General features: G+C 46.2%; 4 protein-coding genes and 1 pseudogene across 5 annotated transcripts; all 5 read right to left on the bottom strand.

Annotated features, from left to right (window-relative positions):
• Positions 1-14,705: 14,705 nt before the first annotated feature.
• LOC144142482 (ras-related and estrogen-regulated growth inhibitor-like) lies at positions 14,706-61,120 on the bottom strand. The gene is made up of 5 exons (XM_077674025.1): positions 60,824-61,120; positions 33,567-33,623; positions 32,399-32,472; positions 28,659-28,940; positions 14,706-26,545 (listed from the first exon to the last, which is right to left on the bottom strand). The coding sequence occupies exons 1-5, from the start codon at positions 60,918-60,920 to the stop codon at positions 26,321-26,323; spliced, it is 735 nt and encodes a 244-aa protein (XP_077530151.1). The 5' UTR covers positions 60,921-61,120; the 3' UTR covers positions 14,706-26,320.
• A 23,299-nt stretch (positions 61,121-84,419) lies between these two features.
• On the bottom strand, positions 84,420-106,714 carry Cdc37 (cell division cycle protein 37). 2 transcript variants are annotated; one of them, XM_077674023.1, is made up of 11 exons: positions 106,629-106,714; positions 102,766-102,899; positions 97,559-97,706; positions 95,752-95,802; positions 94,637-94,702; positions 91,673-91,831; positions 90,369-90,484; positions 89,524-89,665; positions 88,603-88,671; positions 85,917-86,180; positions 84,420-84,807 (listed from the first exon to the last, which is right to left on the bottom strand). In XM_077674023.1, the coding sequence occupies exons 1-10, from the start codon at positions 106,659-106,661 to the stop codon at positions 85,980-85,982; spliced, it is 1,119 nt and encodes a 372-aa protein (XP_077530149.1). In that variant the 5' UTR covers positions 106,662-106,714; the 3' UTR covers positions 84,420-84,807; positions 85,917-85,979. The 2 variants fall into 2 exon arrangements, with proteins under 2 accessions (XP_077530149.1, XP_077530150.1); XM_077674024.1 differs by having other exon boundaries at positions 84,421-84,807; positions 89,545-89,665.
• Positions 106,715-108,644: 1,930 nt separating this feature from the next.
• Positions 108,645-185,369, bottom strand: Mrp (Multidrug-Resistance like Protein 1). The gene is made up of 28 exons (XM_077674022.1): positions 185,188-185,369; positions 171,553-171,729; positions 170,490-170,618; positions 168,781-168,951; positions 161,761-161,892; positions 158,854-159,059; positions 157,624-157,902; positions 155,639-155,813; positions 153,203-153,457; positions 151,724-151,927; positions 150,498-150,644; positions 147,995-148,076; positions 145,239-145,435; positions 142,358-142,534; positions 134,831-134,998; positions 133,586-133,827; positions 132,235-132,520; positions 126,720-126,936; positions 124,363-124,517; positions 122,672-122,827; positions 121,434-121,633; positions 120,748-120,874; positions 119,126-119,227; positions 118,165-118,311; positions 116,829-116,987; positions 116,077-116,243; positions 113,193-113,387; positions 108,645-111,000 (listed from the first exon to the last, which is right to left on the bottom strand). The coding sequence occupies exons 1-28, from the start codon at positions 185,224-185,226 to the stop codon at positions 110,889-110,891; spliced, it is 4,803 nt and encodes a 1,600-aa protein (XP_077530148.1). The 5' UTR covers positions 185,227-185,369; the 3' UTR covers positions 108,645-110,888.
• LOC144142480 (uncharacterized) lies at positions 136,079-139,159 on the bottom strand (annotated as a pseudogene).
• Positions 185,370-240,230: 54,861 nt separating the features above from the next.
• On the bottom strand, positions 240,231-266,312 carry LOC144141495 (neprilysin-1-like). The gene is made up of 9 exons (XM_077673049.1): positions 266,077-266,312; positions 264,601-264,751; positions 257,799-258,088; positions 251,343-251,576; positions 249,232-249,522; positions 247,407-247,596; positions 242,333-242,539; positions 241,288-241,451; positions 240,231-240,537 (listed from the first exon to the last, which is right to left on the bottom strand). Exons 1-9 carry the CDS (start codon positions 266,235-266,237, stop codon positions 240,246-240,248), a joined length of 1,980 nt encoding a protein of 659 aa, XP_077529175.1. The 5' UTR covers positions 266,238-266,312; the 3' UTR covers positions 240,231-240,245.
• Between the last annotated feature and the right edge of the window lie 22,046 nt (positions 266,313-288,358).

Genomic DNA, 288,358 nt, shown 5'->3' with positions numbered 1-288,358 from the left:
CAAAATATGCAGTATTAGCGAGAGAGAGAGAGAGAGAGAGAGAGAGAGAGAGAGAGAGAGAGAGAGAGAGAGAGAGAGAGAGAGAGAGAGAGAGAGAGAGAGAGAGAGAGAGAGAGAAACGTTTATTGAAGCAACAGGGGCGGGGTAGGGGAGAGAAGTTAGGAGCTGTGGGCGGCCATCCTAGTCCGGTAGGCCGCGTGCCGAGGCTGCCATCCTCGTCCGAGAGATAAGGGCCCCCTGGTCTTCGAGCTGGAAGCTCTGCAACGCGCACTCTCACTGGTCAAGGGTAGGGGATCTGGGGTGTGGAGGGTTGGTGGGGCACGACCGGGCGAGATTGGCTGTTGTGTTAGGTTCATCGCATTGGGGGCAGTTAATTGGATAGTTATTAGGAGAGTTGGTGGAGATGGAGGTGATTGTAATACATGTTGGTTTGAAGTCGGTTGTATTACAAGCAAAAATACTGGTTGCTCACCAGGCTGGTTGGTTTAATTTTAAAGCAATGCAGTGGCAGATCCTAATCCTTTTGCGCATGTGTAGCCATTTTCGCTGTCCCCTCATACGAACTCCACGCGTGCTAATTCTCCGTACACATACTCCCGTAGACAAGGCTGCAAATCTAGGCTGCTCGCGATACCGCCCTCGTGACCATGACTTAGCAGATCCCGTTATTCCGTTCCACCGCCTCTTGAAAGACCGCGCTACATCTGCCACTTCTCAAAAGTACTTGTTTTGACTGCATTACGTCTGCATAAGAGAGCAATAAAGCCACATCGAAGAAGACGGTAGGGGGTACGTGTAACCCATTTTGCCACGGAGAACACGTACAATTTTCAAAATGAGGCCGCAGGAGTTTTCTGGCAGGAGTTGTCATGAGGTGAGTGAGAGCTACAATGTCGCGGCCATTTCGTAGTGTTCAGCAGTTTATTACGTCAAACGCTGGCACAACGTTCACTTCCCTCTCTGTTGCTGTGCAGTGGCTCCAGTAGACGTATTTGTCAATTCGGTGAACGCAGAATATTCATGTTGCCACCTCGTCCTGGAGCAAAAAAAAATTACCAGCGATTTCTTCAGACACTAGCTTCTTCATTGCAAAGTCTGAATGGCTGGAAGGTTACACCGAACACAGTTATACATTGTGTCGATACCGTAGGAATGCGAAATTTGTATTATATATTCTTACAGAGCCTTTATGCTCGTTGAATTCATTAAACGTTTGCCTTAATTTTCTGCCGCAAGTTCAAAGTTGGGGCTATAGCTGAACTTCACAATAGTACGCCATTCTTATGTGATGTAGGCGTAATCTAATCCCCCTACCACTCCGTCTCAGTAAGGAACTTCGTTCCAGTTATCCGGTAAAGTTTGAAAGCGTCTCTGTACGTCCTACACACTGGCTCTGTTATTTCAGCCATTGAAGTCAGCAAGCGCTTGCTCGAAGGATGCTTTACGTACATGGCCGACACTGGATCCGATATTCACCGTGACGTCACGTCCGTGATGAGTGCCCTCAACTTGGCGCCCCTACTGGCCAGCGAAACTTCCCGCCTGGCCCTCGTGCGTGCAGTGGGAACGACGTTTGCGACAGGATTCCACAGCGCAGTGGGCGTGAGGCGCAGAAAGGGCAATCAGGGCCCGTACCTCTACCTCTACAGAAGTCCAACACTTCACCAGGAATTTGGAACGCAGCAAGCGGATGAACACGTCGAGCCGTACGTCAAGTACGTCATAATGTTGATAAACGGATCAAGAGATGCGTCCTCAATCGCCCGAAACGTCATCGAGACAGACAACAAGATTTCGACTGCCCTCGAAGTTTCCGATAAGGCGGAGGATCGCCAGGTGCTTCCAGGAGATCTTACAAACGACAGTTCTTTTCCGGAGGGTGTGTGGAGCCAGGCATTCCGCCTCTTTGCGGAAGGCGGACTCAAAGAGGCCGACATCAGCACGATCCTCATCACGGATTACGATACCGTAGGAGGTGTCTTCGGCCACCTAGACGTCGCCCCTTTGAGGACGACGAAGTGGTACCTTGCAATGACCTTCCTCGCTCAGGTGCGTAACTACATGTCCTTAACTTATTGTCTCATTGCTCTTGCACAGCCCTGACAAAGCCACAGCGTAGACTAGCCGAACAGGCATAGGAACTTGCGTGAGAACATCGACACAAACCCAGCACGCACAACTCAACGGCCCTATACGCAAAGCCTACCGCCACGCGTTGCTTTTACTTCCCCATGCCTCTACCACCTGCCTTACAGATATAGGGCTCCACAGCACTGCACAGGAACTCATCGAAGCGCAGCGCTCCTCCCAAATCCTTCATCTATCCCGCTCCTTCACTAGACACCACATCCTAGCCTCCCTCAATATCAACCCAATTCAAACTCCCTCCCCCACCTGCTTATACCCCCACACATACGACACCTACTCCTCATCAAACCGTTTCCTCGCAACATAGACCCTCTCCACCAAGCAGGCTGCCGCATGGCACGTTCGAAGCGCCACACCATCTTCCACCCACCCTCCCCCACTACCATCTATGTGGACGCGGCTCAATACCCGAACAATCAGGCTTACGCCACTTCTATGTAGGGTGCTCCCCACCCCACAACCATGTCTGTCCTCACCCCCTCTCCTACGGTGGCAGAGGAAGTTACCATTGCCCTCGCCATAGTTCAACAGCCCCAACCCACGTCAACCATCCTCTCCGACTCCCAGAATGCACTATCGAACTACCTTAAGTAACGTATCTCTCCACAAGCTCTCCGTATCATCCTCCGACACCCTCCCCGGGATCATGTGGAGCTACTGTGGACTCCGGCCCACACTGGCGTATCAGGCAATGAGGTGGTACATTCACATGCTCGAGAACTCGTTACCCAGGCTCCTGCTTCTTTTGCTCCTAACCACAACATCCCCACCCCCCTGTACACATACACCGACATTACACTCCACCACAGACTGAACCGTCGGACCCTCCCACCCCTTCACAGCTCCTTATCACCAGAGGAGGCCCGCATGTGGCGCATCATCCAAGCGCACACCTTCCCTCACCGCACGATCCTACGGCACTCCCCCCCCCCCCTGTTTCCCTCACCCCGCTGCGCACACGCGGTGGTGCACTGGACACGCACTTTTATTCCCTCTGCCAGTGCCCCAAGAATCCCTGCCCACCCCTCCCCACCCCCCAGACCTTGGAGTAGGCCTTACGGAGCTCCGAGGTTTCGGACCAGGTGCTAGTCACCTCCCGAGGACTCCAGGCCGCTGCGGCCCTGCGGGCAGCTCTTTAAATAAATGTTATTTCTCTCTCTCTCTCTCTCTCTCTCTCTCTCTCTCTCTCTCTCTCGGCAGCGTTCAGTATGTAAACAGGACCGTCGGTGGCACCGCACCAGTGTCCGTATTAGCATGGTCTCCGATTTGTCACTCGCACTAGACGCTGTACACTAGGTACTCTCATCTGAGCACGCCTCTTCATGAATTTGGATGCTGAATGTTGTGTGTGGAAAACGCTTTGTGAGCATTCCGCTTATGAGCATTTACAGTAAGCCGAAAGAAAAGACTTCACGCTAGATGATGCAATACGCTGTGACGCTCTGATTGATTTGATATCAGCTGTCATAATTTGGCAATTGTAATGCAGTCATAATGTAGTCATAATGTAGTCATAAATGACAGAAAAGGAATGCTCATAAAACGTTCGAACAGGACACATAAAACCAAACGCGAATGCGTGCAAGCGTAGTTTTAAAGGTCAACTGCACTCAAGTTTTCGACAACGTAAAAATACTGTCACCTAATAGTACACATAAAAAGAGTGTGAAATGCAAAATACTACGTTTCAGACATGAACGCAAGCGCCGCAAACGGCTCACGACATTTTCGTTTTCGGAACCGAAACTGAATAGAAAAGGCGGCTATTACCGGCAGCCGGACGCGACGTACGTGATGGAACGGAAGCGGCCGCGCTAGAACCGGCGGCCACTCAGAGCCGCCTCCAAATGGGTGTGGTAGTGTCGCGTTTCGCACTGTTATTTACACCGAAGAACTACCACTAACGTTTGCTCAGGATAATAGAGTTAGGCGGAATTCCGACATCGCGTTGCTATCAATCGAAATGAAGTATACCGTACGACACTTCTTTTTCCATCAGAATAACTGCCCTTGTAGGAATCCTTGACATTTCGAGTAAAAAAGCGGGCTATAGTGATTGACAAAGCTAGTTTGCTCGTCAGATATCGAAAAGCAGCTTTGTTTAGCCGGCGCCTCGGCTGTCACATCGCTCTCTTTGAAGGGAATAAACCGCACGCGGGCGGAGATCAATCAGTATTTTTACAATACATTACGTGGAAATAGCTTCGTGAGTATCAGCCCAGTGTTTTTCGCCGTGCTGCACATCGAGAATCGAAATATAAAAGGGATGCTATAAGCCAGCTTCCACAGCTAAATGATCAACTAAAACACGAAAAAAGGTACCTACATAGGGCTGTTTTCTACTTTCCCCAGAGACATGGGCTGTTGAAGGAAGTAAGGAAGAATGTAGGAAGGCAGTAAAGTTAACCCGGCTAGAGGCTAGTTTGCTATCCTGCACGTGGGAAACACAGGATTGGCACAACAGCTTTGATTGTAAGTTAAGCCTAATCGAGAAGTAAAAGTGGGGCTTTTACGTTGCCCGTTAATATTGTACGACCAGTATTCTTAAATGACCGTTCTTATTTCATAGTGGTTGATATGGAGTCTTCGTGACCTCTTTATGTGGCAGGTAGCTAAGGAGGCAGCCCCTTGTTATTCGTGGCTGTCTTGAAGGGACCCTGCAGCAATTTTTCTAACTTTGTTTGAAATCTTAAACGCTTGCAGAACGTAGTCACCCAACACACCCAGTACTTAGATCAAGGTCGCAAATTACCTCAGCCAAAAATTACTGCTCTATGCCCATCAGATAACTTGGAAACTCGCTCAAAAGATTTTTCTTTCTTTCCCGGTCGTGACGTTTTTCCACCGCTCAAATTACGTCACTAAGGCCATGTAACGGCTGTTGGCCGGTTTTGCTTCAGTTGAAGCAATGAAGGCTTTTCGATAGCAACTTTTTAAAGAAAGCCACAAAAACAAAGCACAAATGGAAGGCGTATCTGGTGCGACGAGCAAATCACGCAGTGCCGCTCCGTGCTGGCAATAACTATAGCTTTCGCAGTCGTTCCAGACGCGAAGAAAAGACTGAAAGCACTTATAGAAAGAGTTTCAGGGTCCCTTTAATGCCTCTTATTCTGGGTGAATGGTCCCCAGACCACCTGAAACTGCCTGTAATGCTCGTTGATTTTATCTTCTCCTTGTGTTCTGTTTTCTAATCAATTGTTTGAAGTAAAATTCCGTACAACCACCTTAAAAACTACATCTAAAAAAACTGACCTCCTCAAAGTCAGCAAGGAACCATTGCTTTGTGTTAAAAAAGCGTTACTCACAGGAAGACACAACATGAGTTATATGGCCAATCATGGAACTGAGCCAGTGAATAAGGCGGCAAACTTGTACAACTTGTACTTTAAATCATTCTGCGCCAGAATGGGCCTGACACAGGCCGCTCAGTGGAAAGATAGGAATGCCTACGGCCGTTTCTTTATTTTTCCGTATATGTGACCTTTATTATCGACACAGCCTGTCAAGCCAGCTTTGTTTCTTGCACATTATTTTGTACCCCACCCGCCTTTTTTCTTTTTTGCTTTTTTGGGGCTGCTATGTATGGCGGCGATGTCGTACAAACTCTATCTTTTGTATCTTTTTGTATGTGTGCGTGTAGCAAGGCTGCTACAGTTGCCTCCAACTACATGTTCTGTTCAATTGCCCACTGCTCCCATGTACCCAAGGGGCTGGTGGACCCGTCAAGCTGCTTTTGCAGCCTTTTTTTCCTCGGCTCTTTTTATGTAATCAATGCATAAACGGGCAAATAAACTTTATCTTTATCTTTATCTTTAACCAGGTAGTTGTACAGGTTCGCGACTAGCCGATGTGGATAGCAGGGAAACTTGTGTAAACAGTGTTGCAGGTCGGGTTCAGTGCGCCGATTGCAAACTAGCAACACAAGGTAACATAAAACCATCCGAAACGTCAGGCCGTCAGTAACACTGAGAAAGCTTCAGAATAAGCTTAGGGCTCATTTAAGGGGGCCCTATCCTAATGGGATGGAGTTTACTCGGCAGGCATTCCCAGATAATGAAGGGCAGCCTACCATTGTCCCTGAAGAGGAAAGTGTATGACAGCTGGATCTTACCGGTACTGAACTACGGCGCAGAAACTTGGAGGCTCACTAAAAGGGCTCAAATTAAATTGAGGACGACTCAGCGAGCAATGGAACGGAAGATGATAGGCGTAACATTAAGGGACGAGAAGAGAGCGGAGTGGGTCTAAGGACATGTTAGTAGAAATTAAGAAGAAGGAATGGGTTTGGGCAGGGCATGTAATGCGAAGGCAAGATAACCGTTGGTTATTAAGGGTAACAAGGTGAATCCCTGGAGGAGGCAAACGTGGCAGGGGGCGGCAAAAAATAGATAGACAAATGAGGTCAAGAAGTTTGCGGGTATAAATTGATAGCAGTTAGCACAGGACCGGGGTAATGGGAGATCTATGGGAGAGGCGCCCTGCAATGGGCGTACACAGGATTATGATGATGATGATAATGATGACCCTTCCTCGGTCGTGAAGCTTTGTGGAGAGCTTCCCATTTCTATGACAGTGACGAATTAATAAGGATACCATCGGGCTGCTAGTCATAGGACGCTGGTGGGATGGCAGGTGTAGAGATAAGGGACGCAGATTACCCGTTATTTCATTTATTTGCCACCTTTTCTAGTTCCCATAATTTTTGCCTTTTCGTTTGATTAAAAAGCGAGGCGAATACCAACAAGCAAAAGATGCTGTATAGATGTCTAATTGTCCTTCTAGACGCTAATAAACCATAGAAAGAAGATCGCAGTCAGCACTGCTTAGGGCTCCCTATACCTGGCTTATTCATCGTGTTCAACCTAAAGACTCCCGCGGTTAATTGTTCCTTTATCACTATTAGCAGCAATGTTGGCTACACACATCCTCACTCTTAAAATGAACATCCGTGTCTGACTATGCCGGACTACACACCTCGATTTGCAGTAGGATTGGCTCAGTTTAGTCGCAAGCCATTCCTCCCGATATCGCCCTGTCTCTTCTGCGGCCTTGATCAGATTAGCACTGTGCCAAGGCACCATCATTTAAATCCCGCTGAATAACACGTAGTAACACCATTTTAAAAAGCGGTCCCACTCACACTATTTCGTAACTAAATTTTGCAGGTGTTGCTATGACCCTCGACGCTTTTCTCCTGCTGATGACGAATCATTTTCGCAGGTATTGCGCTTCGATTTTGCGAAGCGCTTCAGGTCTCTGCGGAATCACGACTCTTCGTACCTATGCTTCGACGCTGTAAGCAAGGCGGTCGAACTGCACTGGAACGTCGTGCTGCGTGCGGTGATAATGGCAGACCTTGGCGCTGACGTGACTGAGCTACACCGTATTTTCGACCGCGTCCGTGATAACGTCGTGCCCAGCTGGCTCGACGATGGGACACTGGCGTTGGCACGCCAGAAGCTCAACGAGACGTCTCTGGAGGCACCCGCGGAGACAGGCACGTCTTCTGGTGACACTGCAGACACGACTTACTTGATGCGTGGAGAGGAGGTTATTACAACAAATTCGAACACTCTGGCAGGGTCATCGAAGGAGGTAGAGGTCCGGTTTCCCGGAAGTTACGTCACGCTGCGTAGGCTGACGCAGAAAGAGGGAATGTTGAGCAGCCCGCCGGACGAAAAAACAGCAGAGACTTCCGCACTTTGGGCACAGCCATCTGCCGTATACAAGGACGCCCACGACGCCGTGTTCTTGCCGGTGGCTTATCTGAGCAGACCCGTCTACTACAGCTACACGGCGCCCGGCTTTGCCTACGGTACAGTGGGTGCGACGCTGGCTAAGGCTCTAGCTGTGACCATCGCTCCTCACTCCAGGTTTGTGGAACATAGCATCGCAATAGACTAATCGGAGGAACCCGTGTTTTTTCCCTTTCTGAGCGCCAAGAAAATATCCGGGGGCTGCTGTTGTTGATTTTGGTGGTAGATGCCTTCATTCGGACATGTATATGAAAGTCGCCAAAAAGCCAAAACGTATTTTCGAAAGCCTTTACGGCTCTCCTCTGAACAGTCATTCAGACAGACTCCGTGCACACAACGTTAAACGTGGGACCAAACCTAACCTAACCTTAGCTAGCGCTGTATAACTTAAGCTAACCTAATATAGTTTTCTTAGCGGACGAGTGTGACATAAATCCTCTAATTGAATGGTAGGTGTATTTCAGCACAGGTCAAAGCCATGACCATGGTGCTTTATTCAAGCCGTGTGCCACAGCACCTCCGATTTAAGTTCCTCTTATCTAACCGATAATAAAGCGTCATCATCCAACGCGTTTCCCGCATAACCAAAATTATTTCACCTTCTTTATGCTGCTAGTATTGTTTTGGTGCGGAAACACATTCGTGCTTTTGGTTGGCCTGCAACAAGGGCTTGTTAATCTGTCTGGAAGCGCATTTTTCAAGCTAGTCGAAGTTTCCTTCCTCTGGGAGGACAGTCGAACTCGTGGAAGATTGAAAGCGCACAAGGAACAAGGGACAGATGGAAAAGACGCAAACAAGCACTTACTAACAACTGCCGATTTATTGAAACATTCGCAATTTGTAAATCCATACAGACCATAGATTACAGAAACATAGTGCTGATTAGCGCACGCTCTTTCCTGTGTAGAATAATTGACATTTTGCTAACACAATTGGTATCACGTGAGCTGATGTCGAAGGCCATACCAACTACCCCAGCTTGCGGCAATGCTTTAGTGTAACTCCTTTATTGCGTGAAGCATGTTCTGTCGTCACGTTGCTCCTCCTTCTCCAGGAAGCGTCTGGTGTGCTTGTTGTCGGAAATACGGCACATCACGGACGTCGCACGACAGTCGACGACTTCCCGCTCTGCAGCGATCTCGAACAAACGTTTCTTGTATGCATATCATTGGGATCACTCTTGTCGCGTGGTCATCTGTCTATCAATTATGTATTGCGCGATAGCATAAAACAGCGCATGTCTGGTTGGACGCCATTTGTGATGATGTTATTCTTGTGATGTAATTTTTACGATGATGGGCGCGTAATAATGGTTCGTGTGGCCAGAGAGAGACTGGATAATTTTTACATAACGACGGCGAAATATGTGGAGTCGTGAAGAACCACGAGGACAGAGAGAACAGCGCTCAAAACGAAAGTTTCTGGACAAGTGGTCCCCGGGTATGAAAGACAAGTAGGTGCGAACTATGCGTAGCCATCAGGAGCGAAAATCGCTATACGCGTGCAGCTAGACCACCGGCGAGAAGCCTGCAAGACGTTTCGCTGGGTGGACAAGACATGCCGTGCATAAGGTCCTGTTATTTAGCAGACGTTAATTTTCAGGCCAACAAGGTGTCTTGTCAGCACCCGCCTTAGTGAGCACATATTCAATGGCAAATCATTGCCCTGGTTTAGCGTTACGTAAGGCTGACCTCTTCTATCTCATTAAAGAATCCCCTCGTCAGCTTTTTCGGGCGCTGCATATTCCGACTTCCAGCTTTGAGCCGCATGTTACCACCTGCCGCATACCATCAAACGCAACGGGGATCTTCGCGCACCGAGATTTTCTGGAAGAGCTTGGTGTCGGGCCTGTTGGTACATACTTTGAAAAAACTACTTAACCCAACCTTGGAAGCTGCATATGCAAAAAAGAAGAGAGCTGCACAACACATGGTTGGATGCATTGTGCCCTTTCATTTGTGTAGGCGCCTTCCGAGGCTGGGTTACGTCGTTTTTTTTTTTTTTTCAAAATGTTCTATCTTTTAGGGACAGCCGCCCACGGCGCAATCTAGAAAAATGGCTGCAAGGGATCTCCGTGGCGGTGGCTCAACGCAACGCCTAAGGCTTGTGCTGCTGAGCTCAAGACGCGGTTTTGATTACGGCCGGTCTGGCCGCTTTTCAAACGGAGGCTAAAAGCAAAAACACCCGCGTGTTGAGATTTCGGGGCCCGTTAATACACTCAGGGGGCCGAAATTCATCCGGAGCCCTACACTGCGCAGGAAAGTTTGACATTCTCCTCAATGTAACAAACGGCTACAAAGGAAAGCTGTACAGCTTTCTCAGAAATTTCGCAGTAGGAGAAAAATTCGTCCCGGTCCAGGATTCGAACCCGGGACCACCGCTTAACCGGAACCGTCACTCTACCTACCAACTGAGCTAACCAGGAGGCTAGTCGTTTGTAGCGCGAGAGCGAATTGATGAACAACTCAAAGTAATGGACAGGACGAATTCTGGACCAGGGCGAATTTTTTTTCAACTGCGAAGTTTCTGATAGCGCTTTCCATTGGGCGAACAGGAGCACTTCTAACAGCACCCAAAGTGCTCTCGCGAGTTCTGGCGTCTTTCAGTGGTCGGGCAGGAGCAGGAGCGTTATGTTTCATTGGTCAAGGAGGAGCACTTTTTTGGCGCCGAGAGCAGCCGAGAGCAGTTCTCGGTGCTCCGTCGCCAGCGGTGGAGTAACAGGGAACGCCGAGGAAGTCAGATGACCTCTTTTGCGTCATTTCTGGTTTTGTCCCCGGGTGGCGGACGAAAAAAAAATTCCCCGCATTTCCCCGAGGGGAAGAATGTGAAAGTGCGAATGCACGAGTTGAATTTGCGCGGTTCGGTAATGTTCGCGAAAGAGAGATCACACACACACACACACAACTACAAAGAAAGAAAGATGCATTTATTCACAGACACCTATTTGTGTTGTCGTTGTACTTGATTGCTATAGCGGATCTCAGCTTTGAAATTTCGTGTCAGTACTCCCTTAAGCGGGTGCATTAGCCCTTCTCACGCCCGATTCTTGGCCAATCCCCCACGTGGGTATGTGCCATGTCAGCGACCAGGCAGCGCGCGCCCATCTCCCCCCGTTGCCAAGGAAGACGAGGAGCGCGCGCACCCGCAGCTGTTGCTATGCGGACGGCGGCGGTCGCTTCAGGCTCGCTTAAGAAGTGCATTCGCACTTAAAATGGCGGAATAGCCGCGATAGTCGCTCAGTGCGTACGGCAGCAGCTAAGCGCGACCGTGTGGACGATGCTGCTACTTCTAGATGATAAAAGCACCACAGATTCAAGCGCAAACTCATCATCGGACAGCAGCAGCAGCAGCGACGACGACGACGATTTGACATTGCATGAGTTTATGTTCGAGCACCTGTTCACCCCGCCGGAGCAGCGACCGAAGGTAGAGTCGTATCTGGAAAAGACGGCGGATGCTGTTATCGTTTGCAGCTAATTTTAGGGAGCTACGATGGTGACCCTATCATGGACATGAACATCCGCTCGGCTTCTTCATTCGTCGCCATGCGGAAGGCAGACACAAAACCACCGGCACGTATCTGGCAAAACTGGCGAGAAACAGCGTGCGGACAACACGAGCGCGCGAAATGCTCCGGGAAGTGAGAGCGGGAAAAGTTTGGTCTCATGACTCTTGACATCACGCCCTTCCCCTATTTTCACTGCTCCCGGAGCAGCGCGAATGTTTCATTCGCAGAACGAAAGCACACGTCCCCGTTACCCCCGTGCGCTGCTCTGGCTGCTCGCTCCACTTGCTCCTGTTCTCTCAATGGAATTCGCCATGAGAAAGCTGTACGGCTTTCCTTTGTAGCCGTACGGCTGAATTGAGGTGTCTGTCAAGCTTTCCTTCGCAGAAACTTACTCCACCTTGGGGATTTACCCTAAATCTGGTTGATTAGCCCGACACTACGGCGCGCCTTATAGCCCGGGGCATCGCTTCGGCGCGTTAAAACCCCACAGTGAATCGGCTGCAAAGGGTCTTCCAAAACGAACTATGTTAATTTAGATACTATATTTTAAACGTATATCTACCTCCGCATTTCCAGATGGAACAGTTCTGCCACAGAATCGTGGTGGTCTGCTCCCACGAAGTGGGACTTCAGCATGCGCCTTGGCTGCCTACGGTCGATGGCTGACCGCGACGTGCCGAGCGGTTCTCATCAGCTGCATCCCCAAGCGTCGAAAGCGTTCCAGACAAACGTCTTCGCCTGGTTGCGCGCAGCCAGGGCCTCCCATGATGCCCTAAGCCTAAGGTACACCAGCTCCAGCAAGAGATGGGTCCGGACCGAGTACTGGCTGGAGGCTCAGCGCGTGTTCTTCAAGCGATTCTGTCTTCTGGCATGCGGGACCGAGATGGCGGACTCGTTGACGCCACTTGAGAGATGCACGTGGCCATTACTCAACATGCCCGAATTCGCGGAGGTCTTCGGCTGCAACAACAGTTATCCGCGGTTACGGGACCAATGCAGCCCTTTGTGACGTCCTGTGATTTGAGCTCTTTGTGCCTGAACCAATCGATTGTCTTCTCGTGAGTGGATAATTATTTCTGCACTAGAATTTGTGTCAGCTACGAAAGCGCCTGTACGTGTCGTCCCTGTCTACCTTCGTTCTCGTCTTTGTAGCGCCTTATTCTGTTTACTGCAGAAATAGACCAAGTAGGTCAACAAGCTCTGTTGACAAGAATTTGTTGTTGGTCGAGTTGGGGCATCTTGGTGAATAAACACGGGCTTTGCGCGAAAAAGACAACACACACAAGAATGACGGGACGAGCGCAAACTCTCAACTAAACTTTATTGGACGGATCAGACAAATATAAGTCCACTTATTATCTAGTAGCTCATGCGCACTCCTACAATTATAGCAACCTTTAAAAGCACCTCTATCACAACTCTACAGACACGTGTCAAGATATACAATCGCTTGTTTATGAAGGAACACCGATGTGTCACTCACGCATCGTTCTCCCTTCTTTCTTATATGGTAGGCCCCTAAATCATGACACATCGGTGTTCCTTCATAAACAAGATATTGTATACCTTGACACGTGTCTGTATAGTTGTGATTGAGGTGCTTTTAAAGATTGCTATAATTGTAGGAATGCGCATAAGTGTACTTACATTTCTGTGATCCACTCAATAAAGTTTAGTTGAGAGTTTGCACTCGTCCCGTCCTTCCTGTGTATGTTGTCTTTACGGCGAAAAACCCATGTTTATTCACCAAGCTCTGTTGACTTATAAATAAAGACGCATCGGTATTAGTGTTATTTGCAGTTCTTTTTCTTTCAACAGCGCAGATCATTTGAGGTTTTTTGCTTTGTTGCTGTGTGAACGTTGCATGGCTTTTAAATTTCTTTGTCACCGAACAGCTCTCAAGTCGAGGTGCATAAATGGCTGGGTGAGCATGTTTATGCACTCGTATGACAGTTTAGGACGCCTTCAATCGCTATCGTCATAATCAGTACCGCTACTCTGTTTCATTAATAGCTGAATTACGACTGGGATAACAATCCCACCTATTAAAAGGCCTATTCTCTCCTCATAACGTGGTGACCTCAGATGTAGCTGCGACGCGAAGCGACCTCTGGGCGCTTGTGCGGTTGCTAGCTGGTTTGCCGGTTAGCTCATCAGAAGCAGTTTGTCTGACGAGCTAATGCGGATGTTTTGCCTTGTAACACAAGTTTTACTAACTATTCCAGCAATTTCATTGCGTAAATCAACAGTGAAAGTCTTTTTTTTTTCTTGGGGCTTTGAAGATGGTCGGAAGGAGGCGGAATGGCAGACGAATTGCAAACCAAGAAATGCAGACAGACCGCTCCATAAAAAAAGAGAATTTCATTTTGTTCAAATTGATTTTACTGCTCAATGTGTAAACAAATCTATGAACCTAATGGAGTCGAAAATGGATACTACACTAGTATCGGTTGTCGTACTGCTATTTATTCCTGAATGCATTCATTTTCGTATACAAGTATTAAATGTTATATCTAACAAAATTGTTTTACAACACACGACACCGGTTACGATCGAATCCCGCTTTTCTACTCCCAGTTCCCCTTTTTGACCTAGTCCTCCTGCCACAATAAAAGATCTCTCTCTCTCTCTCTCTTTCTACTATTTTCTCCCGAACAATGTTATTTCGCTTGAGACTTCAAGATTTGTGCTTAACTTCGAAGTATATATTGCTTGTTGATATATATTAGATAATCACGTTCTTAGATAATCACGCGGCTTTTTTCTATTCCTAACCTATATATCATTCTGTGTGCTAGTCGCTATTTCTGCTGAGTAGCTTAGGGGCTTCTGCCGGTGGTTTCAAACCTTCTCTTCAATCTAACAATATTTGACACCTATGGAACTTACTGAAATTAATTTTAAAGCCTTTTCTCTGCGCTTTACGAGCCTTTTATGCCTTTCACGTTCCTTGAAATGTCATCAACCAAGTCAATTACGAAGATAATGAAAATCCATGTTTTTCACACTTATAAAGATATATCACTTGGTTGTAGCATCGTTGCTGCACTATTTTTGTACGAAACTGTGCCCAGGGGTGGCAAAACATAGGCGTAAGCCAACTCTTTCGTTAGCCCCGTACGTTGTGAATGTGGTAATCGCAAAACAGACAGGGCGCACGCAAAAGTTTACGCCTCAGCTTTCGTACCAGGAGTCTATATCCACAGCCTTGCGCCGCATCGACTTGTGTTAATGACGTACTAGCCTGTAGAAGCTACGTCATGAACTAGAAAAATCACGCAGACGCTTGAGATAAGGCACTAGCCATTCTTTATTTTTTTTTTCATATTTATATAGATATACTTTTTCTTTCACGACTCGTTCAGAACAAGCAACTCACACACACAAGCACCATACACGCATATCACTCTGGGTTGGATCTGTGCAAGTGAAAACTGGAAACAGTCACAACTACACTCTGAGCCAGACGACATCATAGACACAATACCGACAAATTCACATACAACAAGTCAAAGTACAGTAAACATGCAACAGGTGGAAACCAAAGTACAAAACTACGTACCAGGTGCGATGAATTTTTGGCAGTCATTCAAGACGCACCGTTAGTTCTTTTCATTCCAGTTTTTTATTCGAAACCACCTTAACTGTTGAAAGTGTGTGAATCCTTATTGTTGGAATATTTGTGGCAGGTCATGCGAAGCTGATATTTTTTCTTTCGCTGAGGTCGTTCAATAGACCAAGCGTTTCAGATTGTTTGTTAATGAGGTGTTATCTTAGTGTTATAAACATCAAAAAGTTATTGAAAATTCACACCATGAGCGTGGGATTAACGCAAGCTGCCTGCTTACGCCCAGCCAGCCCCTTTTGCGGGTAGAGCTGAGCACATGCACGGTGGCGTATTTCAAAACGCTTCGCTGTATACAGCCACCCCACGTGACGTGTCTTAGCGCGCTGAAGAACGTTCAACTAACGTGGTTATAGGCTGCGCCCTGAACCTAAAGCGACCTAAAACATATAAAATCACCATTATTATTAAAAACCACACGTAAAATTTATTTCATAGGAAAAAAATCGCAAGAAAATCAAAAGCTAGACCAACTGGGACCCGAACCCAGGCCGTCAGCGCCAGCACCCAGAACTCTGCCTTGAGGGCACAGAGCCCGAACTGCAGGCTCCCTTCAGCAGGAGTTGGATAGAATAGCGCACGCAGTGACGTCACACATGTCACGTGGGGCGCTGTGCAGCGAAGCGTTTGGAAACACGCTGCCCGGTGGTCGCTGCGGTTTGCCCCCGACCGGTGGTGTGCACGTGGTCGGCCGCTGGCTGTTCCTGTGTCCATGGCGTGGCCTTTTAATCGGCAGTCTTCTCTCATTCACAAGGGCTCCTTCCAGGAGCGCAAAAGGAGGCGTGTTGCTGTACTTTTCTTTTTGTTTTAGTTTTGAGGCTCTTTTTATTGCCCTTGGGCGGCGCGTGCATTTTTCTACCTCCTTACCCTCCTAGGAGGGGACTCCTCCTTCCCCATCCAGGCCCCCTCCTCCTTTAGCTCTCGCTTTCCTATTTTAAAGGGACCCTGCAACACTCTCCAACTTTTTTGAAATCCTAAATGCTTGTAAAACGTAGTCACCCAACACACCCAATACTAGATTAGAGGGTCGCAAAGTACCTCAGCCAAAAATTACTGCTCTGTGGCCATCAGATAACTTGTAAACTCGTAAATAAGATTTTTCTCTCTTTCCTGTTCCTAACGTTCTTCGACGGCTCGAATTACGTCACTATAGCCATTTAGCGGCTGTTGGCCGGTTTTCGTTCAGTCGCAGCAATGAACGCTTTTCAATAGCAACTTTAAAAATAAAGTAAAAAAAACAATGCAGAAACGGAAGGCGTATCTGGTGCGACGAGCAAATCACGCAGTGCCGGTCCGTGCTGGCGATAACTACACCTTGCGCAGTGGTTCCAGACGCGAAGGAAAAAGTAAAAGCGCTTATCGAAAGTGTTGCAGGGTCCTTTAAGTTCGGCGGCTTCCGATGTTTAATTTTTCCAATTTCACGGAAGATGCACTTACGCTTCGTCGCAAACAAACTGCACAGGTTGCTCTCTTTTTGAAGTAACTGCTACCAAACGGTTTGTCTCACTTGGCGTGAATGTTGTTAGATTAGATAACATACTTTATAAAATACATGTGTGATCTGCCCTGAAGCAACATAGTGCATGACTGGGTATATTTTCCATGTTATGGCCGTAATTTGCGTTCACTCTGGCAAAATTATAACCTTTAAACTAGTTTTAATTCTAGAACGGTATAATTTGTCTTCGCTCTGACGGGAAAAGGGGATCTATGGTATCTACGACTTTTAATCTCCCATACGCCTTCCTTGAATCAATTACGGGGTGGACTCGGATTAGGGAGAGCTTGAAACAACAATTTTTGTTACTTATTGGCACTATAATACTCAGAAAATGCCCTACAATTACTACATCTTGTCGAAATGTTCATGCTTCAAAGCAATCACACTCAGTGCTTGCGAGGGTCATACGCTTTGCGAGATCAGGCCAGGCTTATCAGACAAAGCATTGCGAAGGCAGGAAGGTAAATTTTAGCTTAGTATACGCCACACCGATTTATAACTAAGCAGTAAATGTTCATCTAATTGTTAGCTTGGCTCAGACAGTTATAGGTTAATGACATAGCCTACCTTATCACGAGAGGTCTTACCTGCACGTTTCTAAACGACTATCCTTCAATATTAGGGATAAAACAGTGAAAACGTCGCCTGCACGACAAATAGTTTTCATTAAGAAACCCTTGCGAGCGCATATATGTGGGGATGGATAGTTTAAGGCTCAAGTTGACTACTTCTAGATATTTAACAGGGACGTAAGGTCTTCCTTGTTTGTGCTGCCGGTAAATAATGAGCAGTTTCCTCTATTTAAGGTTTCCGCACTTTATGACTGCCTGAAATATATTCGAAACGTGTATCCAACCATATAAAAATATTTCTACGTGTTCAGAGGAAGCCCATGCATTCTGAGAAAGCATTTTGCTTAAGCCTTTTCATTAACTGAACGGCAAGAATTGTGGACCTTTCCAAAGCAACTGGTTAAACATTTGGCCTGAACACACGTACGCAAAACAGATTGTTTCAGTCTGCACCACAGGAAATCGAATTTGTGGCTCCTCAAACAAAGTCTTGTTTCACACTGTTGTGATCAAAAGCGCTATGCAATCTGCAAAAATGGAGTAAGGACCGAAATATTGCTGTCTGGAGCTGTCACAAAATTTTTGAGCTCTTCGTATAATCCATCCCTACCTTAGCTGAAACACATTAATACGCCGAACTCTGTATCTGAGGCCTTGGTCATGACCTGGGATTCTCGTCCCCAACTGCTACACCCCAAGGTAGAGTGAGAGTTCGTCTTTACCATTTGTTTCCAAGCCACTTTTTACAGAACTGTCTTCCCTTTAGAGACAAGCACTGTGAAACCTCTGGGACGTAGCGTACTGATAATAGTCTAACTGATATCAGCCTAACATACCCTGCTAACTGATATGAGCCTACACCACTATTGATGAATGCTACGAACGCTGTCCGCCAATCGAAGAAAAAGGAATGGTCAAGCTGCAACCGGAGCAGTCGCTAGTAATAAAATATAAATGAATACACAAAAACTTCGCCAATATATAGATATTTCTTGCAAATATCTCCAACTCTACACTTGTATCTGCACACGGGGAACAAGATTTCAATGTGCCGAAATATTAAGTGCCTTTAAAATCTAATTTGACCATCTATATGAGGTGGAACGCCGCAAACGACAATCATAAAAAACGGCCCAGAACCACTCTCCCTACAACAAAGGCGTGTAGGAAGGGGTACCCATAGCTTCCCAAACCGAATTGCTAATGGATGCCCCAGAAAAGGGAAGGGACACTGGCAGCGTAGAAACTGTTGTTACACTCTGACGGTCACGACCACGTACATGGGAACACTTCTGTCAAAACATCGGTCAAGTGTGCCATCGCCTCCAGACCAAAATAGATGTTTTAATATAACCTAAGCTCCTAAAACCTTATGGAATTTCCTAAGCTGGAAGCCGCCCACAACAGGATAGGTGTCACAGTATTTTTCTCGAAATAACCAAAAAACCCGTCCTGTGATAGCTGTAGTTATACAATGCTATAGTTATAAACGGCAGGCGAAAAATTACAGTAGATTTACAGCTATGCTACCAGGTTTTGTTCTCGTTGCATCGCTTCCAACGTCAGCTGTGATAACTGAAAACTGCACTAGTGTTCTCTAAAAGGATAATAAGCGATATACGTCCATAGGCTTAAATGTGTTTTTCTCGTAGAGGAGTCAAAGGAGTTTTGGCTCTAACTGATAGCCTCAACAATAAATGGTTCAGGTAAAACTTTCCTGGAAAAGTCATACTTTCTTCCATCAACCACGAACTGCTTGCTGTATGATAGTCACGAACGCGGAAATCGTTGTCTCGGATTCATAGGTAAATGACAGTGCACTGAACGCATACGGCCGCCATATCAAGTAAAGTTTCTATTACTCATTCGGATTTTTTCAACGCCAAAAGCTAAAGCCGGATGCTTAATTGTCGTTCGTAAATGGTAGTTTAACTGAGAGGTATTCAAGTGCAGTGTAGAATCTTACGGAGGGTTGGAATATCGTTCTTGAGACTACAAGGGCGGTATATGTTAATGAAGCTTCGTTTAGATAGCATGTGTCCGAGAACACGCGGCCATATCCGTAGGTCGGGCTTGTCTTTCTTGTCTGGGTTGTCGGCGCAGCTTCAGATTCTGCATTCTCCTTCAGAAGTGTTGAAGACGGCGCCGGACCACGGAACAAAATCTGACAACATGTTCTGGCTCACGTAGCCGAACCATGCAGCCTCAACTTTTGTTGCAGCGCTCAACATGTGGGCGGCCACATGTGCTGCTTCCTCGGATGTGTTCCGTAGTTTGCAGTTCTCTTAATCCAAAAGAATGCGTTTGCAGCTAGCCCTTTTAAAATAGTTATATCAGTGAGGAGAATAAACATCTACAATTATATTATGGTACAAAACACGTTTTACGGGTTGAATTAACGTGTAACGCTGTTCTAAAATCTTCAGATGTCCGTGTGAAAGCACGACAAACATACAGAAAAAAGTATAGCATAAATATTTTTATGAGGTAAACTGAAACAAATGCGATTCGCACGAGAGCAAGGGAAGATCGCCCGTGTCGTTCGTTGTTACAGACTAATACTGGGAGCACTTCAGAGAGAAACCATGTTTCACGTGGACAGATAATTAAGATCACTGAGCGATTCCTATTTCCGCATTGCACGGGCTCCAGTACATTCACAGTCAAATGAGTTAACGCGAATGGCTAACCTTAGAATCTTGTTTATGTTAAGAAGGTCGCCATCCTGGTCACCCTTGTCGACAATTACGGTTGAAGTAACTGTCAATGGTGATAGGCGGCGGGCGTTGGAAAAAAATGTGTCACATTTCTGCGCACGCCAAGCAACCAACCAAGGCGCTCCGATTAGCAAAACAACAAAGTATCGATCGGTGTTTTCTTCCTCATTGTCTCAAAAATGCTCGCCTGGGTTTGTAAGTAAGCTGTCAAACTATTTAAGAATCATTCGATTCGAATGTAAAAATACGCAGTGCACTTTCATTTCGAAGCTTTCATCTAACTTTGTGATACATCTTATATCTTAGAATAGTACCCGCTACACAAATTGAATGCGTAAATATGCAATGCGCATTCATTTCTGCACAATATGGTAGCGCCAGCGCAATTGCAAACCTACATTTTGGAACGTTCTTTTTTAAGTTTATTTACTCAATTAGTAGAAACATTAAAAACAGCTTTCTCCTCATTCACCAAATAATGCATGCACTTACGAGACAACACATAACATTTAAAAATTCATACAAGTAAAATAAAGCACGAACATGAAAAACAGCAATCCGCTTCCTGTACAAATGAAAACAGTGCATATATATTATGTATATAGCTGATGCATCAGTCTGACTAGAAGACGTGTCTGCAAAACTTAATTGAAACGTCCACAGCACGTATGTGCGTCTGGCTGCAAATGGAAACGATATATATTTTATATACATCCACTTATGGTGTAGACCGCATGCGCCTGTGCGTTGCAAATGCGCGCGTTCAGGTCCGCTCACGCGGATTCATCAAAATCACACCAACAGATGAGTCGCAGCCAATTAAAGACCAATTCTTATACTTAATCTCACATATGATCAAAATGACGAGTTATATCACTACTCTTGCTGATAACATGCCGGCAAAAACTAAGTGGTTGAAGTTACTATTTTGTTGCACACCAAAAGGTGCAAAAAGTCTGCAAATCTTCTTGAACTTCTTCTGATCGAGCTTTCTTAGTGGAAGCTTGAGATTTGTGGTCTCTCCACTGAATTTCTTCGTACCCTACACCCACACGTAAGAAAAACCTTAAGTTTCGTCTGGGCTGAATTTTTTCGTACGCTACACCCACACAAAAGCGAAACCTTACGTTTCGTGCCCGTAGTTGAACAGGCACGACTAAGCTGAATATCGACCGAAAGCGTGCAGTTGCTCAGCACGGACGCACGAGTTGCATCGATGACTATCAGAAAGAGAAGTGCTACATGCTGTGAAAAGACACGTTTCGTGCAACTAGTCACACTCTGAGGCGTGTTGTGATGCATTGTTTGGTGCACAACCTAGTGATCGCTTTCAGTGGCAGTTATATGAAATGGTGGTTCCGTGCTACCACCTCTCAAGCAGCTAAGCGCTCAACGTAAACACCAAAATATCTGCCCCACTCAACTAAAGAATTTTTTTAGGATAAACCTACAGTGCGCGAGTGTAACAACATCCAGAAAAAATGTATAAAACTCATGAAAACTAGAAGACACAAAAGCCGCCTAGAGGATTGGGGTCGTTGTGTACAAAGACCACGCCCTACTAACAACAAACTGTGAAGTGTTCAAACCTCAGTTCTAAAAACACTGAGGCACAACGGTCAAATAAACGCATTGTGTACCACTCAGTAGTTTATGAGCAAAACAGGTTTGGCGAGGCATCACTCAGAATGCATAATACAAGGCGTGACATGGCACAACACACCTTGCGAGAAACGCCTGTTACACGTATGCCTCATACCACCAATAATAAGGTGCAAATGCACTTGCAAGATGAATATTCAAATGGGAAATCGTTCACCACGTACAAGAGTAAGTCAATACAAATGCCAATTCCTTTCGTGGACACTGTGAGCATATATGTCCGCCATATGTTCTATGGTAAATTGCATGTATATTTGTGAGCGACCAAACACGGAGCCTTTACAGTGACCCCAGACCTTTGTCGTAAAAGGACAGTTCCTATGCAATCTTTTGCACACCTAAATTCGCGTTTCGCTGCATTTGTGTATTTCAGGTACAACCTCAAGATTGTTTAATGGTGCACAGTGGGTGGATGGTACGTGTTGAGCTCGAGTCACGGTTTTGTGCTGACGTGTGCGAACAATGTATATTTGACCGTACATTTGGCACGTAACGACAGGAATACATGTAGCTTAACTGGTAATGCCAGAAGGCTTTAATACCAGTAACGTGCGTCAAGCTAGAATTATTTCCGACACATTTACCAAAGTATGCAGACTACAAGCTTTTGATCGATATTGCGACACAGCTTTCTAGCGAATCAGTGATTACATATATGTAAATGATTAGAATGGTGTTCTGATACCAAACAATTTAACAAACTGTCTATTAAGTAAACGTGAGTAAATTTGTCTGCCCTTAAACGAGAATTACAACATTTTTTGTGTGTACTTACTGAGTAATTAGTGTAGAGGTTTCCTCATCTTCTTTGAATGCGCGTGAGCTATTTAGGAAGTACTATATTTCACTTAGCAGACTTCTAATGACACAAAATAAAAATAAATCGCTCTCGTTCGGTCGCCTCAGTTTAGGTGTTCACACATCCTGGTTGACTATGCATTTGCAGCCGTTCTCAGGAAGTGTTAAACGGAGAACTTTGCCGCAAGTGACCCGGGTATTAAAAATACAAGACAATTGAATGCCCACTGTCTAGGGACGTAAAGTTGTTATTGCCGGATGTCTTGCTATTGACGCAGTGTTTGTTTCTCTCAAATACGTCATTGGAGAATAAAGTAACACGTGGCAAGTATGACAACTGCTTCTCCGCTACGTTTCCCGAACACCTGAAAAAGTCTATATTTACTGCATGCTTTGACAACACAATCATGAGAACTTAAGTGAAAACCATCTGTAAAAAAGGTTTGCGGAATCTTTCTTTATAAACAGTGATCTAATATTCAATACAAGCATGTGTGTCCCTAATGCAGCATTCTACGTGGTTAGTCAGCAAAATCCTAAGCGACTGTTTGAAACATTGGAATAGGCTGTGAAACTGGGCATCACAGGAACAGGCCATAAATTAAAACCCAAGTTACACTGCTAAATTACAACCAATGATGCCCAATTATAGAGCCGCTTTTAAATCTTCATAAATACTATATTAGTGATAAATGTGTAAAAATGCACTGAAGCTTGGCTATATTGACGGAAGTACTGTTTAAATGCGGATACAAGAGTTGCAACACAAGGAATTGCATAGCTAATGAGTTGCGCCACTGCCGAGTAAGGTTAAGCTTTCGAACTGCTAGTGCTAACGCCACAGTGCTTAAAGGGACCAAGAAAAGCCTTCTGTAAAAGTTACAAAAGCCCTGTATTGTCGCGTAGCAGCAATATAGCGATGCAATGCCGTTGGAATTATTGATCTACATTCAGTATTAGCTGCGCCAGAAGCAATTAAATGCACCTCTCCCCACTTGCCGATCGACTCCTCCTCCCTTTCTGCTTCCTTCAAAGCAGCTGGAAACACTGGGAATAGCCATGTGACATCGCGACGCTCTACTTCCGTTCTGCGCTAGCCTCATTCCTGCGCCTAGGCACGCGTCAATCGCTGCGGACCCGCCTTTGCCGCCTTTGCCTCGGGATCGCGCAGGAAGGAGGGAGAGCAGCCGGAAGCCAATAACAGTGACGCCGCCGGCGGCCGACCTCGCCGGCGAATCAGGGGGGCCTTCGCCGTTGCGTCATCCGCGATCGCCATTGCGTCAGCCGCGGTCGCCGTTGCGTCAGCCGCGTTCGGCTCGCTGCGGCGTCGCGCTCATCAGATGAGAAAGGCGATCTTAAAAAATTGCATACAAATTATCCGTACAACGTATGGGGCTCACACTTGGCTCAAAAATCCCCCGTTATGTGTTCTAGCACCTGAATGCATTTGATTGCCACCTTCACAAAGCTTTTCGGGGTCCCTTTAAGGTCACAGCTGACACCGTTAACGCCAACATTACATGCGTGCCCGTAGTTTATTGGCAACATTATGATTATAAAGAATTCGCCGTGTTAACGAACCACAACGCGACTCTAATGTGAATATAAAACTACAAACACAAAAAGCCCTCACAAAACACTAAAAATAACCAGTACCCAGCATCGAAACTTTCGTAATACCCCTATGGCACGCCTGGGTTTATCGTGCGCTTCACTTTCTTTCTCACAGCGCGTTATTTATTACGGATAATGCCAACATCAAAACAGTATCGATAGTCGCAACGACCATAACAACTGATATTTTCGTAGGAATAACCAACCTTAAATGGCCGACAGAAACGATTAAGATGTTAATCAGAGAGAAACCGCCACATTTGTGGTGTGACACGCTTCCAAACGGCCCCGCAAATTTGTTTCGCCACCTCGCCCCTTGCTTAACAATAACTGCTATCACTGGCGCCAGTCAGACAAGCCACGGGGCTCTGTCTGCGAGGTTAACAGAAATTTTGTCCACCCAACAGTGCGCAATGCGGAAATCGTGTTTCAAGTGGTGAAATGCCCCGTCAGTGATGTCATTTTGGCGTATCAGTTTATTAGGACCACAACATCCGTGGTGAGCCATGGTGCAATGTAACATTGCAAAATTTTCTTGGGACCCGCCGCGGTGGCTCAGTGGCTAAGGCGTTGCGCTGCTGAGCACGAGGTCGCGGGTTCGATTCCCGGCCGAGGCGGCCGCTTTTCTGATGGAGGCGAAAAGCAAAAACGCCCTTGTGTACGAGATTTCGGCGCACGATAAAGATCCGCAGGTGGTCAAAATTAATCCGGAGACTTCCACTACGGTGCGCCTTATCGCCTGCGTTGCGTCGGCGCGATAAACCCCACGATCAATCAATCAATCAAAATTTTCTTGGGGTGGTGATATTTTTCGGTCACACGAAAATAGCTTTGCAAAAATTTAGGTGCCGTCTTCCGGCCAGAAATGCTGTATTTATAGCAACCCCTTGTTTGGATGAAGCTTAAACTTTGCCTTTACATCGTTAAAAACACCACGCCGTCATTAGTACCATCGGATTTCCCTTTGTGCAAGTTTTTAACTCCAAAGATAAAATTTCTGGAAGCTGCGTCTTCTGATTGCCTTCACCAACGCCTTTTTTGCACTAGCTTCTTGTAAACGGTATAATGAATGATAAAAGTTCATTTAATCTCGCATTTGTGCCAAGCGTAATCACTAAAATCTGTCGTACAGCAGATTTGCACTAATCTTTAATTCTAAGTAACTGTAAGAAATAACGTGTCCTTTATTTTTGCATAGTTAACCGTCTACTGCATTTCGTAGATTTCTGCAGTGTTAGCGAACCTAAACTTCGAAACGTTTTGCATTTTTCTACGAAACTTCGCTGTTTCGCTTTTAATCCGCATTATTCCTCTAGCCGTTATTTGCTTCCCTTCAAGCAACTGGACGTCAAGCACTAGCGGTGCCTTCTCTGATCTCCTCACAATACCGCCCACTGGAGGTGGGAGCTTCCCTCGTAATGCTAATGCCGAAGCTGTCACAGCTTATAAAGTGCATATATCGCTGTCAGTGTCAGCAAGGACTTTAAAAACGATGCCGAGGGACCCAGGCCATGCTGGTCATCACCACAAAACTGTGGCCTTAAGTACAAACGGCGGAAGCATCAACGTTCCAACATTGTCTCTCCTTGTCTTACACGGGCTGTTAGTAAAACCCTACTACCTGTTATCCAAAATTACGACAGATTAGCCATTAAGTATACATCAACCAGACAGAAGGACACAGTGCAACAGTTTCCAGTAAATGATGACCCGCAGGAAAGTTTCTGCTTGTCGCTGTTGAAGAACTCCAGAAGATATACCAACTAGGAGTTCACATAAACACCTAACAAAGCTGATAAGTCTTCAGACTTATTAAATCAAGCCGATCATGAAACAATTTTCGCTAGCGCTAGCGTTTGGCTTTTATTTCTGAGGCGTATGCGGCGCACGTAAAAGGGCCGAAACGTGGCTTCAAGCGCCAAGGTAGGATCTTTTTCTGTGGTCCTCTGTAGCATTCACGCTGCATGTGTCGCAAGAGCACATTTAGAATTGTTCCATGACCATGCCGAAGGCCTTAATGGTATCCTTGTACCAAACTTTTTCCTGACACAGCAGGTTTGCATCAGGGGCACTGCCATGGTCCCGGAGGAAGATACGGTAATACCATCTCGTCTTACGAAAGTAACAGCACACGGAAATGTGCAGCACAACGACCTCGTTGAGGAAGTCTGGTTGCGCGAACGGCTTGCAAAAAAGACGGCGGCACGAGCCCCTCCATCGTCCCCCAACATCATACCATAAATTAGGACATCGCGTATTTCATTCCAATGCACCAACAATCCACCTCTGAAAAATTATTAAAAAAACATTGAAGCCTTTGTCGCTGCCAAGTTGCTATGTGGCCACACGTTGCCGGTGATCCTGACCTCTACGGTCGTTCAGCGGGATCAAAGTGTCCCCTTTTCCACCGTCGCGAAGTTCACTTGCGTCCTCCTGGGTCGTTTGCCTTAGCCGCAATGCCTTTGGTGCCAGCGAAGAAGACCCGATCGAGGAGCGACTGCTTCGAGCGCCGCCTGTGGGCGTACACGTCACGGCAGAGATCGGCGAAAGCCTGCGCCACCTGGTGTACTTGCTCGGAAGCCGTGAGCTCGACGAAACCATCGTCCGCGTCCTTCGCCAGGATCTCGCCTTCCTCGGTACTCACCTGCGAGAACGACGAGCAAAGAAACCGGAAGATAAAGCTGCGTGCAAGCTAGGTCATTCTTTGCCCGTGGCGGGGGATCATTGCGTTGCACGACTAACATTATATTAAGGCTTCGACTGAAGTGAGTTAGGAAGACTGAAGTTCCAATTAGGCTGTTCTGCAACAAGTATGGCGTAAAACGCGAATGCCTACACCGGTCCTATCTTGCTTCAAACGTGAAACTCCTTTGACACGTCTCCATTGGTCGGTTTTTAACCATGATATCTCCACTTCAAATGGGCCTGCTATCGTTGCGCCAGGTACCGAATGTTTTCTGTATGCGGAGATGAAGGTAACTGCGCACGTTACGCGCTACTGTAAACGGTACGTTTGCTACAAGACACACCGATCGCTTGAAGGTGCACTGACTGCTGAAAGCTAACTTGTAACGAGGAAGAAACTTTTCCTACTTGAAGCACTATGTTCTTTGCGACGTGTTCATTGCCTCATATTCGCATAACGGTTACCCACGCTTCCATTTTTAATTTTGAATAGAACATTACGGGCAGAAACCTCCTACCAATGCATCAGTAGCGTGGACGAAGGTCTTTCGCACTACTCAACGCAACATAAACAATTTGGCTTTGCTATTGTAACGATGGTTACGACCATTGAGTTTCGTACTAATATATACTAGAGGGAACTCTGGTGCCACTGTCTGGGCGAGCCGCGTTTCAGCGAGCGTTCCGCCGTGTACCGAGCAGGCGCGCTCCCCTTGTCTTTGGCTTGGCTCATGAACAGGCTGGAAAGTTGTCCCTGGCTGCAGAAAAGCAACAATTTTACTTTGAAGATCAATCAAATTCGTTTTGTTAAAACATTACAGCTCCAAAACGATGTACTCGTCAGGGATTACTTAAAAGCTTCATGCAAGATGAACAAGAAAAACATGTACAGCGATTTGGGCAAATTGGCATTGATCCATAATATAACTGCGCAGTAACACGAGGACACAGAAAAAGGCGCAAATAATACAGGACGCGGCGCAGACTAACAACTAATCTTTATTCAGGAAACATGTAATGTTTAGGAATATGAGATCGCACTTCTAGATTTTGGTTAAGCCGGTGGGTGGGGGGGGGGGGGGGGGAATAAAAAGAAGGGGTTGCTCACGTGTGGAAATACGATAGCTGTGCTGAGCATTACATTTTAAACTTTATTTATGAATTTATTTGAGTGTACGATGCGGTGAGTGTGTGCAGGCGCGAAGATTTTGCTGTTCCTATAAATTGCATGTTTCCTGAATACAAAGTCAGTTGTTAGTCAGCGCCGCGTCCTGTATTAGTTGTGCCTCTTTCTGTGTCCTCGTGTTACTGCGCAGTTATATTATGGAAGAAAAAGATGTTACCCTTGTTTTATTCTGACTTCGAGACCAAAAAAAAGCCTCGTGGCTAGCCAAGTCAAGTACGCGAGGAATGTCGCTAGCTGCAATGACACCGCCCCCGACGGCCCGCGATTGCAGCGCCATATTTCCATCTAGTATACATTAATATGAAACTATTGGCTACGACTTCACAATTATTTCACAAGGCGAACTTGGACCCACAAGCAATGAGCTACTGCTAGACTCAAACTCTCCCCGCTCTTCCTGATCTACCCGCACTTCCGTAGCACGCTGTCTCGTCCTTGCTTTCGACCAATCGCTAATGGCCAAACGTAAAGGCCACGGAGCAAGAATAAGACAGGCGGGGAAACGAGGCTTGCTATCACGGCCAAATAATGTCACAAGCGCTCTTCATAGGTTAAGCTAGCGCCATCTGCCGCGGATGAAGACACGGCGGTGCCACCACGATCGGCATTTCACTGCGCAGCCACGCAATGAATTGCGGCCGATCATTTAGTCCATCAGGTGCTTCTACCCCCTCCTTCGCCACCGCAGCTACGAAGCTTTGTAGCCCGCCTTGGTTTTCATTGTGACATTATCTGGTCGCTCGCCCGCGCTTGACGCAATGGGCAGTTTCGCCTCCTCTATATTCTTGCTCCGTGGTGAAGGCACACCGAAATGGTCATGGTGGGAAGTTCCAACTGGAAGTCTGGAGTTGCTGCACTATTATGGCACCTTCCATTGCTTGCTTACCTGTCTAAGGTGTATGAGGTCGGCCTTGTTGGCCACGATGCAGACAGGTGCAGGGCCGGACGCCTGCTGAGCTTGCGTCGGCTGCTGTGGTGGAGCGCCACCTGCAGTCGCAGCTCCACTGCTACTGGAGAGCGAGGCCCTCTGTAGGTTTGGGAGCGTGTTGTTCAAGTGTCTGCGTAGTTGGCCCAGGTAACGAAAGCTGGCGCGGTCCACAATCGAGTAGACGAGCATGAAGCCATCGGCCCACTGCAAGATCTCGTCTCGGGGCAGCTCGTCTTCACTCTGGAAAGGAAAGTGCGAGGCATGGGTAACGTTTTTTGGAGCGGAGAGGGTTTGCTGGGTGCATAACCAGACCACCCGCAAGTACAGAACACGTGAGGTGCGCTGGTCATGAGTATTTTTTGTGTGTTCTGTATCTGTTCAGTGCGCGTGCATCAAATAAAACTGGCTAGGACGGATGAACTAAGAAAATGCGGGGAAGGGGGGAAAGAATGGACTCCGGGAAAACTTGTGGTTGTAATTTTTCGGACAGACCTTTGTCCCTTAGCGAATAGGCTGTTATTGATGATGACAATTGTTATGACGATGATGATTATTATCATGATGATGGGGCTACACCGAGCGCCACCTCTCTCGAGCACCAGCGCTACGGCACGATGCCGTTCAACACAGGCGCCTGTGATTCCCCTGCACGCTTGACAGTTATCTGCCTTGAGTAGCTATATCGCTGGTGCTTCCGTCTCTATTCTGATTTCAGTTAGCCCAAGTCCCCCATCGAAGTTTCTTTTTTTTTTTTGGCTGTTAAATTTCTACGCTCAGCGTGAGAGGCTCGACAGGGACAGGCATATGCCCCAGAGAGTGGGAGGTTCAGCCAAAATTCTGATCGCATTAAAATCACGAACCCCGGTTTGCGGAACATAATAAACTGTATGATCAATCAGACTTGCACACGGGATTTCAGCTCCATCGGTGGATATGGGGACCCCACCACCGCTCCCTTCTTGCGTTTGTTCGCGAAACGGGAGTTAAGCTATACTTGTAGCATAGTATTTATGCCAACGGGCATACTGTCGCAAATAAAAAAAAAAGCCGTGCGAAAAGCTCGTCTGTCATTTACAACGCGTAGTTTTGTGATTGAAACCAGGAAGAGCCACTTACGGAATCAAAATTTGTCCTTTACAACCCATTCTGGTGGCCTAATGTAAGTTGTCACAAATCTCGAGCACGTTCGCCACCCTTACTGGTTAAAATTGGGAAAATACTACTATAAATGGGAGATGCACTTTTCACAGCATGTATGTAAACTTAACAGACCATGGTATTTTAACGTGTTCCGCTAAACGACCTCCCCCATTTTAATGCGAGTACCCTACTTGGCGAACTTAGTATGGCACGGAAAACTACACATCATGCACCGTGCTTTATTTTTCAAATGTGGGAGTTCGGAAGCTTAACCACATTTCATTTTTGTATGCCTAGAAAGATGAAAGGCACCTTTCTTGTGTTTGAAGCTGCTGTTTTCTTTTGTTGCCTTTTTGGGTCACTCGGATTGGCCGAATTGATTAATACCGCAGGTGTTTCCATTACAGAACATCCTCCCCCCTTAGTTCCTAGACTGTTATAATCTTTATCCCTTAGCCACTTTCCCTTTTTATCCCTTCCCTTGAATGGCCTCAGGTAAACTTTGCATAACATGAAACACTTATCAATAAATCAATCAAAACCAATTTTCTTTCGGTGTTCCCCCAAGAAACGGTGAAGTCCCACTCCGTACAAAAAAGATATAGCGTACACGTGGATAGATAAGAGAGACCGTTATCGTCGTACGTAATAAATAAAGGCGCAGTCGTTTGAAACTTTCAAAAATACGTTGGAATCTTTGTGAGTAGCTACAGCCACTAATAACGAAAAGCAGGCTTCGACCACTTAAAATTTCTTACAGGGAGCTCATTCTTTCAGATTCGATTACGAGGTGCTTTTCTCCCGCATTGAAAGTAAAACATAAAACTGGCCGAAATGAGAAAGCACATTTCCGAGCTCGCCCACCATAATCCCTTTATTGCTTCAAACCTTCGCTTTCGAAAGTATCCAGTTACACAAGACCCAATACACAAGTTATTGTTCTTATGGGAGAACCAATGTCTTTCCTGTCTGATGTATACTTTTCTGTACCTGGGGTTTAATGCTCTCTTGTCGGGCTCTACCCTGGTCCTCGCTGTTGCGAAAGCCCTTAGAAGCCGGTGCTCTAGCGATCAATCTAACAAGGCTACAATTTTTTAAGTAGACGACAAAGACGGAAGAGGTCTAGGAAGCAGCAGCATCGACAGACTAGTGAGCATGAGAAAATCCAAACCTTTTTTTTCCTCTGGTAGAATGAACGGGAAAAAGATCCACTGAAGGATCAGTGGATCTGAGTTAGAGCCTGTAGTAGCCGCATAAGTAACAATCTTGCTTCGTTGTAAACTCTACCCTCGCGACAAGGGAAAATGCGCTTACAGAACCCAGCATTGCAAGGCTTTTCTAGTTGAAGACTATTGCAGAGTTTCCTTAAAAGACGATCTAAAGAAGCTTACAGGATATGCCGCATTTCTCTCGGTCGTCTTCTCGATTAGTGCCGTATATTTCTCTTTTGATTCGGGCCCAATCACTCTGTCTTCGCAGAACATTAAACAGCGTGAAGGCGGGTCTGATCAAGGAGACAGACAGCTCTGTTTATTGATAAGTTAAGATGTACCCACGAGAGTGCTCAGGTTTATGTCGCTACATTGCCTGGGATGAGAAAATTTACAGGGAAAACTGAATATTATAAGTTACTTATCGCTAATCTTTTTTTTCTTTCGGGATAGGCTTTTCTCAATAAACATGCAGCCCTAACTGCGGTGTACTTTTCAGTCCGCGAATCAGCCCCATTGTCCATCATGGTATATTTTTACTAATCAAGACGATAAATTTTCATGTCGTGTTTCTTTGGTTTTTCCCTTTAAAATGCCTAATTATTTGATTATTACCAGAATGAACTTTGCTCACATAATCATTCCCACATATCTTTAGCGCTAATTCTAGCGGTCTTACTTTTACAAGTTTCTTTCGGGAGAAAGCATCAAGGCTTGAAGTCAAAACTGAGTTTCGTTAAAAACGCGCCGACTCACGTGACTGCCTAAGGCTATACAGTGCTGTCTAACCCCAAGGATTTCTTAAGTTTCACTTCATATAGGAAAAAAGGAGTTTTTGCATTGTTCTTGGTCCTTCAGCTCACATTAAAGGAAGGTTACCTCCTTAGGCTTCAGACGCTTACACTAGCAGAAAAGTAAGTTTCTCATAGCAGAACTTGTCAATCTACCCTGATAACATTTCTATTTATGTACCCATTTACAAAACCAGGAGTACTAAGAAGCCAGAACAGCCGCCGTTGTATAAATACAGCCGCTTGCAAGTGCACAGGCGCTATCAAGACTTATTGTTTCGTGGACTCGTAATACCTTTGCCGCCAGTCGTGCACGCTCCGAGCAGTTCCTACTAACGTAAGAACCAAATCGGGGTTCATAACAGCTGCTGTATATACACCGAGAAATTCACCTAACGGCTTGCACTCTTGCCCTAATTATTTTGAAGACCCCTGTTCAGACTGACGTTCGTTCTTTTGTTCAAGTATATACAAAAGCACTGATTTGGTGATTATGACTTAACTTCTTATGCCAACACAGAACCAAGACAGAAAGACAGAAAGGCTTGCAACTCACCCTCGGACAGGTATCCAAGATTTCAAAAAGAACGGGCTCTCCATCCACCATCATCTCGCTTTTGTACCTGTTCTCTGCGTGATGGGAGACGCAAAAGAATAAAGTCATAGCAGGATTAGGAAAGTAGGCAGCTATGACTGAAGATACTTTATGCACACTAGTTAACGGGTAATGTCTTATCACTGCGAAAATACGTTATGCCTCACTGTACAGCACGTAATGTTTACAAGTAATCACCACCGGAAGTCACGACTTTCCAACGCATCCAGCTAGCTTCCGTTTGTATATTCGCACAAAACCTCGCAAAGCAAAAACTATTGTGCGTGATCTTTTTGTGATGTTACCATGGTTGCGCTAGTTGCTGATGTTGAAATTATCGGAAGCAAGCAGACGATGAACCTGGAAACACGTAGTATTACAGCAAAGCATGTTGTTGGGCTAGTTGGTTCATATTCATACTTAAAACTGTGCATTCGGACGGGACAATAAAAAGAAGACCCAGGACGGGTGCAGACTCACAACCAGATTATTGAAAAATGAAGCATGCTAATATACCCACACCAGCACATGCGCACATATGTCACCACCTTTATCACATGATATAACAGTTTAGAAATTTATATTCATTTCCATACAAAGATATGGATGGTTCACTTACACAATGTTCACCATGCTTTCGTAATAAAACGGGATCCCACCTTCCGCACCATTGCAGGGCTTGTGAAAGCAAGCCATGCGAGCCAGTTTTGACTCAGACAAAGGTGCTGAGCGAAATTCGAGAACAGGTGGCAAGGGAATTAATCGAGGCATTTTTCATTCGAAAGCATGGTGAACAGTCTGTAAGTGAACCATCCATATCTTTGTATAAAACTGAATATGAATTTCTAAACCGTTATATCATGCGGTAAAGGTGGTGACATGTGTGCGCATGGGCTGGTGTGGGTGTATTACCATGCTCCATTTTTTAATAAACTAGTTGTGAGTCTGCACCCGTCCTGTGTCTTGTGTTCCTTGTCCCGTTCGAACGCGCAGTTTTAAGTATGACGTAGTATCACGTAGCCGATCAAGGGAGCTATATTTTTCAATTCTAGCTACACCAACGAACTACAGTTAATAGCTGTAAGCATAGTGATACAATAAGAAGTTAGCTTGAGTTGAAATAAATTACCTGTTTGGTGGTCATACTCCCCAATGTACCTCTTCGTCAGGAACCTCACCACAAGTGCTGGAAGAAGAAAATGTTGGCAAACTGTACTATACAGACATAATGATAAATATAAATATTAGAAGCAACGAGAAATTCAACTACACGAAATGTGCGCGCGTAGAATTCCAACGCACATCATTTTAGCACATGTTGGATTACCTCAGGTGAAATAAATTCACCTATAGCGCTCCTCTACGGCGGGTTTCACAAACTTTTTACATGTTTGTTATTGACCCATAAGTGTGTCAATGTTGTGTCCCGTGGCGAGCCCCTTTTAAAGGCGTTTGGTCACGAAATGGTGCTGCAGGGTGTTCAGGGCAAAAATTACGGTCTTACACACACGCCCTTAATTATATGGGCTAGGAAGCACACATTCTAGTGTATATGTACCCGTACACTTAAAACGCACAACACTATCCACTCCACATACATGTAAAGCAAGCACGTTAACATAAGGCAGTCCTACAGCGAGTTCACCCTTTGTGCGTCTGCACTCCTTGCTGTTGTTGCCAGCAAAAGAAAATAATTAGCCAGAGTTGATGGTTCGTTGAAATGACATCAAACAACTAGCGCTAATCTTTATGCTGGGCATATGACTCAGCATATACAAGTCTACATAATGCTTATAAACATTTTTCGTATTATTCCAGTGTTTAAAAATTGCTGTAATTTCATCTTTGTAAGTAGTGACTTACATTAGCTACTCAACACCAATTTTCGCAACCTACTGACACCCTGCAAAAAACGAAAAGTGTTGAATGCGTTATTACTCTTTTTTATACCATGGCAGGGTGTGCACTGGTGTCGACACTGTAAGGAAATGGTGTAATCAATTTACGACAATTTATTACACCTGCTTCACTTCTTTTTTAGAGAAGCATGGTGTAAAAGAGATTAGTGTACAGTTCTGGTGCAACTTCGCCATAAAAAAATAAAAAAAAATGCGGACAACAAAATTTTAATGGAGCATTCGAGGACGAGCAAAAGTAACCCTGAAATTCTTGATGACCGGTGTGTTATTACCAAACACGCAATGTCCAGTAAAAAATTGTTAAAAACAAGCTCATATGAAGTTTCCATGGCGATTAAAAAAATAAAAGGTCACACAATTCCATCATCTCACGGCCATGACACGTGAATTGGCAAAGAAAATGACCCAGACACAGCTGAAAGCACGAAAACAGGGAATTTTGGCGTCCTAGCGCCAAAAATGACTGTTGTTATCGGTTGAAAACGTATAGAACTTTCAACTTCTTCTGTTCCAAGCGCAAGGAAAGAGATTGGATGGTGATGCAGTCAGATATTGTTGTGCAAGTACTCTTTGAAATCATGGACGGCAGTCTTCCTGCTCTACGGTGACTTTGGCGGGGATTTGTTGACAATAGCCGAAACTCTCTTAGAACAAACCGCAGGAGCTTCAACGCCGACAAGGCAGTTCAACGGCCATCACGTTCTCCGCTTGCAGCCTAAGTTTACGAAGACAACACCATGCACAATCGACTATCTTATAGTGCGCTGCCGAGCGTGGTCATTGAAGCCGCACCCACACTTGTTGCAAGCGCTGATTTGGTCTAATAACGGTGACAATTTCACAAGAAAACCATCAGTGGTGTTAGGAACAGCGAAGTTTCCATTCCTTGATAACATTTACTAAGTCGGTCTTAGTGCAGATGTACCACAATGTCTGTCTGTTTGTTTTCCGGTTGTTTTTCCCAAGCAATGCGAATACAAAATTTGTCAGTAGGTGGGACTTTCCTCACTTGTATAAAATTATGGGTGAATAAATTTTTCGGTTGTCAGTGAACGCTTTTCCTGTTTACTCCTTCGCCTTAATTTTGCTTCTCCTTATTTCTATTCATGAACTATTGCCAAGTAGCCCAAGAGCTGGTCTCACAAGTGCTAGGAGTAAAGCAGGAATAGACTTAATTTTTATATTAGTTCTGGAGTCATGACAATGGGGGTCTTCTCAGACCGAAAGTCTCTTGGCGGCCAAATATTTTATTGACGACGTTTGCGGGATCTTCGATGGTAGCAACGCAGTCCTATCTAAACGTAAAGTTTTTCTTTTAACAGCAGAGATTTTTAAGCTTTTTAAGCTTTTAGTTCCACCGTCCAGCGTTACCAGAAAAAAAGTACCAAGAAAAAATACGGAGCGCACGTGAGCATGCTCCTCGAGGGGAGCGCCTGGTGTCGTCCAGGCTTGCGCCGCATGAGGAGCTCGCAAAAAATACCAAGAAAAGTACCAAGAAAAGTACCAAGAAAAGTACCAAGAAAAATACCAAGAAAAGTACCAAGAAAAGTACCAAGAAAAATACCAAGAATTGGCGCATTGTTCACAGGCGCCTTATCATACATAATGCGGTTTCCATGCTTTTTTGCGGTTTTTTTAAACAAATTCTGAGCTCTATGCTTCATGCCTGATTAGCCTGACGCATGCGCTCAGCGTCTTAGGCCTTCGTGCCTCAGCGTTTTTTTTTTTGTTTTTTTTTGCCCACGAAGATAAAACCATCGGGGGTAGAATTATACAGCTTCGCTGTAAAAATTAGGCGATTATTTAAAGGATGTTGTTGCCACGCCCTTCATCCACAACCTTGGTTCTATAAACGTTCAACCCTTCGAGCGACGCTGACGAAGCTGGCGAGCATTGGGGCGAGGGCAAAACGAAGCGAGGTGTGACGGGCAGAACGGAGAGCACTTTTGGAGCGTGATTCTGCAGGGAATCGGTAGCCAGGCCACCACCCCGACGCCCGCTTTCTCTACGCCTGCGCAACATCCGTTCGTCGAATTCCGAGAAGCGATCGAGCGTAACTACATCAGGCGTCGATCCCCGGGGGAAATGAACCTTCCTATGTTCGGAGAGCTTTGAAGCGACGCCAAGCATCACAATGATACTCTAAAACGATGCGAGCCTACACGATGCCTATCCAACGCGACTGTGAAACGGATCCGAAGCTATAGCCGTAGAGTTTTAGAGGGAAATCTGTCGCTGCAGTCGCGGGCCGCCGTGGGCGGCGCCATTGCTGCTAGCGACATTCCTCGCCAACTTGGCTTAGCTAGCAATATAGATTGTTTTTGGGTGTCGAAGCCAAAATCAGCAAAAAAGGGCAACATTTTCTTCTTGTTCGTCGTGCATGAAGCTTCTACATAATTACTGACAAATTATTCTTTCTGGGGGTTCCATTTTATAATAAAAAAACAAATTTGATGAACCTTCCACAGTAATTTTGTTGCTTTTTTGCAGCCAGAGCCAACTTTTCAGCCTGTTCATGAGCCATGCCAAGGACAAGTGGAACGTGCCTGCCCGGTACATGACGAAACGCTCGCCGAAGTGCGGCTCCCCTAGTCAGTGGTGCCAGATTTCCCTCTAGTATATATTAGTATGAAACTCTATGGCTACAGCTAGAACCACTAAATAAGCTACGCTTAAGAGTACCGACACTGACTCACCGCGGCAGCAATTTTGGTGCCTGACTCCAGGCTGGCCAGCTTTATGCGCCCTATTGCGGCTGACATTCAGGGGCGGAATTGCTCTGGGCGCCACCTGGCAACCATGACAGCTGTGTTTACTTTTAAAAGATTTAGAGACACTATTAAAATAGGCAGAATCTAAACTAGTTGGATCAGAATTGATTAAATACTGGTCAGCCTAAATTTAACTGAGGACGCAGACAAAGACGAAGGAGGAAGCACAAGCGCTGACACTACCAACTTAATTTTTATTACGCCTCGCCTTGTACAGTTATACCCTCCTCTATCCACGTGGTCCAGGAGCAACAGTGCGCAGAAATAGTTTTTCTTTATCGGTTAGCGCAACCGACGTAGTACTGACACAATCGTCGGCGCCCTCATCAATTTCCATAGCTTCGATGACTTCGCGCGCAAGCCTATCGTTGTGTTTATGCATGGTAATGACGCCATGGAAGTCCACTTCAAACTTCGGGCAATCTCGGAGGTGCAGGCCAAATGTCCTGACGGAAAGTTCTTTGTTGAGGCCTTGTGCTCTCGAACTCGGTCGTTGATAAAACAGCCGGTCTGGCCAATGTAGCTTTTAGATGCGACTCCATCTCATTCACTCGCCTTGTCCCTCCATACGGCGTTGTTGTTGTCCGTCCACACCCCTCCCCCATCCTCCTCGCCGCGCGAGCTGCGCTCTCCGCCGCTCACCCCCTCTCCTCTCCGATAGCGAACACTCTCTCGCGAGGGTCCTTGGATTGGATTCGATTGGCTTGGCTTGGCTTGGATTGGATTGGATTGGATTGGATTTGGATTTGATTGGATTGTGTTGCGCCATAGCCGCGCCACGTTGCGTCATAGCCGCGGCAGGGGGTTCACGGCACGTTTCACGCGATGGGAGAATCAACCTAACAGAAACAACAACGGAACCCCCTATGCGTCGCATCTACACAGGGGTTCCCGCGAGGGGAGGTGGGAGTAATTTTTCAGAACGATAACGGTAGCTTGTACACAGCCCCCTGCACACATGCTGCGTACTTGGTACGGTGGTTGGTTGCGCAATGGCTCGCTATCATTGGCTGGTTGACGCGGCGGCACATGGCATACCCTTTGTTTGGGGCTGAGTTCGAGAGCACAAGGCCTCAACAAAGAACGTTCCGTCAGGACATTTGGCCATGCACCTCCGAGATTGCCCCAAGTGTGAAGTGGACTTCCATGGCGTCATTACCATGCATAAAAACAACGATAGGTTTGCGCGCAAAGTCATCGAAGCTATGGAAATTGATGAGGGCGCCGACGATTGTGTCAGTACTGCGTCGGTTGCGCTAACCGATAAAGAAAAACTCTTTCTGCGCACTGTTGCTTCTGGAACATGTGGATAGAGAAGGGTATAAATGTACAAGGCGAGGTGTAACAAAAAAATTCCCCGCATTTTCCCGAGCGGAAGAATGTGAAAGTGCGAATGCACGAGTTGAATTTGCGCGGTTCGGTAATGTTCGCGAAAGAGAGATCACACACACACACACAACTACAAAGAAAGAAAGATGCATTTATTCACAGACACCTATTTGTGTTGTCGTTGTACTTGATTGCTAGAGCGGATCTCAGCTTTGAAATTTCGTGTCAGTACTCCTTTAAGCAGGTGCATTAGCCCTTCTCACGCCCGATTCTTGGCCAATCCCCCACGTGGGTATGTGCCATGTCAGCGGCCAGGCAGCGCGCGCCCATCTCCCCCCGTTGCCAAGGAAGACGAGGAGATTCCTGGCCAATCCCCCACGTGGGTATGTGCCATGTCAGCGGCCAGGGTGCGCGCGCCCATCTCCACGTGCGCGGACATCGCCGGTGGACGCAGGTTCAGGGTCGCTTAAGAAGTGCATTGCACTTAAAATTCAGTTGGTAGTGTCGGCGCTTGTACTTCGACCTTTGTATTTGTCTGCGTCCTCAGTTAAATTTAGGCTGACCAGTATTTAATCAATTTAGAGACAGCGCGCTGGTGCGGGTCAGGCTTGTTTACGCTAGCATAGATTATTTAGTGGCTGTAGGTTACGCTAGAGCCACTAATTAAACTATGCTTTTTAAGTGGCTATAGGTTACGCTCAGCCACTGTCGTTCTTTTCTAGCGGGAAGCGATGCAGGCGTTTTGCACGCTCCTGCCGGCTGAAACAGCCAAGTACAGAGCAGCACGGCATCGCTACTCTGTCTAGGGGCTTACAAACTCACTCTCAACGTGTCACACAGCCGCGCTGCGCTTCGAAAATCACGACTTTTCGAAGAGCGCGCGCGGCACCGCAGAGGCACCAAAATGTCAGGGCCAATGGGTCTTCCGGGGGTAAACAAATGTCACGTGGCGCGGTTCGGCCAATGGCCGCTGTAAGCGGCATACAACAATGACAGAAAAGAGTGCCGATACTCGGGAACATGGTGGCTCTAGCTATAGCCTCTGGCATGGATGTTTAGGAGACTGAATGTTATACTTTTAAAGACCAAGCATATATATCTGAGCAAATCCCGTGGGGTTTTTTTTTTTCGTCGGTTTTAGCGTTGCCCCTTTTCTCTAAGGCCATTTTCAGACCCCGTTGCCAAAACACACAAGAAAAAGTGTGAAACAAATATATACAGGCAAGAGCTTTCTAAACGAAATTGGCGTCATGACAAATACATGAGAATATTGTTAGGTGCAAACACAACATTGGGCATACATGAGGTGAAACATTTATGCGTAAACAAACATTACAGCGTTCTTTCAATTAAAAGCGCGCATTGATTTTATCATAGCAGTCCCTAATGGATGTGAGCGTATAAGAGAACATCTGCACCGAATTCGGCCCCACCGCCACTCTTCATCTGTCATTACGAACTGCGCGTCAGCTAGCTCTGGTTGACCGCGGCGCGGATGTTTCTCCCATTCGTATAACTTCTACGTAGTCGTCTGAGAAACTATTCTTTAAAAATAACAGTGACCCTCTATAAGGAGTTTTTGTGGGGTACTGCTAAACATAAAAGTTATTTGTAACTTCTGACTTGGTCCGTCAGTATTACTGAAACGTAGATGTACGTCAGAAACGTAGTTCTACGGCTAAACACTAGATAAAACGTCAGAAATTCTTATGCACTTTTCTTGTTACAGCGAGAGTTTCTTGGGTAGCCATGTAAATAACCACTTTCCTCGACGTTTTTGCGGCACTTAGCGGATTTTCAGACTCGCTAAAACGTTACAAGCCAAGCCGATTACGGAGCTCATGCAAATCTACACTCTTTCTATAATTCCCACCATTGCACAGAATACATTGCATTGTTACAAAGGGCTATTATTTCCTATTTATGTAAATGAACACTTTCATCTGTGTTTTTTCGGCCCTTAGAGTGTTTTCCCGCTCACTAAAACGTTACAAATCCACGCCAGTTTCCACTGTTTCAACTTTCGTTTAAATCTCAACTGTTGGAGTAAAAACGGAGATACTGACGAAAAGAAACTGTTAAATTTAAAAACTTTAAAAACAAGACGTTTCGGCTTCGCTACGGAAGCCTTTGTTCACAATGGAGTGAAGGAAATTTCATGGACTCTACGTCTTGTTTTTAAAGTTTTTAAAGTTTTTAAAGTTAACAGCTTCTCTTGGTCGGTGTCTCCGTTTTCACTTCAACATGTCTCACCGAAACGTCTTGTTTTTAAAGTTTCTAAAGTTAACTGTTTCTTTTGGCCTGTGTCTCCGTTTTTACTTCAACATGTCTCACCGAAACGTCTTGTTTTTAAAGTTTTTAAAGTTTTTAAAGTTTACAGTTTCTTTTGGTCGGTGTCTCCGTTTTTATTTCAACATGTCTCACCGAAACGTCTTGTTTTAACAGTTAACAGCTTCTTTTGGTCGGTGTCTCTGTTTTTACTTCAACATGCCTCCCGACCAGACGGGCTTCCGTCAAACCCTCGACTTGAAATCTCCACTGTTCCCACAATGCCACAATGGCTAGGACAACCTCGAGCGAGCCGCCTTGATGCTGATGCGAAATTCCTTACTAGTATATACCTTATCATTATTTACACATCGATTATATAATGCCATCTTATTCACTGTGCTGCGCATGCGTATTCGGATAATCATGTCGACTGCGCCAATTAAATCGCCGCTATAGCATAGCTCAGTCATGAAATGGCCGCTCCCAGGACGAATAATTGAGGAAAAAATGTATTACTGCAGATGATGCTGTCGGAGTCAGAGTTCTTCAACGTAAATCAGTTGCGAAACTCCGCTTCAGAATCCGGGTTGCGCGTGCCTCCCTGCTCCGTCGAAGCAGGGGGGCAAGTGTACTGCCCCCAGGGGACAAAAACTGAACTTCGATAAAGTATTAATTTATCACAAATCTTTGGAAAATAAAGCGTGCTTTTTAAATTAGAAGACATTAATTACGTAAAATGTCCCTATGCTTCTATGTTTTTTTTTTGTTTTTAATGACTTACAGCAGCCGCCGCAATCATTTGAGTACTACTTCAACTTTCTGCCGACAGACGACATGCTAGTCAACGTGCCCGTGCTTGCCCCAGCGCAGGAGGGGGGCACCGAAGACCGGCTTTTGGTACATGGGGCCTATGGGCAGTTTCGCAACCGGTACAGGGTGGTGCGACGATAATTTTAACACTTTAAAAATATTTCCTGGGCGAACCGCCGCTCTGTTCGCGCCCAAACTTCACACGAAGGTCGCATTGTGTGGTCTATTTTGTTTGACACGGGGAACAACGACGGTACTTACCTCTTTATTCTGAAAATAAATGAAAATGTTTTTCGCCTATGGAAAAATGGCGGCTGATTTGTACGTGCAAGCCAGTGCAAGTTGATCCATGGAACGACGGCGCCTCCTGGGGTATTCATAGCGAAACGCATGTTTGGGTTTCACGGTAGGAAGGAGCCAAATGGTGCAGCAGACGATCAGAAAATGCACCTATAGGACGGAGCCAAATGAGCTAGCAGACGATCAGAAAACCCGCTTTCATATTTTCTCATCGTCTGCTGCACCGTTTGGCTCCTTACCGTGAATCCCAAACGTGCGTTTCGCTATGAATACCCCAGGTGGCGCTGTCGTTCTAAGATCAACTTGCGCTGGCTCGCACGTCCAAATCAGCCGCCGCTTTCCCATAGGCGAAAATCGTTTTCATTTATTTTCAGAATAAAGAGGTAATTACCGTCGTCGTTCCCGGTGTCAAACAAAATATACACACAAAATGCGACCTTCGTGTAAAGTTTGAGCGCGAACAGAGCGGCGGTTCGCTCAAAAAAAAATTTCGAAGTGTTGCAATTATCGTCGCACCACCCTGTATGTTCAGTAACTCTGGTTGGAGTGACGCGGAGGAACATGGTGAACCCTAGCGGCCGTTCCCCTCGCTGGCTGATGGCGCTTTTTCCGCTCTCCATGTTAGCTGGCGCTCGTTGTATCCTTGCTGCAGTATCCCGCGGTGCAGACGATTTACGCCACCGCAGCCTCAGATAAGCTAGAAAGGAGCAAGAACGGGCACTGCAGCGCATACCGGGCGTGCCAACCGCTTTCCCACCAAACTGTCCAGTCTTGAGCTATCTAACTCCTTTAAAAAAACTCGCTCTAAAAACACTCCTGCTTTCACGTTTTCCGAGCGTCTTCGGCAGACAAGACAGAGAAAAATAACGCGCAAGAAAAAAGAAAACAGACGCTTGGAAGCGCGCTTGGTAGGAAGCCAAGCAAACGCTATACGTCATTCCCTGTGACGTCACCTAATTGTCTTGGCGAACAAAACAACTCCTCAACCTCTCGTCTCTGTCGTCGGCCTATTAGCGATGGTGCTCGCTTTCCTATTTTCGTGTGCTCTCTTTTCGCCATCAGCGCATACCTTTGTCGACTCCGAAAACGGCACCCGCATTCGCAGACTTCCCGTCGACATCTTTGTGCTCTGTGTGCTGATGTACAGCCGTCCACAGGCTTAGCTGGAACGTCAGACTTAACTTTAAGGGAAATATGTAAAATATTCCTACAAAAAAACTGTTCAAATGAATGTGGAGGACTTAAGTGACCCCTTAAGCTTTAACGAAATGCAAATTATTTTACACCAAAGCAGGAGGAGACGATAAGATGGTAACGCGCTGCTCAAGCTAAGACTGTGCACGACTGTACACTATATGAATCCTTAAACAAAGTCAGTTTTTAGGGGCGAAGCACCTTAGGGGCTCGGGCTGTTGGCGTCTCCTGCCGTCGTCACCTCATGCTGTCACGGTAAACCAAGTTGTCAAACGATGGTAAAAACAACGAGCGTATAATAGATAAAACCGGTTCTAAATAAACCAACATGATTTAAATTAATCTAAATACAGCAATAATCAAGACCTAATTACATTAATAACAAACATTTGGAAAATTTAATCTCGAAATTGGTTTCAAACTCCCGGTTTTCCCCTGTGAAGCATACTTAGCAGAAACTGCGGGGCTGCCGCTTTCGGCATTGCACTGCACAGCCACGGAAAGAAGTGCGGCCACTATGATTTCGTCCATCAAGTGCGGCTACCCTCTCCTTCAGCGTCGCAGCGACGAAGCTTTGCAGCCCGCCTTGGTTTTCGTTTATTTATTTATTTATTTATTTATTTATTTATTTATTTATTTATTTATTTATTTATTTATTTATTTATTTATTTATTTATTTATTTATTTATTTAAGACATACTGCAGTCCAAAGACCAAGTATTGTGACATTATCTGGTCTCTCGCCCGCGCTTATCGCGATGGGCCGTTTCGCCTCCTATATATTCTTGCTCTGTGGTCTCGGCCAACCACTCTAACCAAAAGCATGCTCCGCAATAGCAAGCTGCGACGTCATCTCTCACCCATCGATAGCAGCTGCCGAAAAAGAAGAGAAGATATTACAGATACAGGCTCCACGTATCTGTCGCATCTTCTCTTCTTTGTACTGGTATCGTTTGCGCCCCGTTTTCTTTCTTATTCAAGTATGTACCAACTAGCTCAGCGACAAGTTTTGTTAAAGGGAGTCTGCATGCAACACTTTCGATAAGCGCTTTCCCTCTTTCCTTCGCATCTGGAACCACTGCGAAAGCTATAGTTATCGCTAGCACGGAGTGGCACTGCGTAATTTGCTAGTCGCACCAGATACGCCTTCCGCTTCTGCTCTGTTTTTGTGGATTTATTTTTAAAGTTGCTATCAAAAAGCGTTCATTGCTGCAGCTGAAGGAAAACCGACCAACAGCCGCTGCATGGTTTTAGTGACGTAATTCGGGCCGCTGAAGAACGTCAAGACCGGGAATGCGAGAAAAATCTTTTGGGCGAGTTTTCAAGTTATCTGGTGGGCATATAGCCGTAATTTTTAGCTGAAGTTTTTGCGACCCCCTAATCTAAGTACTGGTTGTGTTGGGTGACTACGTTTTGCAAGCGTTTAAAATTTCAAAAGAAAAAAGTTGAAAAAAAGGTTGCAGGGTCCATTTAAGCACCTGCCGCAATATGCAATTCCGGTATATTGTCATTGGAAGGACGCTAAAAACCACCGCCCACTTCACAACGGGTTCTCAGCGGGCTTCGTGAAGCGACGTACAACCAAGAACATCCAACGAGGGGCCTTGCGAGTAAAAGGCGACGTCTACCTAGAATAGCTAAGCCTCGCCGAACACGTAGGTGGGGCCGTAAGAAAGAATTGCCCTTTTTCTCCAGTGTGGGAGTTTATACACATCCCAACCCGATCCCATCACCCACATTGAAGCAGTGGAAACATAGGCTACCCGCTTCCGGCTCGAGGATCAGGAGTACCAGATTTCCCGAGCGCGGGCTGCTGTGGGGCGTGAAGGCTGCCTGGTCTGACGCCACTTAATTCCCCTCTCTATTTCCTTTAAAAATAATAATGCTTTTCCTCCTCCTCCTCAAGCCCTTCACACATTTCCGGCGCTCAGAGGAATATATACTTCGCTCTATTTTGTTCCGCTTGAGGCTCGTTCACTGCCCTTATGGCTTGCACCACTACGCGCGGCACGTATCTTGCACAGACGGTGGGCTCGAAGCGAGTAAAGTTTAGCCACAGCCGACGAACGCCCACAGCAGCACGGGGCGCGGTCGACGCAGGTTCGTGAGGCGGGGATATATTTAAAATTCCGCCGCGACGCCACGCGACGTCTCCCACGGCTGACAGCGCGCGTCGGAGGAGCGAGAGACGTGAAAATAACAAAGAGAAACGGAGGAAATTGATGAAAACTTGAGCTCGGTATAGGCTGGAAGCGCGCTTTGGGGTGTAGCCGCATCAACAGTTCATTTTCGTGTCGGCGGTAACACGTCTGTGACCTCGTCATCAGTCTGCCACCTTCCCCCGTAGAAAATAAACACAAAATCAGTTCATCTTTCCCGCCCGACAACCGCAGACGTCGAGAGGGCAGTGAAGCGTAGAGAAGAAAAAAAAAAAGCGAGCTTGCGCCACTTTTTTTTTCTTGTTTGAAGTGCTTGGCTGAGACGCAAGGGCGGCCGTTGTGCCGTGCCAAAAGCAATGCCTCAAAACACAGGCATGTCTAATGCAGTGGTAGCGAGGGTGAGTGCAGTATGCCAGGCCTAGCAGCAATAGAACTAGCGAAAATGTGTAAGAATACGGCAAGCTTATTTCATGTGCAGTAAGTAGACTCTCGAGAAACGGAATTTCAAGGGACCGAAAGAAATAGTTTCATCTAACGTGAGTTCCGTTTACTGATAGAGATGTGCAAATGCGCAAATTTATGTGCGTACGCACTCTTCATAGCATTTCATGGAACTCTAAGCACTGGATGGTGAATGTAGCTGATAGTTTTTCAGAAACAAAGAAAACTACAACAGGTTTAGACACAGCATTAACAAAGTTTATTTGGCAACAATTTGTCAGTGTGCCCTAAAAAATGCACCAAAATGCATCAAAGAGCCGCTTTCGGAGACCAGAATGACGTCCTCTCTTTTCAAACGAAAGCGCAGGGTGTGCTCGCCTCAGAATTCGCCATCGCGAGTGCTTGCTAGCTACCGAATTTCGAAGACGCCAACGCGCTAATCAAGCACAAAAAGCACCATTATGGCACGAACGAGGCCGCAGGAGCTAAGCCCTGTAACTTTGGCGACTTGAACCGAGACCAAACGACTAGAACAAGAACTGCAATGTTGCACCTGCCCCGCTAACACGCCTGACTACTAACGAGCCAAGGCTAACATGCTATAAAAGAAAACGAAAAATAAACAGCCGGAAATGGAAAAAGCTTATGCTTTGGCCATGCGTTTGACAAGAAGTTCCATTTTCGGTTCCGTTTACACGGTGCGGCAGAAATTTTAGTTCCGATTACCGAAAGTTTTTTTTTTACTTTATCTGAATACAAAACCGTTTAAGCGATTTCCATTTATAGAGATTCTACTGTAATTGTTTTAGTGAGTGATCAAAGACACATCACATATTTCATATTTTTTAACAATGTGTTTATTGTGAGCTTTAACAATGTGAGCTGACCCGCTTGCCTCTGTTTCCTTTGCTTGTCTGCAAACTGCTTAATTTTGTTGCGCGCTTATTAACTTATACCACTGCTACACGGGCGTTCCGAAAGCCTTTGAACCGAATGTCATTTGACTCAAAGCCACCATTCAGCACAAAACGTTTTTCGAAGGCATCTGGCTGAAATGCCAACTGAGTCAAAGGAGCACCACCAAAGGCATTTGACGGTGAAGTTTGGCGGTGACCTTTCAGGTTCTCAAAGGCCTTTGAAACGCGAACGTTCGTACTGTCGGTCGCAGTTTCTGCACGCCGTGTTGACAAAGCATAATTATTTAAGATAAAACTCGCTTTTTAAAGAGCAAGTTCTTGATAATTTTTCACTCGTTTTCGTTTTCTATCAGCCGGTCTACGATTAAAACCGGCGGTGCGAAAAAAGGTTAAAAAAAGAACTGCCTGTTGTATGCATGTTTTGTGGGTGTTTGTAGGCTACTATCAATTTGAGCACTAATAATGGTGTTTTTTGGCAGAGTTTAAGTCTAAAATTATATTTTCTGTCACGCTACGAGAACAAAACTAGCAGCAGAGGCGACAACAAAACATGGCGGGTGAATTCGAAAACTTTCAACTGCCTTTGTGAATTATCGAGTAGATTGGCGGAACTCGTTTCCAGTTCGAATGGCATTTGAAATTTCAAAGGCTATTCGAGTCAAATGTCCTTTCAAACGCTTGTGTAGCACGGGTATTAGACGTTTTTCTGCGACTGCACATGACTCTCTTAAATTTTTATCCCTAAATGGACGTCAGTTACTAGAACCAGCCACAACTCTTCCTGTGACTTCAAATCCTTCTTCTTTGAGGAACTGTACTGATGAAGGTTAGGCCCTTAGATGCCACCGAAAGCAAAAAAGTGGCTTACCAACTTTCCAGAATTTCGGTAACTTTTTAAATTTCCAGAATTTACCTTGCAAGGGCCGTAGGCGAAATCACACAGCTAGGTTAGCCAACGATACAGGGCGGTGCTGACGATGATGGGGTTGCCCAAGGAAGTGTACTCACTCCAATCATTTTGTCTACAAGTAAATGGCTAGATAATGCTTTTTGTGTTGCGTTTTGTGCAGTTTGTGACTTTCTCAACAAAACTAAATCACACAGATTTATTCAGGTGTTATTAAAACACTAGTCAAAAGTGGTTGGTAGCTATAGGTCACATTGACAGCCGCTTCTTAAGTGTATCATTGTTTTTGTTTTTGTTTTTGCATAAGAATGACCCGTTTTTTAACATAAATACGTGCGCCGAGTGTTTGCAGGGTCTGTGGTCACAATTATGGCGAGAAAAGTTCGGTTAACTTTTTATTCGTGGCTTACTCGAGCTCACTGGCAACCGAATGAGTTTGTAAAGAAACGTGTGAAAGGTGGTGGCGGTGAGTTTGCAATGAAATAAGATCTCTGTTCAAAGCACTGCGAGAATTTCGCGACCAGTGGCAGCGTTCTATAATCCTAAGTGTTCGTCGCGCCTTGGTTGTCGCTAATTATCGCACAACGCACGCATGTTGCTTTCAAGATATAAGATGTCTCGACCCAGAAATACGGCTTAGCCCCTTAAAAGGCGTGACTGACGAGGAGCTTTTCATTCAAGACCTACTTCAAACCTCATGCACTGCGAATACCAGTATACTGGTATTCGCACCCTTTTTCTTTACACTTTTTTTCTTAGTTTCCAAACAAAATTTTATAACTTATTTTACATAATAACTACTTCTAGATTAAAAAGTTTTTGCAAATCCGCATGCTCATTTGTATATGCTTACATTAAAATGCATAATTCGAAAATTAGCGCTAAAATATTTTATTCTTGTGACAATATCACCGTCTCTATTGGAGGACTTTCCTCTACTTGCTATAAAAGCATGAAAAGCAGAAGTATTTCTGTGTAAGAATGCACTCGCTGTCCCCATGAATCCAGTTGGTTTCCTTGCTCAATTCATTTGATGGTCAAGTGTGACTTGCGCATGTATAATGTGTCTGTATGTGACGCTGTACTCTCGGCCTATTCACACCGTCACGCGTAGCTCCGCTGCCCACACCCTTATTTTAGGGTGTTGAGCAACCTTACACCCTTTTTAGGGTGTTCACACGAACACCCTTTTTTCATCTTTACACCCTTTTTAGCCAAAATACCTTTTAAAAGGGTTCGCCATGGGACAAGATAAGATCTTAGACCCTTTTCGGCCACAAAAGGGTGTAAGAGAGTTTAGTGTCTACTGGAAGACACTGGAGCACTGTAAACGCAAACTAGCCGGAAATGGAGTTTTAATCAAGTAATGTGCCCTGAAAAGTACCTATAGCAAAAAATGTACTCCCTAGGCATGACCTAAAGAAGTGGACGAACCTCCATGGTAGTACCGTTGCCCATCTGGGTAGCAAAAGGGAGGATTTAGAACTACTTAACACCATTTGTAAGATGGCGTTCCGTTCCTTGTATACTACCACGTCCACAATAAACGCCCTATCTGAGGTAATCATCTCAAGCGGGCGGTCGCCATGTTAGTCTTCTGTTGTCTCCATGCACCAGCACTTCAACCGTGGTCTAATGCTAATTAGAACGAGTAAGCAGGACGCTACGGTTGCACGCAGCTACAAAACCAATACCGTACGTATACCCGTATAGATGCTTCAACCAGCGCGATCACAGGCAGAGAGCGCGGCCGTGTTGTCTCAATGTGTTTATTTTGGCGATAGGTGTTGTCGAACTCTGCTGCTAACGAAGAGGCAGTTCTCGCCGTTGCAAACAATTGCAATGTTCATCTGCTTCGCTTGCTTGCGCATACATATACGATTTTAATTCTGGTGCCAGCGCGCCAACGCACCCGACTGCAGCGACTCAACTTGCCCTGGCGGCACGACTTTCTGCCCGGATGTAAACAACCTCCGTGGTGCTATCAACGCAGCGCGGCCGGTGACTCGGCGCGGCCGGAGCTTCAAGCCTCGCCTTGGGCCGTCGTTTTTTCTTATTTGTGAAGGACTAGTAGTGCCATTTGGTGGAAAGATTTTCATGTGCCCCTGTCACACGAGGAACGGCCGCAAACAGCATTTGGATACGGCGACAGGTGTGGACAGCTCGCTGGTAAGTGGTCTTTCATCAGTCGATGCGTTTGTCAAACGTTTGGATAGGGTTAACAGCGATGTACCCGGGTACCCGTGCCGCTCACAGCTCGTACACGCACGGGCAAAGAAAAAAGCGCACACTCGTATTATTTTACTTGTTTGTGGGTTTTGGGGTATGCGTTCGCATTCTTTTGTAGGCCGGTTTGTAACAGGGCATTCGAGATAAAATCGTTTGTCGCGCGCGGCGTCGTTTCAAAGCAACGTGACGGTTACTTCGTGCTGGCGAAAATCAGCGCAGTCAGACGGAAGCGGGAAGGAAGGTAGAGAGATCGGGAAAGAGGGCGCTAATATATAAAAAAAGCGTAATGCAAGACGAGAAATATAACACAACCCGCCTGCATTTCTCCGAACTTCAGGACAGAGCCGCACACGGGTACGTTGTCACAAACTCGAGCGTACGACGTCTAAAAGTACCGTATATTTTTTTTTTTTCATTTTTCAACGTGACCTGAGCCACTTATCTTCTCATTACCGCGCATGCAGACCTGATTGTGTCCCTGTGTTTGAGCGCACAGCCATCCTTTTGCGACATAAGAACCAGCAAACGCGAGAAATTGTAGAAGCCAGCCACATCAGAAAAGCTGGTTCCGAATGTATCAGTCATCCCTCTATCGCCCTGCTTAATCGAGAAGTCGCATATTTAGACGCACATTGAGCGCTATTTCGGTGCTTCTTCTGGGAATGCGTGTTGGGGGTGGGAGGGGGGTCTTAATCCATGTATGATGCGGTTATCTTTGCTGATTTTTCGCCTTTCGTGCGCCTCAAAGTTCGTTTTCTGGTTTTGTTGTTACGGTTTTTTAGTATTTTCGGCTGAGTGCGCCGAGAACTGTGACGCATTGGGGGCGCGGCAATTGGGCGCTTGGGCATATAAAGCTTTGAATTGTGCAATAATAAACTAGTTGCGAGTGTGCGCTTGTGCCGTCTTCATGTGTTCTTGTCCTCGTTAATTTGCGCGCAGTTTATTTTTCGCAATGCATAATTACCAACTCGCCCAACTCGCAACCCTTTTACAGATCCTATACTCCGTAAAAATGAGTTGCCTGTCCTTTTAGGTACGGCAAAATCTCGCGCAGCGCATCATTCTGCCAGGGGGCCATATCCTAATTTCAATGCACACACTATGAAAGCAGCTTGCACTTAATGCGTCACACTGTCTGCTGATAAGCATTTTAGATTCGCCCCTCTCATCATCATTCACTTCGTGGAGATGGCGGGATTTTCTTTCATAGCTTGTTGTCACTGCAGTAATTAATAGCAGAATCAGTCCTACAAATCACAGAAACGGTTCGTTTCACGTTGAAAATAATCACAGTAACACACTTTGCACCACACGGAGGAACAATCGGTTGCAGTGATGAGGCATAAGGGTAACTTGTTGTTAAAGGGTCATTGAAGACAACCAGCAAGTTGATTTCAAACGGAAGTCGGACCTCCGCATAGCCATTTCAGCATTGATTTAGTGCCAAGATGCCTTAAGTGCTGAGAAATCGCTGTTCAACTGCTCATCAAACGTGACGCAAACACGACTGCAGTCGCTGTTTGCATCAGGATAAACCGGAAGCAAGTGAAGCAGCGGTGATTAATAGCAGTATACAAGCAACTGAATACAACATTACCACGTACCAAGCCTTTTGGTCAGTTCCGGTCAAATCGCTCATGCTTCCCCAAACTCCCCTGTCATTTGCCGTTCGAGACCACTAAGCAACATGTTTCTCCATTGGACCTGTGATCAGTATTTACGCTTCACTGAAGAAAAACATTGGCCTTTTGAGGCCCCGCAAGTTTTGGCGTCGATTTTCTCATGCGTAGCTCGCATGCTCCCTTGGAAAGCGGTACTGCCACCCCATGTATGGACGAGTAGCACCATCCAGCGGCAGCCATGAAAGAAGTTGTGCGCGTCAGGCCCTTCCGGTGAAAACGTGTTTTTGCTAGTTTCAACCTTATTTTAAAAAAAAATGCCAGGTGTAAGAGGGGTATAATAGTGTTCTCCGTGAGCTAATCTGTCAACCTAGAGAGACTTGCATTTTAACTTCACTGTCATTTAAGGTTGTGCTCGAGTATATTGTGCGGAAGTAATATCTTTTTTATTGCTGCAAAAGCCACGATGGTTAATGTACTGGCACTTTATGAAGCCTTTGCATTCCTAATTTCAGTGCTGAATCTTCGCAGGGAACCTGGCATAACAATTTTATTACTGTACCGAATTATTAAGTTCATTTAACCATAGTGTCTGTTTTGAATTTTACATGTGGGGCATTTTTTTTTTCTTTTTTGCTTTTTCAGGTAGATGTTCCTTTGACTCCCTGCCTGCATTCCGCGAACGGGGAAATTAGCCTCCGCATCGATGGCCAGAGTGTCTTGACTGCATCATCTTTACTGGGAGGACTGTGTAGTCTGTTTGCATCGTTCTGGGTTTTCAACATTCAATATCTCAAGAAGGCACGCAGAGCTCTAACGTTTGTGGAACATGCCTTTTTGGACCTTGCCAGCACGAAACCACGTGTGAACGATTTAGAACTAATTAACTTTTATCGCATCAATATCCCTCACCAATATTTTATTTGTTTTCAATCCTGTAATCATTGGATAGTAGTTTAAAGAATTTCGTATTATGTTTCTGACGTTTTCTTTTTTTTTTACTGAACAGCGGATATTTGATGGGCCCTTCTGTATGCTGATAATACAGCTATCTTTTAGTGAAGCAATAATATTAACCAACTAATATAACTTGAAACAATTATCTAAATAATGTTGGCAACTGGTGCCAAATGAATCAACTCAAAATTATCGGAAAAACACGAATTACATGGCTTTTTCTTCTCACTCTGAAGAAGCTGTCGTGATACCACCCATTCTGTTCTATATCCTTGCAATTAACCCCTCAGACTGGGTCACTTTTCTTGGCGCATTTGTGTCTTTATCAAAACGCACTGGTATTTTCCGCAGCATATTTCTCGTTCTTTATATTACTCATTTATCCATAGCCATCTCATTGCTGTCTGTCTCCTACATCATTTATCTCTTGTGCCTTTACCATCTACAAAATGCTCGTTACCTTTCAATATCAAATCGTTACACAGCTCTCGCTCATTTCACCACCAATTGAAAAAAATTTTTGTTGTTTTAAACCACTGCAACCATTTTTTTCACTTTGTGTACTGAGTACTGATGCGTACTGATAAGTACTCACGCGTTCTCAATCCTCTAGTATTTTATAATGATGTCACTTACCATGTCGTTGTGTTTGTGCCTATATGTTTTTCGCGTATTTCCAGTTCTTGTAGTAATATTGTTTCTACAGTTTGTTCAACTAGCACACAGCTCATTTCACCACCAACTGAAAATTTTTTGTTGTTGTAAACCGCTGCAACCATTTTTTTCGCTTTGTGTACTGAGTGCTGATGCGTTCTGATAAGTTCTGATAAGTACTGACGCGTTCTCGATCCGCTATTATTATATAATGATTTCACTTGTGGTTGTGTTTGCGCCTATCTTTGTTTTTCGCGTATTTCCAGTTCTTGTAGTAATATTAATTCTACGGTTTGTTCAACTAGCATTCTATTGCTGTCTTTCATTCCTAACTGGCGTGTTTTTAGCAATTTACCATTTTTGCTTTCTTATAGGAGGTCGCCCTAAGTTTTTATTTCGGAGCCTCCTTGTGTACACCATGTACCATGTAAACTTGTATGTGAAAGTTCGTTTGAAATAAACCTGAAACCGAGAAAAACCGTGTGAAATCAGTACTCCCGCAGGGAACTAGAAACTCTCCTTGTGGCCTTGAAAAAACTCCTTTCGGAAGGCCTACAAAACCGCCCCAACTTTGCAAAACTCCATTCAAAAGAAATATATGCTTCCCTTGAACCTCCTAAAAACTCCCCTCGCGAGGCCTACAAAACGTAAAACTCCATGCAAAAGAAGTAACTGCTTCCCTTGAACCTCCTCAAAACGCCCCTAAAATAACATAAGTACTTCCCAAGGGAGCCATAATAGGCTCCTATTTAACCGCCTAAAAAGTCCATAAACATCACTTAAAAACGCCTTGAGGAAGTAAAGAATACTCCATTTTGATCTCCTTAAATTCTCCCTAACATTTCTTAACACTCCCTAACTACCTCCTTTCTATCACCTAAAAACACCCTGTTTTGAGGAGGTAAACAAAACCTCCCTGTTCCATGTAGTAAAAAAACTCCTACAAGGAGGATCACTAGAGGACAGGCGAAAAAGAACCTCTAGGGAGTATATGGGTGGAAAAAAAGTTTAGAGTGAGGAGGAAGTTATGGTAGTCCAGATTTGCAGTTTTTTCATGTTGGTTTGTCAGATGGGTTCTTCCCCAAGGTACCACTCTTGCAAATCTCTGTCAACTCCTTTGCCGAAGGTTGACAGCACCCCTGCAGCGCAATGAACTCAGCCGACACGCAACCACTTGGGCTTCTGGGGAACATCTAGCTTGCTGGCAGCAAACCGACAATGGCCCAGTGGAATTCCGCGGTACTCGCGCCTTTTTTCCCACTCGGCAGTCATCGTTTTGTCTTCGACTTGCAGCCTGCGGAGCCCTTCGCCGCTACCCGCTGGCCCGCATACGACGTCTTCGGCGTCTGCTCTCTCGTGGGCCGATGTTATTATTTATAGGCCGCACACGAAACTCCTCGAGTCAGACGCGCTTCCCTCTCTCTCCCTCTCTTTCTTGGCCCTCGAGAACAGAGTAATAACAAGACGAGGCAGAGCAGAAAGGCTAAAAACCAAGCCGACGCCAGCTTCCAGCGCCCCTAACGCCATTGGCGTCGTTTCACCCTGAACGCCTGCTTGCTTCTCCTACGTACCTCCGCTCCTTGTAAGAGAGGCATCTTCAAGATCTTTCTCGCCGCCTCAAGGAGGAGGAGAGAAGAGGGAGGGAGGGGGAAGTCCCCCGACGGTCTTGTTCTTCTCCGACCAGAATAGAGCCTCTCCTGCCAAGTGCGGCCGCCACCTCTTCGCCATCGCCTCAGCCCAGCCGACGGCCCTCGGTCGATTTTGCTTTCCGCAGGCTGGGTTTCGCTGTTAATCTGGGCTCGGGACAACGTTCGTCGACACCTTTCCACCCCCTCCTTTGTCAGGATTTTATTTCATTTTCTTTTATGGCTTTGCGGAGTAAGCGCTCCTCGCTACGCGCCGAACTCTGTTTCGTAGGACAGGTAGCAACTAGTGAGAGTGTATGCACGCACTGACTAAAAGCACACGGCACTTAAGAGAGCAATGATGTTGTGCACGCCGCAGGCTTCAGCACGTACAAAGATATTTTAACTTTAAATGCGAATAATCTTGTTAATTTTATTTGTTAGCCTAGTGCCAGCTGCGCGAGAATCTGGAACCTCATATTTCATCATACAGAATTTTAAGATGTCAGGCTCCGAGCGATGATTTGTACTGCTGTCCATCGGTCCACACGCATTCCTAAGTCCAGGTACGTACGGTGCTTATTTGTACATGCATACATTGCGGCACCCCAGTTCTCATCGGCATTGCTATCACCGTATACATGGAGGCCCCGGAGCAATAGTCCTGCCGAAGAATTCTGCAAAGGAAAATTTGACATCCACCTCAATGCAGCCGTATGGCTGACAAAGGAAGGCTTTACAGCTTTCTCAGAAACTTCGCAGTTGAAGAAAAATTCGCCCTGGTCCAGGATTCGAACCCGGGACCACCGATTAACCGGAGAAGTCGCTCTACCAACTTACCTAACCAGGAGGTCAGCAGCTTGTAGTGCGAGAGCGAATTGATCAACAGCTCGAAGTGATGGACAGATGTTACTCCACCTTGGGGATTTACCCTAAATCCGGTCGATTAATGCCGAAGGTTTTGAGGGGAGGAATTTTCCGCGGTTTTCTACCCTATCTCAACTCTTCCATTTCCACCTAGATATGTTCCTTAACGATTTTCCAGCATGACATGCTGGTACGCCTTGGCCAATCCCCCAGAGTAGGCACGCGCCATTGTTATCTAGGCTCCTACAATTCACCAACCAACTCAGTCTTACAAGTTATAGCAGGGTGTCGAGTTTCGATCACATGTTTTGATGCCGAAGAAGCAAGAAACATACGAAAACTACAAACCAAAGTTTTCCCACACAAATCCAGACTATCCCTCATGTTCCCAGACAGATAGAATGAAGAATGCCACAAATGCAAATTAAGAGCAGACTTTTTCCACGCAGACTGCGCTTATTCTATAATTTGGCAAGAGAACACCTACTAAACCTCTAGAGAGTCTTGGGATATAGCACTGTCCAAATCGGACGTTTCGACACAGCGTGAGCTGCTAGAGAAAGCCAAGCTTGGAGCCTTTGCTACTGGAGTCCTGGAAATAGGAATTCACCCATAACTCTTTCGAATCGGTTGTTGAAATACTTGAGGCTTAATGGGTTGTTGAAATACTTGAGGACCTTAAAATACTAATTTATTTCCGGAAAGAGGCCGTAAAAGGAACCATTGCTACGAATAAAGCCCGAATTACCCATTAATTAGCACCCGTCAGCAATTCAAATCACCTGAAGCAGAAAGAAAAATCTTGGATGCACTTACATATGTCCACTTTTGCATACCCCAAATTTGTTGTGCCAATAGGTAATATAAGTGGAATCGATAAAGTCAACCCCAACAATGGGTCCCTCAAAAGCAGTTGTCTAGCTGCTGAGAAACGGCTACAGTCGAGAAAAAAAATGTTCAGGTGCCGATTGCTTCGAAGGACAAATCAACCTTGACTTCTTTCAATTTCATGTGGATATTGTTCTTAGTATCTTCCCCAGCCTTTGATTCGTCATATTCTACCTGGCCATCCTTTTTAGGCAATTCGTTTTCCACTGCGTTCTTTCCTTTTCGGTAATATTTCTTCTTTTGCACGCCCTGCATTTTCGTTTGTACACTGGCCCAAGGCTTGCTTGGCTAGCATTTACGAGGTTTACGTTTAAGGAAGAAGGAGGAGAGGGAAAAAAAGACAGTGCAGTAAAATCACGCTAATTCAAACTCGGTTAATTCGAACTTCCGGTTAATTCGAACTGACGCCCTGGTCTCAGCACAGCCCTGTGTATTTCAATGGGGGACTAAACTCCCGATGATTCGTACGCGTAGGTATCCAGAACGGTTAATTCGAACTCGGATCCCCTGGTTTCCATCGCTCCTCGCAGAAGCAGTCGGCCCAGAGTGATCACAATGTGCGCAAATCCCAACCAAACCAAATTTATTAGAGATGCTAAACAACTAAACAAAAAAAAAAAACAACTGCGTAGCGCGCGCGCTATGCTGCTGCAATAGCATACTTCGCTTCAGCAGAGGACGATTACTTACCATTTTTATTGCCTCGTCCCTACCATGTGAACAAACGTGTTTTCGAGCATAAATAGCGTCATTATTTACGAAATCACCTGACATAAACGAGTAGTAGCGCCTAGTTCACGGTAACGAGCCCAGGAGTGGTATTCTCGTAACTGTCCCTTTTGAAAACGTCCCTTTTGAGTCCCTTTCATCGTGACGTACTTCCGGTTAAGCAGTGAGCGTTGGCAGTAGGTTTGGTGCGCTTGCGTTACGTAACTTTCGGTTGTTTGCTTTTAGCCAATCAGTGCTCGCCAAAAGGGGCACTTTTGAAAGGGACGCAAAAGGGACAAAACTCGAGAATACCGCCCCAGAGGTGGCTTCTTTGTGTTCAGAGCGCGTTGCAGTGCGCCGCGATGTTCAGCCATTTTAGCGCCCGCCCACTAATTTGAACTCCGCTTAATTTGAACAGTTTTATTGCCCCCTTCGAGTTCGAATTATCGAGCTTTTACTGTACAGGAAATGCAGGAAGGTTAACAAAAGAGAGTTCGTTTCATTACCCTACACAAGAGAAAACGGGCAAGCGGGGGGGTTAAAATGGAAAATAAGGTATATAAAAAAGAGGGTGGCGGAATAAGGATCAAGAAAAGGAAGGGTAAATAGTATGCACATACATATAGACTTCCGATTGAAAGCTTCAAAGATTGAGAGCCGGAAAGTGCTGACAGCAGTTTGAATACATCCAGACTCAACATGTGCCCTAACATGTCAGACTGATGAATACATTCACAAGCGGGAAACGGAAATGGCAAGGCAAGAGGTAATTTTAGACTCGAAAGGGACTTGTGCGCAGGGCTTTCTGTGAGTAAACATTGCGCATACAGACTCGCTGTCTTTATGTACGGACGAATTTTGGAATGGAGCCACACTATGGAACCAAATGGATCATACAACAGACTGGTGTCCAAGACAGCCAGGCTTAGCTAAAAAGAAGAAGTGACGTTGGGGGGGGGGACCGACATGTGGTCTAACATGATGCCAAACAGGGGACGGGGTGAGAAGTAGTAGAAGACCGATAACTACATTAAAAATAAAACGAGAAAATCAGGGACAAAGAATAGACAGAACCAGTAGCTAACCATTGGGCACAGGAAAGCGGCACTTGGAAGTCTATGGGCGAGGTCTTAATTCGTCCACCAGTAAGCCTAATTGGACTGTTGATGATGAGGGAGATAAAAGTGATGTGGAGACAGGCTTGTGGAGAGAGGCATAGGATGATTTTTGTCGTTTCAGCGTGTTCAAGGTATGTACGCACTCCTTGTACACGTCCACGTGCCTGCTTTGGAAACATCGAATTGTGCCGAATGCATCCTTCGCAAGTCTTTTCCTGAACAAATGAATAACACGGTGTCACCCGGTAATTTTATGTGGCTCAAATTCTCTTTTTTTACTCGTGCCCCTCTCTTTTCCCAATCAAGTTTTATAAAAATCCCGGGCCATCTCTACTATCGTGAAACCTGGTGAGGGGCGAAGCATGCGGTGTACAAATGTACTCTTGGCGCCTTGGCGTTTTTGCAAACGGAGATGAAACCATTCGGGGTACAGGTATACAGCTGGAGTGTAAAAGACTCTTTTTTAGGCACAAACCTCTCTAGCGCGAGGTGTAAACAAGTGTCCTGGTGGTTTTTTTAGTACGCGCTACGTTCTAGCGCGAAGCGTAAACGAATTTCCCGGTGTTTCAGTACCGTGACTACATGAGACGAACGAAGATTACGACGACGACGACAGGAGATGCAAACAGTTACACCATTTCTTCTTCTCCTGCCGACGGTTTTCCTCTATAAGACGAAGGTACTTGGAAGACACGCGCAGCCGGCTAAACCTCCCGCTGTCTGCTACACTTATCTTGTCATTCGGGGAGAAGGAACTGGGATTCTGCCACGGAGATCTTTTCCGTGTGGTGCATGCAGTCATCCTTGAATCAGGCCGTCTGCCGGGTTAGACATCATTTGGCCCTGCTGGATTCCCCTGTCAAGTATATGCGCGCATAGCTCACTGCTTCGTCTGTACCACTTTCTTTCTTCGTGTTTCTTATTTTCATTAAATGGTATTCGTTTTTACCCTTTTTTTATTTATTACTCTATTCTCCTTACTTTTATTTCTGTAGTCATCTACTGCTAATCCATTCAAAATTTAAAAATTAAATATAAATAATATAATAATATAATAATAATAATATTTATTAGTCAAACAAAATTCATGTACTTAATCAGGCCTACCTAAGCCGCAACGGGCTTGTCTGGCAGAGCCTGGCAGGCGACAAGTGTTAAAAAAAAGTATATATATTATATATATATATATATATATATATATATATATATATATATATATATATAACAGCACAGAGTACCAACCAAGAACAGATAACCATGCGGTACTCACAAAATCTCTGGAAAGCTCTAACGCATGCGCCGTAAAGCCTTTTTCAGTTTATATTTCGAAGCATGCCCAAAAAAGTCAGATGGCAAAGTGTTAAATATAGCTGGCACATCATAACGACGTGTTCTTTTCCCGTAACTTGTGGAACAACGAGGAATTGCGTAACGTTGCTTCGGTCTCAGGGACCGAGCAGGAGTGTAATAAGTTTTGAATGTGTTAGTCCAAAAATGTTTTAAAATAACAGTTTCGTTTAGGAGCGAGGTAAAATGTTGTGCATAACTCCTCAACAGCGTCTGTGTTTTATGGTTCAGATGCTCTTTCCCGTCGTCTGAGCTGTTTTCTACGGAATTACCATGAACTAACTAGCCCTCAACAAACCCCTCTGCTATTTGTTTTTCCTTCGTCCGTCTCTCTCTCCCGTTAGAAGCTTTCTCACTTAATGTTCTAGATGACTCTTCAACTGCTCTTCTGTTGTGTGGTTTCCTTGCCCTGTCCCGCCGTATGCGCTGCTCTTCACAGAAGTACCATGTACCAACTGCCCCTTAGAAATCCCCTCTGCAATTTATTTCACATACATCGGGCTCTTTCTCACCCTGGAAGCTCTTTCTCACCTAATGGTCTACATTAGTGTTCAACAGTGACTGTGTTGCGTGGTTCCCTTGTTCTGTCCCATCGTCTGCGCTGTTTTCACAGAAATACAATGTACCAACTACCGCTCAGGAAAATGTACCAACTGCCCCTCAGGAAACACCTCTGCAATTTGTTTCGTGTTCTACGAGCTCTTTCTCGTCTTAGATGCTGACTCTCGTCTAATATTTCTACATGACACACTTCAAACAGCGCCTGCGTTGCGTGGTTTACTTGCTCTACCCCGTGGTCTGCTCTGACTTTCACATAAATTCCATGTACCAACTAGACCTTAAGCAAGCGCTTCTGCTTGTTCCTCACTGCCTCGGGGGTGCGTGGATGCATTTAGCACCGCAAGGAACACGTCAACGGCACGCTCCAACCCGAGGCCCGACCTTGATCCCAAGCGGCGCCACATATTCGACCGAAACTGGGCCGCCAGGACCGAGGCCGGCGCAGCGAGCCGCAGGTGTTTCTAATTGGCCCGCACGCTCCAACCCGCAAACATCGATTTCCCAATTCCACCGCGCGCAACGGGTTGCCCAACAACACGATGATGCAGTCCTGAAACGCAACTAAGTATCCGTCAAGAACGACTACTTCCACTAGCGGATACCTTTCGAGTACCTGAGATAGACTCAGGCTGAGGAGTACCTATCGCAGGTTCAAGCTGAGGGCGCTGAGAGTGGGAGAAAAAGGGAACTCCCGTCCACTCTAGGGCAGACACGAGCGACCCAGCCCGGTCGATTGAGCGCACTCGTGGCTAAGCCTTACGGCGGAGCAGCCGCCAACGGCGACCACCCACTCACCGCTTTTTCCGACGCCCGACGCTCCCAGGACGGCAATCTTCACCTCGGAGAGCGTCGATTTCTTCCGGCGAATACCTCGGATGGCGTTCGAACTCATCTCAAGCGCTGTTGGAGCTTTTCTCACCGCATCGTAGCGAAACCTCTTCTCACAGCGCTTCCTTCGCGCGAAACCACCACGAAACCACGGAGGAAATAAAAAAGAAACCGAAACAGAAAAAGACGGGGCCTTCTGCCGTCGTCTCGCTACGCCACTGTCGTCTGCTCGGGCAGCGGCGCCGCGGCGTCTCGTCTGCTCGCGGCGCGGCCGGATTCTGCGCCACGTGACGTCACGTCCTGTTGCTGCATCCTCATCCCAGGGAGCAGTAGAAACAAAAGTGATGGAGAGTGCGGCAAAGGGGTTGGGGAGCGGCTGTGCTTGCCAGCCTGGATGGGCAGTAGGCTGGTTTTGACATTTCGGGTAGTGGCGCGAAACGACTAGTGAACGGGTACTTGTTTTGATATTTTAGAATAGCTTTTCCTCGTCTTCTCTATTTGTAGTTATAGTCTGATAAGGGGTGTACGGAGCGGATGTGCTTTACATCCTGGATGTGAAGTCAGCTGATTCAGACATTCACATAAATGGTACAACTCTAATAGTAAAGAAGCACTGTTCTAATCTCTCGATTTAGATTTCCGTCATATTTTCTATTTGCAGTTTAGTTCGAGAAGAGGTTTAGGAGCGCATGCCATCATGGACGTACGGTGAGCTCATTTAGCCATTTAGGGAAAGGGTGCAAGTCAAATTGTAAACAAGTACTTTTCTAATTTCTCAGTCTATCTTTTCCTTGTATTTTTTATTTATAGTTTCAGAATTATGAGATTACATATTTAGATATGCTATAACAGGAAATCAATCAATGTTTGTTGGATGAGCACTTTTCCGCTCGGGAAAAACACAGCTTCGCGTCAAAGAAGGTTCTCGTCATTGAACTCGTATTTGTCAAAAGTCTGGGGATAAGCTCACACATTATCGCACAGTGGTTGATTAGGCGTAGATTAAAGACAGAACACTTGTTTCGGTCATAGAAACAAAACAAAACACGACTTCGTTCCAAGCCCCACGAGGTGCTACGGCCGAGAAGTTCACCTAAAGTATTATGACGGAAACTGAATCGTGTTTGGATTCCTATCAGCGAACTTTGTCTGGAAATACGATTGCGATCACAGTCTTGCGATAGCGCGTAAATTTGAACCGCAACTGAACCGCGGACTCCTCGGTGGGTCGCGAAAGGGCTGTTTTTGCATGGCACGAAGGTACTGCAACAAAGCCTGACGATAGGCGGCTTCTAGGACGCCGCGAAAGAGGAAACTGACTACGGGCTAAATGTGTATCAAGTGAACAACAATAAACTTTGAGGGTGCCGAAGTGAGCTCTCATATTGGGGAAAAAACAACATATTGCTTGTCTAATCACGACATTTTTTTTAAAGGAGAGACATCATTTTCGGAACATGGCGTTATATCACAGAGACGGATGATTCGTTAGGAACTATGCAAGCGTGTGATGCGTCTGAAACCATATTTTAGACACAAAAGGAGTGAAAGCAGGCACTATAAAATTGACCGAAGGTGCTACAAATTTTACGTACAAAGAAGAAGTGACGCAGAGAAGAGGTCAACCAGCAGTCGTTCTTCAGACACCCTACAACGTGGCAGGGCTAATTAATATAATGGACATACATCACCGCATTCAACTGACGTAATCTACCCTGCCCGACATACGCATTTCAATGAGCTCAGTGTGGTGCACGAATCTATATTTACAAGGCTCATTCGCTGGATTTGAGCATTTCAAAACATGAAAGCAGGAACATCATGCTTGAAACTTTCGAAAAAAATCTTGGAGGAAAATAAACTAACGCGTCACAGAAGCGTCTAGATGCATACGTCTTTGGCGTGTACAACAACTCTGGCAACTTTAGGCATTTCGTACAAAAGGCTTATGGATGCAACCTTAAAGGTGGTGAGCCCAGTACTGCTCCTTGCGGAACACCGTGTGACCGGCCTGATTGCTACCCGTCTTGCCACCAGTGAGGAAGCCTGGGATCAACGCATGGATGCCTCGAATTTCACTTACGTTTCCAATGTACTTGGCGTACAGCGTAACATTCCTGAACGCTGCCAAGCAGGCTGACTGTTCTACAGGATCTAATGGGCATGAAAAGTATCACTAACCTTTTGATCGCTGCAGTAGAGTAGTGGTTGGAAATCTCATCTTGGAGATCACCTGCATCATTAAACCTACCCCGCGGATTGGAATATAGTGGGCGATGATATGATAGGGTATATAAAAGTAAATATTATTAAAATGAGAACAGGGTAGAGGAGGGAGAGGATGAGATCAAAGTTTATTCATATCTCTGGGTTCAGGAAGGGGTGGTGGTGGAGCCCCTTCGGGCCGCCGCGACGTCCAGTGCCCGCGACGTCAGAAGTACTTGACCGGAGATGTCCGGACTCCCAGGGCCTGTTCCCAGAGGTTGAAGGAGGGGAGAGGGAGTATGGGGAATCTGGAAACTCACAGGGGAGTGACAGTGGGTGTCCAGGGTCCCACATGCCGAGCAATTAAGGGAGGTTGAAATGTGGGGAAACGTATGCAATGGCGTGGAGTGCATTCGGCAGGCATGCTCAGATAATGAATGGCAGCCTACCATAGTCTCTGAAGAGGAAAGTGTCTGACAGTTGCATCTTACCGGTACTCACCTACGGGGCAGAAACTTCGGGGCTCACTAAGAGGGTTCAACTTAAATTGAGGACGACTCAGCGAGCAATGGAACGGAAGATGATAGGTGTAACATTAAGGGACAAGAAGAGAGCGGATAGATCAGGGAACAACCGCGTGTCAAGGACATATTTGCAGAAATTAAGAAGAAATGGACATGGACATGGACAGGGCATGTAATGCGAAGGCAAGATAACCGTTGGTCATTAAGGGTAACAGAGTGGATCCCTGTAGAAAAGGCAAGCGTGGTAGGGGGCGGCAGAAAGTTAGGTGGGCAGATGAGATCAAGAAGTTTGCGGGGATAAATTGGTCGCAGTTAGCACAGGACCGGGATAATTGGAAATATATGGGAGAGGCCTTTGCTCGGCAGTGGGCGTAGACAGGCTGATGATGATGATGAAATGTGGGTGTGTTGGGGCCAGTTGGGTGCTAGAGGAGAGTAGTTCCACTGAAGTGGATTTCATCGTACACAACACAGCTGAAACACTGCTGGCTGCCGTCATGCTGCATCAGAGAGAACAGGAGCCTCTACGGGAGCGGTGAAGCGTAGAGGCGAGCTTCCTGTGAAGAGCAGTGATGACTGCGACGAGCAGGCTCCGTGTAATGACTCTTCCAGCTAGACAATTAATATGAAAAAATCCTATAGTGCTACCGTGGTCTCTGTGGAAGCTGATTGACTTCTGAAGGGCAATTAAGTAAAGATTGGCCTTGGCAGACGGGACGTGTGTTTTGGCAAATGGCTGTCGTGTCGAGCGTCGCGCTCCAGCCAGTTTTTAATTGCAGAGCAGTTTAGGCGCTCGCCTTTTTGTCCTAGCTCGCTCGCTCAACCCAAGTATATAGAGCACCAAGGCGGCGTCCCGGGGTAACGCTGTTGTTCGCGGCGTACACCAGAGGCTTCGAAAGCCAAGCGGTTTATATAGTCATAAGCTTTCGAAATTCGTGAAACGCTGGCGCTTGTCATACATCTTCCTGTTGTTCAGCGCAAAAAAAAAAAACTATAGGTGCATTTGAGGGAAAATATACGTAATTAACCGGCAGCGCCCGCGTTCCTTTAGTTAAGGACGCCCGTTGGGTTGGTATTTACGATAGTAAACGCCAAATGTGGCAGTGCAACGACGGCACGTGCGGGGAGAAAAGCAAAAAGAGAACAGAACTCCCGCTGGCGCAGTTTCAGGCAGGGGCGCGCGATCACTGCGAAGGCTGGAAATTTTAATTGCATGGGGTAGTAGCAGTAAGCGGATAACGGCGGTAGCCCATTATGTCGGATCACTGCTCTGCACTTCCGCCAGCTTTCACATTGAGTGGAGCGGCTTTAATTTTTTTTTTTTTTCAGGCTCCTGCCCACGCAACCCTGACCCTGTCCCCTCTCCTTCCCCTGAGCAGTGCTGCTGATTTGCGCTGACCAGCTCGGCACCTGAGCGCCAAAAAGCTCTGGTGCAACGAACCCTGGAATCAGCAAAGGCTCGCGGCCTCGTGGACGTAGGGAAGCTGACCACCACACCTCACTCCTGTCCTTTTGCCCAATAAATGTTTATTCCTCCTTCGCGGCCGGGAATCGAACCAGCGTCCTCGTGCTCAGCAGCACAACGTCTTAGCCACTGAGCCACCGCGGCGGGTTCTTTAAAGTTATTACGACAGTTGCGGCAACAGTCTGAACCCGGCCTAAGTAGTTTCTAAAGATTCCTCGCCCCCAGTTCCTCGCCCCCAGCAACAGACAAAAAATCTTTACCATCCCTTCCTAAAGAAAGTTGTGAGAAGCGCGAAAGCTTTCCGATATCAAAGCTGCGTCAAAACGTTCGCTAAAATCGCTTCCAACCTTCGCTGAAAGTGCGTCCAATCGATCGTCAAAACTTCAACGACTCCAAATCGGAAACGAAGAACGAACCCATGCGCCGATTTTTCGCGCATTAAGTGAACGCATCTACGAACGATCTAAGTGTATACCGATACAGTCCAGTTCACTTATAACAATATCCAAGTGCCCAGGAAATCCCGTCGTTATAACCGATAATTGTTGTAAGCGGGTTGCGAAATAAAAAGACGGAACAGAGCTCAAAACCTTTTATTCGCATGCCAGCAAGGTCGTACTACTATTAATTTGCGTAAAAGAAGCCACAGTCGGTCACCTTTGTTTGCCGCGTGTGAAGCTACCGCAAATATTTGCCAACAGCATCTATAAGTGCTTCACCTAGCTGAGGTAAATGTCCTTGGCGGAAACAAAGTCCACGAGGGACTGTGTCACGCATTGTGCCTCCTACGAAGACACTACCTGAGTAGGCTGCGCAACCGCGTCATTAGAGTCGTCACTTCTGCGCTTTTGGTGCACAATATAACCGGATTCAATCGTTATATCCGATATCGTGGCACTGGAGCATTGTAATAAGCGGTTTATTTTACCACAGAAAGAATAGAAAAGTTGACGGTGCCAGAGCTCTTCATCGTTATATCCAATATATTGTTATAAATGGTATCGTTATAAGTGGGCCCGACTGTACGTGGTTTATGAGATACATGTACAGCTTCTTCATGATCGATGCATGTATTATCTTATCTAGAACCGCTCTTTTCTCGCGATTTTCAAGTAACCGTTTTGACACAATGAAAGCTCGGTTTCACCCACGCGCCGTGTGACCAGAAATCTTATCGGAGTTTATTGGTCTACCAAACGGTCTATAAGGAAATGCATGAGTTTTGTGACAGGACGCCATCGGTACCACCAAGAAAGCTTTCGCTTTCAAAAAATTCAGGAGCCAGCGAAACTGAAGCTATTTTGAACAAAGGTATGAACTGATTCGTTCGTGGTAATCTTGACAAAAGGTTGTTGTTGTTGTTGTTGTTTTGTTCATTTTCGAGTGGCACATACCCACGTGGGGGATTGGCCAAGAAACGGGGTGGCTTTTTGGGGCTAAATCGCCCACCTCGTGGCCCTATATAATCAGCCTGTAGGAATTGGGGAAACGGTTACCGAATTATATAATAAGTCTAAAGAATGAATCAGTGAATGATGTCATTTTTGGGAGAAAAGGCTAAAAAATTTTGACCGAGTTAGCAGGACATGCGTCTGGTCTCAGATATGTACGCGTGAATGGCCGCAATAATCCCTCTATGACAAAACCCCAGGGATGTGGCCCCGAACGAAAGAAGCACCGGCATCGACAGAGGAAGGCCAATACGTTGAATTGGTGCGGCTAGATACCGTTTCCGTATGAAAGAAAAACCGCGGCAGTACAGGAAAAAATCAAAACATCCCCCTCGCGAGGGGCACGATCAAATGCAGAGCATTTCCGCGGGGGGCGTGCCTGCAAGTCTTATGGATTACGTATTGGTTGTTGTTGTTGTAATTGTCTTCCAGCGTAGACATTGTCGATGAAGTCGATGGTGAAACGTGAAACGTGCCGTGAACCCCCTGCCGCGGCTATTACGCAACGTGGAGAGGCTACGACGCAACGTGGCGCGGCTATGACGCAACACAATCCAACACAATCCACTTTAATCCAACCCAATCCAAATCCAATCCAAGCCAAGCCAATCCAATCCAATCCAATCCAATCCAATGCCCTTCGCGAGAGAGTGTTATAGCGCCGAAATCGCGCAACCACATGAACGCGAACCGAACGCCGCGAGAGAGGGTGTTGCGAGCGGAGAGAAGGCGAGGAGGACGCGGGGGAGAGGGCGCACCTGTGGCTGACGGTTGAATGAGTCAAGGATATAAGGCGCGTGCGTAACCTTCCATTCTGTGTCGGCTCCGTGGAGCAGTCGGTAAAGTGCCGTGTACCTTGCGTTCCGCCCGCAGAGTCTTGGGATCGAAACCTGGCGCCGGAAGGTATTATTTCTTTATATAGTGTAGGGTGCGGACTACGCAGTGATGCGGACTACGGACGCCAGCGCGGATGACATCGTGAGTTACTAAAATGCTCTGCATTTAAAAAGTGTTCGATTGTTTCAACTTCACCGCAAGCAGCACAAAGACCGGAGGAGGTGAGACCAGCGCGATGCAAATAAAAATTAAGCTGCGGTATTCTGCATCTGATACTGGTTAAAGTGACCTCACATTGGCGGGACTCGCAAAATCTCGCATTCCAAGTGTGAGCAAGATGGGCATAGTCATCCAAGCCTGTGATAGTACCTTCCCGTGTCATCCCTAGTCGTAGAAATCTGCGGAACCTTGCGCGCGCCAGGAGAAATGGGGTAGGGCTGAGGTCCACCGTAGGGCCAAAGAGTCAGCCGTTTCATTGAGCCATAGGCCCCTGTGCCCTGGGACCCAGATGAGCCGGATGTCGCGTAAATGGGGAGGCACAAGGCGGCTGAAGGTACGGATAAGTAATGAATTTTTTGGAGATGTTAGCGCGGTACAAACCGACAGGGAATCAGAAATAATAGCAACATTTAAATACTGTGGAGGTAATTCTTTTAAGGCCATAACTATTGCAAAAAACTCAGCTTCGAATATAGGAGTAAAATCAGGTAAACGATAAGAAAGTGACCAATTAAGTTGTGGGCTTAAAATTCCCACGCCCGTCCTCTCCGCACGTTGCGATGCATCCGTTGCCACTACCACATGTGAGCGCAAGTTCCCCAGATGCTCATCCAGCAAACCGATTAGTATCCGTGTGGATAGCAGTTTGGCGTTATGGGGGAATACGTTATCGAGGGACAGAGGAGCAGGTACGACTTCAGGTAACATCGGAAGGATTTCCGGATGACTGATGTTGAGTGGTGAAAGCAAGCTTTGGGCATACACACATTGAGGACGATTGTATCGAGGCCATGAATGGTTAAAAAACAACGCTGGCTGAGCCACCATCAATGACAAAGGTTTGCTCAAAGGAGACTCGAAGATTCCCATCATAGTCTGCACTGTTAAAAGTTTAAATCGAGACTCTAGGCACGGCAAGCGGGCTTCTAAATACAGAATGTTGTTTCCGACATATCGCGGTAGGCCGAGGCATAATCTCAGTGCTCGTCGCTCCAAAAGAATAAGAGGACGGAGTTTGTACGTTGCTGCACCCGAAAAGAGGACACACCCAAATTCTAAAATGGGTCTTACATAACCACCGTATATAAAGAGTAGGGTGTCCCTCCGCATGCCAATATTTCTGTTGCTAACTCTACGCAACAATGCTAGAGCTCTTTCCCCTTTTGTCTAAATGTGGTTTATGTGCGGGCGCCAATCAAGCGTACTGTCATAGATAATACCCAAGTACTTCAGAGCAGTCACCTGAGGAATGTTCTTCTGGCGATAACTCAAACAAAGGTTAACAGGAGTGGATAATGGAAACACCAGGACCGCGCATTTAGCGACGTTAATGGACAAATTCAAACCTGTAATCCACCTCTCGATAGAACCCAGATATGCCTGTAATTGTTCATATATATCGTGAATATTCCGCGCAGCAGAAAAGAAGGCTATGTCATCAGCATATACATAAAAGCAAACTGCCTGATTGATTGGAATAGAACTCAGCAATATATTAAAAAGGATAGGAGAAAGACCGATCCTTGCGGAACACCCCTTGTACACGCATACTTTTGTTGTCTTCTTTTTCTGGTTTTATACAACCGCGGAACGTCTACCGCCGCCCCGAGGAGCCGGACGATACTAGACATGCGTAACGTTTCGACATGTCCTTCGATCCATAAAAAATAAAAAATAATAACAAACAAAAATTCGAAAACGTGAAATTTAAAAATTATGTCGTGATTAAGGCACGCTTCTCAGGGAATAGTAGCCGCCCTCTACATAACTCTTCAGTTGTTCTCTTTATCTTTCTTTGTGTTTAGGCAGATGTATTAAAATTGCCTTCTCGTGATGGAAGCAGGCGTCGAAGTCGCGTAGCTTCCACGCATTGCTTGTGACGTAAGATGGATGACAGGCAATCTCTAGTTGATGACACACAGAATCAATATCATCATCAATTCCACTGTCGTTAACGTAAAGCGGAACAGATTCGGTATGTCGCAAAGGCTAGCTTTAATCGACCAGATTTAGGGGAAATCCCCAAGGTGGAGTAAGTTTCTGCAAAGGAAAGTTTGACATCCACCTGAATGCAGCCGTACGGCTACAAAGGGAAGCTATACAGCTTCCTCAGTATCTTCGCAGATGAAGAAAAATTCGTCCTGGTCCAGGATTCGACCCTGGACCACCGCTTAACCGGAGCAGTCGTTCTACCAACTGAGTTAACCAGGAGGCTAGTCGTTAGTAGCGCGAAAGCGAATTGATCAACAACTCGAAGTGAAGGACAGGTGTTAATCGACCAGATTTAGGGTAAATCCCCAAGGTAGAGTAAGTTTCTGCAAAGGAAAGTTTGACATCCACCTGAATGCAGCCGTACGGCTACATTCCGTAGCCGTACGGCTGTACAAAGGGAAGCCGTACGGCTACAAAGGGCCGTACGGCTGCATTCAGGTGGATGTCAAACTTTCCTTTGCACAAAGGCTAGCTTTGAAGGCGAGTCCGTACGGGATCGTAATACCGAAGTGGAAAAATGTCTAAACAATGCGGTAGTGAACAATCGCGGTACTGGACACTAGTGTTGCATTTCACATGAATGACATCAATACACAGAGTCAAAAGCAGCAATAATGAGGGCAAACACAGATGACAGCTTCGCCGAAACACCGATTCACCCAGGGCGCGATACCTACATGATTCTTTTTTTTTTATGGTAGCATCTTTTTTTCCTTGAACCGGGGTACTCGTTATAAAATAATTTAAATAAAGCAACCATTACCCGCAAATATATCAGAGGTTGAGTAAAGTTGCTCTAGTGAAAAAAATTACACCATCTTCCCGTAGGGGAACCCTGAGTAGTATGGAAAGCAGCCATGGGGTCGATTCATTTGCCCATTAGTTTTCAGTTCGTCGTTTCCGTTAGGTTGAGGTACGTAGCTACTGTTATATTTACAGTTTGGTTTCCATGGTAACTACCACACTTTTCACTTATACCGGAACTACGAAATTGGAAATTGCGTTGAGCCCATGGCTGCTTCGCATACTACTAAAGGTTCCCCTACGAGAAGATGGTGTAATTTTATTAGATGCGACGGGGCTATGTCCCTCCCTTGTCGTTGTTCCGCCGTCCACACCCCCACTGCGCATGCTCGGCTTGCTGAACGCCCGGGGGTGTCTTACCCTTTAATGGCTCCTGGAGCGACAGTGTTACCGGTGTCTTCCTGGGCCGGCCCGAGATGAGCCGAGCGGGTGCAGTGGGGGTGTGGACGGCGCCACAACGAGGGAGGGACATAGCCCCGACCATGAGATGCTGGAGCGACAGTGTTGCCGGTGTCTTCCTGAGCCGGCACGAGACGAGCACGCTTCCCCTTAAAGGGCTGCTGGAGCGGCAGTGTTGCCGGTGTCTTCCTGCGCTGGTGGATGGATGGACGACGGACTACGGACGACGGAGCCGAGAGCAAGAGATGCTTTGCATCTAAAATGCGCAGAAATATTCCCAGCCAATTTAGGTGTTTGCGAGTCGTAGTCCAAGGCAAAACTTTGTTAGAGCGAGACATGCAAAATAGCTTGTAAGCGAGTGGGTCTCGAGAGGAGAGGGAGAAGGAGGCACCGGCAAGAAGGTTGGCAAGGACCCAAACGTGCCAGCGGCGTAGATGGCTCTGACACGAGACATGGCGTCGCTGCGTCGGTGCGACCGTGCACACTAATGCGAGCGGAGTGTCAGTATGCGGGAACGGGGCTGCAGCATGCGGGTACATAACGCTCATATAATTTACTTTCCCTAGCACCTATTTCCTCCCGAAAATACGAAGATGCTGTATCGATCGATGTGGACGAAATGCTACAAAATCAAGTGTTGAATAGCTCTGCGCAGCGGCATTCTACGCGAAGTTCAAGACCCTACGAAGTTGAAAACTTCGGTTTTTGAAAAACAAGTATTTCACAGAGAAATAGTACCAGCTACAGTTTCTGGTCGAACGAGATAAAAAAGGTCTTCAAGATGCAAATCAACAGTCTTTTACTTTGCGTTATTTTTTTAAGGTTCTCATGCGCTTGGTCAAGAAACCAAGCCACCATTCAACACATTTGTTAAACTAAAACTAATCAAAGAAACGACAGCTTGCACCGGCGAACACACAATAAATTATAGTTCTGATTGGCAGTTTACAATGCATGCGGCAGAAGATTATAAAAAAAATTGTCGTCGATTCCTCTGTCATTGGAATCGGTAAAACACGAAAGTGAAATGTGCAGCGAGATCTGCAGCTGAGCATGATTTGCGGGTCGGCGGTTGTCTTGTGGGTGTACTTGGCAGGCGACGTTCTGCTGGCGGGACGCTTCGGCAAAGGTGTACTGGCGTCATGACGGATATGACGTCAGCAAAATCTTGGTGTGTCCCAGCATAAAACACTCTCGTGTTAAAATTTAAAACCCAAAAACGAACAACCATAAGTATAACATACTCTGTAGTTCTAAAGGTTGCTTCCCCGCAAGATGACCCTGTGTGCAGGGGTACACCCTTTACAGGCCGCTGGCTTCATCGTACTGGCGTCATTTCCGTGACGGATATGACGTCACTCAAATGTTTGTGTCCCGGAATAAAATACTTTAGTGTTAAAAATTTCTCCCCCCTTCCGCCAAGACAATATAAGATATAAGGACAAAAAATGTCTGCTGGATCCATGTGGTTTTGTGCACCCGCCAGTTCGGGGTGATCCACTGATGCTTTGCCGCTGCTTTTCAACACTTTCGATAGCTGTTCCTTGTCAGCAGCTTCCTTTTCCGCCTTAGGAGCCGAGTTTTTTGCCTCCGGGCCCCACCGCAACCACACATCGAGAAATTTTCTTTTGCCTGCCACGTTAGCCATGTTAATTACCACGGCTATGCTGGCTCTGTTACGATCTCCCTGGTAGTGGCTCCTCGGTCAGATCGTGTGGCCGGTGTTGCGGATTTGCTAGCGTGTGCGTCCGTTACTCCTGAGTTGGGGCAAACGTTGAGACCAAGTAGATCGAAGAAAGAGACATTATGTACAAAAATTTACATAGTTTCAGACTGAGTGAACAGAGCATTGCGCTCCTGCGCGCGAAAGATTGAATAAGCGAATTGGGTACGTCCGTCCCCTGCCACCCTTTTTCTCCGCTGTGTTCCGAAACGCACCAATCAGAAAAACCCATGGCGCTGAAATCGACGCCCACACACTCACAGAGAGAGGACAGCTTTCCCTGTTACACAGGTGTACATCATGTTGGCTACAGACAGGAAATCTGTCTAGGTCGAAGCCCTTCGGATCACCGAGGCTGAAGCGTCAGGAGGACGCCTGGGACCCCCTCTGGAAATCCGGCGTTGGGTGGCTCGTTGAAGAGTGACGTCTCGGACACGCCACAAGGTTCCCACCATGAGCGAACCACCGCCAAGAAGACAGGAACACTTGGCCGGCCACTGATAGGGACGCACCGCGCTACGCTGTGTCACCCCCTCCGCAAAGTGTTTGGTCATTGGGGCAGCCTTCTTTGGCGGGCACTTGGTTGCCCGCGAAGTCGCCAAAAGCAGCTTATGTTCACAGCAGCATGGGTTGTCGCCGCGTCATTGTGTATAAAGCCGGGTCGCATTCCGTCGATAGGGGTGGGCACCCGAACGACAGAAGGCTTGGGTGGTCAAGCCCGAGAATATCGACGACGCATTCCGCAACACCGCACGTCGATCTTAACACTGGGCAGTTCAAGCGCCGCGGCCTCCAGAAGAATGTGGAGACTCAGAAAAACGAAGTACAGCCGCCTATTGCGAGTGGAGAGGTCGAAAGTCGACCTCTGCACATGCGTTACAGTTGAACCTCGTTATGACGAAGTCGTATCGGGACAGTAAATTAGTTCATTATATCCGATATTCGCTGTAACCGTAAGGTAAAAATCGGCACTAAGAAATCGAAAATTTGGCTCGCGCAAAAATACTTGATACAAAAATGCATTTTTTGGGTTTCGAATCACAGCAACCCTTACCTTTCTCTCTGTTGCATTTCAACCTCAATTAACCGGAACGTGAGTGCGTGAAATTACAACAGAACATAGTTCACTTGACAAAACAGGCCTGCGTCCTTATTTATTTGATGAAGGATGTGATCTTCGTCTGATGGCTAGTCACAGCCCTGAGCAGGATGAAGTTTTTTACTGTGTCCACGAACAAAAGGGCCTATAGCGGCATCATCATCAACGCCAGCGCCCCATCATCATCAGTTCTTCAGATGATGACGCAAGTCAGAACATGATGGCCTCCAAGCTGCTCGGCCGCATTCCTCGGGCGCTCTCCGATTCTCGGGCCCATGTTGTCGTCCACACGCAACTCTGAATAAATGTAGGCCCTGCCGCACCGTCACATCGGCCGCCTACATATTTGGTGACCCGGACGTCGGCAGCATGGAGCCCCGCTTCCTCTTCAATCTGCCCTCCTACCCGGACTTCGAGCACCGCCATTCAACGACTCCAACGTCCACCGAATCTTTAACGTCCGCCGAAATCTCGTCCAGACGGGCGTTTTTGCTTTTCACCTCCATCAGAAAAGCGGCCGCCGCGGCCGGGAATCGAACCATGCAGCGTCCTCGTGCTCAGCGCGCCAACGCCTTAGCCACCCCGGCGGGTAGCAAAAAATATCTCTGAAGTAATAAAGGGTGTGGCTAAGTGCATTTCACTCGTTTCTGATTTCATTCTGTGTAGAGCCACGTGTGTGAATTCAAGTGACGTCACATGGGTAATCGTTGTGGGTGTCATTTACAGCTTCGCTTTCCAACCACCTTCACAGGGTGGATTGGCGCGCATTTTTTTAGCACACGACACACATAAAGGTCCCAAATTTTGTGTCACATAATAAATATAAAAGGCATGAGCAACGACGAGAGAAGCGAATCCAAATTCAGAATAGAGAACAGCAAGTTTATATAATGAAAGTTTATATAACGAACGCTTATATAACGGGGGTCTAATCACCCCGTTCCCCTGCCAAAAATTTCGCGTAGGGGGTGGGGTGGGGGGGGGGACCAAAGAATTGATTGGTTGAGGGTTTTAACGCGCCGACGCAACGCAGGCGATGAGGCGCGCCGTAGTGGAGGGCTCCGGATTAATTTTGACCACCTGGGGATCTTTATCGCGCGCCGAAACCTCGCACACGCGGGAGTTTTTGCTTTTCACCTCCATCAGAAAAGCGGCCGCCGCGGCCGGGAATCGAACCCGCGACCTCGTGCTCAGCAGCGCAACGCCTTAGCCACTGAGCCACCGCGGCGGGTGGACCAAAGAGTCCAGCAAGAGGAAGCTTCGTGTTCAACCATCGTCTTCGTTGAACGGAGGGGTGCATGATTTTTGCTGTTGTCGAGCCTAAGCTAGTGCTCTCGCACTAATAAGTAGAAGGCGTAGAATACACAATGGCGGAAGTTGACGAGCATAGTGAAGGCAAGGCACTCTCTCAGCCAAATTTCGCCGTTTTTTTACTTCATCCTGCGGTACTCGACTACTCGGTCATAGCTGCGCAGCCAATCGGAAATTCCTACGCATCAATACAGGATAAAAAGATACGAAACTGGGGCGTTGTGAAAATGGTTTGAATGAGTTGTCTGCTTTTCATCTCTTGCTAAGCTTGTCAGCGCGGCAAGTTAACGCAACCGCATAATCGTGGCATCTGGTAACAGTGCAGTTCTCGATCGCGTTAAACAGCACTGGTCGGCGGCGCGGCACACGGCCCAGTTCTAAACATGTCTGGGGGTTCTGCAGTCGGTGCACGGCGGCTCACGGAGACAGATATGGCTCCCAGCGGCCACCGTTACATCGTTCGCAATATTTCCGAGCAGCTTGACTGGAGGCCCGTGGAGTTCATCGATCACCCTCCTCCCTCCTGGGTATGCAGCGTCTGCGGAGTCGTTGTCAGGTTGACGTGTGTGCTGCGGTGCGGCCACCGCCTTTGCGGACCCTGCGACCTGCGACTGTACGAGTTGAGTGGCCAACTGTGTTGCCCGCTGGATGGCCACCAGTGCCCGGAACAGGTGCACGTCGTCCGCTGGAAAACGTTTCCTGCCAAGGACCTGGAAAGAGGGGTAAGGCGGACGACGTGGAAATTCTGGCACGAGACGCGTTTTAAATGCAGAGCATTTCTTTAACTCACGATGTCACCCGGCGTTGGCGTGCCTCGGCGTCCGCAACAGCCATTCCAGGTGCGCCCTCTCCCCCACTCCTCCTCCCCCACATCACGCTACCCTCCTCGCTCTCAACAACAGGTCCGCACCCCTCCCCCTACACTATATAAAAAAATAATTCTTACCGGCGCCTGGTTTCGATCCCACGACCCTGCGGGCGGAGCGCAAGGTACATGGAGCTCTACCCACTGCGCCACAAAGCCGACACATAATGGAGGGCTACGAACGCGCCTTATATCCTTGACTCATCGATCATTCAAACTACGTCAAGAAGCTGCTGATACAACGCATTCACTACCTGTGGGCGGAACGCGAGGTACATGGTGCTCTTCCCACTGCGCCACAATAATCATACCCACCTGCTAATAAATGGTGTCATACCCACCTGCTAATAAATGATGTCACTTGACCACGTAATTACGTCTCCTCATTTAATTACAATACAACAACCAACAGCAACAAGTGCAACAACATTAACGTAACGCAAACTGCTTAACGTCGTGCGCCCCCGGAAATGCTCTGCATTTGATCGTGCCCCTCGCGAGGGGGATGTTTAGTTTCCTGCCGCAGCAAGAACCAGGCGGCCTCCTGCGCAGACATTTCCACGCCCTTGAGCACGTTCACTTGCAGCTTGCGGAGCAGTTCCTTGTAGTCGTCGTTGGGGTTCTCCTTGAGCATTTCTCTTCCTTTTATTTTGCGCGGTTCAAGAACCGATTCCCCGTTATGGCGCCCGCTACGCGGTCGACGCACCTGCGCATGCGCACAAGCGGTTTCACCGTCATAGTTTCCGGGGGCTGAATTCGGCTGGCCGACGTGCTTCGGTTTGAAGCGGCGCGGTATAGTGGCATGCATTTTGCATGTATTCTTGAGTTGGTGCGCGCTTTTGGGGCGGGAAAGCAGTGACAGTGGCGCAGAGAACTGTAGCAAGGGCGAAAATTTAGCGACGCGCGAAAGCGCTCGCGCGTTGCTTTCCGGCCTTGTTGCAGCTAAACTCTGTGCTTTTCCCCGCCCCTCAAAGGGCGTCCCAACCCAAGAGTACAGGGGGGATTAAAAGAAATACGAACAACGGAGCACACAGCCTCCGCCGCATGCCGCACCGTCTGGCTGCACTGTCAGTAAACTGCGCGCATGCGTAATTCTTTCAGAGCGTTTGAGAGTGTGACCGACTGTTATAGGAAATGCTTGATAAAGAAGCGACACCAGCCATTTATTTTAAAGCGTCTTGTTATGCTCTGTCGCCACTGAGCATCCTGTTATCTACTCATTTCGGAGCCAAGCGCGCAGGACGCAGATTGCAGCTAGCATGATGCTCTTCAACGATCATCCTGCTCAGTGGCGACGCAGCGTGAAAAGCCGCCTCAAAATAAACGACCGGCGTCGCCTCTCGATCAAGCATTTCCAAGTAATGTAGGCCACACTCTCAAACGCTATGGAATGCGCATGCGCATAGTTTACTGTCTTTGCAGCCAGACGGTGCAGCATGCGTAGGAGGCTGTGCGCTCCGTTGTTCGCATTTCTTTTAATCCCCCCTGTACATGAAAAATGCACGCCACTACCACGCTCCTTCAAACCGGAGCGAGTCGGTCAGCAGAATTCGGCCCCGGGACTCGAATTTGACAGACCTTGCCTCCTAAATGCACCCCACTTTCGCCTCGTGATCGCCCCGTACTCCGAACGTGTTGGTGGGCAAAACAGGCATCAAAGATTTCAAACTATCCCTCTTTTCGACAATATATGTAACGCATAAAATTGACCTAAGAGAACATGTTGCAGAAAAAAATTGTAGAATCCCGGGGGACCCACGCTATTAACGTGAAAACCCATGAATCCACCCCTAGGCCACTTAGCATGAACAGCGAAACCTGTTTAGAAATTGCTGACGAGAATAAAAAGATTGTTCCGAGCGAATCGGTAGACAGAGTTAGTGGGGGTGCGTTAGGCGGCAAAGTTTGTCAGACACGCTCCAATGGGTTAGTCCATGGTAGTTCACAAGACCAAATAGTAAACCACTTTTGCAGGGCATCAATGCCCAGACATAGCGGCGTTATGTTTAGCCAAGGTAACGCAACTGAGGTTTCCATATTTCCAGGAAAAACTGACCAAATCTCGATGTACAGGACGGCCAAAACAGGAATGACGAGATATGGGCACCAACTCGCAGCTGGTTTATTGAACATGTGCACAAACGTAGCCATTGTTGTTAACAGCGAAGCTGTTTTGCAAATCGTAATTTGGTCATGTCCCAAGTGAAAAATACCAGGAAATTGCCGAGCGCGCGCACATGAGCGCGAGCCTCACGGCGACCGCCTGGCAGTTAACAAAATTAACAAAAAACCTAGCGCTTGTGTGTGTGTGTGCCTCGCAAAAACCGCTCAGCATCCCCTGCGCACGCTTGTCAAGCCAAGCACGACCATGCACTTAGCGATATTGGCCAAGATTGGTCAAAAATAAAGAAAAAAAAAACTCCATCGTTTGCCGAAATCGTGGCAACATTTACTCGGAACGAAAAAGCCGCGTCATAGCGTACGCCCCTCCAAGGTGATGTGCAATCATTAATATTGTCAATTCCAAAAAAATGAAAGCTCACAGTTATAGCAAGATCGTTGTGGCAGCGAAGGAGCAAATCGGCTGCGATCGTAGGGACACTAAAGTGATTTGTAAACATTGCGGGATTACTATACTCGGTTACAACTCAAGAACGGCACCACCTCATGTAGTGTATCACTCCGCCAAAGCGCCGGACCCGTGACGTCATTGCGCGCGCGTTTTGAAAGGGGTTTGCTATGAATGCGTGATATATATCTGCCTTGTCTCACGCAGTTTGTTTGTCGTCACTGGAGTCGTTTATAAGCATATTAAGTCCAAAAAATCACGGGAACGGCTCACGCCATGTTCAAAATATTCCCAGTAACGCCCTACTTGCGCCGAGCGGAGAAACATCCGGCTACGGTGATAAGGCACAGCGGCAACTTTCGGTGCCGTTCTTAAGTTGTCACCGAGTATAGCGCAAATTGTAGTCCGGAGTCCATAGGCCATGTTTTGACCACTCTGAGCGCGCGTACGCGAATTTATTTATTAGAAAAATCAATTAGAAAATTCTGTCCTCCTCTCTGCACCCTCGCCCATTTTCTGTGGCGTTTTCGTGTGACGTCAGGAGGAGAGGAGCTGGCAATTGGCTGCGCTACTACACGGCTCGCCGACCTTCCGACAGTCAGTCGGTCAAGCGTTTAGTCCGCTGACGGGTCGCCGCAATTCGCTCGTTCAGTTGAAACTAAGCCACAACACGTTTGTGAATGGAAGAATGTGCCTTTCTTTACATTGTTAGTTTGTACACCGCATCAAGCTCCGAGTCCGGGTCGCTCCACACAAGCGCACATGCGACGCTTCGCTGACTGTACGGTAGTAGAAAAATCTAAGGCCACTTGAAGGCGGGAGAAGAGTCAGCGAAGTCAATATAGGTACTAAGGAAATAAAATGAACTGATACTTTTACCGTACAGCGCAAAACTATAGAGCACGAAGCACTTTTTTTGCGCTGGGTGAACAAGCACAGCGGTCAGCAGCACGACCATACATCTGCGAACGCTTTTCCTTCTAAGAAATGCAATTGCTAGACGTGGGATATTGTGGAAGTTTGGGGGACGCTTAACGAGTGCTAACAACAAATAGTCACCTAAGGTACTTGAAATGCTAAAACTAAATAAAAGTGTAAACTGGTTAAGCATTATATACCTTATATATCCAATCATATGGTAGCGCTGGCTCGTGGCTGAGTGGTCTGAAGCGCTGGAATTATTCTTTTGCAAGTCGCAAGTTCGAATGCTTTTTTTTGTAAGTTGATTTTTTTCGTTTGCGGCCGATGTTTTCTTAACTGAGTTGCTATTCTCGGGCCGTAATTACGTTCACTGCTCCACGAGCGAGTTCGCAGAACGCGCGCAGACTGACACTGACGCGCTCGCGAGTTCTCGTTGGCGCGCTGTTGCCACAAGCACCGACTACTTGCGGGTACGTGGACACAGGCCAGAATCAGCAGACCCTTGTCGTGGTGCGAACACGCTTTTTACGATGGAGGCATGAATGAGGCAAGCTCCGAATATGCGGGAAAAGCGCATGGCATTCGAGCGTCTGCGGTGACGCGGAGGGCGTTCATCCACTGCGTAGGCCTCGGCATGGTGATAGCTACGATTCCAAGCCGTCCTGGGAGGCTTATCTTAGGCATTTTACAGCCGACAACGTGGCAGAAGCGCGGTACGACGATTACTGAGATATCGAGGATGCCCATCCAACGATGCCGTCGGATGTCAAGCATGTTGTTTTACAGAACCGAAACTTGTTTGAATGCTAACGTTGGACATCGTCCAATCAAGGTGCATATTCTCCTGTCGTCACAGCCGTTATTTCGTGCGGCCGCCACAGACCGCGCATGGTAGTTTTTCTTCTTTCCCGCTTTATAAAATAATTACCGACTTATCAACCTGAAACGATGAAAAGTGTGGTAATTTGAGCCAGTCTACGCAGTGCAAGCAAAACCGGGAGCTTGACAAATTCACTTCAGTGTCCCTTTAAACCTTTGTGAAGGTTGCATACAGCTTCGCTACCTTCAAGTCTTGCGCGTTAGCGTGAGCTTCCTTGATTTTATTTGAGATTTAAAAAATGCAGTTAATGGGCATGAAATCTACTCTCTTCATTATATAAATTTTCTTTATGTTGAAGTTCACTGTATTCATATTTAAACATATTAAGCAGTCTTTGCGGTGCGGTTTACGAAAATGATTGACAAAAAATGTTCCTGCATTACGCGCAGGCACTTTTTAAAAGCACCCGCCATTTATTCTTTTTTGGGATGTAGTGGCACATTTTGGGTTTTCATTGGTGGTTCCTACTTGAAGCCATTAGTACCACAAGCCATTAGTAATACCACAAATTCCAATGCCATGAAAGTGTGTCGGAGTCGAGCTACATCCTCCTTCACGCTTTCAGTCCATCACACCCACAAATGCCAAGTGATTTGAAACTAATCAAGGTCCTAAAACTTCTTTTAATTTGAAATTAAACTTTGTGAAACTTGTCAGTCTTGCTGCTTTTCTCCCACCGATTTCGATTAGCTCCCAAGATAATTAGAGATGATTAGCCATTTTTGGTGGAACAATAGACAGAAGTGTTGATCATAAAAGTAATCTTTATATTTTCCAATACTATGAACGCTGGTGAATCCAATAGCTGAATCAGTTTTTTGATGCATCGCTCGGAACTAATTTTACAGCTAATTAAACTTTGGCGTTTCAAATGGGCACTTAAAATGGTTCCGTGCCATTGGTGCCACCACAGTTTAATGAGCTGTAAAATTAGTTCCAAGTGATACATCAAAAAACTGCTTCGATTATTGCATTCACCAGGGTTTATAGCATTGGAATAAAGATTAGTTTTATCACCACCACTGTTTTGTCTATTGTTTCACCAAAAATGGGTAACTATGTGTAATTATCTTGGGAACTAATTGGCCAGCTGAAACAACAATGGCGTATTTGGAATCAGTGGGGAAAAAAAGGAGCAAATCTGATAAGTTTTACAAAGTTTACTTGCAAATTAAAAGTTGTTTTAAGACCCCTTAAAGTGCTGGTACAAGAACAGACTTTTCAGACTGCTGCCATCGCTTCTATTTCACTTTTTTTTTACCCAGGTCTACTGCTGGAACAAGGACAATGGCTGCGAGGAGATACTAGCACTGTCGGAACTGTCGGAGCACTTCTTGAACTGCAAACATCACATGGTCGCCTGTCCGAAGTGCTCAATGAAGATTCTTTACTACAACCTGGGCGTACACCTCAGGTCGTGCAGTGGCCGTCAGGAGCCTAGCGTGACCGAAGGTGTCCAGGTGGCAGGCGACAGCCGGCAGACCGCAGAGCTAACGGCGCTGAGGGCTGCACTGTCCACCGCAACTCAACAGGTCAAACGGCAGCTTGGTGACCTGAAGAGCACAATCTCCCACGCCGTGAATGACCTGAAGGAGACACTGCATCGGGATTTGGAGATGGCACCACCACCCCCTGCAGCGGAAGTTGGCGTGATGGGAGAAGCAGGCAGAGAGGCATTCCAGAAAACCGACTTAGTTTTGCACCACCCTCTGAAGACTCGGTCTTCTCACCAATGGACACTCAAGGGATATGGTTTGCTGAAAGGGAGTGCTAGGACATGGGGGGAAAGGACTGTACTCTGCAATCCGGTGTACCTGTGCCACTACCACCTGCAGCCGGGAGTTTACTTTGAGAGGAGCAACCGTAAAGTCATGCTTGCTTTGACCCTGTGCCTCAAAATAGGAGAGGTGGACGATTATGTGCAGTGGCCGTTTAATAGGAGAGTGATGCTGTCTGTCGTGCATCCCGATACGGGGGAAAAGCGGACGATTGAAGGCGTTCCAGACGGTAGCCCGTATATTTACTCAAGGCCAACGACCGTTTTTAGTGGCGAAGCCGTTTTTGACTCTCGCCTTTGCTCGGATGACCTGGAGCGGGACGGCTTCGTCAAAAATGACCAGCTTGACCTGCGTTTCGAACTCCTCACCCGACACAGAAGACCTGTAGTGGCTTTGCCGCTGCGTGGTTAGCGTATGAAAGTATTAGCTTGTTGCTTCAGCTTTAATGAAAAGAGGCACCCACTAAGGACAGAGGAGTATGAAAGGCAGTCAGATAATAGCTTCCCCATACATCGTGCCAGCATTTTATAGCCAGCCATGTCGCTGGACTGGAACGTGTCGGTAAAATACAGAGGGACTGCTTTTTGCAAGTTGTCTTTTTTAAGTTTCAAGAGAGCTGGGATTGGAAAGTTTGTGTGATGAATGGCTAGGTTTATGTACTGTTGATCAAAAGTTGATCAATTGATTGGTAAGAAAAATTGAGTAAACTTGCAATTTTTTTAACCTGTCCATTTTTTAACTTGTCAATGCTGGTGTTCGGTTGGGCAAGTTTGTGATGCATTGTGATCATGTGATTTCTTTTTAAATTTTTTTCTTCTGCCACTCTTCTTTCCTACCACAAACTTTTTCCCTCTCCTCCTTTCCCTGCAAATTAGCATGTCGGCAAACCTTTCTGCGTTTTCCTCTTTAATAAGAGTTTCTCTCTCTATGGCAAAGCTGACATACATGGAGAGCAGAGAGGGCATTCCTAGGTGGTCAAAATGAATCTGGAGCCCTCCACGACGACATGCCTAATCGCCTGTGTTGCGTTGGTGCGCTAAACCCGACAATCAATCAATAAATTTTTCAGCACTTGCTGCACTCATTTTATGGACCCTGAGTTTTCAGCGTGGTGTGGGCTTTAATCGTGGATATTGAGCTTCGGAAGTTGATACCGTGGCTCACGAGCCCATCATTTTCTTGTGTGTGCTCTGCCAAATGTTAAGCTAAGGCACTTGTTCCACAATATCAGTTTTGTTCCTCAGGGTTTTGCCAGCAGTGCTGATTGTTTGAAGGTTTTTGTATGTTTCATTTGTTTCTTCAAAGGAATTTTTGATGTAATTGTGTCTTTTCTAGTTCGTCATTTTTGCGCTGAACTGTACGTAATGGCATTTTTGAGTTGTGCCTTTTTTGCATGACCCTTTTCTGTGCAAAGATATGTTGAGGCATTGTCATTTGTCTCTAGTCGTGGCCTCCTGGGCACAGTTGACACTCCTGTAAAACTAATCTGAAAGAAATAAAATTCAACCTTCATTCTGTGCTTTCTGGCCAGTGATGCCATTTTCTTCTACATCGATGTCACTTCTTAATGGCTAGACAGTTGCTTTTCAAGAGGTGGGGCTCGTGTTTCCTACGCCATTTATTATTCTTTCTCGCTAACCAGAAGTGGAACCTCTAGATCACCCACAAACACTTTCTTTTTGGGCCAAAAATCTTGGTTGTGCTAAGGAGGACCATTCGTATATAAAGAACTTGGACTGGGACATTCATAATTTTATTCGAGCTGTTTTCTGCGACAGGCTGCTTGGATTGCTAAAGATGCGGCACTTATTGTGCAGTTAGGGTTATACAGTCGAATCTCGTTATAGCGAACTAAACACGAGGTTTGTTTGGTCAGCTTCGTTTCAATGACACCTATTCTTTTTATAATGAAACCGAAAACCCGAGAGCCGTGCGAAATCGGCTATAACAAAGAAATATTTGGTTCCCGCGAGGCTCAACACTCGACAGCTAGCATAATAAAATCAAAATGACAAAAAAATGTGATAAAAAACAACTGTTTAGTAGCTCAAGGACCTTTATTGTGTGTGCACTGCGAACAACTTCATTCGGCTCAGACTGTAAAAAGCCACCAGGCGAAGGCCGCATCCTCCTTCAAGTAAATAAGAAGGCCGGCCTGCTTTGCCGAATGAACTTCGTTCTGTTGTAATTTCATGTTCTCATATTGCGGTCTGTTTAGTTTGAAATGCCACAAGGAGACAGGTAAAGACTACCTTGTTTATAGTGGGTTTGCAGCCCAGAACAATGCGTTTTTTATCTAGGATTGTTGCGCGAGCCAGATTGCCGATTTCTTTGAGCCGAGTTTTGCCTCTGCTGTTATAACGAATATTGGATATAACAAACTAATTTCCTGCCCCAATACTACTTTGTTATGGAGCGGTTCGACTGTATTAGATTCCACCTTTCGTTTCACTTCAGACGGAGCTCATTCAGATCAAAGTTTGACCCCCCCCAACAAACGGTCGGCAAGTAGGAACACCAACACGAACTATGTCACAATTTTTTATTTGCTGATTGTATTCCAGTAGGCACAGAAACTTTGACAAAAGAAGTGCGCATTCTAGACTACTGGCTTCGCTCTACATTTTTCTCTGTCTCTCCTTCCTCGGGAAAATCTACAGATAGAAAAATTTCCTCGCGATTAAAATGCTGACATGCAGAGGCTTTCTCTCACGCTGAAAAAAAAAAAAAGGAAATGTATGCTATCATACCCTCTATGTACACTGCAAAAAAGCGCTGAAAAATAAACCCAAAAATAAATTTTGCGCCTTGTCCGTTTTCCGTCTTGTAAAACCAAGGCCTACGTTGGCTTAAGGGTTTCCAGTTGCACGTATCTCTGTATCTGGAGCGCCTTGTTTTCGTTGTCCACACTGAAAAGAATAAAACATGTTGAAGGATTAACAAATGCATTGTATTTCCAGTCATTTACTGTAGCAGTTATTTTAAGCACCGCTCCTACTTTGAAAGCATACAGGTTTCTGAAACTCCGTCGATTCAAGTGGTGTGCTGGGCGTTCGATAAACGACATGGATTCATGAACACACCTTTCCCCATGTCTTTCAATGTGCCCCGCATAAAACTCCAGAGCAAAAAAAAAAAAAAAAAAAAATTGTGAATAATTATTTATGCATTTACTTATGAACTGCAGGAAAAAGAAATGAGTATCTTACACAGCAACGCTTGTTCGCAGCGATGAACAGCAGCACTAGTAGTAGCACAGGTAACCCGAACAACTATTGCCTTCAAAGTAGGGGCAAGTGCAGAACTTAACTATGTTTATAATTACCATTTCGCCACACAGTTAGTACTTTCATATTCAAAATGACAGGTAAGAGCTGCTGAGACAGTGCATGATGAATTCAACAGCGTAGGGGAAAGCCCCAAACCTTGGAGAACACCACGACACCTTCAATCTCTCATTGCTTTCCCATTAGGGGAAAGGCAGGACCAAAGCTGCCCTCATTCACCTCAGACACTTGAAGCTCGCTTTCCACTGCGCAAAGGCCCGCCTCCCCTCCCCCTTCTACTCAGCACTCAAGAATGACTACTTTTTAATTTAAAATGACAGACAAAAGCTGTTGAGACATTGTGCAACAAATTCAACAGTGTAGGGCAAAGCACGAGACCTTGGGGTACGCCCCGACATCTTCTATCTCTTGCTTTCCCGTTACTGTTACAGGAAAAAAGACCAAAGCTACACTCATTCACCTCTGACAATTGAAACTCGTCCTCCACTGCGCACAGACCCTCTTCCCCCTCCCCCTTCTACTCAGTGCTGAAGAATGACTACTTAAAAGTTTAAAATGACAGATATGACCTGCTGGGACAGTGAGTGACAAATTCAACAGCAAAGGGCAAAGCACCAGACCTTGAGGAACACCCTGATGTCTTCCATTTCTTATCGCTTTTCCGTTACTATTTTAGAAGAAGAAGAAGGGAAAAAAAAAAAAAAAAAAAGACCAAAGCTGCACTCACTCACCCCCGACACTTGACGCTCGCCGTCCACAGCGTGTAGACCTTTCTCCCCTTCTCCTTCGCCCTCTTACTCGGCACCGGATGTCTCGGAGGCGGGGTCACCCCCCTCGGCTGCTGCCCCCTCAGCCTCAGCAGCCTTGGCATCGGGCACCCAGAGGCCGGAGTCGACGCACCGCTTCATGTGGTACCGGGCTTCTTCCTCTGGCAGGGTGGTGATCGCCTCCTTCAGCATGTCCAGGTCGCGTGACTCGAAGCACTTCTGCAGGGACTGTGGCAGGGGAGGGTAAGCGAGGAGTGCAGAGATGCTAACGTAAACAGAATGTCATGTGCGGTGTAACGAACAAGCTGCCCGGCTATGCTGGCTCTTCTCCGCCAACGAACTCTCAAAAATAAAACGAAAGCTTCAGATCAAGAACAGTAGAGCAGTCAACACGCAAATTTTTGCACACAATCTCTTGCCTCATGGGCTGGTGTTCGGCCCAGCTTCTAGAAATTTCCTGTTTCTTATGTCCGTGGTCATGTTTAGCACTTTTCGGTCAAAAACTTTTAACCACTTTCCGGTCGTTCCGGCGCCAGTTTCTGGTGCCGTGAAAAAGAACAGAAACTGTGCTAGAAAAACTCACAGGATACTTTTTTTTCTTCTGCATTCTACTTGCAACTTCTTTATCAATATCTGAGCAGTGTTTGAAACCACTCGAAGCATTCTCCTGAATGCAGGCCAGGGTTGTTGCTGCAGGTTTTGTGAAAAAAAAAAAAAAATTTCCCCCGTCTCCTTTTGTTTTTATATTGCTACAAACAGCACAGTCCTCGTTGCTTTGGCCTAGGAGCTTGCTAATGAAATGGCTTGTCCCATCTAGCCTTTCCTCGCACTCCATACGTGCAGACGAACCCCGCTTTCTGACTCTACCCTCAGATCACTCACCAGCTGTTGGGTGAGGTTGCGGCGGTACTGTAGGTTTCCCTGCTCTTTCTCGCCATGATTCGGCAGCTGTGTGCACCTCCAATAAAACTATTGGCAATGGAGACCTCCAGAAGCCAAAAAATAAAAAAGGAACTTTCGCCACCATTTTATAGTCTTTCACCAAAATGCAAAGCTTGCACAATAATGATTCGCATGGTGCTGTCTCCACCACCGTCGTCATGGTCTTCATCACTCGCTTCAGTCAAATCACTGTCATCACGAACTGATGGAGGCACATAATTCTCTCCCTCACTGAAGTGACCATTGCTTTGACTAAGTGCACCACCCTAAAAGCAGGGGATGAGAAAGCGGCCATGCTTCTCAGCGAACAGCACACACATGAAAACTCTTTGGTGTCCAGAAGGCCTGTGCTGAACATTGTGCTGCACCTTAGTGCAAAAAGAAGCAAACTTGAACAAACAAAGTTCACTTATCCCTCAAGAGATGGGGCATCATGTATACAAAAAATGCGTGCGTGTCGTAGTGAAAAAAAAAAACCTTGAAATTTAACCTTGAACACCCAAACCGGGCATAGCCCGACAATGGAACGCTACGGCCAGGCTGCGTTTTCGGGCGGAGCCCAACGACAGACCACGAAAAGTTAAACGTGGAACGTGTTCTATCGGCCAAATTTCATGCTGAACTAGTCACGCAAAGGTGACACGCTCTGATCCAAATCCAAAGTATAACATAGCTGAGCATCACATGTCAAACCCGGAACATGCAGATTGTAGATGTGTGTATGTTTTTAAAGCAAAGCTTTAGTGTCCTCACTGACGCTGTTGTATGCCAATACACCCTGCAGGAAAGCCAACTTTATCTGACATAGATGATGAATGATTGTGGGTGCAGTAAAAAAAAAAAAAAAAGCTTCCCGTGGCCGGAATCGAACCTGGGTCATCCACATTATGAAGCCGGCGTCTATTCGACTGCTCCATTTCGATGGTCGAATTTGGTTTGGAAAATTCCGACAACCAAAAAATCCGTCATGAGAGGAATGGCATTGCTCCAAGTACTGTAAGCCTGTTAGCCACAAGATGTTAGGCCTAACTTCCCATTTTGAGGTTTTGGACATTAGGCCTAACATCACATCTTGGGGGTTTAGCACCTCAAACCGGCTCAAACCACTCAAAAAGTTGCTCACTGAACGCCACGCAGCAGGTACCAATTTGCGCCGCACACGCCAAACCCAAATGTTAGGCTTACGGAGTGCACACCCGAAAGTTGCTGTGGGTATTCTAGAAGAGTGGGGCATACCTCCAGAGCAGCACATACTCGCAGTGTGTGATTGGCAAAACAAATACAATACAAGAAATGTTTGCATTAAACTATGTTTGTCATTAGATGGAGGGGCGCATGATGTTTTTTTAAACAATTCACAAATAGATTTTCACCTGCATTTTTTTTTCCCAAGTTTACACCAACAGCTTTACCATGGCACTGTTGGGGAAATTTGGAGGACGTTTCAAGAACTACCAATGTCTGTGGTATGCCAATGCATGTACGAACATTAGCTGTGATGTGGAAAATGTTCTTGTAGGGGAGATTGGCCTGGAATCCACAACCAGCACAGCAGACACAAAGTACATACACATTCATTAAGCTCTAGCTTAACACACCTCATTCTTCCTAGTCTTAATCAGATGCATCACAAAACTTACCTCAAATCTAGGTTGTTTTTTGTTTTAGATGCACCCTCAACTTTCACTATCAATCAAGTTGGCCTTACCTCTGGCAAGCTCTCAAACACTTCGACAGGATCCAGGCCCCCAGGTCCTAGCCTCGCCTGCCTCTCCTCCTGCAATGTTTGACATTGTTTGTCACAAATGGGAACTTCCCACCCACGTCGACGGCCCGTTCTCTTTCGGCCATTTCACCATGAAGATGGGTCTCCCTATTGCTTCAATCTAACAACATTTAAAGAAGCAATACTGAAAGTAAAAATGCCCCTACTGAACATAATGTTGTGCCACCTGTACAATCCACCAAGCGGGGCGGGTGAGCCAAGAGTCTACGAATCTCGGTTTGCTGGGAGTCCGGCTCCATGTGGTAAAAACATGGTACTCTCATTTTTCATTATTCTCAATCCTGCGATAGCCTCGCTAGAAAATGTGCACCCGGCGTCAAATGTTTCCGGAACGCAATTTCCAAAATGGAAGACAATTTCTCTAATGTCGACCGGCTAAGCTCCAGCTCTGCGAATGGCGATGATTCTCGTCTTCAGCTTCTTCAGCATTTCCAGCTTCTCTTAGGAAGAAAAATCAATAACTGAGCCATCAGGCAGCAGAGAAATTGGCTTCGATTTTTGCAATCATGTGCTGCAAACTTTCAACGCCGGGTGTACATGACAAACTAGCTCTACTAAGAGGCCAAAAACCCTATAACAAAGGTACACCCCGTTACCAAAACTAAGTTTTCACTACACAATCAGTACATCCAAATTTTTAAAAAGGGAGGAGGAAAACGCCAAACAGGGGGGACGAAGGGAGGAGAAAGAGCTGCTAAGATGGTAATATCACACAGAAGCAGCCAGTAAGAAATGAGTCAGGATAGGGTAAGGGTGGGTGTGGGGGGAGCCGCATCCAGTAAGAAATGAGTCAGGATGGGGTAAGTAAGGGTGGGGGTGGGGGGAGCCAACAAACAGACAGACCAATGGGGCAGGGCCCCTGACCTCTTCCATCTCCTTGACAGCCTCCTCCAGCTTCTCTCGCGCCCGCAGCTGGACCCGCTCTTTGAAGCCCCTCAGCTCGTCCTCAAAGGCATCCTTGTACTGCTGGTCCGCAATCTGGATGCTGTCGGAGGGAAAAAGAGGACAAAACCATCATTCCTCCACAGCCTCCCAATGGAATTGCTTCAACTGCAACGGAGCCTCCCATAGTTTGCACGCATTTTCCGTTGTACAGAGGTGGACCCCGTCACGAGAATTTATGATTTAATGCTATTTTGTTCTTTCCCCACTTACACTGACCCGCCTCACAATTTAGGGCTATTCACTATGCTTTACACTTAAACACAATTTACAAGGGACATGCACCCTTGCAATCTGTTTGGACTTCTACCCATAGAAAGATAATAGCACGCCAACGTTATTGACATCAACCGAATTTGGTGAACGTGAATACTGCTTCTGGCGCATTTTTAACATAGGAGAAAAAAAAAAAAAACAAAAAAAAAAACGTTTAAATTGCCTGTAAAAACACTTTAGAGGTTGGAAACAGGGAATGAGCTATGTACTTTAGACTTCAACATGATACAGAGTTCAGGAAATGTCTACAACTGCCATTACAGTGCTTCTCCTGGGTGTACCGCAAGGACCCACTCTCTGCCCTCCACTGTTTTTTTCTTTCGCTCAGCATTGACTTCAGTCTGATACAGAGTTCAGGAAATGCCTACAACTGCCATTACAGTGCCCCTCCTGGGCGTACCGCAAGGACCAACTCTCTGCCCTCCACTGTTCTTTTTGTTTCACTTCTGCATGGGATTAATGACACCTACCGTGTGAAGAAGGAAGAGATGCAGGAACGTGGGTCCACCTCGAGCTGCCTTCCGAGCTCCAAGATGTACTGGATGCAAATGCACTGGTGGGCCACATGGGCCATCAGGTCGTGTTTCTGCATCGGGAATACGGAAGGGTGGAAGAGGTGCAGCAGCGACATCACACTGCTGTCTGGAGGGAGACATTACAGAGGGAGAAAAAAAATGGTCGCGTATCTGCCCCTTTTATTGCAAATGTCGGCGGAAAACAATAGTCGACCGCCGCCCCTGCCAAGTAAATGCCTCCCTTCTTTTTTCCACTTTTACCTCTCATGCCATTCCTCTCCCGTCTCATTCCTCCCAAAATAACATGTTAGAGGTTTGCTCAACTCAATTTAAATTTACCGTGTTCCCCTGCTTCAAGTCGGGTGCCTCGAAGCCAGTGCTGCCGTACGGCAGAGGCGCGCATGAATCGAGGCACCCTACTGCAGCGTTTATAGAACCACGTTTCCCTACTCCACGAGTGTTCCAAGCAGAACGCGGAACCCATGTGGAGAAACCTTTCGTTACCGTTTGATTTCTTAAATGCCGGCAGGAGCTATAGTAGTGCGGGCAACAGCAGGCGACATTTTTTCTGCAGTTGATGCAGTATTTCATTCGCTAATGCAAAAACCAATCATCGATGAATTTTTTTTAATAAAGGAACACCGCAAATATCACCTACGTATTGATTTTCTGCCTTACATTTGCGTGATGTCCTGTTCTTGTTTAACAATGTTGACAAGTATGAACACTGACACCAGACTTAGACGTTTATATTTAGCTGTGGGTATATAAGACTATTGCGCAGCTTTTGTTTCACTTTAGCCGGGTGGCTGAATCTAGTCAGAGACAGACGAATAGATAGACAGAGACACACAGACCAAAATTTCTGCAAGAGGGGCTGCGGCTTTTGTTAGGCTAGTTTCAGTATCAACCTGGTGTTGATACTGAAAGTAGTCAAGGGGGGGGGGGGGGGATGCAGCCCCTGAAAATATGTATAAAGAGTCACTGGAGTGAGTTTTCACTAATTTAGGGTAATCAATGCAGTAAATGGTGATTTCCCCCTTGTTTTATGTTCGTGTGCACTTATTTGCAGCCTAGCAATGGCAGCATCTGTGGAAACTGCACAGCGCAAAGATCACCCCCAACACTTCGCATACGAGGAATGTGTGGTGCAATTGGATTGACAATGGCTTTGTAACGCGAGGGACCACCCAGGTTCGATCCCGACCAGGGGAAGCAGCTTCCGTTACAAAGTGTCTGGACGCTGCCCCGACACTCACGTCGTCCATCTCGAGCCGGATGCACCAGAGGACGAGGTAGTTGGCCGTCTGGTCGCACGCCAGGTGAGGGTGCTCGAGCAGGAAGCGCTTGCTGTCGTCGTACTTCTGCAGCATCCCGAACTGCTTCAGCAGGGCCTCGTTGTCCTTCACAAACTTCCTCTGCGGCCGTCATGGCACCAGAAAGGGGAGAAAACAATAGAAGGTGTTCACGACGAGAGGTCTACCAGCACCTCCTCAACTTCCTAGTTGTGACAGGACTAGTTCAGCGCTTGTAGCCGTCGCGCCTTGGACGAAACGAACGCTCTTCTTCCTTCCTCTTTCTCTCTTCCTATCCTTTGAAACCCCCTTCCCTTCCCTGGACTGGGTTGTATGAGGGTGAACTCCCAGACTGAGTTCAACAATATCACCAGCTCTTTTCTCTTCCCTTCTTTTTTAATAAATCACCACCACCACCACCACAAAGGTTCTGCTGCCCCAGCGAAATGAGCCCAGTAGCTCTGCATGTCAGTTGGCGTAGACTCCCTCAATAAATGCAAATCCATCTCCATAGAAGAACCCCTGCAGCTCGAATAGGCTGGTCGTGTGCTGTTACATTTTTCGCCACTCAAGCATGTCCAAAGTGAGCAGCCACTGCATTTTCCTTACTACAGCAAGCGATAGGTGTGCCTAAGGAACCAGGACTGATGGCAGCACCATTTGCAGCTGAAAATAGGCGGCAACGCCCACTATAGTTTTAACATGTCCACAGAGGCCTCACTGGCTGATTAAGTGCAAAAACGACATTTTCGGCATCCACGACTAATTTTCTGTGTGTCTGCAAATTTTCTCATCAAAAGGAACCACATTTTATTGTAAATAGCATCTTACTGTGCACTCTACAGCTCAGTTTGCACTGAATCCGATGGTAAAATGGCACTCCTCTTGCAACGCTAAGCTAGCATTTTGCCCTCGGACGTCTCGGTACCCAGAGCAGGTACAACTGTAATTCTTTTTGCTTATGATACGTGACTGTGTGGAGAATACAATGTTGCAAACAAATTTTCCAAATGGAGGCTTTGGAAAATTATTGCTGCGTTCAACTGACACCACCTGTGAGCCATTTCTGGCAGGGCGCGGGAGGAAGTTCAGTGTGTTGTGAAATGACCAAAAATAGCTAAATCAAAAAAATTCTTTTAGCTGTGTATTCTTTAGTCATTTGTCTACCTAGCAAGATGGTAATCCCCATTCTGTATGGAGTGTTTTTTTTTTGTAATTGTGACCCAAAGTAATAGCAATTAATCATTAATTATCCAAAAAAATAATCAAGTTGCAAAAAATCTCATTGCAGATTTGAAATCAGCACAAAAAGACTCCATAATACTGAGCAGTTTCATTAAAATAGGTTGGTAAATAAAAAAATAAACAGCTCTAAGACCAGTCTCCCCCTTAAGCCACAGGTCTCTACAGTTGGCGCAGTTCACAAGATGGAATAACCTAGGCCAGTGTTTCCGGTAACCAGTACACTATTCCCTCTTTTGCAAAAAAACTGCCATAGAAGCCCTTCATTCTCATGAAATACCAAAGGGAGTCTTAAAGGCCAACTGCACCCAAATTTCACCTCGGCCAAATTCACTTTGAACGAACAGTACGTACCGCCAAACCATCTTGGACATGACTGGAAGCCCCGTGAAATGTGTGGTTAATTAATTACAAGCGTTCAAAATAGCTCCGTTGCAGGCGACGCTGCACCTGCCGGTGGATCGCGCAAGCAGCCACGTCCCCAGCACTTGTGAAAATTGAAATCGCCTTCTTCGGTCCGTAGCTGAAATCGGCAATGAGATTGCTTTTCTCTCAGCCATAACCAACCTGTTTTCATAACAAGCTGTAATTTGTAATGCTTAACGTTGTTGTTTTGCTGCTTTTTGTCTGTATTACTGTGCGTTTCCCACTTCCTTCTGTAATGCCCTCTGGCTCTGGGGGGGACAACAAACAAACAAATAAATAAACAAAGTGGAAATGACACTGCGGCCGGCCCTGTCTTTTTTCTTACGGCCAGCCAGGAGAACCAGTGCTTCTCCTAGGGCTGCTGTGAGGGCAAAGTGCTGCGCGCAGGTTCGCTCCAGCCGGCCGGCCGGCAGCGTGCGGCCGCTCACTCGCCGGCTGGAGCATCAGTTCAGTCTGGCCATAATGGCCGCGCTCTTCTTAATTTCTGTTTCAAAGTCTCCGATTTTTGATGGTCGTTCGCGCCACTGATACGCTTATTTCAAGGAGCCATGAAGACAAAATACAAGTTGGGTTTATTAGAAAGACAGCTTAGTCCCGATATCAATGATACCAACATCATCGCAATCTTCGAATAAATAACAGAGATATTAAAGAAAAGGTGTGAAGCAGTCGCCACTCCATAGCCCATTTCCCGCAACTTTTCTATGACGTCACGGAACCTTGTTTGTGCAATTGGCGGCCGCCTAACTGACCTGTCGCGACGACACATGTCTGGACGTCTGTAATGGGGCCTCTAGTTCCATTTGACCGCATCACTTGAAATGCTAACGTGCAGTTAACGCACTGAAAATTATGTTTTCTTGTTGGCCCGTATGACGTCATTCTTGCTCATAACACGTCACTGTGACGCAAAATTTGAAATTTTAAATACTTGCTTTTTTTTTCGTTAAAAAAACATCTTTTGTGGCTCTAATGGAGCTGAGTGAGATACTGAATCCTAGTTCTTTCAAATTAAACAAAGTTGTATTTTCTCTTCACGGCTCCTTCCAGTTGTCATATTTTGTATCTTGCGGTAGTTTTAGCCGGACGACACGGAAATAACGTTTTCAAGAGGTTGAAATTTGAAGAGTGCAGTTGGCCTTTAAACGATGCTTTGTAAACAGTCACAATTTCAACAAATCGAGCCACTTAAATGAAAAATCAATGTTGTTTTAAGACCTTCTCCTTATCTTATCGATACTATCTTATCCTTCTCCTCACCTGCGACTCTTCCTTCTCTTCTTCCGACACAACTTCCTCCTCTCTTGGCGCGGGCTTGTTCAGGATCTGCAAGAAATCACCATCGCCAAGTTGCTAAATAATGCACCAAAGTACAAATATCTTTCCTGCATTACCTCTAATCACCCCTGCCGTTAGCCACTTCCTTTCATTTTCTGCCAAACCTGACATGGGTCACTTCAAATAACACTTTCTGTCTCTCTTACCCCATTCATTCGACGGTCAAGAAAACCTCCAAAACTCTTCGGATCTCCGGCTATCCTCTGTTCCCCACCCACTGTCTCTCCCTCCTCACACCTGAGCTTACTTCGGTATCGCAATTTTTACAAAGCGAAAGCTGTTTTAGCAGCACTGACGCCGTCCTGTCAAAAAAATTGATGCATTTCTCCATAGACCCGTTGGACAACCAAAAAGCTCAGATACGATTTCTGGAAACACAGCACGTGCATGAAAGCGCGCTTCCATCGCGTCAAAAAGGTTACTTGGAAATCGCAAGAACGAAACAGTTCTAGACAAGAAAATACACGCATCGATAATGCAGGAGTGAAACAGTATACCTTTATCTTATGAAACATGTATCGGTATACATTCAGATATATTCAAATTTAAATTCGAGCTGTTTGCTTCTTACACCCCCCCCCTTGCCCTCTGAGTCAGACGTCTGCTGTACATGGCTTGCATTGCTTTTGCAATCGTTGATTAAACCCGACACTTTATTTAGGAGTCGTACTCGCTGGGAATGAGTGTGCACCGCTTCGGCATGTTGAACAAGCTCTTTCACTTCTCTTTGAGCTTCCTTAACGAAATTAACTCGCATATCACAGACCTTCTTCGAAAAAAGGACAACTTTATTTAAGGAAAGTAACCCATGTAACAAGGATTATCATTCCACTGCGATCCATGCGATAAAATAGTTAATGTACTGTTGCCGCAAAGTTTCAAAACAAGTCATAGAAGGTTGCAGACAATCTTTCTAGTTAGGAATTCGAACAAGAAGTCGAGCCAGCTGCACTCTTGTAATTTAGAGAAGCAACAAGAGCCCTCGTAAAGAAAAAAACATGCACCTAAGGGTTCCACGCAGCCAAAAAGACACTCACCGTTTTCGTAAAACCTTCTTTGCTGATTGTATCCACATTCCACGGCGTGAGCTGAAAAGAAAAAAAAAAAAAAATGAACCATCAAACTTGAGATGACCAACTTGGCTTGGCTAAACAGCTGACCATGACATACACTTGCAAAAAGAAATAAGTCCAAACGAAAGAACTATGGCTGCCTGTACCTCTAAACACACATACGCACAAACAACAAGGTGTTTACAATAGGTATGTTGATCCAAAAACCCGTTTCCATGTCGCTTTGCTTAGTTCGCAAACTGAGCCCTTTGAAAAGGTCTCCTTTTAATTAATTCCATTCCTTTATTTCTTTAACACAAAGCAAACACTTCAAACTACCACCTGCATATTGCAGCAATCCTAGCTTGCAATCCTAGCTTGCCACTGTACAAAAGAACATCCGTCACCATTCCATCATCATCCCCATCAGCCTGTCTAGGCCCACTGCAGGGAAAAGGCCTCTCCCATAAATCCCCAATTATCCCGGTCCTGTGCTAACTGTGACCAATTTATCTCCGCAAACTTCTTGATCTTGACTTCTTGGTCACCATTTACCCTCTGCTTAAAAAAGATGACGCAAGTTTATTTGTTTTTGTAGCCCTTATCAAACCATAATGCCAATTCAATCTCCCTCTTTTTCACCAAACTGCCTGCTGCAGCCGTTCATTCATGTTGACACATCAACGTGGAATGAAATTGCTAAACACTCAGTGATGGCTTCTAAAACGTTATCCTGAAGATTACAAGCCGTTATCTCGAAAACCTTGACAGTAGAGGTGTCTCCTACAAGCACCACATAGAGGTGAAGAGAGGGCAGACTTCTTAAAGGTACACCACTTGCAAAACTGCTTCAGAATTTGGGTAGTCCAAGCACCCCTGCTTGTCGTAACTGAGGGGCAAGTGTATTGGAACGACGCCTAGGGGACAAAAACTGACCTTTACTAAACATTCACTGAACGACACAACATAATAAAATCAAGCTTGCTTTCCAAAAAAAAAAAAAAGAAAGAAAAATTGGCTAAGTCGTGCAAGGCTTGAACGATAGCAGAGTCGGAGGATTTCTTTCTATGTAAGCACTGAAGGTCACACCAACATGCATTGCATTAGCTTTGAAATTTTTTATTTACATGTTCTGTTGTCACTCTTCACCGTGGTGGTAGTAGTCGTAGTCATATCCATCTATATCGTCGTCTGCCTCATGCATGACTGGCGTGCCCAAATTGTTTTGTCTGCAGGCTTTCACATTTCTCCCAAAGTGGAATGCGTCAGCACACACTAGAACCGTCGGTAACCGGCTGCACAAACTGGGTGTCTGTAGAGCGAGCTGTCTTGTCCCCCCCTTAGGCGTGCACACACGTGAACTGTTTTCGTGGTAATTTTGCGAGCGCCACGCGCAAGCCTAGACGACACCAGGCGCTCCTCTTAAAGCGCGTAATCAGTGGTGTGGTAAGCGGTGAGAGTAACTATGACCAATAATTTTTGATAACGCCGCATACATTGTGGCCAGCAACAGCAGCTCTGTTGTTAATAGGACATATCAATTAAATTAGCTAATGCTTACATAAGTTTCCGCGGTTTTACTTTTACGACTTACAGCACCCACCGCAAGCATTCCAGTGCTGCTCCAACTTTCTGCTGACAGATGGCAGGTTAGTCAACTTTGCCCCCGTTTGCCCCCAGTGCAGGGGGTTGCAACTGCGGACCAGTTTTTGATACACGGGGACTATGAGGGAGCTTCGCAAATGGTGCATAACATGTTCAGTAACCCTGAAGAGAGGGGGAACATGCTTACCTTCTCCTTCTTGTCCAGCTCCTCCTGTTCTTTCCGCAGTTCCTTGTCCTTCTTCTCGAGCTTGGCCACGTCTCGCTTGGCCTTCTCCAAGTCCTTGCCCGTCTTGCCCTGCACCTGCTTGCGGGCCTCCAGCAGCAGCTTGTCATTCCTGGAGACAAGCCAAGCCGAGACAAGACAACGATGATCTAGTGAAACAGGCCTGAGCCAAGCCAGGACAAGGACGACCTTGTGAAAGAGGCCTACACTAAGAGTTTTGTTAGTAAGCCAAGAAGACACAAGGAAAGGCCCCGCAAAAGAGGTGCACATTACAGTTTCACACTAATATGTACTAGAAGGAAAAATGCCCCTTAAATTCCATGCTGCCACAGGGGGCGCCATAAGTTCAATTATTACTTGGCTTCGCTTGCAACCCGCTTTTTTTTCTGCTCCTGTTGCCAAAATCAACAAAGGCAAATTTTTCTGCCCGCTCATCTTGCCTAAAGCTTCTAGAAAATCTCAGAGAAGTAAGTTTTTGGGCAGCTATAGTTTTGCAATGATAAAACAACTTTAACACTTTCGGCCCACAGGTAAAGCAGCGATTCTGGGCAGTTTAGCAAATCATTTTTTCCCAGTCGTAAAAAAATGTCACACGGTATCGAAATGTAGAAAGGTAAATTTCGTTTGCAGTGGTGTTTCAAACAAGAATATATCATCATCATCATCAACAACAACAACAGCAGCCTGCTCAAGTCCACTGCGGGACAAAGGCCTCCCCCATTGAACTCCAACTGCTTCTGTCCTGCACTGCTCGAGTCCACAGTTTACCCCCGAATTTCTTTACTTCATCCCTACATCGTGTTATTGGACTTCCCCTTCTTCTGGACCCACTTCTTGGTATCCGCTCTGTTACCCTAATTGTCCACCGATTGTCGGTTCGCCTCACTGCATGGCCATTCCAAGTCCATTTCTTTATTTCAACTATGATATCTTCTACTCCAGTTTGTTCTCTGATCCAGGTAGCTCATTTCCTGTCAATGAGTGTTACTCCTAACATTATTCGTTCCAATGGCATGCTGAGCCGACCTAAGTTTGCTTTCCAGTTGTTTAGTAAGGTGCCAAGTTTTCAGCTCTGCATGACATCACCAGCAGTATGCACTGGTTGTAGATTTTTCTTGAGTGAAAGATGTAGCTTACATTTCACTGTTTTGGAGTGCTTGCCAAGTGCTTCCCAACAAATACCTATTCTGCGCCAGATTTCCATCTCCTGGTTGGGGTCAGCACTAACTCAGGGTGTCTAGCAAATTTCGTAATTCAATTTCCCTGACTTTTCCAGGTTTTCCATGACCATTTTAGTTGAAATTCCCTGACCAATACAACACGCGCCATTTTATGGAAACGGTCCGTGAAGCATATAAAAAGCGTAGAGAAAAGACATTCGATCATACGGAAAAACACATTTGTTGCAAGTGCCCTAATTCTCAAAATGCACTTTGATTAATTTCAGTTTGCTCATTGAGGTTTGCTTGCCTTCAGTTACGGCTTCAGAGTTTATTTCATCTTGAGGGATAGAAACTTCAAATTGCGCTTCAGCAAGCACCTTTTGCTTTTTTTCTTGATTGTCCTGGCTTGACATGCAACGTGAACGGCATGGTACGTTGCGCGTGCGATTTTTTGACGCCCGCGTCGACGATTCGCGCACGCGGCAGCTTCTGCCTCGCTCAGAAAATGACGCGCGTCGCGCGCGGCAGTGGGAGGAGCCTGACGACTTGCGCCAATGGGGAGCCGCGCGCCTCATGGCGGCAGTTTCGAAGCTCTCGAGGCAGCCTGCTGGCTCCGCCAGACATGTTTGTTAAGGCTTACCTCCCCGGCAGGTATTGCATGGGCCCTTTCAGTAGCGGCGCGAATGACGTTTTATTGTACCGTTTTCGCCCACATTATAAGCTCCTTTACCTCACGAGCAACTTCGTGCGTGCCTTGTGCGGCATTTTAGAGAGCGCTTAGAAGCGGTCGCTCGAGCTCCCGTCACCACTTCGCGGTCGAAGCCACCGCCATGTTGCCGCCGCCGGCAGCACCACGCGCAGCGTGCGGGTAGTTCCACGGCAGCGTCAGCGCGCCTGTGATGTGCGCGGCGCGTTTTCGCGAGCAGAAAACACCCCATGCGGTTCACTGGGTTCGCGCTAAACCATGTTTCTTTTTGATTATGTAATTCTGGCTCCTGATGTCATAAGGAAGTTCTTTCAAAATTAGCCCCCCAAAAACGCTGCCTTTTAAAATTCGCTGGAGAAAAGGCCCCGTTTTGCGTGCGATTTGGGCACCACCTAGACGTCCCTCTGCCGCAAATACACCCAGCAACCTAAGCCAGGTCCGTGGACCGCACGGCGAGTTTCTGCACGTGATTCGTGCGCGGTATTTTCACAGCCGCGTCGACGATTTCGTGTCTGCGGTGGCTCCTTTCCTGCACAAGCGAGTGCGTTTGTGCCTTGAGTAGCATTTTAAAGTGGTCAGAAGCGGCCGTTGGAGCTACCGCACTACGCCGCGGCCGGTGCTGCCGCCATGTTGCCACCGCCTGCCGCTCGGCACGCACCGTGCGGGAGGTTTCCGCGGCGGCGTCAGCGCGCCTCGGGCGTACGCGCCGCGTTTTCCCTTGAAGAAAAACCAGAAAACGTTTCATGCGGTTCACGCTTTCGTCGCGCGCGAACGTGTTACGTTCGGTTTGCGTTCGCGTTGCGTTCGACTGGTTTCCCCTATTCTAAAACTGTGTGGACAGGCCCCAAAGTGGTTTTCCCTGACTGGTACTACTTGATTCAAAAATTCCCTGACAATTTCCTGACTTTTCCCGGTGGCTAAAAATTCCCTGACTTTTCCCGGTTTTCCCGGTTTTCCCGGTCGCTAGACACCCTGTAACTACCTGTGCAAGGTAGTTGTATCCTGTTACTTCTTCTAGCGTTTCGTTTCCTAAGCGGAAGAGGACTTTCTTGTCATGCTTTTATGTCTCATTACTTTAGATTTATTCATACTTATTTTTAGCCCTACGGCTGTGCTTTCTGATCGTAGTTCCTCAAGCACTGTTTGCATGTGTTCTGCAGTCTCACGCAGCAAGATTATGTCGTCTGCAAGCATCAAATGAATCAAGTATTTTCCGTTTATCCTTAATCCCATCTCTTCCCAGTCAAGCTTTCTAAATACCCCCGCCAGACATGTTGTGAACAGTTTTGGTGAGATGGTATAGTTTCGAAATTAATGCCAAACCAAGTTGAACCTCAATGGCCCACACATCCGGCATTCCTTTTTGGCTAACGCTCCAACAAAACCAGCGTTTCCGAGAATTTAGTTCCGGAAAACTTCTATTTGAACCAAACTCAGGGGACATTTAGCTTGACCTTGCCTAGCCCACCAGCTTTTTGAAAACTAAGCGGATACAAAGTGCTACTAACATCAAAGTGAATGATGTCATGATCACACGCATCATCTGTCTCTGTCGTGTCCAGACAATAACCTCAATTCCACCACTCTGAAGATGCATGTTCAAGTCCCAGCTGGCACTCGTTTTTTGTTTTGTTACATACGCTCACCAACAGTTAGTGTGCATTCCAGGTAAAAATGCGCTCTTAGCTTGACAGTGCAAATGCGGGTTTGTGCAAAGTCGCAGTAACGCGGCGGATGAAACACAAAGGGAAGAAAAAATGTCGATGACAGTCAGGGGGCACGTTCTGCGATTGGGCACCGATACTTTCAGATTACCAGCACCGTAATGGGCGCTTAAATGTCCTCCTCCTAATTTTCTTCTTTTAATACCCCAGTCAAACGTGGCCATTTAAGTGCACTTATGCCGAGTGCACTTGGGAATGACACTTTGGGTGCGCGCTGCTAAACGACGAAACAAAGTGCCCTTGGCCATGATGTCAACAACGATAGCCGGCGTAAATGTTCAGCAAAGTTGCTTGAAATTCCCCCTCTTTATCACATGAGAAACAATGTAAACATTTGTTGTGTTCGCATTGTTCAAAATCGCAATTCGCGAGCAGAGTCGGGACGGCGACTGAACACCGGCGCTGATATCTTAACTGTTGTTCACTGCGAAGCGAATAGGAGCAGCATTATCGTTGGGGGGAAATTATCTGAAAGCGTTGAATATAACAGAGAGAAAACGGGAACACAACCACAGGTCCACAAGAAACCATGGACACGAACGCCGCAAAGAACGGGTGACAACACCGCACCAGGTGGCGTTGGCACATCGTTGAGAGCGAGCTTCTTTTTTTGTTTTTCGTCACTGTTTCTCGTTTTGTAAAAACAAATCCACAATGTATCTATAATTAACTTTTAACATTACCTGTTATAATCTAAATGCTCGCTGTTTTACTTAATTTTTCCCTATTTTCGAATCCCCGCTGATGCGAATTACTCACTCGGCGAGCCAGCCCCGGTGAAGTGTGTTCGGGGAACACACTCAGCTTGAATTGCGTTCTGTGGAAAGTGTCATCCGCGTTTGCCGTTTAGCTGCCCCCGAATGACATTTTAGCTGAGTGCGCTCAGTGGAGGTGCACTTAAAGGAGCCCTGACACCAATTTTCGGCGTTAATATTAATGCACAGTTCGCTTCCTTCACTCCACAGAATACCCTGGCTGAAATATGAGCGGCCTGCGATGCGAAGAACATAATTCAATTGGATCTTATTTATCGCGCCGACACAGCCGCGTGCGGAGTGGCACTCAGCAAATGGACATCAGCGTGACATCACCCCGTGAAGCCAAAAGAAGTGACGCGACAGCGCTCGTCAAAAACTCGTGACGTCACTTCACGCGCGCGGCCCCACGAGCGGCGAGCGGGCGCAACACCGTCTCAAGCGGGCGCCGGTGACGTCCGCACAAAGCGGTGAGGTCACGCCGGGATTCTGTCATATGCGCCATTCGGGATGAAAGCGCGGGAATTTGAAGCAAACGATTTTCAGGCCGTTCAATGTAATTAACTATCGTACGCTGAAGTATTTGAAGTGCTGTTTCAGGTTCGCAATACCATTAAGCATCGATAAAAGCAATAAAAGTGGAACATAAAATTTTCGTGTCAGTACTCCTTTAAATAGGCACGTTTGACAGGGGTATGAATGTAACCAGTTTCATCGGGACAGTTTACTGATCACTGAGGAACTCTGCATTTCCACGCAGAGTTGATGAAAAGATAGTGCTCCAGTTCAATGCCACAAATGGCACGTACGGACAGATACTCACTTGGCCTTCTTCTTGTTGAATTCCTCCCGCTCCTTCTTCATCTCGTTCATCCGTTCGACCCGTGCCTGGTGTCGCCACCGGAACAGGCTCGGGGTGTCGATGTTGGGGTGCGTCTCATCTTCATCGTCCGACACCTGCAGGCCAAAAAGAACTGCTACGGTCAGCTTGCGCGCTCCAATGAACTCGTGCTGCTCTCTAATGTATGAAATAAAAGCGTCATCTGAAACAGATGGACAGAATTTACCATTCCGTAATAGAGAAAGCTGAGAAAAGCGCCAACGCTAAAAGTGCGTCCAATCGATCAGTAACCTTCAAAGACCCAAGTCGTAAACAAAGAATGTACCCGGGCAACGTTTTTTTGTGCACTGAGTAAACGCATCTACGAAGGACCTAAATGTGCAGTATTTTTGCGCGTATAACCCGCACCAAAAATGCTAAAATTTCAGTGGCAAAGTAGGGGTGTGGATAATATGTGGGGTTTTTCTTTAGTGCAGCTTCACGGCAGTGCGCATTGTGCTGTGCGTTAAGCTCCTACGCAGTAACAGTGACTAAGCCTTGAATGGCAGCGATTGCACAAAACATACAAGGACAAGGAAGAAAAAACAAGGACGAGCGCACTCTAACAACTGAATTTTATTAGTCTTGTGACATTTGCCTTGCAGTCAGTCTATTCTACTTGCTAACTATACGCTTTTTCTGTCTACAAGGTATGTGATGTGTTGCTTGAGCAGTAGCTTTCGCGCAGCCTTTCCTGTATCAGATGTGCGCGCAATACGCGAGAATTTCTTTTCCAGCAGGCTGAAAGTGGGGGTGCAGATTATTTGTAGGGGCGGGTTATACACGCGAAAATACGGTATACCAACACATGGTTTCTGAGATAAAGGTATACCTTGTAGTCCTTCATGATCAGTGTGTATTGTCTCATCTAAAACTGTTCCTTTTTTCGCTATTTTCAAGTAACCACATGCGCTGTGTGTTCAGAGATGTTACTATACTCGGTTACAACTCAAGAACGGCACCACCTCATGTAGTGTATCACTCCGCCAAAGCGCCAGACCCGTGACGTCAGTGCGCGCGTGTTTTTAAAGGGGTTTGCTATGAATGCGTGATATCGCCTGTCTTGTCTCACGCAGTTTGTTTGTCGTCACTGGAGTCGTTTATAAGCCGATTAAGTCCAAAAAATCACGGGAACGGCTCACGCCATGTTCAAAATATTCCCAGTAACGCCCTACTTGTGCCACGCGGAGAAACATCCGGCTACGGTGATAAGGCACAGCGGCAACTTCCGGTGCCGTTCTTAAGTTGTCACCGAGTATAGAGCTTTTCGGTCAACCAACTGGACTATAGGGAAATGCATTAGTTTCTGGCAGGACACCAATCAGATCCACTAAGAAACCTTTCACTTTAAAAATTTTGCTTTTATGTAAATCTCAGGGCTGCTCTCCAAGTCTGACTACCCGCCGCGTGCCAGCAATCAGCACATAATCGTAGTTTGCAATGCTGCAACCGTAGGGAACAAACAAAACCAAATGCACGCAAAAAATTTAGAATTTTTTTTCCCACCTGGAGCAAATGTTTTTTTTGTAGTCTTTTTTAAAACTAAATGCCAAGCATTTACAATTTAAAGGAACCAGACTATATCTTTACTAGAGTTCCTATAAAGCCAAACTTCCATTACAACAGTACACCGGAAAGTATTTTTGCTGGCTTTCAAATTTATTCTCTTATGCCTTCAATTCATTACTGTAAAAATAATTTTGTAACAAAGTTCCTCATTTAGTCTGACTGAAGTTTTTTCGGCTTCAGGGGGCAGACTGGTCTTAGAGCTATATTTTTTTATTTACCAACCAATTTTAATGAAACTGCACTCCATTATAGTTTTTTTTGGTGCTGATTTCAAATCTGCCATTAGATATTTTGTAAGTTGATTATATTTTGAGTTAATTAATGATTAATTGCCATTATTTTCGGTCACGGTTACAAAATAACCACTCCATACAGAATAGCAATTACCACGTGGCTAGGCAGACAAATGACTAAAAAATACAACATAGGAAGAACTCTTTTGATTCAGCTATTTTTGGTCGTTTTACAACACAGAGAACTTCGCTTCTCCCACGCTCTGCCAGAAATGGCTCGCAGGTTTCCAAAGTCTCCATTTGAAAAATTTGTTTCCAACATTGTATTCTCCATACATTTCGGTATCAGAAGCAAAAAGAATTACAGTTGTACCTGCTCTGGGCTCCAAGATATTTAAGGACGAAATGCTAGCTTTGCATTGCAAGAAAAGTGCCGTTTCACCATCGAATTATGCGCTAACTAATAAATAATAACTGTATTTCATAATCACTTCACTGCTGTGGCGGAGAATGTGCATGGCGTAAATTACACTCATCCTCCTTTTTCTTCTTTCTCCAGCCTTCTTCTTTCTTCTTCTTCCTCTTTCTTCTACTTCTTCTTCTTCTTAATAAGCCGTAGAGTGCCCTTTAAAATGCTATCATAATATAATAAGAACAAAATATGGTGCCTTTTGATGAGGAAATTTACAGATTGATGGAAAAATGGCCGTGGAGGCCAAAAATGCCATTTTTGAGAAAACGCTTTTTTTGACCGATTTTCGGCCCCAAAGACCCAACTGCCCTCTTTACTTACTCAGACATAAAGTTTAAAAAAAAAAGCTAATTTATGCGTTTTAGTAGTATTTTTAGGCAAAAAAAATAAATCTGTGATTTCAGACTTCATTTAACCCAAGATACCAAACACAAGTTCTCCAAACAAAATCTTACCTATCTATCTGTATTTCACTTCGAGATCCGTGATGATACGAGACCTTCTACAAAGACTTTTTCTGCAATACTTTCAATATCACTCACCTTACGCAACTGACCGCACGATAGCAGAAGCACTTCACAGAAAGGCGCCAAACATGGTAAATGCACGCCAAACATTGTCAACGCTGTCAATTAACTGTCAACATGTGGTTGACTGGTTAGTGAACTGATGATTTCTGGCGGAGTCGCTTCCTACAACGCAAGCATACTTCACTGCACGATGACAATCTTGAGAAAACAAAAGTTTCCGACAGGTCTACACTGATAACATAGACAGCCAGTTGCCATGTATGTGACCCTTTAGAATCGTTTCATACTTGCGAAGGGTCAGAACCCGTGTTTCGATTCCAAAATTCTGCGCTGATCCACTGCTACTCGGTTTTTTTTTTCTACCTTTCCTCTGCTTTCCGCACGAAGCGTTTATTTTGTAGGCAAATAGCAGTATCGACGACGGTCGAAGGAGGACACAATTCTTGAAAAAACGCAACCGGCAACGGCCAAAGCACAACAGTGAATTCCGAGATGCTACGGAAAGCGAGTAGAAAAATGAGATCAGCAGTGGGACCTCGTCACAGAACAAGCACACATTTAAAAGCTGAGGCCCCAAAGCTGTCTACGTAATTAAGCATCACCAAATCGCACGATTTGATTCCTGGATTCTACCATGCATTTCAGCTTTTGTCCATTGCAAGCACCGGACGGTAAGGACGAGTGGTTCGGCACCGCCGGTCAAAGCCGCTGTTACTGAATCGCCGAATCGTTTTATTGAGGCGTACGGACCGACGACTAAGGCAGCAAAGCGCAGAGTCGGCGACAATCGACCGATCGAGCTATTTATTCTGTCTGCTAAAGAAAGATTCCAGAAAGATCTACACGGTGACGGCTCTGCGTCAGTTCGCATCGGAAGTTTCTTCGCCCAGTGGGGTTACCCTACACTCGTCACAGCTGTCCTTCTAACCTTGGAGTTCTCCTCGACCGTTTTTAGAAGTCGCGGTTCGGGAAGAAAAACAAATGATAGCGTAAATCACGCACCTCGATTGTTTTCCACTTGCTGTAGTCCACCATCTTGAAACCCGCTCACCGTTGTTGCTAGACGATGGAACTGATGGAACGACCTTTCGTCAAGGCGCAAAAATATTGCGTTAACCACACGCAATAAAAATTCACTGCAAGACAAACAAAAACCCTCATTTTACTACAAATGCTAGGGAATCGCGAAAACAAAAGGTACTTTTTACTAGGTTTTATTAGTTTCAGCTGACGTCTTGTGAATACATAGCAGCGGAAAGTTCAAATGAGTTAACGTTCATCGAATGCCGGTTCATTGAACGCCGTTTTGTGAAATCTGTTTTATCGCAAGCCGTTTCAGCGAATATCGTCTCATCGAACGCCGTTTCATCAAATGTCGTTTATCGACTATTTACTCCATCTTACGTTTACATCAAAGTCGTTTCATTGAGCGTCGTTTAATGGAACATTTACTCCGCCTTACAGAAGGCATGCAGGGCACAGTGGTTACGCTAGTGACGTAGAAATGCTTTGGAGATACCACTGATACAAGCTTGCATGAGCCTAACGCAGCTTTATTTATTTATTTATTTAGTTGGGGACATTCTACTGATACAGTGGAGCACGTGTATGGTGGTTTTAAAAGAGTCTATTTTACCCTCTCGTTAACCCTCATTCACATGCACGTGCAGTGGGGTTTAAAACGACCGTTCGCGCACGTGGAAAACAAACTCCACTCGGAAGGCTACGCCTGCGGTTGCGACAAGCTCAGCAGAAGTTTTGTTGGAAGTGTGAGAGCTACAGGGTCTCCACAGGACACGTGTCGTAGCTTTGTATGACGTGAAACATGGAACACACTTATGCTCCAAGCAGCACTATAGTAGAACTGCTGGAAGCGAATAAAAAAATCTTGCCTGTGCGTTCGGTTTCATCAGTTGCCATTACACCTTGAAGATTTTTTTTTTTTTTTTCGGTGCAGCAAATATCGCACTCGCTGTCATCAGAGAGGCAACAGGCTATAGCCTCACAGGGCATGCCGCGCAAAATGGGAAGGCAAACAGGAGGATTTTTTTATTCCCTAGAGCCGACAGTTCTGAACTATTTATTATTTGTTAAATGAATCAAAATGGCCCTAGAAACATGTTTGCTGCCAAAAGTATCATGCGAAGCTTCATTCGCAGATCCGTCAGTGGCCTACAAGAGCTGGTCGAAAATTTTAGAGTGATAGCTTAGAACGCCAAGGATTGACAGCATCCTAAGTGCTCCTGTCTGTCTAGTATATTTGCCCCTACCGTGAGAAATTTTAGGGCCCTTGTTTATTTTTAAACAAAACCAATGTCTTAATTGTGCCTAACCTCATTTGGTTTGCTCCTTCAAAACTTGTTTGCACGGTGCCGCACAAGGTCTTTCACCCACAAAATGCACCGTGAAAAGTCTGCCCTACATGCCACACCATAGATGGCTTTGGCATTCTTAAGATGTGTTATGCGCAAGGCTGGGCACTTGCCTCCTCACAAGACAAAACGCTTTTTACAAAAAACTAGGAGACAGTTCGGGCATGTAACCAAAGCAAACTCCATACTTTCCATTTTCAAATAGCATCAACACGCTCACATTTGAAACCTCATGAACTGCTGAACCAATACAGTTGCCTCTCCATATTTTGAAGTGGCATAACTGCAATTTTCGGTTAATTGGAAGTGAAGTGATGGTCCCAGCAATTTCACAAGCAATCCAATGAAAGAAATCACTCCATAATTCAAAGCGTAATTGGAAGTTATTTTGAATAAGAAGCACCGTTATTTTGAGTAAGAAGCAAGAACAATGCTGTTATTGTGCTCTCTAACTGGAAGTTCGGTTAATCCAAGGTTTTTTGCGGTCCCCGTTGACTTCATTTGAACTGCAGATGACTATAGTTTAGAAAGCCGGCCAGAGGGAAGCATTTCACGCCCCATAGTTCAGCAAATTATTGAACCAACGCCTGCTAGCCGCACGAATAGTTCACGCAGCTGGTGTCGACGACAAATCTCACAGACACGCTTCTCTACATTGTGAAAATGTCATTTTTATTGTTCACGTGTAAAAAGACAAACAAAAGGACATTCTCTCCTCCACCTATCAGCCACGTTCAATGTCTGCGACAAAAAGCGCGGGCCGCGCAAACATTGCGGCCCCCTGTATTCATAAAGTACAAACGTCCTAAAACTATGGTACAAAGTACGCGCAAGAAGTATCACACTGGCTTTCTCAGACAGCCTCATCTTTCTAGCATGCGTACAGGTGGAAAATGCTCATTAAATATTGTTTTATGTATACAATATATATGTGTGTGTGTGTGTTGAGAGAATTAAGAGAAAGGAAAGAGGCAGAATACCACCGGCTCATAAGGCCCCACTTGATGCCCTTATTAGATCATTTGGTGGTTGAATACTTGTGGCCGAAGAATTTTAAACAAAAAAAAGGGAACCCTGCATCTTAAAAGTTTCGGTTTTAATCAATGTAAGATCAAACCCTTTGTATTGGTAGCTACGAGTGTCTTCAAGCTAGAATGGCTGTTCAATAGCTCTTGCTGCTTGCGAACGGAGTTCAAAATTCGCGACATATTTGAGCGCGATACAGCAGGTCCATACAGGTCCCGTATGGCAGTGCCGTATCAAACTTCCGTATCGATACGGGACTACTGGTACAGCGCTGAAAGTCAGCTGATTCAATACAGCAGGCCACAACGGCCTTTTAAAAGGCACGCACACCGCTACGACAGAATGGGCTTTCAAAAGCGAAACGTATACATTTCTGAAACGAATCTGATTAGCAAGTCAGCATATTTCATGTAAGAACAGTTGTCTGAACACGCTATACACAATTCCGAGGTAGATACAAAAACTTTGCGAGAATGAAAGGCGGGCAGGCGGCGTTTGTGTGTTTGTGGAAGGCTGGTTGGACTAAAAAAGGAATACAGCAAAGGTGCAGGCCATTTCAACTGTGACACTAAGGAACAGGTCCCGCAGTGTGGGCAACAAAACCTGCTATATCGGAACACAACAAAAAATAACAGTCCCTCACGTGACAAGGATTTAAAGTACTGAATGGTGTACAATGCTGAGACTCGAGATACAACTGCAATGAATAAGTATCGAATACGTAGGGAAAAAATAATGCCACAGTAACACTCAGTGAAAAATGATGACCTATTTTTTCCCCCGAGAGGGATAACCATATAAGGCGCACAGCACAGCTGATAACTTCGAAATTAGTCCTGCTTGTCTTTTTTTCGTTCGGCAGTTAAACTTACAAATACTCTTTTTTTTTGAAGAAGCAGGTTTAGCCATAGAGTGATAAAATTTAATAATAAGAACCTATATTGTCCCCAAGATAGGCAGTGTTGCCAAGTGATGTCATTCGTTTAGGCATTAGCATTACAGGTGTATCCGCACTCATACTAATGCAAAAAGACTTGACATCAGGAATGCCCTTCAGCTTGCAGTTATTACTACAATGTTATTAGTGGGGGATTCCACACTTCGCAAACAAAACTAAACAAAACGTAGAAATGAGGCCTGCAATGCAAAACCTGCAGAATATTTATAGTGGGACGGAGCATCCATCACACAAGGCAGTTTGGCGATGCGTCATGGAAAGTCTAAATGAGGCTTTTCTTGCTCCAAGTTTCTCCTCCCCAAATAATCTACAAGCATCTACACATCAACCGATACAATCACTCTTCGAGATGATTATCACCCCATTCTCACACTAGGGCTTGCCACAGCCCAAGTTCCCATTTATTTGACACATTGTATGTTTTATTCGATATAATTATATCGTCATGGAGCAACCCAGTGAAACATTGCTCGAGATTCTTAAGACACTGCTCTGCCCTTCACAAAATCATCGCGGCAAATTTCAGAAGCAGCTTATTTTCCTGCCATTATGAAATAACCTTTAAAAAATCAGCACAGCGAAAACATCCCTACAATATCTTAAACGTTGACACCAGGGGTGCAGGAGCTGATGAAAAGCAACGGGACCAAAGTACAGCCTTGGGGCACACCACGCCAAACGCATGGTAGAAAACTGGAACAAATTCTCTAAAGTGGTGCACGGCAGTACAAATAAATGAATATAACACATCTCCCTCCCTTTCCTAAGTGTCCCAACATGGCGACAAACGGCGCCAGATGGTCTTGTTCGGGCGAAGGAGCTCGTTGTAAAGATAGAAAGAGCAGGAGGGAGATGGGGTGCAGTTCTAGAAGGTGATGAACAATGTGCATAGGTCGTGCCGGCTCGTCACACGAGGCCGGCATCCTTGGCCATGCCGTAGAAGATGGAGTTTGGAGAGGCCAACAAGTTGGATGGCGTGTCGAACTCCGCCACCCGACCTTGTTCCAACAGCAAGATCCTGCAAAGGGGCCACATTTCGAAAAAGTAAAAAAAAACGTAGTGAATGGAATGCTAAAGGTACAGAAATTCCCTCCCACAGCTTAGGACAAGGACTGAGTATCCTTTTGACGTTTCCCCAATCTCGCAAAAGCCAAGTAAAAAAATTATAGCTGTTCCACTCAATATGAAAGCTGTCGGAAGTGCACAGCGTTGATTCGCCACAATGGGCTGTATTGCAGTTATCCGCTCACTGCTACCACCCAATGCAATTCAAATTTCCCGCCTAGGTAGTGCTCACGTGCGCCCTGCCTGAAACTATGCCAGCGGGAGTTCTGGTCTCTTTGTGCTTTTCTCCCCGCACGTGCCGGCATTCCACTGCCACTTTTTTCGCTTACTATCGTAAAAACCAACCCAACGAGCGTTTATAACTAAATGAACGCGGGCGCTGCCGGTCAATTACGCACATTTTGCCGCAAATGTACGTACAGTTTTTTTGCGCTAAACAACGGGGAGATGTGTAACTAGCGCCAGCGGTTCACGAGTTTCGAACGCTTATGACTATATAAACTGCTTGACTTTCGAAGCCTCTGGGTTACGCTGCGACGACGGAACGCCGTGTGGCTCTACTTGGGCCTAGCGAGCAAGCTACGACGACAAGGCGAGCCCCTAAAGTGCTCTGCACTTAGAAGTTAAATTTTAATATACGGCCCCTCTGACTGCAGTATTGAAAGGGGCATTCATTGCCCTCCCCCCACCCCCACCCTCCAACAAATCCCAACCCTGCTTAGATATTTGAAATCTTAAAGTATAAAGCTAACTGAGGTGCGGTTGAAAGCACCAGAGTACCCTCCTAATTGAAAGCAAGGCTTTGAAAAGGCGATTAACCTGGGGTGATCACCATGGGAACAAGGGTAAACGCGGAATGTGAAGCCCGGCACATTGCAATGCAGGAGGCCTCCCATGTCAGCAAATTTCAACCACGTGCCTCCATAAAACTGTCTACTTATGGACACTGAATTACAATTCCGCACTGCCCTCACAATTCTGTGGACCCGCACAATCCCGTACTGGCTCCCAGTCCTGTATCCCAGCCCCGTATCCCAGTCCCGTATCAGTCCACTGTCCAATACGGGAACAACCCACATCTCTTTCCGCGTCACCACCAGGAATAAGATTGTACACCTGACATGTCGTGATGTGTATACAATGCCTGTGGAAATTGAGTTTTCTGCTGTTGAAGCGAGCACGAAGCGAATAAGAGGTTTGAACTGAATCGAAGCAAATATTTTCCTCTTTTCAATAGAAAAGCTAAATTTGCAGTTACTGTCTTATGCTTCAGTAATAAGCTTGTAAAAAAAAAGCGTGTTTGAAAACTTCTATAAGTTTTCTATTGATTGAATTAACATAAAAATGCATTTTGATCATTTGTATTTGTAGGTTGAAAAACTGCCTTAAAAAATGAAGCAGGACAATAAAGCTCACTGTGCCTTTGGTATTGCCCAATGTCCTTCCCAATGCTTTTCTTTTGCAGGGCCTCTGGGAGCTCTATCTATAAACACAACTGTAGGAGTTCAGCAGGGTACACAGCCCCACAACCACAAATTGCCTCATGGCTTTTCTGGGTTTCTGCAGAGCAAGACTTTTACTATTAATAATGAACGAAACTAAGGCCATGGCAGCAAGGTAACGTCTTGAAGCCACACAAACTCAATACAGGCACAAGAACAAGCACTGTGGTCTGTCTGCTTTCTTCTTGTGTCTGTGTCGAGTTTGCACTACCTCAAGATGTTCAAGAACCACCACCAACTACCTCATTTGCATGATTCTAACGTGCGTCCGATTGTAACGTGCATGCAAGTTTTCTCATGAAAAATTCTAAAAGCAACTTAAGCGGGAAAAAATAATTTAATAATAAATATGTGCAACAGCTGGTTAAGGTATGCCCGTCGGGGGACGGGTACGCCAATATTTACTCGCGCGATGTTGATGGATTGTTTGGGATTGGATTGGGTTGGATTTTGGGAGGAGTTTGTGTCCACGGCGTCCCGCTGGACGCTTTGAAGCCGATTTCGGTTTCGAGCCCGATTGCAGCGCACACACAAATTCGAAGGCTACTTTTAGCGAAAAAAGGTGCGCGTCAGAATCGTGCAAATACAGTAGCCCGATTGTTTATTCCTCTACAGCGAGGGTGGGAAGGAGAGACGAACGAACCTGTCGTAGTCCATGATGGTGTTGAGCCGGTGGGCGATGGTGAGGATGGTGGAGCCCTGGAACTCCCGGCGGATGGTCTGCTGGATGAGCGCGTCCGTCTCCATGTCCACGGCCGCCGTCGCCTCGTCCAGCACGAGCACCTTGGACTTCCGCAGCAGCGCACGCGCCAGGCACAGCAGCTGCCGCTGGCCCACGCTGCATCGCAATTAGAGGAACAGAGGGTTTCTTTCCCCTTTCTCGTTTGCGCACACAAAGGCGAACATCGCACCTTATGAGTGACATCGGGTGCACAAGGGACATTTTCTGATTCGAAAAAGGATACCTTTTCACTCGCGAATCGCCCACTGCTGTGCAAAACAGGTGCACTTCAAGGCCTTGTGAAGACAAACTAGTTAAGGGGGCAGATGCGTTTTTGGGGCTGAAAAACGGTGAAAAAAATTGTTTTCTGAAAAATAGCATTTTCGGCATTCACAGCCATTTTCTATCAGTCAGCAAATTTCCTCATCATAAGGCACCATATTTTATAGTAAGTAGCATTTTAAAGTTTACTCTATAGCTCAGTTTGTGCAGAATTCGATGGTAAAATGGCACTTTGATATATTGGCCCCCAGAACAGGTACGACTGTAATTCTTTTTTCCTTCCGATACCTAAATGTGTGGAGGATACAATGTTGGAAGCAAATTTTCAAGTTGAGGCTTTGGAAAATTATTATTGCGTTCAATTGGCACCACCTGTGAGCCATTTCTGGCACAGCACGGGAGGAGTGAAGTTCAGTGCATTGTAAAACGACCAAACATACCTGAATCAAGAAGGTTCTTTGAAAGTTGTATTCTTTAGTAACTTGTCTGCCTAGCCACATGGCAATTGTCGCTATGTACGGAGTTGTTATTTTGTAATTGTGGCCCAAAATAATGGCAATTAATCATTAATTATCTCAATGCTGATCAACTTGCAAAACTATAATTGCATATTTGAAATCAGCACACAAAAGTCCATAATGCTGTGCAGATTCATTAAATTTAGTAAATATAAAGAATAGCTCTAAAACCAGTCTGCCCCCTTAACATCAAAAAGTTCCTTTCAATCAAACGCGTCAGAATGGCTATGATGATTCGCTATCATGAGCCTATGGACAGGCAACAATGCTATCAGTAATTACACGACGGTTCAGGCTGACTTGTCAGCAGCTACCCACAAATCGAAACTTGCAACTAGCGAAATGTAGCGTAAGTATTTTTAAATAGTTTCCCACCGCTTTTAGCTGTCAAGCAGTAATGACGACAAAACAAGTGTTCGTGCTCTTAGCCCCTCAGTAGCTGCAGCTCTGGCAGGTGTGAACCCCATGAACCGGCATAAACTGTTTCCTTGCAAAATGCAGGGCATTACCAGGAATTTCACTGTCTTGCTTATTGCTGATGTTCTTAATTCTATTAGCAATTGTCCAGTAATATAGTTGTCAATAAAATTATAGCGATATATCAAAAGAAAAGCAATAGAATAGAATTCACAATAGAATCATCTTTATTCTATTAGCAAAATGTCGAGCATTGCAGCCCTTAGCAATCGCCAAGGGCTGCAATGCTTCAAATTTCCCACAGGCTCCGGAACAATCTCCAAGAAATGCATAGCCCTCACACTGCTGCAAGCAGAGCAGATGTCTTGATACTCGGGGACCCTCCCCCACCCTCAAGACTGCCCCGTTGTTGGTTATCTTCGGTGCAGTAGAATCAACAGTGCCTGTCAGACCTATCATTGTAGCTGAACTAAAGCCCTCTGCACTCTCTCCAAGAGAGAGTCCAAACTGTTGATGATGATTGTGGGGTTTAACGCGCCGACGCGACACAGGCGATGAGGCGTGCCGTAGTGGAGGGCTCCGGATTAATTTTGACCACCTGGGGATCTTTAACGTGCGCCGAAATCTCAAACACACGGGCGTTTCAGCTTTTTGCCTCCATCGAATGGCTTGTATTTGACATTTTTACTACGAGCACAACAATGCGCAATTTCAAGGGGAATATGGGCCAGAAAGGAGATTTTTCCAAGTTTGACAAACGTTTTCTCGCACATTTCACCTTTTTTCAGTGTAATTCATGCATTCCACACCATTGAATACAGGCTATACCAATACATGATGATGATGAGATAAAGGAATATTACTGCACCCCTCCTTCAGGATCAATTCGTGCATTGTCTTATACAGAACCATTCTTTTTTCGCAATTTTCAAGTAACCGTTTGCACACAACGGAAGCCCGGTTTTACGCACACCTTGCGTCTAAAAATCTTATCAGAGCCTTCTGGTCGACGAACCAGTCTGTGGGGAAATGCATTAGCTTGTTGATAGGATGGCATCAGTCCTGCTAAGAAAGCTTTCACTCTAAAACCCAACAAACACCAGGAAAGGTATCGTATTTTCGCGCGTATAACCCGCCTCCCCCTGCATATAACCCACATCCCCACTTTCCGTCGATGCATAAAAAAATAATATATATATATCCCTCATACTGCCCGCATATTTGATACATAAAAGGATAGACCAAAGCTGCTACTCAAGCAACATTACACATTACACCTAGTTGACTACGTAACTGGATGACTTGCCGTGTACATTTTTTCAGGTTGGCATGTCGTTGAGCTGTGTGCGCAAAATAAGCACTGCCAATAGGATAACAGGGGCTTAGTCGCTATTGCTGCTGTTGGGACATCACGGCCCAACGTGCATCGCGATGAAGCTGCACCAAAAGAAATACCTCGCATATAATCCACACACCCCTAAAATTTTCGCAATTTTGGTGCGGGCTATATGCGTGAAAATACAGCATGTGTGTAGGGAAGAGAAAAGGGGACGAACAGGAAGGAAGTGAAAGAAGGAACAAAGAGGCACCTGAGGTTCTCGCCCCCTTCCTGGACCTCGTGCTCGAGCCCCTTGTCGAGTGCCGAGATGAACGTCTTCAGGTGGGACAGCTCCAAGGCCGCCCAGATCTCGCTGTCACTCTTGGTCCCAAATGGGTCCAGGTTGGTGCGCACCGTGCCCGAGAACAGCACCGGGTCCTGCACAGGGCAAGAGTAGTGTCAGCTCAACTAGCTGAGAGGGAGTGCGGTGTCACACCTGACTGGCCAACAAGGGAGAGTTCTCACTGCTGGACACACATACTATGCCTTTCTGGGACAGTGGGACGTATATGTCCCACCTTCAGATAATATTACCGTATTTATTCGAATACAAGGCGAGTTTTTGTTTCCAATATCCGCAGTCTCAAAGTCATACCATTCCTTATATTCAAAGCTCTGTCTGTTTCTGTCTCTGTGTGTATGTGTGCGTGTGTGTGTGCGCGCACACACACACCCACACCCACACACACTCGTTTTCCAACGCCTCGCACTAGAACACTTTGTGCTTCGAAGAAACAAGACTTTTACAGCCAAGCTGTATACCTCTACCTCCTGACGGTTTCATCTCCGTCGGCAAAGATGCCAAGGCATCAATAATACACTTATGCACTGCATGCTTTGCCCCTCCCCGGGTTTCACAAGAGTAAAGATGGCCTGGGATTTTTTTTTTTTCAACGGTGTTCAAGGGCACCTCCACACGTAACATATAACGCTTTTGCATTAACCATCATCCCCCTTCCTTGCCTGGGGGATGATGGTGAGCTTGGAGCGCAGGTCGTGCAGCCCTATCTGGGTGACGTCCACACCGTCGATGAGGATGTTGCCCTTGGCGGGCTCCACGATGCGGAACAGCGACAGCATCAGCGAGCTCTTGCCCGCACCCGTCCGCCCCACCACGCCCACCTGCGAGAGAGCAGGAGAAGGAGTCCCGCTAGGTAAGGCAGGGTGCGGTGACACAAAGAAGGAACACTGCGGTGGCTGATGAAAAGAACTATGCGTTTGTAAAGTCAGCTTGGTACGCAAGCATGCCTGTTTAATATCGCATAAAAAAGGTCACTCCTTTCAGTGATGTGGAGCAGACAAGATCTGGTGTACAAATAATGCCCAGACATTCATATGTTGTAGTCTAGATGAGCACGTGTCATTTACGAAGCAAGAAAAATGAAGTTCATATTGAGTTAAATTTAGCACCAGCAATCATGCATCACACCAGCTGTATGCGAGATTAAGGTCACCTCGAAGGGACAGTTTATCATCACCAGAAATTATACAATGATAATGATAATTAATGAAGTTGCACGCATGATGGTGCGTTAGGCTCCGAGTCATTGATAAAGATTAAAAAGTGAAGGACCTAGAACGGTGCCTTGCAGAACACCAGGTAATACCCTTGTCGCCAGAGTTGATTTCATTGTAGGGTTTAACGCGCTGACGCATCGCAGGTGATAAGGCGTGCCATAGTGGAAGGGTCCGGATTATTTTGGCGACCTGGGGGTCTAATTAACGTCCCTTGTCGACATAGTTGCGCTATGCCATTTTGTAACAAGGCATGCGGTCTATTTTGGCTGAAGCCAGGTATGCAATACATTCTGACATTTCAGAACTATTGATGCTCTCAAGCTTTCTTGAAAGCTGAACTCATTATGCACAGATGCAATAAATTTCACAATGCAAGATGTGTTTACCCCAATAGACGTCGGACTTTTGCTTGCAAAATGAAAAGCAACATAATTTGCCTTGAAGAAAAATTTTGTTACAAAAATAATAACATTACAATAACAATAATGAGAACAGAAAAAATTTTGCCACAAACGATCGCAAGTACTTCGGTAGCTTTATGTATTTATTTTTATTTATTTATTTATTCCAGTACCCTAAAGGCCTTTCAGGGTATAACATATGGGGGTTTTGGTTATACAACAAAAATGGCGCTCTTTGCCCTTAGTCGGCCTTGCGCCATAAAAACCCAACCATCATCATTATACAACAAAAATGCAAGATACAAAAAAAAAGAGAAAAAGCAAATACAGGTGAAGGAATAGTTAGCCACCATGTAGTCATTAGATTATTGTCACCCCACCTTTTCACCGGGAGCTACGGAGACGGTGATGTCCTTGATGATGAGGTCAAGGCCCTCGCGGTAGCGGGTCGCGTAGTCTCGGAACTGCACACCTCCATCCTTGGGCCACTCCGCTGGGGGCTTCTTCTCGGGAATCTCCCAAGCAGCCTGCAGCCAATTCACGTGCGACGAAAAGAAATGTCAAGCAAACAGATTTACCTTTAGAGCAAGCATGTCAAAAGAGCACCATAAAAAATGTATTCAGCCCTCTACTTTCGGAAGAATGGGTCGGAACACAGTATGCAAGGGTAGGGCATTTCAAATGCCAAGGACAGTGCTAAAATCCTTGCTGAAAGTAACTTTTCATACAGGTGCAAAACTGGGCCTTTTGACGGTTGCATGGAGATTTTGTTTCTGATCTACACTGCGTATTAGTGATGCCACTCCCATATTGAGAGGGAGATCTTGGCTGGATTTGGAGACCAAAAGAAGTGTAGACAAAGACATGTGCTGAACATACGAATGTAGGAAAAGCTTTTGCTCGATGCAGACATATTAAACAAGCTTCAATAACAGCTGGCAGTTCCTTCTCACAAACTGTCTGCTGTCTTTACCTTGAATCATAGCCACTGACACCCTCTTCCTTGTGTTACGAAATTATATAGTGCAGCTATGGCAACAAGGGTCTTACATGGTGTTCTGCAAGGCACCGTTCTAGGCTCTTTACTTTTCACTCTACCTCCATGACTCTGCAACTAACACACCATCATGCGTGCTACTTTTTGCTGATGACTGCAATGATTCCCGTTGTATAACTGCTGGTGATGATCACCTGTGCCTTTGACACATAAACCAATGTCGATTCCCTCACCCCGGTTGCCGTACATGAAGAGATTCTGTTCTACCCCATTCACTAAGCCCTACTTCCCATAAAATCTCCAAAGCTAGCCGTGCACAGGGAGAATGTTTCATGCCCACTCACCTCGGTAGGCGAACGGGTGTATTCCATGATCCTCTCGACGGCTACGATGTTGGTCTCAAACTCGCAGCTCATTCGCACCATCCAGTTCATAGTGGCCGTTATCTAATCGGGAAACAAAGGGCAGTCATAAAATAGCGGCAGCAAAGTTGCACTAGCAAGACAAGACATCAGACATTAATGTTACCATTAGGTGAACTGTATGGTTGAAGAAGAAAGAGTATGACAGCTGCATCTTACCAGTACTCACCAACGCGGCAGAAACGTGGAGGCTCACTAAAAGGGTTCAACTTAAACTGAGGACGACTCAGCGAGCAATGGAACGGAAGATGATAGGTGTAACATTAAGGGACAAGAAGAGAGCGGAGTGGGTGAGGGAACAAACGCGTGTTAAGGACGTATTAGTGGAAATTAAGAAGAAGAAATGGGCGTGGGCAGACAAGGCATGTAATTCGGAGGCAAGAAAGCCATTGGTCATTAAGGGTAACAGAGCAGGTCCCTAGAGAAGGCAAGCGTGGCAGTGGGTGGCAGAAAGTTACCGTATAATGCGGAATATAGGTCGAGATTTTTTACAGAAAAATTTGCCGAAAAGTCACCCCTCGACCTATATTGCAGTCATTTGGCAGTTGTCATCTGGCGACCGGGCAGCCCATCGAGCCCATCCAAACCCCAAAGGCACCATCGCCACCACCATCAATCGGACGCGACGCCATCTTTGTTTTGTTGCTTCTCTCGCTGTCGGCGAGTGTGTGCGTGCTATTTTCTTCTTGCTCAAAATGAGTTTAGGCACTTGGTGCCAGTTCACAGCAGCATTTAAAGAAAGGGTGGGGGTTTTCCAAGGCCAATGACGCGTCTGCCTTGCGCCAGTTCGGTATCACCAAGAAGTGTTGCTAGCGGCGTTAGCTGAAGGGGCAGCTCTCGGTATGCAACGCTCCGACGACCTCGATTCATGGGCGCTGCTCTATGCACCAGTGCTGCTGTACAAAGGGGCAAATTTTGTCCGCTAGCGTCGTGCGATGTCTCTACGAATGGATACCCCAAGATGTTTGCCGACCACCTGCACAGACTGGCTGTCGCTACGGTCTGCACACGAGTGTCCCATGCTTTGCGCTCGCTTCACGATGACATGGTCTTGTGAGTGTTTAAGAAGTGCTGCATAAGCAATTCCCTCGACTGCACCGAGGACGACCTGCTGGGTGGGCGACAGCGAGCCATAAGCAGTCGTCCGACGATACTTCAGACAGTTTTAAATGAGTAATCTGAGACGAAACAAGTTATAGTCTCAATAAAACAATGGTTGGTATCTAATTATTTTTTTTTGCATTTTTCGGCTACAAGATAAGGGGGTCGACCTATATTCCGCCTCTACCTATATTCCGCATTATACGGTAGATGGGCAGATGGGATCAAGAAGTTTGCGGGAATAAATTGGTCACAGTTAGCACAGGACCGGGGTAAGGGGTAATTGGAAATTAATGGGAGAGACCTGTGCCCTGCAGTGGGCGTAGATAGGCTGCGATGATGATGATGAATGGTTACATATTCTCTTGTCACGCTGGTTCTTCAAAACCAGCTTTCTACTCGGGGCCGAAGTTAACCAAACGAGGAAGTTTTCTTTGACTTACCGAGAGCGCGTAAGAGAGCGAGAGGCCGACGGTGCCGCCGTCTAGATGGTCGCTGCCAAAGACTGCAAACAGGGCCGCGAACAACACTATCAGGTTGCCACAGAACTCCAATCGCACCGCCAGCCACCTGGTGGAGAGAATAAATGAACGAGTGGCAAAGCCTCAGGGCAAAATAAAAAGGTTACAGTTTTATGACCAACACTGTTCTGTCTGTTGTTCCTCCAAAAATGGCTAATTATCTGAAATTATTTTGGCAACTAATTGGCTTTACTCAAAAACTGACATATTTGAAATTAGCGGGAAAAAAGCAGAAAGACTGGCAAGTTTTGCAGAGTTTACTTAAAAATTAAAACAAGCTGTTTTAAGTTCAGTGTCCCCCCCTTTAAATTTGTTCTAGTGAATGGCTATGGTTTAAACTTCCGAAGGGGTATCTCCATATACAAAGGAAGCTTTTTACGTAGTTATCCTTGAAATCTGGTGTCAGTACTGCTTGGACGTGTGCCGAAATCTCGCACACACGGGCGTTTTTGCTTTTCGCCTCCATCAGAAAAGCGGCCACCGCGGCTGGGAATCAAACCCGCGTCCTTGAGCTCAGCAGCGCAACACCACAGCCACTGAGCCACCCTACCACAGTGGGTGAGGGTGTGACGCAACTGTTCCCCTCGCCCACCCGGGTACCCACCCACCTGTTGGAGATGGTGGACGGGTAGTAGCACATCTGGTTGTGGTCCACCCTGTGGTTCGACTCGAGGACAAAACGCTGCTGGGCCCCGTAGGCACGGATCGTGCTCACGCCCGACAGGGTCTCCGAGAAGTGCGTGTAGATCGGGGAGCGCGTCACCGACTCCAGACGCTTCAGCTGCCGCGACGTGGCCACGTAGAACGCCTGCACACAGCGAGGACGTGGACGGTCACACACCCGAAACGTTGTCGACTCATTTGATTGGTTGAGGGTAGTTCAGCACGTAAACCAAGATAAGATCAAATCATTAATAGATTGTTTAATTACGGTTCATGTGCAAAAAATAGCCGCTGTAACGCAGTCACGGATAACTACGCCATATGCCCAAAATCCATCAAACTATTCAAGACATGTACAACAATTGTGTCAGGTTATAAGTGAGTTTCAGGTCCTTAGGCACCTACATTATTTTATAGTTTTTTTAGTACCAGCCGAGACAAGAAAAATATTTCGGTGATTAACTTGTACTCCCCCTTTCCCCATTCTTTCTACTAGGCATCGAATAAGTGTTTGACCGTACGAGTCCGTAACCCCAAAGGCCGAGGAAACAGACAACCTTCATAGATCCAAAACCTGTATGCCAGTTTTTCTGTGTCGCTCCATCCCGTTAGCACTGCTTAATACCCGTGTAACACAGGCACTTTCAATCCAGATTAAAGCGAAGTGCAATTGACTTTTCGAGCACGCGCGGCGCGCCGCCGCTACTACACGGCACATTGCAATCCCGATTGAGACGTTGCTCCGGTTGCACTCGCGCACGCCACACAGCGCTAAAAATGTACTTCACGGGCGGTGTCTGGTAACTGCGCGGTCGTAGGTATGTGTAACTATATCACTGTCACTGCACACTTACTTGGGTAAAGTTACTTGATACAATTTGTGGCGTTAGTTGAACTTGTCAACTTCTGTGCCATTACTCAACAGGGACGAGAGTATCGCTGATTTTATCCAATCACGCTTGGAAACCTCAACTGTGCTTGGGAAACCAGTACTGAGTTCAAGCGGAATCGGGCTCGATAGCGATTGAAACTGCCGCGTAGCAGCACGTGATTTGGACTGAGCTCAATCCGGACCTACTCAATCGCGATTGAAACTGACCGTGTGACAGCGATATTAAATGTTGCAACCGCCCACCAAAGCAAACGTGCCTCTGTAAAACCCGCCCCGATTCCCCCAGCGTACCTGTATGAGGTAGTAGAGGATGCCCACGGGCAGCGCGACCGCCAGGAAGATGGGCGTGGTGAGCGTGATGATGAGGAGCGTCGAAACCACCTGCAGGAAGCACATCAGCCACGACCGCACCGTCATTGGAATCGCCAGGTCCATCGTGTCCACGTCCTGAAAGGGGTAGAAAAAAAAAAAAAAAAAAAAAAGCCATGTCGCACACACACTTGCAGTGGTGATTCTTTTTTTTTCTCAGCAATTGCAAAAAAATTTAGAAAGAGCTCAGGCCAGAAGCACCCAAGAGTGCACAGGCGGCTAGAAAAACCGAGTTTTCCATGCTAAGCAAAGTTACTGCGTAGTATTCGTGCCTTGGCTGCTCTCCCACTTCACCCTCACACCTCTCACCTTGTACATTTCGAAATTGTTAAATTTCTGCAGCCAAGTTATTCAATTATAAGGCAGTCACGATTATAATGGAGGGTGCAGTTTGGGGAGTAAAAAAATTGCCATATACAGTAGCTGACCGATTTCTCGGACCTGGAGATGAAAGAAAAACAATCTGAATACAAAAGCCGTCCAAAAAATCCATGACTCATTACTCCCATGGGACAGCTGGCACTTCCTCGGGAAAGTCCGAAATATCCAGCAAGTCCGAGTTTTCGGAGACCGAAAAAAATCCAAAGCAGCTTGCACTCATGCGCCAGAACCGAGTTTTAGGTGAGCATTGATGGACACAGACAGTCTCAGTAGCAGACCCTGCCTTTCGGATCGCGGCCGCTTCCCTGGCCATGCGAACTATCCGCGGCTGGGCCATGCCGAGAACTGCGAAGACACTGTGCACGAGGTCTCTTGTATGATACTGAGTGCGTGCGCACGACGACGCGAGCTCCCGCGCAAAGGGATTTCCTACAATACTGAGCCCGCGCGCACGCGCCTCTCAAGCGTTTCAGCGGCTGCTATCCCGCGTCTTTTCGTTGTCAAGTGGGTATTGTGACATCTGCACGATGCCTGCGCAATAACGTTCGTCGTGGGGAGTTTTCGGTGTGCACGAACGCTGAACTTGCAGCCAGTAACAGCAGCTCCACTGTTGAGAAACGGTCGGCTACTGTATATATACTGAGCTTCGAATATAAGGTGGTGTATGACTGAGACTACAGATTTGGAAAGAAACCCTCGCCTTATATTTGAATAAATACTAACAGGAGATGTGAACTCATCTTGTTAGACCCACAATAACTGTAGTGTTTCTATGTAAGATAAGCCCTTATGTAATCATCAGCACTACCGACCGAGCTTGGTTTTTCACGTGCACAGACCAGCTCCGACAGCAAACTTGAGCTGCAGCCGCTGCCTGTGCTGCCACCACATAAGTCTTCACCAAACCTCCAGAGCGCAAAAATGTGTTCGTGACAGAATGCACTTTCACAAGTTTTTTTCCACTCATTCTTACCATCCCTAAATTCAATACACCGTATCATACCCTTGAGATTCTACTGCATTTAAAAACTCCTGCGAGACATTTCATTTCACAAAAATTGATGCAAAATTCATAAAATCGCAACACAGGCCCAAGCTCTCCCGTTTTACGACACATTACGGGGAGATGACAGGTATGGAATGTTAGAGCTGAATAAGCCTTTCCTTCCGTATGAAAAGCGCTAAGGTGCCACACAGTCCCCCCTCGGAGCGTTCAGCGGTCGGTCACCCACCTTGGAGAAGCGGTTGACGATGCGCCCCAGCGGGGTGGTGTCGAAGAAGGACATGGGCGAGCGCAGGATGTTGTGCAGCAGGCCGTTGTGCAACAGCATGGCTCCCTTCAGGCTGCCCAAGGACAGGGCCAGGGTGCCCAGCAGGATCGTCACCCCTGACGGCCACAGTCACGCCATGAGCAAGGAAGTCTCTTAGCTACGTGAAGTACTCGGGCAACCAACTTTTATACGAACTGAATATAGGTTGTATTCACTGGCAAGGTACGCACGCAGGCAACCATGTGAGCGTGCTGTCACTCGTAACGTCGGGCTCCGTGGGATGGCGGTACTTGTCCGTGCTAAGCACATGACGTGTGCTGGACGTTCCAATTAAACTGCACCCCCCCTTCCCCCCCTTGAATGCAAAGTAATGCCTCGACTCCAATGAGAGTGCAATTAATAACAGCTCTGTTGACGCCACCGTTGAGAATTGGGTTGAAACAGAGCAGACGACGCACGCCGTTTTTTTTTTTTTGTACGGCGTGCGAGTGCAGTGGCACAAGTTGCGCCATGTCCGTGGCGCTTCAGCCACGTCCACGGCCATTTCCAGTGTTGCCAAGTGGAGGAATTTATAGCTAAACTTTTCAGTGAATACCATCTATACGATGCAGTAAAGTTGGGCAGCAGAGCTCTTCAAAAGCCCCCTGAAATCCCTTCAAGCGATTCCGAATGAAATTCGTATACACAAAATGACGTGTAGCTAGAATCTTGCGATAGAATTACTGAAACGAGGGGATCCAAGGGGGAACTCGTTCAAATTGAGCTGCAGTCGGTTTGATTTATATGGCGAGAAATAAGCACTTCTACTTTCTATATTACTTCAGAAGTTCACGAGTACAGTTGAACCTTGATATAACGAACTTGACAAAAATTCGCATTTTTTTGTTACGTCAAGGTTTTCGTTACATGCAGTTTTCGAGTTAAAGCCCGCGGCAGTTAAGCACAAATGAAACCAATACGCTGTGCATCAGTAATGCTGAACTCATCCTTGTTCAAGGATATATTTCACACTGAAAAACTGCGTGATTTCCGCGTGCTTCCACTACACGGCCCCCGAATTCACAAAAAGTAACTAATTATCACTTGTGGATTTTTGATACCTTTCTGTGCCTTAACACGTTTCAAGAACCAAACTTAGTCTGAAAGATCGCCTTTTCGCGAACTCCATGCTCTTTTCTGCAGTCAGAGTTGTTTAAGGGATGCTAGCTTGCACACTGTACCGGGCGGTGACGTTTTTCTTTTCCCTCGGCGGAGACGCCATTTAAAATTTCGAGCTCGTCTTGAAAAAAATCTTTTCGTATTCAGGCAGCAGAAATCATCCACGAACCCATACCACAGATATCAGGAGACAACACACGACTACACGCAGACAGGCAAGCCTAGCCGACACCGTCTAATCTAACCGACGCCGTCACTTACACATGGAAACGCGCGCGAGATTGCGGTGCGGGCGAAATTCGCTAAATTAGTCCATTTCGCCAGCCGACTTTTTTAGAAAAAGGGCAAGAAAGCTTGACTCATCAGCGTAGCGAATTCGTTACATCCAGGTTAACCGCCACAACTCCTTTGTTACATAGAGGTCGCCAACACGTGGACTTTAATTAAGGTGGAAATGGGGAATTGAAAAACTTCGTTAAATACAGGAATTCGTAACATAGAGGTTCGTTACAAGCAGGTTTAACTGTATTGCACGTGCCATGCTAAGCAGCGCAATACTGCCTACAACACGAATTAGCAAAACAAAAAACAAATCCCAGAATGCACACACCGTGCACTCGATTCTCCCTGTTTAACGATGGATGCATGTGATTCACAAACTAACAGCATGGTTGACCAACCAGCATGCTTTGAGCTGGGAAGGTGGGAACAAGAAAAACTGATTTTTCCTTCCAAGCCCAAACTTCAAAGGGCATAACTTCTGCTACAGACCAGGTAGAATGATACTGCTAGTCTTATCGCACTCCTTGATTTGGGCACAGTACACTGGTGCCTTGTTCGGTTGCATCACTCCAGCAGTTCTTTTTACAAAACCTGTCAAAAAATCGAATATAAGATTCTGAATTTGAATGTAGTAATTTTACACAAAAACAAATTTTATATCCACATCGAAAAGAAGAACTACATGTGCCCTCCCATTTTTACCCCCATAACTGTAAAAATAAACATTTTTGGTTTAAGACCAGTGTGCCTCCTTAGAGTCACGTGCACAATTGTGCACGCCGTGTCGCAAAGGGATACGATTGTACAGGCGAGTCCACAGTACAAACGAGCTGCCCGTACAAGGCGAGCTAAATTTAGCTGAAGCCTCTGCCACTCACCCTGGGCGAGCCCGAGCGCTCCGTAGACGCCGAGCCGCATGTCCCGCTTGCCGATGTCCTGCGAGCCGTCGGGCAGCGGGAGGTCATTGCTCCAGGCGGAGAGCCAGAGGTTGGAGCCGATGGAGAAGGCTTGCGAGGCCACGTTCATCACCACAATGGGTGCCATCCAGGCCGCACCAATGGCCCCGAAGTAGGCAAAGTACACCCGCCACTTGACCTGCACGTCGTGCGAGAGGAGACGGGAAGGGACAGGATTGTTGATCGGCCATTGAACACAAATGCACTGTTTTTTGAGCTCTGCACTTCATCCACAGTGTTGTTCGGCACCCTGATAAAATGTGCATATGGTTTTTGAATATGAAGCACACGTACAAAGTTACGTTTCATTTTATGCCCCAATTACCGATTAGGTACGGTATGCACTAAGCCCAGGTGCATTTTACACTTTATATGCCTTCTCCAAGGACTAAATTTAAGTGAACTATAGCCACAGCTGAAATTTTACCTCACTGCAAAACTTTTGACCCCATGATACTCCCACGTTAGAAAGCAGTAACATTTTATTCAAGTAAAGAGCAGAATATTATACACTTGTACCAGTAACTTACACTTCCTTAGCTTTATTGCGCTGTCCAATTCTTAAGCCCATCAATGCACCAAGAATGATACAATTCTGACCAGTGCCAGACAGAAAACCGCACCCATTCCTTTGAAGAGGGACACAGGTCTCAGGGACCGTGTTTTTAAAAGGGGAATTTGTTTCTTTTTTAATCTGCTAAATTTCCTATCCCCAGAACTAGTATCTGCCCAGTGATATTGCATTTTTGCGCGTAAAACCCGCCCCTGCATATAATCTGCCCTCCCACTTTCAGCCCGCCGGAAAAGAAAAAAAGAAATCCTGGCATATTGCCCACACATTTGACGCAGGAAAGGCTGGAGCAACAACACATCACATACTACGTAGACAGAAAAAGCGTATATTTAGCGCGAAGGTCACAATTCAATTGTTAGAGTATGGCTGTCCTTGTTTTCTCTTCCTTGATCTTGTATGTTTTGCGAAATCGCTGCTGCTATGGAAGGCTTAGTCTGTGTTACTGCGTAGGAGCTTCACGACACAATGCACATTGCCATGAAACTGCGCTTAAGGAAAAACCTCGCGTATTATGTGCACCCCTACTTTACCACTGAAATTTTACATATTTGTGAAAATACGGTATGTTTTCTCCAAGGACCAAAGAGTGAACATTTCCCGTAGCTGAAATTTTACCTCACTGCAAAAATTATGACCCTATGATAATCCCATGTTAAAAAGCAGTAATGTTTTAGTCAAGTAGAGAGCAGAGTATTATGCGCTTGTGCCAGTAACTTATATTGCCTTAGCTTTACTGCATTGTCTAATTTTTAAGCTTTTGAATGCACCAAGAATGATGCAAATCTGACCAGTGCCACAAGGAAAACCACAGTCATTCCTGTAAGGGGGCCCACTGATCTTCGAAACTTTCTTTTTGCTTTCCAACCAATTTTGACGAAACTTCATGGGCTTGTTCAGTTTTTTTTTTAGCAGATTTCAAATATCTAATTAGTTTTGATGTGAGGTAACTAGTTTCTGAGTTAATTAAAAATTTTCCTTGATTGTTCTTGAGAACAAGAGGAAAAAAAAAACTACCCAACAAAACATTACCAGCAAGGCATGAATAGATACCAGAAGTTGTGTAGAATGAAATTTGGGCAGCAGTTTTTTTCGTTCTGGAATCACATACACGTTTACATCAATTCTAACTTCTAAGTTTGAACTACTCCTGTTAACCAATTAAAAATAACACTAATTAAACAACTACCGAAACACAAATGCAAAATCTGCTTCCCACATCGCATGGTTTACACATTCAGCTTCACAGTTTAAAAGAAAGGATCTTCCTAGCTGCAATGCATGCTGGGATGCACCTCTCGAGAATTTTGTATCACTACGAACACCAGTCGTGGCAAAAAAGTTGGGAATTAATTTTTGGAGGAAAAACTGTGCAAATCAAGAGAAAAGTGACACCTAGAAAATGCTTTTTTGGTCAATTTTTCGCTCCCAAAGACCTGTGTGCCCCCTTAACTCTTTCGTTACGGCAGAAAAACGGCCGATTTTAAGTGCTTCCACAAAAAGTTTTTTTTCTCTTGAGCTACTGGACACACATAGCCTTGCTATGCATGAAATTGTAGCTTATGGATTGCTCTTCTAAACACAAACCAGCAGTTTTGTTAAAGGTACAATTACCTACAGTTTATTCGTCAAGTAATCAGAAAAAAGCCCACAAGAACAGTATACGAAAAACACAAATCGGCATTTTTACCGAGACTAAAAATTATTTCAGGTATTTTAAGATATAAAAATTGTTCCTACGTTCCTTGGCTATGATTCAATATATAAATGAACAGTGTACACCAAGTTGTGGATTTTTGAGGGCACATCAACCTAGCGCAACTGACGGCTGTGCCCCGCCGCGAGGGCACTCAAGGGTGAGTGAGTTTCTGTAAAATGTGCATCCAAGTACCGTACTTACCCGATTCTAACGCGCCCTTTTTTTCCGGAAAAATAGGTTGAAAAATCACATGCGCGTTAGATACGGATACGAAACCGAAACCGTAACAGCGAAAATTTTGTCCCACTCATCGCCATCGCCATGTCAAGACGGCGCTGAAGCTTTGAGCAACGATTTTTCGCGCGTAGGAAGCACAGGCGCCTAGGTTTTTCTATCGGCGTTCACACAAATAGTCAAATCGTTCCATTTGCACGCTTGATAACAGCAATTGCAGCAGCGGCTCTCACGCGTTCAAAACGAGCAGTCGGCTGAAGCGTGCGCCTCTGGAGAAGCTCACTGGATGGGCGTGTGAGGCGTGGGCCATGATCCCATCGACCATGGTTGAATGTTAGTTCAGAAGTGTGGCATCGCGAACGTGCTTGACGGCACCGAGGACAAGATGTTGTGGTCAGCGGAGAGCGACGAGGAGTGAGATGAGTGAGATTACTTCGGGCAATCACCCGTTTCTCTCGCATTCGTTTTTCTTGCTCACACAGTTCCGTGCGCGTTACAATCGGAGGTGCAAGTTTTTTCGGTTTTCTGTCAGGAAAATCGGGTGCGCGTTAGAATGAGGTTATTACGGTATACGCTTTTGTGTCCTCGCACAAAATCCTTATCAGTTCGGTAGTAAAAAACAAGAAAAAAAAAAATCGAGCGCTCTCGACAAGCGTCGCACCTGAACCCTGCAGCGCTAATCTGACACGAGCGCAAGGTTATCTTGAAGGCGATAGCGCGATACGGCGCGGTGCATTTGGCAAAATATCCGGGCCGTACGTTCTCGAGACCCTAAACACAAAATCAAAACCGCAGTCGTCAGATAAGAAGCACGTTTTGTTTATAAATACAGCGCGGAGTCACAACGAAATTACCTGCCAGCGCTTGTTGAAGTGCGAGGCACCTGAACCGGAGCTTCGTCGTCCTAACTTAAATCTGAAGATCCCACATCATTGCTTGATCCATCACTGCTGCTGGAATCAGAAAAATCGACAGCGGGAGCTGCCGAAGTGCTTGCTACAGCAGTCCGACTGTGCGGAGCGCGGCGCGAACCCGACGCCATTTTTCCTCCTCCTCCCCTCCCCCTTCGGTTCAAATTTCTCTTGCTACGCCGCCACCACACGAGACACATCAGCAAACGAAACCGAAATTTAAAGAGAAGTTGCCAATGAACACACCAGATGGCGATAGTTGTCTGTGGAGCGCGGGTTTCAGATTTTGCGGGAGATTTAAAATCATCGGACGCCGGCTTCCGATTGCCTATCGCGCCGTCGTGAAAGAGTTAAGGGGAGACACAGGCCTCAGGGACGTTGTTTTTATGTAATTTGTTTCTCTCGTTAATCTGCTAAATTTCCTATACCCAGACCTAGTACCTGACGAGTAATAGCTAAAGCACCTGCAAATGCTAAAATGCACTTTAGTCAAGGTGCACAGGTGCTGTCAATACCTTCTTCCTCATACAAATGCAAAAATGCAAAAAACAGAAATGCAAAATGCAAAATGGAAATACAAAAACGGGGATGACCACACACCCACCGTACAACAAACATCAAACAACAATGTTTCCAATCACAGCCCATGCTGGATATCTGGGGCCGCCAATTGCAGTGGCTGCAAAAGTACAGCACAATTATAACGCGCACCTTTTTTCGCTAAAAGTAGCCGAAAATATCCGCACGGGTTACAATCGGGTTCGAAACCGAAATCAGCTTTCAACGTTCCCCCCTTTAGTTTTGATGCCATCAGGAGCTGGGTAAGCAAGTTTATGAAGCACAAGGAGCTCTCCTCACAAAGTTGCGTGCGTCAAATAAAATGTCTCCTGCAGGTACACGGTGTCGTGTCTTTCGCACTGAGCGGTACAATCGGCGTAAAATTATTTTTTTTTTGCGAATTTCTAAAAGGAAACTTACCTGTGCGTCACAATCAGGGGCGTGTTAGAATCGTGCAAATACGATAGCACTACCAAGCCACTGCTATGACTTTCCCCCACATGTGCGAAGCCCTCTGCCAGATTTAAGAACGAGTCACAACCCACCACAGTATCTCTCCTCACTACTTGCGAAAGGGGAATTGCGATCAGATTTGGAGACAGCCAATACTGACAATGGGCCGAGACGTACAATTCCTATTGAAATTTTCTAGGCCACACCAAGAGTTTCTGGGCCACAAGGAATTAGAGGCAAAAGCTTACCGTTTTAAAGTGCGGCGCCTGATTATTTTACGACGGCAATAAAGGTGCTTTGGCCAGCTTTCTATCATAAAACCTTTCAACCTCCCTCAACAGATAAGCTTGTATGGTGAATTCCTTGTGGCGTATTAACTTTTGGAGCAGTCTGAAAAAACTACGTAAACACAACACCCCCCCCCCCCCCCCCCCAGCCTCTCTTCAATAACGTTAGTAAATGGAAAATCTTGATTCTACTCCTTATTTCCACTAAAGAACATGTCACTGTAGCCCTTGAAGTGGTGTTCACATGGGGAACCCGAGGAGTGGAGATGTGCGCGACATCCCTGCCCAGGAGATACAGGGGGGCACCCTCGGCTCTGCCGTTCCAATCCCCAACCAAGGCATGAATTGCTTGTGCCCCTTAAACAAACCATACAGTGTTGTGTACAGTTTTCCCATGCAGATATCTCCATATCTACCCTCTACCGTTTTCCCTGATCTTGTAAGGATATCTCAGTTTCCTGTACAAAAATCCCCGTACCGTAAGTGTACAAACAAATTTCTGCTTGTAGCCAGGCAATCACAACTGAGTGCCCCAGGGTCTCGAACTGTCGCCCACGCTTTTAATCCATGGGGGAGGACACGGACTTCGTGCCAAGAATGGCCCTCTTTTCTGCTCGTAGCCAGGCAATCACAACTGAGTGCCCCAGGGTCTCGAACTGTCGCCCACGCTTTTAACCCATAAGGGAGGACACGGACTTCGTACCAAGAAATGGCCCTCCCTTACCCTTCCTGTCTCAGCAGCCTCAGCCTGAACGAGTTTGGTGCCAGCATCCCCGGTGGTAGCGCCGGGTTTCCCTGTGGGCGCGTTGCGGAGCGTCGACTGCGAGCGTGTCAGCGACCGCGCTGAGGCAGTCTCGGATGCAGCGCTTGAGCGGCGGCGGACGTGACCGGCGGTGGCGACGGGCGACTCGCTGCTCGGTGTCTCGGACAGCTGCCGCGACAGGCTGCGAAGGAACTCCTTGCGCTCGGACAGCGAGAGCTCCGACGTCGACTTGTGCTGCGACAGCTGCCTGCATTCACAAGCAAAGGGGGAAAGAGGGTGAGAAGAGGTCGCGAGCTGGGGTGCGTAACGACAAAGAAAGCCGCTGCCAAGAAACATCTCTGGGCAGTCGTAGTGGGGATTCTAGTGGGGTTCCATAATACTACTGAACCGCTAAAGTGGTGTTAACACACCAACCACTATTTTTATAATGCTGGCCCATAGCATGTCCCTGTGGAAGAAAATTTGAAAGCCTCACCATATTTCTAACCACTTTTTCCGTAACAAAAACATCTTTCGTGGCTTGAATATTGCTGAGCGAGACCAAAGGCAAGTTCTTTCAAATTGAACAAAGTTTTATTTTGTCTTCATGGCCCTTTTAATTCATTGCTCCACTGAGTTTATCCTCTTCCTCTATGACCAGCATGTTTTTAGTGTGACAGGTAGCTTACTTTTCATTACTTGGAAATGTTTCTTCTGATACGGGGTTCACTTTGCAGGAGTTACAAAAAGGCTCGTATGGGACACAGGGTTCGCCCTTTGATGCCTAGTGTTGCTAAGGAGCAGCAACTCGGACAATATTTTTTTTCTCTTCCCCTTTAGGGTTTTTTCGACATTTAACACCATCTATAGACAAACAAAGGAACCCGGACCTTCAAAAATTAAAGAAGAGAGGGCAGCACGTACTTCCGTGTGCTAAAAAAATATTGTTTACGCATGTCCACATGCATTGAGCCCGAGTGGCTCAATAGGCTAGTGATGGGTAACCAAAATTGTGCAATTTTGTTCTTATTACAAATGATAGCATTACAGCTTCACGTTATTGTATTCACTTGAACCATAAATCACGGTGATCAAGGTAACTCTCTTGTTCAAGTGATATATGGGTAGTCTGTGCCCAGTGTGTCCTACTGTCCGTCCTAATGAACCAAATTTGTTTTACTTCATATTTTAAACCAAATTTTTTTACTTCATATTTGTAATGTCGGAAGTCCTTCTAGATCATAAAAAAACCTCTCACACGCTTTTAAGCAAAATAATAAAGCTTTGGGCATCGAAGAACAGAAAGAAAGAAGGGAGGAGGGAGGAGACGCACTTGCTGATCTCAGGCGATGCGACGTGTAGAAGGAGGTCCTCGACTATGTTGGGGTCTTCGTCAAGCAGCGCGTCATCATGGCTCTCCTCACGGAGGAAGTGCAACAGGAGGTCGGCCAGGGCCCCCTTGCGGGCCAGCAGCTCCTGGTAGGTTCCCTGCTCCTCCACCCGGCCGTCTCGCAGAACCACCACCCGGTCCACTTGGGGCAGGTACGAGATGCCGTGTGTCACCAGCAGCCGTGTCTGCAGGTATGCGGGAACAACCGAAGTGCCCCAGGGTCTTGAACTGTCGCCCACACTTTTACTCCATGGGGGAGGACACAGGCTTCGTACTAATTGGCTCGGTATAGAGGATTTGAGAAAGGACATGACATGAGGGCTACACACTATGCCCCTTTGCAATGGGTACAAGATGCCATGCATCACCAGCAGCCATGTCTGCAGTCTTGGGGAACAACTGAGTGCCCCAAAGTCCCAAACTTTGACCCACACTTTCTAATCCACGTCGGGTGAGGCAACGGTCTTTGCGCTAACTGGACCAGTATGGAGGATTTGGGGGAGAATGACACGCAGTGCCTTTGCAATATCACCAGCAACAGTGTCTGCGAGGATAAGAACAGCGTTCTTCAGTGTTCGGAACTGTCACCCACAATTTTTAATCCATGGATGAGGCCACGGGCTTAGTACCAACTGGCTCAGTATAGAGGATTTAGGTTGAAGACGACACAAAGGCTACCTTACTAGGTCCCTTTGCAATGTATACAAGATGGCGTGACACCAGCAGCCTTGTCTGCGGGGGAGGAAGATTGGCATACCCCAAGGTCCCAAACTGTCGCCCACGCTTTTTATTCCACACGCAAGGCCTTGGGAATCATACCAATGGGCTCGGTATGAAGGATTTGGGAGAGAACACACGCATGGTCCCTTTTGCAATAGCACCAGCAGCCGCATCTGAAGTTAACGCAGGAAGAATGCAGGGCGGCGTGCCGCAAAGACTCAAAGTGTCTTAATCCGCGGGTCAGGGCCCAGGCTTTGCACCAATGGGCTTGGCAGAGGATTTGGGAGACAGCACGACCCGCTGTCCCTTTGCAATGGGTGCAAGAAGTTCACATCACACGCAAGCTGTACAAACGGACCACCACTAACTAAGCCTCAACCCCCATCAGCCCCTCATAGCCACAATCTGCACTTGACATACGCACTATGATACACTTCCCACTAACTGTGTCATGCCCTTTGACTTCACCTTGTCCTTGAGCACGCCCTTGGGCCCGATGACATGGTCAAAGATGTGCTTGCCCACGTGCGAGTCGACGGCGCTGAGCGGGTCATCCAGCAGGTAAATGTCGGCATCGCTGTACACGGCACGAGCCAGGCTGACGCGCTGCTTTTGGCCACCGCTCAGATTGATGCCCTGCACGAGAGACGGAAAAAAGGGTTGCACATTGCAACAATGTACCGTATTTTCGCGCGTATAACCCGCCACTGCATATAATTTGCACCCCCGCTTTTGGCCCACCGGAAAAGAAAAAAAGTCTTCGCGTATTGCCCGCACATTTGATACAGGAAAGGCTGCACCAAAACTACTGCTCAAGCAACACATCACTTACTATGCAGGCAGGAAAAGCGTATAGTTGGCAAGTAGAACACACTAACTGCAAGGTGAAAGTCCCAATTCACTACTAAAATTCACTTGTTAGAGTGCGCTCGTCCTTGTTTTTTCTTCCTTGTCCTTGTATGTTTTGCGCAATTGTTGCCATGGAAGGCTTAGTCAGTGTTACTGCGTAGGAGCTTCACGGAACAACGCGCATTGACGGGACTCTGCACCAAAGAAAAAACCTCGCGTATTATCCGCACCCCTACTTTGCCACAGAAATGTTCGCATTTGGGTGCGGGTTATACACGTGAAAATACGGTAGTGGTGAAGATCCGGAATGGGCAAAGGCAAGAGAGTCACAAATGTATGTCAGAAAAGGTACGTAAGGCATTGATTGCACGGCCTAGCGGTTGCGCACTTTATTTGCTGCTTTCAAGGAAGTCTTCCATGAACCCTATGGCCAGTTACAAGTGGTGTACACATAAGTTTCTTCTCCAACAAAGGAGGCCCCTTGCAATCCGCCATAAGTAAAGGCAACAGTCAACATGAAAAGCTAGAGACATGCCCCCCTCCGGAAAACTGAATAGCTCTGCAACTTTTTACCAGAATGGTAATTCAAAGTCGGTTTTTGATGGCAACGCCAAGCTTTGCTAATTCCCTGGACACTTTCTAACCAGATGGATCTCCAAATGGGAAAAAAAAAAAAAAAACGATCCTGGCTATCTCAGAGCAGTCTCTCGATGTGAAACACGGCATCCACATGCTGGGAGTTGCCAAGGGAGAAAATTATGCAGCCCGAGTTCCGTATCTTCATTGCACTGAATATTCTCGAAATTTTTAACATGCCCTCTGACAAACTGAGCGCCAGCACTTGTCACTGAGTGTAGTACGCAGGGTTCGTACAGGTTTCGAAGAGAAAAATTCAAGGGTTTTCAAGGACTTTCAAGCCCCTGTGGGAGGATTTTTCAAGGCCCTCTGCGCGAGGTTATTTTGATTTTTTTACATCAAAGATCTGCAGACAAGGCTTTCAAAAGGCCCGACATATTTATTGCACAAAGAAAAAAATCTCACAATGCAAATTTGCTTGCACTGAACAGAAAAAATAAGAATAGGTTTATCATATATCACAATGCAGATTTGTTCATGTCACACACAATAGAAAATTGTTCTATTGCCCCAAATAGCATTAACTGCACAAAGCAAAAAAAAATTAAGCAGCTCCTCCTAGCCACCCTCTTCAGGGGAGCTCCAGTCGCTTTTGCTGAATTTGGACCTTGATCGAGTGAAGCTCAGCTGTCTTGTCCTTTGCCGTCTTCCTGAGGCTATTTGACTTGACAATGTGTGTCACATCATTTTCTGCCTCTGCTTTTTCCGCATAGGCATCTGCAGGCATCTGCCACGAGGTCATCAATTGTGGCTTCCAGCTTTTGTTTCTTTCTTTTCATTGCGTCAAGCTCTTCCTCTATGCAGTGCTTTTTCCTCTGCTTTGAAGCATCAAGGTCCTGCTTTTTCTGGGCTTCCAGGTATGCTCCGTACCTCTGCCTAGCTGCCGACACAGCAATCCTCAGTTCCTTAGTGATTGGAATTTGTAGGACACCACCTGCCTTCTCAACCGCATCACACACAACCCGTTGCGACACGTATGAAAGCTCCTTCAAGTTCTCTACGCACACCTGCCGGTTCACACTGAATCCACGTTCAACTGTTGCTTGGCCGTGACTGAGGACAAGCAGAAGTTTCACAATGCTCCACAACTCCGAGTAGGTTGAATTGAACTTCAAGAGGTCAGGATAGAATTCATCCAGCCTATCAGTGCCCTTGTCAAATTGTCTAAGTTTATGTTTTTGCTCATGCAGGAGCTCCGTGTACTCAGCCAACACTGTGTCTCGAACGTGGTCAGCCATTCTACCCACAGTGATGAGGGTATCCAACACTTTTCTGAAAAGAGGAAGGCATTCGTCTGGCTTTGTACACATCTGTCTTGGGTCCAGTGAAGAAAGGCCCCTAACAAATGCAAACTTCAGGGGGCTTCTCTCTAGAACCTTCTTTGTGGCATAGATCAAGAACTGTTTACATTCCATCCGGAACTGAAACACATCCTTTGCGCTTGCATGAGAATTCTTGATGATTTGCTCTGCCTTGTAGCCTATATCCACCTTTTCTAGTGGAATATGGTTCTCAGCATTCTCAAGGTCGACCTTCAGCAGGCCCACGATTCCTTTGGCAGACAGGACTGAACATTTCAGAAACTTTGTGAACAGCTTCCTTAGAACAGTCTCTAAATCCCTTGCGAGGAAAAAGGCCATTGCTTTGTCTGTCTGGTACTCTACCAAAAAAGGCTTCAGTGCATTTGCCACACACAATGCAAAATTCAACTTTGCTGGGAGCAAAGCATCACAGCTGAACTCCAACAAGTTGTTAAACGAGGCACATTTAGGCAGGTTGACAGCTTTTTTTCTAGCAGCCTCAATGTACTTGTTGATGTCAGACCACACCAACAACGCTCGCTCAATTACAGGGACATTCTCTAACCACCGGTGGGCGACAAACTTGAGAGGAAAAGTGTGCTGGCCGGTGACTGCAGAAAAGTCCTCTCTCCGTGCTGGGGCATCTTCAAAAAGTGCATTCAGACTAGACAACAGGCAATCAAGTCCCCATTTAGTTGCTGAAACTCCTGCCCTGTAAGCGTTGTGCACTGTGTGAAGCCCGCAAGTGCCTAAGTCCACACATTGAACCTGGTAATTTTGTTGCAAGTGCACTTGGATGTGCCTAAAGAACTTCAGATTAACATTTGGACCATCCATAGATATCTGAAGAACTTTTGCAAGGGGCAATGGCTCAAGGGCACTCAGCAACTTCTCCTGGATGTCATCAGCTGTAGAATGCCCCAGAAAAACGGAGGTATAATACCTCGTCGTCACTTTCTGAGCGGAGTCCCAACACCTCACGTGCACATCCATTTGCTTGCTTTGGAGACAGTCATTTGCCGACTCATCGAAAAGTACCACAAAAACTTCACACTGTTCTATCTCTCGCTGCAAAGCTGAGAGAAAGAAAGGCCTCAGACCATGACATGTCACATAGGCGCATTTCTTTTCACCACACGAAAACGCCTTTGCCACTTCACTGTCCGGGAACATGCGCTGAAATAACTCCCCTGCTTGCGATGACATCCGGTACGACATGTGGGATGTGACGACTTTCAGAGTCCAAATAATTTCAGCGTCAGTAACAAGCTCGTGCGTTTGGCAAGCGTCGTTTAGGCTTGGTGACGGCAACGGAGCCGTGGTAGCGGACTGCCCTGTCTCTCTCGCGACAGCAGTGAGATGGCTGTCCAACACGCGACCTTGCGTTATATTCACTGCAGCAATATGCTTGGCACTTTTCATGTGGCTTTTCAAAGCCGATTCACCCATGGCAGTCACATCAAAGGTTTTGCAGCAAAGCTTGCACTTAGCCCGATGCGGACTTGTTGTGTCCGGTGCAATCCACTGCTTGCAGTCGTCATGGTGGAGCCACGTAGTCTGAAACTTGCTTTTCCCGGGCATTGTCTCACATATCAACACATCACTTTCACTGAACCGAAGAAGCCACGTTCAAAAAGCGCTGAAATCACGATTAGACGAATACTAGCGCACGGACGCGGCCGTATGACTCAGCGAGTGATGGCGAGGTAGCGATGCGATAGCGATGGGGATGGAAACGGCTCGTTGTCTTCAGTGTTGCCAGCTGCCTAACAGAATCGGCTACAGAGGTATAAAAACCGGTGTTTTCTTGACTGCGGTTCAGAATGATTAAACAAGAACAAAAGTTCAGCAACAAAGTCCGTTTTCTTGATGACAATTACTAAATTAAATCTAGAATTCAAGAAATTCAAGACTTTTCAAGGACTTGTAAAAAATTCAAGGTTTTCAAGGGCCTTGAAAACAGACTTCTGGAATTCAAGGGTATTCAAGGTTTTCAAGGACCTGTGCGCACCCTGAGTACGGACCAGACCGCACAATTGACTTTGCTGGCCCCATCACCAACACAGTGCGTGCCATATTATATATATATATATATATATATATATATATATATATATATATAGAGCAGTTGAAGTTTTGAAGATGGTAGAGAACACAAGAAAAGAAAATGACGAAAGCAAGTCTCTTTGCTGAAACGTTGGCAACAATCGTGCTTTTATCTTGTTCAAAGTTTTCTTTTCTTATACAGTGTAGACCGTTTATAACGTATGTCTCGGGAGCCGCGAAAATCCGCACTATAAGCGGTACCGCACTATAACCAAAACATGCACAAACCAAAGCACATTCACAACTTACCTTTTGGGTATCCTTTAGTTAACATCACACGAATGAACACAACATTTTAAGCAAGGCCAAGATGTTTATTTCGCGTCCGTTCGTCCGCGCATGCTAGCGGAAGAACGCGGTAATCTTGGCTTGGCGTTGCCTCTTAACGGCGCTCTGCACCGCCTCGTCCTCAACGACGCTAAGGCACTTCAGCGCTTGCTCAGACAGGCCGTTCTGCCCGCAGTACGCCTTCAATTTTGCTAAGCACTCGAGCGCCTCGTTGGTGGTGACAGGCGGGATTTCGTCATCCTCGGAATCCTCCTCGGAAGCACTCGCACCTTCCCCGTCGGCGCCACGAACCGCCGCCACGATAGCCTCGTCGGTGGCCGCCGGCTCACAGACGGGGGACTCGTCGTCGCAGTCTTCGTTGAGGTATCCCTCGAATGTGTCAGTCGCTGACACGAACTCGTTGCTGACGAGGTCAGACCACACGTCCGTGGTGTCGACCGCGTCGTCGCTGGGCTCGTCGAGGGCGACCGGGGCGTCATCACAACGCACAAACCCAGCCTTGCGGAAGCACTTACTGATGGTGGAGGCTTTCGTCTGCCACCATGAAGCGGTGATCATGTCTATTGCGCCCCGCAAGTTCACTTTCAAGGGTTCTTTGCGTTGCAGGCTAAGCACCACCCTCTCGCAGATGCGCTTCCTGTAGTGCGCCTTTACGGTGGCAATGACGCCTTGGTCGAGGGGCTGGCTCTTCGCGGTGGTGTTCGGGGGCAGGTACTTTAAGTTGATGGCAGTCAATTTCCCTTGGTTGTTGTGAGCGGTGCAATTGTCCAGGATGAGGACCACGCTGCGCTTTTCGGCGACCATATCTTCGTCGAACTTCCGCAGCCAGCAGGAAAACAATTCCCGAGTCATCCATGCCCGTGAATTGGCATTGTAAGTCACGGGCAGGCATTCTCGTTTCTTGAAACAACGAGGCCGAGCCGACTTGCCGATTAGCAGTAAGCGCCGCTTGTCCGACCCGTCCATATTCGCACAGAATAAAACTGTGACGCGCTCCTTCGACGCTTTGCGGCCAGTGCAGCGCTCGCCTTTCAATGCGAGCGTGCGGTTGGGAAGCAGGTTGTAGAAGAAGCCGGCTTCGTCGGCATTGTACACGTCCCGGTCGGCATGAACGGATAGTATTGCCTCGACGTTCAGGTTCAACCAAGCCTGAATGGAGGCATCGTCGACCTCACCAGCCTCGCCGCTGACCACCTTGCATGTGATGCCGTGGCGGTCTTTGAAGCGCTGAATCCACCCATTCAGCGGGTTGAAATCGTCGTGCCCCAAAAGGCAGCCGAAGCACCTCGCTTTCGCCTGCAGCATCGGGCCACTCACTGGGACGTTTTGCGCCCGGACTTCACTGAACCACCGGAACAAGGCCTCGTCAACATCTTCGTACTTAGATGCGCGGATTCTTTTCCTGTCCTGCGTGGATGAGCCTTGCTGTAGCTGCTGCCGCACCTTGTCGCGGTTTTTCCATATGGCAGACACAGTTGTGTCGGCGACGCCATACTTTCTTGCCGCTGACGCCTTTGTCATGCCGCATTCGATGTCCCGGACAATCTGCTCCTTCGTTTCAAGAGACAGCGCTTGTCTCTTCTTGACTGAAGGAAGGGCAGACGCCATAGCAGCAGAAATGCGGGCTAGACACTACTGTGCGGCTGGAGCGAAGCGGTCGAACAGGCTTTTCGCGTTCTCAACCGTCCGCACAGCGCTGCACGAGAGCTACTGCGTACCCCACACCTCGAGAGCCTTGGCAGCCTCGGCGCTCGCTTCTCGCTACGGAGGTTGTTCGCCCTCCACTACCCTCCCCTCTCTTCTCCGCATTTTCTCGGCATTTCTCCTCCGTTCGTACCATCTCCGCGTTTTGTGTCGGGGGACACGGAAAGGAGGCCGGCGAAAGCGTCAGTACCCTCTCCTATCCTTCTCTCCATGTCTGCCGCCGTTTTTGGTCGACTCCTCGCCTCCCCAGCCTCGCGACGCACGTGTTGTCCGACCGGTTTTTGCTTTTTTTTTCTCTCTCTCTGCAGCCCCTTTCGCCGCGCCCGCGCTTTCGCGGCCTTCGAAAGGCTCGCTAGCTGCTCCGGCGATGAGCAGGCCCCGCGGAAAACCGCACTATAAGCGGTCTTCTCCCTTTCGCGGCCGCATTGTAAGCGGTATGCTTATACATTGAGTTCTATGGGAGGACTACCGGTGGTCACAAAAAACCGCGTTATATCCGGTCCCGCACTATAAGCGGTTACGTTATAAATGGTCTACGCTGTATATATATATATATATATATATATTAGTCAAATAGACCAATTTTGCTTTTAAAGCAAAGCTCTACTACTTTCGTCCGGCAATTTCGCCACGGATGCGCAACTTCACCTTTTGACCACAGACACACCTGTGGCCCACCCCTAACCCCTCGAAGCGCATCCCGTGATTCCTGAGCCCGCTGTCGGCACTGCACGCAAAGCCCTGTTTTCAGTCCTTCTCAGCTAGCGGTGGCGGCCGCCATGGTTGCGGGCGCACAGCTGATCGACAGTTGACCAACCCCGCCACCTCTCACGCATGCGCCGCTGGGTCATCTCAGGCTACGTGACTTGTCTTGCACCTGGTGAAGAGGAACGCCGCGTTCGCCGCGAATGAAAGCGACGCCGGGCCTCCTCCTCTGAGCATCGCACAGGACCGAACGGGTTCGAGCCGTGGTCGGCAACACAGATACATCAAAGGTTAACTGAGCGAAACCAAGACTCAACCAGACTAAGCTAAGCTTTTGCTTCGCATATCCAAGGTTAGCTGAGTTAAGCTGCAGCAATTTTTTTTTTCCGCCTCCTTTTTCCCTTACCTTCTCTCCAATCTCGGTGAGGTCTCCTCCGGGCAGTATGGTGAGGTCAGCCTCCAGGGCGCACTGCTCCAAGGCACGGTTGTAGCGGTCGCGCTCCATGGGCTTCTGGAACAGGATGTTCTCCTGCACCGTGGCGTTCTGGATCCACGCCTGCTGCGCCACGTACGCCACCGAACCCTGCAAGGCACACACGACGGACGTAAGAAAACAAGAGCATCTCGGCGACTCTCTGGTCACACTGAATGTCTAAAGGAATTAATTTCAAGCATGTGCAAGCAAAACAGTGGCATTGCCAAATAAGGAATAGCCAAGTGAAAGAACTGCTTACTGAAACCTTGAATTCCCTTGTCACTAACAAAGCGACCACGTCCGAGATCTTACTAAACTACGAAATGCTTTCTGGCTCATATTTACGAGCAATTGCGGCTTTAGAAAACCTTTATGTCTGCTACAGAACACTAAATCGATTAGAACGCTGTGTTCAGTAATGAAGCTAAGAGCTAATGGCTCTTGCCAACCCCAAAAACTGCGACATCATGATATCCTCCCAGAATGCAATGCATGGTGGGCTAAAAGCAAACCTGTTGGTACGTCCCGATGCATCCTCATTGCCATAATAATAATCCTGCCCCCCCCCCCTTCTTTCCGAACTGGAGATACCGTCTTCCTCACTCATGTAAGGAACAAGGTAAATAGCTACCATCTTTTAGGAAGAAGGAAGGAAGGTAGAGACATAGTGCCTTACCCCGTCGCTCTTGAAGACCGAGACAAGCAACCGCCAAGTACGTCTTTAATGCTTCCACCATTAGAGTACCCCAGAAGTTGTGATGGGAAGGACTGTAACTACGTCAGCACTAGGCCTAACTTAAGGACTAAGCAGGTGGCGCGAGGAGGGCGTGCGAGGAACAGACAAGCCAGCACACTGACACTCAGCTTATTACGTTCCACGTTATAGCAGAAGGGACTGTAATTCTTTCTGGGCTACCAACTGAGGCGTATCTCATGGGCCAATCAAGTTATGCAAGAAAGGCTGCGCGAAAGAGATGCACCTGCACAATGACACCCAACTTCTCATTACGTTCCACATTGTCGAACGAACCGTAACTCTTTCAGGGCTACTTCAGCATTAGGCTTAACACCAGGACCAAAGACAGCCTGCGAGGAAGATAAGACCGACCTGCACATTAAAACCTAGACACTCATTATTACACCTAACAGAAGGTAACAGCTGGAGCAATCGAGCGATACAAGAAAGCCTCCAAGGAAGTGAGCCACGTTAACACCCAGGCTTTCATTAGGTTCCAGATCAGGAAAGGTAGGACTGTAACTCTCTTATGGCTACGCCAACGCTAGGCCTAATATAAAGACCAGCGACACAAGCATACCCTTAAGAAAAGAAGAAGAAAGAGAAAATGGTCGCATATCTGCTCCTTCCATTGCAAATGTCAACGAAAGAAAGACGATAGTCGACTGGCGCCCCTTCCAAGTAAATGCCTCCCTTCTGTTTCCCGCTCACCTCACATGCTGTTCCTTTCCCGTCTCGTTCCTCCCGTGATAACATGCTAGAGGTTTGCTCAAGTCACTTTAAATTTACCGCGTTCCACTGCACCAAGTCGGGTGTCTTGATGCCAGCGCTGCCGTACGGTGGAGATGTGCGTGAATCAAGGCACCCTACTCGAACATTTAAAGAACCATGTTGCCCTACTCCACGTGCGTTCCAAGCGGACATGGAAGCTATTTAGTGGAACCTTTCGTTACTGTTGCCGTTTGATTTTTTTTAATGCCCCCAGGAGCTATAGTGGCGCGGGCAACATCAGGCGATGGATTCCTGCAGTTGATGTAGTATTTCATTTGCTATTGCAAAAACCACTCATCTATGAATTTTTTAATAAAGGACCACTTGAAATATAACTTATGTATTGATTTTCTGCCTCAAATTTGCGTAATGTCTTGCTCTTCTTCAACAATGTTGACAAGTATCAACAATGCCATTGGATTTGGAGGTTTAGGTTTGGCTGTGGGTATATAAAACTACTGCGCAGCTTCTGTTTCAGTTTGGCTGGGTGGCTGAATTGAGTAGCATACAGACAGACAGACCAAAATTTCTGCATTCAAGTAGCCCAAGAAAGACTATCATCTATAAAAATTGGATGCATATCTGCTCCTTTCGTTGCAAATGTGAACAAAAGAAGATAGTCTTTATCGACTTTTGCCAAGTAAATATCTCCCTTCGCTTTCTCACTCCCCTCTCATGTTGTTCCTCTTGTCTCCTCCCAAGGTAAAGACGCCAAAGGTTTGCTTAAATCATTTTAAATTTACCGCGTTCCACTGCTTCAGGCCGGGTGTCTCGATGCCAACGCTGCAGTATGGCGAAGACGCATGTGGATTGAGGCGCCCTACTTCAACGTTTATAGAACCGCATTTCCGTACTCCACGTGCGTTGCAAGCAGAACGTAGAACCTATCTAGTGGAACCTTCCGTTACTATTGCCATTTGGTTTCTTAAAATTCCACCAGGAGCTATAGTGGCGCGGGCGACAGCAGGAGACAGTGGAGTGAATTTTTTTCTGCAGTTGATGAAGTATTTAATTTCACAAAAATCAAGCATGTATGATTTTTTATAAAGGAACACTGCAAATATTACTTCTGTAACAATCTGTTGTCTTATATTTGCATAATTCTTCTTCAAAAATGTTGACAAGTATGAGCATTACACCGGACTTAGATGGGTAGATTTAGCTGTGACTATATAAGACTATTGCGTAGGCATTGTTTTACTTTGGCCGGGTGGCTGAATCGAGTCGCAGACAGACAGACAGACCAAAATTTCTGCGTTCACAAGTAGCCCGAGAGAGACTATCGTCTTTAACATAAAGACGCACCTGCACGTTGACGGCCCCGTCGATGCGCTCCATGTCGCCGAGGAGGGCCGAGAGCAGGGACGACTTTCCCGCGCCCACCTGGCCCACAATGGCCACCAGGGAGCCCTTGGGCACCTGCAGGTCCAGGTCGCGCAGCACGGGCTCCTCGTCCTTGGTCCAGGCAAAGGAGCCGTTGCGCACCCGGATCGGGGACGACACTGCGGTCGCAGAAGAAGGCCGCACCCGCTTCGTCCCAGTCCGGCTCGACGTAGTATGCACTTACCGCATTTTCACCCATATAACCCGCACCAAAAATGCGAAAATTTCAGAGGTGAAGTAGAGGTGCTGATTGTATGCGATGTATTTCCTTTGGTGCAGCTTCACCGCAATGCACATTGGGCCGTGATGCCCCTACAGCAGTAATAGCAACTAAGCCACTGCTATCCCGTTGACAGCGCTTATTTTGCACACACATAGCTCAACAATATACCAACCTGAAAAAATGTACACGGCAAGTCATCTACTTACGTAGTCAGCTAGGTGAGTTCTTTTGCATAAAAAAATGTGTAAAGTTGCTTGAGTAGTAGACATCTGGTCCATCCTTTTATGTCTAAAATATGCGGGCAATACGAGGGGATATACAGTCGAACACGGATATATCGAACACGGGTATATCGAATTATTGTCTATATCGAACTCATAAATTATCCCCTTGAAAATTCTGTGTAAAAGTATAGGAATTCGTACGTTTATATCGAACCGCATTTTTCTCGGCATCGGGTATATCGAACGCCGCGGGAGCTGGTAGGTGCTCTTCGGCGGTCGCTGCACCCCCGATTGAGGTTGAGGAGGATGTGGAGGAATGCGCGGGCATGGCGAAGGTCGGGTACAGGAGGCGACTCCTCGATAGGCTTTTGATGAACCTCCGCGTGGGCACCGAGCTTAAGGTTGACCTGCTGGGAGCCATACATATGATGACAAGCGCTTGGAACGGCGTGAAGAAGGAGACCGTGGCCAACTGCTTCCGGAAGGCAGGCTTTGTGACGGCCGAACTTTCCGAAGCTTGCGAAGACGGCGACGACGACGACGAGTGCATGGGCGACACGTTTCGCGAGTTGTCGTCCCTTTTCCCGGCTGCTGTTCCAGCCGGAGTGTCTGCCGACGACTTCGTGAACGCTGACACCAATATCCAGGCTGTTTCGAGCCTCGGTGACGAGGATATTGTAGCTGCGGTCGCAGGAACCCAGGCCGATAGCTCGGGTGGTGAAGATCGTCCGGACGAGGAGGCGGCTACACGATCGTACTCCGCGGGTGAAGTGGCCGCTGCGTTCAGCTTGATTCGCCGTTGTTCCGGCGACATGGAAGGAACTGGGCTGTCGCACCTGGACGGCCTCGAGAAGTTTGAGACCAGCGTCTTTAATTTCATTTCCAGGACGAAGAAGCAGGCCAAGATCAGCGATTTTTTTTTTTCCACGGAAATAAAGCGTCCTGTTGCGTCGTGAGTGCGGAATTAGTTGTCATTGTTGAATGCGCCCATCGGTAAGTGATCGTTCGCCATAGGTGAGGTCGTACAGCCCATATTTTTATATCAAATTTTTCATATATCGAACTATTTCGCGATCCCCTTGGAGTTCGATATATCCGTGTTCGACTGTATTTTTTTTTACTCGTTGACAGAAAGTGGGGGTGCGAGTTATATCCAGGGGCGGGTTATACGCACGAAAATACGGTAAACCGATTTGTGGGACGCAGTTCCAGCTATTCAGGTTCTGGTTTCTTTACTACCTGGCAATCGAAGATCTGCTATGCAATATGAAGGCACACCAATGCAGTTTTCATTAATAAAACCTGCTGTGTCACCAGGCAACGAAGAAATGCCAGCTTGATTGCTGAAGCTACATCCTGTAGACCATCACCTTTTCCAGAAGTACATCACATGCTCATTTATTATCTTTCCATCAGTCAGGGAAAAAAATGGTATGATGAGTGACACTCTGGGCTGCACAATGAGCATCATGAATCAAGAAATAAGCCTGCTGAAAAGACGTCCTTTAATCTGCTTGCATACCTATATCCCGGTACTCTTCAAACACTTGAGTTATTTACCCCATCTTTGTCCCTGGCCCCGTTATCACTGGCTCAACCCACAACACCACCCCAACGCACCCAGAAGTGGACACAGCCCCGAAATTTTCAGCCCGCGTTCCCAGAGAGAGGCCGGAGTTTTAAAGGAGCACTGACACCAATTTTCGGCGTTAATATTATTGCACAGTTCGCTTCCTTCACTCAACAGAATACCCTGGCTGAAATATGAGCGGCCTGCAACGCGAAGAACATTGTTCAATTGGATCTCATTTATCGCACCGACGGAGCAGCGGCACCCGGCAAATGGACATCAGCGTGACATCACCCCGTGAAGCCAAAAGAAGTGACGCGACAGCGCTCGTCAAAAACTCGTGACGTCACTTCACGCGCGCGGCCCCACGAGCGGCGAGCGGGCGCCACACCCTCTCAAGCGGGCGCCGGTGAAATCCGCACAAAGCGGTGAGGTCACGCCGGGAGTCCGTCATATGCGCCGTTCGGGATGAAAGCGCGGGAATTTGAAACAAACGATTTTCAGGCCGTTCAATGTAATTAACTATCGTGCGCTGAAGTATCTGAAGTGCTGTTTCAGGTTGGCCAGACTATTAAGCATCGATAAAAGCAATAAAGGTGTAACATAAAATTTTCGTGTCAGTGATTCTTTAAGAAAAGTCAAAGGATAACAGGGCACGTACCGTCGTCCTTGTCGTGAGACACGTACTCCTCCAGCTCTTCGTGGCCCAGGTACTTGTTCATGCGCTTTACCGACACGCTCGCCTGCGTTGACGGGAGTAAGTGGCAAACAAATAAATAACTTGCGAGCCGGCAATAAAAGCATTGTTCCATTAAACCTTCGCTTCAATGCCCATGTTTTAGGAACAGAAGTAAGAAAGAGCTGCTACAATGGCAACATTAGAAGAGGATATTATTTCGACAACTTTGCATGCGGAGACGCTACAACTGGGCTTACATGACATGCCATAGCGGTGGCACAGACATTTTAGACAAAAAATTCTCCCGCATTTCCCCGAGGGGGAGAATGTGAAAGTGCGAATGCACGGTTGTCGGCCCGCTTGCGGCGCTTGCGCTCGGCCCCCGCAGCCCACCGCCTCGCCGCCTTCTCTTCCATCTCTTCAATCGGGTTTGTAGTATCACGTGTACACCACGCAGTTATCAAGCCGCTATAACGCCGCTGAGTCGCCAACGCACGCCGCTGACGACGTAGTTTGAATGCGTTAAAGATATAAGGCGCGTCACTAACACTGGTATCAGCGTCGCGTCCGTGGCTTGGTCGGTAGAGCGTCGCGCTGCAGCCGCAAAGTCCTCGGATCGAAACCTGGCGCCGGATGCTGTTTCTTTTTTAAATATAGAGGAGCACTGCGGACGCCGCCGCCGCCGGCGGTGGATGGTTTGGGGTCGCTTATAAAGTGCATTCGCACTTAAAAGTGTCATAACGCATTGCCATTTTTTTTATTCCCCATTTGCTAGCGTGAACTGGTAACCTCACTGCCAAGAACCTGTGCTTAGCAGCGTTTGGCCGCTGCCCAAAATCAACTCATGGCATTCGAGTATGTCCCCGCCCTGTAAACGTACGTAGCTGAAAGATCAAGCCCGTTAGTTTACCATGCCATCTTAACACATAACAGCTGACTTTTTCATCAGCTTGAGATTAGCAGTAACACATGGTCCCTCCCGGAGCAAAAAAAACATGCAAAAAATTGTGAAGAACAAAAATTCCTGTACTAAAAATATTTAGGCCGCACGAACCACAAGCCCAGCCCAATCAAAAATAAATTTCAGATTCGCGGCCTCGAAGCACATTTCTGCAGTGAAGCAGTACCGTATTTACTTGCATAATAATCGCACTCGCGTAATGATCGCACCCCTCAAGTATGTCGTCCAAGTTCGTTTTTTTTTTTTATTTCCCGCGCAATCACCGGACCCTGAACTAGCCACAGCAATATTTCGTATGTGTGCATAGTCTAACCGTTGATGGTTGTGCGTACCTCTGTTTGCTCCCCTTTCGAAGCGGACACGAATACGTTATTGCGGCAGACCTGCTGATATTAGCGATATCGGCAATCATGCATTCAATACTGATGAAGAAGAAACTCTCACTAGATAGGGATAATATACTCAAAACAAAGAAAAAAACGCGTTCAGGTTGCTGAGTCAGCCGCCATGTCTGTTTTGATGTCCCGCAATGTAACACGGGCAGCGTGTTGTTACCTCGCAGCGAACTAATACTGGCGCGTTTGGTAATTCATGAAAACATGGCATTTTGTGTCACTTTGCAAAGCGGCTGGCGGCGGTGTGCGGAGTTTTATGTTTTCATTTATTATTTTTATTACGTTTGTGAGAACCATTGTAAAAATTTTACCGACAACTTGATTGCGTTTTCTGCGCTCAAAAATATTTTGAAAAAAAAATTTACCCCGTGTAACGAACGCACCCCTAAGTTTACATCGAGTTTTTTGAAAAAAAAAAGTTCGATCATTATGCGAGTAAATACTGTATTGATGCTGCAAATGCCAGGCATATACTTGTTGTTGATGATGATGATGATCGCTGCTGGTTTCTCCTTCGAAGCGGGGTGATGACATGTCATCTTACCAAAAAGGACTAATATAACCATGTTTTACACTCTTGGTTTAATACTAGTGCTGCTTAGGGCAGGCACTAAAGCTTATTAGGCACGAAATACTTTTTTCCCTGTTACAGGTGGTAACAGTCCTAGGCAATATTCCCCTCTCTGCTTTTCGTCCACCAGCATTCTAATCTTCTTTTCGTCCCCTCGACAGCCTTGAAGTTAACTTCCTCTGTGATACCCTTAAATCCTAGGGCTTCTGAAAGCCCAATATTCCCTTCATGTAGATTTGGATGGATACCCTCACATTATAACACTATGTGCCGCATAGTTTCTGTTTCTTTTCCGCAGACCACGCATACCCCATCATTTTGTGAATACTTCCTCACAAAACTCTTAGTTCGCAGGCAACCTGCCCTAGCCTCAAAAAGCAAAGCACTGCGCTGGGAATTATCGTATAAATTTTCCTTTCTGATGTTCAATTTCTCAGCCCTGTACATCTCTAACGATGTTTTAGCTTCCATCTTGAAATTTTTCTTTTTTCTTTTTTTCCATGCAGCAACACCAAGCAGTGCAACGCAGCAAAACGAGGCACGGTCGTCAACCCTCACCTGCACGAGCATGGAGATGAGCATGGGCAGCATAGAGAGGGGGAAGCGCAGGATGTGGAACAGCGTCAGCGACACAAAGGCCCGCTGGGGGTCCAGCACGTTCTCGTTGCTCATCAGCACGTACGTCATGAACGACATCAGCGACACCTGTGTGGGGGGGGGGGGACAGGGAACACATGCACAAGGCATTAAGTACGAGAACACGAAGCAGCGCAAATTTGTTGAGGAGACGTTCTTCACTAGGTCTACGGCATCTGTGGAGCACCCCACAAGTGTCAAGCAGCACCAAAAGGAAAGCAGAAAGTACGATGACCGTCACTGCACGAGTTTAAAAGTTAATCTTGCACCCATTTCTCGTACGTGTCCAGCTCAACATTTAAGCGCAGTGCCATTCGGCAAAAAAAAAAACCTAAACAGTTCTAACCATAAACTATAAACACCGTAAGCAACATGTGCTGAAGAAACCTACATAGTTTTCAATAAAACCGTAAACACACAAAAAACGATAAACATTGTAAAAAAATCATACAACAATAAACAATGTAACACGATACGGGTATCATAATCATCAATATCCTATCTACGCCCACTGCTGGGCAAAGGCTTCTCCCATATATCTCCAGTTATACAGGTTCTGTGCTAACTGCAACCAGTTTATACCCGCAAACTTCTTGATCTCATCTGCCCATCTAACTTTTTGCTGCCCCCTGCCGCGCTTGCCTTCCCTAGGGATCCACTCTGCTACCATTAATGACCAACAGTTATCTTTCCTTCACATTACATTCCCTGCCCACACACCAATTTCTTTTTTTTAATTTCTACTAATATGTCCTTAACACATGTTTGTTCCCTGACCCACTCCGCTCTCTCCTTGTCCCTTAATGTTACACCTATCATCTTCCGTTCCATTGCGCGCTGAGTCGTCCTTAATTTAAGTTGAACCCTCTTAGCGAGCCTCCAACTTTCGGCCCGTAGGTGAGTACCGGTAAGATGCAGCTGTCACACACTTTCTTCTTCAGGGACGATGGTAGGCTGCCATTCATTATCTGAGAATGCCTGCCAAATGCAATCCACCCCATTCTGATCCTCTCAATTACCTCTGCTTCATGACCACCGTAAACCCCGTAAAACTAAGACATCATAAACACCATGCAACCATGAACATCGCAACGACGACAAAACCGCGTACGCCGTAAACATACGGAACGTTTTCCGTACACACTCACCAGGAAGGGAGCACAGGTCCAGAGGAACCCGAGCACGGCGGAGACGTAGGCCATGCGGCGGAGGTTGCGCACCTCGCGCTCGCGTATGTGCTGCACCTGCTCCTGGAAGGAGGGCTCCCAGGCATACAGCTTCAGCACCTTCATGCCGCCCAGCACCTCGTTCATCAGCTTGATGCGCTCGTCCTTGTGCTTCATCTGGCGCGTCTGTCGAAGGGCAACAAGGCCGCTCGTCATGCCCTCAGACTGGGCTACTGAAGATTGGTTATGGGAAAGCTGCTATTTGCTTTTAAACAGCGAAGCTGTTTAGCAAATCGTAATTTTTAATGTCCGCAGTTAAAAATAGCAATTGCCCAGCGCATGCACGTGAGCGCCGGGCTCGCGGCGATTACCCGGCAGTTAACAAAACCAAGAATAGCGCTCGTGTGCGCATGCCTCACGACGACTGCCCAGCGTCCCCTGCGGTTGTTTGTCAAGCCGTGCATGCCCTCTTAGGGAGATTGACCAAGATTGCGGCCACCGACCAGCAGTTAGAAAAACCAAGAAACCGTCGAGCACTCATGCGTGCGTGCCTCCCCGGTGCACATTTGTCAAGTCAAGAATACCCACTACCACCACCACGGTCGTTGCGGAAGAAAAAAGCAAATCGGCTGCAATCGCGGACTTAAACCTTCGTGATGGTCGTAAAGGTTGTATGCAGCTTAGCTACCTTCTAGTCTGACGCGTTAGTCTGAGCTTCATTCATTTTTTGTCGAATCCAGATGCTATCCAGATGCAGTCCATTTTGGGCAGAACCAGAAAAATGCACGTGCAGCACACGGGCAACATAACAAGGTACAGCACCTTCTTGTCATTTCTGTTTGGCCTCTCACACAAACATTTCAAGACTGCTATTTTTTAGTCTGTCCGGACGGACGGTTACCGCGTTTGCCCGAATGGATGTTTGCCGCAGCGATGTCACTCACTAACTACCCATTTTCACCACAACCTGCATCACCACCTGCCCAGGTCAACCCATGCAAAATCCAACCAATCACCCCCCTACCCCAGTCATCACCCCACCTATACTCGAGAACAAGTTAAGAACGCAATAGCTCATGTACGGTATCACTCCGCCGAAGCAACGAACCCTGAGGCCAATGGGCACGCACGTTTTGAAAGGAGATGCTATGAATGCGTGATATTGCCTGCCTTTTCTCGCATAGTTTGTCATCACTGCAGTAGTTTATAAGCATATTAAGTCCAAACAAGCATGAAAACGGCTCGTGCCATGTTCAACATATTCCCGCTAACGCACTACTTGCGGTGCTTGGAGTACCACACGTATGTGGTGATGAGGCACAGCGGCAACTTCCGTTGCCATTCTTAACCGAGTATATTACTCCACAACCTCAAGTCCCCCCCCCCCCCCCCACCACCACCCCAAAAGCACACTTGCCAGTCCTATTCGTAATATTCACTCCACCCCCAAGAGCACAGTACCTGCAGCTTTTTGGAGTAGGCAGCCAGGAAGCCGTTGATGGGGACCATCAGCACCATGATGCCGACGCCCGAGAGAACAGCGACACCAAGCAACTCCCACAGGAAGTAGAGGGCCAGGGCAATCTGGTAGGGCGCCGACCACAGCATGTTCAGAAAGACCATCAGCTCCATGAACTTCTGGGCGTCGTTCGACATCAGGTTGACAATCTCTCCCGTCGTCGACTCTTTCTTGGCAGCATTGGAGAGCACCAAGCTCTGTGAAAACACAACGTAGATAAATGAAGAAAATTAAGCATGCTTCTCCAAAAGCACTTTTTATTTATTTATTTACCTTTAGAGCTTTACACATTACAGAGGGGGGTGATTACGGGGGAACACTGGTCTTAAACCAAAAAGTTTATTTTTAGTTACGATGATAAGAATTGGAGGACATATATAGTTTTTCATTCTGGTTATAGACACAAAATTTGTTTTTGTGGAGAACGACTACATTCAAATTTATTCAGATTTTTATATTTGATTTTTTGACAGCTTTTGTAAAAAAAAAAACTGCTGGAGTGATGCAGCTGAACAAGGTACCAGTTAACTGTGCACAAATCAAGGAATGCAATAAGATTAGCATCATCATTTTATCTGGTCTGTAGCAGAAGTTACGACCGTTTGAAGTTTGGGCTTGGAAAGTTGGAACCAGAAAACCGGTTTTGCCTTCCAACCGCAAACTTCAACGGTCGTATCTTCTGCTACAGACCAGATAGAATGATGATGCTAATCTTATTGCACTCCTTGATTTGTGCACAGTTAACTGGTACCTTGTTCAGCTGCATCACTCCAGCAGTTTTTTTTTTACAAAAGCTGTCAAAAAATCAAATATAAAAATCTGAATAAATTTGAATGTAGTCGTTCTCCACAAAAACAAATTTTATGTCTATAACCAGAATGAAAAACTATATAAGCCCTCAAATTTTTATCATCATAACTGTAAAAATGAAGTTTTTGATCAAAGACCCATGTAGACCCATGTGCCCCCTTAACACTTTCGTGACCGCAGAAAAATCGGTTGTCTTTGGGTTTTCCAGGAAATATTTGTTCCTTGCCACAGACAAAGAGTGACGCCGAAGTGTAAGATACGAAATGATAGAGAAAAAATAGGGCTTTCTAACAGTAATAATTTCAAACAACCGATTCAATACAAATTTTGTAAAAAATTAACAAAACCAAAAAGTAACAAAACGAAAAACAAAATGACGACAAAAATCAGTGCCACTTTGCACAGGGTACACATAAAAAAATTTTGAAATATATAATTTGAACATAAGGGCATTATAAAGTACTGCAAAAATGAGCTCTCTATAGCTCATTAAACTTAGGTGGCACCGGTGGCAAGGAACCATTTTGAGTGCCCATTTCAAACATAGAAGTTTAATGAGCTGTAAAATTAGTTCTAAGGATGCATCAAAAAACTGCTTCAATTATTGCATTCACCAGGGCTCATAGTATTGGAAAATATAAAGATAACAGTTTTGTGACCAACACTGTTTTGTCTACTGTTTGACCAAAAATGGCTAATTATCTGTAATTACCTTGGGAACTAATTGACCAACTGAAAAAAATAATGGCATATTTGAAATCAGTGGGGAAAAAACCGCAAGACTGACAAGTTTCACAACGTTTACTTGAAAATTAAAAGAAGTTGTCTTAATTAAGACGTGTGTCCCACCTTAAGCAAATTATACCACAAAATGCAATTTCTATGTAAACTTTGAGCGCAAACAGAGGGGCAGTTTGCTCAGAAGATTTTTTAAAGACGCCCATTTATTCATGCAGCACCATGTATGTTACAGCTATCGCAGTTACACTCTAGTCCACTTATAACAACATCCAAGTGCCAAGGAAATCCCATCGTTATAACCGATAATTGTTATAAGCGGGTTGCGAAATAAAAAAGCGGAACAGAGCTCAAAACATTTTATTCGCATGCCAGCAAGGTCGTACCACTACTAATTTGCGGAAAAGAAGCCACAGTCGGTCACCTTTGATTGCCGCGTGTGAAGCTAGCGCAAATCTTTTCCATTTCAAGAGCATCTATACGTGCTTCACCTAGCTGAGGTAAATGTCCTTGGCGGAAACGAAGTCCCTGAGGGACTGTGTCACGCATTGGGCCTCCTACGAAGACACTCCCCGAGTAGACTGCGCAACCGCGTCATTAGAGTCAACACTGTTGCACTTTTGGTGCACAATATAACCGGATTCAATCGTTCTATCCGATATCTTGGCACTGGAGTATTGCAATAAGCGGTTTATTTTACCATAGAAAGAATACAAAAGTTGCTGGTGCCATAGCTGTTCATCGTTTTATCCGATATATTGTTATTAACGGTATCGTTATAAGTGGACTCGACTGTATATAGAAACTGCGTGACCGACGTTTCCACCCACCTTGCGATAGATGGCGGAGATGAGGCAGGTGCGAATCCGCATGCCGATGATGTACATGCGCTGGAAGTAGCTCGACAGAATCAGGGACTGGGCCGATGCTGTGACGAACATCAGCACGGCGTAGAACACCCCCTTCCAGGCCGGCTCGCCCGAGCCCACAAAGCCAATCATGGCCCTGTACAGGGGAAGGCAGAGGGAGACAAGAAAAATTGGCTCCAATCCACGCTGTGACGGTGGTTGGACTGCGAAGCTGTCAACGACACCCACAATGATTACCCATGCGGCATCACTTGAATTCACACACGTGGCTTCCGCTCACTGCTACCACCCATCACGCTCTTCGCCTCTCTGTCTCACTCCTGTCTTGATGAATTGAACAGGGGTTTGTCCAACGCAATTCAAATTTCCCGCCTTCTCAGTGCTCACATGCCCCCTGCCTGGAACACTGTGCGCGGGAGTTCTGTTCTTTTTTTTGCTTGCTTTCATGTCGCACGTACCAACGCCTTACTGCACAGTTTCGAATGCACCGTTTCTGGCGGACACTTTTACCAGTCTCTCTCACTGCTCCCTTCTTGCTCTTATTTCATGCGTCAACACCAAAAAGTGCCCTCCCCCTTCCCAGATGCTGAATCCAAACCACCGTATGTCTCCCCCGTCTCCCCGTGTGGGCGTAGCTAAGTTGCTAAGACAATAGGCTCCTGCTCCTCTTTTGTATGCAGGCCTGGGTTCGATCCCTAATGATGCCAGTAGTTTGTTTGCGTAGCCAGGGTGTAGCCAGTATCCAGTAGAAGCCTGGGATGTTCGTTTGTGTAGCCAGTAGTAGCATGGGAGTTTTCTGGTGACGCAAACACAAAAATTTCCTTGGCTGGTTAGGAGCATACTGCGTCATAGTAAAAATTGCTCACGGACTTTGCAGCACAGCCAAGGACACCAATATTGATACTGCCCAAAACACCAATTGTTTTTTTTTCTCGGGGGGGAGGGGGCAAAATAGGGGAAACGTGGAGTCGCTTTCAAGTCCTTCCAAACTTTTGGCCACTTAGTTTCTGAGGGCTTTTTACATTTCAATTTACTCAAATTTTAATATTCAGTTCATGAAATACTTATGTGGTTGAAAGCACCAAGTTTTTTTGTTTTTTATCACTAAAAGCTATAAACAAATCAAATAAAGACCGACTTTATAAAGGCTGACTGCGCTCACATGAGAACTGGCGTGAAATTGCACGCCAAGTTTACCACCAAACACGGCGGCCATGCTATCATGCTAGTTTACGAAACAAACTTTCATTAAACACCAATATTTATATAACTGACCCACATTCTACCATATAAAACCAATAAGCCAACAAAAGTATGCTTTGACTTCCCCCTTACAAAGGTGAAACAATTGCACAATTACCAACATCAATTTCTGCCATCCCAGTGAATAGTGAAATGTTCTAACCAAATAAAATACTCAAAAACCATTCTAGCTTTCAATATTGATTATACTAATTATTCTTTGCTTATTGCATTTTTTTAAGAGCAAAACACCGTTTATAAGTGTCAACCTGTGCAGCAGCACTCCGAGTGCAATGCTTGAGATTACAGCATGCTTAGCCGCCAATACAAGCATGGACATTAGTACTACAGACAAAACTGAACATTTAAACATGCCATGCCATGTACAAGTGTTTTTCTAAGGTCACAATAAGTGCAAATGAACAATAACACGTAGTTGCGTTTCCACATTCACCCATTTGTGATGACACTGAGCGTGGCATTTCGAGCACAACGCTTTATCATCATCATCATCATCATCATCATCATCAGCCTGTCTACGCCCACTGGAGGGCAAAGGCCTCTCCCATATAATGTGCTTATATATATATTTAACGCTTTATAATGACCTACGATTCGAATTTTCGTATGCTTTGCACCCCCCCCCCTATTTCAATGCCGCAGGCAAGGCCCCTAACCGAAACTGCTCGATCTACTCCACTGACCGCAGGAGCTGTGGGGAGACAAATTGGAGCGTGTCGTGCACCAGCTTCAGCACGCTGCCCAGCAGGAAGCCCGGCCCAAAGGTTTGCACCAGGGCCTTGACGATGCTCAGCTGCAGGCGGCGGCCGTCCCCGCCACCGCTTGGCAGCGAGCCCACGCTCCCGGACTTCTTGGCCCCCACCGGGGACGCCGCGTCCGAGAACTTCACCTCGCCGTCGTGGTTGGCGTTGTGGTTCTGGTGGAAGGTGGCCGCCACGTCGCCGCTGGCGTGCGTCGCAGCTCTGAAAACGCGAGAGTGAAAAAGATTCTGATGTAGTCGTTAGCACTTCCTGGAAGGTGCGGACAATCCATCCCCAGCCTGAGACGGCTACGCAGACGGCTATGCAGAGTGCTACACAGGCAGTTACACGAAGAGTAATAGAAGGCTACAGAGACAGTTGTAAACAGAGCTACTGTGCAGACAACCATGTGCACTACACAGGGGACAACTATTCAGGTGGCTACTACATAGACTGCCGAGTGGACAGTGGCCTACTTCAGGTCCCAGAGCAGATATTTTTGCAACTACTATAGCATTTAGAGACCAAATGTTTCAGCAAAAAGTGTCTTCCGATTGGCTCCAAAAATTTTCCGGACGCTTCCAGCTGACAAAATGAGAAACTTGAGTATGAGAAGCAAATGATAAAGTTCAAAAATGGTCAGCAAGCACTTGCAGCCACAATTTATCCCATCCCAGCTGTTTCCAAAATACCTGCCCCTCTCTGTTTGAAGTTTTCATAAAGCACGTACAAGACAGCTAAAATGAACAGGTATACCCTGATCAGATTTAGGGGAAATCCCCAAGGTGGAGTAAGTTTCTGCGAAGGAAAGTTTGACATCCACCTTATTGCAGCCGTACAGCTACAAAGGAAAGCTATACAGCTTTCTCAGAAACTTCGCCGTTGAAGAAAAATTCGTCCTGGTCCAGGACTCGAACATGGGACCACCGCTTAACCGGAGCAGTCGCTCTACCAACTGAGCTAACTAGGAGGCTAGCAGTTTGCAGCGCGAGACTGAATTGATCAACAACTCGGAGTGATGGACTGGTGTTAATCCTTTGTAGCCGTACGACTGCATTGAGGTGGATGTCAAACTTTCCTTCACAGGTATACCACCCTCACAGGTGCTTCCAGCATCAAGGAAACCTGTCCAATGAAGGAAGACAAAGTCCGACAAAGGGTTAAAAGACGCACCTGTCCTTGAGGAGCTGTGCGGCCGCCAGCTGCTTCTGCCAGTGGCGGTCAAAGCCCGGCACCACCTGTTCCGTGCGGTCGTTGAAGTTGAGCGCCCACAGGTCTGACGTCTCCAGGGGCCGACGGAAGCCCCGGTAGGCCAAGCCGTCGAACCACGAGAACAGCAGCTGCGACAGGAACGACGCCCCGCTCTCCGGGCACTCCTTCTGCAGGTGGGCAGAGAAGACAAGACCGGGGACGTCAGGCACTGCTGCATTCGTATTCCAAAGTGGGTGGCAACTCTAAGAGGGGACCCTGCTCTTAAAACAGCTTCCTTCAATTGTTAAGTTAAGTTAACTCTATGAAATTTGTCAGCCTTGCTGCTTTTTTCCCACTTACTTCAAATATGGCATTATTTTGTGAGTAAGTCAATTAGTTACCAAGACAATTAGAGATGATTAGCCATTTTTGGAGGAACAACATACAAAACAATGTTATTTATAAAACGTTAATTTTCATATTTTCCAATACTACGAGCCCTGAAAATGCAATAAGAGAGGCGGTTTTTCAATGCACCACTTGGAACTAATTTTACAGCTCATTAAACCTTGGTGGCACCAGTGGCAAGGAACCATTTCGAATGCCCATTTCAAACACCAAAGTTTAATGAGCTGTAAAATTAGTTCCACGCGGTGCATCGAAAAACCGATTCTCTTACTGCACTAAGCAGGGTTCATAGTATTGGAAAACGTTAAGATTGCCGTTTCATGACTAGCACTGTTTTGTCTATTGTTCCTCCAAAAATGACTATCTTTAATTATCTTGGTAACTAGTTGACTTAACTAAAAAAATAATGCCATATTTGAAGCAAGAGGGAAAAAAAAGCAGCAAGACTGACAAGTTTAAATGAGTTTACATAAAAATTAAAGGGAGCTGTTTTAAGAGCCATGTGCCCCCCTTAAGGGGGGACACTCCTCTTAAAACTATTTCTTTTAATTTTTAAGCAAACTCTGTGAAACTTGTCAGCCTTGCTGCTTTCCCCCCACTGATTTCAAATATGGCATTATTTTTTAGTTGGTCAATTAGGTCCCGAGATAATTAGAGGTAATTAACCAATTTTGGAGGAACAATAGACAAAACTGTGTTGGTCAGAAGACTGTAATCTTTACATTTTCCAACCCTATGAACCCTGGTGAGTGCAATAAGACAATCAGTTTTTTTATTCATCACTTGGAACTAATTTTACAGCTCATTAAACTTCATTGTTTGAAATGCACGCTGAAAATGGTTCCTTGCCAGTGTTGCCACCAAGGTTTAATGAGCTGTAAAATTAGTTCCAAGCGACGCATCAAAAAACTGATTGTCTTATTTCACTCACCAGTGTTCATAGTATTGGAAAATGTAAAGATTACAGTTTTCTTACCAACACAGTTTTGTCTATTGTTCCACCAAAAATGGTTAATTACCTCTAATTATCTCGGGACCTAATTGATCAGCAAAAAAATAATGACACATTTGAAATCAGTGGAGGAAAAGCAGCAAGCCTGACAAGTTTCACAGAATTTACTTAAAAATTAAAAAAGTTTTTTTAAGAGCCATGTGCCCCCCTTAATGAGGCACACTTCACCATGTTAGACTGCTTTGACTGTTTGCACATGGCAAAGAAAAAAACACAGCAGCATTCACTAGACAAGCGCAATCATGCAATCGTCTTGTGAGTGTTCAACAGAGCAACTGCGATCACCATTGCCAAATTCTTCTTCAAAACTAACAAAAAAACGGGCACCAAACAAAACACAAAATTATGTTTCAATAGCAACACCCTTGCCACACGCATTTACCAGTTTTTTCTCCTGCATTCGGAAAGCACCTTCCCTAGGTGTGCAACCCACAAGGACAAGATTGGACATCGACAAGCTTGCCCCCACACTTTAGAAAAAAACAAAAGCATTTACTCAGTTAATAGTTTTGATTACGTTGCTTCGAAACATCCTCCTACCCCATCACTTCCTTTTTATCACAGCTATGTACGAAGCACGGTACAATTGCAAACTTGAAAAGAGCACAAATAACATCAAATCCTTACCCGGCCCTGCAAGAAGCGATTAAAAATGGCGATTACTTCCACTGTGCCAGCAGAGACGTGTTTAGCAAGACATGCTTGAAGACGTGCAACTTTTCTGCCCCAAAAATACCGTGTGGTCTGGGGGAAAGCAATTTATTTGGGCAATCATCTTTAGAGTAAACTAATTACGATATTTTGTGGAAATCTAAGCACAAAGAAATTCATGCCAGAAGCGGAGGTACGTACCAGAACTCTACAAAACTTTGGGGGCTCAGCGGAATAAATAAACTCGTATAGATAAAATAGCGACACCCATAGTGTGGGGTTGAATACCTACTTCACAGAAACTCCAAATATCGCCAACCACCTGACATTTGTGTGGAATGAATTGTTAGGTCCAGTGATGACATGTGAGGAAATAAACATGGACATACCGCAGGTGCATCAAATGCTACCCCTTTTTATTGTAGTTTTCAAAATTTGACCATAAACTTTGCACCCACTCTGCATTTTCTACCTGATTCGGTAGGAAATTTCTGTGAACTTTAAGCAGGCCTTTAATCGTAACATTTAGCTTTGCCCATTTTTTTACTATTAATTAATCTCTTTAGAGGAAGTATGGTAGCTTCCAACCCCCTTCCAACTTGAAAAAAAAAATTCCGATGGATAATTATCCTTTATATTTTGACACCTCCGGCATTGATGGCCTGAATGCTTACTTTCAGCTGCAAAGGAACACCAGGCAAGATGTAGTTACACCAAGACAGTTTAGCAATGCAGCACATACTTTTCACGGAGTGTGGAGCCCACACCACACTGTTGTGACAAAGAGAGAGAAAGCACAATGGGTTTGGCACACTTGCCTCCTCGGGCGGCAGGGCGTGATGCCTGTAGACCGGCCGCGAGTCGGCGAAGCAGTTGAGCAGGAACTGGATGATGACCAGAGGGTAGTAGGCCATGTACGCCCCAAAGAACAGGGGCTCACCCATGCGCTCCTGCAAACAACGTGTTCCGTCACTTTGCGAAGTGGGTCCCCGTTCCACTCAGACCAGCAACGTTCCTATCCTACTTGACTTGGCTAGCCATGTGGCTTCTTTTCGTTCAGGAAGGCAAAATCAACAAAGAAGGATCAACTTTTTAAATCTTTTTTGCCTTCCAAAAAGCTATTGGAACTAATAACCCCTGCCAAGTAAATCTTTTGAAGCACCACTTTTCCCTTCATAAAGCGACTCTAAATAGTCTCTCACAATTATACTGTTTTCACGCAGCCACTGCCGACTTCTCAGCCTGTTTATGAGCCGTGCCAAGGACAAGTGAAACGTGCCTAACCAGTGCATGATGCCACAATAAATGAAGCCGAGCTTGCCTAGACACTACTGCCAGATTTCCCTCAAGAATATACAAGTATAAAACTCTAAAATGCAGACAAGTCTAGCTTTTTAACATTGTGACAATTCGACAAGACATCTGTCCTTGTCTATCTAAGCACAAACGGAGTGCTTACAAGCACCATCACTGAGAGGGAACAACGGATGTGTTCCTTCCTTTTGCAGAAGAAGTTCTCGAGTGCACAGACAAGCCCATCCTTTTGAACGTTACGATGCTAGAGGTTAACAGCGGAGCTGTTTAAGCTTGAGCTTGGTCCGGTGGCGTTATCAAAAAAAAAAAAAAAAAACTGGGCCGCCTGTAAAGAGTGCACCACCGCAAAACTGCGCCGCCTGTAAAGAGTGCACCACCGCACATAGGGTGTTATAACAGTGAAGCCAGCTTTCGCGCCTGCTCGAGTATAAGCACAGGGGGCATATGCTTATGCACACTCATTACTATGCCATTTTAAAGGCAATAGTCTTCCTTGGGCTACTACAACGCAAACAAATTGCCACAGCTTGCACTAGTGCTGCAAGGCTGGAGAAACAGTAGAGCTGGTACATCGATTTAGCTTCTTCCCCACTGGGATCCGCTGTCAATGTGGGGGACCGACCACAATGGCCTTGTACCACTTCGCAAAACTTGGCTTCGCCCCTTAGCACTTAGCCCAGCCTAGCAAGAACATCGGAAAACGTAAAAAAACTTGGCAAAGCCTAGTAAAAAGTTAGCAAAACTGGAGGAAGCTAGGTCGACCCTGAGCCCCACACCGCTAGTGCAAACTGCGGCAATTTTTTGTTCTTGTTTCAATGACTGTATTACTCAGCGCATTGACACTGCCTGTACGAGTGAAGGGCTTTTGAATAACACGTAAGAAAATTAATGCGTTTAACAGGGGTGAGACAGCTGAATCAGATTTGGGAGCAGTTTTTGGAGCAGAAGAACCTTGATTTGGAGCAGTTAGCTACATTTATTATGACACCTTAGGAGCCTAAAAAATCAAAATTTCGGCAACTCTTGGGGGGGGGGGGTGGGGGGGGGGGGGAGTGCACTTTTTAATCGGTTTTGAGCGTACATAACACTGAAACAGCCTTTAAATAAAGTTTTTTCTACCAGAGTATCATAAGGTACGAACTGCACTACCTTTTTACAAACCATTTTTAAATTTTTAGGCATTATGCATAGATAGCGTGGAGTGCCGTTGAAAATATCGAATTGAAAAACTAAGCAATCGCAAGGCATTTTTTATTTCATGTGAATGCCGAAATAATTATTTTTGTAACCCCAGATTCGACGTTATGCACAAATGTAGAGCCACGGCAAAAGTTGCGCAAAGCGAGGTGACAGTCGTCGCACCCTACCAGCCCTCCCATTTCAATCCCCAAGGTATAAGTTCATGAACTATTATCGTAATTTGAGTAACCTTGATATGTTTAGCCACCTCCCTTTTGGCATTACATTTCACTTGACATAGATAAACCATTATTACTAGCGTGCAATAATAGCCCGTCTCGCTATAAGACACTGCTTGAACATTTTGCGGCGATGTAGCCTGCGCCGCCACTTCTGCAGTGTCGATCGGCCCACTCCCGCCGCTCGCAAGCTTGCTGTCAAAGGCAGCAATAACACAGCGTTTTATAAGCTCGCAATTGGTCCACAATTTCACTTCAAGCACGCACCGCGCCTCACAGTCGAGGCCAAAACACGGCACATTCGTGGGCACCAGGTCGTTTTTGATGAACTCCTGTCTTTCAAATCGTGCAACTTCCCGCACCAGATCAAACAACTTAATGTAAACCCAGCCACTCCAGATAACAAAAACCACGGTAGGAATCGGCGAGAGCACTCTCCCTGAACCACGAGCAACTGTTTCGCTTGGCGGCCATGTTTTCTCATCTTCACCACACTGAGATGGCGGCGCCCAGTCATGTCGTTCCGGAGATACGGCGCTCCGAAAATTGCCGAAAAAAATCAACTTGCGCAAGTAGTTTGTTGCCTCAGTACACATAAGTATTGTTTCTACAGGGCTTCGCAATGGTTTTTGATATAAAACTTCAAAAACGCCCAGAGTATTACATGTCCAACCTGACATTGTGACTTTCGAAAAAACTATCTCGGGGGCAATTTTATGTGGGTTTTTTATTCAATGATCAATCAAACCTTTACAAACCGCATTATTACCTTGGGGGTGCTGGAAAATTATGCAGTCAGTAAGCATTTTTTTCCCACTGCAACTGACGGGAGCGATAAAATCCTTGGCTCTCGGACTGTTTCAGAGCAGTTTGGCGCAAGTTTTTGCAATTTTCAAGCTTTTGGAGCAGCCTGGCACAGGAAAACAAATTCGTATCAAAACTGCGCAATATGCGCAGCTGTCTCAGCCCTGGTTCGACTAGCATAGCGGGAAAGCTACTGGCAGAACAGCTGTACAGCCCCAAATTGTCAGTTTGCAGCTTCCCAAATTAAAAAATAAAGGCGTTTCCGACATCAGCCCATACACAGGAAATGAAACAGCTTGGCTGAAGCTTTAAAGCTGTTCCATTTACTTTTTCCGCTTCGTGTGTATGAAAGGGACACAGGGTTCGTACGAGCTTCAAAAGTAAAAAATTCAAGGGTTTTCAAGGACTTTCAAGGACCAGAAAACACATTTTCAATGTCCCCATCTGAGGTTTTATCTGGGAATATTTATAACTTTTTCAACAAAATGCGAAATTTTGATGTTGCCCAATACTTAAGAATATTAATGCACATTTAAATAGGCGCTATGGGTTCATGAATGCTCCCCCAGCTTTATTTTTTTTTATAGTTTATATTTTGAGGTTTTTCTTTTTTCTTGGTGTTTTGCTGAGGCTGCTTGATTTCAAAACTCATCTCCTGCTTTGTCAGCAAGAGTATCAGCTGAAATTAACTCAGCAAGTGTTGCTGCAAGGCAGGATGAACTATGTACACGTCCACCATTTGCACGTAAAAGCAAATGCAGATGGAGCTACGAGGCACAGCAAACACACAATGAAAGGTTGTCCACAGACTAGATGGAACATGCAAGATAGAGAACAGAAGCCGGCTTTCACGGGATTGTATCGTGACATGAAGCCTATTGAGGAGTGCTGCTCCCAATGTTGCCTCGTAATAATGAGAATCCACAACTCATAATTTCACGCAATACACTGATACTTGATTGTTACAATGTTTCTTTACATTTTTAACACCTAAAATTCACGACGAACACTTTAAATTCTTGTGAAAACATGGGGCCATTGGTTCTCTCCAGAAAAATCAAGGGTTTTCAAGGACCACTTAAAAATTCCAGGACTTTCCAGGCCTTGAAAGGTACACTTCTAAATTCAAGGGTTTTCAAGGACCTGCGCGAACCTTGGGGACAACACTGATGAAGCGAAGAGAAAGCGGGAGTTTCCTTTTCCACACCAACATTTCCCCGTTATTGTGTCTGAACTTAAATAAGGGTAACAGCTACCGTTAAGTTTTCATTTGTTTACAAGTACTTCTCAATGCTACTTAAGGGGGAACGTGACAAGTAAAACTATTTTTGTTATTTGTGGACCACATCTAATCAAATTAGGGCCATTTATGTAGCTACGTAACCTAATAACAAAACTGAAATCAGCTTTAAAATATCTTATATACTTTTTGAGTTACAAGACCAATTACCTTCCTAAAGTCTCCCCAAAATTAATAAACTAATTAGGCAAGAACTTAACAAGATCTTTATGTCAGCGTTTTGAGAAAGGTCTATTCTGGGCAAGAAGCTATTGAAAGACAGAAGTTTGATTTCCTTTTTGACATGGAACTATTTCTGACTTCGAAAGGAAGGTGAAACTTCTCTTATTTCTTTATGTGTAAAAGATATAATGCAATAATCGAATAGCTCCTTACATTCCTGATCGCACTGACATAAAAATCTTGTTTCTCACCCAATTAGCTAATTATGCCTAATGCAGGTTTTAGGTAATTAGTCTTGTAACTCAGAAACTATAGAAGATATCCTGAAACTGATTTCAGTTTTTGTTGTTAGGATGGTTAGTTACATAAATGCACCTAATTTGATTAAATTTGGTCCCCAAATAAAAAAATAATTTTACTTGTCACATCCTCCCTTAAGGAGCCATGAATACAAAATACAAGTTGGGTTTATTAGAAAGACTGCTTAGTCCCGATAACAGTGATACCAATATCATCGCAATCTTTGAACAAATAACGGAGATGTGAAAGAAAATGTGTGCAGCAGTCGTGACCCCCTAGCCAATTTCCCGCAACTTTTCTATGATGTCACGGAACCTTGTTTGTGCGATTGGCGGCTGCCCAACTGACCTGTCGCGACGACACATGACTGGACGTCTGTAATGGGGCCTCTAGTTCCATTTGACCGCATCACTTGAATGCTAACGTGCAGTTAATGCACTGAAAATTATGCTTTATTGTTGGCCCGTGTGACGTCATTCTTGCTCATAACACGTCACTGCGGCACAAAATTCAAAAGTTTTCAAATACTTCTTGCTTTTTTTTCGCTAAAAAAAAACATCTTTTTGGGCTGTAACAGAGCTGAGTGAAATACTGTATCCTAGTTATTTCAAATTACACGGGAAGTCGCATTTTCTCTTCATGGCTCCTTTAAGTAATTAATTGATCCCTCCCCCCCTCCTGGCTTCAAACTGCCTCTTCAAAAACCACCCCATGCGCAGCCCTATGACCACAGTAGGCTCAACCTGCTTTTTAAAACTACATTGCTAAACTTTGAAAAACAAGAGACAGAAAGAAAACACACTTTTCAGTGTCCTTTCAACAGCGTCCGATCATAAGCAGCTAAACATGGAAAGTGCACTACAGAGCCAAATATGCAGAACTGCTTCCTATACCTTGGACACTATGCAACTGCTGTGGCCTTCAGGTAAAAGCGCCAGCGAGACAGACTCTTGATAAAACTGACGGAAACAAAGGATTGATCCAGCACAAGGCCAAGCCAAGCCTTATCACCCAATCACCCAACTATTGTCACGGTGTTATCGCAGCTAATCGCCCTAGTATTCTTGTCTATGCAAGAGCGAGAGCGTAACATGCTTGGCCCGCAAAACACGTGCCTCATTTGCCTGCCTCTCTTAAGGGGGCATACTGGTCTTAGAAACGTTTTTCTCACTTTTCAACCAATTTTGACGAAACCCCATGGGCTTGTTCAGTTTTTTAAGCTGATTTCAAGTATCTATAATTAGTTTTGATGTGAGGTAACTGGTTTCCGAGTTAATTTAAAAGTCTTCTTTGATTGTTCTTGAGAACAGTAGGAGAAAAGCTATTCAACAAAAAATTACCAGCAAGGCATGAATGGATACCAAAAGTTGTGGAGAATGAAATCTGGGAAGCAGTTTTTTTTTGTTTTGCAATCACATACATGTTTACATCAATTCTAACTTCTAGGTTTGAACTACTTCTGCTAACCAATTAAAAATAATGCTTATTAAACAACTACTGAAACACAAAATGCAAAACCTGCTTCCCATATCTCATGGTTTAAACATTCAGCTTCACAGTACAAAAGAAATGGTCTTCCTAGCTGCAATGCATGCTGGGATGTACTTCTGGAGAATTTTGTATCACTGCGATACCACTCATGGCAAAAAAGTGGGGAATTATGTGAAAATAATTATTTCTTTGTTGAAATCGGGCCTCTATGGCGTTTATAAGAACCTCATACTGTTCCACGTATGGAATTTTTGGAGAAAAAACTGTGCAAATCAAGAGAAAAGCAATACCTAAAAAAATGCTTTTCTGTGCAACTTTTTGGTCTCAAAGACCAAATACGGCATTATTTTTTTAGCTGGTAAATTAATTCCCGACATAATCGGAGGTAATTAATCATTTTTGGAGGAAAAATAGACAAAACAATGTTTATTCATGAGGCTGTAATCTTTATATTTTTCAATACTATGAACCCTGGTGAGTGCAACAAGAGAATTGGTTTTTTGATGCAGTGCTTTGGACTAATTTTACAGCTCATTAAACCTTTGAGTGCCCATTCCAAACACCAAAGTTTAATGAGCTATAAAATTAGTTCCAAGCGATGCATCAGAAAACTGATTGTCTTATTGCACTCACCAGGGTTCATAGTGTTGGCAAATGTAAAGATTACAGTTTTATGACCAACACAGTTTTCTCTATTGTTCCTCCAAAAATGGTTAATTGCCTCTAATTATCTCAGGAACTAATTGACCAACTAAAAATATAATGTCATATTTGAAATCAGTGGGGGGAAAGCAGCAAGACTGACAAGTTTCACAGAGTTTGCTTAAAAATTAAAAGAAATAGTTTCAAGAGCCATGTCCCCCCTTTTAAAGCGATTTTTACCACCCAGTCATTGTACCGCTCACTGAGACACTACCTCGAACATACAAGAATTGCACAAATGGCAACCCACCTTGCAAGTGGTAAACACAATGCATCATCACCAAAGTGAGTTACTCTGGTGGGGGGAAATGCAGGTCAAAAGGGAAGAACGGGGTGAGTGCACTGACCTCTTTGGCGTAATCCGGCGCATCGTCGTCCGGAGGGGCGAGCGCTTTCTTGAGGTGCGACCGGTACGCGAACACGCCGCACAGCATCAACAGCGCCCAAAAGAAGAAGAGCACGGCAGACGTCTGCTGGCCACGCCGGCGACCCGCCAACACCAGCAGGCCCGCCAAGAGCTGCTCGCACGGCCACAGAGTTTAAGGGGGGGAAAAAACAATCAGGGTAGGTCCCCTTTTTCAGATTCAGTAGTAACCCAGCACGCGCTGACCATGCGTTCAGATTATAATAGGTAATGTTGAAAGTTAATTGCAGATATATTGTTGATTCATCTTAACAAAAAGAGAAGCAGCAACAAAAAACAAGAAATAACCTCCCTCTCAACGACATGCTCGCGCCGCCTCATGGGGTTTTGCTCCATGGCGGCCATTCTCTGCGGCATTCTTGTAGTTCGTTTTCTGCGGCGCCGTGGTTGTGTTCCCATTTTAGCCTTCTCTGTTATACTCCATGCTTTCGGATAATTCCCCCAAATGATAATGCTGCTCCTATTCGCTTCACAGTGAATAACAGTGAAGATATCAGCACCGGTGTTCAGCTGCCGTCCTCACTGTTTTTTGTAGACTTCTTCGAGGCACTGATTGCGATTTTGAACAATTAAAACACAACGAAATGTTTGAATGGCTTCTCACATGATAAAGAGGGGGAATTTCAGGTAATTTTGCGGAATATTTATGCCACCTATCGTCACTGAGATCATGGCCAAGAGCACTTTGTCATGTTATTTAGCAGTGCACAGCCAAAGTGTCATTTGGAGAGCCCAAGTGCACTCGGCGTAAGTGCACTTAAATAGGCACGATGGGCAGGGGTATAACTTGTTCTGCCACTGGCCACCTGTTGAAATGATGCGGTGGTAACGCATTGTCTGTCACATCCTTTATCTGGTTTTTGCTGTGCTTCAACATAGTTTTACAAAGCTGAACAAAGCATGCACTGCTTTGACCCTAAGTGCTTCGTTCAAGCAAAGCAACAGTAGCAAATTCAAGCCAAATCTGAATAGACAAAATGCAAATTTTGGCAAAATTTAGGCCAAAGGCAATCCGTAAGCTTTAATGAACTGGTTTCAGACAGTTGGTACCCTGCACTGGATAGCCTAGTTAATTATTAGCAGCTACACCGTTCTTGTATCTGTCACCACTGCCCTGAATGACAAAAGTTACCAGAAATCTAAATAAACTCAAAGTCCTTTTAGGACGTAAGACCAGCAAAGCTGCATTAGTGGGTGACTACATTGAGTTATGTATGGTGACCTACTAGGTTGGTCCAATTAAGAATATAATTACAACTTCCTTATAGTGGAGACTAAATAATTTTTACATAATTTGTTCAGGTAGTTACGAAACAAGAACTGCAACCGTTTTCTGCAATAATACTCCCTCCATAAATGTCCACATGTTGATAGCAGATGATAATTCTCTTCATTACTAACTTCATTACTTTAATTCTTCAATTACTTCATTAACTTCATTATGAGCTAATTAAAATGGACAAACAAAACTTGGAGTAATGGTAGAGTCGTCTGGAGCGAACACTTGCGATTCTTTGTCAATGAAACCCGACAGATGCATGCAATTTTGAACACAGCCTAGTGCAAGGCAGCTTCAATGTGAAAAACAGAAACTGCCAGCAAAAAAGAAAACACAGGAGGCCGGCCACTCACAAAGGAGGCGAGCTTGATGAAGGGCGTGTAGAAGTAGACAGAGGGCAGGGCAATGCCTTCCGAGAGGGCCGTGTGGCCCGCATAGCTGAACTCCACCAGGGAGATCACAAACAGCACAAACGTCACCGCCTGCGTGCACACACGGGAGAAATCCCAACATGAGTGACAAAAGAACAAAAACTTGGGCAGCGATGCAAACCAGTTCCCGCCGTTCGCCTTCCTCATCAGCAGTACAGTGAAAACTCGTTCGTTCAAACTGACGCCCGGGTCGTGGCACAACATTGAGTATTTCAACAGGGAAAAACTGAATAATTTTAATATGTCTGTATCACAACGGTTAATTCGACCCAGTGGCCCCTGGCCTACACCACTTCTTGGAGATAGAAGTTGGCCTGCATCCAGTACAATGCGTTGCGAAACTGAACCCAATTTATTAGACACAAAATGAGAGTGAAACATAATCAGGCGTGCATGAGATGCGAAGTGCACTTGACTGGTAGGGCCAGAACCCAACAGTACTCTAGCAGCCAGCCCCATCAGAGTCACCCACCTTTCCACCCCCTTAAAAGTTACCCACCCTCTACTCCTCAAAGTCGCCCCACCCCGCAAAAGTTACGTGATCTCCTCATCAAAGTCACCCCACCCCCATCAAAGTTACCCGCCCCCTCATAAAAGCCACCCCAGTTCTTTAACAGTTACCTGCCCCCTCATCAGTCACCCGCACCCCTCATTAGTCACCCCACCACCCATAAAAGTTACCCACCCCATCATCAAAGTCACCCCACCCCCATAAAGTTACCCGCTCCTTCATCAAAGCCATCCCACCCCCTTCGAAGACATTGTGCGTAATTAATGTCAACAAGTGCCGACGCAGTTTCACTGAGCTCTACCCGCACAGCAAGGCGCAATGGTCACCATTCTAGCACGTGCCCAGTAATTCAAGCTCCACTTAATTTGAACTAATTTATGGTCGCCTTCAAGTTCAAATTAAGCTTTTACTGTACAACCTCTGCGCTCCTCCACCCCCGAAGAAGTCACCGATGAAGGAAGAGCGGCCCCTCACCAGCTTAGCCAGGTTGAGTGCAGTCCAGGGCACCAGGCGGTTGCTGCTCTTGAGGAGGAGGTATGTCTCGACCGGTGCCGACAGCCACAGGAAGGCGCACGGCACCCACACCAGCACGGTGTCCTGGAAGCAGATGCTCAGGTCCGGATCCGTCGTGTTCCATGTCTGGTTGTAGTCCTGGGATGGGGAGAAGAGGCAGCCAGGGTCAGAAAGTGAAGGCAGATCGTGGTCATCAAGAACGTCTTCATCAACGGCAGCCAGGATCTCACCAACAACATTAAGAGCAGCCAAGGAGTGGCAGGTCACAGTCATCATTGTCATCAACAGCCAGGACCTGATCCAGAACATCACTTCATCTTTGCCACCAAGAACGTCATCAACGGCAGCCAGAAGTGGCATGTCACCAAGAGAAGCAGCCCCATCATCAACATCAGCCATGGTTTCATCGTCATCAAGAACATTAACTGCAGCCAGGAGTGGCAGGTCACTGATATCATCATCAACAACAGCAGTATCTCTCATCATGAACATTGATCATCTTTGCCATAGCTTGGCATAGCACAAAAAAAACAGACAAGCACAAAGGACGTAACCGTCACTTATGCTTGTGACTGTTTCCATTCCAGCCACGGAAAATACTTTTTTAAACTGATAAAAATACAAGACTTGGTGAAAAACTCATTTCGAACCCCAATGGCAGGTGTGAGCAGAAGTGAGAAATTATGAGCCAGGACAAAAACATTTTTATGAGTGCTTTAACTGTATGTCAGCATTCAAGTTATACGATAAAATGAAACGAGAGGCCCCACTACACTCGCCCAGTCACGTTTCTTGGCAGTGGCTTTGGCTGGTGGCCATTCCTGTGGTGGCCATGACAACAGAGACTTGACATGGCTGGGGAAGTCGCCACTGCTTTACCTATCTTCTTAAACAACTCACTTGGTCGTTTCAAGTTTGTAATAAAACTGGTAGCACTGTTATCAGGACAAGGCATTCTTTTTAACCCTTTCATATACCTAAAACTTCATTATTTTGCTAAAGAGCACGAGAAGTTTATGATCTAAAAGGGCTCCCAACATCACAAATATGAAGTCAGAAAAAAATTTGGTTCATTAGGACGGACACGAGGACATACTGGGCACTGGCTGGACATATATCACTTGAACAAGAGAGCTACCTTGATCACCATGATTTGTGGTTCAAGTGAGGACAATAACGCAAAGTTTGTATTGCTATCATTTGTAATAACAACAAAATTGCCCAATTTTGTTTACCTGTCACTAGTCCATCGAGCCACCCAGGCTTGATATGAGTTGACACGCGTAAACAATATTTTTTTTAGCACACGGAAGTACTTGCTGCCCTCTCTTCTTTAATTTTTGAAGGTCCGGGATCACTTGTCTGTCTATAGATGGTGTTAAATGTCGAAAAAACCACAAAGGGCAAGAGAAAAAAAATATTGAGTTGTTCCCCCTCAGCAACACTAGGCATCAAAGGGTTAACCCTTTCAGCCCTGAATTTTTTTCTTCTTATCGAAAATTTTTTTCACTCTGTTTTCTTTAATATTTGGACCCTATAAGCTTACAAACAAAAAAATTGAGCTTGTGATGCAAGTGATTGGAGATTTACAAGCATGATTTCTAATTTGGCCATCAGGCAATTAAAAAACAAATTTCCAGCAAAAAAATTTTTTTGCAAGTATTTTTAGATTTACAGCCATGCCCTCAAACCATGACTTCGGTCCTTGGGGCAACAACCCTAACGTCAGTTTGGCCTACACTGCAATGCTTTCCTCCTCCTATCGTTCAGCTTTAGCAAAAAACGAACAACGGTGACAGTTATCGAAAGAGGCATCCTTGAATATATGTTTCCCAGAAAACTAGCTGTTTTGGTTTTGTTCTTGAATTGCTGGAAGTCTTTTGGTCCATGTCCCAAATATAGGACACCAGGCCCAAAAGGGTTAATGAACCAAACTCGTCTTTTGTCTTCTCGGCCCCTTTAAACTATCTTCACTACATTCATGATTCATGCAAGGTGCTGTTCTTTCCCGCAGGCTTTACAATACAGTTTTTTCGTGTTCATATGCAAGGAGACAGACACATTCTTATAACATCTATCCATTGCCTCACAATACAAAAGCTTTGGTTGTTTGCATAAAAGGAAGAAAAAAGCAACAGAGCTGCTCTTCAAGCCGATTCTCTGCACTGTTTGTTCTACTAAACAAAAAGAACAGTGCAAACAGATAAGATGCAGGTACACACCGGATGCCTTTCTTCTTGCTATCTGTGCCTTACTGACATGCCTGAACTGGCACTGTGATCAAGTGCGTTGTTCTAGTGTCAAGATGGATCCAAAGTAGCCTCTTTTGGGCACAAGCGTCTTCTGTTCTTGATAAAGGTGGCAGACTGGCCTAGAGCTATTTTTTTCTTTACAAGCCAATTTTAATGAAGCTGCACATTATTATGGAGTTTCTTTGTGCATCAAATCTGCAATTAGATGTTTTGCAAGTTGATTATTTTTTGAGACAATTAATGATTAACTGCCATTATTTTGGGTCGCAATTACAAAATAACCACTCCATACAGAATGGCAAATACCCAGTGGCCAGGAAGACAAATGAATAAAGAATACAACATTGGAAGAATTTTTTCATTTAGCTATTTCTTGATCATCTTACAACACACTAAACTTCACTCCTCCCGTGCTCTGCCAGAAATGGCTCAGAGGAATTGCCAATTGAATGCAATAATAATTTTCCAAGGCCACCATTTGAAAAATTTGTTTCCAGCATTGCATCCTCCACACTTTTACGTATCTAAAGCACAGAAAAATAACAGTTATACCTGCTCTGGGTGCAAAGATATCCGAGGGCGAATTTTAGCTTAGTGTTGCCGTTCCACCATCGAGTTCTGCGCAAACTGATCTGTAGAGTTAAGTTTAAACTGCCATTTAAAATAAAATATGGTGCCTTCTGATGAGGAAATTTGCAGACTGATAGAAAAATGGCTGTGGATGCCGCAAATGCAAATTTCCAGAAAGTTATTTTCTGACCATTTTTCGGCCCCAAATCTGCCCCCTCCAGACCACATGCGGCTAGTATGGCCCTGCTAGGCAGAAGCCCTACCACTGGAATAGAAGTTAGCGAAGCTTGAAGTAAAATTTATACATTAAAGGCTCCCCACACGATGGGGGTGTTCAGCATTTAAGTTTTTTTCCAACAATACCATACCCCCTTGCTCCTCCTCACCATAAGCAATACAACAATTTAAACAAAACCGACGACAATACAGGCATTCTAAAACAAAGTTCTATTTACAGCCTCTTTTGAACAAAAGGGTAGCAGACTATAAAAAACTAAAACTTCAGCACGGTTACAAGAAAAATACACGCACACACACACAGCAAGGAGAAAAGATTCCAATAATGTCGCACCTATACTTCGTTATCAATTCCCAGACAATTAGTGTTGCCTAAAGCGGCAGCATGGAAGCTGCCCGGCAAACAACGCTCGGTTTAATCAACCGTGGCTTAATTTACATCCAAATTGCCGTCACCAATGTCGCGCTACACCTCCGTATCAAGTGCGCATGAGCTGCAGTCTGCCAGAGATGGCACAGGTGTGCAGGCAAGACAAAAAACAACCTTATCTCGGATGTTTTGTACCAGCTTATCCTTCGTGGTTTTTCTCCGAACTGTTAATAGCAGCAACGATACCACGTTACGACAACCACCATTATTCAGGCTGGACTGGCATGCCAAGCGCCTTTGTATTTCCGCCACGTTAGGGCAGCAGACACTTCGTTATCGATAGTTCTTCGTATGATACAAGCTCCTGCAATGTCCATAATAGCAAGCTGGAAAGGCAGTAAATAAGCCATACCAATATAGCACCTTCAGAGTAGAAAAGTGTAGATAAAAAGAGGGTTAGATCTACTGGCCACTAAAACCAATTCTACTACAATGGTTGCCGCTTGCTCGCATCAATCGCAAAAGCTCGTTCCCACGAATAACCTGTCCCCAGAAATGAACATTCAGAGACAACCTAATTTAGAGCCCGCGTGACCTTGTTTTCTTTGTTGCTAAAATTAGCCAGATGTTTTGCATTAAACATCTCGCTGCTATCCTATGATCACCAACATGCCAAACCTCTGCTTAGAAGGGCAGAAAAATTTAACTTTCACAAACACTGCATTTTTTTTTTTTGTTTATAGTCCAGAACAGTGGGAGGTTCTGCTGACCAGCGCGAACCCGGAGAACCAGCGTGGCGTGGTGACCCGGACCGTTTGTGCCACGCAGTTTCATACTAATATATACAAGAGGAAAATGTGTCGCTGCAGTCGCTTTCCATTGTAGGCACCGCCATAGCAGCAAGCGACATTCCTCGCCTACTTGACTTGCCTAGCCAAACGGCTTCTTTTTGCACTTGAAGCCAAAATCAATGATTGTAACAGTTCTTGTTCATCCAGAATAAAGCTTCTAAATCATCCTTGACAAAAAGAACTTTCTGGAATTCCATTTTTATCATAATTCACCACATTTAAACAACCTTTAAGAATATAATTGTTGCTGTTTTAAAGCCACAGGCAACTTTTCAGCCTGTGCATGAGCCGTGCCAAGGACAAGTGGAACGTCACACTCGCGGAAGCGTGGTCCACCTACAGTAGTGCCAGATTTCCCTCTAGTACAGCAGTGGAACCCCCCCCCCCCCCCCCCCCCGCTCTTCTTACGTTCCTCAGTGCTGTGTTTTTCCTGGCTGCTATATTGTTTTTGTCTAGTCCTGGTGCAGCTCACATAGAGCCCCATGTATCAGAATCCTCACTGTTATGTTGTGGCTCAGAGTACGTTCGGGATCAGGCGTCGCAATCTGACACTACGAAGCCACCCGGGCAACATGCGTGGCCTGCCATTTTGACGTATGACGAGCCTTGGCCAGGCTTGGCAACGGAATCGACGGCACAAAGCTGCACGCCAGTGCAATTTGTTGCCACTAGATGGCCCTATGTTACTCTATGCTATCACCATCATCACTGTGCTTACAACGGAAGTTTCACTTCAAAATGCCGGAAGTGTGTGTTGGCCTTAAAGCACCACCGCAATAGCACGCGCTCTCGTTGTCATCGTGCACTTCAAGCAGCTTTGAGAACACTGTTGAACTTGCAAATGCAAACTTTGTCGTGCCTTGATGGCATCGCGAAAACGGGAGGCGCTTTCCCTTCAGGAAAAGCTCGACGCACTGAACTCAGTAGACAGGCAGCCAGCGCGGAAGAGGGTCGACATCGCTAGGGACCTTGCCTTGCCACGCGTGGTGTTTTCCAGCGATCAGAAAAGGCAGCAATCCTACACTCTCGAGTTTTTTAAGATTCGAAGGTCAAAGTTGCAGAAATACATGGTTGCATGTCAAAGCTATGCTGTTTTCGTTCATTTTCGATGGTTTCCTCACTGCTGCGTTTTCCTGGTTGTTCATGTTTTGTTTTCCTAGTCCGGTGAAAAACGTATGAACGGGGTTCCACTGTATATGCTAGTATAAAACTCCATGGCAGGCAATGCCATCGCGGACTAAAGATGCCAACCACCAGGGGTGATCAGCTCAAGACTTTCACAACCTCAACTCCCTGCTCCCTCACCCATACAGCACCAATTAAACATTTATACTAATACTTCACAGCGCAAACTGTGAATACATCTTGAATAAGCGACTTCAGAGTGCCTCCGATTATGAAACACACCTAGGAGACAATTTCAATACAGGCTGCCATTATTTTGAATAGTCTACATACTACGTTTGCAGCCTTTTACACCTTTGTGGTAGTAAACAACCACTGAGCAATCATTTAACTTCCGTTCGTTTAACTTGCTGCTGTATGTGCATGTGCGACTGTGCATATGTGTGTGTAGTTCAGATTGTGCGGAAGCGGCATATACCGCGTTTGTTCGATTATAAGGCAGTCACGATTATAAGGAGCGGCTGCAGTTTGGATAGTCAAAAAAATCACCATATATATATATATATATATATATATATATATATATATATATATATATATATATAGAGAGAGAGAGAGAGAGGGAGAGAGACATAGCTTCGAATATAAGGCCGGGTATGACTGAGACTACGGATTTTGGAAAAAAAAAAACCTTGCCTTATATTCCAATAAATACGGTACCACTTTTTTTTGCCTTACTGCCATCCCAAATTTCCAGTGCAACAAGTGCTGTCAAGCCACTTAGAGATACCATTTATTGAATTTTCTATCCTGCCATTACAAAAACTGAAAATTACTCACAGCTTGAAGTGGAACCTGAAGTGGAAATTTGAACCCTACCCGAACCCAAAACGAGTTCTGGTATCTTGATCACACAACCATTTCGATAACTTTGCACTCAATGCCGGGATACAATGAATGGGGAAACAAAAGAAAGATTGACAGAGCCTGACCTCACACTTATCTGCAAAGAACTTATCTCTGATGCTAGGTCTTAAGCAACAGGCAAACAAAGCAGTCATCAGCCCAGCGACGAATTGAGCGAGCTCAATTTCATCTTGATAAAAATATTCACCTCCAATTATTTCCAGCCTGACCTGAACCCCCTTGCACGGCGCACTGTGAGTGCAGATTGATAACAATCAGCAAAACTAGACGTCATATCTACTCCCAGTTCTGTGCTGTTCATCCATTACTTTTTTTTAAGCGAAGCTGTCTAGGCTTCACTGATGCCGTTGTTAGACCGAGCAAAACACATTGGAGGAACACCAACTTTACATAATGGATTTAAAAAAAACAATGATGATAAGCAAAGGCACATCAAGTGCCCCAAGAAAAAGACGCTTCTTATGGTTCGAATCAAACCTGGGTGCCTCGCATTATGAAGCCGACGTTTATACAATAGCACCCTTCGGACACGGTCAAAGCAGTTTGTATTTCGGACTTTCACTTTGACTCGGGTTACACGAGAGAAAGCTTCACATTTTAATCATCCTTTTCTTAAGAAAGGGGTTTTGATTTTAGGGGCAAAGCCCCTCAGGGGATGGGGCTATTGGCATCTCCTGTCGTCTTCGTCGACGTAATCGTCGCTCGTCCCATGTAGTCGCAGTACTAAAATGCTGGTAATCTCATCTACACCTCGCGCTGGAACATAACGCGTGCTAAAAAAACACCAGGACACTCGTTTATGCCTCGCACTAGTGAGCTTCGTGCTTCAAAGACAAGAGACTCTTACAGCAAAGCTGTATACCTCTACCCCCCCAACGGTTTCATCTCCGTTGGCAAAAACTGCCAAGGCGCCAATAATACACGTATACAGTTGAACCCCTTTATAAGAGACACGTACCGGGGAGCAGTTTCTGTCTCTTATACGAGATGTCTCTTATAAGCAGGGAACCATGTTTTCACTTACTGATCAACCCCTAGTTCAATGTGGGCACCGTATGACTAAAATAAGCTCAAAAGAACGCTACAGCATGTTTCAAAAGATTCATTCTAATTTATGTTTGGCCCCCAGAATTCATGAAATAGTTCTGCATATTTGTTTGCTTCATGACTGTATTTACACTGTTTTTTACAACCGACTCTACAAGCTTTCTTTCCTTTCACTGTTTGTGGAAGATGAATCGTAGATGTTGAGTTCACAAGCCTGATGAATAGCCAGAGCGCACAGCTTCTTCTGCTGTGTGCTCAGGCTATTCATTACGCTTGCAGGACTCAACATCTGCGATGCTTCTTGATTGGGAGCTACGGGAGTGGGAGAGCCCGCATGTACGCTAGCGCTCCAATGGATGGCAGTAAGCTTCAACCACTTCTGTAAGTCTCATTTCCATTTGCAGGGCTTCTCATCGTCATTTCATAGCTGACTGAACCACTGCGTGATTGCTGAAGTTATAATAAATTGCGACTGCAGGCGTCTGTCGTCCACCTATGTTTCCACAATGGAAGCAACTGCAATTAGTGACTGGGGGCAGTGCATCTGAAGTTAAAATGTCTGTTACAAGCGAGATTATTGATTAATGTTCAAGGATGACTTGTCCCTTATAACCAACTGTCTTCTACATCCAATGCCTGTTATAAAAGAGGTCAAAATTATTCGAAAAGATGGGGCAGCCAACCATGTAGGTGAATAGTGTCTCTTATACCCATTTGTCTCTTACATCCACGTTTCTTACAACGAGGTTCAACTGTACACTGCATGCTTTGCCCCTCCCCAGGTTTCACGATAATGGAGGTGGGCCAGGATTTTTTATTGAGCTTTTTCCAAGACCAGAATTTGCAAGGTGCTTCATTATCCAAAAGAACTCACAAAGCTTGCCGGTCACCCTTTTTGGGGATCTAAATAAATCCATTCGGGCAACATAAATCCGTTGGTGCAAAAAAAAAAAAATTAAAACGGAAGGCTTCACTAGAAAAAGAGGCTTGCAGCCAAGTTTCACGCCATGGTGTATACGCGGGCAATTTTGCTCAACGGAGTGCTGGAATTGCAGCAACCTGAAATGGCCGGCAATTCGAGGGAGATGCAATTTCTTGCTGGTTTCTTTTTTACTTTAATGAATGCGAAATTCAGAACATATGGTCCACGAAGTGAAATGTACCAATCAAAACAAGTACGCATTGAAAAATTGCGGCCTTAAATACTGAACTCAACACCAAATATTTCTTCTATGCATCAAAATGCCTTTCATTACCACATGCTCAATTTTGGGGCTCAGCACTTTTGGCAGTCAATGTAAATCTAAATGTTGGTAATACCCTGAATATTCAGCTGGAAATACACGTTCAAAGCTGCCGAACAAATTTCTTTAATGAAATAACTAAACTTGCATTTAATATTTTTGACAGTCAGCTGCTTCTACTAGGTAGAATATTTGTATTAGTGTAAAATAATAACTAATCAAGGAATACGGTAACCAATCAAGTTATTATGCGAGCGACACGGAGTGCTCCAAACGTAACAACGCCCAGTTGATCTCCTTCCGTAAACATACAAAAAACGTTTCTCAGATTAAGATGCTTGCAGAGATATTCCCCATTTCAAGGTTTGTAGTTTGGAAATGAAAGCTTCGGCAGCACACTATGGATGCAAATGCAAAGATCAGCGCATTCGATTTCTCACAAAGGAGCCCCGAGTGAGAACCCACTCGTTTATCAACACGCCGCACGATAAGAGCACTCGAAATGCGAGTGGATCTTTTTCCCTTCTCTTACACGGCCCTATCTTGCTCTTAAGAAGCGCGCCTGGAACACGAAGTTATCTTGAGTGGATTACGGTTTCTCGGTCGCCTTATGCCGACATTTGGCAGGGTTGATTTTGTTTTTAAGTGCGGTACTGATGCAGGCTAATGCCCAGGAAGAGAATGTAGGAAAGCCCTACTAGGGCACGGAATTATGCTTACACTAAGCCTACAAGATGCACCGTAGTGTAGGACTCTGAATTGATTACAAGCTCCCCAACGCACGTGCGTCTTTGTACATTAACCCTTTCAGCCCTGAATTTTTTTCTTTCCAAAATAAGATTTTTATGTGTGCTTTCTTTAGAACTGGACCCTATAAGCTTAAAAACAAAAAATTGAGCTTGTGATGCATGACATCTAATGATGCCATCAGGCTATTAAAATTTAAATTTACAGCAGAACAACATTTCTTGTTTGCTTTCATAATTTTTGGAAAGCAGTAAATAATGCCGGCAGTGCAAGCATTTTTAGATTTGCAGCCACGTCATCAAACTAGAACTTTGGTCCCCGACGCCAATTTGGCCTTCCCTGCAATGCCTTCCTCTTTCTCTAGCGTTCAGTTTTAGCAAGGAACGAGAAATGGTGACACTTATCGAAAGATGCATCCTCGAATAACTATTTCCCAGAAAACTGGCTGTTTTGGTTCTGCTCTCAAATCGCTAGAAGTCTTTTCGTTCATGTCCCATACATATAGGACAGCAGGGCAGAAATGGTTAAATACATCAAAAATGTGGCTGTTTAGTAGAGTAACTTCCCTACGCCTACTGAAAATTGTTGAAATATTTTTAATACACTTTAGCAATGTGTGGTTCAAGGAATTTTGGCCAGGGATTATGCCTCTTCAATAAAAGTTTGCCAAACGATAAAGCACTCGCTCTCGCTAGTCACGAACCAAAATTCGCAGAAAAATCAAGGCACGAAGGCCCTGCTCTCGAACATGTCAGAACAGGAACAGATTGCCGAACAATTTCCCGCAGCTTTGGTGAACTGATAACTTCCATCATCTTATCAGGGGAAGCTTTGCCTCTGGCTTCTTGAATGGGCATGTCCGCTACGTCGGACCGCAACCTCAAACTGGCCAAGGTAACCAAAAAGAAAGTGCCAATCGTAAAACATTACATTTCTTTTGTCGGAGGAAGGCAAAAGGCCACACCACAAAAATAAATGTTGACACAGCAAGAACAGCGCTATGTTTGCACAAGTAATCATGCTTACTAGGATGTAAAGGCACGTGTGTTGAGGACTGCTCATCATAAAGTGCGGACGGTGCAATCTTTCAGAACTGCACTGGCCTTGAACCGCCAAGGCTACATGTTGAAGTCAATTGAAAGTTGGGGCCTCACTAAGGTTTGGGTGCTCGTTACCCACACACTCATTTCAATTACATTATCATTTGTGCTAACAACATGACATTCATTTGAAGTTTACAAACAAATTTTTAGCCAAGCAAAATTCATCAACCGAAAATGGGCTGCACATTTGTTCGCTTTGCCGTAAATGGTGTCAAAAGATGATAATTTTCCGCCACCCCTGCCACATAACCACCTCTCCTTTTTTTCTGACCCCCACTACTCACACCCTTCCTATCCCCTCTTGCTACTCCCACGATCAATGCAATGGCGAGTTGTTCAATTCAATTTTCTTGCATTCACACTGCTCTATTGCCATCTGTGTTGACAGTGCGCATCTATTTCTTGCTTTTTCTCCGCTATGTACAGCACAAGCAGACATCTTTTGTTTTAGTGTTTGCTTTTATCTTGCTCCTCTTCGACACCATATTTTCTTTAGCTATCGCGAAAATCACTCGAACATGCGATCTCAAATACACGAACGTTGGTATTCTCGATTATCTACACATTTTGCCTCGTGTATGCCTGAAGCTTCTTTGCGCTGAATAATGTGAACATGATCTGTGCCAGTCGTTTCAGTGCAGTAGAACAGTCCTCCCTATATATAGCTTGTTTTAACGCATTCTTTGACTTTTGTTACATCAATGAATCAAGCAACCAACAGACAGACCAAAATTTTCACGGTTACATAGCCCAAGAAAGACTACCGTCTTTAAAGACTTGACATTGCCCCTAAAAACCCTGAGAAAAACGACGACAGAGGGTTACGTAAACACCCATGCTGCTTTACAAGTAATTTAAACAACGTCATTAGGCCAAGACTCGAGAACAAAGAAAACGAGAATACAAGCAGTTCGTTGACACTCTGACACAATTGTAGGCAGTCCCCTCATAACATTCGCCGATAAGGAAAACAAAGAAAACTTTATCTCCGAGAAAAGTGGCCTACGGTTCAGGCCGTACCTATTTAATCTCACAGTGTAAGGTCCGCATGATATCCTCACGACATCCTCACGAACAAATATTAGCCAGTGAACTATGACGTGGTTCCGTGAGAAATCAAAGTAGCATGTGACGTAACCATTTTATCAGCTAGTGAGCATAACGTGCTATCAAACATTCGTCTGCAAGAGACATGCGGCTTTATGTAAGAAGGTGACATGCTGGGACATGTGTGACTTCATTAATTGCTTTTACCATAAATGCCTAAACTCATTTCTCGGAAAAAGAAGTCGTGATGCCTTAACAGAACATAGCTTCTCTTATCCACGAAGTACAAGTGGTGTCTCATAATGCGTTCATGTAAAACTCGCAGATAAAGCAGTTGAGCAGCTTCAAATTTGTGGACGACTAGAGCATTGGCCGGGATTGCATTGAAATTTGACAGCATTTCCTGGTACAGCAATAGAGTACAAAGGGAAGAGCTTTCACAAAGCAGACATAAAGCGATGATTGCGAACATTCATCCGGATTTCCAGAAAAGAAAACACCTGTGTTTCAAACAGTACACACAACTCGTCAGTGCCATTCTTAAAGGGGAAAAAAAAAGCAAAATAGAGCGATGTAAGAAGACAATGTCACTAAAACATAGCGTTAAAATTGCACCAGTGAAATTTTGAGTTACATCAGTGCATTTGAGAAGTTTGTTTAATCGGCAACCACTGCAAGAAAGAGGTTAAAAACAGGTTTTTTTGAATAGATGAAGCAAAATAAAAATGCCAATAATAAAATGTGTAAAGCATATATGCTATTACAATTTTATGAAGCTGCCCTTCCTGGCTATGCAAAGAATGAACTGGCAGATTATAGACGATATTCAAAGAGCGCTGTTTACCACAATTGCGTCACGCACTTTAATGGCGACTTTAATGGCTAGGGGTACATTCGCAACTAACATCCTGTCTGCTTGTGCGCCCAACTTTTTTAGATGGCATCGTCCGCAAAGCGAGCCAAAATGACTTCTGAATCGAATTTCGCACAAGGAATCGACTTTACATTATCTTCCCATTCCAAAACTACTCGGGCGAAACACGCAATGCTTTCGGAATCCGCAAACGTGTTTGCTGGGCGCGCTGCCCAGCAAACCGGTCGTTGTAACCATTCCTCGGAGCGGTAGTGGTGACTTCACTCAAAACAGAGCAACGCGCGGCGGCTCTTCTGGATAGAGCGGGGAAAATACAATGAAAAATGAAATGAGAGGCAGAATTGATGCACGTGCAAGTGACTCGGCGAACACCTGTTGTATCCGACTGGCCGTACATAACTTCCACAGCGCGCTGAATATCCAAGTTGGAATTCTGCTGAAATACCGGCCGATCGCTTTTGCGCAGTGGAGGCCCGATACTACGGATCTCCACATTGCCTTTTTTTCCCCCTCGAGCCACGCCGACGCTTTCTTTCTTTCGGTCATTACAAACTGAAACACGGCTCTTCAAACAACGTCTATTACGAACAGAAACAAGGCTTCTCCAACAGCGTCTAGAAAGCCAAGTTCCGAAAAATTAGTGCCAATTAAACGAATGGCTACTGACTGCACGCAGGTGCAAGCATGTTGACAGATCAGACGAAAAATAAAAGGCGACTACGGAGCTACGCCGGCGGCAAGACAGAAAACCAGCTCGGGTGTCTCTACCTCGACGGAAAGCCGTCGCCGTCGGGCAAGGGGGCGTAGGAGAAAGACGGCGCAGGAAATGCACGGTCATGTGTCAGAAAGCGTAGTCAGAGCGACGCACGTGCGCTATCTCGTGCAGCGATTCGAAGGTGAATCGACCGCGAAAGAGAATAAACGCGCAGCAAAGCGTACCGCATTCTCCAAACGCATAGGGCGAAATTTTCAAAAAGATCGACATTTAGTTCCCCGAAGTTTCCTACGGGCGGTCACTTACACCGGCCCAATGCAGAGCTCAGCCCCACCGCAAAGCCGGCCCGACACACAACGACGCTTTGATCGAACAACATCTTTCAAAAACTAAACGGTAGTGTTACGTTCCTTCGCAGGCACACGACAGAGGTTAATCAACACGGCCAGGCACTTCTTAGGAGCGGAAAAATTCAATAATTACTCACCCAGAACCGAGAACCACAGAACGCGTCCATGGGGCTCATGTCTGCCCATGCGACGCCTGGCGACGGGAGAAGGAAGCTACTGGAGACGATTTATTGGAGCCGCTCCGACGTACGCTAGGAGCAGCGGCGGCCGACGCGCACCGCTCGGGAAGCAGACGGCGTCTGACGCTGCCGTATTGTGACCGCTGTGACACACGGCAGGTCGCCCAGTCGGAGATAAGACACCGGCTAACTAGTTACGCCTAGCCCCCAAGTGACACACGCTATCCGCCAATAGCGTCAGTGGAGCGGCTGATAAGAGTAGCCGGCGCGCATCCGGGGCGCGATCGAGCACTTGAGTCTTGAGTCACATCGAAGTTTCTGGCAGAATGAAACGTCACGAATAACCTTTAACTGGATTGCGACAGAAGTGTGAGTAATACGAATTGCGCCATAAACACGTACAATTACGGTGGATTGGAATCATACATGGAATCTGCCTGTTTTCTTTTTCTTTTTTTTTAAGCGAGGTTCGCGGCGAGCCATCAATAATTTTTTGTCGTGCAAAGGGTGGAAAAGTAGAAGAAATTTTAAAAATTCAAGGTATATATAAATATTTATAATTTTATGACGTTTATAATATACATTTTATTTGTATATGTCATAAAAATTACGCAAATATATATTATATAGTATATATAAATATATATACTATATAATATATCAGAGCTTTAAAGAAATGTATAAGGAACTCAGTAAATTTAAGTGATGAATTTCGCTTACGTACGTGACGAAAAATAATAATGGTTCTGTGTTTTCAACAGCCACATATAGCACACAAATATTAATCCTTGCGGGTGCTCGAATAACAGCACCTCTACTCAGAAAAATCAGCTTTATTCATCAACCTTTTTTTTTTTTTTGCGCAATGAATGATTTGAAATCTTGTGGGTTTTACGAGCCGGAACTACACTTATAAAGCTTCGTTTATCTACCTCTCAGGTTACTTATTTCGCGAGTGCAGAAATCTCTAGACACGGGCGTTCTCCGTTCTCACCTCCTTCAGAAAAATGGCCACCGTTCCCAGGACGAAACCCCTATCCTCCGGCTCAGCAATAAAACAAATCTCTGAGCCTTCGCAGTGGTCCGCGAGGAGCTATAAGCACTCCTAAGCCTTATGCAATGGCCCGTAATAGATATACGCGTACGGTGACTCGCGGATACGTTAATTCCATTAGGGTGCAATCGCGGGCAATTGACCCGCCTAGGAAAAGAAATTTTAAGAAGATACTGTTGTTTGTTTGTGCTATCTTCAAAACGTTTATTTCACATGATTGCTGGCTTCGTAGTCCCAAGTATAGCATTAGGCTGAGTAGATACTCGTCCAGATGGGGGCCTCTGCCTAGCAAAGAATTCATTCATTTCAATTTCGCTCGGAATACTCTCCTTCGGGCTTCGCATTGACGCGAAGCCCGACGCGATGCAGCGTCGCGCTTCGCGTCGTGGCCTTCACTGAGCTACGCTGCCGGATTCCGAGGTTGAATTTTGATCGCTTCATATCAAGGCCTCCTGCCATTGAACTGTGTACAGGCCAGGCCCCAAAGTCGGTCAAAGCTATTTTGTTGTTATTTTTTGCGTCTTTCAATATTGCCGCCGCTTCTCGGCAGCTATAGACGATTGCTTGTGGAGGAGCCCTTTAATGAACTTTCCAATGCACTTTCGGGTTTCACATATTTGCGGTTTGAAGGAGAAGATTTGTAAATTAATTCTCGCTTTTGTTTCCTGCTTATCTTATCACGGTTAAACTTATTCATCTGCTAAGTACGCCATAATTACTGAATAATTTGCGTCATCGTTCATTGCGTGGGTGCTTAATTTTTTTTCGCATACTTATGTACACTTTCGACAAATAAGTTTAATTCTTACAGCTCTTCCGGATAAAGTAGGTTATGGGCGTAGCCAGAGTGTTTTTGTGGTCACATGGCGCATTCCTCAAGATGTTATAATCATAATAATCGGCTTCATTAGCCCAACCTTGTGCTAGAATGACGCCATGTTATCAATTAATCTTTTAATTAGTCGAGCAAACCCTTAGCGCAAAACATTAATGAACGGGAGTTGCAATGCACAAATATTGAGAACTTAAAACAATGATCCCTGTATTGTTCGCCTAAACTTTTTGTTTGCGCTCTTTTGCTCTTGCACTGATATCTATTCCTTGATAAGTTGCCTTCTTGATTCGGGCAATCAATATAAACAAATTCCAGACACGCTATCATCGGCAGATACGCATCTCCTAGTGAGCGAATACACTGAGATACCAGCCATGCGATGCAATCTGAATTCAGTGGGGCCGCCGGGTCATCCATATTTATACCTCATTACTCCTTCCTCCTACCCTTAAATACACATTCAGAAAACCTCCTGTACGCCTAATTTCTGGGAAGAATTGCCGCGCTACAAGGTCCTTTTTTTAACACTTTAAAGAAGGCTACAGGAATCGTTTGTTCCTGGACAAGGCTAAACACGGTTGGATGGCAGCATGCTGTTTCTCTGAGGGGATCCTGACAATATTGTCCAGGTCAAATTGGTCCCGGACAATATGGTCCCGGAAAATATGGTCCCGGCCAAATTAGTGCCGGACATTATGGTCCTAAGTGGAAACCCGGACAATATGGTGAATTGCAATTTTGTAGCTAGAGCTTCAATGGCCGTACTCTCGCCGTTTCGCTGTGGCCGGTGGCCGCACCGCGAGTTGAACCGTTGCCTAGCAACCGCCGCAGCTGGCAGCGCCGCTCGCCGCGCCTTCTGGCATAACGTCAGAGGAGGAACCGGTGAAACCGCGTTGCAACAACAGAGGAGGAGCCGGCGTTGCATCGTATAAATAGAAGGGGCGGTTCGGTGGGATCCATCAGATATGGAAAGTGAGTCGGAGAGACTGATAAATAGAAGGGGCGGCTCGGAGTCGGAGAGACTGAAAGAAGCGAGTGAAAGTGAGTCGGAGAGACTGAAAGAAGCCAGGCTTTGTCGTAGGAAAGAAACCAAGAGGAGGCAGAGAGCCGAGGAGACGGAGGAAGAACGAGCCGCACGCCCCGAGGAGCGTCGTAACCGTACAGAGAACCAAGCCACAGCATTTTTTTTTTCGGTTTTGATACGATATGCGGGTTAATGTATCCCGTCTTGCTTCAATGCTCCTTGTTGTTACTTTTTCCCGCCTTCCCTGGGTATCTTGCGGTATAACTTGCACTTTTCACTGACTGCCCCTCCTTGCACATTTGCCCCTCCTTGGCCATATTTTGCTCTTGATTTTCACTTCGATTGAATAACCAGGAACAGAACTGGACCTATGCCTTTGCACAACGGTTATTCCTATGCTCGTATTAAGGTCAACGAATAGATTCTGCATTGAAAATGCATGCTAAGAAGCTTGCAAGACGAAAGTTACAATTTTGGCTGAGAACAATTTTTTAAGTGCAATCGTGAGCCATTCCGCGTTCATTTATGAGGGGTGTTCACATTAATTAGGAAGAAGCAATAGAGGTTAATAATGCAAAATATTTTGGGCAACAATAATACATGGGAGCATAGTGAATCCGTGAATGAGCCACGTCGAATCGCGGCTCATTATACCTCACTGAACACTATATTCTGACATGGATATAAAACAAATAAAAATAAACAGGAAATAGAGACCAAATTTCTATTCGCGCCTCTGTGACGAAGTTTCCTATGTGACCAAATGACCATGACAAAACGCCATGTGACGAACGGGCCGACACCCGCATGAAAACATGCAGTATGTACACGATGAGTGCGTTGCCGTCTTGCTGCAGCTTCATTCAACACCTTGAAACTTCAAAAATAACGCTAAAACATTTGCAAAATTTTGATATTTCCGTCACTCACTTAAAAAGTAATCGCTACAGATGTCCATGACTTTTGTACGGTGTCGAAAAATTGACTTCGGACCACTTGGTCCGGGTTTCCACTTGGGACCATATTGTCCGGGTACAAATTGTCCGGAAACGTATTGTCCTACACCCGTTTCGGAGCCTAGAGTGATTTGAACATAACTAGCAACGAGCGATTCCAATAAATCATAACCTAAAAATGTTCACATTTTTTGCTTGCATAGAATTAAATTTGCGTACCAATTATTGGCAATGAAGACAGCCAGCTCTCACTTCCCGTCATCCCAAAAACCTGACCTTCTTTAACATTTTTAGACGCCTCTCGAAAATTCGAGCCCTGCGCAAACCCCTAACTGCTTCAACAAAGGACGTGCAGATGTCAGTGAAGTCATCCCCGTCCTTGTAAACGCATGTGTCAAATTTACTCGCGGCGTTTAAGCCCTTTGTTAACACGAAAGTGTTTTATTCCAGGATGCACAGAGATTTCGCTGATGTCATATCCGTTACGGAAGTGACGCCAGGACAACGGAGCAAGCGACCTGTAAAGAGTGCACCCCTGCACACAGAGTCTTCTTGCGGGGAAGCAACCTTTATACTTGGGGTTGTTCGTTTTCTGGTTTTATATTTTAAAAAGTGTTTTATGCCGGTATACACTAAGATCTCACTGACGTCATATCCGTCATGGAAATGACGCCAGTACACCTTTGCAGAAGCGACCCGGCAGCAGGACGTCACTCGCAAAGCCCACCCACAAGACAGCATCCTGCCCGCAAATCATGCTCAGCTGCAGATTTCGCTGCACATTTAACTTTCGTATTTTACCGATTACTATGACAGAGAAATCAACCACAGTTTTTTTTTAAAGGTTCAGACTCCCAAGTTATGTCTTACTGCCACTTGGCATTTTTTGTGGTTTCGAGTTTTCGGGTACTGAGCACCACTATTTTTGCCCTAATATCAGTGGCGACACGATAATCACACACACAATACAATTTAACTGGGGGAATCACCGACACAAACAATAAAAGAAAAGCGACTAGGGGACCTTCATTAGCGAAGAATGTCGTGGAAACCATTACTGCTTCTCATGCCATCGCCCGAGAGAGATGTAATAGCTACCAGCTGCGATGGCGCACTGGCGTTATGTTGCAGAGTTTTAGCATAGCGTAAAACAGTTAAACAGCGCTTAAACGAAGACAGTAAAAGAAGACACAGACACGAGCGCCGACTATCAACTGAGCAATATTTATTGCTTCCGGAAATATAAAGGGAAAAAGTATGATGACTTCACACTCGTGCGTTAAAAAAGAAACACAAACAAATGTACAAAGTGCAAGCCCATCTGCTCAGCCATCCTCACTCCAATCACATGTTAGGTACCCAAGTTCTTTTTTACACAAGGCTACCGAGGGGGTGCTCACGCAGTCTTCGACACGCTGGGCGATCTCCCACGCCTCGTAGATTTCGCGTGAGCGTGTATCGCGACACATCTTCAGCACCTTCGGGGGCTTCCAATGCAGGGAGCACTTGCAGGCCTTGCAATGCGTTGCCGAATTGCTCCCTGTGCCGACTCTGAGGGAGTACGCATGCTGTTTCAGGTCCCCGCTCTGCCCTCATACACGCGACCACATGCGAGAGAGAGAAATTGATTGATTGATTGTGGGGTTTAACGCGCCGACGCAACGCAGGTGATGAGGCGCGCCGTAGTGGAGGGCTCCGGATTGATTTCGACCACCTGGGGATCTTTAACGTGCGCCGAAATCTCGTACACACAGGCGTTTTTGCTTTTCGCCTCCATCAGAAAAGCGGCCGCCGCGGACGGGAATCGAACCCGCGACCTCGTGCTCAGCAGCGCAACGCCTTAGCCACTGAGCCACCGCGGCGGGTACGAGAGAGAGAAAGAGAAAATCTTTTATTAAATATATGCACGCAGGCCTACTCAGTCCTCACATTCCTGAGGACCTCTGGCGACGTCTTCAAGCCGTTGCCTGGTGTACGCCGCCAGTTGCCTTTGCTCTTCGGTGGTGCTTTTTGCGGTCAGCCATCCTTTGTTGGGTATATTTGTAGTGTTGTGTACGGTTGGGCAGCTCCAGAGGATGTGCTTGGTCGAGTACGTCGTTACAGGTGGAGCAAGTGGGGGGTTGTGTGTCAGGATCTCCCCATATTTTCTGTAGTCTAGCTGGAGTGTCTAAGGTGTCTGTTTGAGCTTGTTTTATTAGGGTTGCTTGGTGTCTTGTGAGCGTGTCAGAAAGCCGTGGCAGTTCCTTCCTTCCCGTGGAGTAGTCCTTCAATTTAGGTGCTGTTGGGACCGTGAACGTTTGATTTGGTTGGGGAACCTTGTAGACGACGCTGTCGCGGCAAGCAACGAAGCGCTTCCCGTGCTTTGTCCCGCATCGCACTTTTGAGCGGCCAGGTGTGTTCACCTTTCCAAACAAATTTTGATCCGGTGGGATTCGTTGTGGATGCATGGAATGACGCTCAGGGGCTTTTTCCGCTCTTCTTCTTGTGTGTCGTGTGCCTGTGTCTTCTTTTACTTACTTCGTTTAAGCGCTGTTTCACCGTTTCATAATGAACGAACTACCCCAAACCCATACGTTATTTAGCATAGCTTGTGTCTTCAATGTCTGCAATGACACCACGGCATTAGAAAACGAATACAGTAATGGACAAACGGAAATCGAACATGAAAATGTAAACCCGAACACGTAAAATTTAAGATTATGATTCGAGGACACCACACAATCACGTGGTTGCGGTATATTCAGAAAGTCGCATTTCCAAAATTGGTCACCGTTATGAAGCAATGCGGAAATTTCACTTTCATAGAAATAAATTCCGCTTTTTAAGTGCGAATGCACTTTATAAGCGACCCCAAACCATCCACCGCCGGCGGCGGCGGCGGCGTCCGCAGTGCTCCTCTATATTTAAAAAAAAAACAGCATCCGGCGCCAGGTTTCGATCCGAGGACTTTGCGGCCGCAGCGCGACGCTCTACCGACCAAGCCACGGACGCGACGGTGATATCAGTGTTAGTGACGCGCCTTATATCTTCAACGCATTCAAACTACGTCGTCAGCGGCGTGCGTTGGCGACTCAGCGGCGTTATAGCGGCTTGATAACTGCGTGGTGTACACGTGATACTACAAACCCGATGGAAGAGATGGAAGAGAAGGCGGCGAGGCGGTGGGCTGCGGGGGCCGAGCGCAAGCGCCGCAAGCGGGCCGACAACCGTGCATTCGCACTTTCACATTCTCCCCCTCGGGGAAATGCGGGGGAATTTTTGTGTTCTGAATCCTATTTTCGCGTTCTCATTTCATTTGTACATAACTGTACGTTCTTTTTTTTGTCTCCGTTTTCGTAGGTGCTTAAAGGAGCCATGAAGAGAAAATACAACTTTGTTTAATTTGGAAGAACTAGGATTCAGTATCTCACTCAGCTCCATTACAGCCACAAAAGATGTTTTTTTAACGAAGAAAAGCAAGAAGTATTTAAAAACTTTCAAATTTCGCGCCACAGTGACGTGTTATGAGCAAGAATGACGTCATACGGGCCAACAATAAAACATAATTTTCACTGCGTTAGCTGCACGTTAGCATTCAAGTGATGCGGTCAAATGGAACTAGAGGCCGCATAACAGACGTCCAGTCATGTGTCGTCGCGACAAGTCAGTTAGGCGGCCGCCAATCGCACAAACAAGGTTCCGTGACGTCACAGAAAAGTTGCGGGAAATTGGCTAGGGGGTCGCCACGGCTTCAGACGTTTTCTTTAATATCTCCGTTATTTGTTCGAAGATTGCGATGATATTGGTATCATTGTTATCGGGACTAAGCAGTCTTTCTAATAAACCAAACTTGTATTTTGTCTTCATGGCTCCTTTAAAGTAGGTAAACTTTTACACATTTACACATTTACAACGGCGATGAGATCTCGAGAATAGGGACGACGGATTATTCTTCGAGAACGTTGCATGCCCTGCACGCTGACGCTGCAAAACAGCCTCGTGTAGGAACGCGGAATTTTTGAGGAAGATCAAAGAATTCCCGGTGGTATCAATTATACTACAAAAACCCTCAACATTCGAGCGCTCCTCACCAAGCAACCCTGGCGGATGGCCGTCTGTTGGCCATGTGATGGACAGCTGTCTGATTTACTCGGCCAGTGAAACCTGCGCACAGGTTCGCTTAAGGTTGGTGACCAACACATCTGACCCACGGTCGACCGGATAGGTAGCTCCCAGTGCTTGCGCCGGCGTAGAGCGAACGACTGTTACGTCTATTAGAGCACAAGTTTGGTCCGATTCCGTTAGAAAATTTTCGGCCCATGCAAATTTCACATCCAATGCGGGAAGTCCAAAAAATAGTAAGACGCGAATGGCCACACGATAGTTACGTAACTACTGTTTCCTGTTTAGAGCAATGCTGATTTGGCTAATCGTGACGTTGGAGTAAAAACTTGGGAGTACCAGCTTGCCTGGGGGGTGAAAACCTCCGTACAGCCCTTATTACGCATAATAAATAAAAAACAGTGGAAAAATGCAAATATAATGTATCCGTTCGCTCTACTTGTAACTCACATTCATTCATTCATTCATTCATTCATTGATTCATTCATTCATTCATTCATTCATTCATTCATTCATTCATTCATTCATTCATTATTTAAACATCCTAATATAGCCTGCTACGAGGACAAAGACGAAAGGCTATGTCGCCTGACGAGGGGAACCGTCTCTCTGCAGTTCCACAGGCGTGCATGCTTACATTTCACGCAAAAGGAAACGAGCTAAAGTAATTTTAGGCCCCGGAAGAGAACATGTATAGAGTATAATACAAAACAAGATTTATCACACATGAACATCCAGGAATGCTACAGCAACAATAGGCACATCTGTCATGTATCATATAAGTTTACACAAACACAATGTCGTTATGGCCGTGACAAAAGAAGACGGGACTACTAACAGTCGCAGCGTGTAGGGAAACTGACAAGTATATAGTATCGATTGTTGTAGTCACAATGTGATGACGTCAATACGTTTTTTTTTTGTGCTGTTTAAGCGCGCGTATAGAAACCCGATGTTTATGTTAGATTCGAACCTAGCAGCTACGACAAGTGTCTGACACATAATTCTTTGCTTAGCGTAATTTGTACTTGTTTTTGGCATTTGTCATTTTTTGTCACAGTGCTGCATGACAATCGTCACGTAGACAAGACCAGCACAATTGGTTGCGCTGTAAATATTGCAACAAATTAAACTAACAAAGCCGACTAGCTTTTAATACGTCGCGTTTCAAAAATATGGGAGCTGTTGGCACGCTGTGGTAATTCGCTGGATCGTTTTTAAAATATCGAAGAATATATTTCCGCAACAAAGAGGGACAGAAAAAGAAGGCTCTTCGTTGGATAAAAAAAATTCACGCATCTCCACGAAGTGAACCATGACGAGTGGGCGAAGCACTGGGGATCGTTCTCACCATAAATCACCCGTGGCATTGCCCACTCGCGCATGTGTACAGTATATAAAATTCCAATCCAATCCAATCCGATACAATTCATTTTAATCCAATCCAATTAAAATACAAATCCAATCCAATCCAATGCTCTTCGCGCAAGCGCAACACTGTGTACATGGACGCCAAGCCTTGTACAAAGCGAGGTCCTAAGGTCTTCGACCCTGAAAAGGAGAGTTTTTTAGGCATTTCTTATAGCCTACGTACTTCTCTGCTGATGATAGGGGATGTAGGAAAATAGGGCCCTGGAAGGAGGTTGGCAGGGACAAAACTGTCGTGGGCTTGGCGTACTATGGCGCACTATTTTTTTTTTGCTTGCGTCACAAAATTCCCAGTTTCGAAATTATACCAATCTCATTTAATTATGAGAACGAACTTTCTAGGGCTTGGCGCTCTGGCGAAAGGCAAGTTCATGGTACTAGAATAATCATAGGAGTCACATGCAGGTCCTTGTTCTAGGCACCTAATTTTCCGAGATAAGTGGAATCTTGGCGTCATGTAGGCCTCAAACTCTAATAAAACATGTTCATTGATTAATTTTGAGGTACCTGGAGTCGTTACAGTAAAAGCTAGTTAATTCGCACTCGTAGGGGACCATAAAATTGTTCGAATTAAGCGGAGTTCGAATTAGCGCGCGGGTACTGGAATTATTGGAAATCGCGCCACCTCTGGACTCGTCGCTAATTAGGTGCTACTATGCGTTAGTAACAGGTGATTTCGTAAATAATGTTTCGTAAATAATAATAGCACTGGCCCCGGTGGCGCGGAGCCCTCTGTAGAAGCGAAATAAGCTGTGGCAGGAGCGCAGAGCGCGCCACGCTGTTGTTTTTCGGTTTCGTTGTTTTGCATCTCCAGTAAATTTGGTTTGGTTTGGATTTGGAACACATGGTAATCACTTTGGGCCGACTTCTGCGAGGAGGGATGGAAATCAGGAGATCATAGTTCGAATCACCGTTCTAGATACCGACGAGTTCGTATTATCGGGAGTTTTCCCCCATTGAAATATACAAGGCTGGGCAGGGACCAGGGCGTCAGTTCGAATTAACCCGAAGTTCGAATTAACCGAGTTCGATTTAACGAGCTTTTACTGTATTCACAACTCTAACAACCTGTATCAGAGCTTCGAGTGTACAGGGATCGACAAAGAAGCTTTTTTAGTAACACCAGAATAAAGGTTGTTATCTTTCACAGTCAACAAACTGCTTGAGCCAGTTCTATCCATGAGTGCTTTTCACGATAAACCGAACCACACCCCAAGAAACTTTGCCCTTAAAGGAGCCATGAAGACAAAATACAAGTTGGGTTTATTAGAAAGACTGCTCAGTCCCGATAACAATGATACCAATATCACCGCAATCTTCGAACAAATAACGGAGATATGAAAGAAAACGTGTGAAGCAGTCGCGACCCCCTACCCGATTTCCCGCAACTTTTCTATGACGTCACGGAACCTTGTTTGTGCGATTGGCGGCCGCCTAACTGACCTGTCGCGACGACACATGACTGGACGTCTGTAATGGGGCCTCTAGTTCCATTTGACCGCATCACTTGAATGCTAACGTGCAGTTAACGCACTGAAAGTTACGTTTTATAGTTGGCCCGTATGACATTATTCTTGCTCATAACACGTCACTGTGGCGCAAAATTTGAAAGTTTTTAAATACTTCTTGCTTTTTTTTTCGTTAAAAAACATCTTTTGTGGCTGTAATGGAGCTGAGTGAGATACTGAATCCTAGTTCTTTCAAATTAAACGAAGTTCTATTATCTCTTCGTGGCTCCATTAACGAGGTCTATTTCGACCGGGAACACGGCGAATTATCACCACCAACTGGCAAACCTATCGTCCTGCTCTTTCAGCGCAGCGCATCAAGCGTCATACCTACGGCCCTATTCTCGACTGCACAATTCCCGGGGAATTGGGCGATTTGCGGGAAGTCTTTTATGATTGGCTTTCAATTTTGGTCATGTGCTTCCGGTTTACAAAGCGGTTATGTGTGGTTTTGTCATTTTGACGTTTCATGACGTTTACTGTCAGCAGTTCTAAAGTTTGCCTTATTTCTCTTTACTGAAAGCGCATAATTCTTGGCCGGCAATGAAAAACTCATAGAGTTAATACTACTGGCTGAAAAACTAGACCAAATGCCCCGGACACGACAACTTATTATAGGCCTATCTTTGCTATTCAGCAACAATACTGCTTGTAATACACACCCTCTCTGTGAATGGCTGAGAAGGCGTGACGTAATTTAAACAGTTGGCGGGAACGATCACGTCACACATTGGCAACTTCATCCAGCGTAAAAGTGACGTAATGTTACGTAAAAGCTTGAAAATGGCGGCTGCTTTTGCCGCGAAATAGGGCAAAAAATTTCGCCGACCTTCGGCGCCGCGACATGTCCGGGAATTTGCAGCAGGTGCAGTTTCGCATGAAGCGCGCGCGCGGTTTAAAGCATCTTTTCTACCGAAAGAAATAATGGTTTCGACTGTTTACAAGTCAGCGATCACGGAGAATACAAATGACGTGCAGTATTTTGCTTTTATGTTTGGCAATAAAATAAAAATCAATTGTTTTGCGTAGCCACAACAAAGAGAACCCAATGCATGGCTTTTGGCTACACTTCTCCTATAGTAAGCTGTTGGGTCACATGATCGAACTCAAGAGAAAAATAACAATGAAAAGTTTGTCTTTTGTTTATTACAGCGCTGATTGAAGTCGAGCTTCACGAATGAGTGAAAAGGCGACATCGGCGCGCTCCGCGGTTATCAGGCGTAGCGCTTCGCTGCTCTTATATGTCATACAAGCAATGGTCGCGGCCGTCTTTTTCTGTGATCACGCCATTACTTGTAACATAGAAGCAGACGATAGCGTGGCGGCGGCGGCGGCCGGGAAGGTGATAACGCAACAAAGCGTGCATTGAAGCAGAGAGCCCAACTATGTTACTAAAAGCGATTGAAAGAAGTAAATTGATATGGTAAGAAATTGTTCGATATTTTTTAGCTCAACATCTGCCTTTCGGTCGCTTTTGGATCAACGTTACTCGATCGCCTTGTGGTGTTGACGCCAATTTTGACCCGCAGAAATGTGTTTATCTTGCCAGCCTCAGCTACCGTCTTAATTTTTATAGTACGTGCCAAGTGTTTCTATATCTTTTATGCGCAATATTAGATACCTTGGTTGCGATCTTTATGAGTGAAGCGTTAAATTACACTGCATGTCGTCATAGCTATAAGTGCATCACGTCAGTGATTGCTTGCGCCGTGTTTACGCAAAAAACATGGCGAACTGCCTGGGAATTTGTGCAGTCGAGAATAGGGCCCCTAGACTCGGACGTGAGATACAACAACCTTATCGAGCTTGCCGCCAATATTCTACTACAAAGAAGAAGAAGAAGAAGAAGAAGAAGAAGAAGAAGAAGAGCTCTTAATCTTTCATAGACTCACCATGGAACAATGCCACGGATTCATAAATCCCTGCTAATGTATTGGGAGGGGTTCGAGTAGAGAACAAATATGGATGTGGTTAATACGTTTAGACCTTCGTCTTAGAAACCTGTATTGGGGACATTTACTGGGGCCTGCATGAGTAATTTTAGCATGTGAATGGAAGAAGTAGAAAATTAGGGCAGTAGGACGTGCCCGCTAAGTGGCCTTTCTGCCTAGCGATGCGAGCAGGGGTACATGCCGAGTCATACTAACCGAACGAAGAAAAAAAGACGCAAAGATAGAATGACAGTGATAATAACAGAGTACACGTTCGGAGATTGGACTGATGCGTTCGCGATCACTACATAACAAAGAGTGCTCATGTGGCCTTGTAATTTTTTGTCGTAAACGTAAATGATAGGCCTCAATACCAAAACAAGATATCCGAAAATACTATCTGATCTGTATTTAGTATTCCCAACATTGACACACTTTTATTATAATACCCAGCACTCAACTTACGAAATGCCTTTTTGGCATTGAAGGGCTTATCACGAGTCACGATTGATTGTTTCATAGATAACATTGGGAGAAAATGTTTCGTGGTTGTATTGTACGGGGTTTCATTAACCTGCAGGTATACTTACAGGGGATGAAACTTCTGCCGATTTTGCTGCGTTAGATAAGAGAATTGTTGAAGAGAACTGTAAAAAGAACCTTTACGAGAAGTTTGTACCTTCACTCAATGGTTAATTACAGTCGGGGTGATATGGGCGTGCAGGTAAGTGCAGGACGCGTGCAGTGGGCGTAGTATATCATACAAGCTTCGAGTGTGTCGTGATGGTTTGCTGACCACCCTAGTGGCTGTGCAGAGATGGCAAAATTACTTGAAAAATGTCATTAAATTGCGTTACTCATTACTTTCCTAGAATTTTCGAAAATGTATTTAAATTACATGAGAAATTACAGGTGGCCGAAAGTAATGACATTACAGTCCTATTACTTTTCAAAAGTAATAAAATTACATTAAAATTACTTTGCAACGCATGAAAAGGGAACGAAGAAGTGCGAGAAAGCAGGCAGAGCTCTCATTAAAGCGTTCTTTCCTTCGCGTTCGTGGAGTTCCAATGCCCAGAGACTCTCTGGGAATTAAAACTCTACTTGGTAAACTTTCCTAGGTCAACTTTTTATGACGTAAGAGAAGCGGACAGGCTATATCGCAGTCAGAAGTAACTGGGAACGTAATGAGTAATTTTTATGGAATTACTGGCCTGAAGTAATTTATTACATTACTAAATTACCCGCACTCAAAAGTAATTCGGTACATTACTAATTACAGCAAAAAGTAATTTAATTACTGTAATTTAATTACCGTAGTTTCATTACTGCCAAGTCTGGGGCTGTGTCCCTTCGGTCAAAAGATGAAAGCCGCCACGCAAAAAACTCAGGGTTAATTCCCAGTCCGAGGAAATTGTAGGGGCACATGTAGAGCTTTTCCAACTTCTCTGAAGTCGTCGCGATTCCCAAGGTTGCTCCCACTACACCCTAATACCTCCCGCCAAATAAAGTTATTTCTCTCTCAACTTCGGAGCCGACACGATTATCAAACTGGGAACGCACAGCACAGTCGAAACAAGCCAAGATAATCTAAATAATAATAAAAAAATGACCGGTGTATTCATGATCACTCATGATGGAGATGAAGATTGATGTATACCACCCTGCAACGGGCGACAATGAATTGTCACTGTATCCTCGCTTTTCATCTATCACTGTCTTATTTCAACACCTTCCGCCACTTCACCCCATCTCCTTACACGGAATCGGCAACCAATGACGTAGATAAGGATTTCAAACTATACGAAGTGGAAGCAGCTCTGTCCGAGTGAAATTAAAATAGCGCCCCGTGACCAGAGCAAGCCACTTACCAGCTTCGTGTCATCCTGGGTGACGGCTCACTGGATCTCTACGACATCAATTCACACTGGAGCTCAGGTCATCTCCCTCCCCAGTGAAGGACGGTTGAAAGACGATTCATACATAAGCGAAATATGTACCGTCATCTCGATACCCTAAGGCCAATGTTTCTGACCTCCTGAGTGGGAAAATTAGTGGAATGAGTGTTACTAAAGAGTCTCCAACCTTTCCATGAAGAAAAAGGTCTCATACCCGACACCATGTATGGCTCCAGGAAACATCTTCGTACTCAAGATATTCTTCTTCGAATTAAAGAACAGGCCCGTGCTCCAGCAACTCGTTACTCCCCCAAGCCATTATTGTCTTGGACTTAAACGGGGCATTTGATAATATTTGGATTTGATCTATTTTATTCTTTCTCAGTCAAACGGGTTGCGGCCATCGCCATTACTAATAATACATTGGAGATTTTCACTCATTGACGAGCTATTATTCCTGTGGTAGATGGTCAAATCATAGTTCATGCACTGGGGGATCAGGGCACACCTCAAGGTTCAGTTCTTTCTCCACTACTTTTTGCCACAGGAACTTGACGTCATCGCTCACATATAATACGCGCTTTACGCAGACGACTTCACCGTAGGGACAGGCACATACTCCACGGAACACATCCAAGACTACCTTCAACGGGCTACCGACGTCGTTCACAATTACGCCTCCTCAGTGGGAGTTCAGTGCTTCCACCAAAAATCTGAACTCACCATCATCCGCAAAATGCTCCTGCTCTGGAACTTTAAGCTGGAACAAGGCTTTAAACCAAGTCTCCCACATGCTTCGGCGCGTTTCTTACTGCCGCCGTGGCATGAAGGAAAAAGATATGGTCCGACTGTTCCAAGCACTTCTCATCTGGCGTGTCACGTATGTCACACTCTAACTTATCTTCACAAAAAGTGACACGAACACCAATTACTGGTTTACATGAAAAGCATTAAAAAGTACTGATTCCTCCCATGAACACCTCATCGACCCATCTCTTACAACTGAGCCTTCACAACACGGTGTCAGAACTTAATGCCGGCAATTTATCAAGCCAACACTCCGCCTATTGAATGGATCCAGGCACATTTCTAACACATTCGGCCTCGTAGAAGAGGTAGAACTTCTAGGAATTCTGGGAGCGACGCAGCAAATTTATAACCATTCCGGCCATCTATCCACGAAGAAATTTCGCATCATCACGGATTCCTATGTTGCTGTCCGAGAGTTAAATCGTCCGTTTTCACCGAACAATACGGCAACAAACATTCTCACATTGATAAGAGACCTACAAATTGAAGGCTTCAAAGTTCGAATTGTTTGGACTCCAGGACACACTACAGGCGCAGAAGGCAACCGTATGGCACACGACGCTGCCAGGGAGAGGCTACAATCACCTCCCACGGTGCCCGCCACGCCCGTCCCCCCTCTCCAGGCAGACTGGCAACTCCAGCTTCGTCACCTCAAAAAGAAAAGCTGCAAGCGCTTACAGGCAGAAACTCCTGTTGGCATCCTTGCCCCTCTCAAGCGCTTCTCGCGTCCCGGGGAAGTATTCGCCAATAAAGTGTATGCGAATGCAGCGTACACCCCCCACATTATTTATAAATGGACAGCTCCAGCAGGATCCGAATTGCGCCGATGCCCCCACTGTAGTCGTGAAGGCACACCAAATCTTTATCACTTAATTTGGCTTTGTCCATCATTCGACCGTAATCGCCACCAGCTTTTAACTCTAGGTCCCGCCCCTGTGACTGAACAGGAACATGTTAGTCGGGTCCGCGACGATCCCACCACACTAGAAGCAATCACCGAGTACGCCCTTGAAAACGGTCTCTACAAATTAGTGTAACGGCCTGGTAGACTTCCCCGTTCTACCTACAATGTGAACTGACTGCAGCGTGCACTGTTTTCAGTGTGAACCGCGTTGTCTACAGTGTGAACTGTACATTTAAGTGTGAGCTGTGCATTTTAGTGCCACTACTTTTATGTGTTCATTTTGTGATTAGGACGCCAAGACTGCAACTGTGTTCATTGTGAGAGTTGTTACCTTCCCCTTTTCCCCTCATCCTTACCCCCCCAGGGCCCCATGGCCTCTCGTCTAATAAAGTTTTTCACTCACTCACTCCGCCTCCCCCAAATGTTTGCGGGTATAGCCCCCCTGAAAAGTATCAAGTATCCACATCCCATGTCAATACACTTGCCTCTCAGACCTTTCCTGATCACTGGAGAAGTGATATCCGGGTTTGCCCCTTGACAAAAAATATGCACCCTGACCTTTGTCCGAGCCGCTAAAAGCGAGAAGCAAATTAAGCGCATGAGAACATCAATGGAAAGCGTACAGACGTCTTCTATATGGATGGTAGTACACCTATCCCAACGGGAAGCATCAAGTAGCCGTTGTCACTACCAAGACCACCCTCCTCACTCGTGCAACAATCAAGACTTCGTCAACATGGATTGCGGAAGAGTTCGCCATCGCCTTAGCCCTACATCATAGGAAGAACCTTAGCATCATCACAGATTCACAGCTTATATCTGCCCGACATAGGAACCGATTGAGTGGGGAACACCACAACCAAACGAGGTCATCGAAACTTCGCACAAGCGAGTTTGGCAGAGGCTTCGTTTCCAACGGAACCTGAGATGTTCGAGTTCCGGAGAAATGGGCAGCCCGTGATCGGAGACGTCCTGGGCCAACAGGTATTGTCGATAACGGGCTATCACCACGCCAGCGAATGGGGGAAGCACCTCCAGAATAGGTAAGGCCAATGAGATTTTTGCTAACTTATCAGCGGCTTCATTAAGGGCTAATCCACAGTGGCCAGGCAGCCAAACAATCCTAATTTCCCGCGCGTGAGTGGGAACGCACGATTTAAAAGCTTTAAGCATGGGACTTGTCAGTTTCCGAGGAAAAGACCATGCACACGGAAAGAGAATCAGCGAGTACCATCACTGCAAAGCAGCGCGTGGTCCTGCTTCAGAGGGAATATCAGAGAAACTGCGGGACGCGACATCAGATGCGAATCATCGCTCCAATCCCTGCCGTGGCGAACAGTCCGACAACATTAATTTCCACCTCATCACTGCGACTATACTTAGGCGCCACATACGAAGGCTCAGCTTGAAGGCCAGGCCTTCCCTTTCTGGCCGGGGGGAGTGTGTTATAAATAAAGAAGGAGACGGGCGCAGACAGAGGGCGATAGCTGGGGTGAAGAGGAAGACGAAGTGCGCCCACTGCCTCGCTCAGTGTGTTCCATCGCCTTACAGCTACGTCTTCATTCGCGATTTTTTCCCTGACAATTCTGTTATATCCAAAGATTGCTTTTTCTTCTCTCAATATTTTTCTCTTTGCTCTTTTGTTTCTCTCTAAAATAAACCGGGTCACAGGCTAATCATTACAGGCAGCTTGTTGGCCAATCTCCCGCGTAGGTATGCGCCATCATTCAAGGGTCGAACAAACCAACCAACCAACCAACCAGAACGGGGTGTCTGGAGCGTGCTTCCCTCTTGGGTCCACCATACTCTCAATAGAAGAAGAATCACTACTTCGCCGACTACAAAGCAATACCTTTACTCATCCAGTTACCTCCCTCGTATGTACCCTACCCGAACTCCTGCTGAATGCGAGTTTCTTTGCAACTTGGTACTCTTCATCACGGGAAACATATAGGCGGGCAATGTCCCATACTGTGTGGACTCAGGAGACGACGAAGGCGACGAATTGGCTGAGTCCTGGCGCGCTATCTTATGGCCGCCATGTACATTTTGTAAATAGGCCCATCACATCTCTTTGTAAATAGACCACTTCCCATCAACCATGGATCGCCTCATCACTTCTGCCACCACGTAACTATCATGTTAGAGTACAAGCATAACCCCAACGACCCTCCTCTTCCATTCACCTCAATTTTATCAGGTTCTGCCTGAGCTGTGGGAGAACCTGTTTGTTATGAATGGCCACGTGAGCGTTTGACCTCACAATTGAGGCAGCGCAGCTTCAGCGACGACAATGAGGTGGAGCGCACGGGAGTGATGGCGTAAGCTGGAACGACAACGGCTTGAAGCCAAGTGGCGGAACAGGGAGCGGTTACGTGGAAACGACCCCGTGGGACGCCTGGTCCACGGGCCACCTTCAGCAAGACCGTCGCTACCCTCCGCCAAGGATTGAGAGCACATCTGGCACTGCCATCGTGGCGCTGGTGCGCCGACTGCTGACGCTCCGTTCTTGCTGTTGGGTGCTGGTTGGTTGGTTGGTTGGTTGCCTCCCACAATGGCACATACCCACGCGGGGGATTGGCCAAGAAGTTTTGTGCCTAATGAGGATGTGACCTATATTATTTTAGATCCCAAAATTTAGAAAAGAAAATACCCAACAGAATTTTTAAATATGTATAATATGAAAGTAGATTCAGGAAGAAAAATGAGGTATGTGTGAATGTTTAGCTGGCTAGCAGGAAAACCTGCCTGTCGCCACAACATAAGAATGGAGGGCAGACACAACATCCCTGTGGCAGACTCCTAGGGCGGAAGCGCCTAGTGACAGGACCTCGTAACTAGATATCGGAAGGTTAAGGCGTCTAAAGGTTGACTCCAGATGCGTGCGTCGCATTGGGGAGAAGCTGCGGCAATTAAATAGAAAATGATCTAAATTTTCCAGTTCGTCGCAGAAAGGACATTGCGGAGATGGAGCCAGACGAGATTTATAAAGATAAAAATTTAGTGGGGGAATTTTGCACCGAAGTTTAGTGATTGCTACCTCGCATATCCTTGTTTCACAAAACATTGGCTTCCATGCATGACGAAGGTGGCTATAATCTCTAGAGGATAGAAGGGCGTCTTGCTTATAAACCTGGAGTAGCTGTAGACGTTTAAATCTCGCCCCCAATAGAAAACTGTCATTTGGGCATTGCACGACCACAGGGCCACCAAGAGACATGCTGGCTAATTGATCAGCCACTTCATTGTATGAGATTCCTGCATGTCCTGGAACCCACACTAGCCGAACCTCACAAAGCTGATGCGGAACAAATGATCGGAATGTGCGGATAATTGGAGAATCTTTTTCGGATGTTAATGCGGAACACACAGAGAGGGAGTCAGAAAGTATAACTACATGGGAAAATCTATGCTGAAGTTTTTGAAGAGCCAAAATTATTGCCAATAATTCCGCCTGGAAAATAGGTGTGAAATCAGGTAACCTGATCGAAAAGGACCAATCGAGGTACTGGGAGAATATCCCTACTCCAGCTTTTTCATCAACTTGTGAGGCATCGGTAGCAATGACGATATGGGAATGAAGGGTTGACAAATGATCCTCCAGCAATCCATTTAGAATTCGGGCTGGCAACATCTTGGCATTCGGGGGGAAGATATTATCAAACATTATTTCAACAGATGACACACTAATACAAGTAGAGGGGAGCCGGAAAAGGTCTGCGTGAAGTGGCTGGAGCCATGACTGTACTAGATCCATCTGGGGTCTCTGGAACCGCGTCCACTGAATGCCTTGAAAAAGATCAGGCCTCAGACGGAAAATGAACTGGGCGTCATGCAGTGGGGGTTCAAACAATTTGACAAAGGTTAGTACGGTCAATAATTGGAATCTAAACTTCAGTGGAGGAAACCGTGCCTCAAGGTGTAAAATAGGGTTAGCGACATATTTTGGCAGTCCCAAGCATAGTCGCAAAGCCATTCTCTCGACGATAAATAGGGGATTTAATTTGTACGCCGCACAACCAGAAAATAGGACGCAGCCAAACTCTAATACCGGGCGGACATAACTGCGATATATCATTAACAGTGTATCTCTACGCAACCCGAATTTGTGGCTACATAGCCTGCGGAGCACGCCTGCAGCTCTTTCTCCTTTAGTAGCAATATGTTTAATATGAGGACGCCATGTAAGCTTGTCATCATAGATTATACCGAGATATTTTAATTCTGTAACTCCGTTCAGCGTGACCATGCTCGAGACTTACGCGGACTACACGCTTCGTCGTCGTCTGTCTACTCCATTTACTTATTGATCACTGCGATGCGTTCTTTGGCTTCCCTATTTGCCAGACTGTGTTGTACCTTTTCCCGTCGTCTATTATCCTCCCGTCCTGTGCTTGTCCGTAATCCTGTTAAAAAAATGTGGTTGATTCCTCTGTCTAGGAATCGGTGAAACGCCAAAGTGAAATGTGCAGCGAAATCTGCAGCGAAATGAGCAAGATTTGTGGGTCGGCGGCTGTCTTGTGGGTGTGCTCGCCGAGCGACGTCCTGCTGGCGGGTCGCTTCGGAAAAGGTGTACGGGCGTTATTTTCGTGACGGATATGGCGTCAGTGAAATCTTCGTGTATCCCGGTAGAAAACACTTTCGTGTTAGAATATAAAAACCAAAAACGAACAACCTTAAGTATAACGTACTCTTAAGTAGTAAAGGTTGCTTCCCCACAAGAAGACCCTGTGTGCAGGGGTGCACCCTTTACAGGCCGCTTGCTTTGATACGCTGGCGTCACTTCCGTGACGGATATGACGTCATGGAAATCTTTGTGCATCCCGGAATAAAACACTTTCGAGTTAATATAGTCTTCGGCGTCTTAAAAAGCGTTCGTCTCTCTGCCTGCGTGGTCCTTGGCCCATTTATAACCCTGGCGACCACCAGCGATCTGCACGTTTAGATACTTTTGGCCTCAAGAGCAAAGGCTTCCAGCTCATCACCTGGAATAAGGAACCATTCCAACTTTATCGGCTCAATAAAACGTTTTTTTACTACCGCTACTATTACTACTACCTACAATGATCATGACCGCCATACAGTTCCACGAAAATGAGAAGAAGGATACGATGATGGATCGCGATGGTGAAGCCGTGGCGTACACACAAATGGTCGGACGAATTGTTCGCCTAGATACAGGTACACTTTGCGTCCTATTCAACGGCAATATCGTATATATGTGTTAGCCCTTTCGGCCCTGGCGGTGTCAATTGACGCCATCCCATAAAAGTTCCCCTAGCACGTAGAGAACAAAACAAGAACTGCTAGTTTTTTTGGAATTGTTCTTCAGTGATGCCTATTGCATTAGATTTCACTGTTTCATTTTAGGGGAGCTGCACGCTACAAAAAAGAAAAAGCTCGGGTGGGAACAAAGTTACCTTTTTTTTAATTACTGACTATATAGTTTCTCTCGGTGAGCGCCCTTTTATTGGCCCATCCCCCTGAGTGGGTACGAGCCATATCCTCTCGCACACCACCATCACCATCACATTGACACTGAAGAAAAAGGCGGTCTCGCTTTTATTCCCAAGCTTGTAAATCTATAAATACACAAAGCTAATTTTTTGTTTGTAGGTTCATGCAATCAGAACGTTTAGAAAAAATGTGCAGAAGTGATGTCTCTGCTCAACATAATTTTTTTAATTGCCAGATGTCATAATTAATTGTCTCATTAATAAATCTGTTATTACTTTTACTTCCAGCTTCATTTTTCTATTTGTTGCCTTCTGGGATCCTAAAATTTAGTAAAAGACACAGACGAACGGTTTTCCTCGAAATTAAAAAAAAGCAGGGCTGAAAGAGTTAACGGGAATCCTGCAGCGTCGGTTCTCCGCTATATCATTCGCATTCGTAGAAAGCGTTAGATCTCTGTAATCACTTGGAGCCTCTCATTATCTAGCGTTCCTCTACTGCAAAAATTAGCAGTGGCTTAGCTCGGCTGTGCCAGTATATACGTAGCGGGAGCTAAGGTTCAGCTGGTTAGGTTTTCTGGTTGTCTAGGATTAGCTGATTATCATGCTTACTGCTGCTAAAACGATTTCCACTCCAATCCAATCCAGTCTAATCCAACCCGACCAAATTCAATCCAATCCAGTCGTGGCGGCGGCGGCGGCGCAGAAGCGCCAGCTGTGCGCCGTGTGACGTCACTGCTCCTCGCGCATGCGCCGTACGGATCTCCAAAAGCCACGCGAAACTGCTCAACCTCGGCCAGTGTAGCTCACGCTACAAAATACATCCGTTTTAAGACTGACTTGAGTCCCTCACGGTGAATTCTTAGGCGCAGTGCCCGGCTTTATCGACCGCAAGGCTACATTTCCAATAAAGGGCCGCGCATGGCCTTGCCGTCGCAGTACATACTGGCAGCGCAGTATGTACGCTGGTGATAGCGCACCCCTTCAGTGACCTAACGACGGCGGGGGCCCGGTTGTAGCCGGAACTTTACAAGAGCACACATTTGGATAACAGAAATATAGTTCTTATCCCGAACAACGACGATGCAAACAGCTAATACGAAAGCGCCGGCCCCGCTTTTCGCTTTTACTCTTTTTTCGGCGTTTTCTCCAAACAAGTTATCTTCCACTGGCGGTAAGGACTTTGCGCAGTGTTTATCACGATGCAGCAATAGCGGCGACGCAGGGCTTTTTACCGATTAAATCTGTTTAGATGAAGTGAGAGCGTTTCCTGTTGCGTTATCCAACAGTCTTAATTGGTCACTGTGAAGCGGGTCTGTAAAAAGAGCCTTTAAGGAGAAAGCATGTGTGGTTCTGAAACGTGGACACGAGATAGCGCGTACGGATCGGAGAGTAATGGTTAGATGATATCCATCTCCGAGGTATGAGTTCGTACTGCTGGCACGACAGCTGCTAGGATAGCGCGCGTTGTTTCCTTTATTACGGTAATACCTCGTTAACTCGAAGTAGTAAAAACCGGGAAATATTTCGGAATAAGCGGATTTTCGAGATAAGCAAATTTGCGCGAATTGCAATGAAATATCGAGTTCTCTGCAAAAGAGGCGCTACTACTTACAGCTCTTAAACAGCGGCCTCCGATCTTGCTTTTCATGAAGGTTTGAAATAGAAAAAAAAAAAAAAAACAGAGACGTTCCCTGGCTGGGTTTTGTGACACTGCAATTTTACTTAGCAGAAAAGAACTGCGTAATGCTGGTCTGCTTTGCGGTCGCACTCGGGCCTAGTAAGGAGTCCTCTAACTGCTTGACGCATTGCATGAGCCGATCATCCCCGCCGCTGCTCGCCATTGGTGTTTCCCCGCACGACATATCTCTATATTCTAGTACACTGTCTCTACCATCTCTACCGTTAAATGACGTGCCACAGGGTTGCTTGACGAAGTTGATATGCCTCTAAGCTCAGACTTCACGTTCGGGGAAAACATCGGCTTATGGCAGGCGCTGCTAAGCGAGATCGAGGTACGTGGGCGCGGTAGAATCGTGCGAATCTTGTGAAAAAGTCCGTGGCGGAAAAAAATTTCGTTCCACTCTCAGTCAGGGTTTCGAGATATCCGCAGTTTGGCCCATAAATACTTCGAAATAAAGGGCAACAAACACATGGGACGTATAGAAAATGGTTCGGTGCCGCGGAAAATTTCGACTTAGCCGATTTTTTTTTCGAGATATACGAGTTCAAATTAACGATGTATTACTGTATTATTTAATGTGATAACACGCACATCGGGCATTAATTAGCGAATTTTACGAGTATTACACGTTGGCTTCTTTATCTTTTGTTTCTGTTTAAATTGAAATAGCTCGAGCCGACATCTTTGGTTTTTGTGTTTCCTTTTGTCTCACCTGTGTTCGACATCATTTCAACCAGTTCCTTCTTTAGTTTTGCTATCGTAAAATCCACCCAACGTGTATTCCTAAAAGGGCGCTGGTACTGCCGGCTACGTACTTACGTTTTGCCTCAATATGCCTATCCTTTGCCTTGCACAGGGCTGACATGCGCGAACCGGGCTAGCAGTTTTCCTACTTTGTAAATGTCCTACCTATATACTTCCTGTCCAAATGCTTTTTTTCATTTGATATCATAAATTCAATACACCGTCTATTGTTATTAAGGGAAAGCTGGTACTCTCGGATGTGTATATACTTATGGTTTGCCTCAAAAATGCGTAAGGTTTACTTTGCCTTGGATAATGCTGGCATGCGTGAACCGGTATAACATTTTTGTACTTTGTAACTTGCTTACCTATATACTCCCTGTTCGAGAGAGAGAGAGAGAGAGAGAGAGAGAGAGAGAGAGAGAGAGAGAGAGAGAGAGAGAGAGAGAGAGAGAGAGAGATAAAACTTTATTTGTCATTTTTGCTGAGCGTAACCACCCGAGAGGGAGGTTCCGGGTGGGCGCTTCGTCAGACGGCGGCCAGGAGCCCATGGACCCTGGCGACGGCTTCCGCCAGTTCAAAGGCTTTTTTCATTTACTATCGTAAAATGCAATACAACGCATATTGTTAACTAAAGGAAAGCTGGTACTCTCGGCTATATACTTGCTTTGTCTCAATAATGCCCGAGGTTTCTTTCGCTCTAAACAACGTTAGAATACGTGAGCCTCGGCAGAGCTTTGGTAGCATGGAACTTTTCTGAACTGCATACACCGTCTATTCGAGCGTCATGTCACCTGCTTTTACTTTCTTATTTTTCAGCCATTTGAAGTGCCGTCTCTGTAAGGGGGCAGCCGGATTTGCTACCTATCGGGTGAACTCTTTCGCGTTCAAATAATTCAGTCACGTTGCCGTTGCGAGCTCTGTATTCATTGCGAAATTGAAGCCCCCGCTGAAAGCTGTACCCGGCCAACCAAATAAAACTACTGCACCCGTCTTGTCGCTTCAAATATTCATCGTCGATGTAGGCCAGTGTGATGTCGGGCGCTTGGCGCGTGATACCGGTAATTGCGGTAGTGCCGATTCCGTTAACGAGCCCCCCGGCAGTCATATCATTTGTATGCAGTTCGCGTAGCAGTCAGCCTTAAGTGCTTTTAAGAAATTCCGTGTCTCGATCGGCAGGCGAGACAGGACGATTTGCGTAAGTGGATGACAGGAAGGGAAGTGGCTTTCTAGGCTGCAAATGCGTTGTGCTGCTGAGAGTGGGGGGGGGGGGGGGGGGGGGGCGGGTCCGACTGGTGGATGCGCTTCTGGAAGAGACACTAAAGAAATGTCCGTAAAGGTGCGATTCTGTTGCACGATGGCTGATCATGGCAGGTGTCGAATTTTGAGGGGCAAGGTGTTTCTGAACCTTGAGCTCTTTACGTGTGCTTTTTAACGCAGAAAAAAAAAAAAAAAAAACCACCTGGGAGGTAAAATTCATATGACGTAGTTATACGCTTATTGGGGAGGTAGGCGGTAGCGATTTTGCCGAAAAACGCTGAATACGAGTCCGCCCATATAAGACACCCCAACTCAGCTTCCTAAAGTGGCTAAAAGGTGGCGCTAGTGGCCACCTTCCAGCTTGTTCTATCCCGGAACCGACCGCTTAACCAAGTACTTAACTACGGTTACGAGGAGAGCGCGCGCTGCAGAGGGGTGCTGGGGAGAGGTTCGCTGCTATGGTAGCCAGGAGTGCGTAGGCAGCCCAGAGCACCGCCAAAAATTGCCGATGATGCGCTATAGCATGTCATCACCACCACCACCACCACCACCACCACCATCATAATCATCATCATCGTCATGACCCCCACCACCACCACCACCCCCAGCCTATCTACGCCCACTGCAGGGCAAAGGCCTCTCCCATGGATATTCAATTACCCCGGTCCTGCGCTAACTGCGACCAATTTATCCCTGCAAACGTCTTGATCTCATCTGCCCCCCTAACATTCTTCCGCCCCCTGCTACGCTTGCCTTCTCTAGGGATCCACTCTGTTACCCTTAAAGGGGTCCTGAAATGCCTTCCGCCGATGCATGGATGTACATGTAACCAAATAAAGCAATGTATTAGCAATCTCCTCCTGCAAGAATTTTGTTAAAGCGATGAGTATTAGCTGAGAAATCGTAAATCAAAAACCGCGAATTATCGTCGCGCCGTATTTCCTCCTCCTTTCAACTGTTTCTTCGCTGTTGGCCTCCCCTCCCATGATGCTCCGCTCCTCAGCGGTGACGTACTTCCGCTATTGCGCTCCCACAGACTGCCGTCTGCTACGGGCCAGCTCTTTCGGCTTTTTCATCTCTGTAGACACCATGGACACAGGCTGGAAAAGCGAACGAATGACCTGGCCGCATGTGTGCGGCCTGGCCTTGCCCTTTCGCGGTGTACGTAGCTGCAGGGCTGCAGTTGGTATCGGCGGCGAACTCGCAGCCGCGTGGGGAGAATCGTGCGCTCGTTCCCTTTGGTGCACCGCGCACTGTTTATCCCAAAAGCGCGGTCTCAGATGTGGCCCCGCTGGTGCCTGGTGTTATTTTACGGTGGTTGTAATTCCTACTACCGGCGGCATGTGAAAAAAGACATTTTCAACCGACACAGAACCCGTGCACAAAACGCGCCGGATCGGATCGCTTTACCAGCGGCGATGAACGTGAAGGCGAAGAGCAAACCAACGCTGCACTCGATCAGCGAGAACCCGTGTTCTGACAAGCTGCACCCATGTGTTGCATTCAACACTGACGGGAAAGCGTTTGTTTGCACTTGTTTGGATAGTCGTAAAATGTCCAAACACTCCGGCACTCCGCTAGCAGATCAGCCGGCGAGACATTTCGGAAAACATTTGACAGATGGCGCCGTATGCATTAGTGTGTCGCTACGCAAAATTGATGAGACGCTCTACTAAAACTCCCATCGCGGTGTCACGTAGCGGGACGCAAAAATTTAGCGTTTAGCGTATGCAAAGGCCACAAACGCTGTACTAAAACTCTATTAGCAGCAAAATAGCGTGCGTATGTGAAACCGCTTGCGTTTACAAAGCTGCACGCCGAGCGCGTACGTTTCAAACCTAGTGACATCGTTTAAATACACTGGCAAGCACAGTGTAACGTAGTCAGATATCAACCGTATGCTCAGGCGACAAGAAAGAGCTTGTTTTATGTGGGGCTGAGATTGCGCATAAAGGCCCGTTCGCACTTGCGACGAAAGCGAGTGAGAGCGGCAGGAATTCCATCGCTTTGTCGCGCGACGATCGTTTTTGTCGAATGGTCGGGACAAATTTTGGTTGCGCGACAGAATTCCCGTCGCTTTCGCTCGCTTTCGTCGCAAGCGGGAATGGAAAGTTCTGCCGCTGCCGTCTGCTACGCAGCTCGGAGGTAACCGCGCGATCTGCTCGGGCCGGATGAACGCGCACACTCCCGCACGGCAGCGCCCCAAGCGGCAGACGGCCGCGTACATCGCTCCCGGCGCCCGCCTGGAGCCCGCCCTCGGCACACTAGCCAGTATATTTCAGGCACTATAATGGAGGAAAGATTTTTTGCTTCCGATGAAGCTAGTTCTTTGCCCCTGTGTTTTTAAATACGTGAAGTGGTTAGCACGTCGTCCTCACGCAGCTCTGTATCGTCGTAGCATCGCTGATTGTCCGAACGAAGCTTGCAGCTAAGCCAATGCAGCGACCGAAGCTGTGTGTGTGTGTGTGCATCGCCTCCTGTGTGTTGTGGACGCGTTCGTTTCGCGATGAAATGCGACATTGTACTTCTGCGGGTGGATAGTGCTTCCCATGGTCTGGATTATCTTTCTCGAACGACGTACCACTCAACCTCGCATGGGGTATGTGCAGTGTGCCTGGCTAAAAGCCTTCTCGCTTGCGCGCCAGAGTTGTGACTTGCTGCTCGTCCACGCAAACCGCGCGCGAGGTGAGTGCCGAATTTACGACGGGCAGGAGGAGGCAACCCATCGTCTGTCAATCGCGGTTCAGACTTGCAACGCATGTTGTGACGTTGCGTTCGTTCGAAACGCATCTCTGGATTGTTTTGAAGTTGAATAAAATGTACGCGTCAAACCCGGGCATTCGGCTCAGGGCGTTCTCTGCGATTGCACCAAAGAAGTGCCACGGGACTTTCTTTATGGTACGTACTCACGTAAGATAAAATCCACGTCGTGTTATGGCCGTGTTGCTTTCAATACAAACGGTTAAGCGTTTGTTTACACTTGTTTCGTTTGTCGTAAAATGTCAAAGCACTCCGGCACTCCGCTGGCAGATCAGCCGGCGAGCCGACGCTGAGCAGACGACTCATCTCTTTGCCGGAAGTGCGTGAAAAAGCCGCCCAATAGCAGGATGTCTAGCTCATGACGAACATCTGGGAATCGATGATGTAGACATGTGAAGATGGCGGCGTCCAAAAACACGAAGGAAAGGGTGAGAAAAAAGCGACAAGCTTTGCAACAAAAGTGTGAGCTTTCCGCTGCGCGTAAAAGAGTAATACTTGGCACAGGTGACGTTGGCGACCCAATCTAGCGATTGCGCTAGTTCATTTAGTGTGCTCAAAATGCCTTTCAGGGCCCCTTTAATCACCAACAGCTATTTTGCATTCGCATCCCATCGGCCCTGCCCACGTCCATTTCTTCTTCTTAATTTTTATTAATACGTCCTTAACAAGCGTTTGTTCCCTTATCCACTCCGCTCTCTTCTTGTCCCTTAATGTTACACCTATCATGTTCCGTTCCATTGCTCGCTGAGTCGTCCTCAATTTAAGTTGAACCCTCTTAGTGAGCCTCCAAGTTTCTGCCCCGTAGGTGAGTACCGGTAAGATGCAGCTGCCATACACTTTCTTTTTCAGGGACAATGGTAGGCTGCCATTCATTATCAGAGAATGCCTGCCGAGCGCACTCCACCACATTTTTATCCTTCTGATTATCTCTGCGTCATGGTTGCGATCCGGGGTCACAATTTGGCCTAAGTACATATATTCGCTTACCATTTCCACGGCCTCGCCACCTATCTCAAACCGCTGCGCTGTCCCGAGGTTATTGATCATTACTTTAGTTTTCCGCATATTAATTTTCAGGCCCAACGTTCTACTCTGTTTGTCCAGTGCGGTAAGCATGCTTTGTAATTCGACCCTCGAGGTTGTTAGCAAGGCAACGTCATTAGCAAATCTGAGGTTACTGAGGTATTCTCCATTAGCCCTTACGCCCACATGTTCCCATTCTAATGTTCTGAATACTTCTTGAAAACATGCTGTGAATAACATTGGAGAGATTGTGTCTCCTTGTCTGACGCCCTTTCTTATAGGTATTTTACTGCTCACCTTATGGAGGATGATGGTAGCTGTGAGTTCATCATACATGCTATAGCACCAGCATGGTATAGCATGCTATAGCATGCTGTTAAAACATGCTGTTATAGCATGCTTACATGCTATAGCATGTAAGCGCCGTGTCATAAGTTGCCGCGGTGGGCACGTTTGCCGGAATTTAGGACGTTGCAAAAGTGGCGACTGCCCAGCCCGTTTCGATTCTAGTTGTGGGTGCCTGTGCTTTGCGTGTGCTGTCCAGTTCCAGTCCGGACAAACAGCTTCGTTTGGTGGAAAGGACTGTGGTAGCTGGCACCAGCGATGGGTTCCTGAAATGATGACACCGATCTTCTGATTTTCTGCTAATTGTTTATTCCCTCACTCTCTTGAGAGTATCTGAAGACATATATAACATCGCAATGATGATTAACACCACCGCAAAAAATATCCTAACTGCTGCGCTATTAATTAACATTACAAAGAAGGGAAATCTAGGGTAATATTTTTGTTTCCGGAATAAGAGTCGGTCATTAACCTTTAAGTTGTTGTTATTTCTCAAATTTAATAACTGCTTCTACGACGACAACAGCCCGTCTTTCCATCTCCCTTTTCTTTCACGTCGCCTTACGGCAGCTTATATCTCCTTCCTTCACTCAGTTTTATCTTCGTCCTACATTGAACTTTGTGTTCTCGGTACGGCGCTAATTGCAGTGCTGGTGCAGCGACCTTTTGTGAAGCTGCCTGATATTTTCACGCTGCCTTTCGCCGCCTTACTTCTTCAGCCTTATCTTATCATCTTTCCTACACCGAGCTTTCATTGCACTTCTCTAATTGGGCTGCCGGTGCAGCAACCACAATGCTCAGCGGGATGAGAGGTAATCATGATGGAAAGTAACAGCGCAATTAACGACGAACGACACAGAAGAAAATCCCAAGACGGGCGCTGACTCGCAACTAGTATTTTATGGGAAAGGAACCACAAATTTATAGCCGACACGTACAATTTGATGAGGTGAAAAGAAACAAAATTTGAAACCTCTGATAAAACCACGTAAAGGCTTGATAACTGCTCACAGAGTTAGGTGGCATCTCAAAAAAGCTTTTTCCTCCTCGTACAGCGTCAGAGAAGGCTAGCTTACACATACGCTTCCCCTCTTGTTGATATGATAAGCTTGAAAAACTCCTCGTGTCAGCTGGTATTTATGTGTGAGCCTTATTTGACGCTGTACAAGGAGGAAAAAGCTTTTTAGGTGCCACTCCACTCTGTGAGCGGTTATCAGGCCTTTACGCGGTTTTATCAGAGGTTTCAAATTTTGTTTGTTTTCCTCAAATCAGATTTTACGTATCGGCTATAAATTTGTGTTCCGTCCCAATAAAATAGTAGTTGCGAGTCAGTGCCCATCTTGTGAATTTTTTTCTGTGTACCTCGTCGTTCATTTCGCTGTTACATTCCATCATGAATACGTACCAACTCGCCCAACTTTCCATCTTGTTGAGATGTAATGTAACGTCATTCGCAAGGCAGCAAGAAAGCTCGGGCAATAACCCTCTTTCATTCGCAAATACCTTACGGGAGGGATAGAAGTTCAAGTTCACCGGACAGCTCATCGAACGCTGCTTTGCCACTGATGCACCCGGTGTCAGGTTCGCGTCAGTTGGTAGCAATGCAATCTGCCGTGTGCGACGTAAACCGGCTGCCCAGCTGCATCGCGAGTGCCTCTGCTTGCGTCTCCACCGTGTACATAACCTGAGTCACAGCCTTTTTCAATGCGTATACATCCGGGACATGCAGCTGTACCAAGCAACAAATTAACCCCGAAACCTTCCGCCTTTCAACCCGTAGGCTTCGCCCCCGTGTTGTAGGGACAAACACAGCGCAGAACACTTGACAGACACGGCTGGTATGCGTTCAGTCATCGTCCGACTACGCACGTGCAACATGTACCTTTTTACGGCACCATGCAACGCGCGTATGTGCCCTGGATACAACTGTTGCTGAGGGTGCGTCGTTGGTTTCAAAACCAAACTGAACTCATGCTGAACGTGTCAGGCCTGGGAGAACGGCGGAGCGTGTTCGTGGAGCCAGAGAATTCGCGCTTGCTTTGCATACCAGGGACAATAAAAGGAAATGGCCCAACCCTATGACGTGGCTGAAAGGCGAAGTGTGAGGGCTAACCGACAGGTTGCGAGGTGTTGGTATTGCAGTGGCAATGCATCGCACCTGCAGCGTTACCTCAATGGGTGGCTTTGTCAGCCAAAAAAGACCGATTCACAATGTTCATGGAGAACTCCCTTCGAAGAAACTCACATTCTGTCCCCCGTATTGCCCTTCAACCTCCATTTCGAGCCCCATTGGACTACGGGTCATCTTGTTCCGTATTAAAAGTGCTACTACAACTACCTCGTCACTACTTTGTATACAGGTAAACTTGGATGTAACGAACATCTATGTAACAAATTCCTGGATTTAACGAAGTTTTTTAATTCCTTATTGCCACCTCCATTGAAGCTCATGCGTTCGCGACCTCTATGTAACGAAGGCGTCACGACAGTTAACCTTGATGAAACGAATTCGCTACAGTGATGAGCCATTGTTTTTCGCACTTTTTCTGAAAAATTGGCTGCATAAATGCACTAATTTAGCGATCTGCGTCCACACCGGAAACTACCGTGCGTTTTCACGTGTGAGTGCAGTGTCGGTCGAATGCTAGGCCTGCTTGTCGGCGCGTAGTCGCGCGTCTCCACTGCTGTCTGTGGTGCCGGTTCGAGGGCGATGAGTTCTGCTGCCGAAAAATGAAAAGTTCTGTCTTTTTAGGACAAGCTCGCAATTTTTAATGCCGTCTTCACCGGCGAGAAAGACGAACGTCACTGCCCGGTACAAAATCCCAGCAAGCACTCTCTCCACACTTGTGAGTGCGGAAAAGAGCAGCAAGTTCGCGAAAATGCGCCCTTTCAGCATCAGTGTGTTCCTTGAAACTGGTTAAGACACCGAAAAGTATCAAAAGTGATACTTAAGTTACGTTTGTTAATACGGGGGCAAGTGACCTTGCTTCTTTGGAGGGCCGTGTAGTGCCTAAGCTTGTGGGAAAACAGGAGGCGCCAATCACGCATGCAGTTTTTCCCAGTGGAATAAATCCGTGAGCGGTGAGTTCACCATCACTGATGTGTAGCATTTTTTTTTTAGTTTCTCCTTCATTCACGCGGGCCTTAACTCAAAACCTGCATGTAACGAAAAAATGCGATTTTTTGTCAACTTCATTATGTCCAGGTTTAACCGTAGAACTACTTGTGCAACTACTTTGTCACCGATGTAATGGTCCCTATTACCAGGAAAAATATTCATTTTTTTCCCTTAATTTGGGGTGTCTTACAATTCATAGATCACACGGATTGTGATAGTGGAGGGCCAAGGATTAAGTTAGTCCCCCGGGTAATAATTAACGTGCGGTGCGTGATATTTCGACACGAGGGCATTTTATTTTGTCGCCTGCGTCGGAGGAATGGACCACGACGGGTGGGTTCTAACACACGTCCTTGGCTATCTTCGCCTCCACTGCAAAAACTGTTACCACGGCTTGGTATAAACTCGAGTCCTCGGGCTCAACAGCACAAAAGCCTCAGCCAAAGAGTTACGAGCGTGTAGAATGCACATTTTCAGATTAGAATCTAATCCAGCTAGCGAAGGCTGCTCTCATGTGTAGCGGACAGGTGTCTTACTAGAAGGCCATCGCACAGATGGTGCTCAATGCGCAAGGACGAAGCGCGGGTTGCTGAATCCAGGAAGTAGAAAAAAAGATCTAGCGGCGACTGCACCGAAGGATCGCGAATTTAGGCGACAGCTGAACGTGAAGTTATCACAGCACAGTAGGGGTGTGCGAATATCAAATTTTGTGAATACGAATCGAATGCGAATATCTAGCTTCGAATATCGAATCGAATATCGAATAATTGAGGGGGGACGTGGCTTTCAAAACCAACTTTTTATTTCTTTGTAGATTTTGATGACAATTGGCACAGCAACTGGAAATGCTTGTGTGATAGCACCATAAAAATTAAAAAGTAGTATTTTGAAAACTCTTTATTTATAAAATTTTCTTTCTGTTCACCTTGTACCGAGCTTGAGTGTCCTATGAAACATGATAGAGAAATTGTTCGAAGTGCTTTGCATTCCCACATGAATGAACGAGGTCGTGACCGTCAGATGTTTTTATTAAAACACAATTTTTTAGTTTTCACTTTTTTAGAGGTGAATGCACAAAAGGCATATGGACCATGAACGACTACATAAATAAAAAAATAACAAAAAGTAAACCTGAAAAACCAAGACTGTCACTACCGCAGCTGTTCATCAAGGAATGTAACGCAAAGAATGGAAACAAAATACACCTAGCGGTCACGAAGAAATCATTGGAACAAACAGCGTACGTGGCAAAAAAAAAAAAAAAAACGTTTTGAGAAAACGGTTTCCGACGTTGCACCATGGATATCATTCATGAGAAGTCGCTAGGGTTGTACCCTTTCGTGTCCTTTTGAACAAGGGGCTTCTGGGATGCCTTGCCTCCAAATTGGAGTGCCTTTTGCAGCCTTTTTTTTCCATAAAACATCATTTTACGCTCCACTGTGAAGAGTACAGAGCCCAGTTTGTGGACCAAACGGGGGAAGACAGCTTCCAATGCAAAGTAGGTTAGCTGGTTGCCTGTATTACACTGTACAACTTCCCTCTGCAGTGTTGTGACCATGGCAACAAGTGAAGCACTTTTTTTTTGCTTAAATTTGAAAACTGAGTTTTGTCTTCTTTTATTCTTTAATTATAACCTTGCCTGGAGCAGCAACTTCGTACTCGTACGCGCAGGTGTACATTGCCAAACGTCTACATACCATAACGATACGAACGAGCTACTTTGAGGCTTGCTATAACATTCTGCGTAACCCCAACTTTAATGCACGCACGTTTTTTAGATGCGACTGCATCTCATTCACTCGCCTTGTCCCTGCATCCGGCGTCGTAGGCGTCCGCTTCTCCCCCATTCTCCTCGCCGCGCGAGCTGCGCTCTCCGCCGCTCATCCCCTCTCCTCTCCGATGCCCCTCTCTCGCGAGGGGCATTGGATTGGATTCGAATCGATTGGCTTGGCTTGGCTTGGATTGGAATAAATTGGATGGGATTGGATTGGATTGGATTGGATTGGATTAAAGTGGATGGTGTTGGATTGTGTTCCGTCATAGCCGCGGCAGACGCACTGGCGCCGGCGCGTCCCCTCACCGTTATGCGCGCTATAAAACGCGGTGCCTGCGCCGCTCCGCTCCATCGTTCCAGCGCCGTTCCTCCGCTGTCCAACGCTGCAACGTGAACCCCCTATGCGTCGCATCTACACAGGGGTTCCCGCGAGGGGAGGTGGGAGTTTTTTAGTACTCTTGACATTCAGGGCATCCAATATTCCTCGCAGCACAACTAATATGCACTAAACTATAGATGTAGGCATTGGTCATAATATTTTCCCTAAAAAATTCAAAAGCTTGATCAGGGCTAGTTGGTTGAACATACTGAATAAATTTGAGGCGATAAATAACGGAGACCAGAAGAAACACGTAGGCACCTTGTCTGTGTCTACGTATTTCTTCTGGTCCCCGTTGTTTAGCGCCTCAAATTTATTCAGTAAAAAATTCAATTTGCTAAATGCTATGACAGTAAGGTACATTTTTAACGCATTGGTATTAATAATTCCCCCCCCCCCCAAAAAAAAAAAAAATTAGTTTGTTAAGTGCTACGAAAGTAAGGTACATTTTTAACGCCGTCAACACGTTTTTATCCCAAACTATGATCTGTTCGCATGGTTACTCAAAGTGCGCGGGAAACGTTGCGCAAGAAAGCGATATGGCTCGCCCGCATCGCGGCGCTCGTATTCCGCAACATGCCATACTTTCGTTATCCCTGAAATGGCACTTCGTGTCGCTTTTAAGATTAAATCTAATGTCACAGGAATTAATTACGACTACTGGCGTTCAATCGTACTTGGTTGCACAGTCAGGCGATGCTCCAACGCGCAGCGGCTACGCCGTGCGCACCGCAGCTTTTGACGCGTCGGCCGTTTTAGCGTGTAAGCATCGCAAATCAGGCGAAAAGTTCACTTCGCAGACCGCTATCACAAGCGCGCAAACCACGTCTCACCCTCCGGGGTACAGTCACGCGCACCACAAAGCGTTCGATGACCTCCGCCTTTCGAGCCACGCAACTTCCCGTAATCTGGCTTATAATCTCAGTGTCCGCGTAAAATACCACAGCAGATAAAATGACTAAAGAGAAACTTGCCCGAGCGAAGGAGCGAAAATGAACTGTGAAACGAGTACTACACATTTCAGGCGGCCGCCATCTTGCATTGCCGCTGCGACGCCCAATCTGGAGGGCCGTTTTAGCGCGCGCCGACCGGAAGGGTCATTCGCGCTTCAGGAATGTATTTCTGGCTTCGTTTGTGCGTCGTTCTTTTTCAGCCGTTCGTGCGTCTATGAATGAACGATCCAATGGTCGATCCAATGGTACCAAAATGGCCACGCCCGGTGGCACCGTTGCGGAGATACAGCGCTCCGAAAATTGCCGTTTTTTTCGCCCTTTTGCGCTGACATTTTGTAACCCCGGTTAGCAATGGTATTTTTTATGCCACTTTGCGATGGTTCTCGCCGAGGAAAATTTGCCAACACACAGGATAGAAAACATAGAAATCGAATATGTTGCTCTAAAAAAAATGATGGGTTGGTCATTTTTCCCGAAGTCGAAAGCCGCGTCCCCCCATTAAACTAATCAATCCAAATATTCGATAATAACTGGTTATTCGAACCCTCTCGAATATTCGAATTGTTTCGAATACATAGTTTTCGAAGCGAAGACGAATATAACATACTTAATATTCGCGTAATATTCGAATTCTTCGAATATTCGCACACCTCTATTTCACAGCTATTACCTCTGGCCCCCAGCGGTTTCGTCACAGTGGGCAAAAACGATATCCATGGGCGAAAACGCCAAGGCGCCAAGGCCTAAGACGCTAGCGCATGCGGCAGGCTAATCAGGCATGCACCATAGAGCTCAGAATTCGTGTAAAGGGGTCATGCAGCACTTTCGATAAGCGCTTTCACTCTTTCCTTCGCGTGTGGAACCACTGCGAAAGCTACAGTTAACGCCAGCACAGAGTGACACTGCGCGATTTGTTCGTCGCACCAGATACGCCTTCCGTTTCTGCTTTGTTTTTGTGGCTTTATTTTTAAAGTTGCTACAGAAAAGCGTTCATTGCTGCAATCGAAGGAAAACCGGCCAACAGCCGCTACATGGCCTCAGTGACGTAATTCGGGCCGCCGAAGAACGCCAAGACCGGGAAAGAGAGAAAAATCTTTTGAGCTAGTTTCCAAGTTATCCGATGGGCGTAGAGCAGTAATTTCTGGCTGAGGTACTTTGCGACCCCATAATCTAAGTACTGCATGTGTTGGGTGACTACGTTCTGCAAGCATTTGAGATTTCAAAAAAGTTGAAAGAAGTGCTGCAGGGCCCCTTTTAGAAAATTACTCCCACCTCCCCTCGCGGGAACCCCTGTGTAGATGCGACGCATAGGGGGTTCCGTTGTTGTTTCCGTTAGGTTGATTCTCCTATCGCGTGAAACGTGCCCTGAACCCCCTGCCGCGGCTATGACGCAACATGGCGCGGCTATGACGCAACACAATCCAACACAATCCACTTTAATCCAATCCAATCCTAATCCAATCCAATCCAAGCCAAGTCAAGCCAAGCCAAGCCAAGCCAAGCCAAGCCAAGCCAAGCCAATCCAATGCCCCTCGCGAGAGAGTGTTCGCTTTCGGAGAGGAGAGGGGGTGAGCGGCGGAGAGCGCGGCGAGGAGAATGGGGGAAGGGTGTGGACGGACAACGACAACGCCGTATGGAGGGACAAGGCGAGTGAATGAGATGCCGTCGCATCTAAAACTACAAAACAAGCATCAAAACCGCATTATGGATGATAAGGCGGCAGTGAACAATGGGACCGCCCCACCATGTGTTCCTGGTAAAGATTATGTTTGCAGAATATATTTGAAGGCTAGGCAGGACTACTGGCACTAAATAGAGCACTTCTCTCCCAAGACGCCGAGCGCATGCGTCAAGCCAGGCAGGACCGAGCATTTGCCGCATCTTTGGACACACTTCTGCTGCTTAAATGGTATTACACGCGTTATCTATGATTCGCTTTCGGAACGACGTCAGTCTTGCGCAGTCACAGAGCAGTGAGGACAAGCTAAGCCTACCAGATTTGACCGACTAAAACACATAAACAACAAAATGGCGGAGCCCGTGAACCGTCGCAGTGTAAACAAATGTCACGTAATGCGAACTGACCAATGATATCATGACGGCGGCACGGACCAATAGAAGAAAAGAGTGCCGCTACTCTGCTACCTTATCTAGTGACACTATAGCCGCGAGCACAAGCGACAAGCCCGCTGAGACAACGAGCAACATTTCATACCCTCCTCCATCACCGTTTGAAGTGGTTTGCAACAGGTTTGCTGGATATCCACTTTCACAGGGTGGGATTGTGACCAATTTTCGCGATGCCGTGGTCAGTTCTTGGAATTGCATGTCCATCCCAATCCCACTTTTTTGCCCTTAATGTCATAGCTATGATGCCTTCCACCCGAGTTTTCTCTCTGATATGTAGGGTTGTTCGTTATCGGATTTTATATTTTTGATAACGGGGGGTAAAAATGGGGTGCTATTATTCAAAATAATGGTCGGGGAGAAATCCGGTTTTATTTTTTGTAAAACCATTCCGAAGTTCAGGTTTTTTTGGGTTAAATATACAGATGTTATGAGCAATACACTATTTACTTTAGAAGGTTTCACGAGCTTCGTAACTCTAACGCGCTGAAATAGGCGTTTGTTTCAAGCTGGTGATTTGGGCGGACATCAGGGTTTTCTAGCAAATGCTCTCCGGAATTTGGCATTTGTTCAGAAATGAATCGGTAATGATGGTAGTAAAGAACAATGATAGCTCTCAGAAATAAAACATTTCATTCACGAAAAGCTGGGCATCGATTTTTCACTCATCCTTTACATATATTATGTGCTACATCATGTCGGTCTCGCGAGGTCTGTCCGATCGTTGAATGTACCTCAGCCGGGAGAAAGCTCTCGACATCGCAGCTTCCGTTAGCTGTTCCGCTTCCGTTCCGTTTCGTTCCGTTCCGTTCCGTTCCGTTCCGTTAGCGTCAACTTCCGTTCCGCAGCTTCCGTCACAGCAGTGTCAGTGCACCATTTGCCAGCCCGAAGTAGCGAGCCGTAGAATCATGCCAATACTCAATGAGTTCGGGAGCCGTGTTTGTCGGGTTTGCTTCCAGCAAGTACTGGTTGAAAACGGCGGACCTTTTAGCGCCCCATTGAGAAAATCGCTACTTTGAAAAGGTCCATTCGGTGAGAAGTCGGGTTTAAACCGATTTTCGTCAAAAATGTTCAGCGTGTAAGAATCGGGTAAAATCGGGCTTTACCCGAAAACGAACAACCCTGCTGATATGGAATGATCGTTTCCTATCTTCGAAGCGTTTCTCCTAACATTCTTCGTTTCATGGTTCGTTGGACTGACCTAAGTTTGCCCTCAAGACGCTTACTAAGGGCCGTATTCTGAGTCCTTCCTCCAATCCATTTGCTCCCTCCACTTGGCTGAGGGGAGGATTCCGCAATCCTTATACATGGGGAAATCGATTTCAAGGATCTCCTCCAGTGGAGGCTCGAGTGGAGGAAGGACTCAAAGAATACCAGGGTAAGTCGAGAACTATCTGCCTCATAAGTCATCCCTGGAAGTAGGCATTGGTGGTATGCCGTTCGTTTTGTGGTTGAGAAGCCAACTGTTAATTATTTGAGCGTGCTTGACTATTGTCTGAATTGATCTAATACTGAAAATTAATATGCGAAAACTAAAGTAATGATTAATAACCTCGGGACATTACAGCGGTTTGAGATAGGTGGCGAGGCAGGGGAAGTGGTAAGCGAATATATCTACTTAGGCCAAGTTGTGACCCCAGATCCCAACCGTGAGGCAGATATAATTCGAAGGATAAGAATGGGGTGCAGTGAATTCTGCAGGCATTCTCAGATAATGAATGACAGCCTACCATAGTCCCTTGAGAAGAAAGTGTACGACAGCTGCATATTACCGGTACTCACCCATGGGGCAGAAAGTTGGAGGCTCACTAAGAGGGTTCAACTTAAATTGAGGGTGACTCAGCGAGCAATGGAACTGATGAGGATAGGTGTAACATTAAGGGACAAGAAGAGAGCGCAGTAGGTCAGGGAACAAACGCGTGTTAAGGACATATTAGTAGAAATTGATAAGAAGAAATGGGTGCGGGCAGGACATGTAATGCGAAGGCAAGATAACCGTTGGTCATCACTGGTAACAAAGTGGATCCCTAGAGAAGGCAAGCGTTGCAGGGGGCGGCAAAAAGTTAAATGGGCAGGTGAGATTAAGAAGCTTGTGGGGATAAATTGGTCGCAGTTAGAACATTACCGGGATAATTGGATATTAATGGGAGAGGCCTTTGACCTGCAGTGGGCGTAGATAGGTTGGTGATGGTAATGATGGTGATGGCCTATTGTCGCCCCGCCCATATTGTTCCGAGATAAGCTAGGAGAAAGATGGTGCACGACCACAAGCTCAGCGCATGATAGTTTACGGGCTATGTGCCTGGGCTTGGATAGATACGGGCCTGGGCCATGCCAGCCATGCTCCCAGCGCTTGCAGCGAACGATGAAAGATTCGAGGTTTGGTCTCGCGCTTACCGCGGCCTTGTTCAATCCCCCTAAGTGGGTACGTGCCATTACCGAATGGAGAAGAAGAAGAAGAAACAAGAAGAAGAAGAAGAAGAAGAAGAAGGCGAGCTTGCCCGACTTGTCGAGACTCCTCCTACTCGCCTTTGTAAATACGTGGAAATATACCATCGTTCTTGCATTTAACTCGTGGCATTGTTATTTATACGCCAGCCTTTTATTTGTCGTAGTGTGGAGAATCACTAACGGTGAAACGTTTTGTGCATCTGTTAAACATTACGATAAATTTCTCTTATTGATTTGTTAAAATTGGCGATTTGTTGAAATTATCTGTAATAAGAAGCTCCAATACGGCGCCAACGCTTATTCTATATTTATCGTGGCTGTGAGTGCTATGCATGCTATAAAAATAATAGACGTAAAGTATGTACTGATATCAAGGCTATTTTGAACTGTATAAAAGCCGGATATTTTCTTGTGGGTTTGCATCGAACGTATTTTGTGTATGGTAATAGCAAACTGCTTTCCGTACGTATGTTCCGCCTGTGGCCGGCCTCGCCAAGCGAATCCAAACGTCGCCTTTTGCCACATCCCCACGGTAATATCTTGTGCTGCCGAAAAATAAACTATTCGATTCAAATTCAATTCGACTAACTGTTTTATGGAGCCCTCGCCGACCCCAGCTGGTGGCATGTGTCATTCATCTTTACAGTTCAGTGTAGATTAACGTCAGAGGCGGATCCAGGCTTTTTTTCCGAGGAGGGGGTCAGCTTCTATCAGTGATGATGATGATGAGGAGGACGAGGATAATAACCTTTTCTGTTCACCGCAATTTTGTAAAGCCAAAACATAAAAAATAAAAAAAAACATCAACTAGAAGTTTTTTAGACATCTTGTAGACATCTTCATAACTACACATCTTCTTGGCAGTACAAATTCAAATATTAAGGGGGGGGGGGGGGGGGTCACAACGTCCGGATGCCCCGTCTGGATCTACCAATGAACCTCTGAGTACCCTTCAAGCGATGTACTGGCGCAAGCACCGTCGACACAGTAAAGAGAAGGTTTATATAAAAATGCAAGACAGTTGAAAATCCCGCTGCCTTCTGAATTTCCTCCACTGCTAGCCCGACGATATGACCTGCTGCGAACACCAGAGTAAATTCAATGTTGCCACGAGGATCGGTTCACGTTCCGGCCTCCTAGGAGTCAATCTAAATCGGTTTCCAATCCTTTTCCTCGCAGATGGCTGTACGTTCACGACTCCAGAGAACTCTTCGAATGACATTCTCAATGATTACAGTGAACCGAAGAGCTGGGGGTTTCATCAGGCTTATGTATGAGGCCATCCGTCATTCTTAACTCCCGCGAGCAAAGGTCACCGAAGCAGAAAAAGCACCCCAGCTTTGTGCTTCATCGGGATACTTCACCCGCTTATCTTAAGTAAAATGGCACGGCCGATCCGGGCATTCTGGCAACGATCTCGAGAGCCGTCGCAAACAACTGGGGCAAACAAAAAATCGGAAAGGGTGAACGGGGTTTCTATAAGCAGTTGCGTGCACAGTTCAGAATGCCAGGCTGACTGAATATATTCTGGACAGGGCGTCTCATACAAATACAGCTAGTGGCCATTAGCGCAAGGCCAATAACTTTGCGTATTGGCGATAGGCATACAAGGCAAAGACTTAACAGAAGGCGAGAAAAACAGCCGCCGTGAATGTATAGGGGCTAGCAGCGCAACCCCTTGACATCTGGGCAATGGTCTAAATAGTGTCGCATGATGGCGGTGATGGGAGCAGTCTGTGTTGATTTTACCCAACCGGCCAATGCGCTTCCGCTCACTGACTAGCCAGAACGGTTTGGCCGGTTGAGTAAAAATCAATACAGACTGCTCCCATCCAGTACAGCAGTCCTCGCTGGTGTCGCTTGGGAACTGCAACTGATCAGTCTGTCTTGATTTTACACAACCGGAAAAACCGCTTCCGCTCAGTGACTAGCCAGCGTTGCTATCAATAATTAACAGTGGCTCTGGCTAGTCAGGGAGCGGAAGCGGTTGGCCCAGTTGTGTGAAATCAGCAATGACTGTGCTCCCATCGCCACCATGATGCGACACTAATTAGTCCATTACCGGCATCTGTGGGAGAGTGCACAGCTCGTGGTAACTGACTGCCCAGCTGCCTTTTCTGGATAAGCTAGGGTGGTAGAAGCCTGTGGTGTCATGCGATGCTAATGTATCTATACCTGTTCGTCTAATGCGTCGGATTAAGCAGTGTAAGGGTATGTTGTAAAGCAACACTATCGTTGCACACGCTAAAATGGCGGGCAACGTTTGGCGACGCCATTGAACTTACCGAAGTTATATACATCTACTGCCACTAAAAGACGCAGTACACTTGGTTGATGTCCTGGACTACAAGCTGTAGAGTACAAACCACGTTCTGGCCTCGGCGAACAGTCACGAGACATATCTTGTGGCTTATCACTGGTCTTGCGTGCCATGATTCTTCAGCGCCACTTTGCACAGACGAAGACGATGGATGCCAAAATCTGATAGGGAATTGAACCAGCCTTGTCAGTCCTAGCACAATGCCAATTATCGTTTGAAACTAATCACGTCAGTTCATGGTCGAAAACACCTTGCTTATCTGTTTTTCTGCCCAGCGACCAAGGGGATATTTTCGTATGAGGATACATTTTGCATGATATTGATATCAATGAGCTGCAAAGTTCACAATCTCACATTGCTGGATACTTATGTGGCACCAGACTAGTGGTAGGATGTAGGGGTCGCCGCAGTTTAACTGCTCCTTCTTAACGAGAACGTTCAACGATACGTGCCTCCCAAATGTCGCACGTATTGTCAACCAGGCTGTAATCCTCATAATCCTCAAACTATGCTTTATAACATTACCAATTTGTTTTTTAAGACCTTAACAGTGTAACACTTCGTTGCTGGGTAGTATTGCCGCATATACCCGGCCTGGTACTAATTGCGTATCACCATGATCGTTAAAACCTACATTTATAAGCGGCCCAACTTCGTTGGAAATCCTATATGTTTTGAGGGCTCAGAAGCCCTTTAGAACGGCAATGTAACGCCCGAATACGGTTGCTTTGAGAACATATCAATGACGCAGAAAAAAGAACAAATACAAAAATCCCCAAAGGCTGACACTTTCCGGAACTACTTTGCTGTTTTTGAATGAAATGCACCCGAATAGCGATTTACTTCGATGCACAAATATGTGCTTATTTGGAGATTTAAATAGATTTTGTGTCACTTAGGTTAATTCGGACTTTCATTTGCGTTAAATTGATTTGCGTTTGAATAAATTTGAGCGGTAAATCGGTAAAGTCCGTGTCCATAGAAGCACGGATCTGCTATGCGTATAGACTGCCGCAGACTTCTTCAATCACCGCTCAGGGCTAAGGACCCTTAGGTTATGTCGCAACTACACGTGTCATCACGAGATTGCATCGTATAGGCGGTAAGAAATAAAAAAAAACGAAGAAAAGAACCCAATCACCGTTTCTGGGCGGCCGAGAGTACACAAACATCACAGAGATAAAGAAGTGCTGACAGTTTCCATCACAGGTTATTTTATGCGGCATTATGGCATCCTTTTGCAACACGAAAGGTAAGGTACTTTTATGCTCTACAAAATAGGCTAACATGAAATCACCACCAGCTGAAAGAGTCGAATTCATAGTATTTGAGTTGTTGGCGGCCTTCTCCTCGCGGTGGTGTCGTGTGCCTCTCTGGCTACGCAACTGCAGAGTACGGACACATTGTGTTTAGCTGGGGGCGTAGCCTGATTGGGCAACGACGGGGAACGACAAACGGAAGGGGAAAGCGAGGCAGCGTGGTGAGTCTACGCGTACCCGAAACGGTTCGCAGAATAGAAAAGAAAGCAATGAGCGAGCGTGCAAGCTGGGGGCCCCCTGAAACGACTGAGATGCCCTTGGATCCGTGCGTGCGACCGCTCGAAACATGGAGGAAAGAAAAGGCTCGAAACGACGCGCTCGCCAACTTTTGCTCTCGCTTCAAGGCTGTGTCACAGCCCATCTGGGCTTTTCGACGCAGCCGTCGGCTGCGCCTACAATCTGTCGGATCTTCCGGCAGGTCGCTACCGTTGACTGTAAAAGCCGTGCCGGTTGCCGGGTGCGTGGTTTGTACATAGGTATATCCTGCGTTGGTATGTTTTGTTTTCCCCCAACAAGAGACGTTTAATAACGGGGGAAAAAGAACGCACGCGGAACCGCCGCTTTTAGATACATTCCGCAGATTGTGAAAGTATGAAACGTATAATTGCATAGATGTAGGAAATTGAATTTGTAGAGGTGCACACGTTGGAAATTCAATCTGAGCGGGAAATAGTTGGGGTATTTGATTAAAATCAGTAAAGAATGCAACTGTTGCTTGCCATGGACAAAGGGGGGAATGCGCTGCTAAGCGTGGGGGTCAACTGCGAGTTCATTTCAGAATTTGAACATGAGAAAACTAGAGCTTGTAACTGAGTCGTGTTCGGACCTATTCAACGGCGCATGTTCCTTGTCGGGTGGGCCAGAGCAGCATTTCTGTACCTAAATATTTACGAATTTCTCCGTATTTTTGAAAGAATGCAGATAACTACATAAAACTTACAAAATTTTGATATTTTTAATTTTTGTCTGGGTTAATTTTGGTACCAGTCTTATTTCGGGGAGGCAATCACCATTGAAAAGTGTAGAAATGTTGTCCATCTGGTGCCTTATGTATGACCCGTTTTTGGAGGGCGCTACCGACTGCAAATCATCTTAGTAACTTCATGTATAAAAATGTCTTCTCTAATTGATCGCACATTAAGTATGTTCTGATAAATGGGACCCGGTTGATAAAAGTCGCAGCAGTGTATACAAATTAGCGCCAGATTTCAGTCACTTCAACATTATGAAAACTGCTGGAACATATCATTTACAAACATGTAATTAACTATTTAGAAGAAGACAAGGCAATAACGAATATGCAGCAGGGATTTCGGGCGAAATTCTCGACCACTACTCAGGTAGTGGAAACCGTTCATAACTTTGCGAGCGCTATCAATGAAGGAAAACAAACTGACGTAATATTTATGGATTTTAAAAAGCATTCGATAAGGTACCGCGCCAGAAGCTTCTGCACGAATTAGGACATATTACACGAAATGATAAATTACTTGCCTGAATTTCTGCATACCTCCGAAATCGAAACCAATTTGTTGCAATCAATAACGCTTTTTTCAACTGTACACCGGCTGATTCTGGCGTACCTCAGGGGTCAGTACTGGGTACTTTATTGTTGTTATTGTATTAATGACATCGTTCTTGACCTTTCTGTTCATGTTAAGTTGTACGCAGACGACTGCACTGTATATGAAAAGATAGAATCTCCACACGACTCCACACGACTCCACACAAATCTCCACACTAGTGAAGTCTAAATAATGGTTTCGAGAAAATAATGGCTTGGTGCAACGAGTGGCAGATGTTTATCGAATTCGAAAAAAAAAAAACTGTTTTCATGAAAACAACCTACAAAAATTTCCCCTCTATGTACCAATACACCGCTAATAACGTCGTCTGCAGGAAGTAGAACATTACAAGTACCTCGGCCCATGGATATCGAACAAGCTTTCCTGGACGAAACACATAGACAACATCGCAGATAGATCACTACGCCAGTTATTCTTTCTACGGCGTTCCTCAAAATCGTCCATAACAAACGTACATCTTCTTGCATATAAAACAATTACCCGACTAATGATAGAATATGCGGTAGTAATCTGGGACCCGTTCATAAAGTTCGATGTTAATAAATTAGAAAGGTTGCAAAGAAAGGCTGCAATATTTATTTACCATTCATATGGGCGCACCGCAATATCAGCTCACCTTGAACATAGGGAGGTGTTGCCCGTCTCAGAAGGAAACCAGATTTTCCGTCTGAAGTTCTTCTTTCAATTAATTAAAGGGCATTACTGCATTGACACTTGTCGTATTTTAAAATATTCATCCCGTTATAATAGAAGACGCCGCCACGTGTTTTCAATAACCCCCTTGAGGCCTCGAAATAATTGTTACAAATATTCCTTTTTTCCTCGAACTATTGTTTATCGGAACGACCTCACCAACGAAGTAATTACACAGCAGTCATTATGTTCCTTTGAAAAGAGTTTGTAATAAGATATGTATTCTTATTTTAGTGCATTTTCTGATGTATTGTTTGTTTGCTTTGATTTATATGTATTTGTATTTACTTACCTGTACCCACCCTGCAGCATTTACAAATAAATATTTGCATTTTAAAAACCTACAGTCTCCAGTAGGGTCTGATACATTATATTTGTTTGGGACAAAACCATTCCGCACAGTCCATTATAAATTGCTTGCACGAAAGCCAGAGCTCTAAAACGGATGTCCTGGGACATGTAAATCGGTGGTCATTTTTTCACCACTGCGCCAAAATTATGTGCGTATTCGTATTGTATGATCCCAGCCTTTTATTCGGACCTTCTGAGTGCCACAGGAATCCGTACTCGGCCCGCTTCAGTTTATGTTATATTAATGATCTTTCAGCTGTGCATGTTTTGATGAAGTGCGTTCGTTCGCAAAAGACGTCAAGCTGTTTTCAAGAATTTAATCAGCAGAAGAATGTATAAATCTTCAGAGGGATATTTTTGGCACCACGCAGTGGTGTACAGAAAACTGCTTAAGGTTCAGCGCATAAAAAGGTTGATCACCCTGGCAAGCAGAAAGCGCCGAAATTGTTCTCGTACAGGTTGGGTACATGTGCACCGTGTCTTTTTTCTACGTGAACGTCATCACGGACCAGGATTTACTGATTGTCAGACTAGTTTCAGAGCATAAGCTGTGTCTATTTGCAACACCGGCTTTAAACAACTAGGTATAATTTCTCGTCTCACTCGAAATTTTAAGCCCCCTGCCATCATTGATTGACTTTGTTAATTGGTACGATAACGCCTACAGTTTGGTTCTGTCGCAGGCAACCGGAGCCCAAAAACGTATTCCCAACTTTTCAATCAGTTCGAAAACATTTTGTTACAATCATTTATGACCCACATTTCAAAGGAAAAGTCTGTTAGGAATACAACTTTTTTATATAATAGCTCTAAGCAACGTTATTATGTAGAATCGTAAATGTCCCCCTGGCGCACATGAATCACATCACTGAACTTTGCACACCAAAAGGCTTTATTTGCTCCTAATATATTTCGTAGCGAATCGCTCTTATACCACCCACATGTTTTGGGCAAAGCTATCTTCCCGGATATTGATTTTCAAGCCTGCCACTGCTTTTTATCCTGGTACAAAAAATTGGCGAAGCTTGCACTAAGTCGCGCGAGGCTTGAACCATAGAGAAGCCGGAGGATCTCTTTATATGTAAGCACCGAAGGACACACCACCACGCATTGCATTAAGTTTGAAATTGTTTATTGACATGTTCCGTCGTCGCTTTTCACTGTTGTAGTAGCAGTCATCGTCATATCCATCTATATCATCGCCTTCCTCCTGCATCACGGCTTCGCGAGCTGGGCGTCTGTAGCTCGAGCTGTTTTTTGCTCCCCCTTTCAGGCGCGGACGCACGTGAACGATTTTCTTGGTATTTTTTAAGTGCGAATGCACTTTATAAGCGACCCCAAACCATCCACCGCCGGCGTCGGCGGCGGCGTCCGCAGTGCTCCTCTATATTTAAAAAAGAAACAGCATCCGGCGCCAGGTTTCGATCCGAGGACTTTGCGGCCGCAGCGCGACGCTCTACCGACCAAGCCACGGACGCGACGGTGATATCAGTGTTAGTGACGCGCCTTATATCTTCAACGCATTCAAACTACGTCGTCAGCGGCGTGCGTTGGCGACTCAGCGGCGTTATAGCGGCTTGATAACTGCGTGGTGTACACGTGATACTACAAACCCGATGGAAGAGATGGAAGAGAAGGCGGCGAGGCGGTGGGCTGCGGGGGCCGAGCGCAAGCGCCGCAAGCGGGCCGACAACCGTGCATTCGCACTTTCACATTCTCCCCCTCGGGGAAATGCGGGGGAATTTTTTCCGAGTGCCACGCAAAAGCCTGGACGACGCCAAGCGCTCCTCGTGAGGCGCGCACTCACGTGCTCGGTAAACGGCGAGGGTAAGTACGACCCAGTTTTCTGATGGGCGCCGCAAACCGCGCACATTACAGCCAGCAAATGTTTATGTAATGATTGCACTTCCACCTTACATGCAAGTTTATCTTTTCCGACGGCGCCCGCGGTACGGATGTGTGATTGTAAGAAATATTGTGGAATTGTTTTGAGTACTCATAATTTTTATTGTTACGACAATATACCAATGCAAAAACCCAAACGGTGTTTTAAACACGCAATAAACATTGTGATAAAATACCAGGAACGATTGCAGTACAAGGCGCACACGGCACGGGTTCCCTAAAATGCTTGTTTTACTGAGCATTCACAACGCCATCTTGTTGACGTCTGCATCGGCAGCTTTAAAAATAACAAGCGATGAGTAGGGTTGATTTCCTGACCTTTGTGGGTACCACAGTGAAAAATGATTGCATGTGAACTGCAGTTAAGTGTACGGATGCACATAGCTATTTCGCACCACAGCGCCTGACAAGCACAGCAACTCTTTCAGAATAGAGACCATAAAATAGACTGTTTCTATATTACGTGCTGCACGAGAAATAAAAGCGCTGTCACCTAATATAAACATAACGCCATCGCAATAATGGTTGGAAAGAAGATCCAGAGTCCTGGACTGTTCACGAGCTTAATACGGAAAATAAAGACACCAGTAATGCGCATACAAAACGCGAAAAGTTGTCATGCATCAGACTCGAGCAGAGAAGAAACAAAAATGGTGTAAGAAGTCATAAATAATTTTTTATAAAAACCTCCGTTTTCTTGTACGATATTTTAGATATTAAGATATTTGTATTTCAGATAGTATTATTATTTTGGTATTTTTGAACACAGTAGCAAACTCAGGCCAGTGAGCAGGACAACTATCATGAAGGGGGGAGATTACATTATAATGTTAAATATGAGAAATGCCTGGACTCAAGCCAAAAAAATTGTTGGCAAGCACGTTCGTACGGCACGGCGTCATCATCTAGACATTATGAACTTCTTCGCTGCATAGTTTCGGATTACCGGTTTCCCATAAAAGAGGGGAGCGGGATGCGCAGCCTCGTTCATCCATGAGGGACAGGGGGGAGCGAGAGTAGAGTAATTTGACACACCGTTAGTCTCTGAATGTGGTGAGAATCATGACCACTGTTCCTGACACCATTAACCGAAGCAATGGTGCGGCACCCGGCCGAATGAGGAGCCCAATATATTAAAAGCGCGTTAAATCGAACTCAAAGGGGACCATAAAATTGTTCTAATTAAGCGGACTTCAAAGGGCGGGCGCTACAATCAATGAACATTACACCACACTGCACAGGAAGAGCACAAAGAAACCCACATCTCTGCTCGTTATCGCGAATTAGGCGCTATTACACGTTTGTGGCAGGTGAATCTGTAAATAATGTTCATGGAGCTCGAACAGCGAACAAAATTGATGCGCCAGTGAGGCGGAAGCGAAATAAGTTGTCGCAGCATCGTAGCACGGGTGCCACGCTGTTGTTTTCTTGATTCATTGTTTTTGTAGCGTGAGCTACACTGGCCGAGGTTCAGCAGTTTCGCGTGGCTCCGGGAGAGCCGTGGTGCGCATGCGCGAGGAGAAGTGACGTCACACGGCGCACAGAACTTGCTTGCTGCCCGCGTCTCTCACACACCCCCCGCGCCCAGCGTCTTCGCCGATCTCCGTTCCGCACGTGGCGGCCCGGTCCACTTGATGATCATGCGAGGGGTGTCGGGGTGTGGAACTGATGGCTCGTGCGTCGCAGCAACGCCGGCGTGCGCCTGTGGAACCAGCTTAGCTCTGGGGCGATTGGTGACGCTGCGCCGGAGCCGCTTTATAAATATACATGTGTAACATCAGCAAGCATGATAATCAAACTAATCCTGGACAACCAGGAAAGCTAAGAATAGCCAGCTGAACCTTAGCCCTCGCTACGTATATCTTGGCATAGCCGAGCTAAGCCACTGCTAATTTTTTCATCTCTAGTAAATTTGGTGGTAATCAACTTCTGCATGAAGCGATGGAAACCGGGGGATCGCAGTTCAAATTAACAGTTCCAAATGCCGACGCGTTCGAATTGTCCGGAGTTTTTCCCCTTTGAAATATACAGGGCTGTGGAGGGACCGGGGAGTCAGTTCGAATTAACTGTAAGTTCGAATTGACCGAGCTCGAATTAACGAACTTTTACTGTACCGACACATCTTTTCAAAAAGGGCCACTATGGCATTTGTGAGGGTTGGGCTTTAGCCCGGCTGCATCCACCACCTCATATTGCCACCGATGAAACGATGGACCTTAGTGGTTGAAGATTGGTTGTAGGGACTTTACTGCCACGAACTGGTGGGGGTCGAACTGCACGCTTGCCCAGTCCAAGCGACATCTTCCTCCAGCCGTCAGTAGATGATGAAGAGAGCTCAGCTCGAGAGCAGCTGGTAGTGGCTGCTGACCATCCGCAGTATGCGGCAATAAATCCTAATATGATATTCTACGCCCAAATAAACGCTTTCCTGTAAAGCCAGCAGTTATTCGCGCCCGTGGCCTGCCGTTCCAGATGGCGTCCGACAGGTCGCTCAATCAGTTGCACGTGGAGTTATCTAACGAGGTCACGGTCGGGTGAGATAAGAGCGTATGGACGCTAATCGAGTCTTTTCCGCGTGCGAGAGTTCACGGAGACACACCCACTCCAGGGCGCAAATATGGAAGGGCTTAGAGCTGATAAGGACACTTCTTATCGCTAACCTGCTGCGCCTTTGACCGAGGGGCAGCTGGGGCGAAGTAGATATGTGCGTGGTTGAAAAAAAAAAGTATTTGAAAAAAAAAAAGTCTTTTTCGTTTTTTGAACCACGATAACACAGAAAAGAAAAAAAAACACACACACAGGTTCTCCAGGGAAATTTATTGTGATGTGACGAAGATGCAGTGAGGGAAACGCTTTCTGAAATCAATGCCTTGACGTGAAATCGTGTGCAGATTTTGAGAGCGGAAGCTCGGCTGGGACTTTTGTGATGCAGAATGACACAATTACATTCTTTTCAGGGTTAACGAAAAAATTTATCGGGCGCTTGAGTCTCTAAGGTGATTTGAAGACGAAAGCCAGCGATTATCGAACACTTCTGCCCTAAGCCGGTCGTGTACGGCAGTCATCCGGATAATAATTCTTCCATCCTGGCACGGTACAGAATTAGGGCTGTAGTTACACACTTTGATGTGGCTCTTGGCGACCGGGGTTCAAATCCCATTCGTACCCAAATAAGTTTCCATGTATATTTTATTTACTTATTTTTTTTACAGCGACCGTGAATTGGTTTCATTCGTGGAGCCATCAGCAACTACGGTTACTTTTCACGTTTGATGAGACATCTAAATTGATATTATGTATCCGTGCGGAATCGTTTCTCTTTCAACTTTTTATAATTTTCTGAAAAAAAAACATGAAAACCTGTTTTTTTCACACCCCTCAAAATTTTATGAAAACTAACATCTCTGGAGCGAAGTCCGCAATCTCGTTTTTTTTTTCGGCTGCCCCTGAGCAGCTCCGTATTTTTCGTGCCCACAGAAGCTCTGTTGCGGGAGCAGTTTTGGAGTTCCCGGGAACTGCCTAGAGCTTTTCTGGACAGGCGGTTTGGAGAGACCATCTGCTCTTCTTGCCGAAAAGCTTGAATTTGAGTTCAGAGCAGCACGCGTTCCTTTTTTTGGTGGACCGAGTTTTACCCACTCACAACCTCTTTGCAGGCAAGGGAAGCTGCCGTTTTTTATTACAAAAACAAGTTCACAGACTCAAATTCCGAGCTCGGTGATCACGACATCCGGGATTACGCGTGGTTGGATTCCTTCGAAGGGTTTCTCGGGGAAACTGGCGAAGCGCTGTAAACTGTCTAAATAACAAACGCCAGATAACAAACTGATAACCCGTATAAACAAAATACAGGTGAATCCAATGCATTTGATACGCGTGCATTTATATCAGAGCGAAGTTCTTTCTATACGGGGTTACAACTTAAGAACCGCAACGAAAGTTGCCGCCGTGCCTCATCACCTTAGCCGGATGTTACTCCGCGCGGCGCAAGTAGTGCGTTAGTGGAAATATTTTGAACATTAGCCGTTTCAGTGATTTTTTTGGACTTAATATGCTCATAAATTGCTGCAGCGACGACGAACAAACTACGCGAGAAAAGGCAGACAACATCACGCATTCATAGCAATTTCTTTTTAAAACGCGCGCGCCCATTAACATTCGGGTACGTCGCTTAGGCGGCCCGATACAGTACAATCATGAGCTATTGCCGTTCTTAACTTGTTCCCGAGCATCCAGTAATATCGGGAACATCATCAATGAAGACAGGACAACATAGGCGAGCGCTGAAGTTCAACACATCCCTTTCCGCGAACTAGTCCCGGCAAGAAGAGCCTGTGCTACCGATCGGTCTGCTGAACTGGCGGTAACATTATCAATTCGGCCGAGTGGTGGTTGGCGTAGGGAGGGGGGTGGCGTTCCCCCGCCCTCGTGGGTGTGGGAGAAAGAGAAGCCCTACGGGAGGGGCGGAAATAGCAATATTTGCTATCGGTGTTGAGGCGCCCACCCACTACTCGACTAATGCACAGCTCTGCGGCTTTAATAAGCACAGTACACATGTACACAAGGAAAGGTTGAGTGGACTGAAGGGTTCAGCTTACCTCAACGCTCCCGCGTTTATACGAACTCCAAAGAATCCATCGGAGTGAAAAGCAGGGGCGGACCGAAGGGATTCGCGAAAGGGGACCTATTCAGCTGCTTATGGCCCGCCGACACAGCCGGACAAACCAGTCAATACACCCTTGGCATGTAAATAGAACGAACTCACCCCGATGGCTTTTCCACTCAACCCGTTTGTTTATACATGAGTAGGTTGAGTCTCAAAAACCTTTTCCTCGAGAGGTAAGCTGCACCCTTCAGTAACCTAAAATCGTGAGGGTACAGGCTAGCTATTATTCCATGGTGCTCACAGCGCAAAAAAATAAAATAAAAATAAATCCCGTATAAAAAGAAGCCACAAAAAACAAGTGCTTGCCAGACAACGGGACAACAAGGCGCTTGTTTGTTGCCTTTTTATCTGTCTGTGCTTTATTTTTTTTTTTTGCACGCTCAGGATTACCCTGAGTAACATCAACTCCTCCAATGTCGGGTTGACGCCTACGGTGTCACATTGTCTTAAAGGAGTACTAACACGAAATTTTTATGTTACGTTTTTTTCGCTGCTATGCGTGCCTACCAGCCCACTAATCATAGAATGACAGATTAGACGGTCAAGCGCAGCGTAAACATTCATTTACGGCGTCGTTTATTCGTGCCAGTTTCGGTTTCGACAAAAAAACGCCGAGCGGCCGCCATGACAGCATGTATTACATGGCGTCACCATTCTTGCCGTATCGCTGCCTCTCTGGAAGCGCACGCGAGCGAGCGCACGCGCGCGCCCAGACCGGCCGAGGTTTTCGCCGCCCCCACAGGCCCGGGCAGCATGACGTCAGTCCCAAAACCATGACGTGTACACACGCCCGAGCAGCGCGCGCCAACCACAGCCAGCGCGTCGGCTTCGTCACGGGAGCCCCGACGTCGTCAGTTTGGGGCACGTAGCAGATGATGTCACGTCGGCCCGCTCTGGGCTTTCTCGTGCGGGCGAAGATTAAAATGGATTTTAAATATGTTTCGCTGAACGGTTGCTGTTGAAACTTGCTGGGAGATATCTCCTGATAAAAAGGAAGCGTTTTACATAGTTATCTCAGCTTTGAAATTTCGTGTCAGTACTCCTTTAAGTAATGCAAACTCAGTTTTTAACAAAACTTGGGGGGCTAGTTGGTTCATTATTCTTAAATATGTTTAGCGCAAAAACCGAAGACAGTACACAAGAAAGGAGATGGGACAAGCGCTAACTTTCAGCTGAACTTTAATCACCTCCGGAGCCGGTAAATATAGAAACTGGAGCATGCGCCACAGTAAGGTATCGCAAGTTCGCATATGTGTAAATCACCGAAACGCTCAAAAAAATTTCTCTGTGTCAGTGATACGTCGGTGGTCCTTTTTAACCCAGAGAAATCTTTTTTCGGACGTTTCGGTGATTGACCCATTTGCGTATACTGTAGCGCATGCTGAGCATGCTCCAGTTGTTTATATATTTGCCGGCACCGGCGGTGATTAAAGTTCAGTTGAAAGTTAGCGCTTGTACCTTTTCCTTTCTGGTGTGCCGTCATTGGTTTTTGCGCTAAACATGTTTAAGAATTGAAACTCAGTGTTCACGTGCACAAACTCCTGCTCATCAAAGGCCAACTTCTCACGCAATAAAGACTCGCTTTTAATGCCCGCCGTGAAACAAGAGATTGCGACGAAGAGAAACAACAACAAAGGAGTGCAAACGACTTCCGAACGTTCACGCCGTACAGCGGTGATTGGGGTTCATGGGCGTCCCCCGCGGGCAGTTGAACGCCCCGGCGAACGACTCGAAGTCCGCTAGTTGCCCGTTGAGCCGAGCCTTTGCCGGGGCCCACGAGGCGCGCTTGACGACCGTTTCGGTGTCCTCGTGCGACTCGCAGAAGGACTGGGCGTAGAGCAGGAAGAAGAGCTGCTCCGAGCTCACCGTGGGCACGTCGGGGAAGTGCAGCTCGACGTCCTGCATCAGGTGCAGGCGCTCCTTCTGCGGGGAGTAGGTCACCACCGCAGTCCTGCGAGGTGGCGGGAAGAGGAGGAGAAGGAATAAACGTCACTTTAAGGCAGTCCGCCCTGGGGAAGTGTTCTCATTCCAGAAACCCTTGAGTCCGTCCGGGTTCTTGGGCTGTCTGCCCCAGCCAAAGCTGGTCGTCAGTGTCCGAGCCGGACAGTGCTCTTTCCCAGTGCTTAGTGGAGGGGAAGGGTCGGGGACGGGGGTAGGTGGGGGTTCTTATACCAGCCCCACATGATATCGTAGAGGGTGCCCAGAGCCTCGCAGAAGCGGCATTGCGAGGAGTACAGGGTGACGGCCAGAATGTGGGCTCTAGTGGGGAGAGCACGACAGCGGTATTCGGCACCAGCATGATGACTAAGAATCGTGTTGGGTAGGGTTAGTCGATTTTGCCAATCAATCAATCAATCAATCAATCAATCAATCAATCAATCAATCAATCAATCAATCAATCAATCAATCAATCAATCAATCAATCAATCAATCAATCAATCAATAAATCAATAGGTGTTAATAAATCAATAAGTCAATCAATCAAGCAGTCAGTGAATGAATGAGTGAATGAATGAATCAATCTAACAGTCAATGAATGAATGAATGAATCAATCAACCAAACAGTCAATGAATGAATGAATGAATGAATGAATGAATGAATGAATGAATCAATCATGATTCAATCAATCAAACAGTCAATGAGCGAATTGAAGAATGAATGAATGAATGAATGAATCAATTAGTAAAATGGCTCTCTCACTTGTAGGCCCTCTGGACCGCCCGGAGAGCAACGTGGTCCATGACACTGGTCCGCAGGCAGCGGCGGCCCTCGGTACCACTGTCATCCTCACCAGTGCGGTTTCCGTAGCGGTGCTCCAGGCAAACTCGCAGGTCCGCCAGGTCTTCCGACCACATGGCGCTCTCCTGCGGTGGTCATCCACGCGCGCGGCATAAACGACGTACGCCCCACTGGCCACGCTGTTGGGTATTCTTAGGACTTTGCCGACGGCACAAAGAGTGGCCAGCCTGGCTTCATGCCTTCGAAAAGGTAAGGAAACAATGTTGCAAGGTCGCTGTCTATCAGATATATTGCTATGTAATCAACACCTAGAACGATCGGAAGAGCAGAGGCTGGGTGAGATTGTTTTGCACCCTTCGGTTCAATTACTACCGATTGGTCGGCCAAACAAGCATCAAAATGTTAATGTGTAGCATTATTTAATTCGCACTATTGCCCATCCTATAGAGCACTTCAGTGGTAGTAGGAAGTGTAAGGGGCTTCTTAGACCCGCCGCGGTGGCTCAGTGGCTAAGGCGTTGCGCTGCTGAGCACGAGGACGCGGGTTCGATTCCCGGCCACCGCGGCCTCTTTTCTGATGGAGACGAAAACAAAAAACAAAAAAAAACGCCCGTGTGTACGAGATTTCGGCGCTCGTTAAAGATCCCCATGTGGTCCAAATTAATCAGGAGCCCTCCACTACGGCGGGTCTCATCGCCTGCGTTTCGTCGGTGCGTAAAACCTATGTATACAATCAATCAAATGAATGGGCTTCTTAAAATAGGCGCGCCTTGTGAGCCCAAGGTGTTTCTGCAGCCCCTTCTAACGTCATTTAGAGTTCTTCAGCAGATGCCGCCTTCAAAACTCCGCCTGATAATGCGGTGCCCTTATTGCGACTTGCCCGTTCGGCCATGGTAATCGAATGCGTACAGGGGTGACGTTTGTAGTTTAAAAGTTACCTAAACGTGCAACTTATGCTTTCGGGGACGTGGCGCGCCATCCAATTGAGAGTCGACGTTGTCACTTGCCTGGAAGATCCTGTAGAGCGACCTGGCCATAAGGAGGCCCACTGTAGATATGTCCAAGAAAAACTCTCTTCCTCCCACGTCCAACTCGGCGATGGACAGCGGGATGCCGAGGGTCTTCGTCTCAGGATCGAAGTGGCATACCATGTCCAGATTGGTGTCAAACACGCGGCCTCCCGACCCGACCACCTGCTCCAGCCACTGCTTCGACTGCGAGGACCAACAGGTCGATCTAATCTCCAGCAACGAGCAAAGAATAAAGCCGTTGGGTAGCTCTGGCCAGGTTACTCAGGAGCCCTTAGTACGTAGAGCTACAGAAGTCACGGCTGGCCTTAACCCCCGCCATCATCTCTCAGGGCCGTTCAAGGTTCGAATAAAAGCTCCATTCTCTCTCTCTCTTTATGTGAATGTGAATGTATGTATGTGAATGCGAATGTAAATTTGAATGTGAAGTATGTGAATGTGAAGTATGTGAATATACAGGGTGTCCCAGCTATCATGCACCAAGTTTTAAAAAAAGAGTAACGGCGTAACTCGAAGAAAACCTATTGGATAATGTTTGCAGTACTGTGAAGAAGCGGTGACTAATTTTTTCGTTAATGAGACTTAACTAATTATTTCTAATTAATTATCTAACTCGATAATTACTGTCCTAATCACTGAAGTGTCAATGAGGCATTTGTAGGTATCGACGAGGGGCATCTAACTGCGGTATTTTCAGCGACGAACTAATTGCGTACTCATTTATTCTGGCTGATAAAGAAAACCCGCGAAATATGAAAAATACCACGTGACGGCGCATCCGCGCGCATTGTAAAGCAGCGTCCCCAAATAAGCTGATTGAAAGCAACCGCTTCCGGTGTTACTCACCCGAAGAGACAGCGCATCACCTTGATAAGGCGCGTGTGCAGATAAGGCACAAACTCGGTGGCGATTTCTTCTTTCTTTCTTTTGTTTATTTCATTCTGGCTAACTCAGAGACAGCCTGTTTGAGGGCGTTGCTTTACGATGCGCGCGGACGCGCCGTCACGTGGTATTTTTCATATTTCGCGGGTTTTGTTTATCAGTCAGAATAAATGTGTACGTAATTAGTTCGTCGCTGAAAATACCGCAGTTAGATGCCCCTCGTGGGTACCTACAAGTGCCTCATTGACACTTTCGTGATTAGGACAGTACTTCGCGAGTTAGATAATTAATTACAATTAATTAATTAAGTCTCATTAACGAAAAAAATGCTGCCCGCTTCTCCACAGTACTGCAAACATTATCCACTAGGTTTTCTTCGAGTTACGCCCTTACTCTTTTTTAAAATCTTGGTGCATGATAACTGGGACACCCTGTATATGTTTGTACAATGCCCTGACCTTCTTTTCTATATTCGCAATGTTTAGCATCTTGTATTTTGTATCCTGTCACAATGCCTTGTATTGCAACATTGGACCCTACACTAGCCTTTGGCTCTGGGTCCAAGCAGTTTTTTTGAAATATCATGTTGGAATTGAAAATAGAGTGAAATGAAATGAAATGAAAAGCGCCGTTCACAACGACATTGCTTCCTGAGTAAGATGACCACACTGAAAATCAGTGCTTCCGGCGACAAGGTGCGTTCCGGGTTCTGACAGCATGCGACGCCGCAATGTTTTGCACTCTACTACGCGCTTCCCGATCAAGATCTCTTCAATACATGTGAAAAATGTCTTCGAATAATCTCGCGCACAATTCATTGATATCTTTAAGATTGCTTCAAGATGCAGGCATGTTACATTACCCAAAATTGACCATAAAGGCCCTTTTACATTACTTTTTTTAATATAGAGTAGCATCTACTAAGGTTAAAAGTACCAGAAGAAGGAACCGAAGGGCTACCCTTTTCCCGTTCTTATGGTTTCGTCGCGAACGTCAGCCGGTATACAACTTATTTACATTCACTACTGGAGTGCCATCCGAAGCCCCATAGACATAGCCTTGCTCATTATGATGCATTTAATGTGTCAGAGCTGATACAGCTTATGGGCTCAGTTAAGTTCTACGCTCAGATAAGTTCTTGCCCGGGCCGGGCCCATGCCTTTGTTCTGACGGCCTGATCTGTATCCACAGCCCTGGAACGGCTCCGTACGGTGGTGTAAAAACGGATTTCAATTGCAACCCATCAATCAGACCTCATGAAATTATTTTAACGAAAGGGGTCGTTAAGACCGTCCCCCGCTTCGACCACAAATAGCGTGCGGGTTCACAGTGCCTCCGGGTATTCCGAAACAACAGTTTTTTTCTCTGTTTAGGGCTCTTCTTCACTCATGTTTAGAACGGTTTGCGTCTATAAGCAAACTATATTTTTTCGCTAAATGTACTGTTTTATCATTCCCTCCGCGGTGGCTCAGTGGCTAAGGGGTTGTGCTGCTGAGCCCAAGGACGCGGGTTCGATTCCCGGCTGCTTTTCTGATGGAGCCGGAAAGTGAAAGCGTCCGTGTGTTTGAGATTTCGGCGCACGTTAAAGAACCCCAGGTGGTCAAATTTAATCCGAAGCCCTCCACTACGGCGCGCCTCATCACCTGTGCACCGTCGGAGAGTTAAACCTAAGAATCAATCAAATCAATCTGTTTCATTCCAGTACTTCTGGCAATTTGAGGCCGGTTCTGGAGCATACGAGAAACTCTAGTAAAATGAAACGTGTTTTTGGTTTAATAATTGTCTTATGGGCGGCGTTCGTTTTGATTATAGCGCCTGGGTAGGACAGGCCGGCTAAAGCCGAGGCGATGCCTTTAAAATAGTGCGTAGTGCAGTGCCAGGCGGGTGCTTCGCCTTTCAACGTGAGGTCGAAACGGGCCGGGAACACAACACAGAGTTCCTGCCACGAACGAAAAATTTGGGCTCGTGCACAGTTTTGAATGTCGTAAATGTGGCTCATAATTCTACCGTAGCGTGAAAGTAATTGTAACCTGTTCTTTCGCACGTATAGCATCGGATTGATGACGCGTTCTTTTACCGGAAATAAATGGTTCGCACCGAACCACCGCCTGCCACCGCCTCAGGCGATGACCGAACACGCCACAGCGCCGCCACCTGTCGGTAAATCAGCGAGTTACGTCTGCGATGTGCGCGCCATTCGGTGCCGATTCAATTCACTTCCCGATGCCGCAATGCCGTAAAATGGCGGCAGGTACCAAGGGAGGACATGCCCGTCGAGCATCTCCACGTGGTCTGGATATATTTGAGTTTTTGCACTCCGTATGCTCGAGTCTGTTCCGTTCGTACCGGGTTGACGGGACCCGACTGGGCAGGCGCGCATTCGTTGCCGTAGGGCTGATTAGTTCCGCGGGCCGACCCTCGCCATGCCCGTGAATTCGTTACGGTTTGGTGCGTCCTCCTCGCCCTGTCCGCGGGCTCAGGCGTAGTCGGGGCCAGGTAAACACGGTGCGAACGGAACGGACGGAGAATGCGGAGTCCTTAAACGCTGTATTGAAAAGTAAGCTCCGTAGAAGAGCAGCACTGAAAATATTCGGTTTATTTGCTGAGGATACTTTGAACGATATATTGAATACACCAAACTAAATCTTCAAGGCACGCAACGCGCGCTTAATTCGACAGCGCTTCTTCGGTAGGGGGACCAACGACGGAACACGGGGAAAGCAGGATTGTGCAGTAGCCGTTGCCAAGCAAGGATATTGTGCAAGGTTTGTAATGGCGCATGCGTGCTTCAGTTCCTTCCAGCCGGCTTCAACGTGAAAAATAAGCACGTAATCTCTTATAGATAGGCATGCATGATTTATTCATGATACATTCCAACGAAATCGTCTCATTAACTGTGTAGGTGACCTCACCGAATGAGAAAATAAATTAGTTTTGTTTTCTGCGTTCGCGCAAATTATACGGTCCAGTAACTTTACTTTATGTTCATTTCACTAATACGCGTGGAAATTGCTTTCGAGGTCGCACATATATCAGGACTGCACAAAATAATCGGCTTCGCTTAAAATGCAATCAAGCCATGTGCAACAAACTGCGTGAAGCAACATCGGCAAAGTGAAACGTTGAACCGATAAGGGGTAATAATTTTCAATCTGACAGGGGCGAGAGAGGCGATTTTCCGCTTATACAGTCTAACCCCGTTAATTTGAATTCGCTTAATTCGAACTTCTGGCTGAACTGACACTGCGGTCCCAGCAAAATTATGTGTATTTAAAACGAGGTTCGGCTGTAGTATTTCTTTCAAAAGTGCACTCTTTGGTTCTTTGGTGACTCATTCCTGAAATGTTTTGACTGAAGTATGGTGCGGGAAAAGAGCCAGCTTTCTTGATTAGAATGACCGTAAAATCTTATAGTTTTGATTTTTTTTTAACATCGGGGAGAAATTATGGTTATATAGGAGAGAACTTACAAGAAAGTTACAACCATTGTTGGCTCCTCCTGTTACAGGCGAACGACCAAATCACTATTGGATTAGCATAGCGTTATTTGGAAAGCTATTTCTTAGATTGGTAACGCTTTGAATGATGTGATTAGCACGATAAAGCTTGTTTGGCTCGGAGGAATAGCTAAAAAAATTGCCGATGATTTCATTGTAGCGACAAGGATAATTGTAAGCCTGTTTACCACGTAACCATGCTCGACAGCTGTACGACCTTATTTTTGTTTTATTTTTTAAGTCTGTCAAAGCAGCGCTGCGTAAGGAGGCGTGCGCTGTCAATGTCTACTTTGTGGGCGTTAATAGGCGCTGATATAGCTACATCGTATTGTATATGGTGTAAAACACTCATGGCATCCGTCTGATTGAAGCGTCTGTGGCCAGGATCCGGAATTTTATGGCATCCGCGCGCGCGCCGAAAAACGCTGTGTGGGACAGCCTGCTTACAAAGCGACCTTTATCGAAAATTCAAATGCATATCTCTGCTCTTCCATCTCCAAGCTGTTCTTCACAAATGAGTGGTTTGCAGTATTAGAATGCTTTTTTTAGAAATGGCACGTTTACTGTATAAGGCAACTCTTGTTCTAAAACATCTCAGCCTTCCATAGAAGATTCTCTAGAGTCTAGAGCCCGCTAGAGCCTTTTTAGTCTTGGTACAAATATAGCCCTACATACCAGGCTTCGCTTAAGGGCAAGGTATGTCGGCAAGATGTGTCTCCAGTCTATAGAGACGGGCTGCGTCGGCTTGTAGTAGGCCTCCACCTCCGCCATGTGGTTGAAGTACGACTTGTCGGTGTCAGCAATGCTGTCCAGCACCGTTTCCCTCACGTCTTTCGCGATGTCCGGGGAATCGATTAGGGCCATCCTTAAAAGAAGACAAAGAAGACAATTTGAGAAGCAGTCATATTACCTTACCATAGAAGTTCGCTTACGTTAAAGGAAACGTATTTTAGAAGGACAAAGCATCGTTCACGTTTTTCCGCGATAAACTGTTCAACCCGTAAGAAAAACTTATGTGATCATCATTCTACATCTCGTACACGCTTAATAAAACACCCGGCGTAGTGCTTGTGGTAAAATGCACGTATCAAATCGAAGCCAGCTAAGGTTCCAGCACAAACGCATCTATAGCGTCAGTAAATCATTCAAGTTTTGAAAAAAAAAGTCATGCAGCCCTCCATGTAACGACAACGATGGTTGAACGCGAAGCATACTGGTGACTTCGGACTTTGAGTCACAGACGGTTTTGACTTGGACTCGTTGAGCTTTGACTGTGACTCGCACGAAGTTTGAACTTTTGATCGCAGCTGCTTTCACTTAAACCTTGCGGCATTCGATTTCGCACGAAGAAAGCTTCGCGTTGAACCATCGTTGTCGTTAGGCGTAGCGGTGCATAAGTTTTCTGTGTAATTTACCCCGCCCACGCAACCCCCTTCAAAATCCAAACTGCTTCGGCAGTGCCAGAATGGCACTAGGCGCCGGCTTCATAACGCGAGGGACCTAGGTTCTAATCCGATGACAGGAAGCGTTTTTTCTTTCGCTTCACCCACGATAATCAACATCGTCAGTGAAATCTGGCTTTCCTGCAGTGCGTTTTGAACGGGACGTACGCCATCAGTGAGACATTAAAAGCTTCGCTCTAATACGAGTTTAGGCAATTAAAAAGACCACTTTTCTCGATAACAGTTGTACCAATTTTATTGCCAACTTCAAGCAAATAATCGAGATATTAAGAAAAAAACACGACGCAGTGACGACTCCCCTGCCAACTGGCGACCGGCCACCCAAGCCACTCCCAAGAAACACGGATGCGCTATTGTTGTAAGGCCTCTTGTTCCCTTTGATAGTATCACTTGAATGCTCACGTGCACTTGACACACTGGTAACTACGTGTTTAGTTATAGGATAAACACATAGACATCAGTGTGGTAAGTGCTGGCATCTGTTGCATTACTGCTGCCGCTATACGTCACTGTAGCAAGAAGTTTAAAAGTTTTTCAATATTTCTTTAGTTTTTGGTAAGAGGACATGCTTCGTGACTGAAATGGAGCTGAGTGATTTACCAAAGGCTAGTCATTTCAGAGTGAACAAAGTTTCATATCATCTTAATGGCCCCTTTAACCTCGCCTTCGCAACACCACTTGGTGCACCGAAAGACCGGGATGTACAACCAGTTCTGTGCCCATAAAGTTATTTGTTTCGACCGTCTGCTTGGCTAAGGAATTCATCGTACTAGTGAACATCAAGACAGGGACAAAGCTACAGAGAAGACGAAACACATAGCATGTGTTTCGTCTTCTCTGTAGGTTTGTCGCTGTCTTGATGTTCGCTAGTACGATGAATGTGTTTCGTCTTCTCTGTAGCTTTGTCCCTGTCTTGATGTTCGCTAGTACGATGAATTACTTAGTCAGTAACCAACTCGCCCAACTTAGCGCTTTAGTACTTCTGCTTGGCAGCCCACCGCAGGCGTACACTGAGCGGCTTGGATAAGGGAACCGACCGGTAAGAGTTTCGGACCACGGCCTCCTTCATGCCGGCCTTGGCAACCACTCCCATGCGGGCCGTGTCGTTGAAGTGCTTCACGAAGGCGAAGTTGAAGAGGCGGTACGTGAGGAGCGCGCAGGTCCTCTGGGACTCGAACTCCTGCTGCTTCCGGTCCCGCTGGTCACCCTCGAGACGCGCCCAGAAGGGCCACAGGTGTAGGTGCAGGACGTAGCTGAAGTAGGCTCTCACGGACTCGGCTTTCGTGTTCTTCATCACCGAAAAGACGTGCTTCGCGTACGACGGTGACCTGCGATACCGATGCCACGCAGGAATTGACAGACGTGAAGTAGCGGAGGTAGTGGAGTGCAATCCTTGTGACAAGATTAGTAGAAGGTGCAGCACAAATGGTTGTCAAAGAAAAGCAGTGTTTTAAGCACTTCGCTCATTACTCTAGCCATGCGAGGACAGCATGCGGGTGCGCTATCTTTAATTTGAGTCACAAGAAGAGCATAGAGATAGCGCGAGCATTCTCCAAGCAGTTTTGTACTCTGAAGGTCTGCTTATTTGTATGAAAACTGTCTACTGAACTTTTAAGTGTTAAAACAAAAATATCTTATTGTGGGTTTTAATGTTGCTTTAAATATGCAGAAACTACTAGGGATATTTGTTGTTTGGGTAGCGGGAGCGCACATTCTCGTGACCACGGCTAAGAAGACTGCAAATATAGCAATTTCCAGCTATGTCAGTGTTAAAGGCCAACACCTTTGAAGAAGGACCGAAAGTTACAAAATATGACGCCTGCAATATGCGTCAGAGAGCCGTAGGAAGGGGCAATGTTGAAACCGAAATTGAGAAAAGATAGCAACTGCAGCCAGAGAGAAGTGACATTGCATCTTGCCTAGCAAACGCGACAAGGAAGTCAGGTGGGCCTGTAACTCGGATGAAAGCTTGTAGACGCGGGTAGCGTTCCAATTCGTGGCTGCTAATGGTTAATAATGCATTTCAGAAACATACAAATCGTTTCTTTGTGGTGTTAGTCGGACTTTCGGCACGTTAGGGTAAAATTTCATGGCAGATAAATAATTCAAAAGTAGGTTCTTTGCAGGTTCTTCAGCGCCACATGTGATGCAGCGCGCGCTGTTGGCCATCCAAGTGATCGAGTGGGCGTTCGCGAAGGCCAAACTACACTCGACAACACGAAGTTAAATGGAGAACGAGCAAGACCAGGTGCACTTTTTAACTTGTTCATCAAGAACTGATTCCAATGAGATGATCATAAGACTTGGCAACAGCAAAACGTAACGAAAACAAGATAATGCGACAGCTTTCTAGACGAGCTTTTATGACCAGATGAACAATGTAGACATGGTTTAACATGCAGTGGGCGTACTTTGCTGCGTGATTCATCTGGTTGACAAGACTGCCGCAATGGAGTCGGATGCCCGTTGCAGTCTAGACCGTAACACTGAGCAATTATGGCCAGAACTTCATATGCAAATGCCGGCACACAGGAAGATTTCTACCGACTGTGGCATGCATTTCTTGAGGCATAGTATGGAGAGGTTGAACAGTGTAAGGCTCAGAAGCCCACCCTGGGGAACACCGCAGACCAACCCTGTGTAGCCGCTCTCTGTGGACGTATACACACACCTATCGGGAGGTCCAGACTTTATTAAGACCGTTCTTTTTTTCTATGAACGTTTATTTTGCCACAGGGGTATATATAGGGGTATGAGTTGATGGTGATTAGATGAAACTGAAAATGTTCGCTTCGCGGATGAAGTCAAGGAGTGAACGATGATAGCGCCCATGTATCCATGCGGCGTATGTGGAGGCGTCGTCTACGCGGAGGCCTTTCGCCACAAGGTGCCGCAGTCTCGTCGGCATACTCTCCTTATTCATCGGTATTTGCAAGCTTGCCAAAAAAATTGTATTGCTCCATCATGTTTTTGTACTGCTGTTACAAAGTCACGTGATCATCTGATGGGAATTAGTTTTTAATGACCACGTTACAGAGCTAAGGAAGACCATATCCTTGCAGTCATGCTATTGAGGTTTTGTCAAAAACGTTTGAAAACCACGTGGGTGACGGTGCCTTTGTGCCCGTTTAAAGGTGTAAGACTGTACCTGATGATGAGACACGTGTGGTCTTCCACTTCCAGGTAGCCAACGAAGAAGGCTTGCAGAAACCGGTCCCAATGCCAGTCGCCCTTTGACAGCGTCGACAGATCGGCTACCGTATTCCGGGGAATGTCGCTGAGCGGGCTCACCCTGCTGTCTGGAGGTCCGCCGAAGCTTCGTAGGGCCCAGGCGAAGCTCAAGGCGTCGTCCAGGGATTTCTTCTCCCCTTCTTTCTTCACACTTTATAAGATATGCAAGCAGTTAAGACATGAACTGTCACTCAGGGAAACCACACTGAGAATCTCAGTTGTGTAAAGGAACTATTTCAGTGTTTTGTATTATATTTATAGCCACAGGCGTGCGCAGAGTTCTCGATTAGGGGGGGCAAAGTCTTACCGCTGCGCCCCCCCCCCCCCCTTATAGCAACTCCTGACCTCTTTCCACTGAAGGCCCAGCGGTGCGAACGCAGTGCAAAGAGGGGTGCTTATAAAATTTTTATTTCAATGCGTTGGAATTGCAACACATACAAAATATTTCTGAGCAGAAATTTTTATTTTAATGTGTTACATTGGCAAAATATGGGCCAATTTGGCGCCCCCCTTCAAATGATTAGGGGGGGCGGCCGCCCCCGCTGCCCCCTCTGTGGGCACGCCTATGTTTATAGCGTATTTCCACCATGTTCATTTAAGGAAAAAAAATGCGTTTTTCATGTCTCTGGAGCATCTTTGGAACGCCTTGAGCACGTTTCAGTGCATCTTTAATTTTTACAGAACAACTTATAATTAAGAATGATTGTATTTTTCTCACGGTTCAAAAATTGTGTTTTAATATTTCGTAAAAAATCGGAAAGTACATTGTTGAAAGTATTTGTAATATATTTAAAAATAAAAATCATATTTGAAGTGCACTTCAAGTATACTCGGTCGCATTTCAAACGCATTACTTTTCGCTAAGGCAGGTGAGCACAAATGAAAACTATTCAAACAAATGGCATGCATCATGACTTTCCTCTTTACACTGTACTTTGTTTCTTGAACGCATCTGTAAAGTTAAATAATCATTGCGGAATTCAGGATGTTAGGTGACACTTGCTCCGGAATTAAGGGGAGCTGCCCAAAAATGGCTGTGCATTTGAACCACATGCGAAAATGTCCAAACCTTTGCAGAGAAATCGGCCAAACACAACTTTTCCGAAATACTTTTTATGTCCCAATAGCTGTGGTGTGGACACTGCACATCAACATGTCCTGTCCACTATGACAGCGCTATTTACTTTACGCCGCACTGACCGAAAGAACCGACGATCCTGTCCAATGCGGCCTTAATCGCGCCTCATTTTTAAAGACGATAGTCTTTCTTGGGCCACTAAAACCCAGAAATTTTGGTCTGTCTGTATGTCTGTTTGTCTCTGTGTCTGTCTGTGACTCGAACCAGCCCCCGGGACCCGACGCGGTGGCTCACTGGCTAAGGCGTTTCGCTGCTGAGCACGAGGTTGCGGGTTCGATTCCCGGCCGCGGCGGCCGCTTTTCTGATGGAGGCGAAATGCAAAACCGCCCGTGTGTACGAGATTTCAGCGCACGTTAAAGATCCCCAGGTGGTCAAAATTAATCCGGAGCCCTCCACTACGGCGCGCTTCATCACCAGCGTTGCGTCGGCGCGTTAAACCCTACAATCAATCGAATCAGTCACCCGGTCAAAGTAAAATGGACACTGCGCAATAGTAATATACTCACAGCCATAAAACCGATAATGAAGAACTACCGCGGTCGTACATGAAAAAAAAAGGGGTTCTTGCAGGGAGTGAAACTTCATCGTGTTCAATGAAGACACGTACCTAAAAAAAAAAAATGGCTCCGTATCTGGTCCTTTTGTTGCAAATGTCGTCAAAAGACGATAGTCTTTGTAGACATTTGCCAAGGAAATGCCCCCCCTTGCTTTCCCGCTCAACTCTCATGCTGTTCTTGTTCCGTCGCGCTCATCCCAAGGTAAACACACTAAAGGTTTGCTCATGGCGATTTGAATTTACCGCGTTCCAATGCTACAGGCCGGGTTCCTCGATGCCAGCGCTGCAGTACGGCGGAGACGCGCGTGAATCGAGGCGGCCGACTTCAAGGTTTATAGAACCGTGTTGCTATGCTCCACGTGCGTTCCAACCAGAACGTGGAACCTAGCTAATGGAACGTCTAAGACCGGTTTATATATTCATACTTGTCATTTTTATTGAACAAGACATTACGCAATTATAAGACAGGAAATTAGTACACAAGGGATATTTACAGTGTTCCTTTATTAAAACATTCATGGATGCTTGATTTTTCGATATCAAATGATATTCTACATCTACTGCAGAAAACCACCGCCTGCTGTTGCCCGCGCCACCTCCTGGCGGCAAATGACAAATCACGCGGCAACAACAACGAAAGGTTCCACTAGCTAGGTTCCACGTTCTGCTTGGAACGCACGTGGAGCTCGACAACGCGGTTCTATAAACCTTGAAGTCGGCCACCTCGATTCACGCGCGTCTCCGCCGTACTGCAGCGCTGGCATCGGGGAACCCGGCCTGTAGCAGTGGAACGCGGTAAATTCAAATCGCCTTGCGCAAACCTTTAGTGTGTTTACCTTGGGATGAGCGCGACGGAACAGGAACAACATGAGAGGTGAGCGGGAAAGCAAAGGGGGGCATTTTCTTGGCAAATGTTCACAAATACTATCGTCTTTCGACGACATTTGCAACGAAAGGAGCAGACACCGGGACAATTTTTTGAGGTACGTGTCTCCACTCAACACGATGAAGTTTCACTTCCTGCAAGAACCCATTTTTTCAGGTACGATCGCGGTAGGTCTTCATTATCGGTTTTATGCCAACCTAACTGATGCAGTCACTATGCATGCACTATCACTGGCTCACCATTGCCATGTCTTTGCGTAATTATCATAAGCTAGTTTATTCCAAAGTAAAAAGCGGCCATTAACGCTACGGATGTGCTACAAACAATGCCAATGAAACGTCGTATCGCACGGTCTGCTGTTCTTGATAAAGCGCCATGAGAGGGATCGCCTCGCCTTTGGCAAAAAAAAAAAAAATGTTGAAAGGTCACTGCGTGAAACATGCACACCAAGACCTCGACCGTACAAGAAACTCGTATACGGCACGTAAATGCCCTTCAATAATGCAAAACGATGAAGGATTCACTTTGATGGCCTCGACGGCCGTTAATTTTATACTTCTGGCTGGCATTTTTTCGATTGCGAATGAAAAGCCGTTTAAGAGCCGCGGCGAGACAAAATCCTAACATCCTAAGATTGTATAGTTTGGAGCCAAGTCAGACTTGGAACTTCTATTTATCTACTGTTGAACTTTCTGTTGCATTTTCGTGTCGGTCTCGTCGGGCCGCTGCCGCAGCTTTATGAATATGGCAGCTTCTTCATGAAGACGGTCCCCACGAAGGGCACTTGAAACTGCTTTGGCTTCTTTCGCCGTGGGGAGCTTTCTCGGTCTTCCCCACCAGCAATTTGGGCCTCGTGCGTCGTCAGCGATAGAAATGTGCAATAAATATGTAACTCCACGCGGCAACATATGCAAGGGGCGTCCAGGGGCCCAATTCTCTAAAACGACGGGCCGTCGTTTTGAAACGACGCAGTAGCGCCATGCAAATGCATGTGTTTCCGGGGTTGGGGTACTGCTTTGAGGGGCAACAGAATGTGGAAACCTTGTGGAGGAGCACTGTAAACAGGGCGCGAAGACACAATCAAAACGACGCGGTGCAGTGCGCGTCACTTCGCGCCCTGTTTCCAGTGATCCGCAAGGTGGTGCTCTCACATTTTCTGTCCCTCAAAGCGCCCCCCCCCTTCTCCCCCCCGCACAAAATCACATGCATTTGCATGGCGCTACCGTGTCTTTTCAGAACGGCAGCCTTTTTTTAGAGAATTGGGCCCCTGGACGTCCTAAGTTACATTTTTCAGAACCCTCGTCCGGGGCTGTTCTTTGCCTTTGCCGCCGCGTGCTCCGATTTTCAGCACCTAAGAACGCCTTTTGTACGTTTTCTAAGAACATGACAGGAGGGGAAACGAGGCTTGCTAGCGCGGCCAGATATTGCCACAAGCGCTCGGGATAGGTTAAGCTAGCGGCATCTGCCGCGGGTGAAGAAACTGCGCGGTCACCGCGATAGGCAATTCACTGCGCAGTACCGGAATGAACTGCGCCGCTATAATTTTGCTTATCAGGTGCCGCTACTAGAGCACTGCACGGGCCTGATTTTAAGGCCCGAGCCCGACCCGGGCCCGTAACGCCAAGCCCGGGCCCGGCCCGGGCCCGGGCATTCATAAGTGAGCCCAGCCCGGGCCCGGCCCGGGCCCATCATCTCAAGCCCAGGCCCGGCCCGGGCCCGTCGTCTCAAGCCCAGGCCCGGCCCGGGCCCGTCGTCTCAAGCCCACGCCCAGCCCGGGCACGGTCTTTTTTCTAGCCTACAGAGGGCCCGCATGTATGTGACCAGGCCTGGTTTTAGACGTTGAAGAAAATTAGTTTATTATATTTGGTCGAGTATCTTCGTAGCGGGAAATCAGACGGAGCATCTAGTCTGTACAAGCACGCCCTGAATTGTAACGCAAAAAAAAGGGTTGAAAAGTACACGTAGTTTAGCTCACACCGTCTGCAGTTCACGCCACATGGGCGTAATAATAGCTCGTATTCTTACACGAGAGACACCATCACCTTTGATGGCCAGACTCTTGGCAACTTCATGTGGTTGTTTCGGTCACAAGTTGGTATTAATGGAATTTCTTGCTCTCCATTTGAATCCACGCGTATGTGCGTGCGTTGAAATACTTTCCCTGGAGTGGTTGTTAAGCGGTGGTGCTTCTCTAGCACGCGAGTTTGATTTCCAGCCACGGCAGCCGCATTAAGATTGGTTCGGCATCTAAAACACACGTACATAGACATAGGTGCACAGCTCTAGGGTGGCTTAATTAATTCCTTCCCCTCTAGGGCATTCCTTGTAACCGTATCTTTGATATGTTATACACCAAAAAAATTTCCCCGCATTTCCCCGAGGGGAAGAATGTGAAAGTGCGAATGCAGGAGTTGAATTTGCGCGGTTCGGTAATGTTCGCGAAAGAGAGATCACACACACACACACAACTACAAAGAAAGAGAGATGCATTTATTCACAGACACCTATTTGTGTTGTCGTTGTACTTGATTGCTAGAGCGGATCTCAGCTTTGAAATTTCGTGTCAGTACTGCTTTAAGCGGGTGCATTAGCCCTTCTCACGCCCGATTCCTGGCCAATCCCCCACGTGGGTATGTGCCATGTACAGACACCTATTTGTGTTGTCGTTGTACTTGATTGCTAGAGCGGATCTCAGCTTTGAAATTTCGTGTCAGTACTCCTTTAAGCGGGTGCATTAGCCTTCTCACGCCCGATTCCTGGCCAATCCCCCACGTGGGTATGTGCCATGTCAGCGGCCAGGCAGCGCGCACCCATCTCCCCCCGTTGCCAAGGAAGACGAGGAGATTCCTGGCCAATCCCCCACGTGGGTATGTGCCATGTCAGCGGCCAGGCAGCGCGCGCCCATCTCCCCCCGTTGCCAAGGAAGACGAGGAGCGCGCGCACCCGCAGCTGTTGCTATGTGGACGGACGGCGGTCACCGGAATTCAGGGTCGCTTATAAAGTGCATTCGCACTTAATATAAAATCTTGATGCAGCACATGAAATGTCATTAAAGTTACAGTATAGTGACTATCAGCCCTAGCAAAACACGTTTTCAAAACAATGTGTACAACTAACACCAAGAAGCGCGTAAAAGTATACTCAGAATATTCAATTTTATGCTCTTTTCTACACTTCATGTCGGAACTATTAACGGCCGGGCCTATGAATTCAAGCCCGAGCCCGGCCCGGGCCCGTGGCGTCGAGCCCGAGTCCGGCCCGGGCCCGCGGCGCTGAGCCCGAGCCCAGCCCGGGCCCGAGGCACTGAGCCCGGGCCCGGCCCGGGCCCGCCGATAATCGACTTCGGGCGGCCCGGCCCGGCCCGCGGGCCGGGTCGGGCCCGGGCTTTCGGGCCGGCCCGGGCCCGTGCAGTGCTCTAGCCGCTACCCTCTCCTTCGCCGTCGCAGCTACGAAACTTTACAGTCTGCCTTGGTTTTCATTTTGACAATAGGGAGTTTTAGCTGACCGTCTTTCACGGTCCGCTCCGCTCCCATAGCAATCGGAAGCGCCATAGCGCATGCGTGGCGCGCTTGGCTGCGAACGGCATTGGCTCCGGTTGAGCTGAGCGGGCCGATGATACCCGAGCGGAGCTTCGAAAACGGTCAGCTAAAACTCTCTATTATCTCGTCGCTTGCCACAATGGGCCGTTTCCCCTAGTATATGTATTGTTGCTCCGTGACCTAACAACGCGAATTTAAAACATACAGATCTGATACTTCCGCCTCAAGATGCAGGACGCCAATGCAGTGCTTACAGCTTGTTGACGAAGTCGACGTGCGCGTGGGAAGCGATGCTGGGCATGCCAAAGACGAAGTCCGAATCGAATGTCTCCGGCTCCCGTAACACTACGCATGCAACGTCATCCAGTCTGGCAACGTCCATTTCGAAGATTGGGAACAGCTGCAGCGTGCGGGACACATCGGCGGCCCACGCTTCGGGCAGGCGGTGAGTCCGGTCGAGCTGGCTCAGGAACTGCCCGAGGTCGTGCTCCAACGTGTCGAGGGCCCGGCTGGAGCCGTGACAGGAGCGGTAGAACTGCGCCGCCTACGCAGACGGAGCGATGGAGTGACACTTTTTTTTAACTTTTTTTGAAATCTTAAATGCTTGCAGAACGTAGTCGCCCAACACACTCAGTACTTAGATTGGGGGCCGCAAAGTACCTCAGCCCAAAATTACTGCTCTATGTCCATCAGATAACTTGTAAACTAGCTAGAAAAATGTTTCTCTCTTTCCCGGTGTTGCCGTTCTACAAACACTTCATTAAGGCCATGTAGCGGCTGTTGGCCTGTTTTCCTTCAGTTGCAGCAATGAACGCTTTTAGAAAGCAACTTCAAAAATGAAGCCACAAAAACAAAGTAGAAACGGAAGGCGTATCTGGTTCAGCGAGCACATCACGCAGTGCGGCTCTGTGCTGGCGATAACTGTAGCTTTCGCAGCGCTTCCAGACGCGAAAGAAAGAGTGAAAACGTTTATCGAAAGTGTTGCAGGGTCTCTTTACGCATTGTCTTTGATTTTTAATATCCTGTTTTTCGCAGCTGCATATCTTTGTATGTAAACTAACCCTACGATACGCTAAAGCTGTAGCTGTAGCTTGCCGTAGAATTGCTCCACCTGACGACGGTCCGAAGCGGGGTATGACGATTACAGCAAATGGATGCAGTTCCGTGCAGAGCAAGGTTTAGCTTCCAATACTAGCTTTGCATTGGAATATTCCGGCATCGCACTCAAGAACATTTGCGAATTACATAAAAACATTTGGTAGCGTACAGTTTCATTTGCTGCAGCGTAACCAAAGAAACTTCAGCGTTTCAAAACGCCCTTTGTTCGAGGTTTTGTTACACGTTAAAGATCCGCAGGTGAGCAAAATTAATCCAGAGCCCTCTACTACGGCGTGCCTGATCGCCTGTGTAACGCCGGCGTGCGAAACCTTATAATCAAAACTAAAAATTAAAAAAAAAACTTGGTGCAGCTCTGTTTTAAATGTGATAATCCGCGCAATCTGAACATTTATTGCAAAAAATAAGTTCACGGGTTCAACGTGAAAAGGAAGTAATAAAAGTTGTTAATGGGGTCAGAATGGAGCGAACTAGACTGATAGATCCCGTAAAACGATGTTTTCAAGAACCTAGGCAACGCACCGAGTCAGCCCAGCATTTAACCCGCACAAACTTTTGTTCTTGCACATGAGAAAGTTCGCGTGGCTTGTCGCTCAGAAAAAGCCACCTGTAGATCTACGCTGTCGTGGGCTTCCATGTTTTAGCTCACCGAAATCATTTCGAATGTCACTGTTGTATATGTATATGTCAGTGCGTAATTTAAATGCGTACTACCCTGAATAAATTCGAGAAAAAGTTCTGGGTGCAGTTGACGTTCTGCCTTGGTACTGCATACAGCCTTAGTACTTTCGTCAGTCAGCCTTCCGTAATACAGTTAAACCTGTATGTAACGAACCTCTGTCTAATGAATTCCTGGATTTAACGAAGTTTGTCAATTCCTCATTGCCAACTCCCCATGTTTTTGCGACTTCTTTCTAACAAAGGCGTTTCGATGGCTTACCTTGATGTAACGATTTCGCTAATCTGATGAACAATTTCGTTTGCACTTTTTCTGAAAAATCGGCTAGAGAAATGCACTAATATAGCGAACTCACACTGCAAACTACGGTGCTTTTTTACATGTGAGTGCAGTGCCGGTTGGGTGCATGGCCTGGCTGGCGGCGTAAAGTCACGCGTCTCCACTGCTGTCTGTGGTATCGGTTGGTCGGTGATGACTGCTGCTGCCAGAAAACGAAAGTTTCGCCTTTCCAGGACAAGCTCGCTATTTTGAATGCCGTCTCCGACGGCGAGAAAGAACAAAGTCGCCACCCGGTACAGTATCCCAGCTAGCACCCTCTCATCAATTTTGAGTGCGTATAAGAGCATCAAGTTTGCGCAAAGGCGTCCTTTCTGCATAAGTTTGGTCTTTTGAAGAAGAAAGACCAGGACGCCGACCACGAATTCTTTCGAGTTTAAAAGGAATTAACGTTTCGGCTTCCACACGGTAGCCTTGAAACAACTCGAAAGAACTCGTGGTCGGCGTCCTGGTCTTTCTTCTTCAAAATGCATCCCGACCAGACCGGCTTCCGTCGTACTTTTGACTTCAAATTTGGTCTTTGAAACGCATTAAGGCCCCGACAAAATCGCCAAAGGCGAAAGTGATACTGAAGTTACAGTTGTGAATACGGGGGTAAAAATTTCGCTTCTCTGGAGTGCAGTGTAGTGACTAAGCTCGCGAGAAAACAGAAGGCGGAAATCACTCAGTTTTTCATCGTGAAATAACTGCTTGAAGAATGAGTTCACCGTCACTGATGTCTGTCATTCTGGTTTTGTTTATAATTCATTCAAGTGATCCTCAACCCGAACCTGCATGCAACGAAAACCTGCACGTAACGATAAATTGCGAATTTTTATCAAATTCATTATATCCAGGTTTAACTGTACTATTCACTCGCCAATCCTCGGAGTAAGTAGGACAAAGCAAGCCAGTAGTTACACTTTGAGTACGATTGTACTTGTCTGGGGTGTAGTAGCACAGAGCGCGAGTACGTCATTGAACATCGCGTGCTGTTCCAGCACGGGTCTTCTTCACAATGCGGCCCCCATCTTGCCGTCCTTAAACGCTCCCGTACGACATCTCTGCTATTATGGTGACCGCTAGGTCATTGTGCGAGCAATTGCTTCCATGCGCACAGCAGCCGTGACTAGTTTTCGGGAGTCCGGGCTCTGCTAAAGGCGAAATATCAGACTAGCCACGTGTATTGAGTTGTCACTCCCAAGAAGTGGTATGTTGCATGCATTAAGCTTTAGCTGTCCCATGTATGACTCAGGATGGCTGTTACCTCGCCCTGAAATTATTCACCATCTCTCTGTTCCGTGGAATTAAGAGGCGGTACAAAATATTGGCTGCGTATCTGATCATTTTGTTGCAAATGTCGACAAAAGACTTTCGTCTTTTGTGACATTTGTCATTTGTCATTTGTCATTACTTGACATTTGTCAAGTAAATTCCTCCCTTCGCTTTCCCGCCCACCTCTCATGCTGTTCCTCTTCCGTCGCCCTCCTCCCAAGGTGAATACGCAAAAGGTTTGCTCAAGTCAATTTAAATTTACCGGGTTTCACTGCTCCAAGTCAGGTGCCGCGATTGCAGGGCTGCCTTAAGGCGGAGACGCGCGGGAGTCTAGGCGCCCTACTTCAAAGTTTATAGAACCACGTTGCCCTTCTCCACGTGCGTTCCAAGCGTAACGTGGTACCTATTTGGTGGAACTTTTCGTAACTGTTGGTGCTTGATTTCTAAAAATGCCGCCAGAAGCTATAGTGGCGCGGGCGACAGCAGGCGACGGAGTGAATTTTTTTTTTCTGCAGCAGATGTAGTATTTTATTTCGCAAACATCAAGCACTCATGAATTTTTTATAAAGGAACAGTGCGAATATCACTTATGTATTGATTTTCGGCCTTATATTTATACCTATGCTTTGTATAACACATAGAAAATGTAGTAATGACTTTGCTTTGTGCTATTTCTCTATTACGATTGTGCTATTAAGCTTAAATTTGTGAACAGACGTGTTATTATGTGCGCTGTAAATCGGGTGGCTGAGGCCCCTGTCAGGCCACGTCCGCCTTTAGTCTCAGCCTCCGCTTGGTTTAGCTAAGAAATAAAAATCAAATACTAAAAAATAATAATAAATGGTGCCCTAGGGGATGAACCAGAGGAGGAGAATGACAAGGATATTGCGGGGCAGAAAGTGTCAGCAGTTGAGGCTGATGAATATCAAAGGGCACTTTAATAATATTGTGAGCCACAGGGAGGCTTGAAAAGTGCATTGCTATACCTCCAGAAGTTGAGAAAGAAGCTAATACAACTTACAGTCAATAAAACTACTATGAATGACGTCCAAAAAAACTATTTGCGTAATGTCTTGTTGTTGTTCAACAATGTTGACAAGTCTCAACACTTGCACCGGACTTAGACGTTTAGATATGGCTGTGGGTATATCAAGGAGGTTGTATAGAACTTCTGGAGTGGAGATGTTGCTCGAAAACTGACGCCGACGGCCGCCATCTTGCCGTGGGTAGAAAACTCGTTCCGCGGTACCAGACGCATTGCATTCGTCGCATAATGTACTTGTTTTTGCGGCGGGTTACGTTATATTTTTGCTTCCGTTCTTTTTTTGTTTTCTTTTGTTTTGTTTTGCAAGTTGATTCTCTCATGCGGCTACCTTCAAGCGCACCGAGCTTTTCTTGCGCGCGTTCATTTCGCCGCATGTGGTTTCGGTTATGCTCCCCTCAAGGAGGTTGTGACAACCTCCTTGGCTCCCCTCTCCGTGTTTCTAGTTAAGCGCTTCGCAAGTCGCCCGTGCGTGCGCCGGGGGCGCGCACATCTGGTAATTATTTACATTCTTGGGCGCTAACAACTAAAATAAACAGTACACAATGACATGTTTTTCTGCCCCATGTGTCGTCGTTCTTCCGAGTTCTCTCTTGCCAAAGAGCAGAACTCGTGTTCGTTCGATCCTCGTTCGCGGATGGATGCTCCAAAGGTGTAGAAAGCAGAAATGGTCTGCTCGTGTGTCGCGTTCGGCTGCGCTAATCGCGCGAAGAAGGTCTCGGGGATCACTTTTCATCTGTAAGTACTGAGGGTATCTGTTTGTTTTGGGTTTCGAGGGCATTACTAGTGTTAACGTTATGAGTGCACATTTGCCCGCCGTTTGTGCGTGATGTAAAGGGAAAATTTGCCGTAGCACCTGCCGTCCGCTTACTGAGCATACCGTACACGCTTGTTTACGCAGATATGAGAATGTTTTCGCTCGTAGTTGTGGTGGTCCTGTAGTCGCTTGGCTGCGCGAAATCACGTTTGTAAATATGTGGGGCGCAAAGTGTTTTTCCGCACTAATTTAAATGCAGGGTATTGCTAAGGCAGTTACCGTCAAAAATCAAGGCACTCTTGTTTAATATATTTCCTTTACATCCGGCCATACGTGAATACACTGACGTTTCTCGTTAGCGCTGTTTCGTAGAAGTTTTTGATGCACCGCAATGCTCTTCCGCGTTCTTCGTCCACATGATTTTCTTATCAATAGCACGCTGCTCGCGTCCGAACTTGCGCGGTCAACGAGGTTGTGAATGTGATTGGGTAACCTCCTGCGAGTAGTTTTCTTATCAATAGCACGCTACTATCGTGCCAACGTGCGCGGTTAATGTAGTCGTGCATCCAAATAAGTAACCATATAGTCAATGCGAGTCCCATGCCTTCTGTAAAGTGCACGCGGAATAAAAAAAAACCTGCTTTAATGTGCTTCAGTGTGTGCCACATCCATTTCGCAAAATACGATTGAAAAGCTGGAAATAGACACGCCGCGTTGGCTCAGTGGCTAATGCACTGTGCTGCTCATCCCTAGAACGCGGGTTCGATTGCCTGCCGCGGTAGCCGCTTTTCTGGTGAAGGCGAAAAGCGAAAACTACTGTGTGAACGAGATTTCGGTGCACGTTAAAGATTCCCCAGGTGGTCAAAATTAATCCGGAGCCCTCCACTACGGCGTGCCTCATCGCCTGCGTTGCGTCAGCGCGTTAAACCCCACAATGAATCAATCAATCAACCAATCAATCAATCAATCAAAAGCTCGTGCTTAATTTGGCCTTCGGCAAGGGCAAAACTGGGCATGTTGTTTAAACCAGAAAACGTGCATTTGCACTACATATAAAGATTGCAATATCCTCTTGCAGTACTGCTTAAAAACCATTCGAACCGCTACGGCATTATTATTTATTAATCATTAATGAATAAGCATTCATTAATCCTAGCCACGCCGCTAAAAGAAACAAGCGTGAAATAATCGCGCTTTCGCGTGTCCCGCACTTCCAGCGTGAAATCACGGCTAATAGTAACCTTATAACGCGGAATCTCTTGCCATGGCGCGCAACATGAGGTAATTTTAATGTTAAGTGGGCGGTCTATAGCCTTAGCTATACCGAATAAATGTTTATTGAAATAAAATCAGGGGTGGTGCCTTTAGCATAGCGCTGCGCGTTTTCCCGCATCGACAGCTCTGTTGACCACCGTAAGATATACACAGGCGAACTCGCTGCTTGAACCATATCTTACGTCAAAACCTTACGCGTAAGGCAAAATTCAGTCTGCCCTCAAATATCGTAATCGATATACTATCTTACCATCGTTTTCTCCCTTGTAAAGCCAAAAAAACGCGACCGCACTTCAGCGTCCCTGCCGGCGCAGCGCCTTTTCTACCCACGGCAATATGGCCGCCGACCGGTTCGCCCGGCTTCACCTCCCCGCGTTGCCCGCTATGGGCGGCCTCCACTCCAGAAGTTTTATACAACCTCCTTGGGGTATATAAGACTATTGCGGAGATTTTGTTTCACTTTGGCCGGGTGGCTGAATCGAGCCACAGAGACACACAGAGTAAAATTTATGCGTTTGAGTAGCCCAAGAAAGACTATAGTCTTTAAAAACTGCGAGAACAGCTTAACAGCGGCCATAACTGAATACTCCTGCTCACCTTGGCGTGAATGGGAGGTGTCTTGGTGAGCCACCGACGCTGCCCCCACTTTCCGAGTACGGCCTGCACTTCGACGAGGAAGTGGCCCAGAGCGTCTTCCCTGAGAGAGGGCCGTCTTGCCTCGCCACTGCACGCGTACTCGTGGAAGTCCCTGCTCCCGAAAAACGATACATGAGCACCTCGCATGCAACCAAGTTGAGTGAAAGAAAAACCGAAACGCAAGGTCTTAGAGTTGTTAGCGTGTGAACCGGCAGAACACAAGTCATAAAAATTTCGACCAATCTGGAGAAGGGGACCCGCACATGTTACGCAAATCGCGAATGGGACCGTGAAGGTTGTGACTTCCATGGGCAGAGTTGAAATGGAAGCGAAAGTCAGGCGGCGAGAGAAAAAGGAACATTTCCTGCTCGCGTATTTAATGTGTAACTGCTTTTGCTGTGAGGTGAGCGCGACAGCCGATGAAAATGGAAAGTATTTTGCGACTAATTGGCAACTGGTGACAACCGCGACCTCTATACACCGGTTCAGTTCCCCGCAACAACGTTTTCCGATGTTGCTACAGCTACATTTCAAACCGAAATGTGAGTTCCCGCATATATTTCATGAAGCTGACCTTTTTGTGTGTGTGTGTGTGTGGGGGGGGTAAGTCAAGAATAAAGCCATAATACTTTCACCAAGTAATTTCGGCCTTTCCAAGCACCGTAGTTCGCAATGGCCTGGGCTGCATTTATTTGCTGTTTGTGCCCTCCAGTGGTAACCGGGGAAGAAGTACCGGGGCAGTCATTCGCTTTTCAGTTTATACTGCTAATTAAGGAAGCTGCGGCTTCGTCAAGCTGCTTTAGTCAGCTTTTTTATGCAGTTTCCCCTGTCTGTATCTACAAGGCGGAAATAAACATTATTATTATTACTGGTAGAGTTTTATACTTCCCTACTGGTAAATTGTCTGTGTGCGTGGCATTCTTTTAGAAGCATCTCATGCTCGGGGCTGTGTCCCTCCCTCCCTCGTTGTCGTTGTCCGCCGTCCGGACTCTACTGCGCATGCGCGTCTTTTCAGCCCCGTCAGCGTTTGGGCTGACGTCAGCGCAGTCCACTATAACAATAAATACTTAGGCGGCGCCCGGTTTCAATCCCACGACTCTCTGGCCGCAACGGGAGATACGTGGCGCTCTTCCCACTGCGCTACAAAGCGGGACGGGAGCCTGTGCTACGAACGCGCCTTATGTCCTTCACTCATTCAAACTACGTCAAGAAGCTACTGATACAACGAATGCACGCGAAGCTGAGCGTCAACGAAAACGACGAACTGAAAACTAATGGGAACTTCAGTTGACCCCATGGCTGCTTCGCATACTACTCAGGGTACCCCTACGGGAAGATGGTGTAATTTTTGTTTTGTTGTGCACTTCTCCGCCTGCTTTTGACGCCTGCATTTGTTTTATCGGTACCAACAGCTGCTAGTGTCCAAGGGGCACTCGCCTGCAGGGGTCCAGGCTCCAGGCGACGTTTCGGCGCAGGTGCTTGCCCTCCTTGCTGCACTGGTCCGTCTGGCAGGCGAAGATGAACGTGCGGGGAAACGGCGCTCCAGGGAAGCGATCGGGGCTCATGTCCCCGAGCACCTCGCGGAGATACTGCCGCATGCGCTGGTGCTGCGACCACAGGGTGCCCAGTCATAGTTTGATGCGAGGAAACACTGTCGTGTCGATATATGCAAGGCTGGCATTTTGCCTCCCTTTTGTGTGTATACAAGAAGAAGAAGAAGAAGGAATTTCCGGAACACTCTAAGAAATCGCCGCGGGTGGCCTCTACCCCAACGCGCCAGAGCGTCCAATCAGGGTGACTTAGTACGCGAAGCTGGTGAATGATGAGGCCAAGCATGCGATTAAAGGGGCCCTGCAACACTTTCGATAAACCCTGTCACTGTTTTCTTCGCTTCTGGAAGCACTGTGAATGCTACAGTTGTCGCCAGCACGGAGCGGCCCTGCGTGATTTGTTCGTCGCACCAGATACGCCTTCCGTTTCTGCTTTGTTTCTGTAGTTTTATTTCTAAAGTTGCTTTCGAAAAGCGTTCATTGCGGCAACTGAAGGAAAACCGGCCAACAGCCGCTACATGGCCTCAGTGACGCAATGCAGGCCGTTGAAGAACGTGAAGACCGGGAAAGAGAGCAAAATCTTTGAACGAGCCTCCAAGTTATCTTATGGACATACAGCCACAATTGTTAGCTGAGGTATTTTGCGACCCCCTAATCTAATGACTGGGTGTATTTGGGGACTACGTTCTGCAAGCATTTAAGATTTCAAAAAAAGTTGAAAAAAGTGTTGAAGGGTCCCTTTAAAGTAAAAAAAAGAATTTCCGCAGGGACAACAGCGCAAGCTGTCGCAGCGCACATTCTGTCCTGTAGCAGTGCATCTAGCGAACAAACAGATAATTCAAGGGTAAGCTCGACCTTGCTTGGGACGTCCATAGATAACCGGCAATTCGGAGTAGCAATACGGGCTGCGCTACAAAAGTAGTCAAACTACGGAGGTTGTTTTTCGGAGCACAGAACAAGAAACGGTAATGTCGAAGTCACTGCTTAGTAGCATCAGATGTCTTAGTAGCATCATATGCATCAAATGTCCTAAAATGTAGCGAAATTGCCTCTTCATATGGCGAGTGTGAACTTGTGGGCCTAAGATTTGTAAACTAACTTTTGATGTCAACGGATGACTTGAAAGTGTCATGTGGAGGCCAATTAATTAAACGGCCGTGTTGAATCTAACATATAGGTTCCTAATGCATCGAAGGGTGCATTACGAGTAATGCGTGTACCTGTAATAGCTAATCTGTTTTTTACAGGAAAAGATGGTCTTGGTCGCCTACTTTAGGCTCGTGGAAACAGAAGTGCGTTGGCTTGGAAAGTTGTGCGGGGGTGAAAGTGCAATGTTTTCTCAATATGCTAATACTGAGAGCCCTGCTTGACAGTCTCCCGAAAATGTACTGCCAGTAATATTCGGAAGATTACGTTTTTTGGTATGACACAAATAAGGATCACTCACTACCGTCACACCAACACACCTCACATCATCTATGAGGCCCACATACGCTTTGCATCGCTTGTGAAGTCCTCGCTAATATCCTTTCGCATACGACATTACATGTACTTTGTCATAAAATTAGACCTCTTGTGAACTTAGTGAGGAGAGGTTTCTCCCTAGTTTAGTGACTGGAAGGTGATTATGGTGACGACCACGTAGTGTGACAATTTAAGTACACGCCGTAAAGTTTTGCTTGTAGTCCGGCGCATGTTCTGTGATGTAGCCATCATTCTCAGAAACCGGCACTAGTGTCTTGAGCGATACCAAGAAGAAATCGCACAGCAGCGCAACAGCTCGGCAGCCTTCAAAAATACCTCGTATTGACGCACCACCTTCTATGCCATACGCGCCGCCGGGCCTATGTCGTGAAGCCCTTTCGCCATGGGTTTGTGTCGCCCTCTATGCTATAGGTTGCATTGGGGGTGGGACAAAGCCATGGCGGAACGTTTTCACGACATAGGCACAGGGGGGCGTATCATGACACTTCTGGGACTTAATGGCGCACGTATGTAAGGAAAGATTTTTGCCGGGGAGGCTTAATCTTGATTCTGCGACAGTATAGCGGCCCGTACAAAACGTCATGTACCTCCAAGAAGCATAGGTGGGATTAAAACGCAGTTATTTTATTACTTCGGAAAGCTGCGGAGAAATGCGGTAGCCTCACTGAGTTGAGGAATTCAAACTTTGGACATGCCTCAATGGGCTCTACAGAACTTCAGATGAGCCCGCCAACGTGTAAACACAATGATTTTCATGATATATTTCTAGTTATTTGGGAATTTAAAAAGCATCACAAGAAGTGTACCTATTCTATTCCTAAAGAATATCTCCTGCGAAAGGCTAAATTAACAGTTGAAGCCGGCACAAGGCCGTGCTTAGCGCTTGAGAGCACACATGGACAAAGGGACGACCATAATGCATTTTGGCATATTGAAAACGCAGTGCCTAGCGTGCCGTCCAACGGCACTCCAGCTTAGCGCGACAGCCATGTCTAGAATGGCGTCCGTAGACATCCGAATTCTTAAGATTATAGACTCACACAGGCCAGATCATCTGTAGACGTTCTGTCTTAGCATCCCGTTAGTGAGGGCGGTGGTTCGAGTCTGGCTCTTGCCCCCTGTATTTTTTTTTACATTTTAAGTTTTAAGCATAACACCCATAGCTGACATTAGTTTTCGGTGTTTAAAATGATCTTTTGTTCTGTTCGGAAGTTATGTTATACTCCGGCTACACTAGGGTCCGAATGTCATTTGAAGCAAATGTCATTTGACTCAAAGGGGGTGCTTGAAAGCCACTCAGAATCCGCCGTGCTGCACTACAATTTCGATGGCATTTGAAAGCTTTCACCATTGCTCGCCGTGCTGTAATGGCGCTGTTGTCGCCTCGTTCCGTTTTCGTACAATAATACAACAATTAAATTTAGGAGCAGTCTAAGGCAGTAAAATTATATCAAATTAGAAGAGACGCCAGTTTTGACTCTCATGTGGTGGCTGTTTGCGTAGTTTTATTTTTTTTGCACCTGACGCACTGGTTTTGAGAGAATGAAAATTAAATTTTTGATTTCATGTTTTAAGTAAATTAACAGTGAACAAAGTTCCAGAAACAAAAATATTTTGTTTGTTTTACTAACGGAAGTAATATATTTTTATTGCCGATGGAAGATGATGCGTGCGAAAGTGTTAGAAGCGGCATTTGAAATCCCAAATGTCTCTCTCGGTACTCATTTGGCTCGAATGTCATTTGAGCCGAATGGCATTTCAAAACTTAGTGTAGCAGCACAACTTGGCATTCGAGTCAAATGACGCTTGGTTCAAATGACATTCGGACGCTAGTGTAGCAGGGGTATAGGTTAGCTTACATTATGTAACGTTAATGGAGGGCGAAGCAGTGCCAGAAGCAGAATTTTTTCACCGAAACGCCGGTGGACGTCGCGTTAGTGGAATGCTTATAGTACCGTCGGACGGCACTATAGACAGAGGCTGCATTCCAATTCGCGGACAGCTTGGTAGACAGCCTACGAAGCAGTCTAACTAAACGACTAAAGGAATAAAATTGGAACGGCGCCGCGGTCCCAAACGCAACACCAGCGCAGACGACAGCCTCGTAGCAGACATGTTGAAAAACGCAATCCGCAGGTTTCGTAACTAAAATTACTTTGTTATTACAAACATTACGTGATTGAAAAATTTTAAAAAGTCATGTTCACCCCTAGTAAATTATACTAAATATTCAAATAAAAGAACAAGTGCTTTTGTTTCAACATTAATACGCAAAAAGGTGGCGCTGGTGTCACTTATTAGCTTAGTCAGGAAGGTAGGGTGCGTTCTAATTTCCCCTTTGGACGGGTTCGTTGCCGTCTTCGCGGACAGTACGACATGTTAAGCGCCGTTCCGATACGAGCAAAGCAGTCAACGAAGACTGCTTCGAGGGGACGGCATCAAAGTCAGCAACCATGCAGGCTACCTTCCTGTCTAAACTAATAAGAGACGGCAGCGTCATCTTTTTGCGTATTAATGTTGGAACAAAAGCGCTTGTTCTTTAACTGAAATATTTAGTATAATTTACTAGTGGTGATCATAACTTTTTGAAATTTTTCAATCACGTAATGTTTGTAATAACAACGTAATAGTAGTTACGAAACCTGCGGCTTGCGTTTTTCAACATGTCTGCTACGAGGCTGTCGTCTGCGCTCATGGAGGTGTCTGCGCTGGTGTTGCGTTTAGCAGAGCTCTTCGATGTAGGCAGTTGCGAAACTCCGCATCAAAAAACGGCCCGCGCCTGGACCCCCCTGCTTTGGATCGTGCGTACCGTGGCGCCACTGCGGCCACCGCATGCACTATCCAAAAAACAAAATAATTATTCAAACTGACAATTTAACGTTAAATTTTGTTTCAAAGTGCATAATTCTTTATTTTTGTGCGTTCTTAAGTTATTCATTGCTATCTTAACTCCGGTTTTTAGGTGGTGATTGTTTCTGCGTCCGCGCATCTGCCTCGACCAATTGGCGCTTGTGCGGGCACTTCGGGACAACATAGGCACATAGGTCCGAACTGAAGTACCAAATTTGGAGTTATCGTTTGGCCTACAGCTCATTGTATGCCAAAACTAATCTAGTAGCCGATCAAGCGGCTCTAAATAATCAATTTCAGCTTGCATAAAGCCGTCGAAGTGACTTGTTTATTTTTTTTCCGCCGGAAGACCGAAGAGGACGCGCAGCAGACGACAGTGCGCAAGCGACGGTTGACCCCATGGTCGCATTTCTGTTTACTACTTTTGCTCCGTATGTATATAAAAAATTCCCCCGCATTTCCCCGAGGGGGAGAATGTGAAAGTGCGAATGCACTGTTGTCGGCCCGCTTGCGGTGCTTGCGCTCGGCCCCCGCAGCCCACCGCCTCGCCGCCTTCTCTTCCATCTCTTCCATCGGGTTTGTAGTATCACGTGTACACCACGCAGTTATCAAGCCGCTATAACGCCGCTGAGTCGCCAACGCACGCCGCTGACGACGTAGTTTGAATGCGTTAAAGATATAAGGCGCGTTACTCACACTGATATCAGCGTGGCGTCCGTGGCTTAGTCGGTAGCGCGTCGCGCTGCGGCCGCAAAGTCCTCGGATCGAAACCTGGCGCCGGATGCTGTTTCTTTTTTAAATATAGAGGAGCACTGCGGACGCCGCCGCCGCCGCCGGCGGTGGATGGTTTGGGGTCGCTTATAAAGTGCATTACTTAAAACACTTGCATAGTTCAACACATTGGGCTCCTTTGGCATAAAAAATTTACGTAAGCACTCAAATACCATTTTTTGCCCATGTCGTCGAGTGGAGAAGCAAGTTGTATAGTTTATTTTGTCACCAAAAGATGGCGCCACTGTAAAACAAGATCCAAAGCAGTAGACCAATCTCAGGGCCACTTTTTGATACATGGGGCATATGGGGAGTTTCGCAACTCCTATCTGGCGTTTAGGACCGCAGCGCCGTTCCAATTCTATTCCTTTAGACAACTCGTTAGACTGGGTCGAAGGCTGTCTACCAAGCTGTCCGCGAATTGAAACGCAGCCTTAGCCTGCATCGTGCTGACTTTGATGCCGTCTCCTAGAAGCAGTCTTCGTTGACTGCTTCGTTCGAATTGGAACGGTGCTTAACATGGCGGGCTGTCCGTGAAGACGGCAACGAAGCCGTATAAAGGGGTAATTGTAACGCACCTAGAGCCTTTTGAAAAACAAAGAACGCATACCTCCTGGATGCGGCCGTATATGACGCTCTTTGTCGCGTACGCGACCAGCACGGCGGCCCCGATGCCAACCAAGACCAACATGCTGACGGCGATGGCGGTCCTGGCCCTTCCCAGCATCTGGAACAGGTCCCGCTGGGCGCCTCCCTGGAAGAGTCCTCTGCTTGGGCCGGGAATGGCAGCTTCGTTGTCGGAGTCATTATCAGCTATGTCAGCAGGCTGCTCTGCTTCCCGCGTCTTCGGTTCCACCACCAAGGACGCCGCAGCGGAGTCGGTCGGAGAGGTCGCGGTGGCGGCGGCTGCTACCTGCTGCTGCGACATGGTTTGTTCCTTGCTCTTTTTCTTCTTTCCTCGCGTCCTCGAGGCAGTCGTAGGTGCATTTGATGCAGGTGATAGTGGGCTTTGTGACAGGGACGGTCCACGCAGAGATCGTCAAGGTAAAGGCATTGGAAAGAACCAGGATGACAAAGATTTTGAAAGTTGGTGAGACGTTACGCATGCAATCGATGAAAGCCTGTACAAAGAGAAAAATTAGCAGTGGCTTAGCTCGGCTATGCCAGCATATACGTAGCGTGAGCTATGGTTAAGCTCGTTATTCTTAGCTTTCCTGGTTGTCTAGGTTTAGCTTTATTATCATGCTTACTACGGCTTCATTGACACACACACGGTATACGCATTATGTGACACATGTATATTTATCAAGCGGCTCCGGCGCAGCGTCACCAATCGCCCCAGAGCTAAGCTGGTTCCATAGGCGCACGCCGGTGTTGCTACGACGCACGAGCCATCGGTTCCACACCCGGCCACCCCTCGCATGATCATCAAGTGGACCGGGCCGCAACGTGCGGAACGGAGGTCGGTGAAGACGCTGAGCGCGTGGGGTGGGTGAGAGACGCCGGGCGGTGAGCAACGTTCTGTGCGCCGTGTGACGTCACTGCTTCTCGCGCATGCGCAGCACGGCTCTTCAGGAGTCACGCGAAACTGCTCAACCTCGGCCAGTGTAGCTCACGCTGCAAAATAGCAAGCGGCTTTTTGCCGTGGAAGGCTTCTTTTGGATGAAAAATAACTTTTCGGCTGAGCAATCCTTTGAGCAAGAAAGTAGGGAAGTAAGCAAAAACGGCAGCATAAATCTGTGTACACGCAGATTTTGTTCATTATGGCCAATCGCTCGGTGGGTTGGTGTCGGCGGTAAAAATGCGTTGGAGGCGAAATGCTGGTATGCAGGTTAGGACGTTGCAGCGTTTTGTTTATTTGTTCATGTACTTATCAAATACAGAATGCCATTACTACGTCCAAAAAGAGAGGCACAAAAAATTAAATGCAAGGAAAATACGAAAAATGCGAACAAACAAGGTAATTCATACCCTTCTAGTATTGTACGCGGAAAAAAAGTATTTGAATGTCAGTAGCAGCAAAATATTTGTCGAAAGCATTCCGTTTATGGGGTCTAGTATGAATTGTTGATAGCGGAGACAAACACGGTGACGAGTCTATCGACAGTTCACCTTCGCTAAGCTAAGGAAAAAAAAATCAAGGCACAATCACTGTCTCCTGGCTTGAAGGATTGGGGTATTCCTAGTCGACATTAACTATGAGGGAGAAAGGGAGCGGAGTACTTAGGAAAAATAAACCTTGCAGCTCCTCTTTGAAGTCTTTGAAGTTTGCGAATGTTCTGATTAATATAGGGGTCCCGATCTGGACAACTAAAGCTTGGGTGCTATAGGGTTAAGAAACTTAGGAGTTTCACGCCAGCGGGAGATTTCTCAGTTTATGTCTTAAGAAGCATAGAGTAGAAGTGCGGCCAGGCAAATATTGTTAATGAGTAAATACCCCGAGAAATTACCGGTTAGTGTGCACGAAGGTGACATGTTTCAATGGTGATCTTCCTTGTGTGTATCAATATTTGTACGGCACTTTCTTGCATGCTATCGAAGAGAAAATGTTTTCTCTGCATTTAAAATATTCGCCAGTTATTGCACCATTTAAGTATGTTAGTAATATTGGTATTAAGTTAGCATTAAGGTACCATAGCATGAAACATCTCGAAAGAACATTGCATCATTTCCGAACAACCGAATGTGTACACGAGGGGTAATTACATTAACTATATCATTTATATACACAATGAAAATAAAACTTCCGAAGTAACCTCAAGATAGTCGAATTCTATCCCATCTTTTGTGACCAGTTTGCGGTTTGTCAGGTAATCCGCAACCCTTGTGACCAGAATTTTGGGGAGGCCAATATTTTGCATTTTAACGTGAAAGTGTTGTATTCCCAGATACACCAAAATTTGGATGACGTCATATCCGTCACGGTAATGACGCCAGCACAACGAACACAAGAGAGAAGACAGAAAAAGTTTCACTGGCCCGGATGGCGCTGCCATCGAGGAGAGGTGAAGAGAAGTACTGCATCATGATGCTAACAAGCACAGACAGTTGGCGTAAGCTGCGCCGCGTAGCGACGCCGACGGGCGAATGGCGCGAACGCCGACTGATTTAATGCGAAGAGAAACGCCAGCGGGTAGCGGAACGCGTTCGCGCGTGTACGGTTGAAGCTGCAAGTTCTACCTTTCGCGTTCCACAAGCTGAGCTCATCGCAGTGCAACCGTCTGCCGTATACGCCATGGAGCAGGACCGAAGTGGTCGCACATTTCCTGAAGCGACCCGCTAGCACGACGTCGCTGCAGATTTCGCTGCCCATTTCCCTTTCGCGCTTTACCAATTCCTATGGCGGAGGAATCAGCCACATGTTTTTAGAATTAGCTTGTCATGTGTTAATTTTTCGAACGCTTAACTAAGTACAGGGAAATGGCATGCCGGCGTTGTCCATAGATTTCTTTTCCTCTTCTTTATTCACACGTATTGAAGGCAAACAAGGGGTTAAGGAGTCAATTTTCATGCGGGAAGGTCACACCGAGAATCGGATTTCGGTAAATGAACTCTCTTCAAGTAAATGATAGCCCTCCTGCCTTTTTTTTTAAATTTTGCAAGTTAAACGCACCGAAACTACATGGCTATGAGGCGCGCCTCAGTGTAAGGCTCTCCCTGATTAATTTCGACCATCTCTGAATCTTTATCGCGTGCCGAAATCACAACACATGGACGCCCTCGCCTCCATATGAACAGCAGGCACCGCGGTCTGGATCAAACCTGCGTCCTTGAGCTCAGCAGAAGAACGCCTTAGCAACTGAGCCACCGCGGTCCGTACGCTACCTACCATAAAAACCAAGCCAACGTGTATTTTTAATTAGGAGAGAGCAGGCCCCTCAAGTGGTGTACTTTCATTCTGCGCTCATGTATATTTCTGCGCGAGTGGCTAAGGCGTTGTGCTGCTGAGCAAGAGGTCGTGGGTTCGATTCCCGGCCGCGGCGGCCGCTTTTCTGATGGAAGCGAAAAGCAAAAACGTCCGTGCGTACGAGATTTCGGCGCACGTTAAAGATCCCCAGGCGTTCAAAATTAATCCGAAGCCCTCCACTACGGCGCGCCTCATCGCCTGAGTTGCGTCGGCGCGATAAACCCCCACAATCAATCAATCAATCAATCAATCAATCAATCAATCAATCAATCAATCAATCAATCAATCAATCAATCAATCAATCAATCAATCAATCAATCAATCAATCAATCAATCAATCAATCAATATTTCTGCGCTGAATAATAAATGAGCCATGCCGGTAGCTTTAATTTTTTGGAACAGTACTGCCTGTATATATACTACGATGGTTCCCTCAGGTTGGTTAACCGACAGAGGGAGCGATGATCAGTGATCACTTTAAAGTGTCTGCCATAAAGATAAGGGAGGAATTTGGTAATGACCCACACTACCGCTCGGCGCTCCTTTTTGGTCGTCCAATAATTCGACTCGGAACGTGAAAGGGTGTGGTTTGCGTAGTCGATCACTCTTTTGCTGCCTTCTTCCTCGCGCCGCGAGCAGTGAGGACGTGTTCTTCCTCACTCCGTGATTTCGACGACTCGAACTACGTTTTTCGTGCCTCTATCTAGTGTTTCGCGTCGCTATGCGGCAATTCCTTTAGGAACTAGTCTACACAGAGTCTGCGAAGACGTCTGCAGGCGGCCTGCCGCCGCCTTCGACCAGCGCATCGGCCACGCGGGAGCAGATGTTACATCGTCACTCGACTCGAACAGTTTCAGGTGTTCTCGCAGCCTCGCGAGGCTCATGGCCTTTTACCCGGACATTCTTCAGCAGCAGCAGCGTGCCCATTGGTTAGTGGGGGTTCTTCAAGTCAAGCCGGTGCCCCTGCCTGTGTCTGTGTTCGTCCCGCACCCCGCCGAGCCGACCCAGATTACGGCCGATGTTTGTGCTGCCACAACACCCCCCATGTGCGCTGGTGCTGTGAACTATTCGCGGGACGACCCCGCCGCAACCGTGGAGGAGCCAATGGACGAGACGGCGCATCCATTCTGTGACGCTCAAATATGAACATTGAATGCCTCACGGTTTAGCTGTAGACTGATACCTGAAGCCCGAAGTTTTTTTGGATGTGCGCAAAAAAGAAATGGCATAACACCAAAGACCATCTTCCGAGCTGTTGGGGTTTTCTTTAAACAAGCACGATACACCTAACCTGCCAGCATTTTGACATTAATTTTAAAGTGTCTTTTTTCAAGAGGAAAGGAGTTTGGTTGCGAGTTTCAAATCTAAGAAACAGATAGTGGAGGAGGAGGATAACCAATGCTCCCTACATATTCCCCCATGGATCCCGTAAGCTAACTAGCTGTTACTAAAAAATGCTGCTGTGAGGTTTCGTGCAGAGGACGCAACATGTTTTATTTATGGTGTCTAACTCCCCGGAAGATGTGAATGAATGACTGGATTACCAACCGATTTTCTGAGAACATAAAGACACGGTGAAGCACACAAAGCCGGACACGAATAACATAAGCGGTAAGAGAACTACTGGCAAAGGATATTAAAAAGAAAGCCTTCAGTGCTTTATTCGCGATAAAGCGCCGTTGTTCTCCGGTCAACAAAATGACCAGCGTTGTATAGAAACATTAAATAAAAGACGTGCGTAGCCCGTTGAGATCGGAACCCGGGTTTACAGAGCACCAGCCCGGTGCTCTTACGACTATGTGCCTTCGATGTCTATGAAAGCAGCTCGAAGTGGACGGGGTTTTCTCGTTTTGGACTTGAGTATATATTTAATGCTTCACGCGAGTCTATTTCCGACGCTATTGTTTCTGCTCTTTTTCCCGTCCCTTTATAACATGTGCCGCAGCTCCAGTGCCGATATGAAGGCGTCCTAGTAGAGTGTGTAAAATGTGGGTTCCGCCACGTGTTAAAACATTTTCCTTTAAATAACACACTGGTACGCTCCGTGCAAAAGCTTGGATGCAAGACCGGGGTCTTTTTCTAGCTTGGTCGACAGAATGTCGTCTCGGTTCACGACCAGATACAATTTCCCGAAACTGGGGGCGTTGGTGAAGAAAGATGAGACGTCACATAAGGGCTTTCCAAATTCACGAATGATCCCGAATTCGGCCAATTTCAGCAAAGCTCAGAGCTCAAAGATTCATGTGTATTCATTTTTGTAGACGGCAAGGCCGTTGTAGTTTTCTGGGACATTTTGCAGCGAACACTCAGAAAAGATATGGTTGCATTCCATTCTCATTCCGATTTTCGACATTTGCCTGCCCTGGACAGCTACCCTTTGACATGTTTGTTGTACTCATGTTTGTTCAATTTGTCTGTACAAACTGTTGTGGTGTCGATTATGTGATAGGCACGCCGAGCCGCCTAGATCCACAAAGTCCCCCTTACGAGAAACTGTGGTGTTTGTACATATGTGTATATCTCTTGTGACCAACAACCTGACTGGCTCCATTTTTTTAATGGTTGTCTGCGTTTTTCCGAATTTTGATGAATTTGTGTGCGCTAATTTTAGTGTGTTATTTTGTCTGCTTGGCTGTTTAGTGTCATCGTACTGTCGTTATATCTTAGTGTATCCTCCCACGCAATAAAAAAGAGTGCTATCACAGCACCTTGCAATTGGGAGAACAGAAGCTGACTTTGTTGTTCCCTTTTTTCATAGCACTCTCACTTGGGGAATTGGCCAGGAATCGGAAGCTGTCAGGGGTTATGTGTCCGCTTGATAAAATTCGGAGAACTGAGGATTCAAAACGCTATAGTTAAAGAATAATGAGTCCAGCGTAACGCTGAGCGGCTATATGTTTGTGTTGTCCTCGATTTCTCTGTCCACCCTCTTTTCCGTGCGCCGAAGCGAAAAATGTGGAATACCAACTAGCCCGAACCCAGGACATGGATGTGATGGCCTGTGAGTAAAACATATGAACCCTGATTTTAGGAAAGCTGTGGCGTGTGCCAGTCTGCTTTCAGTCGTAATTTGCGGAGGAAGACGAAGAAATTAAGAAAAAAATGGACGTAAATACGGTGTAGCAGAAAAGAAACAGGTTGAAGAAATTTATGCCAAAATATGAACCAAAACAAAGAAAGGGGAGCAAGTACGATATAGCAGTAAACGAGTTGTTAATAAGTAAGGCCCCAGGACTTCGCCTTCAAAGCACGGAAGCAGACTTAGGGGCCCCGAGGATTTTTTTTACATAGCATGTCTCCAATACTATGCCATAACATGAAATTGAATGAGTAAACAAAAGTCCCATTTGTAATCAAAAACAAAACAAAATGATAACCTTGCAAAAAGGTTGTTGAATAAGTTTGAAGAGAGGACCTTTTCAAAGCTGGTACACACTCTATAAGGACCGTTGCACAGCTAACGGACAGAATGCATTTGTGTAGTGCAAAGGAAATGAATAGATTGTCTTTTGCTTGTTTATTCTGTTTATCTCAGAGTATGATTAGGTAACTCTAAACGAAGATCCCTTCATCAGCATGGGAAAAATACATGTTTGGTGGGCTCGTCCGGAGAAGAGCAACTAAACGTGCTAGTTTCCTCGTGTTACCTCACTTATGCTTTTGTCATCTTGCTGGATGATGTAGGGGACACTTGGCTCCCGAAATGAGTAAACATTACATTATAGCGAATTAGAGAGCAATATACATTACAGCTTACATTAGAGCGAATTCCCGAGACAAACGTCTTCGATGGTATGCGGTGGACGAGTGCTGGAACGGAAGTATTGTTGACCAAGCGGTGGGCAAACAGAATGCAATTTGGGGGGTTCAGAAGCAGAACACAACTTTCAGGAAAAACAGGGCATACACCCCTCCCTTGGATAACCCGAATAAAAGTTACAATAGTCGGGGGGGCGGAGTGATCGATTGGGATGCGGGAGAATGCAACTCGAGCAATTTCTGGAATTGCGACACTGGTTTCTTCAGTTCTTGCGCTTCCACGAGATTACAAGTTCTCCGGAGCCTGAAACCGGGGACGGTGGTGAAGAAAGATGAGACGTTGAATAAGGGCTTGCCAATTTCACGAATAATCCCGACTGTGGCCGATTTCAGCAAAGCTCAGCGCTCAAAGATTCATGTGTCTTCATTTGAGCGACGCAGATTCACGCCGGCAAGTTTGAAGCCGCGGATATTGAGTTTTTCCTCGATGCTTCTGCGTTCCAATTCACACCATTGTTTAGCATTGTGTTTTTTATGTTGGTTTAGAGTCAAATCGATTCTCAAATTTGAGCGTTTTTTCATTTTTACGCATCACTAGACAAACGCAAAAGTAATATATGCAAACTCAATTGGCTGCTTTTGTCAGCAATTGTTTTATAAGCCTTTGTTTTGGGCCCCTGATAAATAGGGACCGCCTTACGGTAACAATGTTTCCAACTTCTAAAGCGCGCTCATATAGGGATAAGGTCAACTTATATTCCACCAAGGAAGATTTGTGAGCACTATCCAACATGACACAGGAACATTCATGTGGAGTAAGCAGAGCAATGCCTTTCCATTGTTCTAATAAAGCTGAAGGGTGCTGCGCCGCTGTTTAGACCGGTCGGCCATGGTTTCGAAAATGCGTGGCTCAAACAAGCGCTTTCCTTTCAGCCAAAGTTTAGGCCACATATAGTTTGAAACACCGCCCGTGGGCTTTAGTTCGCCAAATTCATTACAAAAATATACACCACCAGATTAGTTTTCAGTAGACGCAGCGTCAGCAAGTCACCACTTCAGGCTGACGCCTAAATTACTTCATGACTAAGAACGCGTATCCGCTCGTATCCGCTTGGGGACCGGGTATTCTGCCTTAGTGGTTTTCGCATCCGCTAAAGCTTGAAATGGCCTACACAGTTACGGAGGCCATGACGGATGTGAAAGAAGTTTATTAGCCCTCTGAAATCTGCCTAAAGTCGCACTGGCATATCGATATGAAGAAAATAACAAAAGAACGCTGGTGCTTGCTCAAGGGACGCTGCGCCCATTTTTTCTTCATAGCTTTTAGGTATTCACCTATTCACCGTTACTAACCTTTGGTTTAGTTAAAACAACAAACAAAAAAAAAAACGAGCCAATGTTTCATTTAAAATTTTCTTTGTAGTTACTCTTAACTGTTTGGAGACATTGATAAAAGAAATGAATGAGGACGCGCAGGCGCGTAAGTGCGCAACAAGGAACGATAAGTAGTTATATGACCGTGAGTTACGCGGAGAGAACGGTAGGATTTCTCAGTTTTTTTGGAGGTATACACGACCACGCTTAACAAGATCTCTCCCTGAAAGTCGGTTTCATTAGCGGCGCTTTCGCGAGCAGCATTCTAGGGAATATTTTTATGAGCTAATTTTCTTCGGACGTTATTTACCTTCTGTTCGCCCCAGGTTTCATACTAGATTGGGTTGTTTAAATTCCTTTTAATATAAACAAATTCAATACCCAGTTTTCAAATAAAAAGCAGGTCTTCTGTAGCGTATGCACGTCTATTTTTCAATAAAAGTATAAGTTTTCTTTATTGCTCCGAAATGTTAACGTACAAAAAACACTGCACAAGTGCTGGCTGTTGAAAAAATTATTTGCCTACGTGTACTTTTTTTTCATATTCCCCGTTACAGGAACGCTTTTTGCGATGTAACAGGTTCCGTGAGTTAAATTTGTATTTAAAACGCGACGACAAGAGTTGGGCTTCAAAATCGGCCGGCTAAGCTAAGATGTTCTCCTGATATACAATTCTGGGCAACTGAATAAATGTAAGTGGCACGAAGCCGTTTACGTGCTGGTTGTGAAGTGGTGCTTCGAGAGCTGCAGAGTGATGCGAGCAAATAGGTGCAGGTATTGAGGGGAACAGTCGATGTCCCATAGGCCCCTGCCTCAGTGTTCGCTCCCCATTGGGCATCTAAGACATTACCGAGGCAATGTCGTCCGTATAAGATCCAATAGACAGCCACTTTCTTGTTACCCTTTCATGCCCTTGCCCGCTCGCTAGCTTTTCCGCGCTGCTGCCGGCCTGAGTACTCTCCGCCGGGCAGCGTTGCTTCACTGAAACTGTACAAAACAATTCGCCTCCTCAAGGTGGGGGTACGGTGCCTCCGTGTCTGAAGCCCCTAGAACGCCTACCTATGGTCTCCTCGATTTGGCTACACTTTCTGCACTAGTTCACAAAAGTGCCGCGCAAGTGCAGTGCCAGTTCTTTCAATGTGAGTGCAGCCGTACACTAGCGCTTTCCGTGCAGCGTCGGAATCGAGGGCAAAAGTGTACAAACGTCGTCTGCTGCGGTCCGTGTTTGTGAGCTCGTTTTTTTTTTTCGAAATCGCGTCACCCTCCACTCACCTTGTGTTTCGTACACAAATGCACTATCTTGTTGCACGTGACGACCATTCTCGTCTAAAACGGGAAACGCTGTCGTTTCTACTCCGTTTACTGACACAAGAATCATGCTAGAGCCGTCTGCTAGGTCTGCTACGATGAGCACCAAAAAACGCGCCAAAGCACGCTGCACCTTGCACGAGACCAGAACTCGCACAGAGGCTAGTGGAGAAGTGTAGAAGAACTCGTACAGCACAGCGTCAAATCGAGGGCCGAAGTGCAGGTCGTGCTAGCTGCACTGGAAAATCGAGTGCGAGAATGCTGCACCGCCTCAACTGGTGCAGAAGAGTGTAGTCAAATCGAGGAGACCATTAGTTTCTCCGCTGATCCGTGGTGTGAAGCGCGCCGAGGGACCCGCCCCAAGTCTCCCTGCTCCCATTATAAAGCGGCTGACGCATCAGCCTGGTTATAGGCACCTTGCACCGGACAGGTTGACGCTGTAAGCGCAGTGCATCAACTAGTAAAACTGCCCTTATAGCCCTCCGGGGCATCAGCAAAGAAGTGGCGATTTCTCGGTCAGTTATCACCCACTTTCACAGAATGCCGTGCCAGCAGTCTAAGAGACTGACGCTGAGACTAAAGAAACAGCGCCGTGAGGAGGGCATCGGTTACTCATTGCCTTTTTTATTGATGGTGGTTGGATTTTTTTGGCGCAAGGGTCTTCTTTATTATATACAGGATGATTGGACGGCTTCAATATCAAGGCTTAACGTCTTTTCACTTGGGCCACCAAAGCTATTTTTTTTAGCCTCGGCCTTTGTTTTCATGACGTTACCGAAGAGGCCTTCTTTGTGTGGGCGCCCGTGCTCGACTGGTGAACATCCCGGCTTTTTGTATTTCGTGCTGGAGCCGACGCTTGCGTAAATTGAATGCTACCACCAGAGGCCGTCATGAGCGTAGAAATGACGACCCTGACCATTAGCATATAGAAAACGGCGCTGCTTCTTTCAAGGCAGACATTGTCACAACGTGCCTATACAGGCGACGTTGGCTAGGTTATGACAGCAGACGTGAATATGGACTGCATTGGCTCCGGGTGTACCGTTAACCTAATCAGGCGTCAACTATATACTGCATCACCACCGGTGTGAAGCGACGGGCCACTCAAGCTGGATTCACACGAACCCTCCAAATAGAAAACATATTTGCTGATTGCTCTTCGCGTGGAGTTTGCTTTACGCTTTTCATGTTAGGGCATGCCAGGATACTGCAAACGCACTAAGATAGCAGAGAGAGAGAGAAAGGACTTTATTGAGGTACCGGCAGTCGGGGACCGATCAGGCCACGCAGGGCTTCACCGTCCCGTAGTCTTTACCGCTCACCGCGGCGTCGGGCCGACCCCGAGGTCTACGTCTGGTCGGCGCGGGCTACTTGGAGTGCCGCCGCTGTCGCCCCTAGCCCTCGCTCCCGCAGGAGGAGGCCGAGGGGAGTGCGGGTTCCCCTTTAGCCTTTGCCTGTCCAGTGCAGCCTCGAGCCGCTGGATGGCCCTTAGCTGATCTTCTCGCCCCGAAGAGCGCACTGAGTCCGCAATGTCCGGTGGGAGGATCGGCCTCCCCGCACTTGAGTCGTGGTCCGCACATCCCCACATCAAGTGGGCCAAGTCTGCGTTCACACGCGCACACACACAGCACGAAGTCAGACGAGCCAAGAGAGGACATTGCTCGAAGCTCAAAACTTGAGTCAGAATTCCAGTTCGTACTTTGTTCATACTAGTACCTTTTCCGCTTCGTTCTTTACTCGAATACCTCACGACTGGAATGGCTTTTCTTAAGGGGTACTACCTTGACATTGGCCAATGAAAATTGCAGAACAACTTAATGCTTACATTTAAGATTGTTAACTTGTTGCCACCTGATGTATTTTTACCCCCCCCCCCCGCCCTTATGTAATAGTTCCTCCCGTGTGTTTTGACGGAAATAAAGCTGGACTAAACTGTAGCTTTCTTATTCCCAAATTAGCAGTGCTTATTTGTTTTAGTCGTCTTATCCTGTGTGTAAGAAGTTAGAACTATACCTTTTACTTCATGGGAAGTCTATACAACACACGAAGAAAAGGCTCGAAAAGGCTTGGAAGGGTGGCGAGGGCACCCGTGTTGTCCGGCAGCACGGAGGACCATTTTCGCAACGTTGAAGTCGACGTAGCTGCGGAGGCGGAAGACTAATCACCGTTCATCACGCTCCCGCGCGGCGCCAAGGGCGTGTGTGAACCGCTCTTTGTTCTGCAGCCGTTTTTCTTTGTCGCTTTGTCCTCGCTTTGTCCGGGGCTTGGCGTTCGTGTACGCAGTGTTTCGCATGCGCGAGGAGCATTGAATTGGATTGAAATGAATTGGATTGGAATTGTATATACTGTACACACGCGTTGTCACTCATTTACATGCGCGGGTGGGCAATGCCACGGGTGATTTGCGGTAAGAACGATCTCGTGTGCTTCGCCCATTCGTCATGATTCACTTCGTGGAGATGCGTGAATTTTTTCCTTTCTTCCATCCTGTCGCGATGTTGACTAAAGGAAGCTGTTAGTGATTCGTGTGAGTAATTACTCAATAACGAGAAGGTTTTGATGTTTCAGGGATGAGTGCCATTTTAGGTGAGGTGGACGTCCCAGTAACAGATATATTCCCACATACATGGTGTTAAAAGCTGTAATTTTGTTTCACTGGAAACTCTTGAGTGCATCACATTGTATGGGCCGAAAAAAACATACGACGGTCATACGCCGCTGTACAACAAATAGGCGTGCATGGGTCGCTACTGAAAACCAATAAACCATTTTACGATATTTCGTAGCTCGTTTGGCTGAGAACGTTTCTAAAACGACGTATACATAGTAGTTTACGGTTTTGCTGTAAAAGGTACAACCGCGAACGTATATTAAGTGTGAATTCTAATTATTTCTGCCAATCATCATCATATTCAGCCTATTGATTATTACCGTTTGTGATATTTAGCACGAACGCCCTCGTACAAGATGAGCAAAATCACTCAAGACCACACATTGCCAGGGAATACTGCCAGCCCATAGTCTTTCGGCATCTATGTAGTCCAGCAAACGCAGGGATGAAAATTGTATTGCAGCCAGGCCGCGATTGCTGAGCTTTAACTGGAGTGAGTGCAAGTGAGATGGTGAAGGTAACCCTTGAAGCACTGCACCAACACTAGATAAAGAGACCCTGAAACACTGCCGATGAGTGATTTCCCTCTCATTCCCGGAAGGACCGCGAATGCTATAGGGACCGGGCAGCTTGCCGGGTGGCGCCACCACTCGGCGCTCCCCACGTCAGTGGAATGAGCCGGTGCATTGGACTACACAGCCTCCCGTTGTTTTTGTCGTGTTTGCTTCGGTGCTTTGTATGTTTTGGTGGCGTTGTGAGCAGACGTGTGAGATGAAACGAAGTCTAAACAGATGTGTTGGGTTCTTAGATGCAGTCATGACTACGTAAACTTGTCGGACGTGTCTAAAGTTGGGCATCGGCTGCAATGGCATGAGCGCTTTTTGCAGCGATCTGCGCTTGGCTCCACCCGTTCTGAGTACGAATAAAACTACTATTATTAGTATTATTTTCTTCGTAAATGCACTAACGGCTACGCAAACTTATAGGATGCTTGTAAGGTTGGGGAAGGGCCACATTGACACGAGCGCTTTTTGCAGCGCTCTGCGCCTGGCTCCGCGCAATCTGACTAGGAATAAAACTATTAGCAACATTACAATTCATTTCTACCACTTTAAATTATCTTCGCTGGTTTCAATGACTATGGTTTCCACGCCAGCCTTAGCGCTGGGATACCTCGACACGTGTGCTTTAAATAGAAAGGCACCTGCATACGAGTTGGATTACCGTGTAGCCGTAGAAATGTTGCGGTAATTTACACTTTCTGTAACCATGAGCTTTGTACCTTCGGTTTTGGTGAGCGACACTGTGACAGCATGGGAGCTTGAAAGCCGGAGTGTAGATCCCACATTTGTGGTGGTCATTTTATCAAGAGCCAAAATTATTCACCAACTCAACAGCCCAAGCTACAAACCATCCCTCCTGCCTTTCCCGTTTTACCACTTGCGTAGAATAAAGGCTGGCACCGATAGTTAAAAAATGTGGCAGTGTTAACGTCAGCCGGTGTTTTTTAATGCTTAAGTATTCTTTACAGAATACCTAAAAAATCCTGTAATGCCTGGTGAAGACACCAAAAACGCGTGATTAGTTGCCTCAAATATCGGTGCATGAGCCCGAGTCCTCCACCAAAAACACATAACCGACACGCTGGAAAAAGTTTACATTTGGAGAGGGGGCATGGAAGTTCAAAATTAAAAAGCAAAATCATCTAGCCCTCCGTCTAATGATTATGATGGTTGAACGCAAAGCTTTCTTCGTGCGAAATTGAATGGGAAATGGTCAAAGACGCTGCGATTAAAAGACCAAACTGCGTGCTGGTCAAATTCGACGCTTAACTAGTCAAAGTTTAAATGCAGAAGGCAACCAACGAAACCCATACGATAGAGCTTTGCGATACACCATCATCGTCGTTAGACGGAGGTGTGTATGATTTTTCAAGCGTAGGTGGCAGCTTGTAAACCGACCGCAGCATTTAGCTGTGAAGCTGAATACAGGTTTCGGGCACCCTCCTGTCTTGAGTCCTTCAGCCACGCAGGAATTGGTTTTTGAAAAACCATTTACCAACTAGCCAGCAACCATTGCAATTCTTGTAAAGCAATGCTTCTCCACGACAAGCAATAACATTTTACTATCATGCCGATGACTGTAGTAAGAGCATTTCTGTGAAATTAAACATGTTTCAGCCGTAGGTAATGAAGTTATGGAAGCGTCGTCCATCACAATTTCTGTTTTGAGGTAAATCTTCGAAGACACCCTCCAACTTTGTCTTTCGCTTGTGCACGACGTCGACGCCGTTTCGTCATCAACTGCCAAAGGCCAGCGCCGCAGCATTCCTAGATCGGTTGCACGCACCGGCTTTGTGAGAGAATTTAGCGGCAATATACTCCTCGATTCGCGAAACTGCATGCAGGCATGAAAAAATCGCATGAAGCAACTAACTTTCACTTCCAGCTTGACTTCCAGTTTGGCGCACTGAGCGTCGTCTGCTATTTGTAAATACTTATTATGGGTGTAAATAACACACATGGCATGCCTCGTAAACGCCACGTCCACACTCAAGATTTACCGATCTGAAAAATGCCCGTGGGATTACGTACGCTTTGCAAGCCGCACCGCAGAAAAACGACAGAAAGCCATGCACAACTACGCTGCGCCGACCGCCACCGGCATTCCACTGACGAGAGGTTCGCCACGGGTGGCGCTGTTCGGTGAAACGACGGTGGTGCTATACAACGGCCGCCCGGTCCCTATAGTTATCTCGAGCATAGAGCGGCGCGGCGTGACTTCCTGGGCGAACAGATACGACTTCCAGTTCTTGCCTCGCTCTTGTTGTGATTTGTTAAAGAGACCCCGCAACATTTTTTTAACGTTATAAGAACTTCATATATTTGCAGAACGTAGTAAACCCGCACATCAATTGTTAGATTGGGGGGTCGCGAAGTACCTCAGCTAAAAATTACAGATGGCCATCACATAGCCTAGAAACTTGATAGAAAGGTTTTTCTCTCTTTCACGGTCTCAGCCTCCCTCAACCGCTGGAATTACGTCATTACAGTGGTTTATCGGCTATTGGCTGACTTTCCTTGAGTTGCAGCACTTAAAAAATTTGATGGCTCCTTTAAATAGAAAGATACAAAGGCAAAGAATGTGGGCCTGCTCTCTATGGCACGCCAAGGAATGAGGCACACGGCGGTTGTGTACAAGCAAACTCTTTAATCACATCGTTCACCTCGTTGTCGCCCGTCTGGGCGTACCCACACAGACACTCACCAAAACTCCCTGTCCTCCAGAACCCGAGTCCCGCCAGCCGCGCGCTTCTCCCACACCACCGCTGCCCGCTGCTCCGTGTCCACCAGCGCCATCTCTCGGGCGCCGGCGTCCCCAGGTCCCACGGCCCGTGGGCTCCGCGATCGGCTACCGGCGCCGCCGGAAGCAAATCGCGGAGGCCACGCACGGCCGGTGGGCGCTCGGTCGGGGGCGCTCGGCCGGCAGGGACTGGGGAGGGTCGCGGCCAGGGGCGCCGAAGCGCTCCGAGCAACACCGTCCAGTCCAGGAGGTATCGCGCCAAGGCGGGCTCCCACAAAGAAGAAACGGTAGGCGTATCTGCTGCGACAAGCAAATCACCCAGTGCGGCTGCGTGCTGGTGAAAGCTTTATCTTTCGCAGTCCTTCCAGACGCGAACAGTGAAAACGTTTATCGGAAGTGTTGCAGAGTCCCTTTAAAGTGGCTATCAAGTACGTTCACTGCTGTACTGCAGCGATGTCATCCAGAGAAATCACAGCGTTATAGTGCGACTGACGTCATCCTATGGGGCTACACTGCTCAGTCCGAAAAAGAGAGGAAACTCTTATAGGGAAATTTATGCGTTATCTGATGAACATTGTCACGCGTCTCACGCGGCCGAGAAATGAGGCTCAAGTTGATTCATTCAATGGCAACACAATATATTTACAGCACAAAACCACTCAAATGAACGAAATCATAAACTTACAAGCATATCACACTATACCCAAAACAAACAAGCACAACCTCACACTATCAAAAATCTACTATAACACAATAACTGTATCTGTCACATTCAAACAAATCCTACCGCCGGTACCACG

The sequence above is a fragment of the Haemaphysalis longicornis genome, unplaced genomic scaffold, assembly GCF_048455015.1.
Source record: "Haemaphysalis longicornis isolate Haplotype H1 unplaced genomic scaffold, Haemaphysalis longicornis Haplotype H1 scaffold_6, whole genome shotgun sequence".
NCBI lineage: Eukaryota > Metazoa > Arthropoda > Arachnida > Ixodida > Ixodidae > Haemaphysalis > Haemaphysalis longicornis.
Note: the sequence above shows the minus strand (reverse complement) of the source record. Positions and strands in the feature narration are given on the sequence as shown.

Coding starts and splice junctions, on each gene's coding strand:
- Cdc37 (XM_077674023.1), bottom strand. CDS start 106,661: ATGGTGGACTACAGCAAGTGGAAAACAATCGAG. Junction 91,832..94,636: donor AAGAGAAGGAAGAGTCGCAG/GTGAGGAGAAGG, acceptor TGACGGCCGCAG/AGGAAGTTTGTGAAGGACAA. Junction 88,672..89,523: donor TCAGGGGCCCTGCCCCATTG/GTCTGTCTGTTT, acceptor CAAACATTGCAG/GAGGAGAGGCAGGCGAGGCT.
- Mrp (XM_077674022.1), bottom strand. CDS start 185,226: ATGAGCCCCATGGACGCGTTCTGTGGTTCTCGGTTCTGG. Junction 126,937..132,234: donor AGGCTGCTGAGACAGGAAGG/GTAAGGGAGGGC, acceptor CACGACGTGCAG/GTCAAGTGGCGGGTGTACTT. Junction 116,244..116,828: donor AGCTCACCATCATCCCCCAG/GCAAGGAAGGGG, acceptor TGCCCTGTGCAG/GACCCGGTGCTGTTCTCGGG.
- LOC144142482 (XM_077674025.1), bottom strand. CDS start 60,920: ATGAGTTCGAACGCCATCCGAGGTATTCGCCGGAAGAAATCGACGCTC. Junction 33,624..60,823: donor GTCGGGCGTCGGAAAAAGCG/GTGAGTGGGTGG, acceptor TTCTTCTTCCAG/CACTTGTGGTGAGGTTCCTG. Junction 28,941..32,398: donor TCTTGGATACCTGTCCGAGG/GTGAGTTGCAAG, acceptor TTTCCTTTCCAG/AGTGAAGACGAGCTGCCCCG.
- LOC144141495 (XM_077673049.1), bottom strand. CDS start 266,237: ATGCGGCAGTATCTCCGCGAGGTGCTCGGGGACATGAGCCCCGATCGC. Junction 251,577..257,798: donor GTCGACTTCGTCAACAAGCT/GTAAGCACTGCA, acceptor TATCTTATAAAG/TGTGAAGAAAGAAGGGGAGA. Junction 240,538..241,287: donor GCGGTCCAGAGGGCCTACAA/GTGAGAGAGCCA, acceptor GCCACCTCGCAG/GACTGCGGTGGTGACCTACT.